Below are 243,793 nucleotides of genomic sequence, written 5' to 3' on the forward strand. Positions count from 1 at the left end.
AATCACCACTTTTAAAGCGTGCAAACCACTTCTGGCACGTTCGCTCAGCTAGAGCATGCTCACCATAAACTTCCACCAAGATACGATGACTTTCGGCTGCTTTTTTCTTCATATTAAAGAATTCCCCGCAAAAACACATTATTTGGCACGAAATTCGACATTTTCAAGTGTGGTAAAAATATTGTTGTTTACGCTTCAAATAAAAAACTTATACTGACGTTTGTGCCTTACGACAGTAGCTCTCCAATGAATGTTTGGAAATGTAGATCGATGGAATAATAATCAAGTTACGACATCTGTTGTAAAACCGTACGAACTTATTCATAGTCCTATTAATAATAAAATATTGACAAATAAGCCCATGACAGAGTTTTTTTGGAGATATGTTTTTCGAGAGGTGCTCTGCGGTGCAATCGGCATTTGTCGTAGAATCATCTGAAACTAAAAAAGTCGAATTTTTCAGTTAAAGTATGACGTAATGCTCCCTCCCCCCAAATTAATAAAATTTTTTTTTTCATTTTTGTAGTTTTGGTGGCAAAAAAACGTAAAACGAGCATTTTTGGCGAAAAATTTCGCCATATTTGTAAGTGAAAAACAACCTTAAAAAAAAAATAAAAAAAAAACAGTGGGGGGGGGGGGGGGGAGGTATTTTTGATTTAGAAAACGTGTGCCAAATTTGAAAAGAATCGGTTGAATAGTTTCGGAGTTGTGATTGGCACCGACTTTTAAGAAGTCGTTTCGGGAAAAACGCGTTTGGAAAAATGACTCTGAAAAATTATCGATGCTCCGCATTCGAGGTAGAGTGCCTACAAAGGCTATAACTTTGAGAGTTCTGCTCCGATCCACTTAAAATTTTGACACAACATTCTTGAAATGATTTACTATAAGATGAGTGAAGAAAAAAAATTTCGATTTTGTGACCCTACCCCCCCCTCAACAGCACACGGTGGTGGAGCAAAAGGGAGCGCTTTTGCCAATAACTGGCTTTAGTTCCCCCACTTATCATATCCTTGGGCAAAAAGTGATCCGAACACATAAAGTCTTTAGGCCCAAGCTGCGTCCGGCATGATTTGGACCACAGAAGCCGTTCAGGCTCGCCAATTGGAACTTTGAAAAAAGGCCCTTTTAGTTGTTCATATTTTTTTAAGACACAACGCGCACTTTACCATTTTTTTTTCAAGGCGTATTGCCTTAATTTAAATTTTTACAAAATTCACAAAAACGCACAAAATCTCAAAATAAACACTTACTCTGTACAATAAGGAATTGAATGCAAGCAAAACTTATCATCATTCACCTTTACTGACATCCCAAAATTTCAAGGGAAATGGAAGTGGCAGAATTAAGCCGAATTAATAGAAGGTGACTAAGTGGAGCAACAACCGCATTTACTTGCATTGCAGTTTGATGGTTTCAATGCCAAAATTTCAATGAGAATGTAAACAAACAAACGATGCAACAACAAAGAAGCAGTGCACAGTTTGAAAGAAGGTTTCTTGGTTTTAAATTAGCTCCTATATCGAAGCCACCTTACATGGATTCGCCTTGGTAGAGAGTCAGGGTGAATTGAATATCAAAGGTGGCTCCTTTTTAAAACCGTTAAGGTGCCATTGGGCCAGCACCTTTACTTTATTTTTCGCGATTTTGACAAGTGTGACGTCAGGCACCACAAGAATATAAAACAAACAAAAAGAAAAGAAATTACATGTCTGTAAAAATTCGGTGAATGGCTTGGTAATATTGTAATTTTTGATATTTAAACTAAGCAAACTAATGAAAACAAAGTGGCGCGTGTTGAATTGTGAAAGCTCGAACTATAGAAATACCTCTAAATGCATTTTTTGCTTAGTTTTTATGCGGATGACTCTTCCTCTCCACAAACAAGTAATTCCCCTTACCTTTGTTTGTATATTATCGGAGCCTGACGTCACGGCTAATTCGGAAGGCGCAATCTTGTATTCGCTTGTATTCTAGGTTAGGTTAGGTTAGTATGGTTGCCCAGGGAGTGGGGACACTTGGACGAAGAGAGATTCGTCCTTTGTGATACCATTGTCAAGGAAGTGAGGAGAGGGGAAGGACCGATGAGGTGCAGGGAGAGGGCGAGGAGAGGTGGTGATGGGAAGGTTAGGAGCGTGCGGATTATGACCGATGACTATGTTTGCGTCAACCGCTTAATGCTGCTGATGAAACTCATCAGATTTTTAATGTCAGCGCCAGCTATCTCAGCAGGCGTGGCAAAGAAGTAAGAGCCAAGATGCCTGAATCTTAGCCCCGCCAGGGCAGGGCAGCTAAGGAGAAGGTGCTGAGATGATTCCACCTCATCCTCCATACATCCAGCACAGAAAGGACTCGGGATGATTCCAAGTCTCACAGCATGCATTCCTCGCGCATTGTGTCCTGTGAGAGAACCCACTAGATTGGAGAGCTGATATTTTGTCAGCCTCAGAAGCTCACCCGAGCGCCTTCGGTCCACACGTGGCCAGAAGGATTTCGCGACTGTGCACGTTTGTGCATTTTCCCAGCGCTCGCTGAGTTTGCGCGATGCCCATCTTTCCAGGAGCAGACCGCAGGTAGTCAGGGGGATTCCAATTTTCTCCCTCCGCGGGGAAATCACCTCACATGTCCCTTGTCTAGCCAGCCCATCCGCCTCACAGTTTCCCGCAATGTCGCTGTGACCGGGAACCCAGATGAGGCTGATGTCAAAGAATTCGGACGCAGTCGAAAGTGAGGTCAAGCATTCCTTGACCAATTCCGAATGCACCGTCATAGACCCGAGGGCCCTTATTGCCGCTTGGCTATCGGAGTAAATATTTACCTTCTTGACTGTTAGTAAACATTTGAGCAGCCAATCAGCTGCCTCCTTGATTGCGGCTACCTCTGCCTGGAACACACTGCAGTGGTCCGGTAACCTGAATTTTAGTCTGATGGGGAGCCCTTCGCAAAAGACTCCTCCGCCAACCTTTCCTTCCAACTTCGATCCATCCGTGAACAAGTTCACCAGGACCTGCCCCCAAGTGTAGCCCCCCGTCCACTCTTCCCTTGACGGGATGTGAGTGGTGAATGTTCCGGTTGGACTAAATGAGGGTATACACTGGTCTGTTGACAGAGGGATGAACTCAAAGTTTCTAAGGATGCTTGAGTGCCCATAAGGGAGATTGAGCTTATAGCTCCAGCCCCTCAGTCTGATTGCGGTACGTGTAGCGGCAGTTCTGCCTGCGATATCTACGGGTATCACATTTAACATTGCGTTGAGCGCCAGAGTAGGAGTCGTTCGACATTCTTGCTATTTATTGAGCTCAAAAACAACATTCTTAAAAATGGTCATTATAAATTTTTGAGCCTGGTCGTAAAAATTAGAAAACGAGTAGTTTGGCTGGAATCAGATTAGTAATTTCCATTGTGCCCTTATCTTCTAAAAATTGTCAAAGCATTTATTATAGTTGTTAACTATGTGTTAAGCGGCTGCCGTAGCTGCATTCAGTACATGACTACCATTCGGAAGAGTGTTGGTTCGAATCCCCGCGTATGAAACACCAAAATGAGAAAAAGTTGTTTCTAGTAGCGGGTGACCGACCGCTCGACAGACAATGGCAAACCTCCGTTCGGAGTTAATCAAAACAATGGCAAAACTACATGAATTGAACATCGAATCGCTCCCACATCCACCGTATTCGCTGGATTTGGCTGGCAGCGATTTTCGCAGACTTAAAAAAATTCTCGCCGTTAAGAAATTTCGCTCGAATGAAGAGGTTAGGGGGCGTCCATAAATTACGTGAGATGTTTAAGGGGGGGGAGGGGGTCGAGTCAAATCTCATCTAATCTTACGTTGGAGAGAGGGGGATCTCGGCAAATATCACGCAAATTTGTTTCTGATTGAAACAAAAACAATTATACTATTTTGGTCCATTATCCAGATTGTACATGCTTAAGATTTAATCTTAAGCGTAATCGTAGTATGATTAAGATCATTCACTAATTCGTTCGAAAGAAAATAATTTCATTCATACTTCGACGTCATATGTACATTACTACTGTCAAACCACCATATTTGTTTTATACCAAATAGCTCAATTTAATCTGAATTTACTGTACAGTGTAGCCCGTCGTTTGTTTTCGCGCCACTATCAGCCGAACGCGCGACTCGATGAACAAGAGCGTACGAGCTGAGTGGCAGCGACACACGGATCTGCGTATGATTCTTCACGACCGTTTTCTGCCACCTCCATACCCTATCACTCAGGTTGATGGACGTTTGACAATTCCGGACTTTAAAGAGCATGACGCAAAGTCATTTGCTCCATTTTTAATACGCCTACCGATTCAACCGCTGAATGCCTTCATCAGCACGCCTTATGATCTCTATTGCCCAAGTATACGTGATAATTTAGAGAAAAGATGCTGCAGTACATGCGGTATTTACTTCGCATCTATCACAAGAGCTGCAGAGCACAGGCGAGCAGCTCACATTGCATCAGCTAAGCAAGCGCGTATATTCCGCAGAGTGCGACCCTCACGGATTGTCACAAGACGAGCTAATGAGTTACTGTGCGCAAGCACAACGGCTTAGAGTGGCTAGATCAGAACGAAGTTGAAGGAGCAGATGATTTTACTGAAAATCTTATGGACATGTTGGTCCCAATAGTCTCTCTTGAAACCGCACATGATTCTCCATGGACTGAAGTAGAGTAGATATTCTTTTTTTAATCGCAGTAGTTACGACTTAAGTCTTCTATTGTTAAATTTTTATTACACTTATAACTCTCAGCAATATTGATTACTAGTCTTCACTAGTCGTAAATAAAAGCACGAAGCAATTTTTTTTTCTTTTTACAATAACAATCCAACGCGTTTACATAAGAAACCCACATTTTGAAAAATCTCACGTGAGATTGGGGGATGGGGGAGGGGGTTGAATAAAATCTCACGACACCTCACCAGGGGGGAGGGAGGGTCAGTAAATTAAAAAAAACACCTCACGTAATTTATGGACGCCCCCTTATCGCTGAAACTGAGTCTTATTTTGAGGCAAAGGATAAATCGTTCTACAAAAGTGGCATTGAAATGTTAGAGCGGCGCTGGAATGATTGCGTTGTTCTTGATGGAAATTACGTTGATGAATAAAGCTAATTTTGAAAAAAGAAAACAAAACGTGACTTCTTTGTTAGATCCCTGACTTTTCAGCCCATGTGTTATATTCCACTTGGCAAATAAAAGTGAATGCATTTTAATAAAAATTGATTGTTTTGCATATTTGTTTTATATTTGCATGATATTCAATTGTATATACATAAATATTTTTATACATAATTTCTAACTTTAAAATGTACAAAAGATACACCGAAAAAATATATGTATAGTTATGTGATGAAAAATTATTTCCTTTACATATATATATATAAGTATATAGAACTGTACATATATTAGTTTATGTAGCAATAAAATTGCCAATTGTAATACAAACATAAATTTTCTCTAGTATTTCAAATACAAAAGATGAAGGACAAACGAACAACAATACAACCAATTCAGAAATTCAAGTGCATTAATAAGTGGAAAATAAAATATAGCATTAATTACGATATTCAAATAATAATTTTTTTAACAATTTTTCGCTGTTCAAAATTAGTTTTAATTGTGAATAAACGCTTGGCTGCGCATATCACAAATCAGTAGTAGTGGTTCCACATAATTCATAATTTTATTGCTTTTATAATTTTTTTTTTATATATCTTAGAAACCATAACAAAATCTGACAAATTTAACATCTACTGCAACTACAACTCTACGCAGTTGTCATCAGTCAACAAATGATATTCAACGTATTGCCGCAGCAAGTCATAGGTGTCCATGGTAGGGATCGCGATTGCTACGCAAGTATACCGGACTGGTGAACGATTTGCCAGCCACCAGCGGTGCCAAGTTTTCACCGCCATAACTGACGAAAGGTGAAATCTCGCATTCGTCGCCGTGGACAATGCCACCCGCAGCTTCAATGTACCGCCTATGCAAACGTGCCAAATCTGCGCGCGCCGTCGATGGGCAATCCTTGCCGGAGCTGTCGGCGTTCTTGAGCGCACTAAATTCAGCGTAACGTGGCACTTCCATAGCCACAAATTTCTGTGCAAACTCAAAAACGTCAAAAACGAATTTTTCAATTTTTATACCATTTGGCTTTTCGGGAGTTATGCGCTTGCCTGAATTATCCACAAATGGTATTTTCTTCTTGGCAACATGCAATTTCAGTTCCTTCTCGTATGTCTCACCGATTTTGTGTAAAAAGGCAGCCGTGAAAAAGTGGTTGCAAATATTGCCAGCACTGAAGGTTAACCGGCCGTCAGGATTGCGCATCTCTGCGGTCTTCGCAGAAATTTCGCTATACTCCACCACCTGGTACTTGTCATCCACAATAGCCACCACACCAACTGCCTCGTTCGGGTGTGATTTCTCAACCACCTTGGCCGCACAATCGGCATTCTCCTGCACACAATAGCCGATAAAAACCGGATCGGCCACCTTTATCAATATATTATCGACGCTGTGCGCATGCAAATATAATATGCCGCGTTTTTGAATGTCATCCAAAATGCCCTGTTGCTTCAGCGCTCGATACAGTCCACCGTTGCCGTCTGGTGCGCGTGCTACACGATGCTTTTCATCCAATATAATGCGACCATCAAAATCGAAGCAGGGCAGTGAACCCTGTTCGAAAAGTATGATGTTCTCTTTTTTCAAACCAAAAAAGTTGTTGGCCATGAAGTACTCGTATGTTGGTTGCACTGTATGCTCGGAAGTCATGATGTACCATGTAATGATACCGCGACGTCCAGTGGCGGTAAAAGCCAACTCCTCTAGTTTTTGTATGCGCTCGGCTTGCAGGCGAAAGAGAGACTTTTTCGATGGCAGACCCACGTCGTACATGCCCTTAGGATGCGCGAAACCCAAACGGGTGCCTGTAGAGGGAAAGAGGAGAATTGAAGTAATTAATACAAATTATGAACGAATTTGGAGCAGATTTAAGAGTTAACTAAAAATGTGTTGGCGGTAAAGAATGCATGTGAAGAGTTTAGATGCATATCTGTGGATTTTTGATAAAACAGCATGAAGTCTGCTAACGTCTTTTGATTAATACGACTTGTGTTCTTTTACAGAAAAATTTGTTATTTATAATCAAAACCTATTACTGCTACTCAAGTAAGACTTTGAATTAAACTGAATTGCAAAATTATTTAATGATCTACTTAGTCCCACCATAAGTTCCGTTACAGATTTGAAATTATAATACTTTTTTAATGAAGTTAGTTTTATTTATGGTAATCATGTAAATATTAAACAAAAAAATTTAATTTTCATTTGAAATGATCACCATTTACTTTTACACAAGCCCTCAAACGCTTAGGCCATTCAGCTATTGCAGTACGCACGGTTTCCATGGGTATTGACATCGCTACTCGAACCAAAGATTTTTTGAGACTGTCCAAATTTCTATGAGGTCTTCAACAGGCCATGTTCTCCAATTCTGACTACAAACTGTAGTCCAATGGATTCAGACCTCGACTTTCAGACGGCCAATCTTCTGCGGCTTTGAACACAGGAATATAGTTTTTTAGTCACTACAGGGTGATTTCTGCTTTATTGGCTGGAGCGAAATCTTGCTGGGAGATCCAATCCTCTTCATTGAATAGAGTACTGCTCAACTGCTTCACTACGCCTTCCAAGACATCCTTTTGGCACATTTTTGCCTCGGTATTAACCGCTTTTTCGCAGAAATGAAGAGATGTGACGCCTTTACAAGACACTCCGCACCAACCTATTACGCAGACCCACGCTGGACCCTTGCAGCAGCATTTTTTTCGTCTTTAGAAGTTGTATCACAGATTTCGTCGTTTTGCTTATTAAAAACTATTTTAACAGTGAAAATTTTCTCATCTCTGAAAAAAATATTTTCATGGCCGTTGGCGGGTCTAATTTTCTTCAGACGCGTTGTCAAAAGATGATCAGTTGAGCGGCGAAAGGCTTTCATGTGGAGATCAACTCTAATTAGTCTTCCCTTCATTTCCCTGTTACCCATTACAAATAATTATTTTTCTTGAAAAGTGGTTGACCAACGAGGAATTATGTAATCGGTATCTGAATATTCCGCTTTTCCTCATAAAACTAATTTTCAAGCAAGTAGTACCGCAAAAAATGGAAAAATGTTGTAGCCGTAGTCGTGTAGGCTGCGCATGACCTCTATTCAGTGGGTTTGATTCGAAACATACTGTGAAGCTAGTTCTCTCTTATAATGCAGAAGAGTTGGTACCAATTCATCACTTCCAATGTAGCAGTCGAAGTCGCAGTCTCACTCGGTCTTAACATATCCAAATTTGATCTCAAGTTGGATAATGGAATGGGTACATACCCACCATATCCCAGGTACTAATTTAGCTTATAATTGTTTCGTAGTAGAAAAAATTTGATCAGAATAATAATTATGAAGGGCAAACAAAATATGGTGCTGTTTCGGAAAATAAGAAAGCATATGAGTGCCATTTTTTTATCGATGAGGAGTTTCATGAGGTAGGTATAGTGGTTATCAGTTGATAAACTTAGGCCTGGTGTAGGCCCATTGTGATACCACCAGGGCTGTCTCCTCTCCTGGCTCTACATTGCCCTCATTGAACCAACCTGTGGCTATAATATATCTAACAAGGCTTGATATTTTTATATTGATTGCTTCTGCCAAGTTATTCAGGAAACTTTTTCCTAAAATATGGAATATTATTTTATCCAGAGCCATGCACCCGCATAGAAAGTGTTCTATAGTCTCTTCATCTTCAATGTCGTTACAGCTTCTGCAATAGTCGTTATAGGGTGCTCCCAATCTACTGGCATGCCTGCCAATCAGCCAATGCCTTGTTAGGACCCCAAGAAGATTTCTCATGTTCTTCCTGTTCAGTTTCAACAGTCGGTTTATGCGGCCCATGTTCCATTCTGGCCACGTCATTCTACTTTCTGCACAGGTCAGGGACTACGTCCATAGCCTGTTGGCAGCTAATCTCCCGAGTTCATCTGCTTTGCAGTTGCCTACTATGTCTCTGTGGCCTGACACCCAGAGCAGGTTTATTACAAAGTACTGTGATAGTTCTGTCAAAACGTCGATACATTCTTTTACTGTCTTCGAGTTAATATTAGGCGATTGTAAAGTTTTCAGGGCCGATTAGCTATCTGAGTATATATTTATCTCTCTTGTGGGTGAACAGGCCTCCCTTTACAGCCAGAATTTCAGCTTGAAATACACTACAGTGATCCGGTAGCCGGAATGAGATGGTGGCATTCATTTCCTCAGAGTGAAGGCCTCCGCATACTTGTTCATTTAGCTTGGAACCGTTCGATACAAACGCTCCGGCTCTGAAAGTATTCGGTGGCAGTAAAGGAAGAGCAAGGACTTGCCTTCGCTTGGTGTTTCCAACTGAAGACGAAGAAAGAGAATCGCGTCTCGGTTCCTCAGAAACTAATTGCCATGCGGAGATCACAAAAAATTGTATTGTAGATCGCTCCATTTGTAGAACAGCATTAAGACGCACACCACAAATTGGAGGTGTAGCTCGACTAAACCATAGTAAAGGATGTATTTGTGTATATGGGTGAAACATTGGCATTGAAACTCTCCGTTTATCGTTTTTATTATTATTCTGTATAACATTTTGCCGCCATAACTGGATGGATTGGTGTGTAACTACCATTCGCAATTCGGAATTCAGAGGGAACGTAGGTTCGAATCTCGGTGAAACATCAAAATGAAGAAAAAGTGTTTTCTAATAGCGTTCGCCCCTCGGCAGGCAATGGCAAACCTCCGAGTGTATTTCTGTCATGAAAAAGCTCCTCATAAAAAATATCTGTCGTTCGGTGTCGGCTTAGAACTGTAGGTCCCTACATTTGTGGAGCAACATCAAGACGCACGATACAAATAGGAGGAGGAGCTCGGCCAAAACAGGCTGCACGCGCCAAATATATATATACTATATACAGGGTGGGCCATATAGCGTTTGCTTTTTGAACCACCTATTTTTTTGAGAATGGTAACACAAATGACATGTCAAATGTGTTCATAATTTACTTAAAGTTTTGACATTTACGAAATGGAACGCTATACGCTTGACGCTATGCTTTTTTGAATTCCGATATCAATTATCCGCCTCTGAGCTGTGATTTAAGCCCGTTGGACTATTTTTTGTGGGTAGCCGTTAAGGACAAATGCTATGCGAACCATCCAGAGACGATTGATGCTTTAAAACACGAAATCGAAGTTGCCATTCATGAAATTGGAGCCCAAACAATCGAAAATGTGCTTAAAAATTGGGTTGATCGAATGGCCTACTGTAAAGCCAGTCGTGGCAGTCATTTGAACGATATTATTTTTCATTCATAAATGACAATGTTCAATCTTCAAAATAAAAAAAAAAGATTGAAAAAATATTGATTAGTTTTTTTTATAGTCGATTCAAAAAGCAAATTTTAAATGGCCCACCCTATATATAACATTTTGTAAATTTTCCATAGCTAAAGGATATATGTGTCTATATTCTTTGCTGCAGTCTGAGGGGATCGAAGCCATTAAGAGTTAAACCACTCAGGTTTTTACAAACCGTAATTCATGTACGTACATATTTATGTGAATTAATTGCATGCGTTTTTTCAAAGGATATAATTTTTTCCGAGTTCCATTTAAAATTCCGTACCATAACCATAAAATATTTTCACACACTTTATTTTAACCTTAAATACAGCATCTTTTTTGTATTATCAATCAGTCTTTACTATTTTAATTGGAAAAGCCTTCATCGCTGCTGGGCGGCCTTTAAAACGTGTTTCTGTTTGGTTTGAGCCAAGTCTTGTTGTGCGTTGACGTAAACGCCAGATGACAATCTGTGCAAAAGATGTGTGCGGATGTGTATGTATAAACTCGGACATAAGCACATACTTAGATTTTATGATTATGGCTAGACATGTTTTACAAGTATGTGCTTCCATATTCATGAATTTTAAAACTTTAAGATATGAGTTGACAGGTCTAACAACTTCGTTAGCATTAACGGGGCTGGTAACACCTAAAATTTAAGCGAAATAGATGCATTGGAGAACGATCGAATTTCGGCTTCGGTTATGTTCAGCCGTGAAATTTCAGTCTTGTTTCGATTCGGTTTCAGCTAAAAACAAGGCGAATATATTAAAGGTGGTATTGGCAAATCAGCTGATTTGTTTTTTTTTCTCTCGCCGTGTCTATGTGGCTGTTAGCCCAGAATGAAAGAAGGTGGATTCATTTTTTCTTTTCTACTTTGCCAATGTGACAGAATGTGGCTAGTAAATAATTATTCAGTGTTACAATTACAATATACAATTCTTCAACTACGGTAACTAAAATGGTTTTCCAGAAACATCTAGAAAAAGGAATAACGCCGCAATATCAAGTTTAAACTTCACATGGAGTAACTTTTTTGAAAAGAAGGAAATAAAATTAGCCTCTCCCTGAATACCGCGAAGGGGGAAGCTGGCGTTTATTGCATGATAAGGAACCACCTCATCGATCCAGTCTTGTGACTGAGTTTTTGACTAGAAATCGCATTTTAATCATCTTTCACTCACCGTGTTCGCCTGATATGGCTCCATGTGACTTCTACCTATTCGGAAAATTGCATTTGGCCATGAACGGAAAACGTTTTGCGTCCGTAGAGGCCATCCAAAAGGTTTGTACCGATATCCTGAAGGACATTCCGGTCAATGACCTGAAACACTCTTTCGAAAAGCCTTTAGATCGCGCAAAGTTATCAGATTAAAGTTCCTGTCGTCTCTATTTTAGCTCAGTCTTGTTTCTTTTGGACTTCACCTTGTATATCCAAAAAACAATATTTGCATATGAAGCCTTGAGGCTTCGCACGCCTCTTAACAAAACTAGTTTAAAAAAGAAATGTTTTCTAGGCTAATGTTTTAAATCATATAGGATTGGTTTACAATTTGAAATGGGGTTGAAAAAAGTGGACAGAAAAAAGCGAAATATTTCTAAATTGTATCAACATTACTAACAAGCAAAAAATGTGGAATGGAGCACTAAACAGTGCGGGTAGAATATATAAAGAACTGGACTATGGTCAAAGTTACTTTAGGGATGACGCAGAAAAATTTAAAATTTCATTGATTTTTAAAGCCAGAAGTAATTGCATTACGCTGAATGGCCAATATTAATGATTTTCAATTGAAAAATTTATCAATTTATTATATTATTTTGTTTTATATTAATATATAATTATTATTTATTCATTAATTTTTCTAGCAGACGACTTTTAAGGTCATTGCCGTATGTTCAATTAAATGAAGTAAAAAATATGAATAACAGTTTTTTTTAAGATTTTTAGTGAAAAATAAATGAATTTATCTACGAGTATCTATCTTATTCAACTATGAGTATTAGCATATATTTAGCTCTTTTATTAATAAAAATACTGAATTTTTAAAAAGTCGTTGTTCGTTTATTACTGTAGCCTTCAAGAAGTCTGATTTGTGTTAAACTGAAATAGGCCGAATTTCGATTCGATTGGGCTCGGTCTTAAAAGTCGATGTTCGGTAGATCCATAATCGCATTCACATACATTTATGAATATCATATGTGTATGTACATATATGCATGGATATGGATAATGCAAAAGCATTAAGAATTTACGAAGCCGGCAAGATGAGTTTTTTAAGTTATCTGTAAATCAACCATAGCGTATATAATACACACATATACATAAATACGTATGTAAGTGTGATATTATACTCGTATTATATTCACTCTAAAATAAATGGTGGTGCATAACCATAAGCTTGCCGATAATCCAGGTTTAGTTGAACTGAAACGCTCTACAGTCTTGGGATGGGTGAGTCGAACCTCTCTTTCAATGTGTAGATAGAAGTGGATATTATAATCTCAAAATATACTGTAATTATTTTATTAAAAGCTTTTTCATATTGACTTGAAATCATTTAATTAAAATTTTGTGACATAGCGACCTAAATGTTGAAAAATTAAAAACACTATGGCTTGGCCCTTAGGCACGTTTGATATTCATATCTTATTTTTTTGCAATCTCGTTATCTTGTTTAGTATACAAATACTGCGATAAAAAGATGCAATGAAAAGTAGATAAATATTTTTTTATTTTTTTTTCTTTTCGAAGCGCTAACATTAGAATCAATTAAGAGAAAATATAAAAAACGACAATTTTTTTAATAGAACTACAATTCGTTACGGGCATCACCGAAGCGATGCGCATCTGTCCTGCAGCTGCGATGGAGGTGATGCGCGAGCTGACAACTCTTCAATCACATAGTCATTTATGGTAGCAATGAAACAAGCGCAACCTGTTGAACATGACTAGGGAAGATTTTGGTAAATGAAAAGTGATCTCATCAAAGAGCGTGGAATTGTTAAGCCGGCAAATTCCCACTTGGGCAGCTAACCAGGCATGATATCACTAAGTCTATTAAATTTGTAAAGAAGTTGAGAATCGACCCGGACGATAAAGTATGCTGGAGTTCACCTGCTCTCGAAAGGAGACTATAGTATTGTACCCTACATGGTCCAAGTTGGTTTCAAGTTACCGGAACGAGTAGGATTTATATCCGGCCAAGGACTGTCACTCCAGCAGCGTTCTCCGTATATTTATGGAGAATGTTTATGCTACTACAACAAAAATAACAACAATGTACCCTACACTGGTATAAAGATGGCTCGAAGACCTTTGTAGCCACAGGCGCTGATTATATGGCCCCAAAACAAAGCGGTCGGTGCCGATGGGTAGTTTTGACAGCATCTTACAGGCGGAAGTGTATGCCATCTGCTTATGTGAAGAGATACACTTAGATAGAAACCTTTGGAATGAGCAAATTGCTAATCTGAGCGACAGTCAGGCGGAACTCAAGGCGGTTAAGTCCTCAATAGTCATCAATAGTGCATCAATAAACTGAATTTACTAGGAATGCACAATCGCATTCGACTAATATGGGTTCTAGGACACAGGGTTATACCTGGGAACCAACTAGCGGATGCATTGGCTAGAGAAACTATGGCCTCGTTATTAATAAGAGTCGATCTCGTCCTTGTCATGGGACAACACGTCACCAAAGAGGAGCTTTGTAGCGAAGAGCTAAGGCTACGAGACGTAAGTTAGCACCAAACGTTTGGGCTACGTCAGGAAAAGTTCATACTGGAGGGATACAATCATAAAAGGTTCAGGTAACTCATAACCATCCCTCAGGGGCATTCTCACAGGAATTTGCACCGGCTGGGTATATGATTCACTGGCTACTGTCGATTCTGTGGACAATCCCCGGAAACACTAACACACCTTCTTCTCGAATTTGATTCTATAGCGAGGTATTTTCCGAGTTCCCACGGCAGTCGGTGCTACGTTACCGGAACGAGCCGAATTTATATCCTCTCATTCTAGCAGCATTCGCCGTATATGTATGGGTAGTGTTTGCTGCTACAACAAAAAACAACTTTAGATATCTCGACCGGGTGCGGTCGGAAGAAAGGCACATACGCTCAACTCAACCCAGCTCCACCGTAGGTTTATTGAAGGGGTTGGGATTGGATGAGTTACTGTGATGAGTAGATGGCACAAAAGACCGTGGGTCGAAGTTCATAGTTTATTTTCATTCATTCATTCGCCATCTAAATGTGACATTGAACTTTCAAAAGGCATGATCTTAAAACCAAACTCATTTTCTACTGATGATGCACACATATTTTACGTTTTAGACCGGAAAATAGAACATAATGTATACAGGGTTGGCCATATTAAACTGACCCATGTGATTATTAAAAAAATATGGAAAAAGAAACATTTTTTTGTGTTTCATTGTGAAAAACATTTAATTCAGTTCAAGGAGATTCGTTTACATCACTTTTTGAATATGATATCGCGCAAGTGGTCGCCCTTAGCTCGTATAGCGTAATGTGCCCGTTTTTCGGCGTTTTCCATAGTTTTGGCCAGCGTCTCGGCCGATATGGCGGCTATTTCCCGTCGGATATTGGCCTTAAGTGCGCCTAGTGTCTTTGGCTTGTTGACGTAAACCTTAGATTTCAAATTACAGTAAAAAGTTATAGGGTTACTCAATGGGTCAGTTTAATATGGCCAACCCTGTATTTTGAATGTAAAATGTTACTCACATATGTATGTATTAGTTTGGGGAAAAATAAATGCATTATTTTTTTTTTTATTTCGCGCAAAAGGTTTAAACTGTTTTATCGTCGATCTTTAGCTCCTGGGCGATGCTACGACTACTAACATGCCGGTCCACTTCGAATATTTCTGTGATTTTATCGACATTCTGACGACGGGCCTGCTGGTGCGAGATGTATCTTTAACATCAAAAATGCCTGAACGGAATCGACGAAACCAAAATTGCACATAATTAGCTGTTACAGTATCGGCACCATAATCACTATTCAATATTTCTGCGGCCTGGCTTGCATTTTCGCTTTTAGCTTGACAACGAACATAAATTTTAAATTGCTTGTTCGATACTTTACCAGATATGGATCACTAAAGCCATCTACCGAGAAAATAATGGGTTTCTTTTGCCTTATTTCCACTATTTCTAATTGCAATCTTTTTTCCTTTGGAATAATTACTTAATTAACTTTAGTTAACGTTTTTTAAATAATATAGCTGAGTGCTTTTTAATATGGAAGAAAACAAATTACTAACAAAATAAATTGGCAAAAATAGAGAGGAATTTTTAGCCGATTCAAACTTCAAAATCGAATTTGTCACATAACTACATCTTGCTTAAAATTTTGACCAAAAAATTTTAAATTTTTTGATGATTTTTCTACCTTTTGTACGAGATTTGAGTTATATGATTTTTTTTGTAGTATGAACTATATGTATATTCATAAAAAAATAAAAGTCAAGGGGGGTGGGGGTAAGGGTTTGCACTTTCAAAAAATCGATTTTTTTCTTATCTTATTGTTTAACATTTCAAGAACATATTCCCAAAATCTTAACCCGATCTGAGCAAAACTTTTGGAGTTATTGTCCAATTAGTTTCGCGTCTTAGCTCTGACGAGCGTTCGGGCACTCAAACTTTTAAACGCGTTTTTCTCAAAACTACTTTTTGAAAGTCGGTGATCACTGCCATTTAAAAACTACTTGACCGATTCATTCCAAACTTGCCACACATTTTCTTCATATAAAATACCTCCCCCCAACGTTAGGTTTATATTTTTTTTTTTTTTGAAAATAGAAGTTTTCACTTTAGACCGCCGCTAAAAATTTTTAAACGAAGAAAAAATAAGCGGAAAACGTTAGGGGAAGATTTAATGATACTTTGACTAAATTTGAATTGGTTTTGGTTTCAGATAATTTTCGACCGAAATACAGTGATCACTACAATTTTTTTTTTTTTTTCAAGACGTTCCCGGACATGGCCTGTCACCGGCTTATTTTTAAGTATTTCCGCATGAAAAAATTACAGAATATAGTTAAAAGTATGCTTAATAATGTACAAAAGGTTTTAATAAATTTGCTCAATCCATATTTAAGAAAAAAATTCCCAAAAATAGTGTTTTTTCCAGCTGAAACCCTCCCCCCCCTTAAATGAAAAAGCCAGCCAGGCCAACCTAACCTAATCTAAATGAAAAATAAATAAATAATCAAACCTTTAAACTTCAAATATGATGCGCTCCTATTATTTTGGCCGCCACGGTATTTTGTATGAATGAATACAAGTACAGAATCTGATATACATATGTATGTGCATACATAAAATTGGAATTTTTTTATTTTAATCAAACATTCTTTTTTATTGTATCAGCTTTGTTTGGCACTTGTTCAAAAAGCAGTTTCGTCTTGAATACCTACTTTTTAAAGGCTTTCAATTTGAGTTAATATCTTTTCTACATTTTGTAGAACCACATCAAGAGGCACGCCACAAATGGGAGGAGAAGCTTGGCCAAACACCCGCAAAGGGAGTAAGCGCCAATTATATACTCGTATATATATTTTTAATATGTCTTTAGTACTTCAAATAAATGCAAATAAAAGCCAGTTATAAACTGAGAAATTATATGATAATACTCGTAAATGGAGACCAGCCAATCACCAACAAGTCAACTTTAAATTCTTGTCTGGCTGAGCACTCCTTCTTTGTTACAAGCCATGCACCCACTTAAACACGATAAATCAAATACATTAGTTGAGAAAAAGAAAAAAAAAAAAGTATTTTGAAAAATCTTTTGTTCCAATAGTCGAGGTGCACAATGGTTTGCGGTCGATATAAGTATTGTGGTAACTCTTAAGAGTATTTTTACGAGTATTTCTTGTTTGCAACTACATACGTGACAGGCAAGTTAATTTTTATTTTATTTATCGTTTTTTAAGATACGCCAAGCACTCTTTTAACGCGAGGCGCTAACGGTGTAGCGGTAAAAGGCAGCCACGACAGCACAGTTACAGACAAATGTTAAACTGAAATATTTGGTTTTGTTTTTGTTCTCTTGGAACAATTGACGCGTTTCAAATGCAATTTTTTCCAGATTTTATTTTAAATATTAGGAAATGTGTAACATGGCAGCCGGGTACATGAAATTTAACGCTTTACAGAGCTTTATTGGGCATTATTTGAAATTATTCATTTTATTCAGTTTTGAAGTTCGTTAACCAACTCAAACAGCTGCTTGCTGAAAGTAACTTGCATACATACATACGTATGCATATACAAATATGCATACCACATGTATGTGGATATATATGCCAACATGTAATTATTAATTATTTCGCTTCAAATGCATGTCAAATGACGCAATAATTTTTCACTGTTTTTTAATATAAATGCAATTATTTGGTGAACGGTGAACGTTCAATTCTTCAACTTACCTTGTCCACCAGCCATCAGCAAGACAGCTACATGTCCAGCGCTGATCTGCCGCATTCCCTCTTCTTCGTAAGCCTTGAGACGCTCTTCCGCTGTTCGCTCAATGCTGACCAACTTCGACTCTGGTATTGGTTGCATGCGATCGTCCAGTTTAATGCCATTCTCTTGCAATGACTCAGTGGCGCGGTCAAAATATAGCTTCAATTCGTTGAGGTTGAGTTCTTCAATATCGCGCACCAAAACCTCCTGCTGATCGATTGTCAACTCTTCCCAGAACTTAATCAAATGCTCCTGGCCCACCTTTGTTAGGCGTTCACACAAGGCGTCATAAACTGGCATGGTTGCTGTTGCAAAGATTTTAGCGAGGAAGTAATGTGAAAAACTGTATTTATTTTTGTTTTTTTTGTTGCTCAGTTTACAAATACAACCAGATAAAACAAACGCTAATGTCGAAACAAATAACAAAAATTAAAAAAAGTAACAAAAAAACAAACAAACGAACAAACGAAACTGGAGCGAAAACGAAACTTTTAACACAATGCCACTCGTGCACAGTTATTAACGCGCCGACTCAACGCAACTGTTCACCAACGTATTCCGACCACTACTGAGCTCTAGCGACCACTAGTAGGTGAGATAAGTGCGTCAACAAGCCAATTGCTTACTTGGACCCTCGACGGCTTGCCTGGTCGGTTATTTACTTTTGTTTTAGTTGTTATGTTATCCCACACCCCACCCCACCACATACATTTTAAAGCGGCTCATAGATGTGCAAATTAGCTTTGTTGTTGTCGTGTGTTTTTTTCTTAGTGTATTTTTATAAAAAAGTTTAATACAAGAAGTGGTGTCAGCAGCGAGCGCGCACTCAAACTTGATACTTCCCTTGGATTGTGGAGCTGAATTAATGGTTTATAGAATGCTGCAGTGGTGTAGCCGAACTGGTCTGGCCTGCGCAAGCTATCTGGGCGTCCCTGAGTATGATTACCAACAAATAACAGTGAAAGTGAATTGAGTTTCAGATTCTTGTGCGCCAAGTCTTATGAAGTCAGGCATGACATTGAGAATAAGATACGTGGCATGCCCTTTTACCCAGTTATGACATAACAATATAGGTTCATACACATATAGATATACATATAGGCATGCCCTTATGTATGTGTGTATGCATGTACAAAAATGCTTCACGATCAAAACATAAAGTGAGTGGGTTATGGCAATAGTGAGCAATCGGCGCAGAAGTGTTAGTAGAGTACGCTTACTGATAAGATACTTAACAGCGAATAGATTGTAAAAAAAAATACTTCCGTTTGCTTTTATTTACAGAACCTGCTAAGATGTCAAGTGATAAAAAATAAGTCGACTAATTACTAATTATGCGATAGGTACTCAATTAAAATTACAATAATTGTAGGGAAAATTGTCTCTTAAGTTTATTTACTATTGGTTACTTAAGTAAAAATGAATACAAGCATTTTTTTAATAATATACTAGGTTGTTAAATAAGTTTTACGGTTCGATGACAAAAATACAATTTTATGGTGTGAAATAAACTTTATTATTCAGTATAGTCTCCCTGAACATGAAGTCAATTGTTCCAACGAGATTTCAATTTATGTATTTCATCCCTGAAGGGGGAAGTACCTTTAGACGTTTCAAAAAATCGATTTTTTTTTTATTGTCTTAACTGATAGGTATATGCTCTAAGAATATTATTGCAAAATTTCAAAAGCCGATCTTGAAAATTATGGAAGATATGCCACTTGAAAGTGGCGCGCGCCGAGCCGACCGAGCTTGACCGTGAACTTTAAACGGCGTTTTCTCGAAACCATGTTTTTCAAATTGGCGTAAGTGATTACGGAAAAAGTATTGAACCAATTTTCTTCATCAAGGTTTCATTTTAAAGGGCATAAAAAGCTACTCTTGGTAGACTACGGACGAAAAGAAAAAATAATTTTTAGATACTTTTTAACACAAAAATGTTTGAAAATTTTTGCAAAAAAAACCAAACCTCATTTTAATGGTTAATCTTCGAATTTGCTAGAGATTGTAGTCTATCTAGGATAAAAAACCTTCCTGGGTAAAATAATGTTTGATTTTATGATTTCAGATGAAAGTTGCGGTCAGGATCGCTTTCGCCGAATTCGATGTCAGCGGCGACACGATTTACGTGAACCGCCATAACTCAATTAATTGCTTATTTATAATAATGTTAAATACGCTTTTTTCTTCTTGGAGCATTGCCCTAAATATATATCATATTAATTTCCTGTGCACTGTTTTCATTTTCCCAAAAATAAATCACGAAAAACTGGTTTTTTTCGGCCCTCTAAAGGTACTTCCCCCCTGAAGTGAGAACCTGGAAGGGCTGAAAAATACGCTTCCACAGCTGACCTCAATCTTTGATGAAAAACTCTTTCCGCGCATGCCTTTTTTTAGGTCTAGAAACAGATGAAAGTTGCTAGGGGCCAAATCTGGTGGACGCTCTAACAATTCGAACTTTAATTCATGGATTTTTGTCATTATCAAAATGCTCTTGTGCATCAATGCACCATGTTCTTATGAACAAGATTTTTTTCTTTTGCAAATTGGATCTTTTTTAACGAATCTAAACTTTAGCTGGCCTAAGAAGTTACAATGGTATTCAGAATTTATTACTTTACAAGTTTGTAAGTAATCCACAAAAAAAATGCCTTTGCAGATTGAAATGAAACTTGACATACGTTCATATGAAGAGTGTACCAACATAACAAAAAAAAACATTTGGCTAGTAGCAACGCCCTCTCTTATCGAATAGCAAAACTTATTGAACTACCTAGTATTATGCATTTTTTACTTATTACGAAATAGGGGCTAACGGGAATTTTTGCATGCCTAAAAAATTATGACACTCTTTCAGAAAATATTAAGTAAGACAGGCCATTCTGAGGCTGTAGAATACGAAAAGGTAAGCAACTTTAGCGGTTTTTACTTAAAAAATTGCTATGATTCCTATGAATGATAATTGCATAATCTAAATTTAACCTTCGGAAGACACACTGAGATACGAGTCACCTCACAAAATATTTGATGGGTTGTAGTTTGTTTATTTCTAACACCTCGAAATATACCGTTAGCTGTATTTTAGCAACGCCTATTTTACTTTTCGAATTCATTAAAAAATAAAAATTCACCTTTAACAAAACTAATCTAAATATACGCACGTACATACTGTCGGCGTCAAAGGACAGTGTGAACCACATATGGATAAGTGCTGACTATTTATTTTTTTTTTTAATTTTAATTAATTTTTCAATAAAAATATAGTGCATACTACTACAAAACCATATAATGCAACTAACTAACTAGCTAACTAATAATTCTCTAACTAATTTTTACGAATTTGTTATATTTTCGTACTCTCACTACTTTATTTTTAGTTTATATAGTTCTCTGAAGTCCAAGATAATTTTCCGATATCTTTTTTTTCTTTAGAACGCAAAGCCTATTTCTGCTAAAAATGTTCTTTATGTGAATTAAATACAAGCATGTTAGTATATTATCTGATATCTTCGAATAAATTTATTGACGCAACTCATTTTAAATTTATTTTATCTAAATGATTACAAAAAACAAAAAAGGTGTAAATAAAAACTTTATCTCTGTGGAAAAAAGTTTATGAATTGGGGTAAAATTTATCCGTGTGTCGTTTACGTAAAAAAAATACAAGTGTGTCTTCTGAAGGTTAAATATAAAAAAAGTGTTTTTAAATCTCATTCTCCAAATTTCGTTTTTGCCCCTACTTCCTATCATACACGCATGATATTTGTGTCGAGATTCGTATTTCAAAGCCATTTAAATTATCTTATTATATCTTATCTTTTTATATTATATTATCTTATTCAGCTCAGATTTCACCAATCCATACACATTGAAATTAGTCTTTACCTCACTTGAGCGCTACAAGTTGGAATACGCAGTTTTTCTTTGGAGACCTTACTCTCTATGTAACATCAATAGACTTGAAAAAATCTAAAGCGTTTCAAGGACTCTATGCCCTCTTATAGTGCCATATGCATGCTCATTAACCTCAAATCGTTACAATAAGACTCAAATCGTTAATAGACGGACTTTATTTACTCTCGGTTAATTTATGATTTGCAGTGCAATAATTCTTCATTTTTACCAGAACGAATTTATTTTAATATTCCGCAGATAAACCTAAAGACTTTTTTACTTATAGTAGTCAGAACGAATTATGCTGCTAATGCTCCTATTTATAGAATATTAAAATAATTTGATCCGCTCTCAAACTCTTCTATAATTGATTTCTCGTATACTAGATACAACTTCAATTTAGTTTTAAATGAATTATGAAATAGTTTCGAAAATGTTTTTTGACCTGTAAGAAATGTAATATGTTTTAGTTGTATGTAAATAAATAAAGGCTCTCGGAGTATCGTTATATATATATAATTGGCGCGTACACCCTTTTTGGGTGTTTGGCCGAGCTCCTCCTCGTATTTGTGGTGTGCGCCTTGATGTTGTTCCACAAATGGAGGGACCTACAGTTTCAAGCCGACTCCGAACGGCAGATATTTTTGTGAGGAGCTTTTTAATGGCAGAAATACACTCGGAGCTTTGCCATTGCCTGCCGAGGGGCGTCCGCTATTAGAAAAATGTTTTTCTTAATTTTGGTGTTTTCGCCGAGATTAGAACCGACGTCCTCTCTGTGAATTCCGAATGGTAGTCGCGCACCAACTCATTCGGCTACGGCGGCCGCCAAGAGTATCGGAGTATCGTTAGTTCAGTTTAATACATCCACTAGGATTAGGAATTGTAGTTTTCCCACTAAGTTACGCTCACGACTGGCTGCACGATAGTGCCATTATTTTTAAATTAAATTTCTATGTCAAAATTTTCAAAAAATTGGATTTTTCTTAAAGTATTAAGATATTATATATTTTTGTGTGAAAATTTGAAGTGAATCTGACAAATACTTTTCGAGTTATTCAACAATTAACAAAGGGCGCTCGGGCGCTGCGGAGCGTTCGAGAGCAAGTAGCGAAACTTTAAAAGCGTTTTTCTCAAAACTATGTTTTTTTGAATTGGTGATCACTGTAACTTAAAAACCGATTGGTAGATTTGAATACAAAATATACTGCTTTTGAAAAACATTAAAAACTCGTGACTGATCGAAGGATTTTTTTTTCAAAATTTCGATTTTTTTTAATAATTGTCTGTTTTTTCTAGAAAATCTGAAAAATATTTCTTGAGGGCGCCATTTAGTTAATTTTGGAAAAAAGGTTCGATCAGGCACAAGATTATCTTTCCGATTGATTTTAGATGAATCTCCAAGGGCTTGTTATGATCACCGCAAGGGACTTCTGGAGAAATGGGATCTTTGTGTGGAGCGATAACTTTTACAATTATTTATTTTTTTTTTTTTTTTTGAAATTTTGCTAAAGTTAAGTCGAAACATTATGTATTAATGCTACATATGTTTTTATTTTTGTAAAATAAAGCAACTGACTAGCAAAAAACAAAAATGATTGAAAACCATCATTTTTTCGGGCCTCTGACTACCCCTAAACCCTTAATAGCGGATACACCCTTGGAAAGTGTTTCGGCCGAGCTGCTCCTCAAAGTTGTGCTTGTGCGTGACCGTCGTCCAAGCGGATGGTTTTTGTAAGAAGCTTTTCCACAGTAGAAATGCATTCGAAAAAGCTACCATTTTTTCTATTATTTTTATGCACAATGGTGAAGGAGCCCATACCGAACATCTTACGGTAACCCACCCAAGGACTGCCACTGGCCCAGCAGACTAAAAAATATGGAGTGGTTGCTATTGTAAGCACATGAACCTAAGCTTAGAAACTCAACTGCATATTGTAAGTATGTATAATTAAGAGAATGTTTTTGCGGAGGCGGCGTTACATATTTATTTTTAGACAGATAAGATAAATTCCGCTTATTTGGCTTAATATTCCATAGCTAATGCAGGTAACTCAAGGGAACTGACGTCTCTTTTCACACATTTTACTAAGTATTGCATAAATGTATGCGTTATTTTCAAAGCTTAATCATATCGATGACTTAACTGAAGTCGAAATGGTGTTCAAATTCTCTTTTAATGTGTTCGCAAAAAAAAAAAAACCATTAAAATCTCTTGTTAGGCCAAGGCAGCTTTTGGGTGATGTAAAAAATTAGCAACACCGTTACTATTAAGCAATATTTTTATGGTAATGCAACACAATAGAATAGCGACGCGAATCACCACCAATACAAAGCCGTGCCAGCATCCAACCAGCCGTACCACTTCTTGACAAACCCATTCATCGAACGTACTGGTTTGTCTTGTTTTCCGTGTTTGCCGAACCCACTTCTGCATCTACTTATACCGACGGCTATGTGTATGAAAATCAATCGATCGGTACCTATAAACTAATAAGCACACGTAAGCATTTGGCATTGTTGGCAAGACCACGAAGATGTTCTTTTCATGTCTATTTTGATCAACAAATAAAGCTTTTGCATATTATAATTAGGTGATTATTTATTTACATTATCCAGTATTGTGACGTGGATTTGGCCAATGAACTACTTACCGTATTTTACGGCAGCGGACACTTCTTTACCCATAATTTTCTTGTGTCACTTGTCATGGACTTTACACTTGCAAATCATTCCTTCAAAATAGTGTTTGCTGCGCACTTTTATTAGAAAAAACAACTAGATAATTTCTGTGTGCAATTTTTCCCGAAAGGATACATGGACACCGAATTGAAAATTCTTCATTGTTTATATTTCTCCAGGCGGTGGTGGTAACATATGCACATATTTCAGCACAAAGCACAATACAAAACAATCGATATAAACTGAGTTGCCACACTACTCATAACCAATTTCAGTTTTGGCAATTTAAGTATTGAGGAATTTGTAATAAGTCCGATAATTTAATATAGTCGATATTTGATTGATACACTGATAACTGCTTTTAACTTTTTTAAGCAGTAAAATACATACGCATAAATTTACATTTATGCAACTAAGCTTTTTCTGTTGAAATATATTCGTTTGTAGATACAAAATATAGATACATTATTGTCGATAACAGCGTCATTAATCGGAATACTTAAACGACTATAGAGAACGTTAAACTATTGAGCAAGTCTCAATGGCAGGAGCGCATGAAATTTGGGGTGGTATTCGTTCTGCGTACGTGGTTCACCACAGACATATTTTTCACCATAAATTAACAGCAAGGAACTGAATTGCTAAAATTTAGCAGCAATTGAGTAGTATTTGTATGCAATGAGATGTAATGTAATGTTAACGATGTAAGTTGGCTAGAGGTACTTTTTTAATGTAACCATTAATAATAAATTTAATTTTTTCTCTATTTATTTTTCATACTATTTGTTTGGAACTATCTCATATTTCATTGAAAATCTAAAAATGTAAATAAACTATGTATATCAATATACTCAACGTTCCTTTTTAAGTGTGTGCCTGTGGCCTTTTCACTTTATGTCCAGTTAAAAGCTGTCCTCACGTTATTTCAAATTATGAAAGTTAAATGCGGAGAAGAAAGGAATCGTAAACCGAGAACTCTTAATAAATGCTGTCAGCTGCTAAATGAGTTTTTCTGAGTTCTAAAGCCCAATGTTTCAATGCAGTTTAACTATGGTGAATTTTAACCCTGTTGGAGAGCAGAGTTAAACCTGCCGTTAATAATGTAACTTTTTACTTCTAATTTTACTTTTATATTTGTTATTGTTTCTTTAAAAAGTAATCGAGGAATATACAGTAAATATAAACTTTGTGATTTGTTTATCATATCATGGCATTTTCAATACTGGTGTTCTCGATGTTCTAAAATCTTTTACTAGATTATCCCTTTTTATATTTGTATTGTATTGTAGGTATATTGTACTGAAAACACTTATTTGTAACAATTGCGTCTTCTCATTAAGGCAGCTGTCTCTATAGGTTTTATGAAACAAATTAATTATTATTAAAATTTACTTTTCATTAAATTAAAATTTTAATATGATCCAAAGAATTTAAGTCTCAATCCAAGATTCATAAATTAAGTGAATTCAATTTATTTCAATAAGAACTACCCCCAGCGAACGAGTCTGCAATGATTTAGATTTATATGTATGCGGCTTGCTGTTGTTATTTTTGTAGCAGCATAAACATTCCCCATACATGTGTGGGGAATACTGCTGAAGTGACAGTCCCTGGCCGAATATAAATCCGGGTCGTTCCGGTTACATAAAACCGACTGTCGCGGGAACGTATCGTCCCCTTAGTATTAAAATAGCCTATAAATTTTTTGATGTTTTGAGAAAATGAATTTCAAACTTTTTGTCGAAAATAGCTCTCACTCAAATCTCGTTATGTCTGTAAATATTTATTGTTTTTTGACTAACGTTTTGACCCACTTTGTGGAACTAGAATTTGACAAAATTTTGACCACATATAAAATCGACGATGGAGAATCTAAAAATTCAATAAAAAAATAATAGCCTATGAGCACATAGGCTATTGTTACACTAAGGGGACGGTATATGGCTTACTATTATATTTATAGTTGGTGTTTTATTTTCTGTTCCAAAGTTGTATTGCAAGACCAAAATTAAAATTCTCTATATAATTTTCGGTGTCTTAAAAATTGCAAAAATCAAATATACATATAATATAATATTTTTGCCATTCTATATTAGTAATTTCACTTTGTATCTTTCGTTTCTTGTGAAATGAGAGTAAGTAGAAAAGTTCTATGGTGAAAAGAATTTAGAAGTATGGTCAACATTAGACAGTTAACCAGCTCTCAGTGAATTTGAAAGAATCAGCTGTTTGGTTGATGTCGCTCATGGTGCTTCGTTGCCGTCTGAACAACGACTGATTGGACGAGTGTGTGCTTTAGAATGGAATAAAATTTGAGGTTTGCACTTGGACCTCATGGTCTTTTGCGCCCTCTACTCATCACAGTACATCATCCAAACCCAGTTAAGATAGAGCTGGGTTGGGCTGATGCCTTTATGCTGACTGCATCCGGTCGGGATGACTCAACCTTTTTCGCGCTATAACTTTCAAAAAGAGAAGGTGCAGTCGACCATATACCACTTCTGTGCAAAGGGCTGTGCAATTTGCAATGGCCTCTGGGACTCCGTGTGAGCATTCTCAGATTACACTTAGGGAGGATTATGAGTCTCCTAAGCCTCTTTTCATTATATCGCCCCAGTAAAGACTTCGCATGGCGTAGTCTCATAATTTGGTGCCAGCCAATATCTCATAACCTTAGTTCTTCACTTCTAGGCTTCTCCTTGATGGCGTGTTGCCCCGTAGCAAGGAAGAACTCGGGTCTTATTAGTAACGAGACCGTAATTCTACCCCTGTGTCCTGGGACCTATATGAGCCAAATGCGATTGTGCGTTCTCATTCGGTGAGAACTTAACCTCACAGGATGACAATGCCTGTTCATTCTGTCGCTCAGAATGCCAACTCGTTCCGAGGTTTCTGTCTAAGTTGATCTCTGCACATAGACAGATGGCATTCACCTCGGCTTGTAAGATGCTTGAAAAACTACCCAACGGTGCGAAAGCTTTGTTTTGGGGCCATATATTCCAACGTCTATGATGATTTACTTTTTCACCAAATGAAATTTTGGAAATAGATCTATGGATGCCCAATCAGGTGAATGCGGTGAATGGTGTAGCGAAATAAGTTGCGCGACAGTTTGAAGTTCTCTTCAGCGATAACGCTGGAAATAAATGAGGAATATAGCCTGAATATGTCAAGCTGACTTGAGCGAAGACCTCGAACTGAAAATAAATGGTAGGAATATGCATGCCAGCTGAAAAAAGCTACAATCGAAAAAAAAAATATCAAGGCGCATTTGTCTCTCGCAGATGCCCATAGAAGCCAATACGTAAAAATCTGGAAAGATATGTATACTTTTTACGGCCGAAACTAAAGTGAATATAAATCGAAATTTCGAAAAGACGACTTTTGTTTATCGCGAAAAAAAACAAGAATTCAACCCCCGGTCCACAAAAAAGGTCGTAAGCTCGGTGGTGGTAACTTGTAAGCTTTAGGAATAATTTTCTTGGAATGGAGTTGGACCAATAGTGAGAGAAAATTTCAATATGGAAAGTTTGTTTATCTTGATATTTTCAAAAAATATACTAAACAGGTTATCCATGCATGATAACGACCCCAAACATACACTGAAAGTTTTTCCACTTCATAGGTGGTGAAAACTCGGCTTTCCAAATTTCCAAAAATTGCAATTCAGTATTGGTCAACACTGATCGGCCAAGCAACGACCTTAACCGTAAATCTGTGGAACGAAGTTAAGATTAAGGTTGCGCAAAAAAAAAAAAAATACCAGTCTAACGGTTAGACGCGATAGAAGTGAAACCTTCCGTAAAACAAACTGAGAGAGAATAAGACGAAAGCAGCATTAGGAGCGGGATAATTATAGGTTCATTATAATATTGCTATAAAGTTCATATTTTATTTTCTTCATTTTATTATTATTCATCCTCAATGTTTTCAATTTCAACAAATGATACGAGTGTCTTATGATAGCTAAAATATGATACAAATGCTTTGGTTTCGATGTTGTCAACATATCTTTGAAATATCGCGTCAATGGTTGTTTTTGATCGTGTTGTCGATTCAGTGCGATTGTTACACATTTTTAAATTGAATGTTGTATTGAGAACGTCAATTAAAGGAACCGCTGTGTCCAATATCAAATATCAAATATCATAAAATAAAATAAAATAAAATAAAATAAAATAAAATAACTGTATAAAAAAAATTTGTTTCTTGTGATTCGAACCAAGGATTTTGGATCGGAAGCTCACATTGCTAGCCGCTCGGCTATCGCGTCATGCTGTCGGCGCTGGCCTAAAAGTTATTTAGTTCGTCGCTACGTTTATATCAACATATAATATAACGCTTCGTAGCCAAGAGTGTCGCTTTTTCGTTTCATCGAGTCTCAAATCACTCCCAACGATTCTAAAGAAGTTTTCACTTCAAAAAAATTCAAAATGCCAATGAACTATAGCAAAGAGTACATGAACGCGGAACTCTATTCCTTTGGAGAGTGCCAAAAGTTAATAGAAAGTTTACCTTCCAGGTGTGAAGCAGTTTTAAAAAATTATGGATACTCAACAAAATACTAACTATATAAATAAATAACTGAAGAACGCAAAGCAAAGCTCAAAGATAGTTCAAGAATTCGAGAAGAACCTTAATTCTGTTGCAAGACGGAAAAAGCTTGCACTTGTATGGGTTCCAGTACGCCGCGGTGTTCCAGGAAATAAAATTGCCGATGAATTGGCCAACTCCGGGTCAGCGGTTATCCCACAGGCACCAGAGGCAATAATCGGAATTAGTTCTGCAGGAATCCTGAATTGGGCTAGCGATTATGTATGCAATTTACATAAAGAGCGACGATCCAGTCTAGAATGTTGCAGAACTGCAAAATGTTTTGTGACAAGCGCGAATAGAAAATTGTTGAACTTTCTTCTAAAACGTGGAAGAAAAGATGTTTGGTTGTTGGTCGGTAATATGACAAAACACAACCCATGGGGTGCTGGCCACCAATGACCACCATTGGAATCATTGAAGACCCGAATTGCCTATCTTGCTTAGAGGAGCCGGATAGCACCGACCACTTTCTCTAGAGTGTCTTGGCTTTGCTAGAACAAGGCTACGAATTTTGGGTTCCGATGTCATGAAAATAAGTAATATTCGTTCTCTCAAACTGGAGGATATTTGCCGATTTGCCAAAGAATCTGGAAAATTCTCACAGGTCTAGCTTATCTATAAGTACGTTCACATATTCAGTAATTAGCAATAAATCGTCAAAATTAATCTACCGTTCACATATGACAGATTACCTGCAAAATTGACAATCAGCTGCCAATACTGTTTTGAAAGGTTTTTTTTCATAGAAATTGCTTTGGTGGAATATTTTGGAGTATTTCGTTTGTTTAATTATTATTATATGAAGGAAAGGCAAGAGAAGGAATAACTATATTAATTTAATTTCGCACTTGGCTGTTAGTAATAAACAGTTGGAGGAAACCCGTAAACGACGTATGCTGAGGTTTCAAAATTAATGGCAGCAATACGCTTTCGAATAACTCGCATTTTATAATAAGTAATAAGAGGACAAAGCGTTTATGGACACACGATTTTTTCTGTAATATGAATGCATTATTTATAATATTTAACAACAATTTTATTAGAATTATGTCCACAAACCTGTTTTCTTTGTCGGCGTCCATTTAATTTAGTTTTTACTTTGACGTTTCAGGGTTCCATTTAAAAAAGTATGGTAATAATCTAGGATTATTTTATAACCTCAGATTTCGGGAGGGAAATTTTGTACGGGTAATCTCGCGCCGCCGTAGCCGAATGGTTTGGTCCGTGACTACCATTCGGAGTTCAAAGAGAACATAGGTTCGAATCTCGGTGAAACACCAAAAAAAAAAAAGAAAAACAATTTTCTAATAGCGGTCACCCCTCGGCAGGCAATGGCAAACCTACGGGTGTATTTCTACCATGAAAAGCTCCTCATCAAAATATCTGCCGTTCGTAGTCGGCTTGAAACTTTAGGTCTCTCCATTTGTGGAACAACATCAAGACGCACACCACAAATAGGAGGAGGAGCTCGGCCAAACACACAGAAGTGTACGCGCCAATTATTTATTTTTTTTAATCTCGCTTTTTAATTACCAATTGAGAGTTAAGCACGAAAAAGTAGATAATCTACTTACATGCGAACGTATTATTTATGTCTCTGTTTCTATTCTATCCTATCTATTTCTCTCCGTCACTTTCCGCCTTTCCTCCTCGATTATCAACCCTTTTACTTTCCAGAGCTTTGACTGCAAAGGGCTTTTTAGCCAGAGTGTTTTAGGAGTTACCATTCTCTCGGTGCTTCTCAGTTAGTTTTTTTTTTAATTTCAAATTTAGGTCATGGATTTCGCTATTTCTCTGTCCATAGCTGATTATGGAATACATATTAGGTGCGCAACTAAGTTCCCGCTGTTTGTCAATAGATGCCGCCAGCAGTGTGGGCTAGTCGATTCTAACATAACCTAAACGTCATAAACCAAGCTTAGACATATGGTAAACAAACTGCTTCGACACATTAGTGATTTTGTTTTCGTATCATATACTTTTGGTTTTGTGAAAATGTCTGATTTAGTGCCGAATAATCGTCATTTGCGGGAAGTGTTGATTTTTCACTTTCAATCGAAAAAAAACGGCAGTTGAAGCGCATCGAGAGCTACAAAAAGTTTATGGAGATGCTGCTTTAAGTGAAACAACGTGCCGAGATTGGTTCCATCGCTTCAAACATGGTGATTTTAATGTTGAAGACCGTCCGCGTGAAGGACGGCCGAAAACCTTCGAAGACACTGAATTGGAGGCATTTCTCAACGAGGATCCGTGTCAAACGCAAGAAGAGCTTGCTTCAGTATTAGGAGCTACCCGCCAATCTATTTCCAGCGATTGCATGCTTTAGGAATGATTCAGAAACAGGGGACTTGGGTTCCTTATGAGTTAAAACCAAGAGATGTTGAACTTCGTTTTTTCGTCTGTGAACAACTGCTCCAGCGGCAAAAAAGAAAGGGTTTTCTTCATCGCGTCGTGACGGCTGATGAAAAATGGATTCATTACAGCAATCCAAAGAAAAGAAAGTCATGGGGCCTGCCCGGTCATGCTTCTACGTCGTCGCCTCGCCCGAATATTCACGCTGCGGAGGTTATGCTATGTATTTGGTGGAACTAAGTTGGTGTTATTTATTATGAACTTATTAAAACCAAGCGAAGCCTTCACTGGGGAATCGACTTCAATTGATGCGATTGAGCCGAGCACTGCGCGAGAAGCGGCCGCAATACGCGGAGAGTCATGAAAAAGTGATTCTACAGCATGACAATGCTCGGCCTTACGTTGCCAAATCCGTTAAAACCTACCTGGAAACAGTGAAATGGGAAATCCTACCCCACCCGCCATATTCTCCAGATATTGCGCCGTCCGATTATCACCTGCTCCGATCGATGGCACATGGTCCAGCTGACCAGCAGTTCCATTCTTATGAAGACATCAAAAAATGGCTTGATCCGTGGATAGCCTCAAAAGATGAACAGTTTTACCGCGACGGTATACGAGACCTACCAGAAAGATGGGAAAAAGTAGTAGCCAGCGATAGCTCGTACTTTCAATGATTCACTTGTAACCATTTTTTCAGAATAAAGTTGTATTTTCATCAAAAAAAACTGTGCTAACTTAGTTGCGCACCTAATACATATGTACCTATGTATGTATATGTATTAGGCCGGGTCGATTTGTGGGGAGGCAAAAAAATCGCCCATTGCTCTGTGAAAATCATATTCTAAGGATCAAAATAAGAAGCCTTGCCGAAGGAACCATACCTCTAAAAGGAATTCTGATGTCCCCCAATTTGGGTCGAACTTTTTTTTCTCATGTAAAGGCCAAAAATGGTGATATTTTGAAATGATTGTATAGGGAACCCCCCAGGGGAATTCCAGGGGGTGTGCAACTGGCATGGGTGGATCGGCCGTCCAAAGTTAGTGGGGGTCGGTCATACATTTGGACTCGATTGGAGCACTCTAAATGGGTCAAAGTGGGATTTTTCGATCGACCCAAATTGGCGGACATCAGGATTCGTTTTAGAGGTATGGTTAGTTCGGCAAAGTTTCTTATTTTGATCCCTAGAATACGATTTTCACAGAGCAATGAGCGATTTTTAAATCGACCCGCCCTAATATGTATACATATGGGAATATGTACATGCAATCTTTGCTTATGTAACCCAAGAAAATAGGTATGTACATATATAAAACTAGATTTTCTTTATTGCTTCTCAAATATTCAAATTCTACAAACAAGAATTAATGACAAACGGATATGGAACGTTTTTTAATTAATATTTACATGTATATGACTTTTCATATATGTACATAGCCACCTTCAGTGCTCTTACGTACACTCTTATGTATGTATGTAGGTAATCGGGTGAAAAATATACAATGTGTGCACATAGTTTCTATTAAAATACCTACAAATGAAAGCACTAACGCTCAGCTGCTTTGTCTGTCACGGATTTTTACTAATCTAGGTTTCACATACATACTTACATTATTAAACGCACCGTTACAAAGGACTCGATGGTTTTGAAGATTTGCGTCAAGGTGCGCATGTCGCATAGACTTCACAATCACAAACTCATAAACACCCAAATAATCTTGTCCACATACATACATGGCTATGTACAGGCACATGTACGCACACATATGTACATATACATACACACATGCTCCTTTTTAGCAATGGAAAATCCCGTACTTCATCATTCCTTTTTGTTATCTTAAGAACACATAAGTACATACATATATGCATATGTATTCGTATATGTCTTCTGTATTCGCCCAGCTGGCCAAGGCGAATGCGCGCGAAAATGATTCAATAACCCTGTTGGCAATGCAATGGCATTTTACCTTTTTGCGGCCAATGTACTTAATGAAAAATACTTACGACAATGGAAGTGAAAGAAAGGACAATGTACACAAAGTCCACATTCATATAAATACACACTCAGGTTTGCTTGGTTGTGCGCGCGTATATATGTATGTATGTGTGTATGTATAACTCCCATACCCCTAGTACACATAAAAAATTCGAAAACAATTGTTGCGACTTCTGGCTTTCTGCTAAGACACACGCTATGCCTGCACAGTGTAGCAAAGTAGTGAGAGAAGTGGCTAAATAAATGTATGACCCTAACGCTTAAATAATTTGTGCGCATAAAATTAAGTTCATATTTTGGGGCAAACGTTTGATTCACATAACATTAACTCTGTTCCACAACCTTTTTGGACAATACGTTGAAGACATTTTTTGTAAGTACGGCGACCGTCGTAACCGAATAGATTTTTGCGTAATCACCATTTGGTAGAGATTTGGTTCGAAATTTACTGTGAACATGAAATAACAAGTGATAAAAAAAGATTGCTCAGCGGCGGGGAATGGCAAACCGTTGTGTCTATTTCTGCCCTGGAAAACTTCTCATAAAAAAAGAGGTTGTCTGTAAAGTCGGTTTACTGACGACAGTTTAACGTGAATAAGAAAATACTGATTGACTGCTTGCATTTTTCAAAAGAAAAAGAAAAACATAACATAACATAACATAACATAACAAAACATAACATAACATAACATAACAAAACATAACATAACATAACATAACATAACATAACATAACATAACATAACATAACATAACATAACATAACATAACATAACATAACATAACATAACATAACATAACATAACATAACATAACATAACATAACATAACATAACATAACATAACATAACATAACATAACATAACATAACATAACATAACATAACATAACATAACATAAAATAACATATCATATCATAACATAACATATCATAACATAACATAACATAACATAACGACGCATTTTTTGGTGCGTGCAGCCGGCTACATAGAATTATAAGACGTTATCACGTCAAAAAATAATAATAACATTAAAACAACAGGTATTATTAACAAACTTGGTTTTATTTTAAATTCTTCAAGTAAATCAAATTAATAATAATCAATAAGAAGGCATATGCAAATACAAATACGTGAATTTATATATGTACATATGCGCATATACATACATACACATAGACGCTCACTTAAGTAGGAGAGAGCAAGATGTCGAACGTTGCCGTTCGGTTGCTTTGTTTGCTTTGTCGTTCGCTCCGCGCTTTCGCTTGCAGTTCATTCAAGGTAACGGCAATGAGCAAGGTAACACTAATGAGCAAGGTAACGACACATTTTTTCGTGCGTGCAGCCTGTTAAATCGAATTATAAGACGTTATCACGTCAAAAACCATCTCATATTTCGAGGTGGAATAAAACTGTAGATCCTACAATTTTCTAGAAAAATATCAAACAAACTAGGTACTAGTGAGCTTTAAGGCTCATTTGACGTATTTTTTGCAAACTGATGTTTGTGTTTTTTACATATTTAAAAGGGTTAACGCTTCCGTAATTTCGTGTAAAAATTGCAAGTAAATCAGGGGAAAACTGAACCGATTTTTTCAACAACCAACTTTTGTGTTTTTTACATATTGAAGCAGGCGCTCGGCTAAATACCCAAAAATGGGGTACGCACCAATAAAATATACAAATATTAATCATCCAAGTTTTTTTTTGAAGAAATTTTTTACTAAATAAAAAAAAAACATGATCTTGATTGGTGGAAATCTTTATTTTGACCTTTACGCGCTTCTTTGCTTGTCAAGTGTCAAATAGTCAAATATGCTTGACGTTCGATGCCACTTTGCATATATATGTACATAAATATTTATATCTCGGCCTGGAAGTCAGAGTTACAGTCGATTGAAGTAGGCTTGAAGCCCTGACGCCAGTTGTTCTTGTTCGATCCATTTGCGAAGAGATTGATGCTTCCGGAATTTTCAAATACTTTTTTTAGTTCTTTCTTCGATTTCAAATCAAATCATTTAAAAGGTAGATCGATTGCGGAATGGGCTGTGTGGCATGCTGCTAAAACCAAAGATCATCCAAGTTCATTTTTTTCATTTTCCGGCCACAAAAAGTTGTATACCATTCATATGAGCCCTTGATTGAAACGACGCTTCCAGCAGCACTTTGAAAAAAATATGGACTGCACAAAATTGGACTCCAAAATCTCTCTGAGGATGCATGGGCTTCTCGACGATCACGTGCGGGTAGTCCGATTTCGAGTTGCGAAAGTTTTGCTTGTTAATATATCGAGATCAAAATGTGCTTCATAAAAAAAAACAAATAATAATTTTGACTTCTTTTCAATAAACGCACAAATTTGTCTGCACAAGTCTGCAGACGTTGTTCAAGCGTAAAGCAACTCATTTCAGTCCGCATAGATATGATACTGACTTTCTTTTAATATTCCCAGCAGGAAATAGCTGTCACTGTCAAAAGAACATATGACAGCCTGTATTGAACTCTGATCTGCACACAATTCCAGTTCTTATGACTCTTTGGTTTTTAGTCTTTAGTAACTCATAAATTAATATTTGAAACTGCAGGTCCCCCCATTTTGTGGAACACATTCAAGACGCACGCCACAAATAGGAGGAGGACTCGGCCAAACACCAAAAAGAGTGTACGCGCCATTTATATATGTATATAGGTATATATATATATAACTAAAATCACATTTTCGTCCCACTGTGCGCTGTGAGCTAAGCCCGTTTTCTGGACATGTGCAACCCCTATCAGCAAACGGTGCTATACATACATAGATAGTCTAGTGAGTGCTGTCAAAGTGCAACTGCGCAAAAGTGTAGATATGGTAGTGCACATGCCTATATTTGCATAAAAATTTCTATAGAGGGGCGCGCAAAGCTAAACTCTAAACGTAACCCGTATAAAGCTAGAAGGAACTGTAGTTTTCTTATGGTGTTTCCTTTTGTACGAAAAAATTACAAAAATATTGCTACAAGCCCTGCGAAAATGTTTTATATTTTAAATGAGAAAAGAACAAAAAAAAAATTCGAAATGTCTACAAATTATATAATGTTATTATATGTGTATTATATTTATTTTATTACTATACAAATAACTGCCCCTCAAGGGCTTTAGGAATGGTCCCTGGACTCATTCCACTCCAACTTGTAGCCAAACAGTCGCCAGTTAGTGCAGTCCTGAGGCTTCCTAATCTATTTCATCTTAAAGAAGGCAATCTTACAGGTCACGTAAGAAGTCTGGGCTCAATCCTCTCCGTACCTGACTGTCTGTGACAAGATGGAAAGAAAACTAGAATTTCCCAAGAATTTCAAGATGGTGATCAGTGATCGCTCAGCGTGGAGAAATAATGAAATATCTTTAAAACAGGGCTCACAGATGTGGTTCACTGATGGAAGACGGCAGTGCCAGGGCTGGAAATGTCAGACCACACTTCAAGAAGACAAATGCAATGGGAAAAAATACTGCCATTTTTTAGGCGGAGGTCCAGAGCTATGTGCCAGAAATTTATATTTTTTATTATAATGGTTCTTTATTTTGGATAGCCAACCTTGTGATGGAATTTTAAGACTAAAACTTATTTTATGTTATACCTTAAAGTTCGATTCAAATTTGGTTGGCCTTGAAACGCAAATATGCAGCTAAGCAGATTTTGCCTTCAACCGAACCTAAAACCGTCTGACATGCGGTAATTCTACTGCATGTGAGTTCTTAATTTCTTATTTTATTTTTATAGGTGTAATTTTATATGATGTGGGTGCCAATATCAACATTCTCTCTGACAGTCAAGCAGGTCTCAAATCGCTAGATAGCTTCTCATTCCAATCAAGGTTGATCTTGGAATGTTTTAAAATTCTTTATTGCACTGATGTGGGTGTCGGGACATGAGGAGCACCAAGGGTATGAAATTGCTGACACTTTAGCGAAAAAGGGTGCAAACACTCCCTTCATTGGTCCTGAACCTTTCTGCGGGCTTCAGAGACAAAACGGGCACGCGGCAATCGAAAAGACTCATTGATCCAGAACATATGAAGGTAGAGGCAATCTTTAACCTCAGCAGAACACAACATATATCTTTATACTGAACTACTAACAGGACATTGTAAACTCATTTACCACATGAAACAAATTGGTACCATATGAAAAATTATTCTTGTAGACTTTGTAAAGTGGCACAAGAAAGAACAGAACATTTTCTATGCGACTGCCACCAGCATTGGCACGACGCAGACTAAATTACCTGGGAAGCAGGGATATATCAGGTTGGGGAATACATTTGTAGCGTTTTTAATCAATTATATACTTACATATATATTCATCGCAGCTGTTTACAACCTCTTCGCATCTCTCGACCAATGCCGTTCCGCCAAAAATCTTCTGGTCTGGTGTCAAAGAAGTTGTTGAACCAGTTTTCAAGGAACTCTTTGTTATCGAAGGTAACGCCCTTTATATGGTTTGACAGGGAGCGGAAAAGATGGTAATCCGTCGGTGCAAGGTTCGGAGAATACGGCGGATGCTGAAGAACGTCTAATGTGAGGCTTTGCCGAGTTGTGTAACATGTGGGCCGGCGTTGTCGTGAAGGAGTACGGTTTGATTATGTCGATCAGGAATTTTCAGTCGAATCGCCGCATTCACGTGGTGTAGCTGGGCAATGTAGAGCTCCATGCCCTCCCAGTCGCACCAAACACATATCCTGATCTTCTTTGGATGAAGATCCGGCTTGACGACCGCGTGTTGCTCGATGATGGGCGAGATGCTGAGAAGCGGTTTGAAGGCGACTTTCTTTGTTTTTTTTTTTTTTTGTTGAGCTCGTGAGACACCCAGACTCCCAATTTTTCGGTAACTACCATTGAATGAAGGTGATTGAGAATCGATTTACGATTGCGGTTCATTTATTCCGCCAATTCACGACTGGTTTGGCGACCGATATCCTTCAAAAATGATTTGAGACGTTCTTCATCGAATTTAGAAGGTCTTCCGCTACTGGACGTGTCATCGACGTCAAAGTCTTCATTTATGAACTTTGCCAACCATTTCCGTGCTGTAGACTTGCCTACGACACCTTCTCCATACACGTCGCAAATGCCCCGAGCTGCTTCGGCAGCTTTTTGGCCTTGATGAAAAGCAGAGAAGAGCAGGTGTCGAAAATTTTTAGTTTTGCTTCCTGGGTATTTCATTTCTAAGCCTCAAAACTAATAAAAAATTAAATAACTCATATTTACAATTAACATAGTTTTGTAGAGCAGAAAGAATTCTAACGAATGAATGCATACCCTTTGCCAAACAGCAAAAAAATCGTTGTAAAATAAAAGAAAATATAAAAACGCTATGAACTTATTCCCCAACCCAATAGATCCATGGAGGATGGTTCCATGTGTAGAAGTCCACGCAAGTGGGGAAAGTTACTGATCGCCATTCACTTGGGAATGGCCAGGACGATTTTTCTGCATATGGTTCAAGCAGCTCACAACGGCCGGGATTAGCCCACGTATCCTCTGGGTAGCTTCCGAACACCCGTTCGGGAGTGAGCTAAAGTGAGAAGGCGAAACATTCCAGGATAGCTGGTTGTGCGTTGGGTTTGGGACCCGCCACTTAAAAATCCCCCCCAATGAAAACTTTAAAAAAGCCTCGGATGAGACCTCCCTATACTGATGACGACCCCTGCAAACGAACTAAGGACTATGATTTGAGGGCATGCACCTGGAATGTCCGGTCCCTTAATGGGGAAGGTGCCTCTGCCCGGCTGGTTGATGTCCTCGTGAGAGTAAAGGCTGACATCACTGCCATCCAAGAGATGCGATGGACGGAGCAAGGAAAGAAAACCATAGGACCTTGCGACGTCTACTACAGCTGCCATGTAAAGGAGCGCAAATTCGGTGTCGGATTTGTTGTGGGAGAGAGACTTCGTCGCCAAGTACTGTCGTTCACTCCGGTGGACGAGCGTCTAGCAAAAATCCGCATCAAAGCCCGTTTTTTTAACATATCGCTAATTTTCGCCCACGTCCCGACGGAAGAGAAGGACGATGCGACCAAAGATTCCTTCTATGAGCGCTTGGAACGTTCCTATGAGCGCTGCCCCCGCCACGACATAAAAATCGTGCTTGGCGACTTCAACGCCAGGGTGGGCAAGGAGGGAATTTTTGGTCCCACAGTCGGAAAATTCAGCCTGCACAACGAAACATCCGGTAACGGACAGAGGCTGATCGACTTCGCCGGGGCCCGAAACATGGTAGTCTGCAGCACCAGATTCCAGCATAAGAAGATTCATCAAGCCTGGCAGTCTCCTGATCGAAAAACACGAAACCAAATCGATCATGTTGTGATAGATGGAAGACACGCTTCTAGTGTATTAGATGTACGTACGATCCGAGGACCCAACATTGACTCGGATCACTACCTTGTTGCAGCCAAACTACGCACACGCCTCTGTGATGTCTGAATTTGGTATCCCCGCAAAACTAATACGGCTATGTAAGATGACGTTGCTCAACACCAGCAGCGCCGTCAGAATTGGGAAGGACCTCTCCGAGCCGTTTGATACCAAACGAGGTTTCAGACAGGGTGACTCGCTGTCGTGTGACTTCTTTAACCTGATGTTGGAGAGCATCGTACGAGCCACAGAACTTAATCGCTCAGGCACAACTTTTTATAAGAGCGTACAATTGTTGGCGTCTGCCGATGATATTGACATCATCGGCCTTAACAACCGCCTTTTCCAAACTGGATAAAGAGGCAAAGCGAATGGGTCTGGTGGTGAACGAGGACAAAACGAAGTACCTCCTGTCTTCAAACAAACAGTCGGCGCACTCGCGTATCGGCACCCACGTCACTGTAGACAGTTATAATTTCGAGGTTGTAAAAGACTTCGTTTATTTAGGAACCAGCATTAACACCGATAACAATGTCAGCCTTGAAATCCAACGTAGAATCTCTCTTGCCAACAAGTGCTACTTTGGACTAAGTAGGCAATTGAGCAGTAAAGTACTCTCTCCACGAACAAAACTAACACTCTACAAGACTCTCATCATGCCCGTCCTAACGTATGGCGCAGAAGCTTGGACGATGACAACATCCGATGAAGCGACGCTTGGAGTGTTCGAGAGAAAGATTCTGCGTAAGATTTTTGGACCTTTGCACGTTGGCAACGGCGAATATCGCAGGCGATGGAACGATGAACTGTATGAGCTTTACGGCGACATAGACATAGCGCAGCGAATAAAGATCCAGCGGCTATGTTGGCTGGGTCATGTCGTCCGAATGGATACAAACACTCCGGCTTTGAAAGTATTCGATGCGGTACCAGCTGGTGGTAGCAGAGGAAGAGGGCGGCCTCCACTGCGTTGGAAAGATCAGGTGGAGAAGGACTTGGCTTCACTTGGTGTGTCCAACTGGCGCCGGTTAGCACGAGAAAGAAACGACTGGCGCGCTTTGTTAAACTCGGCCAAAATCGCGTAAGCGGTTATAGCGCCAATTAAGAAGAAGAATAGATCCAAACAACCAGGTCGAAATTAGGCCTACAGCAGTTTAAGGGGACATATTCCTGTAAAATTTCGAAAAAAAATGTTTTTTTTTTCATAAAATGTTAATATAATCCTGTGAGAATATGTCAAAAAAAATTTTAGAACGTAAATTTAAGTATTTCTTATATTATAGATCGTCAACCGTGACGACTCTATTCTTTGCGTTTGAGCGCTGGTTATGTATTCAAACTTTTCTCAAAACTATATTTTTCGAATTAGCGTATACGATAACTCAAAAATTTATTGACCGATCACCCTGAAATTTTGCACACATCTTTTTTATGATATTACTTTCTATGTGAATATACAAGTTTTTGAAAATTTTTCGAAAAAATAATTTTTTCGAAGAAAAATAGTAGGAAAATTAGTCTCAAAATTAATTTTTTTGTTTTTTAAGCATTTTATTCCGCGATTTTTTTACCATTTTTTTTAATACATATAGAAATTATGACACTAATAAACAAAACAATTTTTGTTTTTTTTTTATTTAGGTCTCTGACCCCGATGCTACAATGCCCGCCGATTGAGAAGCCCCGCTTCCTGGAAGAATTGAATGTACATCCGCGATTTTAAATGACTAAAAAAAAATTGTTTTATTATTTTAATGTATAAGTAAACTGTGTGCCAATTTTGAAAAAAATTATTGACTTCTTCATAAATTCGTCTTAAATAATTTGAATGAAAATCAGGGAAAATATGGCTGTTTACAGGTATCTGTCCCTTTCTATAAGACTGCACAATATACATATGTATATATCTTTTTAGGCCGCCGTGCACAAATAGCCATCTTATAATAATAATATAAATAATATAGATCAAAATATTAGTAAGAAAATAGTACGCAGAAATACTGAATCTATGATAAAGGTCCTGTCACCTCCAAACCAACTCAGTTATGATTTATCTGTACGACTCCACTAAGTCTGAGGTCATTAGCTTTGAGTCTGCTTTTGTGCAATTGCTTCTTGACTAGTAAGAAACAAAATATAGCCATCCATCGTGCACTTTATTTTATTTTAAAAATTGTACATACAATTGGCGCATTTCGCAGGCAATGACACACAAATCTTTGTATTTATGTATATGTATGTATGTATTTATGTTACCTATTATTTGTTTGTTATATTATTCTCGGTTCTACGTGGAGCATGCAAAAGCAAGACGCATTTAATTTGATTATGTTTCTTATTTTGAATATCCTTCCGGTAACTCCTCTGAACCTAAAAAAAAAGTTGCGCGCGTTTTTTTACATACATACATACTCGTACATACATGCGAATACTCTAAACTACTTCCTAACAAAGAAGCCGAGAACTATTGTATTTATTAGTAAGGTACATACATACGTATGTGTGTGTAAGTTTGTGCTCATACTGCATCGTGTACTCAAGAACGTAGTACATACATACATATATGGCATGTACAGGGCGGTCTGAACGCAAGCATCTTTTTAAAAATGAAATAAAATGGGTAAACCCGAATTCATCTTTTTTTTATATCACAAACGGCTTAGGCAATATGCACCCAAAGGGTCTGGATCGGTTTTAGATTATTTATTCAATGTTATGAATTTCGACAACACCACCCAAACAAAATGGCTATGAGGTCAAATCTCAAATCCCAGGCGGTTAGTAATATTTATAATAATTGAACTTATTGCGCAAGAGCTTTTATTATTTGATTGGCTGTGCGAATGTAGCGCCAAACCTCGTCCAAATTCATAATTTCAATTTCAACCCAAAACAGGTCGGAATAATCATAACGTTGCTACTGAAATTTCGTTTCCGACAGGATTTTCGCAAAAAAAAAAAATTCTTCTCAAACTGCTGCACAATGGTTGAATTGCTTCTGCTTCTGCTTAAATATAAAGAATGCGGGCCTTTCGAGTATTAGAGTCATCAATTGAGTCTTTCGAGCCAATTTTCCACCTCTTTTCCACACATATCGGAACATACGTATGTATCGGGTATTTTTTTTAAGAGCTTTAGAGCCGATTTACACACGTAGACATCTCGAAGGGAGACACTGGAAATTCTCTTTTAATGTTGTATTTGCGGTCGCACGGGCAAAATTCTTTTCGGCAGCACTTTGGCGTTTACTACTTTAGCATCTTTTGGTTCGGATATATTCTACAACCCACTAACTTGTAAAGCGGAGAACTTATTTCATAATTTAATAATAAATGATTTGTCGTTTTTTTATTTACATATATTATATACAAATTTTTGTACTTTAATTAAAAAGAAAATTAAATTAAAAATACTTCATACATATGGTAAATAAATAACTTGAGTATCTAGAAATGGGAGAAATATAAGAATTCAACATAAACATGCCTCGTAAGTTTTTTTAAAGTATACCTACTTTACTAACAAAAATAATCCTACAGCGGCGTTCTGATGTTTGTCATCGTTGATTTCTTCCGTTTGATTGAAAACCAACACAGAACTCAGAACTTTCTCCCACAAAAAAAGAACCCGAATGAAGCAACTGTCAACATTGGAAATGCGAATAAAAAGCGCAAAGCGTGTCTCTTTAGTACGGGAGACAAATTCTCTTCTCCCTTCCGCGGCCGTCCTTTTCCCCTGAACAAAATGTTTCCCTGTGTAAATGGGCACTTAATAGCAGCATAGCTCGATAGTGCTCGCCATTCACCATTACGGCAGCTCTTTCCTCATTTCGGAAAAAATAAGGGCCAATAAAGCCGCCAGTGCTCTATGAACTTCGCGAACTGATTTATTTATTTTTTTTTTTTCCAAAGTAAATTTCCACAATTTGGAAGCGTTGTTATGACGTTAAACGATTCATAATGACTTGCTAGGAAATGCCAGAAATGCAGAAATGCCACCACAGTTTGCCATTATCAGCTGTGAAACCTTTGTTGTCGATATCAATATTTCTCATGCAGCTAAAAAAACACCCGATACCTTAGAAACTTCGCATTTGATATTGTTCATGAGCTCTTTTTTTCGTCTAAACCTAAGATGATTGCGAAAAATTTGCCTCAATGAAGTCTTAGAGATTCCCAATTCATGTAAGCGGCCTGTGAATGCAGTAAAATTTCTTAAAATTTCGATTACCGACACAGAATTTTATTGCTCGTTTGTGTGTTTCGACATGATTAATATGTGAATCTTGAATGACGTTCCGCATAGTCAGATCCTTAATACGAATTCGATAAGCCATGAAATCCAACGGGGAATCTCTCTAGCAGAACAAGTGCTGCTTTGAACCAAGTAGGCAATTGAGTAGTAAAGTCCTCTCTCGACGAACAAAATTAACATTCTAAATATAAGGGTCTCATCATCATTTTGGACGATGACACTATCCGATGTGGCGTCCTTGGAGTGTTTGGGAGAAGGATTCTGCGAAAAATTTTGACCTTTGCACGTTAGCGATGGCGAGTATTGCAGGCGATGGAACAATGAGCTGTATGAGCTTTACGACGACATAGACATAGTGCAGCGAATGAAGATCCATCGGCTTCGTTGGCTGCATTATGTCGTCCGAATGGATAAAAACGCTCTGGCTTTGAAAGTATTCGATGCGTTACCAGCTAGTGGTAGCAGAGGAAGAGGGCGGCCTCCACTGCGTTGGAAAGATCAGGTGGAGAAGGACTTGGCTTCACTTGGTGTGTCCAACAAAACGGTTAGAACGAAAAAGAAAGGACTTAGTTTAACGTAAGCGGTTATCGCGCCAATCAAGAAGAAGAAGAAGAAGAGATACAAATTTTCTATTGAAAACTACTTACGCAGTTCAGATAAAAATTATTTTCAATAAAAGCACAGTTTCGGAATCATCATAGAGAGTGGCAACCATAACCTAACCTAAAAGTTTCCAAAACAGGCCTTAGTAAGCTGAATCTACTAAATGTAGTGTCGGTAAACCGGCTGATTTGTTTTATTTTTTTCTTTCGACGTGACCATCCGGGTGAAAGCACAAAATGAAATGCCGAAAAGTCGTTCCATTCGCTGTATCGTCGTATGCTTCTAGCTCGAACTTCATGTCGGCTGTGCAACATAGTTTGTCCTTTTCTGTTTCTTTTCTACTTTCTTTTATTTTTACAGATAATTTTCTTAGGATTTCCGCAAATAGTTTTTACAATTTCCTATCATTTGAGTCTATTGTTGATACTTTTTGAGGAACTTTTTTCTGATCCGGGTTCAGAGAGTCTTAATATCAATGTCTACTACATTAAATATATATTTAATATACCAAGAACTTCTATGGATTCTTCCACGAAATCTGAGAAGGTGCTACTCAGATCAAGTTGGTATGATTCCCACGCAAATCGTTTTCAATATCCTTTCATTTGATTCTTCTTCTCTTCTTTTTCGAAGAACGTTTTCTGCATCGACATTTTCGTGCTCTTAGGCATCAAAGCCTGGTGGTTGGTTGGTTAGAATGATGATTCATCCAGATTATAACTAGCGCTTCCGCACCATTTTGTTGCCACATCTTCGTTACCAACTTGTTTTACAGTTATTTACAGCAAGACTATAATATCCAGTCTGTGTGGTTTAGGAGCCTTATTGACGTCTAAGTCAGACAGTTGTTCGAGAGTCTCGAACAGCGGTTTGCCAAGGGTTGACATTCTGTCCTTCCATAGGGCAGGGCATTCACAGAGGAAATGGAAGATTGTTTCCCTTTTCTCCGGTTGTTTACAACTATGACAGTGAGGGATGCCCATTTTGGCAGCTTGTTTTCCGATAGACCAAAAACCAGTTATGACTGCCGTTAGTCTATAGGCGTCTCGTCGTTTCATGTTTATCAATGTCGACGATTGCTTGAGGTTATAGGTGGGCCATAACGTCCTGCTATCAAAGCCTGCTGTTTGGAATTTTTAACACACTTTTATTAGGACGGGTTGTATGTATGTATGTATGTATGTAACGGAATCTTTGAGCTTAATTTTCACTGGCTTCTAAGCATCTGACCGACTTGAAATTTTGAACACCTATCAAGGACCGATGACAATGCAATAATTTGATAAAAATTTTCCATTATCCTTATCGGGATTGCCAGGATTGTTATTTTCTTTTTTTACCTCTGGGCAAAAAGTAAGGTGAATTTGGTTGTAAAATGAAAAATCGTCATTTATTCTTGTAAATCAATTTCATCCCCTTCAAAATAATGCCCTCTCGATGAAATACACTTATGCCAACGAGTTTTCCAATCCCCGAAACATGCCAAATAGTCCATTTCCGGTAGTGGTCTCTTGAGTTTTGGGAATAGCCAGAAGTCACACGGAGCCAAATCAGGCGAATACGGTGGTTGCGCATTTTGCTTCACTTTCACAACCCTCTGTACATAGGTAGTTGCCAATAGAATGATTGTAATATTTACTATATCAAGCATCCCACGCTTTTAACTCTAATTTGAATTACTCTATTTGTATCTTAATTTTTGTTATACTTCTGTTCTGAGGTAGTTGACTATGACTGATCCTTCGATTTGCTATTACTTCATTATAGGCCCCTTTGTCATTAAAATTTATTTTCTACTTTTTAGTTCGATTAGCAATAAAAGCGTGTTTTTTAGTTTTTTAAGCTATATTTTATTTCTCCTACATAGTTCAAGCGACGCATTTCGCTTCGTGCAGATTTTGGCCGGGAAAAACGGTTATTGTTAAAGTAAGCAGTATTTGGACCACCCAGTGCATATTGTAAGAAAATTTTTAAGTAAATAACTTTAATACCTAATATATTTGCCCATAAGCAAGGCTAATTTTCTTGTTTTTGTTCAATTCCGTAGGTTTCTCCTTCATCCGCAACGGCACCTTTCATTTAAAAACAGAACGAAGAAAACTCGTTACAAGGTAAAACCCACCACCATTGCACAGCGCAAGCACCGCAACAATGCGCACACACTGAACCACCACCACCACCAGCCAGCATAGTAAGTCAACCAAGGAAATACTTGCGAGCTGCAGAATTGAGTTGCGTTTGGTTTGGGCAGCGATCGTGAGGGATCAGTTAGGATTTTACCGTCGATCGAATAGGAACTTTTCTACGCCAAAGAAGAAGAGGGTTTCCTGCAGCAAGCACCAACAGTATCCGTGTTTTAAGTGTTCAACCAAAAACTTTGTTATACATTTACAGTTTTGTTTATAAATTTTTATGTTTTTGTTAGTACTGTTGCTTGTTTTATTATTGAACAAAGAAAAAATGCTGAAAAAGAATTCAAAAGTTAATTTTTAAACGAAATTTAACATTTTTCGTGAAACCCTCAAAAAGAAACTATGAACTAGAAAACATATAAAATAAAAATAAAAATAACGGTCAAAAATAACGCAACTAAGCAACTATCGCGCCAACCCTCACTGTATACTATTTCCAACTGTTACGCATCACTTACCAACAGAAACAACAACAACAACAATAACCACAACGAACAATGTCTTTCTCCAAAGCAAAACTAAAACGTTTCAACGATGTCGATGTGGATTGCGCCAACTCGCCCGCAACAGCTCGCCTGGCCACCGACGCAGGCACAGTTAATACGCCAGGAAAATGTATTGCTACCGCACCAGCGCTTACAACAACCACCACTACTACAACAGCCACAACTACAAGCCATCCCGAACGCAAAGAACAGATCGAGAAATTTTTCAAAGATGCCGTCCGTTTTGCCACCAGCAGTAAGGAAGCCAAGGAGTTCGCTATTCCCAAAGATGTTGCATTGAAGGATGACAAAAAGTCGAAGGGCTTGCGCCTTTTTCGTACGCCCTCGTTGCCACAGCGTTTACGTTTCCGCCACAATGCTTCCGAATCATCGTCAACAGCGGCTGCTAACAACAATAATAGTGGCGCTTGTACGGCCAGCTCTACGCCGCTGCATTCCGCTACCACCACACCAGTGAAAGATGTGACCAAGTCTGGCAGTCGACTCAAGGGTAAAGAGGCATTGCAGCAAGAGATACGCAAGAAAAATGAGCTGCTCGAAAGTTATATGAGTCAAATTGATGTGCTGAAGCGCCATGTCGAACAGCTCAAGGAGACGGAAAAGAAATTGCGCGAAGAAAATGCCAGTGCCATGGAGAAAACAGACAATCTTATACATGCATTGCAAACAGAGAATGCGGCACACAAAGAGTTGAATGATCGTTTGAGCGCCGAAAATGTAGAGCTCTTAGAAAGTTGCAACAAAATGGAGCTGGAAATGAATTCACTCCTAGCGCGTCACGGCAACGAGCTGGAGGAGTTGCAAACTATTTTGGCTGATGTGAAATTGCAGAACGCTACGCTGAAGTTGCAAGCGCAGCAACAATGCGCCGAGGCGCAACGCAAACAGCAACAAATTGAAGCATTGCAGACCGAGATTAGCGAGGCGCGTGAAAGGCTCGCCACAAGCGAAGAGCGTGCGCAAAAAGACACTGAGCTATTACAGAATCTGCGTAATACCAACGAGTCGCTCAACCTGGACTTGAGTGAGCTTAGGAAGCAAATAGAACACGACGCACTTAGCTATGCGCAAGAAACCAAAATTACACAGAACGAAATGGAATGTCTAAAGAAAGAACGTAGCACGTTGAAAAACGACTTGGCCAGCAAGTGCGAACTCATTAAGACGCTGCAGGATGAGCTGCTGGACAAGAACTGTGAAATCGATGCGCATTGCGATACAATACGGCAGCTGTGCCGTGAAAAGTCGAAGTTGCTGGAGAAAGAGCATCTAATTGAGACGGCCGAAGAGAAGATGCGTAGTGTCGAGCAGCAAGCGGAACAAAAGGTGCAGAAACTCGAGTCGGACTTGGAGAATGCGCTCGAACGAGAAAAGGCGTATTGGCGCGCCGAGCTGGATAAGCGTCAGAAACTGGCGGAGAACGAGATCATCAAAGTGGAATTGGAAAAACAAGATGTGATGGTAGTGCTGGAGACCACCAACGATATGCTGCGCGACCGCGACGAGAAGATACAAAAATACGAAGAGCAACTACGTAATGGCATCGATTATTACTTACAACTCAACGAAACATTGCAAAAACAGATCGTTGATTTGAAGCAGGACATTGCAAAAATCATAACCGAGAAGTACAATTACCAACTCACGCTAAGCAATACACGTTCCACGGTAAATATATTGATGGAACGCTTGAAGAAATCCGATGCAGATGTCGAGCAGTACAAAGCGGAACTGGAATCTGTACAGCTGGCAAAGGGCGCGCTGGAACAAAGTTACCTGGCATTGCAGTCCGAAATGGAGACACTGCGCTCCAATCACGCTGAAACCGAAACGGCGCTGAAGACGTTATGTCAATCGTCGCAAACGCTGCAACAAGAGGTATCCATTAAAGAGAATCTATTCAATGACATACTCACCTCAGAAGAGGAAACTTTGGCAAAATTCAATAAAATTGCTTCCTCATTCCAGGAGCGCATTAATACGACAGATGTGGCGCATTACCTGGAGATGTACAATGAGCTGAAGCGCAAGGACGAGACCCGTGAGCAGTACATGCAGGATATGAAGAAGGCGCTGGACGAATTCGCCAACGTGCTACAATTCGCACAACTGGAGTTGGACAGCAAAGAGAAGTCCCTACACAAGGTGCGCGATGAATGTGAACAATTGAAGTTGGAGAATATTGCGCTCAAGTCAAAGGTAGACGAGGGCAACATAAAGAAAGAGAATAGCACAGATTTCGAGAAGATTGAAGATCTACTAATCGACAATGAACTGCGCGTGGAGTGTGATAAAATCGCCAATTGGCTATTGAGTTCCTCCGCCAGCGACAAATGCATACGCACCGAAAGTACCAACGAAATCAACGAACTGCTAAAGCCGACAACACCCAACAGCACTAAGAAGAGTCGCAGCTGCATGACACCATCATCGCCCGCCAACAAAACGATAACACTGTCCACCGCACCCGGCTCTAATGTTGGCACACCGCGTACACCCCGTACCCCGAAGACCCCGCGCACGCCGCGCACCACACCCAAGAAGACGGTCCTCTTCCCCGGCAAGGAGAACATATGCAGCCCACAGAAACAAGTTCTGAAAGCGCGCAATATGTAACTACATAGTAAGTTTTTGAGGGGGGTCGCGTCTAGCTCGAGTCAGTCGAAAGGACTAAGCGAATGTTTTGGGTGTAAGATTTATTTTTACTTTTCAAATAAATAATTTTAATTGAATTGTGTTTTTTTGAATCGCCAATGTTTTATTTGCCCGAATGTTAGTGCGTAGCTCTTAAAATTTTGATTTATGACGAAAATTCATTTTCCCACGCTACCAAATGAGATTTATGCTTATAATTTTGCCGAAAGGTACGCGTATGTGCATATGTTTTTGGGCATGTGAAGGTATGTATAGGTATGCATATATGTATGTGTGCGTGCATGTAAAAAATCTCCGTTATGCACTCGCACAATTGCGCAATATTCGCTGCCTGCTGAAAGTAATAACAACACTCTTTGTAAACGCACAAAGCGGTGGGAAAACATGCCTATAAATACTTACATATGTAACTACTTACACAAACATGCACACATACATACACATTTGAAAGGTAACGACAAGAAATTGCGATGCACTTCCGCTCGTCATAGCAAAGCCATTGTTTTGCTAACTGTAGGTTGAAAGAACTCAACGATTGATGGCATAAAAGACGACAAACGCAATAAAACCCCGAAGAAAGCCAAGGAAGGAAGCATATAATTTCAGCAGATGTTCAAATTGCTATACATACATACATACATACAGACATTTAATTGAAATAATAACTGGTGTGTTGAGTTACAATTCGGCGCCACAAAAAGTAAGTTCTTCGCCCCAGGAGCCGCACGGAGAATAAAGACGGTTGCAGTCACGGTTGGGTTGCAATGCACGTGCACGTCCTCAACACGTAATTTTTTTGTTACTCTGTTAGACCTATCATCCACTCACGATCAGTGAACTTATGGGTGCGAGTTTAGTAGTTCTTGAGTAGATAAACGAGCATTTTTTTTGTAGAATTTTAAGTGTAGTGGAAGTTATCCCTCTTCAGTTGAGTAGCCTAAATAGTGTTGGGTATCAAACACTTTGACACTAAGCGCAAATTGAGTGGCTGCAAGTATTTACCAGTTACAAAGTTTGAACTATAATTTATTTCGGATCCTAGAGTGGGATCAAAGAAAATAGGCGGCATACAGTCTGTGTCAGAAAAGAGGAACCGCGATTATTCATGCAGTATAAAAGATATATGTGACCTGGTCTACGAAAAGGTACCTTACGTGCGAAAACAAGTTTTCGAGAAAACAGCGGATAAAGTTTAAACTTCTAAAAACCGTTGTAACTTTTTTAAATATTAATATTTTTCAAGCCGGTTTGGCTTATTTTCTTCAGCATAGATCACAGTATCAATATCTGATATCGGATTCGTAATCAGCATCGCCAAAAACCCCCGTGTATTGAATCTTAAGAGGATCCGTTAAATTTAAAAAAACATGTCCGACATATTGGAACCGCCATTTTGATTTTAAATAATCTCACTTCATATTCATATTCAGCGACCTCGCAAACCCCCGAATAACAGTTTTTAAATATTTTAATTAACTTTTGATGTTGAAACAATGCCACAATTCGTGACAAAAATTTTCCTTAAAAACCACCATTTATAAAGTTATGAATACATTTTTTGTAACAAATTTTTTGAAAACAAACTTCAGTATCTTATTCATTACACCTCAGACTGTCCAGGAATGGTTCAGTTTTTAATTTGCACAAATTATTGTCTTCGTTATTCTAATTTGTATCATGACAAAAAAATCAGTCTTTTTCGTATTTGTACTTTTCTTTTTTTTACTTTTAACAAACTTTTAAACAAATTATGACTTTCTGGTTTTCACCATTTTAAAGAGCCTTTCACAAACTATTCGAATCAACAAAAAAGTGAAAAATGATTTTTTTACACGTAAGGAACCTTTTCATAGACCAGGTCACATATACATATTTAAAAATTTTGTACATGAAAGTATGTACAAAACTATGAGTCGCAATTACACAATAAGCCGTGTAGTCTTCATCATTGTCGAGTATAGCCTGACATCTTCTCGGCATGCTTTGAACCAGCTTTTCTGCGTAGTTCGTCGACAAAGAGGACTAGATTTTGCGAAATTGACGCACGAGTTGCTTTAAATAATGGACTGGCTTTCCGGCAAGATCTGTTTTCATAGTTCCCCACACATTTTCAATGGGTTTGACGTCTGGGGACTGGGAAGGCCAGTCCATTACTGTGACGCCATTTTCTTGTTTCCAGGCCTTACAGAGTCGTCTTTGGTGTTTTGGGTAATTATCCTCTTGCAAAACTCAATCATTGTTTCTTCCTGGATACATTTTTTTCACCGACTTCAAAAGTCCTCGATTGTAAATTTCGACCATATTTTCGGCGCTCAAATTTTGGGTGATGAGTTCCAAAAATCCGAAACCGCGCTCGGAGAAGCAACCCCGAACATTCACTTTCACCGGGTGTTTAACAGAGCGCTGTACAATTTTAGTATAGCTCGTGGACCAAGCTTGCTTAAGTGCAACCCAAGTCCAGAAAGTTGCTTCATCCGAGATAACAACCTTACTCCAATCGCATTCCATGTTGTCGGTAGCCCAAGCCTTGCGTTTCTCAATGTGTTTTTTTGAGAGCAGTGGTTTTGATGATGTGGGTAGGACACGTTCGCCTCTTTCAGTCCTCGCTCGATGGTGTTGATACTCACTTCTATTCCCTTTTTAGCAAGAACTGATCGTGCTTGTCGTAGCAAAGAAAGGTCTGGCTTATAAAGTTAGACGATCAGCTTATCCTGCTTTTTTGTTGTCACTCGCTTTAAGCCGCGCTCAGAAAAGTAATAAACATTTTTTTACACTTTATACCGCTGACTCCACATCACAACAAACTTTTTTGATTTTTTAATCACTTTTGCAACCACGGCGTCAGAAAATTTCGTCCCTTTCGAATGCGCGCATAAAAATACTGCGTCGAAATGCTTCGCGTACCTCTTACTCATTTTGGTACGGGAAAATTTCGAACTACACTAACCTGAGTTAGTACTGGGGTCGTAGCCCTTGAGTGGGACTATTACGCAGCAAAAAGTTACAAGAAAAAAACTGTTTTTTTTTCTTCTGACGCAGTCTGTAGGTCAATCAAGATGGTTCGACTAATAAAAAGCAGTGGTTCTAAAAGTGGTGTATCACTAATACTAATTGGGTTTGGGCTGATTATTTACAAAAGTTCATTGCATAATGAACCCCCTATAAACCCAGTTTAAGACTTTGTACAAAATTCACAAACACGAATTACAAAAAATTTTCATAAAAATGTAATTTTTTTATCAGAATCTTTAGGATATGTTCGCAAGTCTTTCATCATCATCATCTTTTCGCACTACAGCTCTTTATGAGCTTTGGTCTGCTGCATGTGGGAACTCCAAACGTCGCAGCCGGCAACTTTTCCCCTATTATTTATTTCAAGAAGTCAAGAAAATATAATTTCAGATTGACTACTGAAACTGAAGAATAATGAAAATTATGTGTAGAATTCAATTACAAACTAACCTCTAACTAACTAAAAGGTAGAGTTCAATGGTACAGAAAAATCTTTCTTGGAAACTGAGAAATTTAACAAATTAGAATTAGAGATCTCATAAAAATCACGAAGAGCACGTACAATAGGAGCATTTCGAGCATAATTTGTAACGAATTTATTTAACACGTTCCGTCCCGCGTAGCCCGTACTTGGGTTACGGGCATGCTTCCGTGGGGCCCACGTAACCCATATATGGGATAAGCTTTTCTTGTTCAAATTAAATAAAATTTTCAGATGCATTCTGAAAACAAATTTAATGGAACAAGTTCTGAAGCACTAGTGTTACATTATTGGTATGCGGGAATCTCTACCTTTTGTACACGTTCGAAAAAAATTTATGGTACGGCCTACAAATGAAGGCGGTGTATTCCAACCTGGAGCGAACGTATACAGTAAACAGCAATTTCAGGCTAATGTGACTATTAAATGAAAAACGACTGTCAAAAATTACACCTAAATCTGTAGATTCTTTAACATCTTTAATATTTTTTAGATTTGCTATAAGAAGTATGAAGACTACCGGAAATATTTTCAAGTCGTCAGTATATAACAGAAAATTAGCAAATGAGGAGCAGTCTCTAATGTCGTTAGTTAAATAACACAAGGAGTAACGGACCTAAAACTCTTCCCTGAAGCAGCCCAGAGTAGGCAATGAATCTGTCAGATTTCCATAAATTGTGACCACACAACGCCTTCCGCATAACTAGGATTTCAACCATTGCAGAAAAACAGAGTGAAATCCAATTAAAGGTAATTTTATAATAAAATGTTTTGATAGACTCTATCGAAAACTTTGGAAAAATCCGTGTAAATGTAGTCGACTTCCTGCCCTGCTGCGAAGCCTCTAATGCAATATTCATTAAAAATGCGATTTTGGGCACTGCGGACGGTTCAGTGACGAATCCATGCTGATTGCACGAAATTAGGCTTTTAGTGGCAAAGAACAACATTCAATCATTGTTAGTTTTCAGTCATCAATGAAAATTCCAGAAGTTAACAAAAACCACAGAACATCCAGTTGTTGGTATCCTCGACAGAACCAGTTTCTTGGCATCTTGGCACCTTTGAATTGTCGACTCATTCGGACGATTATTTCCAACAAAAAAGTAACGAATTTCGCCATATGTTGTTCTTAAAGATCGAACATTTTCATAAAAATTTTCAGTAATTTTAACGCGTTGTTCTATCGTGTAAAATTGTTCATCTGTCTAATGTCAAAGTGACATAAAAAAGGTACTACTGACAACTACGTATCACCTTGAAATACCCTTTGCAAATGCAATGAATTTTGATTGCTGTGTATACATATGCTCATATTTACAGGGTGAACGATATGAAGTGTTACCAACTTCACACTGATCGTATTTGTAAAACAGCTCATGACATCAACGTCAAAATTGTTCTAATGACAGTTCAATATATTGTTTATAAACCATCAAAAGCATTTGCGTCTCAGTTTTGTTGATTTTTTTTTCTGTGAATTCAAACGTAATAGGGTGATTTCGTTATATTTGGCTGGAAAATCACAACCAGCCATTGTACGTGAGCTCAGTCACCTCAAAGTGAATAACATGTTTGTGTATCGCACTATAAAAAGTTACAATGATACTGGTAGCATTGCAAAACGCTATGGAGGTGGACCAAAAAAAACCGCAACAACGCCAGAAATGCATAGTTCGGAAAGTGAAGGCTCGACTTGAACGAAATCCACGTCGAAGTGGAAGAAAAATTACCAAAGAACCGAAAATATCGCAAGACAGCATTCGACGCATATTGAAAAATGAGCTCAAGGTCAAAGCTTACAAGTTCCAAAAAGCACACGATCTTTCACCCCAGCAAAAAAAAGTTCGGTGCGAAAGAGCAAAGGAGTTGTTGCGCCTGCACGAACGTGGCGAATTTCCTAACATTGTGTTTTCTGATGAAAAAAATTTCCCAATTCAGCAGTTCATAAACACTCAAAACGATCGTGTTTACTTGACCAACCGCTCATACGAGAATTTGAACCTCCGTATGGCCACTCGAAGCAATTTCCCAATCGCAAGTAATGGTTTGGGCCGCAGTGACCGCTGATGGACGCTCTCCAATCGTTTTTATCGAGCCTGGTGTCAAAGTGAATGCGACTTATTATCGGGAAAATGTTTTAGAAGCTGCTTTAGAGCCGTGGATACGCAAACATTTCGGTCGTCAATAAAAACTAATTTCACACAAAAAAGGTATAGTGTTTTGAACAGGTAACACTTCATATCGTTCACTCTGTACATATTTATGTACATATGTACACTAAATGGAACGAAAAAGTTGTATGCGTTCCCTTCGACAGTCCGTTTCACGTTACCGAAACGACCCGGATTTACTATATTCCGGCCAAGTACTGTCTCTCCAGCAGCCCTCTCCGTACATGTATGACGAATGTTTTTGCTGCTACAACAACAACAAAAAGTTGCATGTTAAAAACAATTACTTTTATAAATAGAAATTTTCTTGGCTTCAATATGCAGTAAGTGCGCAAAATATTTGAATTGAATTTGTTGTTTATTTTTCAGTAAAAATGTAAGTTCGTTATTATATATTATATTCATAATTCGTAATTAAAAGAAGGTTTATAAAAAATATTTCAACAGAAAAACACGTGTTTTGAGCACTTTGGTACATACACATATTATCTAATATCAGCAGCATAAATCAATACAATAATATAATTAACTGTATGCCACGTATGAACATCTACATTTACATACATATATATTTATTTAGTGTTTGTTTTTTTTAATTTCATAATTGTTTCGCTACATACTATGTATGTATGTATGTATATATGCACGTGTGTGTATATTAACTTTTTCAATATGATATAAACATATGATTAAAATATTAAGCCTTCATAATTCGTTATTTCATTTAAAAATGTGGTGCATTATATTTATGTATATATATATATATATTTATATATATACATATATGTATATATTTCGTACATCTATTGTTACGCAGTGATAAAATGTTCAAAAACGTTTACATAAATTACAATTACTACATTTTATCGACATAATAGCTCGTGCCTGAATGCAAATATGGTTCGCTCGTCTTTTATGTGTTGCCGAAATTCACAATAAATAACAAAACAAAAAACAAAAAAACGAAAACAAGTCCAAAACAAAATAAAAACAACAAAACAGAAGATAATAACTTTAAATTGGCATTGCGCGCCAATTCGCTTTACATAAATTTATAATTATAAATAATCATTAAAAGTAAAAATTTCAATTGGTATAAAATATGAGACAACAAAATGTTTAACAATCAATAATTTAATTCAATTTATCTCACAATAGCCTTTGCAATCATATTTATTTATAATAAGAGAGAAGTTTTCAACTTTTTGCGCAAATAAAATTACTTTCATTACCGAATACATTTGAAAATAATTCCATTCGCCTTAGGTTTAGTTGCGCTAATTTTTGCGTTTGTTACAAACGACATTTTCGTTTAACGAATAGTTTTTTGTTTTTATTTTTTTTTTTTGGTTTTTTTTTTTTGGTTATAACGAAGAACATTTCTTTGAGTCAGCAATCAATCCAATATACGTTGTACAAATTAGAGGAGGCCTAGGTGGCGTAGGTAGTTAAAAAAGAACCGTATCTCTAAGCTTATAGCATTCTCCGTGCGGTGCTCGCAGCAATTATATGTAGAACATTCGTATAGTACCGTAAATACCCTAAACTAAGTTTATTTATATATTATATATATTATATATATATATATAAGTATGTGTCTATGTATAAACAGCAAATATGTTAATTCGTTATGTATGTATATATGTATATAAATACCTACGAGCGTAAAATTAAAATACGCAGTCTGTAATTCTATCAGCTAATCCCAAAAATGTTCACTTTTAATCAAAATTGTTTCGTTATATATTTTGTTTTTTTGTTTTTTTTTTTTTTGTTTTGTTTTGCACATTTTCCTTTAATTGGTTATTCCATCGTCCTTATTATTGTGTCCATTTTCAATGGTTTTAACATTATTGGCAAGATGTGATTGTGATTGACTCTGCTGTAGCGGCTGATTTTGTTGCTTAAGTTTTTGCTTTTGCTCCAAAAGTGACTTGTACGTGTAGAGCGACTGCAGTGGCACATGTAACAGCTCAATGATTTGTGTAAAATGAACCTCTGTAAAAGAGAGCAAACAATTAGTAAGGTGTTTGGTTTTGTTTTTGCATTTTCTTAAAGTATAATATCTTAAAAATATTGTGTAAAAATTTGACGTGAATCCAACAAATACTTTTCGAGTTATTCCACAATTAACAAAGGGCGCTCGGGCGCTCCAGAGCCGATAGCAAAACTTTAAATGCGTTTCTCTACAAACTATGTTTTTTGAACTGGTGATCACTGTAACTTAAAAACCGCTTGATAGGTTTCAATAAAAGTTGTATTGTGTTTGAAAAACATAAAAATTTCGTGCCTGATCCAAACATTTTTTTTTTCAAATTTTCGATTTTTTTTTAACAATTATTGTCGGTTTTTTCTCGAAAATCTCAAAAATATTTCCTGAGGCCGCCATGTTGTTAATTTTGAAAAAAAGAAAAAGCTTCGATCAGGTACAAGATTATCTATTAATAAAACTAATTTCTCTTGTCCGGACTTGTGATGATCACTTCTGGAGAAACGGGCTCCACACAAACAACCATAACTTTTACAATTATTAATTTTTTTTTTTAATTTTGCTAAAGTCAAGTCGAAAAATGATGTATTAATGCTGTTTTTATTTTTGTAAAATAAACCAAATTGACTAGCAAATAAAATGATTGAGAATCATCATTTTTTCGGGCCTCTGACCCCTTAAATAATAAAAAATAAGTATCGGGTGTTTTTTAAGAGCTTGAGAACTTATCATTTTCATACAAAACAGAAATGATTCAATAATAAAAGGTTTGCTCAGTAAGCAGCTTTCTCGTTTCCTCTTGACAAATCGGCTCCCTTAGCAAGATAGAGGGTTGCTAACTCTAGAAATTTAGAGTAAAAGTGGAAGTAAAGTAAAATATGTAGGAAAAACATTTCGCTTTCAGAAGGACTTGCTTAGTACGTTCAGGACCAATATGGACCTCGATATGGAGTACATCCGGACATACCGCTTGAATCAGGATATTATAGATGGAGCAATGAGCGTACAAGATGGACATTTTGACAATCTGAGCCCGATGCCTTTAAATTATAGGTTGCAAAAGTACTCACTAGATTGTTTTAAAAATATATAACTTACTAACAAGAGTTAATTTTGTAGTTTGTAATTACTTACAGCCTAAGAACGGCATATGGTTTTTTATGAATAGCTTTTTCATGGCAGAAATACACTGCGACCTTTTGTAAGGGAGTGCCAGAATTCTGATGTCACAAGTGAGCAAACCTTTAATAATTGAATCATGGGATTAAACGTTTTATGATGACTTGTTAAATCGTATTGAATAGAAATGTCAACGCAGTTTGCCATTCTCAACTGATTGCAGATCAAAATACTATGCAAACTTTAGGCAATTACAATTTATAATTTAGGTTGACCGTGTAAACAACATAAACACTACCGGAAAAAGTTTCTGAGGCAGTGGAGGTACTTTTCCAATAGGGGTTTTTTGACAGATCACGCGTGACTACTGTCAAACTAAATACATAATTTATTTCAGTATTCATTGACATTTGTATTACGAAAATCGACGCTCTGTGAAAAGTGTTCATCGCGCACTCACACCAACTTGGTGCACAGCGATAAGGCCCATTTTCGGCTTAAGGGGTAACACCACTGTAGAAATTTCAAAAAATTGATTTTTTTTTTATAAGCTTAAAAAATTCTTTGAACCTTTTAAAATACAGAACAAAAAGTTTTATACGTTACCGAAGTTTATTTCATAAATATTTTAAGCTTTTAACCAAGCGTTAGTGACTGCTACCTAACGATTTCTCCAAATTTCCAAACTTTAAACGCGTTTTTCTCAAAACACGTTTTCTGAAATTGGCACGCAGCATAACTCAAACAATTTTAAATATTTTAATCAGGTTTTTCACTACGTCTGTATAATAACCTTCTTAAGAGAAGAGCGTAGGGGATTTTCGATAGATTAATTTAAACGATTGTTATAATTATTTAAGTGCCGTTTTTTTAGTCCAAAATAGAGTTTTTTTCTTCAAATGCTTGCTAATTCCACAAAAATAAATATTTTTTAAATCACGTGTTTCTCTAGCTTTTCTTATCTAGATTAAGAAAAAATAAATTTCCTTGTTCCAGATTAAAATTTGCACCCTCTGTGCTGCGTGCCGCGGAGCTCCTTCAAGAGAAACCACATTACAAAAATGTCTCCAATACCGCCATTTTGTAAAATTTTTCGATCAAACTTTGTAGTTTTGTATTTTAGTATATAAGTAATAACTTCTCAAATCAGAGTGATTGTTTTCCCTTTCTTTCTATACAAAAAAATTCTTTTAAAATCGTGTTTATTTTACGTGTGTAGAGTGGTGTTACCCCTTAATGGCTACGGCACTAAGCACAATTGCCGCATTTGGGCTGAAGAGCACTAGAAGCCATTCAAGAACAGCCATTACATTCATTGAAAAAAAACCTTTTGTTAATTAAAAATTAATTCAAGTAATTCCAGAAGAGTAGACTCGACTGTTGGGGTATTGTTGCATTGCGTGAAGAGAGATGATTTAACTGCGTTGCGGTAGTCAAGTCGACCACTGTTTTTGGGCTCTCTTCATTGGAGAACGTACGCTCGTTTCTCCAGTCGCAAAGGTGCCTTGTCAGATACTCGTATAATGTTTGAGGTTCATTCTGAAGCAGGGCCTTTTTGAGGTGGTTACCCCGATGGCCAGTAGAAACCTTTATTTAAGAAACATATTGACATGCTTTTTCCCTTCTATCATCTGGTCTTCGTTGTCGAGTTAAAGCTTCGACGACATAAGATGATAGTCTGTGGCTGCACGTAGAACCGCCTTCTAGCAGGCCTGCGTGCAACTAAATTAGATATTGAAGTAAAATATTCAGCCACTTCGTTTTCGCGACTAAATTCAAGACTTAACGCAGCTCTAATCAGATTCGAACTTGACCTAAAGTTTAACTTTTCTGAGAAGTTAAACTTTCTTTCTTTTTGTGGTGTTCTCGAAATGCAACCATTGATTCAGAGTATTTATTTTCTTCTCAAGTCGGAACTTTATAACAATTGAAGTTAAAACACCGGCGAACAAGGCTTAACAACTTTCGACGATTAAAAATGCATGCATCCCTTATCAAGTCCAAAATCGGGTGCTCACTTTAATTTGTGTTGCACACCAAATATTGCAAGAGGCGTACTTCTTTTAGAACTTTATACAGACTTTCCTTCTAAGTGCCACACAATTTCGGTATTATGTGCTCGAGGACAGTATTGAATAATATATATATTTCCCATGGTGAAAAGATTCCAAAGGTGAGCTCTTTAACAGACCGTTATTCGGCTCTGAGCGAATTTAACAGAATCAGCTGATGGGCTGACGTCACTTGAGGTGTATTCACAAAAAACTAAGATTTGTATGTGAATACAAAAAAAATCAACCAATGACACTTCGTTACCGTCTGAACAACGACTGATTCGACGAGTGTGTGAAATTATGTGTGAAGTTATCGTGCAGATTTCGGCTGGCAATAAGATACGAAAACAAACCCACACAACCTTCACTAATGTTGCTTCGTTACTATCTGAGCAACGACTGATTGGATGAGTGTTTGAATATATGTGAAGTGATCGGGCAGAATTCGGCTGCGGTGGATGCCAAAGTTTACCTAACAATTTTCTTTTTCACAAAAATATTCCCAACTTACCATTTTCTGGCGTTATGTAGCCATGCCTGATTAGAAAATCGATAACCACAGGGCAGCTTGTTGTCTTAAAATCAGGTGTAAATACACGTTCCACACACTCTTTGGCTGGCAACAACTCGAAAGCTTGCACTTCACCATCAGCATTTTGTGGCACAAAATCCAATGGAAGCTCTAAGTCAAATACATACTCTGTATTCGGAAATAGACCTTGATCACTTTCGAAAAAGAACGATACACAACCGGCTGAAACGAGATTTTTGACGAGATCACTTGGAATGGATGCCTCTTCGGCTGCCTCTTTAATTGCAGTCTCTTTGATGCCATAGCCCACCGACAAACCACCACCAACCATATTATCCCACTTGCCGGGCCATGTTTCTTTGGTGTTGGAACGTTGTTGTAGCCAAATACAAAGACCTTGCGTTGGATGTTGTACATAGCCATTAATATCGACACCATATTTACGTACGCCAAACAATGGTGTGGCCGAACGATCCATTTTTAATAGACTTCGATATTCCGATTTAACTTCATAATACTGAAAATAATTTCAAATTAAAAAGGAAAAAAAAATAATAATAATAATAAATTACAAAAGATAATAGTTACCTCATCACGCCAACCTTGGAGTGCGGAAAAAATGCCCTTAGAACGTAAATCACGTAATACTATATCGACTTGCTTTGTGCGTTCAGCATAGTCACGGAATGCAGGATTTAATTCAACTATACCCTGTTCAAAATACACAACGAATTTTGTTAAATGAAAATATTTGCTTTTAAACCAGACTCCCTTACCTGTTTGGTGAATTCACAATTGCGTATGCAGAATATTTCGGGATAGCGTTGAAGCTGCTTGATGACATCCGCCTTTATAAGACCAACTTGTTCACCTTCAACCAGAAACGGACGTATGGCGCCTTTTTGAAAACCTGTGGAGAAAATAAAGATAAATTATTTAAATATTTAAATTTAAGTAAAATTATAATTTTTGAGTGTTTTCTATCTTAGTAGGAATATTTATAAAATTAGTTCGATAAATTGAAGTTAAAAAATTCAAATTTCTGGCTTTAATTACATTCGGGTGCATCACTCCCCATACAAAAAAAAACAAAGAAACAAAAAAATACAAATCGGTACTTTTTTTTCACTGCAAAAAAAAAATCGGAAAAATATTAAGATGTGAAAGGATGTAACTCCAAAAATCTCATAATTTCGTTTCCATTGATAAAATAAATTTAAATATTTTTATGCAGACATTTAAAAATGATACTATTCTATCATCTGAGGTGATTTTTAGAAAAAAATATTTAAATTTGAAATCTGAAACTCTAGAAATATTTTTAAAACTAATTTTATTTAACCTACTAACGGGTGATTTTTTAGCTATTATCTTTTTAAACAGTTGGTTTAAACACACACGTTTCGAGTTTTGTTTCACTGTCAACCCTCTTCAGTTTGGTCTATAATTTAACCCTGAATCGTCTGACAAACGAACAACGCTTGCAAATCATTGAATTTTATTATAAAAATGCGTGTTCTGTTAAAAAAGTTTATCGCGCACTTCTTCCATTTTATGGTCAGTTTAATCGACCCACTAAAGCGGCTATTCGAGCTATTGTTACTAAATTTAGAACCAAATTTACATTATTGGAAATCAAACCACCAACACGCCTACGTAGAGTGCGAACTGAAGAAAATATCGCAGCTGTATCGGCCAGTGTTAATGATGGCCATCAATTATCGATTCGTCGCCGTTCGCAGCAATTGGGCCTCTGTGCGGTTTATGGGCTGGAGGTATCATTGGACCGTACTTCTTCAAAGATGCTGCGAATCGTAACGTAACTGGGAATGGTGAGCGCTACCGTTAATTGATATCCAACTTTTTTTTGCCCAAAATGCAAGAGCTTGACTTGCATGACATGAGGTTTCAGCAAGACGGTGCCACATGCCACACAGCACGCGTAACAACGGACTTGTTGAGAGACGAATTCGGTGAACATTTTATTTCACGTTCGGGACCTGTCAATTGGCCACCCAGATCGTGCGATATAACGCATTTAGATAATTTTTTTTGTGGGGCTATGTTAAAGCTCATGTCTATTCAGACAAGTCTGCTTCAATTAACACATTGGAAGACAACATTAAAGCATTTATATGTGAGATACCGGCCGAAAAATTGGAAAAAGTATGCCAAAATTGGACTAAGCGGATAGACCATTTGAAGCGCAGTCGCGGTCAACATTTGCGTGAAATAATCTTCAAACACTAAATTATATAGACTGTTCTATCGATTAAAAAAAAAATTCATGAACTTTTCTGAATTTTACGTGTGTTTTTTTGAAAAACTTTCCTAGAGCTCTTAAAAAATCACCCTTTATTTAGAGCTCTCAATTTTGTTCACACATTTTCGAACGGCCCGGGCGTATGAGCAACACCTGTTCGATGCTCATTGTGCTATGTTCCCACAGCTCGTACGAGTAATTCGCTCTCTCATTAGTAATTTAGTTCTCAATTATGGCGAATTCGACGCCATAGAAAATTGTGAGAACGAATACCCTCATTTGTAAGTACAGGGTTCGGCACTCGAAGTGTAACCAATTAAAAAGACTATAAATTTAGTTTGGAAATGTTTGTCTGCCCACGGCTTCAAAGCAACCTCCAGAATACTTTCCCGATATTTCGCATTTTGACGCCAGGCTCGACGAAAACGATCGGAGAGCGCCCATCTACGGTTACAGCGACCCAAACCATTACCTGTAGCCGGTGCTGCCTCCTGGTGGCCAATCGATGACTCAAATTCTCGTATGAACGGTCGGTCAAATAAACCCTATCGTTTAGGGAGTTTATGAAATGCTCAATTTGAAAAATTTTCTCGTTAAAAAACACAATGTTCGGAAATTGGCCGTTTTCGGCCTAGCAAAGCAGGTCCTTCGCTCTCTCAAGTCTGACTTGTCGCTGCTTTGGTGTGAGATCATGCACCTTTTGGATCTTGTAGGGCTTGACTTTGAGATGATTTTTCAGTAGGCGGCGGATGCTACGGTCAGATATTTTCAGTTATTCGCCATTTAGCACTTCGTCGGAAATTTCGCTAAGTCGCTTCTTCATATTTTGAACCATTTCACACGACGTTGCAGTCTTTCGATGTCCACCTCCATGACGTTTCGCGATGCTACCAGTATCAATGTTAGGAAATTCGCCACGTTCGTGCAGGCGCAACAACTCCTTTGCTCTTTCGCACCGAACTTTTTTTTGCTGGGGTGAAAGATCGTGTGCTTTTTGGAACTTGTAAGCTTTGACCTTGAGCTCATTTTTCAATATGCGTCGAATGCTGTCTTGCGATATTTTCGGTTCTTTGGTAATTTTTCTTCCACTTCGACGTGGATTTCGTTCAAGTCGAGCCTTCACTTTCCGAACTATGCATTTCTGGCGTTGTTGCGGTTTTTTTTGGTCCACCTCCATAGCGTTTCGCGATGCTACCATATCCTTGTAACGAGTAATGGTGCGATAAATAAAAACTTTATTTACTTTAAGGTGCTCGAGCTCACGAACAATCACCGGTTGTGATTTTCCAGCCAAATATAATGCAATCACACTATTACGTTTGAAATCCATTACTGATTTTCTTTTTTCGCGTTCACTCTGGGCAAATGCTTCCTTAAAGCGCGCGGACTGGACTGGACTGTCATTTAGCCAACTAACCGCCAGCTGATGCCTGTGCAACAGCTTCCAGAAACGAAAACCGGAAAATACGCAAATTTTTATTAAACTTTAGGTACAAATAATTATCGGGTACCTCCTATAGCTGGAAACGCATTAACACCATAACTGTCCGCCTAAGGAAGCTTCTATTGCATTGCACGGCGTACAAAGCGAATGCCATTAAATATTTGAATTTAAAACATTTTCAGCAAGTCGGCTATTTCATTAAAAAAAAAATGTTTTTTATAACCAGTAATGGAGCATAAGAAGAGAATTTCAATTTAACTCAAATTCAATGAGTTTCTAAGAACTTTTTTCAATCCGATCCACCGCCGAAATATGCCAACTACCAGAAATATAGCGTTTTTCAATAGGTGCGCTTCAACTTTTTTCCGATAGGGAGGGCGAACGACGCAATATTTTTAATTTTTCGCTTGTCATTTGTAAACTTCATTAGTATACATTTCATCATGGAACGCTACACACTTGAGCAACGATTGTAAATCGTGCAAATTTTTTATGAAAATAATCGTTCTGTTGCTGCTACTTTAAGAGCAGATTTTCCAAAAAATCATCTTCAGTGATGAAGCTTACTTTTGGCTCAATGGCTTTGTCAACAAGCAAAATATGCGTTACTGGGCAGAAAGCAATCCACACATGATTCATGAGGCACCGTTGCATCCCGAAAAAATCACTGTTTGGTGCGGTTTACATGCCGGCGGCGTAATTGGCCCATATTTTTTCGTTGACGAAAACGATCGCCACGTTACTGTGAATGGAAATCGATACCGCGACATAATAAACGATTATTTTTGGCCGCAATTGAATGGTATGGACTTAGACGACATGTGGTTTCAACAGGACGGGGCCACAAGCCACACAGCACACGCTACAATTGATTTGTTGAAGAGTAAGTTCGATGAGCGCATAATTTCCAGGAATGGACCGGTCGAATGGCCGCCGCGCTCGTGTGATTTGACGCCTCTAGACTATTTTCTTTGGGGTTATGTGAAGTCATTGGTCTACAGTAAAAAGCCGGCGACGATTTGTGAGCTCAGAGCCAATATTGAACGCGAAATTGCTGGAATTTCGGCCGATTTATGCAAAAGAGTGGTCGAAAATTGGGTTCAACGATTGGACTTCGTAAAACGTGCACGCGGTGGTCATGCAAAAGAAATCGAATTTCATACTTAAATGTATATGTTCAAACTCGATAATAAAAAAAAATTAGTTAAAAAAGTCAAACCGTATGTGTTTTATTAATATAAAAAAAAAGTTGAAGCCCTCTTACTGAAAAACGCTTTACATATGACTATTATTGAGCCAGACGGTATACCAAAAGACCTTAAGAGACTTTCATCAAGAGACCATAACCTTCTTCACAACTTTCGTCACATTAATGCCGTAATCGTTATTTGAAGTCATTGGTCTAATTCTTTCCTCACTACTAAGTGCCTTTTTATCTATATAAAATTGTATATATACCTAATAGGATTATGAATAAGTTCGTGCGGTTTTTTTTCGAAATTTGAAACTTTATTGACGTAAAATGGTTACAAATTTAATATTCAAAGTATTGTCCATCGCTTACTACTACTTTTTCCCATCTTTCTGGCAATTCTCGGATTCCCTTTGTGAAAAATTCGGTCGGTTTTGCCGCAATCCACGAATCGATCCATTTTTTGACTTCATCGTAATTACGGAAGTGCTGGTCAGCCAGGCCATGTTGCATCGATCGGAAGAGATAGTAATCGGATGGCGCAAGGTCTGGACTATACGGCGGGTCGGGTAGGACATCCCATTTGAGCGTTTCTAAGTATGTTTTGACCACTTGTGCAACATGTGGCCGAGCATTGTCATGTTGCAAAATAACTTTGTCGTGTCTATCGGCGTATTGCGGCCGTTTTTCTCGCAGTGCTCGGCTCAAACGCATCAATTGTCGTCGGTAGACATCCCCCGTAATCGTTTCATTCGGTTTCAGTAGCTCATAATACACAACACCCAGCTGGTCCCACCAGATACACAGCATAACCTTCAGGCCATGAATATTCTGCGCCGACGTCGATGTTGAAGCATGGCCAGGGTATCCATACGTTGCCCGACGTTTTGGATTGTCGTAATGGACCCACTTTTCATCGCCAGTCACAATTCGATGCAAAAAACCCTTTCTTTTGTGCCGTTGAAGCAGTTGTTCGCATGCCATAAAACGGCGTTCAACGTCTCTTGGCTTCAATTCATACGGCACCCAATGGCCTACCTTTCGGAAATGGTTGATTGATCAACTCCCAAAGTTTTTGCAACCTCTTCTTGCGTTTGAGCCGGATCTTGATCGAGCAATTCCTCCAATTCGGTATCCATGAACTTTGGCGGCGCACCCTCGCGTTCTTCGTCTTCCAAGCCAAAATCACCACTTTTAAAGCGTGCAAACCACTTCTGGCACGTTCGCTCAGCTAGAGCATGCTCACCATAAACTTCCACCAAGATACGATGACTTTCGGCTGCTTTTTTCTTCATATTAAAATAATGAAGAAGAATTCCCCGCAAAAACACATTATTTGGCACGAAATTCGACATTTTCAAGTGTGGTAAAAATATTGTTGTTTACGCTTCAAATAAAAAACTTATACTGACGTTTGTGCCTTACGACAGTAGCTCTCCAATGAATGTTTGGAAATGTGGATCGATGTAATAATAATCAAGTTACGCCATCTGTTGTAAAACCGCACGAACTTATTCATAGTCCTATTACATACATACGTATCTGCTTTAATGTTCATTGCTTAATTAAATTCTTGTTCCAAGTGCTGTTAAACCACACAAATTGCTTCAAAAGTTTATTATATTTTTACAGCAACAACAGTAACTGAAAAAAAATATTATATTTAAGACATTCATTCTCAATGTTTTTAATGGCAATAAGAATAGCAAAACGAAAAAGGAAATAAGAAATATATTTATTTCCACTTGTCAATATTGGACTTTGTGTGTAACAATAATAAATAATGAACACTTCGAACGAACGCGTATCAGACATTAAAAAGCAAATTTGACAAAAGCCCAATAAGCCACTGCTATCAGGAAAGGAATATACTCTTCAGCCACAAGTTAAGTTAAATACATACATAGCACAAAGCTATAAAACGCGGCAATTAAAAATAAGCAAGCATTTTATAATAATTAGACAATCTTGAGGAATTAATAAGAAATTCTCAAAATCTTTTTTTCAGCCACAGCGAGAAAGCAATTGTGAAAGCACACACACGAAATATGCACATACACCCACATATAACACCTTGTATTTTGGGCTAATTTTCTTGAAAACCGTCGGATACACGTTAGAGATGGGCGAGGAAGCAAATATTCAATCCCGATCCCGCTCAACTCGTTTAAAATTTGTAAGGACCGAAAGCCTTTTTGGCGCAATTTTTTTGAGGTCGTAACTCGCCTCTCCGACATTTTTAACACATGTTAACGTATGACTAGGAATGTCACTCTTGCGAACTCGGTCATTTTAGAATTTATAATATTAAAATGGAGACAGAAAAAAACTCTTTTATAGCAAAAAAAAAAACATTGACTAACTTTTTAGCAAATATGAATTTGGTTGAACGTGTTTGTTTGGTTTGATATAAAAAGCAATACATGCGCACGTGAGTCGCTTGAAAAGTTACAGCCCGATCCGTCTATTTCTTTGCGTTTGGTATTCATTTGAATTGAGGAAGCCGAGTGACAACGCTCCAGCTCACGCCTTAGCAGTTGTGATTTCAAAATTTATGGAAATACGGTTCGAATTCATTCCACGTCCCTCTATTCTACCGACTTGATGCCCTCGAATGCCTCGAACTACTCAATTGTTCCTCAATTTGAAGAAATGGCTGGCGAGAAAAAGATTTTATTCAAACGAGGAGGGGATTGCAGAAACGAATGGCTATTTGTCAGAATTGGGCAAATCCTATTATTCGGAAGGAATCCACCAACTAAAACAATGCTCGGAATAAAATGATACTGTGTCGAAAAGAAAAAAGTGTTTCTCCAAACAATTAAGTAGTTTTTATTTTTGCACGGACTTTTCAAACGAGCCTCGTATAAAAACGACCCTCTGCAGTAAAATGTTATATGGACCTAATTGATTTTTTATTTTAACGAACAAAAACAATTTTAATTATTGTCTTTTGTTTTGCTACTAATGGATTTAAAACCCATTCATTTATTACGAGGGTTGCTACTTCTATTTTTGTCATGTTTCCATTCGAAAGTTTGACCCTGACAAGGATGAGAGATTACCCGCTTTGCTATGTAGCTATGGTGAAAAAGAAAATCGTGTGGCGAACTTTGGCTGCCACGTCTCTTGGGATTTCGGCAGCCGAAATCTATGTAGCTATGGTGAAAAAGAAAATCGTGTGGCGAACTTTGGCTGCCACGTCTCTTGGGATTTCGGCAGCCGAAATCTGCACGATAATTTCATACACTTGTCCAATCAGTCGTTGTTCAAATGGCAACGAAGTCTCATTGGTTGATTTATTTCGTACTTACCAACACAATCTCAGTTTTTTTGTGAACACACCCCAAGTGACGCCAGCCTATCAGCTGATTCTGTCACATTTGCTCAGGGCCGAATAACGGTATGTTAAAGAGCTCGCCTTTGAAATCTTTTTGCCATGCATTCAGAATGTTTCAATGTGTGAGCCATATTAACAGTGTTTACAGTGGTTGTCAAAATACAGCTGGGCAAGAAAATTTAATTAAACCGTGAACATTTTCCTGCGGTTATTTTTTACAAATTTTGACAAAACAAGAATGCATCGATGAACTAAAACCATTATCGCTGAAATTTTGATGAAAAATTGCCGAATTTTTACAAATTTTATATATGTAGGTATATATTTTTTTATATATGTATGTATATTATCTGGCGGCCGCCGTAGCCGAATGGGTTGGTGCGTGATTACCATTCGGAATTCACAGAGAGGTCGTTGGTTCGAATCTCGGTGAAAGCAAAATTAATAAAAACATTTTTCTAATAGCGGTCGCCCCTCGGCAGGCAATGGCAAACCTCCGAGTGTATATCTGCCATGAAAAAGCTCCTCATAAAAATATCTGAATATCTGCCGTTCGGAGTCGGCTTGAAACTGTAGAGGTCCCTCCATTTGTGGAACAACATCAAGACGCACACCACAAATAGGAGGAGGAGCTCGGCCAAACACCCAACAGAAGTGTACGCGCCAATTATTTATTTATTTTATATTATCCGAAACTTTACTTTCTATGGTTTTTGTTGTAGTATGAATTATATTTTTATAAAACAATAATCGTTTGAAATTTTATGAAAATTTTCCGAATTTTCTTAAATTTTATACAAAGTTCGAAACTTTACCTTCTATGGTTTTTGTTGTAGTATGAATTATATTGTTATACAACAATAATTGTTTGAAATTTTAATCCAAAATTTGGCGAATTCTTACAAATTTTGTACAAAGTTTGAAACTTTACCTAATATGGATTTTTTGTAGTATGAATTATATTTTTATAAAAAGTAAATGTAAACTCTCCGAATTTTCTTAAATTTTATACAAAGGTCGAAACTTTGCTTTAATGGTTTTTGTTGTAATATAAACTATATTTTTCTAAAAAAATAATTGTTTGATTTTGATGAAAGTTTGCTGAATTCTTATAAATTTTGTACAAAGTTTGCAACTTTTTTTATATGGTTTTTGTTGTAGTATAAACTATAATTTTATGAAAAAAAATTGAAATTAAAAATTAATAAATAGTCAAAACTTTGTTTGTTTGTACACTTCCTTTTGACATTGACTATACATGCGTATGTATGTATGTATCAGACGAATTATCGATAGCTGTTAAAGAAAATTTAAACATACGCAGCCGATCCCGAACTTTTTCAAATATGTAAAAAGGATTTTGCGGTTCCCATCTCTAATTAATTGCCATTAGCACTCTCCCCAACTATTTATACCGCGCACAATCAAGATCTTCTCGATACATGTGTAGATATATTTGTATTCGTGTATGTTTACTGTTTTGATTCTTAATGCGCGTGGCCACTTTCGACATAGACCTCACAATGTCAAATTCATTCAAGGTGACTTAGGAAATTATAATTGTTGATGGCGCCTACTAAACTTAATAGCGTTAACTGATTTACCTTCATTCTGGCTACTTCATCCTATTCAAACCTTTTTGGCTCTCTTAAATGAATATGTATATGCGCCTAATTTCAGATGTATAAGTGTATGTTTTGTGTACATAATATTTGTTTGCCAAATGCAAATACCAACAATCAACATTACTTGGCAGAAAAATAATGCATGCATGTATTTCCAATGTCTATGTGTGTATGTATGTATAGACCTAAATCTGTGTAAAATTATGCCAAGTATGCCAGTCGGACGCCATGGAAAGTTATGACTCACAATTGTGATTAGAGTGAAGTACCCTGACAAATGCCTTGGTTTGAGATTTGATGTTTATTTACTCTATGCATAAATGTGTAGATGTTCGACAGTTTTTTTTTTTTTTTGGTTCTATTCTGTATAGTTATATTACCTAACGAAAAAAAGCAACATTTTCAAAAACAAAAAAACAGCTTAGATCGCGGCTTATTTGCAGTAATTTCGTTACCACCAAATCTTACGCCATGTTTGCTTTTTTTCGGCGCCATAACCCCGATTTCTGCGACCATATACGCTGAAGCTTTTGCATATGACGCTTGAGTTGCGTCCTTCGTTTTACCTCTGTATTATATGTACGTGCCATGCGGTTAGAATTGAACGAATATTCTTACATTGCGCGTTGCGTAGTTCACACTCTTCGAATTCTATCCCTACCCATGAAGCACGATGGTTATTGATTAGCTTAAAATCATTGCAGAACAGGAGAATACTCTCATCTTAGTCTTTCATTTTCGATTAGATCCGTGGTGCTGTAGAGTGTTCGGTGTTTCTTGCGCAGATTTTCTTTAATATTCCGGCCAGAGCTCTTCTTAGTTTGGAGTTTTTCTATGTTGGTCTCACAAAATCTCTTTATGCTCGAAATGCTGCTATTACTAGAGCCTTAATTGAGTTGAATAAAATATTTAAATTTTTTGAAATAGATTTTTCATGTTCAAAAGATCGCCTATTGAAATTTTTAAATATTTATTATAAATAGTTTCTTTGTTATTCCTTTTTTTATTGCCTATAAGAATCTACTTATATTATATTCACTGGCTTATTAAATAAAAAAATTAACTTAGAAATTTTTTTTTTTGTGTTTATTTAAAATTGTTCTCTCGTTTTGTTGAAAAGGGTTATCAGTACCAAAATAAATAGCTTTGAAATTGAATTTTGAATGCAAATAAAAATTGAATGCCTGAGATATTCTTTTGTATTAGAGTGTTACGGTAAATGTGATATTGATAATGTCCTTCCCTCACAGGCTTATAAAATATTTACTTGCTTAAAGTTATAATTTATATAAGTTTCTTAAAGAAAATTTAAATTTTTTATTTGCACTTTTTTTCGGGAGCATATTTTGAAAAATTCTCAGAAATTTAGTTGCTGGCTAATTGATTTCCCCACAAGGAGATTGTGGCCATTCCTGAATATTTAATTAATTTTTTTTTATTATGATACTATTCAAGCAAATTAGTTATTTATGTATGTAAGTGCATACATATAATATAATATATTTTATTTAGTTTAGTTCGTTTTACAAAGTACTGGTAATATTTTTCATGTAAAAGACTTGAAGTGTGCTTTATATGGAACAAAATTCTCAACATGGTATGTAATTATTTCAAAAAAACCAAAAAATTCTACAAAAAAAAAGCATTATAAAAACTTTAATTAATTATAAAGCACGGTCCTCGCATATTTCCAAATTTTTCCACTTTCCCTGTTTCTAAAAAAAAACAAAATTTCCTCCAATTCCATTCCTCAACCCCAAAAACTTATCCTTTCCATCCTTGTGACCAGGGCCGTAGAGAGCATATCCGGGCCCCGGGGGAAAATTGCAAAAGCGGGCCCTTTCCAATTGCGTGTAATTCATATAAATACGTATAATCTCGAGTCCGGGCCCCTCTGAGAACTTCGGGCCCGAGGTAAAAAGTCCCCGACCCCCACCTCTCTCGTCGGGCCTGCTTGTGACTGCTAAAACAAGCAAAAAACAAAGAAAAACACACAGTTACATATTGCATCAGTGGCGCCAGCAAGGGGAAGCGGGCGACCGCGGTAACGGACACACAAACTTTAGCCAAGTCCTCAACCATCTGTGCGATCCTTCTGCCAGAAAAATGTTAAACACAGATGGCGTCCAAGCAGTAAAAAGGTGTTGTTCCTAAGCAACGACAGGTGGGCATTCCCATTACTTAGGACTGGTAGCGGCAGACTAATCACCTACCCTGTCAGAAACCAAAAGAGATTAACGAAACCAACGCAAGACTGAGTCTTTTTCGACGCCCTCTGCTCCCGGGGAGTGTGAACAAGGCGAAAAAAAATTGAACACCCACAATATCTCTAAAGATTTTGATTAAAAAGTTGAAAATTTTGATAACAATTTTTTGAAATTATTTAAATTTCTGTGAATTTCGCACAAAATTTGTAACTTTGATTTATACGGTTTTTGTTGTACCATGGACTAATTTATATAAAAAAAAATACGAAAAAAATGTAGCTTAAAAAATATTTTTATTGAATATTGTAAAAAGATAAATTCACTTAATTAAATAGGCACAAGTCTATGTACATATGTACATACATATATATACATATATATATGTACTATATGTATATGAGGTCTACACACGTTCATTCTTGTACTCTACATACCATATATGTACTTATGTACCTGCCTACCGCTGCATAAACAGTTTTCGTTAATTTATGTGCTCATGCACAAAGTACCAAAATAAAAACAAAAATATTAGCATCTTGCTTTGCACTTCATTCGTTGATAAACACGAAAGATGTGAGCAAAATATATGCGTATAATTAAGAAAGTCGTAATCGTCTACTTATCAGTGATGCGTTTAAAAATTTATATATTTACATACATACCCATGTACAAACAATCGAAGATCATATACATACATAACTAAACAAATGTGTTAGTGACGAATGTGAAAAGGGCAGACAGGCACGCGAACGTCTCGCAGATAATTACATTCGGACTTACATTTACTTTTATTTACTTTCATATGTGTGTATGTCGCTTATTGATAAAAGCGTTACGTTTGTGATTGATTCAATTTTTTAGAAAAGACACCGCACTTTGATATGAATACATAAATCGATTTTTGATTAACTTTTGCATTTGAAGTCCAATTAAGAATTTTCTTGGACAGGAAATCAGAGTTTTTGCGTTCAAAATTTTTGTTGTAATAACGTTTTGCCTTAAACTGAATGTTTATCAAACTCATTTGACACATGCAGCCCAATGTACTTATAACTTAGGTGACGTTGGGTCAACGCCTACAATTTCCGGATGTATTCGAGCCAGCCGGAGTGTATTGTACCAGCCGGAATAGAATTAGAATAGGTCAAACCTTATATTTGCATCAAGATCGCCGTCATAGAGGGCAATACGGCAATGAGACACCTCTAAAGACATTTTTGTGTGTGCATTAAAATTAATAAAAAGGCACAACTGTTTTTCTAATGAAATTTCAACTCTTAAAAAAAGTCTATTATATTAAAAACAATTAAATCAAATAAATTAGTTATTATTTGAGAGAGGAAATCGAAGAAAACACTTCACTAGTGTTTGGGGCATTTGCACAATGAACGTTACATCCACGATAACGGAGTGACGTGGTTTTTTATGCGGAAAATTTAGTTTGCAAAAATGCTTTTGTACTTGTGTGAGAAATTCTGAATGAAAAATCTATTAGTATTTAGCTTAATGTAACGTTATATGTGTGTACGAATGGTGTTGTTCTTGTCGACCACACCCATGTTTAAAAACAAAGAACACTCATAAACTTGTAGACAGGTAGGGACCGTATTTTATAAAAAAAAATATGCGTAAGCAGTTACTTCGTAAAAAGTGTGAGGTATGGGTTTCGCAACTTCAGAGGTGTGCAACTAAACATTTCCGTTGTAATAAGCAAAAACCAATAAGCAAACATATGGCTGTTTTTATATGGGTGGTGGTTGTAAATATCTGTGCCTATACAAGTACGAATATTGTGTAGAAATTACAGTAAGGACTTAAATGTGCACAAAGGCATACTATCTAATTCAGAAAGTATTTTTCTCTGCAACACAATTAACTATATTTATTTTTATGCCAATGATGTATTGTCCTAGTACCTCACTGACTTCTTATGTGTGTGCATGTATATTTTCGGCTTTTTTCTTGACTTGTGCGCTGCTATACACACCCGAAGGACATTCTGATCAGAAATACACATACATACAAAACTTTTCCAATTTGTACACAAATCGATGAAAGGACGTTTTATATTTAGCCATTGCCAACTTTTTAGTTGATTATACCTTCATGTAGCTTATAATATATGAAAAAATAACAGCTTTCGACCTTTAAAACAGCAAATAAAAATTGTATGACATACCTGTCAGGTAAAAGTTATTAAACTTCTGCGCCAAGTGGTAAAGACGAGACAGTTTTACATTTACATCCGTCGAAGCCATCACCAAAAAACCCAGCTTCTCCACTATGTCACTCGCGGTACTTTTGCAATGCTTTTATGTAATTTTTGAGTTTCCTGAAATCTTTTTCAAATCACCCAGAAGTCAATCTCTATTTATTCAAACCTAATTTCATCATCAATTATGAAGAGAACAACCAGCACATCAAAAAACAACTGACTGTTGGGGAAGAGAATACGGGTTGCCGAGCACGGTTGTGAACTGTCAGTTCACGTTTTAGCACAATTGTAGACTTCTACTTTTCTATAAAGCTATGTATGCAGTTTTCAAGAAATGCTTAAGGTAGGTTTTGCGCAGTTTTGTGTGCGTTACATAATTTTGAGGTTTTTCCTCATTTTAAGTAAAAAGCGAACAACATTTTCACAATATTTTTATTTATAATTTCTACTATAAGAAGTTTTACTTCCTAAAACAGCGGTGGCAATTTAATCGGTTCGTAATTTAATCGGTAGTTGACACGTTGCATTCTATTATTCTTGTGTAGTTGACAAAATAACAATTTGCTGTTTGACAATTGGTATTTAATGGTTAGGCGAAACTAAAGCAAATGAGTAATTTTTGTAGTCAAAATTCTGTGGGATTGAATAGAAACTTGCATTATTAGTTGAATTTTATATTACTAATTGATATATTCAGTTAATGTGACTTGTTCCGCAGCGTTTTTTTTTTTTTTTGCTTAACATCATGCCGGAATGCACAAAATTTGGCAATTTTCTATTTTTACCGTAGGGCGAATCGTCTAAAAAAAAAAAACAAAAAAAAAATGTATAACTTATCACGGAAATTTTTATTGGTGGCGGTTTTTTATTATATAATTTTAAATATAAAAATAAGTAGAATTTAAATTTAATCCCAGTTGAACCACTAACCGCAACGGTCTGACTCTGACGAAGCTTTTAAGTGTTTAATACAATATATTAAATTTTGAAGCAACACTAATTTAATAAAAATCTAATAAATATAATTTTAAATATAAAAATAAGTAGAATTTAAATTTAATCCCAGTTGAACCACTAACCGCAACGGTCTGACTCTGACGAAGCTTTTAAGTGTTTAATACAATATATTAAATTTTGAAGCAACACTAATTTAATAAAAATCTAATAAATATAATTTTAAATATAAAAATAAGTAGAATTTAAATTTAATCCCAGTTGAACCACTAACCGCAACGGTCTGACTCTGACGAAGCTTTTAAGCGTTTAATACAATATATTAAATTTTGAAGCAACACTAATTTAATAAAAATCTAATAAATATAATTTTAAATATAAAAATAAGTAGAATTTAAATTTAATCCCAGTTGAACCACTAACCGCAACGGTCTGACTCTGACGAAGCTTTTAAGCGTTTAATACAATATATTAAATTTTGAAGCAACACTAATTTAATAAAAATCTAATAAATACAAATTTTAAATTTGTGTACAATAATTGATTCCATAATCACTTCGTTACAAGGTAATAACTAAAACAATCAATGTATATAATTTTTTATGGTTTTACAAATTCTTATTTATATGCATTGTCATTCACAATAACGCCTTTCTGTGAATATGTGTTTCGTCAGGTTTCTGCGCACATGTGCTTGACGTTTTCGTTGTCAAGTTAGTTGGGTTGAAAAGGCAATAGAAAAATTCTACAAATTAACACTTAACCGAAAAAGATTGGCAAAATTTGTACAGAAAATTAAAGTTTTTAGACATAAATAACGCAAAAGAAAAAACAATGAGTGAAGACTATTTAAGCCAACCGCTATCATTGGGATCGTCATCAGGTAGGCGCGTCTAATGCTTAAAGATTTGAGTCATGACTTACAGAGTGAACATTACGCAATTTCATGGCTAGGTGTAATAACATTGCACTATTTTGGATGTGATGGTAGATTATGAGTTAATATATATATTTTTACCATTCTAAGTAACAGATGAGGCACGCACAAATCGATCGAGTGGAGTGTCATCCGCCACAAGCACATTTAGCACTCCGATATCTCCGTATTTAAATTATGACCCGCGATTCTTGCAACAAGCACAACCAGAATTTATATTTCCGGAAGGTGCGAATAAACAGCGTGGACGCTTCGAATTGGCTTTTTCACAGATTGGAAGTTCAGTTATGATTGGCGCCGGTATTGGTGGCTTGGCAGGATTTTATAACGGTCTGCAAACATCATCTGCACTAAAACAGACGGGGAATTTAAGGCGAACACAGTAAACAAGCAAATTAATTTAATTTATTATTTACATTGTAATCTATTTTTTGTGCCACTTTCTCCGCATAGACTGCTCAATCATGTAATGAAACAAGGCTCAGGCACCGCAAACACTCTGGGGACACTTGCCGTTATGTATTCAGCTTTTGGTGTACTTCTGCAAAATGTGCGCGGAGAAGACGACGATGTCAACACTTTAATAGCAGGCACAGCCACGGGACTTTTATATAAATCGACTGGTAAGAATTCTTTAAGGTAGTTAATGCATTAAATTTTATGCAACTCTTCTTTTCATAACACAGCTGGTCTGAGAAAATGTGCAATCGGCGGCGGAATTGGCCTGGGCATATCAGCGCTGTATTGCCTCTTCCAAATTTCGAGGGCGAGCTCCGGCGGATCTGGTTTGAAATTCCTGTAAATCTAAGAGTGCTACAAAAAATTGTATTGGAATGTAGTAAACTAGTTACACAATTTTGTATAAGCAAATGGTAGTTAGTTGCTGGTAGTGACTTAGGTAACTCCAGATGGTGGGGATGAATGGGGTTGCGTTATTCCTCTACGTAACGCGCTCAAACGTACATAGCAAATCTAAGTTGTAAGTTCCCTTGTTTTGTAACTTTTATTTTTATTAGTTATTAGAATGTGATGAGTTAAGTTGAACAAACTAATACCGAAGACATTTTGCTTAATAAGCAAAAAATTAAAGAAACTAAAAATCGAACACAAATATGCATACATAAAATTCTTTGTATTATCAAGGGGATTGTGTTATTGTGGAGTATTTGCGTAAACTAAAGAATAGTTGTACAACAAATTGTAGAAATAAAATATGGAAAAAAATTACCGAAACAAAATAAAATGCACTGTGAATGTTGAACTAAGAACTAAAAGAAGTAGAGCTTATTTCATGACATAACCATAACCAGGAGCTTCCTGTGTAGTCAAAAAAAAAAAACAATTGCATTCGATTTACTAAAGATCCAACAATATTTATGTTTAGAAATTTTTGTTTAATTTTCTGCGATAGTCCATGGATGGAAAAATTAAATCAATAAAAAATTTCGTTAATGAATTAAAAGCCATGGATAGAATAAAGTGGAGAAAAATTGTTGATGAAGCTATGGTCCACCACGGACTGTGAGGCTAAGAAGAAGAAGAAGAAGAATTACAAGAAATGTGCGAATGCGCTCATAATGAATAGGCAGGACAAAACCAAAATGTATTTAAAACTTATTGAGTTTTATTTGCTGAATGTACATACATATACAATAATTATTACAGCACACATTTTTTACAAATATAAATATTTCTTATGAAAGCCCTGCATCGCTGCCCTCAACTGATAACCTTATAATAACTGATAAGCAGATGTAATTCACCAAAATGAAATTTAATAATCCAAAGCATCGGAATCGGATCCAGTAAGCGCCAACACCTTCACACCGGATCTTTCGTCCAATATATTGTTAACTGGCGCTTCGCAACTGGTATCCAAAGTGGAACATGTGTGACAATGGCAGCTGCCCGCTTCCATGTACTCATAGCGACGCGCTTCCTAAACATGAGCGTACATTAAAATACTAAATCGGTATACAATTTTAATACAAATCTTGAAAATAATTCACCTCACTGGCTTCCGGGTGACAATTCCTCAACACCGCTACAGCTGGTTGGCGCGTAGCATGCACACAAACGGGGTGAAATGAGCGTTTATATGGAAATTTCCAATCGGAAATCTCACTAGAGTCACAGCGACCCCAACACGAGCGTACGCTTACATAATCCCAACACTCGCGTCCCTGTGCGTCAGCTTGTGTGATGCGGTATGTGTAGAGACGCTGATGACAGCCAAGTGGCGCTGCAGTGGGACTGCTGTTGATGGGTTGTGCCTCAAGCACTTGGCTCAGTGAGGGTGTTGAAATCGAAATAAACGCGACAAGTGCAAATGCATTAAAATATTGATACTGCAGACAAGTATAAAGTAAAAAAAAAAAAATAGTATACGGTAGTTTCTTTTGAATTCAAATATGTAAGTAAAATCGTTCGTTACCATTTCAGTGACCGTTTCACGCTTATGTTACAACCTTACTGCCCACGGTTGGCGAGTTGTTAACTACAGCAGCGTTTAGATTGAAATGACTTGTATTTGCCCGTTGCGCGAGTCTTTTATACGTTTTTATGCATGATTTCTATATGTAACACCAAGGACAAGCGACAACAAAGCATTGGAGCTATGTACCCTATTTCGAGTAAAAGGATTAACGGAAATTTCAAACGCTTCGTAGTGTTGTTTAACTTCGATTACACACACACATACGTAAATCAATGTCTTCTAACGTAAGAAGAAGCATGCAGACAACTTGCATGAAAGTGTGTAAATTTAAGGGGAACTGTACGCTACATTGTAGCGCAGGCTTAAGATATACTCGTACATATGATATGTGAGTGCATATGTAAATTTTTGAAGTCTTAATTTTTTTTTATAATAGGTCATTCAAGAAGCAAATAATTTGTAATAATTGTTAATTTGTAACATATAAGTTTTGGCGTTCATGTAACTTGCAAAGTAGGGGAAAGTGAGAGCGCAAAATGCCATTTCTTTTCGAGGGGAAGTTGCAAGTTTTTACTGGATACAAGGATTCAAGTAAAAATTGTAAGAATTTGCAAGTGAGAAAAACAGTTGATCGCAAAGTAGAAATAAACACGAATTAAAATTTGCGAACTGAGTCAAAATTCTAAATTGAAATAAAAATGGTGATTAAAATGGAGAACGTAAGTAATTATATTCTAGATAAAATGTATAAGATTTATTTGAAGTCATATAGGTCATTGAAGTCAGATAGGAATCGGCCAATCATATTGAGGTATGGACTTCTGAACCACAGCCTCCACTCACCGCTGCTGCAGTTTCCGAAATTAAAATCGAAAGCATTGAAAGTACTTCTGGGCTATTAACTAATTTGGCAATATACAGGGTGGCTGATGAATTTTGCTACATTAAGAAACTCAAATAACTTTTTTTTTAGTGCATGGAATTCATTTATTTTTTTTTTTCAAGTTGAAGGTCATTAAATTTTATTAAATATAGCTTAACTAGTTTTAAAAATAATTGAATTTAAATGCCCCCCATGCTCGTTGACACAAGTGCGGCATCTTAGTAAAAAGTTGTTCATTGCTGCTTTGAGAGTTGCGACAGAGAGTTGTGCTTTATGTTTGTACTTCTGGGCTATTAACTAATTTGGCAATATACAGGGTGGCTGATGAATTTTGCTACATTTAGAAACTCAAATCACTTTTTTTTTTAGTGTATGGAATTCATTTATTTTTTTTTCAAGTTGAAGGTCATTAAATTTTATTAAATATAGCTTAACTAGTTTTAAAAATAATTGAATTTAAATGCCCCCCATGCTCGTTGACACAAGTGCGGCATCTTAGTAAAAAGTTGTTCCTTGCTGCTTTGAGAGTTGCGACAGGAATAGCCGCAATTGTTGCCCGAATGGATTGTTTTAGTTTATCCAAATTTGTTGGCTTTGTTTTATAAACTTCTTGTTTACATAAACCCCACAAGAAAAAGTCAGGTGCAGTAAGGTCAGGCGACCTGGGGCGCCAACGAAATTCGGAGTTTCTTGAAATCAGTTTATTGGGAAATTTTCGTCGCAACTCTGTCATAACAGTCTGGGCTATGTGAGACGTTGCCCCATCTTGTTGAAACCACACAGAGTTGAAAGGAATTCTCTTTCGGCGTAGTTCTGGATAGAAAAATTCTTTCAGCATTTTCAAATAACGGTCTCCAGTAACCGTAACGGTGTGACCATTTTCTTCAAAAAAATAAGGCCCGACAATACAGCGTGAAGAAACCGCACACCACACTGTCACGCGAAGAGGATGCAATTCCGTCTCGTGGAGTATCTGTGGGTTAGAAGTACTCCATATTCGACAATTTTGTTTGTTCACATTGCCGTTTAAATCGAAATGGGCCTCATCAGAAAAGGCCTCATGAAAAGGCAGTTTAACATGTTTTGGTCTTCTTCCACCATTTGCAGGATCTTCTGGCAAAATTCCAAGCGAATCGGCAAGTCTGCTGCATTCAGTTTGTTAACCATTTGAATTTTGTAGGGAAATAAGTCTAAATCTTTGTGCATTATTGTTTGCAAAGACTGTCGGCTGACACCAAGTTGAGCAGATAAGCTTCTTGTTGAAACCCTTGAATTGCTTTGTATAGCTGCAGCTACAGCAGTGATCGTTTCCTCCGTCCGAACTGGTGGGTTTCGATGATAAGGCCTTCTTGCGACTGTTCCTTGCTCAGCAAAATTATTCACCAGTCTCATTATGGTCCATCTGCTCGGGGGATCGCCGCCAAACATCCGCCTGTACTCTCTCTGTACCAAAACTACGGACTCCAGTGCGCGATAGCGGCGGACTATCCAAATTCTTGTTTGCGTGTCCCAGTTATCCATTTTAATAAATTTAAAAGAAAAAAAGTTATTCAATTTTTTTTGGTAGCGGCTTTCATCAGCCACCCTGTATATACATATGCGCATACATAGCCGGAAGCAAGGAAAATATGTAGAAAGCTGTGACTGCCACAATGGAATGTTCTCCATCTGACAGCGATAATGAAATGGAACAAATTATTGTGGACAAAATAAAATCATGTGATGCCTATACCGATTAACAGTAACATAGATGCTGCAACATATGCTGATGATACAGCTTTTATTGCCACAAACTGTAATCGTAATGACGCATCACTTCACCTACAACAACAACTGAATATGGTTGAAAAATGGCTAATGAATTCGAAGATGGAGGTTAACACTCAGAAGTCTGTTCAGATAACGTTTACTTTGAGAACCGGGAATTGTCCTCCCGTATTATTGAATGGCTCTACCATACCTGAAAGTGAAACTGTCAAATACCTCGGAGTACATTTGGACCGAAGAATGACCTGGAAAGCCCACATTAAAGAGAAACAGAAACAACTCAAGCTTAAAACGAAAAAAATGTACTGGCTCTTAGGCTCGCGATCACAACTTAGTCTCGAAAATAAAGTACTGCTCTACAAAGCTATCTTAAGGGGTTAGGTGGGTTTGAAAATTTCAAAAAATCGATTTTTTTTTTGTCTTATTAAATAGTATAATATGTTTAAAATATTCTCCTAAAATTTCAAATTGATCCGAGTAAAATTCTACGAGATAGACCCTTCAGAAGTTCCGCCCATCAGGCCATGTCAGTGCAGCGTTTCGCAGGTATACGCGTTTATCTCAAAACTCGATTTTTTAAGTCGGTGGACACGATTTCTCGAAAAGTTATGAAGCGATTTTGTTCAAATTTTGCACACATCTTTGGAATAACATTATCAAGTTATTGAACGAAGGATTTTTTTTTTATTTTTATTACAACTAATTTTTTCGAGCCAACACATGACGAAAATTTGACCAAAAAATGTGTTTTTTTGTTCAAAGTCTGTCAAAAATTCAAATTAAATTTTATTTTTTTTTCCTTCGTCTAGTAACGAGATTTATCCATGTACTAACGAAATATTTTTGGTTTTTTGATTTTAAATGAACCAATAATGAGTTATGCTGTCCACGGCAAGAGCATTTTTTTGTGAGACGTTAAGGGAGATGAGGTACCAACGGCTGAGTTTTCGGAATTTTTAAATAAAAATTTCACAAAATACTGTTTAAATATGTATCTTTGATATGCTGAATTGTTTAAATAAAATATATGATTGTATATATTAAAAAAAAAATAGTAAAAATACCCTTTTTTTGAACCTCTGTAACCCACCTAACCCCTTAAAGCCAGTATGGACATATGCAATACAGCTTTGGGGAACAGCGAGTAACTCAAACATTGAAATCCTGCAAAGATACCAGGCTATGACTTTACGAAGCATTGTTGGTGCTCCTTGGTATATAACTAACTTCGAAATTCACAAAGACTTAAATGTACCTTATGTTAGAAATGAAATCACCAAAGCCTCTCGAAGATACCTAAACAGACTGTCGTACCATGAAAACTTACTAGCAAGAAATCTTCTTCACAATAGCATGGATGTCAAACGCCTTAAAAAAATTCATATTTTGGATCTCCCAAACAGATTTGAGGAAACATAATTGATTTGTAGCGAATACAACTGTTTTACAACATATTGATTGGTCTCAATGGAGCGCAATCAATCCTGTCATAATTCTTATATTTAAAAAATTTGCTGATTGTCAATGATAGATTGCAAATAAAATTTGTTCATAATAAAAAAAAAAAAAAAAAAATGTGATGCTTAAGCGCATTATTTAGCACTTTATTTGCTTTATTTTTTTCTTAGTAGTAGGTAGCCCAACGCAAAATAAGTATAATTTTTGAAATTTTTTGCCCCAAAAATTGAATCAGCTATTCGTAAAACTTGCAAATTGTTACCGGTTTTGCGTTTATGATTTGATGTTTATTTCTTTGACACCGAATTCTCGGAAATTAAGTTACTGCTTAATTTTTACATGAACAAACCTAATGTTATGCGTGTACCTGGCTGAAATGATTGCAGATGCTACTGAGAAATCAGAAGGTACTTTAATAAATTGCTTTGAGGAATTGTGCTCACTCAGGCAAAGTGTACAAGGGAAAGGGGTTCCTTGGTAGAACCCTGAACTGTTGAAACTTCGTGTACGGTCCAGACAACTTCTTAATAAGGCCTTAAAAACTCAAACAGAAGATGACTGGACCAATCATCGACTTACACAGAGAGAATATAAGAAAAAAAGTACGGAAAGCCAAATTCGAATCCTATTGAAAAATCTCTAGAGTAACGTCGAAGAAATGAGGGAAACAGCGAGACTTTGTAAAGCTGGATTCCATTCGAAAACCTGTTGTTTCATACACCATTTCCAAATCGGAAACGTTTAATGCTCTACTCGAAACCCATTTTCCGTGTAGTAGAACATTCATGATGAATCATGTTGCCGCAAGAGTCGCCAAAGCAAGCGGCATGTTAAGAAAGCTCATGGCAAATCTTGGAGGTTCAACTCAAAGCAAGGGAAAACTTTTAATGGACACGACGAACTCGTTTCTTCTATGCGTATGAGAAATATGGGCAGATTTGCTAAGGGTGAAATTACGGCGAAAAATTTTACACTCTGTGCAACGCACCTGCGCTCTCAGAGTGGCTTCTTCATACATAAGCAGCGGTTTTGGTTATCAGTGGAACCATCCCTATAGGTCTTCTGGCACAAGATCGGTCAAATGCGAGAGGTGGAATACAGAGAGAATAGTTCTGCAACGAGCTGTTGGCAATTTGCTCCTGAAGAAATCATTGAGGAAATGATGATAGGCGAAGAAAAATGGATTCCGTCGATTCCGTTACAAAAATTTAACGAATTTCAATAAATTATCATCTAAAATTGCACCTTTTTTAATCAGATAGACTCTTTAGAAAACTTCTGTCTACGCAGTTTTATAGCCCATTCAATTTTAGTATAATAAAGTGAAAGTTTGAAGTCGCTCAAAAATTGCGTTGATATTTGAATTTCTTTTTTCCGTGCAATGTTGAGAATCTTCTTCCAAATAAAGCACAGGCTTGAAAGTATTTTATACGGCAGAAAATGCTCATGTTTTTTCAAGATGTCCCATTATTTCCAAAATGTCGTTTTACAATAAATATTAGATCTACTCGGCGTCTTCCTCGTTGTACTGCTCAAGCTGCCTTGACTCACTCTCACCGCTGTAGGTACAAATGTTTTATTTTTAAGGGGAGGTTCTAGACAAAATCGATCAAAAAAACTTATTTTTTTGTACTGCTTTACTTTCATCCTTAAGGTCTTCAAAATGTGTAGGCAAAAGGATATTTTCCTATCTAATTGATTTTACTGGTTATAGCATCGGCCGAAAAACAGGTAGAAGCGCGCGCTCGGAGCCGCTTCGTCAAACTTTAAACACGTTTTTCTTGAAATATATTTTTTTTTGCGCGCGGAGCGCGATTCCGCTTCAACAACTACACCGATTTCGACGTTTGGCGGCTCAAATTAAAGCTTATTCAATTTAGGGGACCTTCAGGAAGCGTTTATTGTCAAAAAAAAACTTTTAGTATTGTTTTTTTTAACGTTAAAACAAATAAAAAGTGGTAAAAAAGGTGTTTTTTCAAATCGGAAATTCATAAGGCCGCCCAAATTTCATCTACTTTAAGATTTTTATTGGTTTTTTCGTTTCAGATCACTTGGCAGGGCTGTAGAGTGCCCCGCGCACACAGTCCACCGCTGCGCACGACCGTCGTCAGTGAGGGATGGAGCTGCCATTTTGTATTATTTTTACTCAAAAAAGTTTGTCAACTTTTTATAATATATAGAGAAATAAAGGCCACAAAAGTTTTTTTAAAAAAAATACATATGTACTCTCAAAAAAAAAATCATGAAATTACGCACATTTTCGGGCCTTTGGACTAGAACCTCCCCTTAAGGCCTGCCTACATACATGCTTACAACCATAGCGTTTATAGCTGAGGTGAATACATACATATGTACATGTACATGAAGCTATTCAAATAAGTTGCGTAACTTCTTTTTTTCACGTGCGTTGAAAATCAGCAGTACTACTGAAGTACACCCGGTCGTATGAGTAACCAATAACGCTGGTCCAACGATATGGCAATGGCTGAGCTTTTCACAACCAATTGAGTTTTATTTTTAATCTGCGTTTATTTTTTTGAAATTATTTTGATATTAATAGTAAGCCTCAGACTGCATTGGAAGAAAGTTGCAAAAGTTCACCTTTGAATATAAAACTTAAGAGATGCTTTCGGCACCATAAAAAGTTTATCAACTACTTGACACTGATGAAACCAGGAAAATATCTAGGTAACTGGCCCAAATATGTGAAAGTGATTTCAGTGCTCAAATAGATATAAGAACGCAAAAATGCATAATTCTTCAAGACTGGAACACGACTTATTGGTTTTGAAAATCGTATGTGATATAACCAGGATATAATAAAAAAAACCAGGTTATAATAAAAACCAGGTTATAATAAAAAAAAACCATTTCGGTACTGAAATCATCTCAACATAAACTGTTGGATTTTTTTGTTTTGTATGATGACCGACCTGATCTAGTTGGCATCAATAGAGTAAATTGCTATCAAATAGTAATTTAGGAATAAAGAATTTAATAACTTTATGCATTAATTTAGGCGCTCCGCAATTTGAAGCGTTAGAATTAGCTGTGCTCGTCCTATAGCTGGTGAAGTTTAATGTGCAAATGTGACATTTTTCCAAATACATACTTAGCCAAATTTTATATCAACCCATGGCCTGCAAGGCTATTGTACCTTTTTCTTCAAATCTCTTAATCGCCAAAGACATAATTTCCAATACCGAATCCGACCCAGCATTGATCAACCGCATCATTACTGGAGACGACACACAAGGCAAGTGCGTGGAGAGCTCTGAATGAACTAAGCCCAAAAAACCACATCGTTTTCAGTCAAAACAGTATGCAAAGCTCACGGCTTGTATGGATTACAACGGTATTGTACTCCACGAATTTTCGCTAGAAAGTCAAGCAGTTATTATTTGGGGTTTATGAGACGTTTACGCGAAGCAAATCGCCAAAAAAGAAAGGATTTGTGGTAATTATGCCATCATCATCCGTGAATTTTTGACCAAGAACGAAACAAATATCCCCCAACCGCCAACGAATTCACTTGATCGAGTCAAAAATGTAGAAGTAATGGAAAAATTCGGAATACGGCTGAGATGGTTATACCAAAAATAGAGTTCCAGAAATGCTGCGAGAGCTAGATTAAACGCTGGCATAATGAATTACTGTTGATAGGGAGTACTTTGGCGACGATAATATCACTTTTGAGGAATAAACTTGTATTTAGAATTTTCTGCATACATTCCGGGAACATTTGATCAAGGTGGTATGTATTGAGGTAAAGGGTGTTTTTTTTAGAGGTTAGGTTTTCAAGATGAAATAAAACGTATATAATTTAATGTTATGACCAAGAATTTAGCTTTATTATAAAGATAAGGGTTTGCAATTATGTTTTAAAAATGATTTCGGGCAAGTGGCCGCCGCGGCTGGCTCGAATAAATTCCAGCCGAGAGGCCCAATTTTCGACCACTTTTTGCAGCAATTGGGGCCGTATGTCAGCAATAACGCGCCGAATATTCTCTTCCAAGACGTCAATCATCTCGGGCTTATCTGCGTAGACAAGCGACTTCACATAGTCCCACAAGAAATAGTCCAGCGGTGTTATATCGCACGATCTTGGAGGCCACGCCACAGGTCCACGGCGCGAGATAATGCGCTCACCAAAAGTTTCCTTCAATAAATCGATTGTTGCGTTGGCTGTAGGGCATGTAGCGCCGTCTTGTTGGAACCAAAGGTCGTCCACATCAACATCGTCCAATTCAGGCACGAAAAAGTCATTAATCATGGCTCTATAGCGCTCTCCATTGACTGTAATATTATGGCCGGCTTCATTTTTAAAGAAATATGGACCAATGATTCCCTCTGCCCATAGAGCACACCAAACAGTGACTTTTTGAGGATGTAACGGCGTCTCAGCAATGGCTTGTGGATTATGTTCACTCCAAATGCGACAATTTTGCTTATTGACATACCCATTTAACCAAAAGTGAGCTTCATCGCTGAACAAAATTTTCTTCGATGCGTCGCGCGAACCGAACCATTATTTTCGTAATAAATTTGCACGATTTGCAAAAGTTGTTCAGGTGTAAGTCTATTCATTATGAAATGGCACACCAAATTGAGCATAAATCAAGTGACAGCTGTCAAAAAGACCATCTACGAAAAAAGTAGTGCCAACTTGAAAACCTAACCTCTAAAAAAAAAACACCCAGTATAAGGCTCCATAAAAGGTAAAGTTATTTTTGAAAAGGCAAAAATAAATATTAGGGATCTTAATTAAACTAGCTATTTGAAAATTGAAACATTAGAATTCTGAGATGCAAAAATCGATTGCATGTACCTCTGAAGTTCCTCTTCTTCTTGAATGGGGCAATAACTGCTCACGCGATTTTGGACAAGTTTAAAAAAGCGCGCCTGTGGCTTATTTCTTGTGCTAAACGGCGCCAGTTGGGCACACAAAGTGAAACCAAGTCCTTATCCTCCTGATCCTTCCAGCGTAGAGGAGGCCTGCCTTTTCCTCTACTACCACCAGCTGGTACCACATCGAATACTTTCACAGCCGGAGAGTTTGTATCCATTCGGACGATATGACCAGCCAACGTCGCCGTCATTAACGTGAAAAGTTCCAAAAATCTTCCGCAGAATCTTTCTCTCAAACACTCCAAAAGACGCCTCATTGGATATTGTCATCGTCCAAGCTTCTGCGCCATACCTTAACCTTAAGACGGGCTTACGGAGAGCCTTATAGAGTGTTAGTTTTGTTCGTCGAGAGAGGACTTTACTACGCAATTGCCTACTTAGTCCAAAATAGCACTTGGACTTCTGAAGTTCATCGAGTGTAAATCATAGTTTATACTTCATTGGCCATCTATTCCTCTCTCAGCTACGTTAGAGCTCAGCCAAGTTAACCTGACATATTTTTTTAGCTTAAGGGGGAAGTCTACTGTGAATTTTTCAAAAAATCGATTTTTTTTTATTAGCTTAAAAAATACTTTGAACCCTCTTAAATAAGGTACAATATGTGTTACAGCTGGCTAAATTTTTCTTCGTTGAAATTTCGACCTTTTCCCGAAGCGCTCCAAAGCGCGTACCTGCTAATACTGAAACTTTAAACGCATTTTTTTCGAAACTAAGTTTTTGTATACGGTGTACACGATATCTCGAGTTCTGATAAATGAATCAGCTTAAAAATTTAATTATATATTCTCTGTAATAGTGTCTCTCGTCTGACATAGGATTTTTTTGATATCGTTATTTGTTAAATTGTTATAAACAATAGTAACATCAATTTTAGGCAAAAAAAAAGAAAAAAATTTCAAGAATTTTTTTTTTCAACGCCAAAATTTTTTATCAACATAATCCTACGTCAGACGAGAGTCAATACTATGTATATGATAACAATATTTTGTTTTTTTGTTTTAGATCACCGAAACGTAAGATTTCATGTACACCGTTTAGGCACCTAAGAAAAGCGGACCTGCGCTTGCAGAAGTGCCACAGCGGCCATTTTGAATATTTTGACTTAAAATTTTTTTTTCAAAAACTTAAATATATAATAAAGATAAGAGTTTAAATAGATTTTGTGTACGAGCAATATTTTGTTAGAAATAAAATCCGGAAAATAAGCCTGTTTTTTCCCTTGTCACAGTAGACTTCCCCCTTAAAAAAGTCGTAAATGTCCCACAGTAAAGTAATTAAAATCTGCATTTTGGGCTGTAGTTTTTTAAGCTACCAAACATTTATTAATTTTGATGTTTTAAATATCACTAAATAAAATTTAGTACAATTGCGAAAAAATTTTGTAAATATTACATTCAAATGCCAAAATGGTGTAATTAAATAAAAAAAAAAACGGTAATAAAATTCATATTTTTTGCTCATCGGTAATTCCTTTACTCAGTTTAGTCACACGAATTCAATCGTTCATCATTTCACTTGATTATTCACCCACTGAACGCTCCGCTACGGAAGCAATCCATCTGCTACTACTGTTAAGCCCAAAAATTTTGTTATAAATTAGTTCCTTTCCTCATTAGTTTAATATGACATATCCATTTCCATTAGATTCACGGTAGTCATGGTTCGTCAATGAATTTCTCTTTCATTTCACTCTTTCCCTTCCGGTATATTCATTTTCAAATTGACCACTTAAGTTTTGCACTCACTCACTCATTACAACGAATTTCTCAATTATGTTTAATTTTTTTTTTGTCACTTTTGGAATGAAAATCGGTTAGTCCATTGTGTCAAGCAACTGTTAGACATCTTACCATTTGAATTAAAGTTTTTGTCATTGCTTTCAGTCATAGATATTTTTTTCGGTTTTCTTTTGCATGCATTGTCTTAGGATCGTCGTCGTATTTCATGATGTGAACCGAAACGTTGCGAGCTCAACTGCATGCGAAATCGATGATTTGGATCGGGCCGCATATCTTCTTGCTGATCCTCAATTGCAGGTCTTAGTGCTGCGGCTGCTACAGCATCCATTGTAGCTGCATCTTCCTCATCGTCAGTATCATCATCCTCGTTTGGGCTATCGTAATCGTCCATAGTGGCGTCTTGCACCTCCACTGAGGCATTCGACACGGAGATGGTTTCCGCATCGCGTGCCATGGTGCTTGCTAACAGACGCTGACGACGCTCCTCCATCAAACGATCGCGATCTTTATGTATATAGTCACGTTTATTTGGAAGACCGGCGACATTGTTTGCTGTGAGAGCCGAACGTACTACATTCATGTCAGTGGCCTCCATCCTGTGGGAGGAAGGACGGAAATTTAAATATCCTACTCAAAGCCAATGAATTTTATGCATAAAAAGTGAGCTTTAATTTACTCAGTAAAATATCGATTTTGTAAATATCAAAATTGTTCAACTCGCGCTCAAACATTTGCTGCTCTGAGTTCAAGTTCTACTACTGAGCCCACGCATAGTCTATGAGCGAGAGTTTACGAGCTAAGCATTTGCACAAAATCGTTAATTTTACGCAGAAAATTTGTTTATTTATTTTTATGTAAGACAAACTTTCTTCTCACCACTCATCGGTTTCAGCAACATAGCATTCAGTATGCGATATTGTGGATACGCCATTGAAACCACCAATGGCAAAAATCATATCGTCTATTATTTCAAGTCCGAAATTGCTGCGTGAATGATTCATTTCATGTATAAATGACCAAGACTGCGTATCAGGATCGTAGCGTTCGCCGGTGGACAGCCGAGCAGTGCCATTGAAGCCGCCAATCACATATAGTTGACCACGAAAAGCCACACAGGATACGCCTGAACGACGATGATTCATATTGGGTATACGCGTCCAGTTGTTGGTGACCGGATCGTAGTACTCGGCGCTATCCAAACATTCTTGCCCGTTAAAGCCACCTATTTTTAAATGCATGAAAAATAAGTAATTAATCTTAACAGAGCGACACTAATATTGGATATCAATGAATGAAAATGCTTTGAAACGCTTCCGAAAAAGGACTAGGAGCACTCAAGCGTTTATATATGAAACCTCCCATTTTGTAGAAAATACAGGAAATAAGTTGGTCAAAAACCGAAACTATGTGGCTTAGCTCAGCTCATAGAGACTTCAGATATTTATTTCGTCTTCGCTAAATGACATTCACCACCTGAGGTACAAAATGATACGCAAATGTCGCAGAAACGACAAGTGCCAATCGAGCCTGTACCAGAGTTATATCGATGGCTGATCTGACTATCTATCATTTCCATGAATTTATTCTTCAATTTACATATAGTAGAAGGCTTTGTTTTGTTTTTCTTTGCGCGAGGATTTCAACGTGGCGAGTTCCAAACCCAGCACACACGTCAAAGTGACAGTTATGATTTCGAGGTTGTAAGAGACTTCGTTTATCTAGGAACCACCGTTAACACCGATAACAATGCCAGCCTGGAAATCCAACGTAGAATCTTTCTTGTCAATAAGTGCTACTTTGTACTAAGTAGGCGATGAGTAGTAAAGTCTTCTCTCGATGAACAAAACTAAAATTTTATAAGGCTCTCATCATGCCCGTCCTGACGTATAACGCAGAAGCTTGGACGATGACAATATCCGATGAGGCATCTTTTGGAATGTTCGAGAGAAAGATTCTGCGGAAGATTTTTGGAACTTTGTATGTTGGTGATTGGTGAAGACAAGTATTGTATGCGATGGAACAATGAGCTATATGAGCTTTACGACGACATAGATATATATGTATATAATTGGCGCGTACACCCTTCCTGGATTTTTTGCCGAGCTCCTCCTCCTATTTGTGGCATGCGTCTTGATGTTGTTCCATCAATGGAGGGACCTACTGTTTCAAGCCGACTCCGAACGGGAGATATTTTTTATGAGGAGCTTTTTCATGGCAGAAATACACTTGGAGGCTTGCCATTGCCTGCCGAGGGGCGACCGCTATCAGATAAAACTTTTTCTTAATTTTGGTGTTTCACCGAGATTCGAATCTACATTCTCTCTAAACTCCGAATGGTAGTCACGCACCAACCCATTCGGCAACGGCGGCTGCCCGACGACGACATACATAGAATGCACAGAATAAAGATCCAGCGGCTACGTTAGCAGTGTCATTTCGTCCGAATGGATACAAAAGCTTGGGCTCTGACAGTATTCGATGTGGTACCAGCTGGTGGTAGCAGAGGAAGAGGAAGGCCTCCTCTGCGTTGGAAAGATCAGGTGGAGAAGAACTCGGCTTCACTTGGTGTGTTCAACTGGCATCGCTTAGCAGGAGAAAGCAACGACTGGCGCGCTTGGTCAAACTCGGCCAAAATCGCGTAAGCGGTTATCGCACCAATTAAAAAGAAGAAGAAGATATATAATAGCAGAAGAGTTTGTGCTCGGCTGATGCTTTAAGTATCTCTGCGAACCCTAAAAAAATGATTTTTAGTCAAAATATGGAGTTGCATATTTACAACTGAGCCAGAATTAGCTCAGCAAATATGAAACGATGCCTGGTTAAATAGCAAACATAACAATTGGAAAAATTATCTTGGCTATCTGGTCCAAAATGAAAAAAAAAAGTTTTTTCTCATAGCGGTCGCCCCTCGGCAGGCAAGGACAAGCCTCCGAGAGTATTTCTGCCATGAAAACGCTCTTCATAAAAAAGCACTATCTGCTGCTCGGAGTCGGCTTATAACTGTAGGTCCCTCAATTTGTGGAACAACATCAAGATGCACACCACAAATAGGAGGAGGAGCTCGACCAAACACTCAAAAAGGGCTTAAGCGCCAATTATATATGTCTGGTCATCCTTCACTATGCCATCAAAGCGATTTCTCATAACAAGCGCATATTACAGCCACCCTCTGCTTCAAAACTATTCGTATTCACGCCTTACTGTTAGACGCACTTGAAATAGCAACACTCAGACAAATATGATTTTTCCGGCTACGTCATAACCGAAAACGATTAAATATATTCCCGCCACTTGCCCTAGAATTTTTTTAGTGAGTTGGAAGATCTTAGTACTGTAGAAATTAGTGATCTTCTAAAAATTTTGAAAAGTTTAAGAGAGATAAGGACAAGTTCCTTACGCGACTGCACAATTCGCCAAGAGCCTGAGTGTGTCTCATAGTGGAAGACCTGTACAACCTACCTAACTTATTGTTAGTCCACAATGCAGACTTTTACAACTTCTTGATCTGGAATGATACAAATAGAGCAAGGAAAAACAACCCTAGCACCTTGCGGAAAATGCACTACAAAACGCGCCCACCTTCTTCCAATCATTTATGCGCACTTCTTCCAACTCGACGAACCCGATATACAATTCACTACGCCACGAGAGGCTTCACATTTTTTGAGCAAGGACGGTTGAGTTGGAAGATGAAGACGGGCTTGGAACGAAGTGATGAATTTCGGAATATATCACTAGACTCTTTGAATATTCCAATGAACTAAAAGTAACTAATTCGCAAATTTTGGAAATTAGGCCTGATTGGCGAATATATGTAACAGGTGGCGCAAAAGTAACTTTGCGATGTTTTTTGGCTGTAATTTAAAAAAAAATGAAAAACTTTGATTCTTCTTGTGGATTATTTTTATTTCGTATTTTAATTTTTTTTACATCAAGTCGAGAATATGATGTCATGTAAATGGCCGCCGCCACAGTTGATTGCCATTTGAGCCCTTTCTATGGCATTTTCTCACATTTTTGACGGATTTTGTCTTTAAGAGCTGCAAGAGTCTGAGGCTTTTTGACATAAACCCGCGACTTCAAAAAGCCCCACAAAAAGAAGTCTGGAGCGGTCAAATCAGGCGATCTTGCTGGCCAGTGCAAATCGCCAAAACGGGAGATTAGGCGCCCGGGAAATGCATCCTTGAGCATATCGTTTGTGGCACGTGCAGTGTGTGCCGTTGCACCGTCCTATTGGAACCACATGTTTTCCAATCCCAATTCATCAAGTTGCGGCAAAAAGAACTCGTTGATCATTGCTCTGAAGCGCTCACCATTCACAGTAACCGTTTGGCCCGCGACGTCTTCGAAGAAAAAAGGTCCGATGACTCCTCCAGCGACAACAGCACACCATACAGTGACTTTGAGAGGGTGTAATGGCTCTTCGTGGGTTACACGCGGATTTTCAGTGCCCCAGAAGCGTAAATTTTGTTTATTTACGTACCCGCTAAGATGGAAATGGGCCTCATCACTCATGATTATTTTTGATGAAAAATCATCTTCCTCTTGGTGGTGATTAAGGATGGCTTGAGCGTATGTTAGACGCGATTGGCGGTCAGCAGCTAACAGCTGATACACCGTCTGGACTTTGTATGGAAACATCTTCAAATCTTGTACCAAAATTCGCTTTAAAGACCGTCGACTGATACCCATTTGCGTGGCACGTCGTCTGGTCGATGTCGACGGCGCTTCCATGACATCCTCGGCTACAGCAGCAATATTCTCTACAGAACGGCCACTCCGGGGTCTGCCACGCCTGGCAGCATCTCGTGTTGTGCCAGTCTCTTCGAGGCGAGCGGCTAAACGTCGCCGTGTTTCACCAGTAGGCGTTGGACGGCGAGGAAATCTGCGACGAAATTCACGTTGTGCCAAAGTCTCCGACCGATTATTGGTCAAATAAATAGTCAGTAATATTCCGCGTAACATTGTTTATTAACGTGTATTTCGCATGTGTTTACTACACAAATGTCAAAACAGAACTGACATTAGGGGCCAATCGCAAAATTTATAGCATTTTCTGATAGGAGGATTACTTTAGCGACACCTGATATATATATAATATATTCTTTCCCGAGGCTCCTAGATGGAGCACAGGGCCTCAATCAACAAATTATAATTAATTTTATCTAAGGCTAAACATTAAAATTTGTTCCACGCACGGCCAGCTTTTCTTGCTTCTGCGCCGATCTGACGCCTCCACGTATTGGCTAGTCTCCCACGTCTGCGGCTGCCTTGGGGGTTCCAATCCAGGGCTGTTCTTGTTATGTCATCGTGGGGCTTTCTCAACGTGTGACCGATCCATTTCCACTTACGGCGTTGAATTTCTATGTGGACTGGTGTTTGTTTGGCCTCGATCTAGAGATCAGCGTTACTAATAAGCTGGGGCCAATATATGCGCATAATCTTGCGTAGGCAACGATTAAGAAAGGCTTGCAGCGACTGTAGTACACATGCCGATATGTTCCAAGTTTCACACCCATACAACACTACGAATTTCACGTTGGCATTGAAAATCTTGAGTTTGGTATGCCTGGAGATGTGAGACGCTCTCCACACCCTATCCAGCATGCCAAATGCAGCGAATCCCTTGGATATACCGTTACGTATGTCAGCTGCTGACCCGCCGGTTTTGGAGATAATGCTCCCCAGGTAGCAGAATTCATCTACATCTTCCAGGCGTGTGCCGGCAATCTGAAGAGCTTGCGATGCGCTGGTGTTGATGCGCATAACTTTGGTCTTCGCGATATTGATTTTTAGTCCAGTTTGTGCTGCGGCCTCGCTCACCGCATGAAGTTTTGCTGATATGTGCGAATATTTATGCGACAGCAGACATATCGCACCCTAAATACAAAAGGGTCACAACTCAAAATGTACTTCTGCTCAAATATGAACGAGACGTTATCAATAAAACGGTCCGCGGATGACATATGGCAAAAATAATTTTTTTGTTTTTTGGTAGGACTGTTATAAGCTTACATGGCAAATTTCAGCGTGATATGTCACATAGTTTGTTTTCTGTGCTACTGTAAACAAGTCAAGCTCGAGTGTGGAAAATTTTGAGTTGTGCCCCTTTTGTATTTAGGGTGCGATATGTCGTCTCCATAGTCTAAATCCTCCAGATGGCCACACATACCCCAGGATATGCCTCTGTTAGCCGCACAGGCTGGCCGCATTACTAAATCCAGAACTAGATTGAAAAGCAGCGGAGATAGTACGCAACTCTGCCTCACACCGGTTTGCACCTCGACCCCGGCTTGGCGAATAGAAGTTAGTTTTTGTTGTTTACATTTTTTTGTTTTGAATATTGCAGAATATTCGTTTTAGAACTTCATAGCATTTGAGCAGTAGCTATGTAAATAACAGTAAATAAAATTAAGAAATTTCACAGAAAAAAAATTGAAGCGACACTGAATGCTACGCGTCTGTCGTCTGTTCAGCGAAAATGATAAAAATAAATATGCAAATTTGAGTCCAAAATAATCCTATACACACAAAACTATAAAAAAAAAAAATATATATATATATATATATATATATATATACATATATACATATACATACATATGTATATATATTCGTAGAACCAAAACCATCAGAATTCCATGCTGAGGTCATCCCCCTTCGCTTACCAGTTGCATAAATTTTCCCCTTCAACGTGCATGCGCTTGCGTCAGATCTTTGCATATTCATCGGCGTTATAACGGTCCACTGATTCGCCTTCGGATTATAACGCTCGACCGTGTTTAAGCGATTATGGCCATCGTAACCGCCAATTGCGTAGATAAGACCGTTAAGCTCAGCGACGCTGACATAGCAACGGCGGCAGTGCATTGGTGCAATCTAGTAAAGCAAGACAAAAAAAAAACAAGAAAAATTTAAATAAAAGAAATTTACAAGAAAACTTTAGAGGGAGAAGGAATCGTAACATAAACACCAAAAGCATAAACACCAAATAACAATTATCCACTACATTTCACTTCAGCTAACCTCTTTCCAGTTCTTTCGAACCGCATCAAAGACACGACAAGTATTAAAATATTCGACACCGTCATAGCCACCAATCGAATATATTTTGAAACCGATAACAGCAGTGCCGTGATAGGCACGCGGCCCAGCTGGATCTTCGGCTGGTATATTCACCCAACGGTCGGCACGCGTATCATAAGTTTCGATGCAACCCTTCGACGTACCGCCGCTCCAACCACCTATGGCAAAGATGACTTCATGCGGCAGCCTTGGCATGGCTAGAGGTGGTGTGATGAGCTTTTTGGAAAATGGCATACGAAATGGCACATATAAATTTGAACTGAGAGAGGGGAAAATTCGTTAAATACCTCGCCCGATGATGGATTCATTATATCCAAATCATACATAAACTTAAATGTCTCCACAATCAATGGCTTAGCGTCCTCGCACTGCAGCACATACGGATGCTCTTTCACCTCCTCCATGAAGCACTGAAAGTGTAATTGAAATTAGTATAAATAGTATAACAATGGAATCTCAACATCGATAATAACTCAAAGAAAACACAAATTCGAGAGAAAACGGCTTCAAAGTTTTCAGCCTATAAGTATCTAGTATGTTTCCCCAGCTAATGAGATACTGTTAAGGGAACAGATACCTATAAAATTTCGAAAAAAAAATGTTTTTTTCATAAAATGTTAATATAATCCTTTAAGAATATGTCAAAAAATTTTTAGAACGTAAATTTAAGTATTTCTTATATTATAGATCGTCAACCGTGACGACTCTATTCTTTGCGTTCGAGCGCTGGGAGAGGTATAGTTACGTTGCCGACTTTAGACGCGTTTTTCTCAAAACTATATTATATTTTTCGAATTGGCGTACACGATAACTCGAAAAGTGATTGACCGATCTCCCTGAAATTTTGCACACATCTTTTTTATGATATTAATTTTTTTGTGAATTTACAATTCGAAAATTTTTCGAAGAAATAATTTTTTCGAAGCAAAAATAGCCCCAAATTTCATTTTTTGGTTTTTTGAAGCATATTATTCCGCCATTTTAATGTATAGGGTGGGCCATGTAAAATTTGCTTTTCGAATCGGCTATAAACAAAAAACTAATCAATATTTTTTCAAACTTTTTTTTATTTTGAAGATTGAACATTGTCATTTATGAATGAAAAATAATATCGTTCAAATGACTGCCACGACTGGCTTTACAGTAGGCCATTCGATCAACCCAATTTTTAAGCACATTTTCGATTATTTGGGCTCCAATTTCATGAATGGCAACTTCGATTTCGTGTTTTAAAACATCAATCGTCTCTGGATGGTTCGCATAGCATTTGTCCTTAACGGCTCCCCACAAAAAATAGTCCAACGGGCTTAAATCACAGCTCCGAGGCGGCCAATTGATATCGGAATTTCGGCTGATTATTCGGTTTTCAAAAACGGTAGCCAAAAGTTCGAGTGTAACTTTGGCAGTGTGACAAGTTGCACCGTCCTGTTGAAACCAAATGTCGTCCATGTCATCCTCTTCAATTTTTGGAAACAAAAATTCGTTGAGCATGTCACGGTAACGCTAGCCATTTACTGTAACCGCGGAAGAAGAAGAAGACTCACCACTTTGGAAATAGGTTTTCAATATTTCCCAATTTTGTTCAAGCGTATAGCGGCCCATTTCGTAAATGTAAAAACTTTAAGTAAATTATGAACACATTTGACATGTCATTTGTGTTACCATTCTCAAAAAATAGGTGGTTCAAAAAGCAAACGCTATATGGCCCACCCTGTATAAATAAACTGTATGCCAATTTTGAAAACATATATATTGACTTCTTTATTTTAAATAATTTTAATGAAAATCATGGAAAATATGGCCGTTTACAAGTATCTGTCCCCTTAATAAACAGATATCACCATGCATTTTTTACACAGCTTAGAACAAGAGCTAGTGGCTATTTCTAGTAATTTTGAAACGCGTTCTTTAATTCAAGTCCCAAGTAGAGTCTATTTGCGCTCAATTCCCCGAGTCCTACTATGCCCAGCCGCAAAGTAAACTTCTCACACTTCGCGAATCGATTACGACTAAAGGTTTTTTTTTTTCGAAGCATTAAATAAAAATTAAATGTAAGCAATTTTTGCATTTTCGAAGGATCGAGTCTTAGGAAGCTCTCTTTAACTTTTAATAATCTGACAAAGCCAGAGTTGATTCAGGTTCATACATTTTCATAGGGAAATTCACGAAGCAGCTAAGTCGCTGATCGCAACTTTAAGGGCTATTTTTTCAGTGCTAGTGTAACTAAACCGAATTACTAAACTGTGTTTAAACCTGCTCAATTGGGCGTTTTTAGTTTAATTAGGGAAACAATATTTTACTGAAAAGAAGAGTAAATTAAACTTGCACTGAGTCGCTTACGTCGGTCGTAATAATTCTCCCATCGGACAGATTGTGCGCGCTATTGCGAATAAATTCAAGTCAACACATTCAACGCAAAGGCCGCAGTTCGCGCAGTTTCTGTTCAAACTGAACCAAATCAATCGATTCCATGCCGTTCATAGGAATGCGATCCTCTCATTCCAAATTGTGATGAATTTTGTCAAATATCCTGATCTTGGCCCACACTCTTAAGTATAACTACCTTTTCCGAAAATTAGTTTGTTATGTGCACATTCTACGTGCATTGTAGTAGTGCCTGTGTAGTAAATGCCTGTGCATGAAGGTCATTTGAGCGTACATTACCTTCGGTGTCATCAATCCCAAGCGTACGCCCTGCATCAGCTGCGCCACATATTGCTTTCGATTCTCTGGGTCGTGATCGATCCACTTGATACACAACTTCCACACATGGTCCTCCTCCCGTGTATTCAGTTCATCGTCGCTAATGATGTCATAGAAATCCTTTAAACCGATTTCGAGTATGTCTTTATTTTTAGCGGCAACCTCAGTGAAATAGCGCAGCAGATAGTTTCGCGCTTTGACATACAAATCATCGAGAAAACGAAATCTGGATGTATGTGAATGTACAGCGTCATCGAAGTGAAAGAGATTACATGTAGATTTATGTGCATGTAAGCAAATGTAAACCAATTAGTTGATGATAAAAAATGCTCAATATTTTGTTTATACACGTAAGTGTGCATGTATGCAATGGCGTTACGATTGATACACTCACACACGCGCAAATATAGTATGCTCACTATTGTTCAAATATATGTCAAGTGCATTAAGTGCCAATTACTTTCACTTGCAATGCAATGCATTTCCCACACACACACACACATTCATCAACTGATAAATATTTTTATGAACATGTGTAGGTATGTGTAGGTATGTCTGTGTACCCTTGTCACCCACCTGGCGAATCCCATTATGCTGACACAGTTTTGTGGCGTTAGCATCGATGCGAGATATTGCTTGCACAGCGTCACCAGCCCAATCATACCCACATAATCGGCCGATATGAGCAGCTCATGCACATTGTCCGCATTGATGGTGCACTTGCGCAGGTAGGCATATTGAATCAACTCCTCCATAATAGCTCCACTCATACCCGGTATATGCACTGTCCGATTCTCATCACTTTTCGACGGTGACATGTTTGAATTAAAGCCAGTAAACTGGGCCCTTGAAAATATAGAAAAACATAAAAAGTTAGCCACTTATATGAATTATCTCCGGCATGCCTAATTAGCATGGATAAAAGAAGACCGTCGAAATCAATGAGAATACACTGGTTACTCTCTTAATAGGAACAGTCATGGACATGAGTCTCCCTTTTGTGACACTCGTAGATTAAATGCTGAAACATAGAGCAGTGCAAGCTGAACTTACAGGAGTTTCATTTAGCCGTGTAGTGGAGCGCCCGGGGGTTTTGACCTCGGATCTCATAGGGACTGAATGAATTGCCATGTAACCAACAGGATTTTCTTTTGTATGCTCTAAATTGTAACTTCTACCAATATTATATTGTGCAATTAATTTTTTCATTGTTTAAACAAAAAATATGAAAAATTATAATAATATATTGGAGCATAATAGTTAGTTGGAAATAATTTTTTTTTAGTTCTACGTTAAATTTTACTTAAATAGATAAAGACAAACATCTTCCCAACGTTCCATTTTATTTGAATGGTCGAAGAGACCTTGAGCAGGTAGTCAAACTTGTCTGGTATTGCAAGTGATCAGACTATTGATGAAAGGAATGAGCTTCGAAGGGGGTCCTTTTAAACGAGGTGCCACTGAAAGTGTAGTTTACAAATGGATCAGAGGAGTTATTTATAGTAAAGATATTATTTAAAGCATAGAAAATTTTTGTGACATATCTTTCAATAAAAGTCATCAACACAGTGATTCTACAGATGTTAGAATAGAAAGGGATGGTATCGATGTAAAAAGATTGGTAAACTTTTTCAAAGAACATAGTCCTTTTCCTGATACAGATGCAATTATGACAATTGCCACTGGAATTACCGGTGATAAAAGTATAAATTGTTACAATGCTTTTGACGAAGGTTTAAAAGTTATGAAGAAAATCGAAGGGAAAAATGTGCGCGAATTGAAGTTATTAAGGAAAGATAAAATAAATTCTCTATTGGCTAAAACTAATAAAATAAAAATTCATGACAATGTTATTCCCGTTGATCCATTGTTGCTGTTTCAACGTATTTGTGTGTTGAAAAAAACAAATGATGAACTAAAAACTTATATGAATTATGAACTGGCACCATATCCACTTGCTCTGTTTGAAGATGGCCAACTGCGCAAGACAAAAAAATCAACTTTCTACGAATTATTCCCGGAAATTCAGATTAATTTGAAAAGCTTAGAAAATGTTCATTATGTTATTGATGGAGGCATGTTGTTATATCGTTGCAAATGGCAATTAAATGAAACATTCAAAATGAAATGCGAACATTACGTAAGATATTTGAGGAATAATTATAATAACGCTGTTTCAACGTGGTATTTGATGGATATAAGAAGGACGGTATTAAATCTGCTGAAAGGAATCGTCGCGCACTAAAAAATATAAGTACAGATATTGAATTTGATGAAAATATGCCATTAAAAATCGCTCAAGATAAATTTCTAGCGAATAAAAAAAATAAATCTCGCCTAATCGAAATGTTAAGAATAAAATTAGCTGATAACAATATTTTTACATGCCAAGCGGAAAGCGATGCAGATAAATTAATTGTTGATACAGCAATTAGCTTAGAATCTCAAAATATTGTTGTAATTTCTGAAGACATTGACGTCTTGGTTGTGTTAATGGCATTGGCGCCTACTGATCGTGAAATATATTTTTTAAAACCATCCCGAGGCAAAGTTAACCAACAAATATTTTCATCGAAAAGTTTAGAAAAATCTCTACCAGCATGTAAAGAACATGTTCTATTTTTACATGCTTTCACGGGCTGTGATACTACTTCTGCGTTTTACAATAAAGGAAAAATTAAGTTTATCAAAAATTTTGAGAACGGGTTTACCTACAAATCCAGATGTGGTTAGGGAATGATTTAATCATCGAAAATTGGGGATGGAACTATTCCAATAATACCTATCATCCAATATTTACGAATCAAGTACCTGCTCCGGAAAATTTATTAAAAATGTTATTTTTCAATTGCAAAAAAGGATGTGGAGCTGCATGCGGATGCCGAAAAAGTGGATTATACTGCAGTGTAGCATGCCTACAGTGCAACGACGACAGCTGTCTAAATATAGCGCCTATGATTAACATCAGTGAAATTGAAGATGATATTTGAAAAAATGTTAATTTTTCAATAGACAAATTTTTTTGTTAATTATTTTGTTAATAATTAATTCGATTTTACTTTTATGCTATAATAACAGAAAACAATTTTTTTATTTTTTTTTTTGTATGCTAATTATTTAAATAAACAAATATTTTACGTAATATTTTTTTTAACATTTAATGATTCTTAATCTATTTATTTTTTCTGTTGCTTCCACTTCTGTTACAAAAAAAATAAATTCTACAATGTCATTTGCATTACAGCACATAAGTTATTGCAATCATAAATTTTTGCTATTTAAAAATCAAATGCACAACTTTTAAATAGGTAGAGATTATTATTTATGTTATTCACAACACATTTTCGCAAAGATAATTTAATTTCATCTAGTCCCTAAGACATCCTAGGTTTTAATGTTTTTAACGCTCCAGACGCTCCACTAGTGTAAATGTCGGGATATCAGGAGGGGTATAACCATCTCTGCTCTGTAACGCGACTTTAAATCAAAGGATTAGGTTAGGTTAGGTTGACGCGCTTGTCCACTGTGCGACACACTCAGGCTCATACCCCGTTGTGGTGCCGCGCGGGGAACTTGTCCTTATCTCTTTTAAATCTAGTGAGTACTTTTAAAAATTTTTAGAATTTCGCTGATTTCCTCCTTTCAATTCATTCAAAAAGTGTCGACCTAAAATAGTGAGCCTACATCTGGATAGAGCAGAACAATGGCGCAGATCAGCATGAAATGATTAAAAAAAATAATAATAATTGGCGCGTACACTGCCGATATTTGTTTGGCCGAGCTCCTGCTCCTTTTTATAAAGAGCTTTTTCATGGCAGAAATACACTCGGAGGTTTGTCATTGCCTGCCGAGGGACGATCGCTATTAGAAAAAACTTCTTCTATCATTTTGCTGCTTCATGCACGGACATTCGAATCTACGAACTCCCGAATAATAGTCACGCATCAAACCATTCAGCTACCGAGGCTGGCTGCCTCTGTTAGTTGTAAGCGAAAAATTCCTACAAGTAATTGCAACTAAGAAGTTCAAAATGGAAAGCTGTATGGAAGTAAAGCTCTAGGTAAATCAAATTTCATATTAGGCAACAGAGAGTTCAAGAGCATCTAACTAAAAATAACGTTGTGAGTGAATGCACCAGATTTTTCGGCATAATCTTTTTGGAAATTGGATTACTAGCTACTACTCATACAGGGGCGAAAAAATTTTGCAAAATGCGATACAGGGGAATCGACGTAACCGGGAAGAATTTAAATGAGCCCACTTGCTATTAAAAAAAAATAAACTTAAAACTTTTATTACCCAAAAAATCTTCGTAGTTTAATGCCATGTGGTATGTTACAAGGTGTGGCTACTAAACAACGATACTGAAGCTGTTATAAAAGAAGTGGCCACCACTTGCTTTGCGTGGAACAGATTGTAGATAGATTTAGATTTGAGGGGGGTTGGGCAAGTCTAAGCACTCAGTCAGTAAGACCATTGTACTATATCCGGATTGATTACAGTGGGAGGAAAAGAGAGACAGGTCAGATACAGTATGGATGGTAAGACTGAAATATTTGGTTTAAGGTCACTCTTTCGTGAATCTTTTGAATTTATTGATGAATCTTAAGAGATCCGGAAGAGGAATAGTATAAACTTCATCCATACTCAGAACATGGCACCCCAACAACCTTAGATTGATTCTAGGACAGCCATAGAGAAAATGCTAGGTAGTGACCACGTTTTCCCGGAAGGATATGCATATTGGGTCGCCAATGATTCCCATGGTAGCCATAGGCGGACTACAGGCGCTGTGCCCTATAATTACATCCACCAGTAGTCTTAGGAGAAAGGTCACTAATTTCCTATTTGGTTCTTTCACAAAGCACTTGGCTGCTCTGCAGGAGCCCAACTGAGATCAATGTCTTCTATGGCGGCACCTCATGAAGTCGTCAATCCATAGTTTACTCGATGCAGAATTGGCACTTAGAAAGGATTCAGGGCCTAGTGGCATACTTGGAGAGCCTTCACTGGCCAGTTAATCAGCCAACTCGTTCCCTAGATTACCACAATGTCCAGGCACCCAAATAAGACAAACTTTGTTGTGTTTTACACACTGTTCAGTTTTGTCTTACATTCACCGACTAACTTCGAAGAGCAGTGTGGGTTAGCAAGAGCTTTTAGTGCAGCTTGACTATCACTACAAATTCCAATACATTCAAGATTGTATAGACTTCCGTTAAGGATTCCGTAGCCATTTGTCCTGTAGCGTAGGAGTATTTAGTGTCTCCGTCTAAGTACCATCTAGATCCGCTACCATTGCTGCTGTTCGATCCGTAGGTGTAGAAAGTGTGCTGAAATCCCATTAATAGGTTGTCTGGATTTAAGCATTCTTAACCCATCTCTATCTGGGATCAAAACATCATACTTCCTACCGAAGCTAACTAAAGGTACTTGTACCCGCTGGCATCAAGAACAGTGTGCACCGCTCCGTCACCTGGTGGAATTCTCTTAACGAGGTAACTTCTCTTTCAAATGAACTACCTCGCGCTTCTGTGAACAAATCAGTGTACCCATTAGCATTACTTTGTATTAGTGATGTTCACGTTTGGCTGAACTCCTTGACCGGAAAAGAAAACCAAGGTCTAAATTATGCAAGGACAAGGCGGGCAAGAGTTTTCCGGCAAGACAAAATGCCACATTGTTTTTCTAGAGATTTTGAACCGAGTATAACAGTCCAGTGTCAGACAAACTGACTCACCGCGTCAGTCTGGTATCTACACATCACATCATCAGACAAGTGTTGCCTTGAATTGTCATGTAGGTATGTGCCTTCACGCAATAATCAGTCAGTGTTTGTCTCACTAGCTTAATATTTTCCGGCGGCTTTGCAAACTTCGTGGAACTAATTACCTCCCTCTTCGGAATAGTTTTCTTAATGGTCCTAAAATTGTTAGTCCACCTCAGAATCGTATTGCGGCTGGGAGCAATGCCGTGACGTCCAAGATTGAAATGTGTCCGACATGAGTATACAACTTCAGACTTAAGATAGTTCTGAGACTTTTTGGTATCAATACAACGGATTAAAGAATTCCACTAAATCGAATAGTTTTGCTTGAAAATTAGTTTGGCACCAAAACGACTCGGAGAGGTAGACAGCGCGGATGTCAATAGTTCATAGACATTTTATGTTAGAGCTTATTATACACATCACATACAAATCTTAATAGTTTTTAAGCTTGTCTACCACCTCGGGTTTGACGTTTGCTAGGTTTGCTATCTGGTGGCCACATAGACGAAGCCGGGCTATAAATCTAATTTTTGTGGCCAATAGCCGGCACTTCGACCTAACAGACCTTTTGTGTTCTACTACATGTTTTAGTTTCAGTTAAAAGTAGTTAAGGCAGTAGTCTGCTTTACAGGCTTCAAAAAATCGATTTTTTTGTTTTGTTTTAAATCTCTTCCAAAACTATCCAAGAATATGTCTTTAAAATTCCAGAGGCCAATTCGACATATTTTCGAAGCTAGAGCAGTTTTGGTGGCCGAGCGTCGAGCAGGTGCGAATGCTCAGGCAGAACTTTAAAGCGCGTTTTCTCGAGTTTTCATTTTCACAAGTGTTAGAAAACGGTGCCGGCGATAGCAAAAAGAATATATGTCCGATCGAAAAAGACCAAAGTGATCTAGCTTCAGTATTAAATTATCTTCTATTTGAACTAAAAAAGTTGGACAAAAGTATTATTTAAACTACTTGTTTTGCAACTTAAAGTCAATTTTTTTTCTTAAAAAAGTTAATTTTTTTTCAAACTTCGAAAAAATTTGGAATTTTATAACTTCTTCGGTATTTTTTTAGTTCATAAAGAAAAGAAACTTATAAAAATTAAAAAAAAAATTGGTTCGACTGTTTCAGATGCATCGCACGACCTCCATCACCGGCACCGATTTACAAGTGCAGACTCCAGGCGCTCCAGAAAAATACTTACAACTTTAAAAAATTTCAATATTTTTTAAAAATAAATATTGTTTTTTAAACCTTAAATATAGTACACTATCGTCTTAAAATTCCGTTTACCGCAATCATTTCCTTCCCTTTCAAAAAAAAAATTGCTAAAAAAACGCTTTTTTTCGGCTTCTAAAGCAGACTACTGCCTTAATACCAGTCCTATTGACCAGCACTACTACCATTAAATGTAATACAGTTTCTATTTAACCTAGATGTTCCCTGCCTCAGGCTGCGAAATGGTTGAAAGCCAAATTCTTTCAGTAAATTTTCCGCGCACAGATTTTCGAGTATCTGCAACAGGAGCATTCTTGATTTCATTCAGATCCATTTGATCTCGATGAAAGATGTGCAGTCTCCTGTTCGCCAAGGCAATACAACTGCACAAGATATGCTCTGCGGTTTCATCATCCTCCCGACAGAGCCGACATTTCTAGTGTCGTCATTTCTAATGCGAATTTTTTAGAAATTGTAATATTGACCTGTCGGAAAACCAGCTATTTTCCTGATGTCTACTTCTCGCATGCAATTCTCTATTTTAAGTAAAAGATCTGATAAGCCTTTTGACTTGACGGAGTTCTTGTGTGACTTCCCGACGGGTATTTCTTTGAGTATTACCCGAACTATGTACTCTGCATTTAGCAGCCGAATGGGTTGGTGCGTGAAAGTGCACAGGTTCGAATCTCCGGGCATGAAATACGAAATGATAGGAAAAGTATTTTCTAATAGCGGTGACCACTCGGCAGATAATAGCAAACCTCTAAGCTCTCCATAAAAAACCAACTGCCGTTCGGAGGCATCGTAAGGCAATGTAGGTCCTTCCATTTATAGAAAAAGCATCAAGATGCACATGACACATTTTGGTAGGAACTCAGCCAAAAACCAAATAAAGAGTATAGTTGAGTAGTGATTTTTCACTTCAAACACGCACGAGTCAACCACTGGTACAATGTTTGATCTCAGAGAATTTTATCATTGAAATTCTCCACTTTTTGCAAACTAAATTTAGGTCAAAATTAGATATATTTTCTATTAGCTAACAGTTCAATCTCTTTGCACTCAATTCTGTAGCGTTTCCTTTGGGGGCGTCCATAAATTACGTGAGATGTTTAAGGGGGGAGGGGGTCGAGTCAAATATCTTCTAATCTTACGTTGGAGAGAGGGGGGTCTCGGCAAATATCACGCAAATTTTTTTCTGATTGAAACAAAAACAATTATACTATTTTGGTCCATTATCCAGATTGTACATGCTTAAGATTTAATCTTAACCGTAATCGTAGTATGATTAAGATCATTCACTAATTCGTTCGAAAGAAAATGATTTCATTCATACTTCGACGTTATATGTACATTACTACTGTCAAACCACCCTATTTGTTTTATACCAAATCAGGGAATCCACTGAGAGAAAAGTTCGGTCTACTTTAGCATTCCTTCAAAAGGTAGGTTAAATATATATTTTTTTAAGAAAATATATTACTTTTTTTTATATAAAGTTTATTGTTACAATTAATAGCATAAAAAAAAACTGAAACAGTGAAATTCTTGATAAAATATGCTAAAATCATAACTACAAAATATTAGCGCGGTCATTTCCTTCACTGTTTTCACATAATTCAAAATCAGCTTCTTGTGATCAGCGATGATGTGGATGAAGCTATGTCGGACACTACACCATCTAACGTACGTCCCACTCCAGCACAAGATACTATGAAGAAACAGATTGCCAAGCTGCATATGGAGCTTGACCTAAGTGCTGCAACGCACGCCGGAGTGATCTGCATATGATTCTTCACGACCGTTTTCTGCCACCTCCATACCCTATCACTCAGGTTAATGGACGTTTGACAATTTCGGACTTTAAAGAACATGACGGACCTCACGGATTGTCACAAGACGAGCTAATGAGTTACTGTGCGCAAGCACAACGGCTTAGAGTGGCTAGATCAGAACGAAGTTGAAGGAGCAGATGATTTTACTGAAAATCATATGGATATGTTGGTCCCAATAGTCTCTCTTGAAACCGCGCATATTCTTTTTTTAGTCGCAGTACTTACGATTTAAGTCTTCTATTGTTAAATTTTTATTACACTTATAACTCTCAGCAATATTGATTACTAGTCTTAACTAATTGTAAATAAAAGCACGAAGCAAATTTTTTTTTCTTTTTTTACAATAACAATCCAACGCGTTTACATAAGAAACCCACATTTTGAAAAATCTCACGTGAGATTAGGGGATGGGGGAGGGGGTTGAATAAAATAACACGACATCTCACCAGGGGGGGGAGGGAGGTATAGAAAATTAAAAAAAAACACCTCACGTAATTTATGGACGCCCCCTTTCTTCTTTCTAGGAATCTACCTTCTCAATTCAACTATTCAAAATGCTTCTAAGCAGTGCTCAATATATGTACGCTCCTCGCTGCTCATCCTACCAATAATTTATAGCAGCATCGACACTATATTAGAGAATGCCGATAGAATGCGAATTGAGCTGAGGTCAAGATTGATAGGTCTTACTAGTGAAATTATCAACACTGCACTTGAGCTTCCCTACGTAACAGAGTCACCTTATCTTTTCCCAAAAATGACTCTACTTGCATGCAAGTGTTTGTTTTGTCTACGAGGATGGACCTAATACTCAATGCATAACCCCAAGAAAATAGACACTGGCGGCTTCTTTCAATTTTAGTATTTCATTATTGGGTGTATGGAGCTGGAAGTCTAAATTAGATATGGTGCCTGAAATTCTACTCGATGCTAGTTTCAAAGAAATATTATACATATGTAAACGCTATTTATTGTGTAGGGTATAAAGGTTAGTAGTCCAAAGTTCATGTTTTCCTTCACCACTTCGAAATAAAGAGTTTTGGTTTACGAGCAAATTTCACAAAATAATTATGTGCTTCCACACAAAGTATAAAATGCACCTCATCCGAAACTCCTAGACGAGCAATCAGAGAGTAGATAGCTGTTCCCAGAAAATTCCCTTGAAAACTCACCTAAAATACGAACTGGAGGCGCTCATAATGGCACGATGTACATTGAAGGAGTCATCCGACACCGAAATCACTGCATCACAGAGTAATTTGTTGCGCCGCAGCTCGTTCAGTGTGTTGAGCGCATTATCACTCATGGTGGGATTGAGCGAACGTTTAGGGCTGCTCAGCGTTAACGGATCGTCCATATCCTCATCGCCTACATCATTATCGATCTCGGGCATCACAACACCCTCGTCGTGCATATGCTGATTGTTGTTATTGACCAGAAAATTGTCACGTGCGCGAATCGACAGATTTGCCATATTTATTTGATGAATTCAACGGACTATGTTTCAACTGAGAGTTTTTACCAGTTTGTACCGCCACAAGTTATCTGAGAGGAACTTCAATACAATGGGACTTTATTATCTGCTTTACGTTCAAACGGCAGTAATCGCTATTAGTGAATTAGCTGTTTCTCATTTGTATTTGCTGTGTATTGGAATTGGAGTTGAAAGCGCTGCAATGGTGTAGAGTTTGCAGTTTTTGTTTGCCTAGACGCCTGCGTCGGGTGGGTGTCTTTGGAAGTCAAATTGCGCGGTAGCCGCGATACGTCGGGGTTTTGCGGTGCATACGATGTAGTATGGCGCAAGGATTTACGATTTTGAAATTTTGAAAATATTCGCAATGACTTTTAAATGATCTTTCGATTTTTTTTTGTAAACTCGTTAGAATGTTTTATTTTCACTTTGGTTTTGTTGCTTCTATTCGTTTCTACTCTGGTTGAATTGGGTCGGCGATATCTTTATTTAAATGGATTGATGGAGTTCTCAAGTCGATTGCAGTTGAAATTTTAAAAAAGTTTAACTTCCGGATTCGTAAGGGACTAAATTAAGCAATGTATTGAAAAAAATAAATAATTCTCCGAAAGGAAGGAAAATATTGACGACAAAGTATATGTACAATATACTAAATTGAAACAAAAAACTGAAAAGACTCGTTGACAGAACAAGTTTTGTTCCTATACCTTAAAAATTAAACAAAGTAAAATTTGATTTTCAAAATTGTAGTACTAATTCACATACATATGCATGTGTATCTGTATATATGACCCCAGTAGAAAAAAGAAGGAGTGAAAAGCGATTATAGAAGCTCTTCTTTGGAATCGGGAGGGCCTTACCATCTCCATGATTTCCTTAATTATTTTTTATATGAAATGAGCCAAAACGCAAGGCATTGCATTTTCGCTTGCGACGGAACATCTTATAGAAGGTGTTATTGCAAGTCATTATGCCACCGCTTGTACGAGAATGCTATTGAGAAGTAGCTGTCTTCAAGCGCTTCCCAAACGCCTGGCAGTATGCCCTTCTTGCTCGCTTACTTTGTAAGGGCTGCAGGAAGCCGTCTTTGTCATGTGATGTTATCTTACTTCCAAACAGCAACGATAATTTCAAAAAATTATTTTTAATTTAATAATTATAAGTATTTTAATAGATGATTTATACACAAATGTGTATGTATACATATAAATATGAATTTTAAACAAAAAAGATAAATAAATGTAATTAAATTATTTTTTTCTTAGCAAGGCATGTAATCTTGTGTACTCGATTCTTTGCGATTTTGAAACCTTTTTTAAGTTCAACAATATAGTTGTCCCATTTTATTACGCTTTCTGCAACAGATTCTACAATTGAAAGGAAATACTTATGTTAGATATTGGATTAAAGATTATTGTTATTGCAACTTACTTTACAAAATATCATTTACGTTTTTATAACATTTAAATGATTCTTTTCCTTGTATTCCGTCGTAATTGAAATTAAGGAATATGTCTTTTCCAAATAAATTGTGGATATTTTTGGAAATGCCACCCCTTTCACATATTTTTATGGTATTAATCTGTAAGTAAAAGACAATTTATAAGTTCATCTATTACATGGAGAACTGAATGAAGTATTTATTTACAGTCATGGAGTAACGATCAAGAAAATTTTTTAAAATATTTTTAGTGTGGTTTTCTTACTCGTTATCTGTTTCATATAAATATATGTATGTCGTAAAAAAGTAATTAGGTTTTTTATTTACCAATTCATACTCTGCAAAGTTTGGTATTTCTTCCTCAAGTCGCTTCAATTCATCGATGTTTTTTATTGGAAACATTTGAATTATGTGGGAGTTTTGTTGATTTCAGTTACCAAGTCGTGAAGATAAGTATCTACATTATGTGGTTTTTTTTACCCATATAGATTCCAATTAAGAATACTTCAATTTTTCGGATATTAACAATTCTTCCAATTATTGGCCACAAACTTTCTAAACTGCTTTTATAAAGTGGTAGTCCATCCACTCCAATATCAAGTATGATTTCGTCATAATCAGACAAAGCACATTCGGGTATTTTTCATAGCTGCTTTTCGAACCTAATGTGCAAATATTTTCCAGGGGACACAGTTCTTAAAACAGCTTTTGACTTACCATGTTTAAGCAGTCCAGCTAGGGAAATTGGCACATTTAGTCCTTCTGAATTTAAAATATTTAACACCGCTTGTATACAAGCCCTTGTTGGATGGTAGTTGCTGTACCATTCTTTTAATTTATCAATTAAATTCTTTTGCATTTGGTTATCTATTTGCATTTTGTTATCTATTGCACCAAAACTAGAAACATTTATTTCATCACTTTCTTGTAAAACTATACTTCTAATTTTTTCTGCATTACACTTTTTTTTGGGGCTTCTACTTTTTCATTCTTTCTTTCACATAGCTTAAGTTTGCGTATTAAATTATTTCGTTCCTTTAAAATTTTTCTTTTTATAGAACTCGCGCTCATTCCTCTTCTACCCATCTTTTTATTTATTTTTTTATCTTTTATTTTTATCTTTTTATTATAAATTTTACTTAAGTTATTTCTATCTTTTCGAAGCACGTCTTTTCATCACAAAAATACACTTTTGATAAGCCTACTGTAAATTTCGACAATTGTGTATAGGTACAAACGTTAGCTCGACAGTTTATTTTGTAACACCTTGCCTACTCACTTCTCGAGAAGGAGCACTGGAAGCGCTCTGTGAGCTGTGCTGTTGACATAAGCATTTCACTTGCTTAGAAGCTGTTCTGTAATATGAAGGCAAGATATTGCACCATTTCCTTCTGGGACAGTCGCCATAGACGAAAATGTTTGTGTGTGATACTAGACAAACACTATTTATAAGTATATCGACAATAGGGCCTGGTAGCTCCTCCTGTATTGGTGCTACTCAGCTATAGTAAATCCAATATTACTAAACGGTGCTCTGGTGTGGTGGACTGCGCTAAGAAAACCGATACATTAAAAACCTTTGGAAAGTAGTCAACGGCTTCGTGCACTCTACACCACAGGTGCATCGAGAAGTACTCCAACGTTAGCGCTTGAAATAATACTCAACTTGTCACCGATTGATACTGCGGCGGAATGTCTAGCAGCTAAATCTGCAGTAAGACTCAGTGCGACTGGCAAATTCACCTGTAAAACATTTGGACATAGCTCAATAGGCATGAATTATAGGGTCCAGACGGACTATATGACTCCGAAATGCAATTGGTGCGAAGAAATTCCGAACAACAATAGAAGAAGAGGGATGGAAAAGAGGAATGAAATCTAACCCAAATCCTCTTAATATATTTCTGATGGCTCGAAAATGTTAGACGGAGTAGGGGCAGGTATCTATTGCGCAGAGCTAGGCATCAGGCAGCCATTTAAGCTCCCCGACCACTGCAGTATCTTGCAAGCAGAAGTCTTTGCTGTAGGTAAGGCTGCGGAAATAACATTCGCAAAGACATCAAGCAACGGCAAAATAAATATATACCTACGTTGACAGTCAAGGGGCGATAAAAGCAATAAACTCATATGAAATTTCATCTAAAAATGTTCTAAAAAGTAGGGAAGCCATAGAGAGACTAGCCGCAGACAGACGGTTGCACATCTATTGGGTACCCGGACATAAGGGCACTGTAGAAAACGAGAATCTGAGAATTGAGTGCAATACTATTCAAATGGAGATTAAAAAGCTGGCGAAAAATGACAAAATCAACGTAATAAGTAGCATTGCGGTCGAGGCGGAAACAGCGGCGTGTCGAAACGACCTAAGAGGCGTTTTAGCTCAATCAGATAAATTGTCAATGTCAAACCCAAGGTATCCCACCTCTGAAGAATGCCCAATGCACGTCAGTTGAGCAACAACTCCAGTCAAAACCGCAAGGCGCAGTCATTAGCAGAAGTTGAAGCTGCAATACAAAAACCTCAAAATCAATAAAGCTGGTGACACCTAAAATACACGCGCTAAAATTTTAAAATGTAGCTCAGAACAACTAGCCCCAATCTTGCAGCGCTTGTTAAACGAAGTTTGGTCGATGGTACAAAGAGGGGTGGGAAGAGGACGTCATAGTTACGATACCTAAGTAAGGTGCCCTCAGCTTCTGTAACAACCGGAGAGGCATTACGCCTTGGCTTAAGAAAAATTGACCGCTTAGCTCCGGATGAAACTCAGTGGACTCCGTTTCAAAAGCTGAGTAATCTGGACCCCCCGGATGGTATATGTTTTCTTTCACATTCACTGTGTATGGAACAAAGAAAAAATTGGAAAGGCTCGTTGAAAAGGCAAGACTGGTTGGACTGAAAGTAAACATATCCAAGACAAAACTCATGCGCATGGAGACAACGGGCCAGCACCTCTAACCTTCCACTATAGTGACTGACGACGTAGAACGGTTTACTTATCTGGGCAGTGTGGTAGCGCAGGATAACGGTGCAGATGCTGGCGTAGGCACACGCATTAGCAAAGCTCGCGCAATCTTTTTCAAACTGAAAAAAATCTGACACCTCAATGTTATATCCCGAAATACCAAACTAAGGATCTTCAACACAAGCATCAAATCCATTCTTCTGTACAGCTCAAAGGTATGGAAAGTCACGGACGCAATCTGCCAGAAATTTCTCGTTTTTTTATTAACAAATTCCTACGCATAATCAGTCAAGTTTTCTGGCCAAACACCATTTCAAATAAATAGGAGGAGGAACTCGGCCAAACACCGAAAAAAGGTGTAAGCGCCAATTATATATAAGTATATGTATGAGTGTGTATACATACATATGTAAGATACACAGAAGAGCAGAAAATCATGAAGAGAACCCTAACTTGCTTCTTCGTCGACTGTCAAGGTTATTCTCTCCTGTATGGTGGGACTAACTCGGTGAGATATATAGTATGGTGTCATGAATTATTAAAACCGAGCGCAATTATCAGAGGAGACGGGTATTGAGCGCAATTATTGCATGCGAGACAAGCACTGAAAGAAAAAGGGCCATTACAGAAAATTATAATAATTCCGTCATTAAATTATAGAGTAAGTGGAAAGAGAAAACGTATTTAATCATACAAAGTGGCGCAAAATTAATCATCTAAATTTGTTTCTGAATACATTTTTTAATAAATAAAAAAATACATTTTTTAATAAATAAAAAAATACATTTTTTAATAAATAAAAAAATGTAGAAAATTATAATAATTCCGTCATTAAATTATAGAGTAAGTGGAAAGAGAAAACGTATTTAATCATACAAAGTGGCGCAAAATTAATCATCTAAATTTGTTTCTGAATACATTTTTTAATAAATAAAAAAATGATTTTATGCGATGGACATCTTTATTTTGACCCTTACGCACTCCATTGCTTCTCTGTTTGTATGCTGCAGCTGTCTACTTCACAAGTGTCAAATCTGAGCGAAGTACGACGCCATTTTTAAAAATTATAAATCTTCCAAAAGGGTGATTAATTTTGCGCCACCATGTATATATGTGTATGCACACATGTACATATATGTAAAGGGTGATCAATTTAGAGGTTTTGGTTTTTAAATTGAAATAAAACAATTGAAAATTCAAATTGATTGGGCAATATTTATTATTATTGTGTAAATCCACTTATGATATTTATTTTTTTTTTTAAGATAATCGCTTTCAAATGTTGGCCGCAACTGCGACGAAATTCAGTCATCCGCAAACACCAATTTTTAATGACTCGCTGGAGGACTTCGGTCGGTGTCTCGTGAATCACTTTAGTAATATTGGCTTCGAATGCCACAAGCGAAGCTTGTTTATCCACAAAGCATTTAGACTTTACATACCCCCACAAATAAAAGTCTAAATATATGATATTGCACGATCTTGGTGGCTAATCCACTGGAGCGAGACGAGAGATAAAACGCTCACCGAAACGATGACGCAGTGAATCCATTGTTTCACGGGCTGTATGGCAAGTACTGCCGTCTTGTTGAAACCAAGATGGACTATTTTGTGGAGATCACGCGCTTCAATTTCCGGCATCAAAAAGTCGTTTATCATGGCGCGATAGAGGTTCGCCATTCACTGTTACATTGGCGCTAATCTCGTTTTTGCAGAAATATGGGCCGATGATTCCTTTAGTCCATCAAACGGTTAGACCACATCAAACAGTTGTTTTCAATGAATGTATTGGCTGTTCTTGAATGGCTTCGGGTGTTGCTCTTCAGCCCAAATACGGCAATTGTGCTTAGTAAAGTAACTATTAAGACAAAAATGGGCCTCGTTGCTGAACAGAAGTCGGGTCCCAAAATGCGGACCTTCGACTAGTTTCTCAAGAGCCCAACCAACGACGGAAATTATGACGCTTTGTAAGATCGGCCGGCTTCAAATCTTGGACTAGCTTTATTTTATACGCTTTCAAGCCAAGATCTTTGCGAAAAATAACCCAAGTTGTGCCATAAGATAGATAGAACCGATTGTTACGGGTCTTCGGCAAAACTCTCATTTACAGTCGCAATATTCTTTTCACTTCCGTCTGTACGCGGTCTAATCGGGCGACCAGCATCCAATAATGTAAAATTATTCTCAATTTTGCTGATGGTTTACAAGAATTGCGCGTTCGGTAAGTCTTTCTGTGATGAAATGTCAATGAATACTGAAAAAAATATGCATTTAGTATGACAGTAGTCATGCGTGATCTGTCAAAAAAATCCTATTGGAAAAAGTACCTCCAATCTGATCACCCTTTATGAGGGGAAATTAAAATAAATTAATGTGTATGCATTTATATGAAAATTTACATACCTGTACGTAAGTACTAACTTAAATCTGTTGCAGTTTTTGCGCAGACTCCAATCCAAATCCATTGCCACACAATCCTCCCAACATTGCATATTGCATATTTGTTAAATAAAAGCGCCTGACAAAGATGGACGCATACGCAGTCCACATTAAGCAGCCGTTGTGATTAGATACGTTTGGAAATCTTCTGTGCGAAAATACACGGAAAGCCTAAACATTATATTTGCTTCTTTGTTTTTCTTTTTTGAAAATGTTGCTGTTGCGTTTAGGATTTCTGCTGTTACTCTCTATAATTGCTGTTTCCACGAAGGAAGCATGGCTGAGGCCCGGTTGCCATAAAGTGGGGAATACGCGCAAAATATCCATACCGGATTGCGTAGAGTTTCACATTACAACTAACGCTTGCCGTGGTTTCTGTGAATCGTACGCGGTGCCGTCCATACCCTGGGGCCTAGCAATACCGGGCGTATTTAAACCGACAAAACCGGTCGTTTCCGTGGGTCAGTGCTGTAATATAATGGAGTCGGAGAAAGTGAGTGTGCCATAAGATGACAGAGAATAGTTCAAAAATATTTTAAGCGGAAAAATCCGTGTTTTTCTGTTCTGTTTAATTAATTTCAGGTACAAAAGCGCGTGCTTTGTATGGGCGGCATGCGTAATATAACATTTAAATCTGCAGTATCTTGCGCCTGTTACCATTGCAAGAAGGACTAACTCGAACCCAGCGAATGTTAAACTAATACAAACGAGTACACAATATATGTTTATGAAGCAAAAGCTGCGCTGAAAAAGGATTTTACATATTATGTGATTTTTATAGGTGTTAAAAATGTAAATACGCTCTGAGCCATGCCTTGTTGAATAATGCTGTACATTAAATAAAAGCAGTGCATTTAATTTTGACTGATATGTAATTTTTGAAACAAAACAAAGTATTCGTTTTTGCTTTGGAAAAGTTTGAAAATGCTTTGCTACATCATTTATACCCATTAATAACTATATGAAAAACTAAAAACTATAGACGCTTGAAAAAAATTTGGTGATGGTTTGTTTTTTGTTGTCATGAACTTTAATTTATTTATTTATTTTATTTTTTTTTGTGCAATGAGAAAATATTTGTTTTGCGGAAAAAGAAATCCATTATTTTTGCGTAAAATTTTTGCGTAACTGGCTTAAAACTATTTTATGGTCGATCTTTAGCTCCTGTGCGATGCTACGACTACTAACATGCCGGTCAACTTCGATTATTTCTGCGATTTTTATCGACATTATCGACATTTTTTTTAACATCAAAAATGACTGAACGGAATCGACCAAACCGAAACTGCACGTAATTTGCCGTTACAATATCGGGAGCATAAAAACCGTTCATAATTTCAGCGGCCTGGCTTGCATTTTCGCCTTTATCAAAGAAAAACTGTAAAATGTATGGAAATTTCTCTTTGTTAACTTCCATTGTAAACACCCTGTGACTCACAACTGAATGGAACAAACAAAAAACAGCAAACGATTTTTTTTAGTGTGAAATGTCACCTTACCAACGAGCATAAACTTTAAATTGTTTGATCAATACTTTACGAGATATCGATCGCTATAGCCATCTACCCAGAAAATAATGGATAAGGTTGCAAACACAGTGCTCGATGTGACGAAGACGAAGATGAAGACGAAACGCAAGCAATCAGCTTCAAACGCTGCTGTACTGAATATGAAGACGAATCGCTTGCTAGTTACCGTGGTTTTTGTTTGTTTGTTCTGTCTATGCTTTGGCACGTTAATTAAGTTAAGACAGTCGATAAACAAGTAATTAAATGAGAAGTAATAATCAATAAAAGGCATAAAACTAAATATATTTTAAATTATTTTTTACCTTAACGTCACAATTAGCCTTTCAGCACATATAATTGGCGTTTTATTAAAATTAGTCCAATTTTTAAGGGGGGGTAAGGGATAAACGCTAAAAAAAAAACACTTTTTTCATGAATTTATTGTAGCGAAACGGTTCAAGTCAGTTTATTAAAAGTTGTTGCATATTATAAAGTAACATTTTAAGAATATTTGATAAAATTTTCATGTAAAAATATTGCAAAATGAGCGAATGAGAGCACATTTACGTAGACGTCTTTTCAAAAATACATTTTGCAGTAGTCAGCATATCTCAGCGTAGAATCATCTGAAATCAAAAAAAATCGAATAATTTAGTTAAAGTATGAGTTAAACTTCCCCCCAACGTTTATTTTGACGATTTATTTTCATTTTCAGCCATTTGGTAGTCGTTTGAAGTAAAAAGTGATTTTTGACGAAAAAATGCCGCCATTTTGTAGGTGTAAAACCACCTTAATATAAAAAAAAAATGGCGAAAAAAAAACGTTGGGGGGAGGTCTTTTATATGTAAAATATGTGTGCAAAATTTCAAAAGGATCGGTTGAGTGGTTTTCAAATGCCAATGACTACGCACTTTAAAAAAAAAAGGTTCGAGAAAACCGCGTTTAAAGTGTGTAACGGACTACGCGCGCAACTGCTGCGTCTCGGCAGATGTTTGAGGCGGCTCGGCTTTATGCTCTATAACTTAAAAAGTTTTGCTCGGATTGACTTAAAATTTTAGCACGGTATTTTTGAAATGTTTTACTACAATAACATGCAAAAAAAAATCGATTTTTATCCCTTACCCCCCCCCTTAATAATAAGTGGCTCAATTTTAATTAGAATATAATCAAATGTGCTAATTGTCATTCTGGTATTTTCCACAAATTTCTTTTCATCGTGGCGCAGCTCATCATACAAATGATGAAATTCACCAAATGCTTCTCTTCCCAAATTTAGAGGGTGTACTTTTTTATTTACTTTTATACGATTTAATTTAAAATATAAGCTTTGCTCAATCAGCAAGTCATCATCTGATGAGGAATCCATTGTGACTAACACAACAAAAGCGCAACCAATTTGTCTTGCACTGTGCAATCTATTCGCTTACTCGTAACGCAAGCAATTTCTCTTCAGCTTCGTCTTCATCTTCGTCTTCGTCTCAGCGTGCACTGTGTTTGCAGCCTAATGCTGGGAAGCAAGTTGAAGTTAAGGGAATTAAATTTTAAAATAAAAGTCCCGGCTTACGTTTTTTGAAACACTAAGCGTTGAAGCTCATTATCGTATATTACTGTGCTTGTATATACCCACCTTAGATTAGTTTATTTACAATCTTAAAGATAGATTTTTAAAACATATTTGTTTTTTTTTTTTATTTGCGGATAAGGAGGTTTAAAAGCCCTAATGCATCATCAAAGCTACCGTCGCATCAATGGTATGTCCTGGACCTGCTTTCGTATTACTTCAATGGCATTCCATCTTCCTCATTACATGGCCTGTGCTTATGTGTCTGCGTCCAGGTTCCGCCTTTTCAGCCGGAGAATTTTTTCTGAGAAACCACTGATGATTTTCTACTTTTCTTTATTGTTAGCATCTTGTCGATTACATTTTCAGTGGTTTTGTTCCCAACGCATGCATTCGAAAAAGGTGTGTTCAGCGTTATCTTCGGCTGCGTCAACGTATATGCATGTGGGGTGTTGGTATCTCCCTATTTCGAACAGGTATTTCTGGAATTAGCCGTGCCACGAAAGCATTTGGGTTGTATAAAAATTGAGTTCAGCGAAGTTCCTGCTGTAACATGTAGTGACGACGTCTTTTATTAGGCTTGCCGTCCATCTGCCGCGGTTTTCGTTTCTCCCGTTGTCTTGCCATAGCATTCTCGTTTCGTCCTTTATTCCGCACGTTGCGTTTGCTTACTTCTTCTTCCATTATCTCATTCTTTAATGCCCACAACTTTTTCCTCTCAAAGGCTAGTATATGTATTGGTATTGAACCGCTTATCACTTGTTCAGCTGGCCTTGATACTGTGCGGTAGGGCGACACAATTCTCACAGGGGCTGTTCGTTGTACCGATGCTAGAAGCTTACACCGGTGATATACAGCTTGACTTTCAAATACTTTTTCCCAATAATACCTCAGCTCTTGATGATAATGCTATATTAAATTTTAAAAATTTCATATTTTTTATAATGATTTCGAACTGGGGTCAGGATTTTAATGTGTTCACATGTTTCTTTATAGTAAATCTTGAGAACATAGAGTTTAATTATTTATCTGAGTCAAGAGTTTAAAAAATTCATATTTTCACATATTTTGCCGTTATTGCATATTTATTAGGATTTTATTAATTTTATCAAAAATCTCAATATTGAAAACAGAAAAAGTAACTGCTTTAAATTCTTTTAAAGCACGATAAGCCTATATTAATGCAAACTACAGCTTCCTGTAGGACATAATAATAATAACAAAAATCATTGACTAAACAAATGCATCTTGTGGTGAAGGCTGAAGTAGTATAACAAGTAGAGAAATTCATTGACGAGCATTGAACTGATTGAAATAGATATGACAAACGTTAATATAAGAGCAGAGTATAAAATTATAATTTGAAATAAATATTATATTAATAAAAAGTGCAAAAATAAAATGAAGAAAAAAATTTGTTGGTGGATGTCAACAACACGCGGTGTTCCCAAGCGGTCCCCCATCCAAGTACTAACCGCGCCCGACGCTGCTTAATTTCGGTGATCGGACGAGAACCGATGTTTTCAGCGTGGTATGGTCGTTGACAATTTTATTATCATATTCATACACACTTCAAGCAAACCAAATACCAAATATAGCCTATTATATTGAATCCATACCTTATGCAGTGCATTGAAACAATTAACGTTGGCTAACAGAAATCTTATACATACATATATTCATATACAATTTTCCGATTGTTAATTTGTGCTTAAATATTCGGTTAGATATAACTAGCATCTTTTTGGGATAATAGTAATGGGATAATAGTAGTTATTTTAGCTCTGCAACTACTATTCCTCTAGTGAAATTGTCTGCTGTCATTTATAGTTTCTTCTTAAAAAAAAAAAGAACACAATCTATGTGCCTGTTGCTGTATGTAGTTTTTGGTTGGCTGTTGCACGCTTATTTTATTCGGCTTGAATTTTATGTATAAAACAATTTATTAAATATCAAATTAATTAGTTAACTGAACAAAGTAAATTAGAAAACAATAAAAGAGTGATTACATAAATAAATGAACTAAGTAGTTTTACTAACGAAATAAAGTAAAGACGGGTAGAAAAATTCATTAACGAGCATTGAACTGATATACACATAGCAAATGTTGTATAAGCAAAGTATAGAATTAAAATTTGAAATAAATATTATATTAATAAAAAGTGCAAAATAAAATGAAGAAAAAAAATTGTTGCTGGGATGTCAACAACACGCGGTGTTCCCAAGCGGTCCCCCATCCAAGAGCTAACCGCGCCCGACGCTGCTTAATTTCGGTGATCGGACGAGAACCGATGTTTTCAGCGTGGTATGGTCGTTGACAATTTTATTATCATATTCATACACACTTCAAGCAAACCAAATACCAAATATAGCCTATTATATTGAATCCATACCTTATGCAGTGCATTGAAACAATTAACGTTGGCTAACAGAAATCTTATACATACATATATTCATATACAATTTTCCGATTGTTAATTTGTGCTTAAATATTCGGTTAGATATAACTAGCATCTTTTTGGGATAATAGTAATGGGATAATAGTAGTTATTTTAGCTCTGCAACTACTATTCCTCTAGTGAAATTGTCTGCTGTCATTTATAGTTTCTTCTTAAAAAAAAAAAGAACACAATCTATGTGCCTGTTGCTGTATGTAGTTTTTGGTTGGCTGTTGCACGCTTATTTTATTCGGCTTGAATTTTATGTATAAAACAATTTATTAAATATCAAATTAATTAGTTAACTGAACAAAGTAAATTAGAAAACAATAAAAGAGTGATTACATAAATAAATGAACTAAGTAGTTTTACTAACGAAATAAAGTAAAGACGGGTAGAAAAATTCATTAACGAGCATTGAACTGATATACACATAGCAAATGTTGTATAAGCAAAGTATAGAATTAAAATTTGAAATAAATATTATATTAATAAAAAGTGCAAAATAAAATGAAGAAAAAAAATTGTTGCTGGGATGTCAACAACACGCGGTGTTCCCAAGCGGTCCCCCATCCAAGTACTAACCGCGCCCGACGCTGCTTAATTTCGGTGATCGGACGAGAACCGATGTTTTCAGCGTGGTATGGTCGTTGACAATTTTATTATCATATTCATACACACTTCAAGCAAACCAAATACCAAATATAGCCTATTATATTGAATCCATACCTTATGCAGAGCATTGAAACAATTAACGTTGGCTAACAGAAATCTTATACATACATATATTCATATACAATTTTCCGATTGTTAATTTGTGCTTAAATATTGGGTTAGATATAACTAGCATCTTTTTGGGATAATAGTAATGGGATAATAGTAGTTATTTTAGCTCTGCAACTACTATTCCTCTAGTGAAATTGTCTGCTGTCATTTATAGTTTCTTCTTAAAAAAAAAAAAAGAACACAATCTATGTGCCTGTTGCTGTATGTAGTTTTTGGTTGGCTGTTGCACGCTTATTTTATTCGGCTTGAATTTTATGTATAAAACAATTTATTAAATATCAAATTAATTAGTTAACTGAACAAAGTAAATTAGAAAACAATAAAAGAGTGATTACATAAATAAATGAACTAAGTAGTTTTACTAACGAAATAAAGTAAAGACGGGTAGAAAAATTCATTAACGAGCATTGAACTGATATACACATAGCAAATGTTGTATAAGCAAAGTATAGAATTAAAATTTGAAATAAATATTATATTAATAAAAAGTGCAAAATAAAATGAAGAAAAAAAATTGTTGCTGGGATGTCAACAACACGCGGTGTTCCCAAGCGGTCCCCCATCCAAGTACTAACCGCGCCCGACGCTGCTTAATTTCGGTGATCGGACGAGAACCGATGTTTTCAGCGTGGTATGGTCGTTGACAATTTTATTATCATATTCATACACATTTCAAGCAAACCAAATACCAAATATAGCCTATTATATTGAATCCATACCTTATGCAGAGCATTGAAACAATTAACGTTGGCTAACAGAAATCTTATACATACATATATTCATATACAATTTTCCGATTGTTAATTTGTGCTTAAATATTGGGTTAGATATAACTAGCATCTTTTTGGGATAATAGTAATGGGATAATAGTAGTTATTTTAGCTCTGCAACTACTATTCCTCTAGTGAAATTGTCTGCTGTCATTTATAGTTTCTTCTTAAAAAAAAAAAAAGAACACAATCTATGTGCCTGTTGCTGTATGTAGTTTTTGGTTGGCTGTTGCACGCTTATTTTATTCGGCTTGAATTTTATTTATAAAACAATTTATTAAATATCAAATTAATTAGTTAACTAAATAAAGTAAATTAGAAAACAATAAAAGAGTGATTACATAAATAAATGAACTAAGTAGTTTTACTAACGAAATAAAGTAAAGACGGGTAGAAAAATTCATTAACGAGCATTGAACTGATATACACATAGCAAATGTTGTATAAGCAAAGTATAGAATTAAAATTTGAAATAAATATTATATTAATAAAAAGTGCAAAATAAAATGAAGAAAAAAATTGTTGCTGGGATGCCAACAACACGCGGTGTTCCCAAGCGGTCCCCCATCCAAGTACTAACCGCGCCCGACGCTGCTTAATTTCGGTGATCGGACGAGAACCGATGTTTTCAGCGTGGTATGGTCGTTGACAATTTTATTATCATATTCATACATACTTCAAACTTTCCTAATACGAAATATACCCATACGAACTATCTATAAGATAACATATACATATATACACATATATGAGTTATTTGTCTAATATCTCTTTACCTAATATATCTACTATTTTTCGATTGCTAATTTATACTTAAATGTTGGTTTAGATATAATTAAAAGCAAAACATTTTTTTTTTACGTATCTAAAAAAAAAAGAAACAGAGAAATAAAAAGAAAATATTAGGCCTTAATCATGTGAAACGGAGAGTGTTTAAGAAATTCGATGTCACATGCGCGGTTGCATGTGGTGTTGCGTTTTATATGTATCTATAGAGATTCATGTGTTGTTGTGTTATTATTTTTTTTTAAATTGAGAGGACTACAAAATGCCTGCCGAAGAGAAATTCTTGTTGCGCGTCCGGCTGTGTCCATATCATTCGGATTAGAAGTGCTCCCATAATTCTTGGAAATTTGGCATGTATTAAATTTAAAATATTTTATTAAGTTTGGATAACTATCGTTAAGTAAATTAAAAAAAAAAAAACAATCCGCAAATAGTTTAGTAAAAGTTGCGCCTTCCGAATTCGCAGTGGGAGACTACTTGTTTGTTAAGAGAAAGAGTTACATAAGTAGGAACTACCAAACACAAGAAATTGTAAAGGGTGTTTTTTTTAGAGGTTAGGTTTTCAAGTTGGCACTACTTTTTTCGTAGATGGTCTTTTTGACAGCTGTCACTTGATTTATGTTCAGTTTGGTTTGCCATTTCATAATGAATAGACTTACACCTGAACAACGTTTGCAAATCGTGCAAATTTATTACGAAAATAATGGTTCGGTTCGCGCAACGCATCGAAGAAAATTTTGTTCAGCGATGAAGCTCACTTTTGGTTGAATGGGTATGTCAATAAGCAAAATTGTCGCATTTGGAGTGAACATAATCCACAAGCCATTGCTGAGACGCCGTTACATCCTCAAAAAGTCACTGTTTGGTGTGCTCTATGGAGCACTGTGCAGAGAGAATCATTGGTCCATATTTCTTTAAAAATGAAGCCGGCCATAATGTTACAGTCAATGGAGAGCGCTATAGAGCCATGATTAATGACTTTTTCGTGCCTGAATTGGACGATGTTGATGTGGACGACCTTTGGTTCCAACAAGACGGCGCTACATGCCATACAGCCAACGCAACAATCGATTTATTGAAGGAAACTTTTGGTGAGCGCATTATCTCGCGCCGTGGACCTGTGGCGTGGCCTCCAAGATCGTGCGATATAACACCGCTGGACTATTTCTTGTGGGGCTATGTGAAGTCGCTTGTCTACGCAGATAAGCCCGAGACGATTGACGTCTTGGAAGATAATATTCGGCGCGTTATTGCTGACATACGGCCCCAATTGCTGCAAAAAGTGGTCGAAAATTGGGCCTCTCGGCAGGAATTTATTCGAGCCAGCCGCGGCGGCCACTTGCCCGAAATCATTTTTAAAACATAATGGCAAACCCTTATCTTTATAATAAAGCTAAATTCTTGGCCATAACATTAAATTATATACGTTTTATTTCATCTTGAAAACCTAACCTCTAAAAAAAACACCCTTTACATACATACACACCCTTTCTTGCTATGTCGTCATCCGCATAAAAACACAAAAAAAACTGTATTTGTAAGTTTTATATTAATTTGTGCTTTCACAAATTAACACGGCCATTCACTAAATTCTCACAAGCATGCAAGCTCTCTTCCTTTTGTTTGCTTTGTTCGTTTGTTTTGTATTGGTAAGGAACCTGACGTCAGACTTATCAAAATCGCGAAAAATAAAGTAACTGTTTTGGGAAGACCCCACCTTAAGTGTTCAATTCGCCTTGGCATCATGCACATAAAAACGCAGTAAAAGTGCAATTCGTGCTTTCACAATTTAAGCACGCGGCACTTCATATTTATTAGTTTGTTGAGTTTAAATGTCACAAATCTCAATATATCTTTTAATTTTACTAACATGGAATTTCTCTTCCGTTTGTCTATTTGTTTTGCAAGGTGCCGCTTTCGGCACTCAATTCGCCTTGGCCAATCAGCTGATTTGCATAAGTTGATTCCTTCAAATTCGCTGAGTGCCGGTTAACGGTCAGATGTTGGTCACACCTCTAAATTATTTTCATTATTACACCAGGGCACTGAGCTGGAGGTGTTGTGTGTTAAAGCTTAGCTGGTCTAGACCTAACTTAACATAATTTATTTTAACTTAAGAAATTCGCAACGATTATTCAACACGTGAATGTTTGTTTTTATACCTTCTAGAGCAAATGTTTGAAAACTCGGCTCTTATAATGCCACGTGAAATTAATTCTTTGCAAAAATAATTTCTACGTACAATTATTTTTAACAGTCAATTTAAGTAAGTCGTAAAATATGTGGCTTCTTACGTCTCTTAAGTTAAATTAAGCTTAGGTCGCCACTAAAACATCACGTTAAGGGAAATTACGTAAATTAAGTATATACTAATTGAGCTTGTAATATTCGTATGTTAGTAGAAAATGTTAAGAAAGGAGTAGGCAACCCTGTCACAATTTCGTACTGTCAAAAATATTAGTCCAATATTCGTCTCTGACTTCCACGTGTTATTATTTACCACGCGCGGTAATTTTCGCATTTCATTTTAAGATTTTTAAAATTAATGGTTATAAATAAATATCTTGACGATATTACATACACATAATGGGACGTAAAGCAGATTTTAGTGAGAAGCCAAAAAAAGGACCAGGGCGTAAAGCACGGAAACAAAAGGCACCGACATTCCCTAAGAAGTCATTCGGTAAGGAAGTGTGCAACGCACCAATAACACGAGATTTAGTAAAAAATTACTTTTACAGCTCCTATTGATGACAAGGAGGATAAGAAACTATCACATCGTCAAAAGCAACGTCTTAATAAGCGAGTACAGAAAAAAGAATTACGAAAAGCGAAACCCCAGAAGGCTGAACTAAAAGCAAATAAAAGTAATGGCAGTGATAGTAAACAACAAAGGCCTAAATATAGTAAGGAAAGCAAGGATGAGGAAGTCACTGATGAAAAACAAACCAATGGTTCATGGGTAGTTGAAAACACTAATGGAGTCAAAGGAGTAAAAAAGGCAGTAAAAAATGAGAAGGGCGAAAAGAAAACAAAATCCAAAGGGTTTACAGACGAGAATCAGAAATGGCTGAAACCAAAACAATCTAAAAAGGGAGCGAAGTTCGTTAAAGAGGATATTCCCGATGAAGACGAAGGAGAAGAAGAGGATGAAGTTGACTCTGAGCAGGAAGACGATGAGGAAAGTAATGAGGAGGCATCTGAAATTGGTGAAGAAGGTGAAGATAGTGGAAATCTGAAAGTCGGCAAATTAGCCGATATGTCTGACAGTGATGACGAGGATGCAAATTCAGATGATGATTTCGATGTATCTGATGCGGAAAGTAAGAGTACGGACGCATTAGGCAGCGACGATGATGCTGATGAGGTTGACGATGATCTGTTACCAATTGAAAAGGCAAATAAAAAACTGAAAAAACGTAAAACAAAAGAAGCTAAATTGGCAGCGAAAGAAATGCAGATGTCCGTTGACTCACAAGAGGTTTTTAAATTCCCGGAAGAAAATGACGAGGAACAGAAAGAACTAACACTTCAAGAAGTTCAACAACGTATTAAAGATATTACGTTGGTATTATCCGATTTCAATAAATATCGTCAACCAAACCGATCGCGTACGGAATACTTGGATCTACTACGACACGATCTTTGCATCTACTATAGTTACAATGATTTTCTAATGGGAAAACTAATTGATATGTTTCCACTTACTGAGCTCATGGAATATCTGGAAGCATCAGAGGTGACGTAATATAAGATTTTGTATCTTGTTAATATACATTAATTTCTCAACTTTTAAATTGTAGGTTCCTCGTCCACTCACAATTCGCACGAATTCACTGAAAACTCGTCGACGGGATTTAGCTGCGGCTTTAATTAATCGCGGCGTCAATCTAGATCCTTTGGGTAAATGGACTAAAGTAGGTTTAGTCGTCTATAATTCGCAAGTGCCACTTGGTGCCACGCCCGAGTATTTGGCTGGTCATTATATGATACAAGGTGCTTCGTCAATGTTGCCAGTTATGGCATTGGCACCACAAGAAAACGAACGTATTCTAGATATGTGTACAGCGCCTGGTGGCAAAGGTTCGCATATTGCTGCTATTATGAAAAATACAGGTGTTCTCTTTGCGAACGATGCCAATCGAGAACGCATAAAAGCGGTAGTAGCCAATTTCCATCGTCTGGGAATAATAAACGCCATCGTCAGCTGTGAAGACGGATGTAAGTTCCGCAACGTAATGACCGGTTTTGATCGCGTTCTCTTAGATGCGCCTTGCACAGGTACCGGGGTTGTCGCCAAAGATCCAAGTGTGAAATCAACAAAAAATGAGATAGACGTACAGCGTTGTTATAATCTACAACGTAAGTTGTTGTTAACGGCTATTGACTGTGTAGATGCTAAATCGAAAACAGGTGGATATATTGTGTACTCAACGTGTTCGGTGCTACCCGAAGAAAATGAATGGGTAATTAATTATGCGCTCCAGAAGCGTAATGTTAAACTTGTACCAACAGGTTTAGATTTTGGCGTTGAAGGTTTCACAAAGTATCGACAGTACAGATTTCATCCTAGTCTCAATTTGACACGTCGTTATTATCCTCATACGCATAACATGGATGGTTTCTATGTGGCAAAACTTAAAAAGTTTTCAAACACCATACCGTTGCCTAAGGAGCAGCAGGAAGAGGACGAAAAGGAATTGGATGAACCACTAGGCACTGCGGCGGTGAATGTGAATGAAGAACCTTCAATTGTTAAGGAACAGGAAGATGAAGAAAATCCAAAGCGAAATCTTCTCGGCAAGCGTGCTGGCAAACCAAGCCTTTCGGAAGTTGAAATGGATTTGAAGAAGAAAAAACTGGAACAAAGCAAGACTAAATATGTTGCGAATGTATTTGAAAAGCCAGTAAAAGTAACTAACAAAAAAGTGAATAAAAAATAATGTGTAATAAACCACGTTTTTATAACTGGACTAAACATTTTATAAGTTTTGATTTTAAAATTTTAACGGTAGTCATTAGGTTTATGATGTATTCAGTAACTTAATTTTCCAGAATTCTCTCTCAAAGAGAAAAATATCAAAAAAAGTACTGGAACGCAAAACCAGTCACAATTTGCAAGTTTTACGTACACGTGATTGAATTGATGCCTGGAAAAATCATAAAAATTAAATATTTTCCCCCTAGAACTATCTCGTATTAAAGAAAAAAATAAGGCAAATAAAATGCAAAATAACGAGCTCATCTTTATTTTATTTTGTCCACAATAATTTGTTCCATTTCACAATCGCTATCAGATGGACAACATTCCATTAGCAATTGCATTGTGGCAATCACAGTTTTTCTTCTCCGTCAATGCAAGCGCATACATATGCATTATATATTGCCAAATTAGTTAATAACCAAGAAGTACAAGCGTAAAATACAAAATATACCTTCAATGCTTTCGATTTGTATTTCGAAACTGCAGCAACGGTTACTGGAAGCTGTGGCTCAGACGTACATAACTTTGTATGATTGGCCGATTGCTATTTAATACGACTTCAAATAAACATTATCTAAAATATATTTACTTACATTCTCCATTATTATTACTATTATTTAGTAAATATAATTAAAATTATATCTAATATAAAAGCTCTAGCTACCAGGGCTATCGGCTTTCGCCATTATAATCAAACCATTTAGAACTTTGACTCGATTTGCATATTTTTATTCGTTGTTGTTTTAGCGGCATAAATATTCCCCTTAGATATATGGGGAATGCTGCTGAAGTGACAGTCCTTGGTCGGATATAAATGCGGGTGGTTCTGGTTACGTAGAACCGACTGTCGTGGGAACGAATTTTATTCGTGTTTATGTTTTTCATGCCGCTCCGTGACTGGGGTCTCGAGATAGAGACCAAAACGTGGACCCTAGAATGTGTTTGTACAATATGGATATCAAATTGAAGCTTTTGGTGAATGCTTTAGTACAGAGTATTTTTCATGCCGCTCCGTGACTAGGGTCTCGAGATATAGGTCAAAACATGGACCCAGGTAACCTTTGGTTGTGTATGTACAATATGGGTATCAAATGAAAGCTGTTGATAAGTGCTTTAATACGGGGTAATTTTCATACCTATTGATGACTAGGGTCTGGAAATATATGCCAAAACGTGGACCCGCCGTGTCTTTGCACCGAATTAAACCAAACTTACACACATTGTTGAGGAGGTATTGAAGATGGTTTCCGTATAGTTTGGATACCTATTGGTAGATAGGGTCTCGAGATATAGGTCAAAACGTGGACCCGGGTAACCTTCGGATGTGTATGTACAATATGGGTATCAAATGGAAGCTGTTGGTGAATGCTTTAGTCCAGAGTATTTTTCATGCCGCTCCGTGACTAGGGTCTCGAGATAGAGACCAAAACGTGGACCCTAGAATGTGTTTGTACAATATGGATATCAAATGAAAGCTGTTGATAAGTGCTTTAATACGGGTTAATTTTCATACCTATTGATGACTAGGGTCTCGAAATATATGCCAAAACGTGGACCCGCCGTGTCTTTGCACCGAATTAAACCAAACTTACGCACATTGTTAAGTAAGTATTGAAAATGGGGTTTCCAGCCATAATGTCGCTTACTTTTTTAACGCTTGGGGCGGAACTGAACTGTCAAATTGACAGTGTGAGTTACAATGTGTCAATATTTCTTTCTGATTTGGATGCCATAAGGAAAAAACGTAAGTGCAACATGTAAAAATTGTTTGTGAATTTTTTTGGAGTGGATTTTGGAACAGTGAATAATTTCTTACGAAATTTGAGAATTTAATGTGAAATCCGAATGAAATTATGTGTTCGTGGAAAAAAAATTTTTTTTCGTTTTTTTTTTTGAAAAATATAAATGGATAATGGTTGAAAAAGTTTGAAAAATTGAAACGAAAAATTCATGGATGATCAGGAAAAAAGACAATTGTTTCTTAGTTATTCATATGCGTTGATTTGAAATTTAAAAACAATCTTCTTTTTTCCTGATTTTCAATTTATATTTTTATTTACTCAAAAACAAATAGAAAAACAAAAAATATTGTTTATGCCAAAGCGCTTGAATAAAGAATAAAGAAATAAATAATATGAAAATCATATATTTTCTGTTCTAAACCATATCTATTCTATTTTAGTGTGCGCAGCGAAGGGGGCCGGGTTTGCTAGTGACTTATATAACTTGATCTATATTTTTTAGGTGTGTTGTTAAAATTTTTTTTATTTTTATTTTTTCAGAAAAGTTTGAAATAATCTTACCAAATTGCTATACGCATAAATATTCCCCATACATATATAGGGGGAGCGCTGCTGAAGTGACATTCCCGGGCCGAATATAAATCCGGGTCGTTCCGGTTTCGCAGAACCGACTGCCTTGGGAACGTTCAGAAGTTGTCATAAGTGTCGTATTGTCATATGCTGTCGAGTTTTTAGCAAGCCGAATCTGTTAAAGGTGGTGTTGGAAAATCAGCTGATTTGTTTTTTTTTTCTTCCGGTGTGTCCGTGTGGCTGTCAGCACAGAATAAAACAAGGCGAAATAATTCTTTGTTTTCTACTTTTCCAATACTTTGCCGTGACAATCAAACGTACAAAACATTGTTGTTGGTCTAGTGCCACCACCTCTAATAAATGCGTCTTGGTTTTTAGCAGTTCAATAAATGTCAGTAACTGTGAAAATTCCTTATATGACTTGTGCGCCACCTTGCGAACCTCGTTACTTTATGACATACAACTATACGCCACTTACGACACCTTTGAGAATACCACAAATATGTACCTATAAAAAAATTGTCGAATTGTAATTCATTGCCATATTAAAACTGTTTCCTCACAATTTAAGTGTGAAGATTATAAGCACATCAGTCCAGTTGTGTTTGCACAATCAATTTTTATTACCTGTAATTCTGTTAAAATAAAAAAAAAAATATGTGTACAAAAATTTGAAGGCACTTAAATTTTGTATAACAAAATAACTTAGAATTTTACAAATCTTTTAATTAGGATTTTGTGTCTTTATAGTTTACAATTTGGCGGCTGGTTTTTGTCCAGCGCTACTCAAAAGTGTTTGCATTTCAAGCAATGATTCGCTCAATGTACACGCAAACTTATCTACATCCGTGGTGTCATTATTTCGCCAGCAGGTGCATGCTAAAATCATATCATTTTCGCGCGGGTTATAACAACATGCATAACCATCGTCCACAGCTGGACCATACACCATGAATCCTAGATTAGGTGTGGCCACTTGCGATGTGGACACACGGAAGATTAAGCTTTTCAAATAGCCAGGCGAGTTAAAGAATGCCGGTATTGGTTTTTTATTCTCAACAGCCATGACTTTTAGGCCCAACAAATGGCGATCAACACCTTTGCCTTGCAGTGCCATTGTCGTGTAAGCTCGATGACTGTCGATGGCCTTACGCAGTAATTCGACACGTTTCGGCGGATCTACGTTATCGTCCAACATTGCCTTGGCGAAAGCGATCGATTCATTGGAACACGAGCGTATGGTTTCCGTTCGTCCGTTTATATAAATACGCAAATGAGCGGACTCATACTGAGCGGCTGGCGCTTTGTGCAATCTAAATGAGGAGAAGAGTTAGCATTAGAGAATTTAACTGTGATAAGGCATTAGTTGTGTGAATTACTTGTAGTAGGCGTATTGTAGTGCCATTTGTATATAGCTGTCCGGACTAAGTTTCTGCTTCTTTAAAAAACCTTTGCCATAGTCCTGGAAATGCAAAACATTTACGTGCAAATTTTCGGCCAACGCATTTAGATTCTTCTTAGATTTTTCAATGTAACGATTTAGAGTATTGTTGGTTTTTAATTGAAGCTTTGCGGCGCAAGGATAGTTATCGCGGGCGCTCTGTTCATAGTGTTTATCGTTGTATCTGTAAATAAGTACTTATACATTTTAGATATTTAATAGATGTAGTGTTTTTAAATAAAATAAAAATTGTAAATATACGAGTTCAAGTTACGGCGACTAATGAAAAAAATAAAAATAAAAAACAATAAAAATAAAAATAAAAAAACTGGGTATACGCAGTTTTCTTGTTGTTGTTGTAGAAGCATAAACATTCCCCATACCTATATCGACGGGGAATGCTGCTGGAGTGACAGTCCTTGGGCGAATATAAATCCGGGTCGTTTCGGTAACGTATATTCGTAATTCGCTTCACTTACTCACTTCAGCCAACTCTGAACACCAAACGCTAGTGCGAATTTCTTCGTCTATTTCGTAAAAAGTTTATCGTGGAGATAAGTTTTCTTTAGGTAAACCATGCAATTAACACAAGAGATTTGTCACTCGATAGGCAATTGCAAAATCTTCGAGTGTATTTCTGTCATGAAAAAGGCTCCTCATAAAAAATCCTCTGTGGCATAAAACTGTAAGTTCCTTCATTTTGTGGAAAAGGATCAAGACGCGCACCACAAATAGGAGGAGAAGGTTGCTCAAACCCCTAATAAAGGGGGGCCAAACACACAATTATATTGTCTGAAATGATGGCCTTTCTGAGTGGTGGTGGTTGTTATTGCATCAAATGCATTTGGGGATTGCACTATAGCCTTTCTATTAACCCTGCAGTGCGGTGTAGTCCCCGCCGTAGACCACAGGGCCTGTTGTTGTTGTTGTAGTAGCAGAACACTAAGCCCCGCCTGTGCAATGTACATTACCGGTCGTCTTCATCTAGCTCATCTAATGGTAGGCCCAGGAAACTTGCTGTTTCCACAGGTTTGGTCCAGAGGGAGAAGGGTGTTAGATGGGTGGGTTTGATGATGCATATGTTTAGTATGTCGGGGTCAATTCAGGATAGGTAGGAGTTCCACCTGCTATAGTGTCCAGAACGTAATTGTGCTAAAGTTACGCAGGTCTCTCGGGGTAGCTGGAGCTCTACATCTGCTATGGGTGGTGGTTGGACTCCGGCGGACAGCATTCGGGGGTCGGAAGCTTAAGGGGGTCTTCTGGTCTCCAGCGAAAAAAAAATCGATTTTTTTTTTGCATAATTTTGTTGTATGTGTATGCGAGAATACGCCACAGAAAGGATTTTTTGAAAATCGCATTTTTTCACATTTTTCTGGGCACCGAAGTGTACCCTCCTCCGGCCGTTTTATCATAAACTTTATCTTTAAACGCGTTTCCCCGAAAATCGTGTTTTTTAAGCATTTTGGTCACACTTTTCATAGTAGTTATACTCCGATTTCAATGGTTTTGGTCTTAAAAGGTTCGGAAAACTTACCGCTAAGTTTCCCCGTGTACGATTTTTGAAATTTTTTTTCATTCCATTTTTATAACCTTTTAAAGTTCAAAAAATGAGCAAAAAAAAATTTTTTTTGCAAATTGTTGCATAACTTTTGAAAAAAATTAAAAAAAAAAATCTGTCATGGGAAAACTTAACCAGGGCAACTCTGAAGACAACGCATATCTAATTTTTGCTTTCTGATTACCCAGGTGGAAAAACCGTGACCAAAATGGAGACCTGTTTCGTTTGGAGGTGGACGTCTTCAGCGCCATTTCAAGGTCGCGGGTGTTAATTTTTTTCAAAGTCAAAACCATTTTTTAAAAGCCAAGACATGGACCTTTAAAATAAAAAAAAATTTTTTTTTTAAATATTCACAGGATTTGTCACAATCAGTCCCCAAAAAAACCCTTCATTTCAGGGCCTCGAGACCAGAAGACCCCCTTAAGGGGTTATACGGAGTTATGACTTTCAAAAAAATCGATTTTTTTATTGCATTTTTGTAATGTACATATATTCAAAAGTATACGCACGAAATTTGAAGTAGATCTAAGCAATACTTTCGGAGTTATACCTAGATATGTAGAGATGCCTCGGCACGTTTTAAGGTAGGTATTGAAACTTTAAACGTGTTTTTTTTCAAAACGGCATTTTTCAAGTCGGTGTACACGATATCTTGAAAACGGCTTGTTTGATCGGTCAACCGTTTTAACTCAATCTTTAAAGATACATTTTCTAGTAATTAATCGTTCCTTTTGTAAATCTGATACTTATTTTCCATTTTATAATCAATTTACGGACAAATTTTAACGTAAAAATCGAAATCATTTCTTTTAAAAGCTGCCATTTTGTGAAAATTCACTATTTTGATTAGCCGAACGATTAATTACTAGATAATCTAATATTATTAACAAAATTTGTTTGGTTTTTTGATTTCAGATAATCCAATCCTGAGTTACGATGTACAAATCGTCTTTTTTTAAAGGAGGTTCCAGAAATCGCCTGCAGCGCGCTCTATAATCAACATTTTCATAAATAAAAAATTTTGTTACGTTCTTGAAGGATGATTTTATAACCGCCAAAAATTTTCAAATTAAAATATTCTAAAGTTTCTTCAGGATAAATCCTTGACAACCCGTCTTTTATTTGCTTCATAACTGCGTATAACCCCTTAATAAAATCGTAAATGTCTCCTGATGAATGTCGTACAGTACAGCCATGTCAATGTCGGTGCTTCATCAAGTGTTGACATTGAGGTTTTCCAACACCAAGCAAGCGGATTGTTTGGACGAACTCGAGACATCGGAAGTTAGTTAGCCGACAAATTTTGACTTTTAATAAATTAAATGATTTAATAAACTAATTAATAACTCTGAGTTATAATCTCTAAAATATATACTTTCATATTTGTACAGAAACTGGCTACCTTTAGAGAAAATTACAAATTCGCAATCAGAAAATTTTTAAATTCGAAAATTTAAAATGTTTATGGCTTAAATAGAAGCTTGTGGAAGTTGGAAGCTTTTTTAACACATTGACTGCCAAGGCACTTTCAGCAAATAAGATGCTCTGGGCCACAGCATTTTTTTTTTAAATCTCATCAGAGACGTCAAAATTGGAATTTAGGGTAGTGCTGGTAATATTTTCTACTTAGAAACAGGCAGTTTTTAATTAATCAGTATGTCACACACATATGTTCGACGTGGCGCCTACCGACTTTTTTTAACTCAGGGCCATGGCGGACATACATATATGCACGACAAAAACATTGGCTAAACATCAAAATACATCGTCGTCATACAAGCTCTACTTCGTTTTGCAAAAACAAAACAAACACCAAACAACGTTATATGACGACAATGTATTTTGACGTTTGAATCCGTTATTTTTGCAAACAGAAACAAGTCAAAGTTTATTACATGCTCAGTAAACAAGAAGACTTGATCGCGTTATATTGGTTGATAATATTTGTGTTATGGAATGTCGAAAAAGAAATTTTTTTTTTTAGATGCGCCGAAGCCACTATAACAGAAATTTCATGGGAAGCCATATATTTTATTATTGCAATAAATCATATTTATCGTCAATCGTTGCTGTGTGACATGGCGAGAGAGAATAATAGTCGTGTCGGACATATATGGTCGACGTGGCAGTCAATGTGTTAATCAATTACATAACTGCCATTTTAATGAACTTTTTTCTTTTAAATTAAATTAAATTTTAAATTTTTTTCGCCACTTCCCACTTCTCGTTCGATCACTTGCAAATAATGATTATTGAAATTATAATTGAATACGTACAAATTTTTGGACACATAGTCGGTGATGTTGGCAATTGGTTGTCCCTCAGCCGGAGAGTGTTCATAGCAAAAACCACTCATTCCATTACGATTTAGAATCAACTAAATACGTGGATAGAAAATAACAAAAATAAGAATAAATCTTCTCGCATTATACACATACACTCACTTGAATTGTTTTGTCCATCCAACGATTGGCACTATTTAAATGCGCTCCACCGCCATGAATTAGTTGGCCACTAAGCTGATTGAAAAACTGATCATCTTTAACATCGAAGCACTCATCCAAAGATACTGTAAACAAGGCACTTTGTATAGTTTTCACAAGCTCTTTATTACCATCGATATTCAGCAGCTCTTCGTAAGCGTGCGCCCAATTGTCACGCGTATCGGTTGTTAATATGCCAAATTCGACACCCTTCTTAGTTTCTGTTTTCATTATCTTTTTAAATTGGTTAACCAATATATCCGGATGCAATGCCACACCGTTATTATTGTAGATTTGTAATTTGTAAAACTGCAACGTATTGAAAATAATTAAAATGAAAATAATTGCAAGCATTAACAGTTACAAACATACATGATTTTTGTACAGCACTACAACATGCAGTGACTTCGGATTGTACTCTAAAGCATCTTCGCCTTGCTTTGGTATGCGACATGTGCCATACACTTTGCTAAATTGCGAGTTATCCAGCTCATACTGACCCATTTTCACGATGGGGATTTCACCAGCATCGATAATTTGTTTATAGCGCGCCAGAGAGTATACCACTTTGGCGGCATAATCTAAATAGGCATCGTCATTATCGAAGCGTTGAGGTGGAAATGTCATGCCTGGGCTAACAAACACGGTAACGGGTGCGCGGTATTGCAGATAAGCCGTGCGCAACCAGCGTTTAGCCAACCAATTTGCTTCGCATTTCGCCGCCTTTTCTAAGAGTTTTTGTAATTCTGCACCCTCACCTGCTTCGAACTTTTTGATGGCTTGTTTAGTTTCAACCAAGTCACATCCACTGACCAACGGTTCAATGGTTTTTAAAAACTTTTCCAAAGTTTCTTTTAGTGGAAATGCTGGATAACGTAGAAGATTTTGCTTTTGTGGACCTTCAGATATGGAATAAAAACGGCTATCGGCATTAAGCTTTTGCGCTGCAGCTGCAGCGCCGGGTAGCGATGTCTTCAAAGATGACTGCAAAGCGGTTTTGTTCTGCATTGAGAAATATTTAAGATACTTTGGTGTTGTTTTAACAAATAATATTAGCGTCTACTTACAAGATTCATAACCAACCGTCGCGTGATAAACTGCATTTTGTGACTTTGATCGGTAGTATCTTTTTGGGCCAAGTTCGTATTGCTTATGAAGCTGCAAATACAATATAAATCTTAAGTATCGAAATATAAAAACAAACAAATAGTTTTTTGGTTCAATGATATGTGCAGATTTGTACAATAAATTGAAAGCGACAATCAGTTTCGATTTAATTTTGCACCAGTAATTCAATAATAACCTTTGCTTTTTGTGCATAATCACAGGTGTACTGGGATAGATTAGCGTTGCGATTATCCACGAAAATATTTGTAAATTGCCTGAACTATATGCACTTCAAATAGTCAAATGTACTTTGATAAGTAAACTCATGAAAGTACCGATCCACGTAGTCAAATGTTATAAACTAGTTTGTTGGCGACAACGCCAGCTGAGCTACTGGCAAACGCTTCCCGTCACAATGCAAACACGACTTTAAGCAGAAACGAAACTTGTTCGGGCAACTGCATATCATCTCTTTCAGTTACCTAAAACGCTTTTTTCACATTTTTTGTATATGTTTGTCAGTTTGTTATCAGCAAAGGAGTAATATTAGTAATAACGAGCCTCTAATGAGAGCTATTGGACTTTTACCTAACCAATTTACTTTGTTTATTTGCTACAGATAGGCAAATTACAAAAGCAAAAAACAGCCACTGATCAGCTGTTTCAGTTAATTATATTTCCTATATTCTATGCAATTGCAAACGCCAAAATTGCCTTGTAACCGGCGGCTGTGTATGCTTTAATAACTTTGCGGTGCTTCGATACCTTTTTTAAAAATTTCTCCTTTATTTTTTATTTTTTTTGTTTCTGTTTTTTCCGAATTGTACTATTTTTAATTTGGAATTTATTTTTCTGAAAATTATTTTATTTTTTATTTTTTGAAGTTTGCACTTGTTGCTTTTTAGGCGACATCTGGCGGTAAATGAATTCAGGTTGCCAAGCTGGAGTAAGTCTTGGCTAATAATGTTGCTAGAAAATGTGAACGAATGTTGCGCGAATATAAAAAACATATTTGCCAAAACATATTTGCCGCTGGTACCAGTTCATATATTAATAACTAGCAAACCCCCTTCGCCCCCTTCGCCCCCTTCGCTGGGCACACTAAAATAGAATAGATATGGTTTACAACAGAAAATACATATATGAATTTCATATTGTTTATTTCTTTATTCTTTATTCAAGCGGTTTGGCATAAACAATATTGTTTGTTTTTCTATTGGTTTTTGAGTAAATATAAAATATAAATTGAAAATCAGGACAAAAGATTGTTTTTAAATTTCAAATCAACGCATATGAATAACTAAGAAACAATCGTCTTTTTTCCTGATCATCCATGAATTTTTCGTTTCAATTTATATGTTTTATTAAGCATTGGAGCTTTTTTAACCATTATCCATTCATATTTATCAAAAAAAAAAAAACGAAAAACATTTTTTTTTCCACGAACACATAATTTCATTCGGATTTCACATTAAATTCTCAAATTTCGTAAGAAATTATTCACTGTTCCAAAATCCACTCCAAAAAAATTCACAAACAATTTTTACATGTTGCACTTACGTTTTTTCCTTATGGCATCCAAATCAGAAAGAAATATTGACACATTGTAACTCACACTGTCAATTTGACAGTTCAGTTCCGCCCCAAGCGTTAAAAAAGTAAGCGACATTATGGCTGGTTCAAAAGAACGCTGTACCCGTTGCCAGTGCTTCGAATTACAACCAAACTTTACGAAACCCATTTTCAATACTTACTTAACAATGTGCGTAAGTTTGGTTTAATTCGGTGCAAAGACACGGCGGGTCCACGTTTTGGCATATATTTCGAGACCCTAGTCATCAATAGGTATGAAAATTACCCCGTATTAAAGCACTTATCAACAGCTTTCATTTGATACCCATATTGTACATACACAACCAAAGGTTACCCGGGTCCACGTTTTGACCTATATCTCGAGACCCTATCTACCAATAGGTATTCAAACTATACGGAAATCATCTTCAATACCTACTTAACAATGTGTGTAAGTTTGGTTTAATTCGGTTCAAAGACACGGCGGGTCCACGTTTTGGCATATATTTCCAGACCCTGGTCATCAATAGGTATGAAAATTACCCCGTATTAAAGCACTTATCAACAGCTTTCATTTGATACCCATATTGTACATACACAACCAAAGGTTACCCGGGTCCACGTTTTGACCTATATCTCGAGACCCCCAGTCACGGATACTCTGTAATAAGGCATTCACCAACAGCTTTCATTTGCTACCCATATTGTACATACACGTCCGAAGGTTACCCGGGTCCACGTTTTGACCTATATCTCGAGACCCTATCTACCAATAGGTATTCAAACTATACGGAAATCATCTTCAATACCTACTTAACAATGTGTGTAAGTTTGGTTTAATTCGGTTCAAAGACACGGCGGGTCCACGTTTTGGCATATATTTCGAGACCCTAGTCATCAATAGGTATGAAAATTACTCCGTATTAAAGCACTTATCAACAGCTTTCATTTGATACCGATATTGTACAAACACATTCTAGGGTCCACGTTTTGGTCTCTATCTCGAGACCCTAGTCACGGAGCGGATGGAAATACTCTTAACTAAAGCATTCACCAAGAGCTTCCATTTGATACCCATATTGTACATACACATCCGAAGGTTACTCGGGTCCACGTTTTGACCTATATCTCGAGCCCTATTTCCAAAATAAAATATAATCCATGTTACTCGTGGATGATGTAACTTTCGAATGGTGGAAGAATTTTTAAAATCGGTCCAGTAGTTTTTGAGCCTATTCATTACAACCAAACAAACAAACAAACAAACAAACAAACAAACAAACAAAGTTTTCCTCTTTATAATATTAGTATAGATTAATAAAAGTGATGAACAACTAATTTTTAATCCAAGAATTGTTTATTTATGATTAAACTTTTAAGACATGAAATACTGTATCATTTAGGCAGCGGCCGTGAATCTCTGTATGTTTTTGTTTTTGTTTGCATTGCAATGATATGAGTGGACTCTTTTTTTATGTTGAGAAATGAGACAAAAGATAATAAATAAGCTGTCTGCATAGGCTGTTTCTCCATTTTCGCAAAATATTGTTAAATAGAGAACACTACAAAAAGTCATATATGTATCAAATTAGGTATAAGTGACTGTATATTGGTAGAAATAAGGTTTAAAGTTAGAAATGGTCGGGAAACAAATTAATGGATCCCGAACTGATGTTTCGTCGCATGTAAATGATTATTGTATGTGAACTATTTTATGAATAATTTACGGCAAAATTTTAACCAATAATCCGGGAGATTTTTTGGACCAGTGTAATACTTTTCTGATTTCTTCAAATTTAACTTTGAAAGTGGGTAAAATTCTCGAAATTACTCCAGTTTATCTGACTGCATAATTTTGGTATTCTTTCAATCATACGATTGGATGCCAGTAATGTTATGTCCGGGTTAAAATTTAATTGGTGCGTACACCCTTTTTGGGTGTTTAGCCGATCTCCTCCTCCTATTTGTGGCGTGCGTCTTGATGTTGTTCCACAAATGGGGGACGTATTAAACAATTTTAAGCTGTCTCCGAACGGCAGATATTTTTTATGAGGAGGTTTTTCATGGCAGAAATACACTCGGAGGCTTGTCACTGCCTGCTGAGGGGCGGCCGCTATCAAACAATTTTTTTTCTTCATTTTTGGTCTTTCACCGAGATTCGAACCTACGTTCTCTCTGTGAATTCCGAAGGGTAGTCACGCACCAACCCATTCAGCTACGGCGGCCGCTAGGTTAAAACCTTAACTAAAATAAGACAGTCATTCATGGTCACGTTCCTTATGCTATGGAACATTGCAGCTTATCTTTGTGTGCTCCTCTGTGTCTTATCTTCACTTTGTCATTACAGTTCTCAAATCTATAATAGCAATGGGAAGGATGTTGCTAACTATAGACCTGTTACTAAGCTGACTGCCTGCTCTAAGTTTTTCCAAGAAGTTGGTAAAGATAAACTTTATTTTGTTGGCAAGAGCATTGTTGAGTCACTCCAACATGGTTTTGTTGTTGGGCGTTCCACTGTTACTGTATCTCGAAAGCTTTTGAAAAGATCTCTCATTTAATCTTATTGTATATAAGTATTTTAACTTTTTTTAACCCGTCATCCATAGTTCTCATCCATTTCGATGCCGGTGGTGAGTGGAAATACAAAGGGTCCGCCACATAACTTTACGAAATTAAAAATGCTATAAAAAAGAAACTACTCAATATTTTTCCAAACTGTTTTTTTTTATTTTGAAGTACAATCCTTCCGGTTAATGATGGAACACAACTTCATTCATATGGCTGCTTTGGCTAGCCTTGTACCATCCCATACGATCGGTCCAATTTTTCAACACATTTTCGATTGTATGCGGCTGTATTTCAGCTATGACATCGCGTATGTTGGTCTTCAGTACATCAATTGTTGCTGGTTTGTTGGCATAACACTGGTCTTTGACGGCACCCCGAAGATAATAATCCAATGGCGTCAAATCGCAGCTCCGAGGCGACCAAACGATATCAGAATTTCGGCTGATAATGCGATCTTCGAAGACAGTGCGCAAAAGATTGATCGTAGCATTCGCTGTGTGGCAAGTAGCGCCATCTTGTTGGAACCAAATGCCACCAATATCCTCCTCTTCAATTTCTCGGAACAAAAATTCGTTCAACATGGCCCGGAAACGCTCTCCATTGACGGTTACGGTCACTCCTCGCTCATTTTCGAAGAAAAATGGACCAATGATGCCTCTCGATCAAAATCCGCACCAAACAGTGACTCGTTGTGAATGCATCGGCTTTTCTTCGAGTGCGTGCGCGTTTTCTGAGCCCCAAATGCGGCAATTTTGCTTGTTCACATACCCGCCGAGATGGAAATGAGCTTCATCCGAAAAGATGATTTTGCGGTAAAAGTCTTAATCTTCTTCAAGTCGATCCCAAGCCCATGAAGCGTATACACAACCATTTTCGTTCAGCGGAAGAATAAAACTAATTTTCCGTCAAATCAGATGACAGCTAAGTGTTACCATTCTTCAAATAATACCTAGTTCAAATCCGTAACGATAGATGGCGGGCCCTGTATATCTTTAGATGCCTGCCTCGAAGAAGTCTCACGCCAACTACTTCGCCTTCTTCACCTCCTCTGTATTTTCAAGTGAGCAAATGGTAATCTGAAGGCGTCTGGTCAGGCAAAAGCCGGGAGTAGTTCAAACACCCCATCCAAGAAGTCTACGAGTTGCTTCATGTCGTTGGCCGTATGAGAATTGGCAGTGTCGTGCAGCAGGCATACTCTTTTTGCTAGTATGTTGGTCTTCTATCACCATAAACTGTTGTAAACTCAATAAAAATGTCAACTTCAGTTTTTCTCTGCCCCACGAGGTAGGTTGGGTCAAGAGTTTTAAGAATCATCGTCATCATCATGCCTGGCACTACAGCTCGGTGTGAGCCTTAGCTTCCTCCACAATTTTTCTCCATGCATTTCGGTCCACAAGGCTATCTAAGACAGTCCTGCAGCAGCGATACAGCGACATGGACAAGCAGGTTAAGAAAAGTGCAAGAACGGACAAAAGGATCTGGAACGACAACATAGCCAGCAACGCGCAGTCCGCGGCGGAGACGCATCGCACCCGTGATCTTTTCCTCGCCATACGCAATTTAACCAACAAGTCACAGAAGTCCAGTAAGCCGCTTAAGGATGAGCATGGCGAAATGACGACGTCCAAAACTAAACAAGTACGCATTTGGGAAAAATACTACGAGAAGCTCCTTGCGCCAACACCATCCGTAGCAATACAGCCATGTGAATGTCCACGTCACTTGGTAAGATGCGATATCTCCACCACCTTGCCTGATGAGATCGAAGTTATGAACTCAATTAAAGCCCTAAAGGCCAATAAAGCGCCAGGACCAGACAACATCAATCCTGAACTACTTAAGGCTGACCCCCAGGTGAGCGCTCGGAGGCTACTCCCTCTACTGCAAAACATTTGGATGTCCGGGAAGATCCCGAATGACATTAAGGAGGGTGTCATCACGCTCATACCGAAAAAGGGCGATTTATCCGATTGCAAGAATTGGAGAGGCATAACACTATTAAGCATGGTCAATAAAGTAATAGCGCATATAATTAATAAAAGGCTCTCCGACGCACTGCAAAGTGGCCTACGGAATGAACAAGCGGGATTCCGACCACGCTGTTCTTGCGTCGATCAAATCAACACCCTGAGAGTGATTGTCGAGCAATCGGTCGAGTGGCGTTCGCCACTTTATCTCTGCTTCATCGACTTTGAAAAAGCTTTTGATACTCTTAACCACGAGGCAATCTGGGGAGCACTTTACTGCAAAGGAGTACCTGAAAAAATCATTTCACTTGTCAAAGAACTGTACAGTGAAGCAAGCTGCCGTGTGAGACATGAGGGCATCCTGCATCGTGCTATCTCCGCTCTTATTTAATCTGGTACTGGACTTAGTGATGCGACAAGCCTCAGCGGCGAGCAGAGGCATTTCCTGGGGCCTGAGCGGCAACCTTGAGGACTTAGACTACGCTGACGATATTTGCCTGCTATCACACAAACACTCACATATGCAAGCAAAAATAGAGGCGGTGAGCGAACTCGCAGCGAGGGCTGGACTGAAAATAAACATTGCGAAGACAAAGATAATGCGCATCAACACCACCGATTCACATATCTTTCAGATACGCGGCACTAACATCGAAGCTGTAGATGAATTCTGCTACCTAGGCAGTGTAATAAATAAAAACGGCGGTTCAGCGGCTGACATACGTAACCGGATATCGAAAGCTCGCGTAGTGTTTGGCATGCTTGATAAAGTTTGGAGAGCAACGCATATAACGAGGCGCACGAAACTGAGAATCTTCGAGTCCAATGTGAAATCTGTCCTCTTGAACGCGCCAACACGTGACATACAAGCAATGCAAGTATTCATCAACCGCAGCCTTCGCAAGATCACGCGCATTTTTTGGCCTAACGTCATATCAAACTCCGATCTGTGGACTATATCGAAACAGATACCAGTCTATCTCGAAATTCGACGCCGCAAATGGAAATGGATCGGTCACACACTTCGAAAGCCATATGGTGATATCACTAGAGCAGCCCTGGATTGGAACCCCCAAGGCAGCCGCAGACCTGGCAGACCATCTAACACGTGGAGGCGACTAGTAGAAACAGAAGTGCAACAAGCAGGCCGCTCCTGGCGGCAAATAAAATTCCTAGCTTCTAATAGATTTAACTTTAACTTGTTCATTGAGGCCCTTTGTTCCACCTAGGAACCACGGGAAAATATATATATATTTCGGTCCACAGCCCTACTACGGTAATTGATCGCCCCTATGTTTTTTAGATCGTCCATAAACATTGTCGTCTAACCATCTTTTTCGCAGACGCCCTCTTCGCTTTACACCATACATGCGTGCGTCGAAAACTTTGCAAGATATTTTTTCATCTAGTCTTCTGCAAACTTGTCCTAGCCATCGGATGCGCGGCGATTAACAAGCCGCACGACGTTTTCACCTTGTAGGAATTCCTCCAGTATCCTTCTCAGCATTCCTCTATTCAATATACTTAATTGTGTAATTTTATCTGCTTTCAGTGTCTACGTTTCACATCCATATATTGCCACTGGTAGAGTCAGTGTTTTATATATTTTCATTTTCGTTATTCTACTCAAGAGCTTGCTTTTTAACAGTTTAACGTGGGCAGAATATGCTCTGTTTGCAGCCGCACACAGGCTTGGATAGCAATCGTTGTAAAGCTAAATACACACCAGGCAACCGTTGAAGCAACGTGTGGCCTTTGTTTAAGAAACACGTTGCGACCGTTGCTTCAATCTCAGTATTGTGTATAACTGTGGTGCAGGAAAGGTAAAAGCGGAAGATACGTAAAATTAAATTTTTTAAATGATCGACGAAATGCGTAAAATTCCTTCTCTTATTATAATTGACGAACTTTTGTACGAAAATGAGGAAGAAGAGATGCAACAAAAGAAGAGAAAAAAAATCTGGTCCAAAAATTGGCTATTAAAAAAATCGAATTTTCGAACGAGAGGTTGCTGAAAGAACTGAAGGAAAATGAGCCAGCGGACTATAAAAATTACATGAGGATGGACGAAGCCCTGTTTAGAAAATTGTTGGACTTCGTAAAGGCCAAAATAACGAAACAAGATACCATAATGAGAGAGGCAATATCAGCAGAAATTAGACTGGCAATAACTTTGCGGTATCTTGCAACAGGAAACGCTTTTGCGGACTTGAAATTTTTATCAATTTTATTGTATTCATTTTTTAATTGTTCGTATGCTTTTTTTCTAAAATTTTTATTTTTATATTTTTCACTACTTATATCCCACAGCTCTCTCAAATTTTTATATTCGTTGATAAAATTAACATAATTTTCATTATTTTCAATTGCCATTTTTTCCTTTTTCACTTTATTTTACTCCGCACGAACCTTCTTCTTTGCTTGTGTTCAACGAACTGAACGAGTAAAAGCAGTAAACAATGATACACACGATGCAACGGTTGCAGTCACCTATCCCAAAAATCAAATTTAGTTGATATTTCAGGCAACGGTTGCAGCAACACGAAAATCATTTGGCAACACAGGCCGAGTTGCTGCAACGGTTGCCTGGTGTGTATTTAGCTTAACATCTGTTCTACTCAGACGCAGTTTGAAGTATGCTAACCTCAAATTGGCCTCATTTTGAAGGATAGGAAGCAGGATATATAACAGCGCCAAAGAAATGCTCCCTACGGCCGTGAAAACCATTGCAATCCTAATTTCTGATAGAGAACCACAGCCACCATTTCCGGTTATTGTAAACGATTTCTAGGCTTTTACAATCCTATGATGGCGCATTAAGCGCTTTTCTTCCACCCACTTCGACTTTCCTTTTCTACGAACATGTGAAGTCGAAAATAACTCTCAGCTAATACGTCCCTTTCGACAGTTTAATTTTATTTTCAAAAATAAATCTGTACTCACACCGCCTTATCCATTAGCTACTAACAAACTTTGATTGGCATTATTTTTTGGAATGAAAGTGAAAAGTAAATAAAACCATTTGCATTTAATTTCAAAAATTTATTTAATATTACATTTTACCAACCATATTTGTATAGTATATACATATGTATGTACATATAATAATCTCTATAGATTATAATTACATTGTATACGTGTGTGAAAGGGCTGCGTAATGTCTAAAATGCATTTCATAAAAAAATTGCGGTAATGCATTTGCGTACAAGAAAAAAAAAAAACAGTTGCTTAACATGTTTTCGATAGATTGAGTTAATTATTATTTTATAATGATGTTTATACACAAAAAATCAAACTTTATATACACCCAATAAAACCTTGGCCTTAAAATGGAAAACCCCTTAACATAATGCTTGATTAATTCTTGGCAAAAATGATTTAAAGAAAATAAATTCACACGTGTAAAATGAAATAGAAAAGGAAGAAAATCAGAAAGTATCATTATTCGATATTCTACTACAAATCACAGCGCGAATCGTTGACAAAAAATTTGCCTTCTTATTTTATATCGATAAATATGTATGTATGTATGTATATAAATGTTTCATTTGAATTGTTTTCTAAAATTACTTTCTTTTTAATTGAACTTCAGGTTAATTTAATTTTGTGAATTTTGTGCGTGTGTGCGCATGTGTAGCTACTTATGTATGTAAGTATGTACTAGTGCCACTACATAATTCAACGCACACACTGCTTTTTGTACATACAACATAAATTCATAGAAGACGTGTATTATGTACACGTACATACATGTATAATAGACATACATATATGCATGTACATATATATAAATATTTGCATGTATGTGTATATGGGTAGTATATGTAATGCATATTTATATAGATTTGGTTTCTTTGCACCTCATGGAGGCGGTATTACTTAAAATTAAATTAAATATTTTTGTAGAGCTTGCGTACAAATGCATACATGTAAGTTTATGCAAGGAATGTATGTATGTGTGTACATTTTTATACTTAAACATAAATATGTACATATGTATGCATGTATTTACTATCTATACAAATACATACATACATGCGCCTGCATTCCTAATTATCACAGCTGCATAGTTTTACTATAACTGATTGCATTTGCATTATATTAGTATTAATACGATATGCATTAATCCAAAAACAAAACGCCTGCTTTTTTGTTTGTTTTATACTTAAATAATACAAACATCCTAACTACAACTATGAGGCGTAATGGCAAAAGCAATACTTTAAGATTAAAGAAATAGCCTTTATGCGCCTAACTATTACTTTTACTACTACAATTACCACTATTACTACTATATATCTATGTATGTACATATGCAGTTACATAGTTATGAATATCAAAGGTACATTAGAATAATGAACATAACCGCTAAACCCAATGCGCTGTGAGCTGATAATGCATGTGTGCATGCATGTATGTGCATGCATTAATTTCTATTCAAACTGTATAGTTGCTATTCGAGTTTGCACTTCGACTACTGCTTGCTGCGCTGCTGGCGGTGTAATGCAGCGCTGCGCCGTCATCGATACTGTTCGGTGTTCTGTTGTTAGTTGTCGTCTGTTTAGATGCTGTCTTGGCATCTATGCTAAGGGCAGTGTTCGTGTGTTGATTTTGATTACTTTCAATCATATCGACATTAATTGAAGTCTGCAAAGAAAGAAGTAAAAATGTTTATTTGATTCATGATGCATTATATTAATGTAATGAAAGACGGATGAATAGTTTTAATGACTGCGGGTATAGCTGCAAGAAATTGGCTTCTCTCAACAAATGCATGTGTATAACAAAAAAAAAAAAAAAAAAAACTCGTGAAAATTACTCTCTGAATGATCAGTTATGAGCAACATTTGCTTCAAGAAAAATTTGAGAATGCCAATCGTAAGAGTGCGCCTAAATTTCGTGCATGTTAAAAAGGACTACAAAATCAACAGTGAAGACATCAGTATACATCACTTTCTTCATATTACCGTTCAAATCTGATGTTAAAAATGATGACAAGCTGCAGCAGCATTGTCAGAGGCTTAGCCATGTGCCATTTACATAATTTCTTGTTTCGCACTTCATTAAAATTCCTGAGTGGTGGATATTAGCCGTTTGCGGTTTGAAAAAACGGGCATTTAAGAAATGCCGGCAAAAGAATAATTTATTAAAATAAATAAATATGTAAATGATAGGAAAAATTTCCATCTTTTTTCTCCTTATGCCTGCCTACCTAGGCTATGAACCTTAAATGTTCATATGCTGGTGTGTATGCTAGCAATTTGTGTTAAATTCTAAAGCTACGTTCTTTAGTGTAAATGGAAAATTTTTTAAGAGTAAACAACTTCATTCAACGTCTTTCACCAGTTGCTAATAAGGCGGATTTGCGACGCACATATTATGGAATTTTACAGCAGAATGTTTGCAAAAGTTGCTACACCAGTACAAGATGGTGCAAAATTAATCAACGAATTTTGTTTTTGAATAAATTTTTTACTAAATAAAAAAAAAAGAAATAATTTTGAGTGCTGTAAATCTGTTTTTTATGCTGCAGGTGTCTAGTTCACAGGTGCCAAATATGATTGACATACAAAGTCATTTACAAAAATTATAAATCTTCCGATAGGCTAATTAATTTTGTGCTATCTTGTATAATCGGCGCTTACACTCTTTGTCTGTTGGATGCTTGGCTGGGCTCCTCCTCCCATTTATTGTGCGCGTCTTAAGTAATATATGTATGTAAGTTTAATAAATTTGTAAAATTGTGAATACTTAATAGCTTTCACGATAGATGCCAACTCAAAATATTCCTTACTAACTTGTTTTTAACAATACTGTCAATGTAGAATTGTTTTTGTTCTTCATTGGATTTATGTAAATTTTAACCTAACCGAAAATCTTCCGTGTTAATAAATTACACATATTGTTTAACGTAAAAGAAAAACCTTGAAGAAAAAATATTAGGTAGACTTAGACGTTGAAAGAATTATTGAGGCAGGTAATGTCTAATCTACATCTTCTGCCACACAAAAAAAAGAAAACAAAAACACAAAAACAAAAAAATTAAAATTAAAAAAAGTTTGAAATAAATAAAAAGAGGAAAAAAACAGTTATGACGACGCTACACGTAATATAAATAAAGTGCAACATTTTTGCTTTGACACATACGCACGTTCATATGCGTACATATTTTAAGAAAGATGGAAATTAGTAAATTTTTGCACAGAAATCATTATTTTTCCATCTGCGTGCGAATCGCCTTTAAGTTAAGATAACATGAAATGAAACAAATTCGGAAGCAGCGAAGTAATGACATTTTAATTAAATACAGAAACTTTATCACACTCGTAGATAAAATGGCACGACAGCTAAAAAAATGCACACAAAATCCATACGCACTCTCTGACAGCTAACATACATAAAGTATGCAACAATTCAGTCACCATTTTGTGTATTGAAGTCTTTGTTGGGGAAATGCTTTACTTCGTTATAGCATTCAATAAAAGCAATTTTGAGTTAGCACAACCCTTTTAGAGGGTAGCATAAAATATGTTTAACACCATAATCAATATCTACTACATTTTGTCATTAAAAGTATTCCCGCTTTTATGTAAATATACAACTACATGCATTTATATGTATGTATGTGGCATAAGCTGCATGCACTACCGGCGCTCATGATGTACGGCTCTCCTGTGCTCACCTGAGTGTCGCAAGTAAAGTAAAGGCAAAGAACGTATGTAAGTCACAATGCTAGTGCACGCTGTTGATAACATAGTTTCATATAACTTGATTTCTGAAAACTGTATTCGCTTAATTAGCTTTAATTTCAACATAGTTAGGTATATTTATTATATTTGAAGAAAAAACGCTTGAAATATATGTTTTTTAGTGATTATTTAATATTAAAGCTCTACGTACATATATTAGAATAGCTCAAAGAATAGCTCTAAAGTTTTAGAAGAGACTTGAAATTTCCGAATTTTTAATTTTAATTAATAATTGTCAATTACATTAGCAAGATCTTTTTCTTAAAATACTTAAAAATGTTTACCTTAATTTTTTATTATTACTTTCTTATATTGTAATTATGCCAAATAAAGATAGGAGTAATTCGGAAAATTTATTATTCTGTGGAAAAATAATTTTGTTTTATGGACGTAAAAGACGTAAATGTTGACCGCTATCTGAGGTTTCTATACATACATACACTTGCATGTATAAAAGTTTGTAGATTTTGAGTGTTTGATTTTTGGGTATTTGCAATTAAAGTTACCCAAAAAAGTAAAAATAAAAACAACAAACAAAACTAGTTTTATAGAGTTCTACTACGTCACTTGCTGACGTAATGAGAAAGTATTTAATGGGAAAAGTGCCCATGCATTTATTCATAAAATTTCAAATTGCTAATGCAAATAGCATTGACGGATAGTTTTCCAAACAACTAATAACTGTAATCCAACATGAAATAATTATTTGCATATACAAGTATAAAATTTCTTTACGCTATGCGGAATTGCTGTGTGTTACGTAACCGCATAGGTCAATGGGTACCTGCACGTGCACTTGTGCATTATATTTTTATTATTACTAAAGTCGAAAAAGTAAATTAAAATAAAGTAAAATTGAGCAATTAAAGTTTAACGGTAGTAAGTGCTATCACATACAAAACGCGCATGCGAGGAATGCCAATATTGGGGAAATTGGTCAGTCCCGAAATTTCGGGATATTATTAATAATTAATTCAGAGTTTTAATTTAGTGATAGTTCTGAAATTCTATGCTACATTCAGTACAATCCCGAAATTTTTATTAAATTCGGCTAAAGAAAAAAAAAAAACGTTTACGTAAACCATTTTAAAGAGTGCGTATTTTTCAATTAAAAAAATTAAACAAATAAACAAAATTCTACGCAACATTACTTCACATCAGACAGCTAATATTACTGTGATCATACTTCACCAACTTCACTAACCAATTTAAAGCATGAAAAGTGTGGTGAATTTTATTAGTTGTCATTAGGTGATTTTCTTGTAATATGACTTTTAATCACTCTTATAGCCTAGACAGACGGTGGCGTTAATTGGGATTATCCCAGGAATTCAGTGCGACTAATGCGAATTTACAACTAGACTTAATTCTGATAATTTAAGCGGATTAGGGGAATTTTCGATGGCAACATTGTCGAAAAATGACAGTTAATATCTATTGTGAATGAAAAATAATGGAACTTTTATAGAGAAGAACAAGAAGGACTGGATGCAATGCTAGTTTGGACGTGCCGAAATGACATTAATTGTTTTGATATCTCCGAACAGTTTGAGCAATTGCAATTTAAGATTGCTTTTAATAAAAAAATTGTTTTTAGTATTAGGGCAGCTAATACCCATATTTCTTGCCTCCGGTACATCTCTTACTGACAAAATTATCCAATAAACAAATCAGCTCTTCACTAATCCGCGTAATCACGGTCTGTCACACCCAATCACAATTTTAATCAGAATTAACTGCGCCGGTAGTCCCGATTAACGCTGTCGTCTATCTAGGCAGTCAGACTTTTGCTTATTTGCAAATGCTTAGTGCAAATGCAAAGTTTCGATAACAAAAAAAAACCTCGTGACTCCCGGGATTGACATCTCTAAGGCATACACATATTGTGTTCCAAAGAGTTGTATGTTTGTACAGGCTTTTATTCTAGCCCAGACCGCTTGCCGCCAACATGTTTCCGACTGATTTCCGTACGTAGTTTGCCTTGATTAACTTAAATTGATCGATTTGCCATTGGCATTGAGTTTAATTGTATACTAACAGTGTAGTTATATCTCGTCAATAAGTTATAGGATCTTAAACTTAATCATACTCGTCAATGTGTCAATAACACTAAAGTTGTGGTTTAGGGGGAGTTCCAAATGCTGCATGAGTCTTTGGGATTAATATACTAGGGTATGCAAAAAGTATTAAATTCGTATTCTGCTACGTTCTCAAGGCTATTTATCAGGTGCTTGCTGTGAGTTTCAGATTTTGAGAAAAGACAGCAGTGAGGTGCCCAAAAAATCAAATTACACGCTATTGATAAGCTTTTTGATAACGAGTAATCAGGTTGGTCAAGAGAGGTTATCTAATGAGTCAAAATTATTGAAAAAGGAATATCACGGCAATAGGGTGAAATAAAATACTTGGGCACATACTTGGCAGTAAAGATTATTTCAAGTTGGTCGAGGTTAAAATAATAGATATTTCGTGCGAAATCGAGGCTGAAGCCATTTTTTATTGGGATTCCCGTGGCATAGTTTGCGTCATTGAACTCGAAAAGAGGGGTGGGACCACCGATACACAAGAGCGCAAATTTGAATGCAATACGCTAGGAAATTGTATACAAAAATTCGGTAAAAATTGAATTATTGAATTGCATGGGGAAAAGGAGAGCGGTCATCTATAACATGAAGGCCTTCTTTTGAAGGCAATAAAAATTGGCGAACAGTTCAAGGAAGTGTGTTGATATAAAACAAAAATGTTCATGCATTCTCCGATGAGTGTTCGTATGTATGCAAATATGTAATAGCTGATTTGAGAGCAAGCACTGATGCACATCCACACTTACCTCACTTGGTGTCACTGCATAGCCTTCACCACTACTGTTTTTGCTGATGCTGCTTTGTGCAACGTCAGCCTCACCACCTTGTCTTTGTTCCAACAAACAGGGACATGTGGACGAGTTGTGACTGCATAGTGATGAGGATGTCAACGAATTGCTATCATCGTCATCATCATCATCACCACTCTCCGAATAGGATATCGCTGGCTCCAATTCCAATGCAAACGAACTGTGACGTGGCTGTGACGAAGCCATTTCTTTATATAACAAATCTACACCAGCCTCCATATCATCGTCATCATGACGTCTGATGACATCACTCTCGTGTGGCAAATGTTGAGCTTTTTCATGTTGATGCAACAACTTCATTTCGCATGGCTTATAAACATCATTGCAATGCGTATTGGCGACACCACGAAGCATATTCACTTTGCTATATTTACCATCGGAGATTTTATTCAACTGCGACAAATTCGACATGCGTAGTGTGGCACGTGTAACGGCGTACAACAAGAGTGCAATACCAAGCACCAGACTACCCCAGTAGCCGAGGATATCGAGATATGGAAGAATGTTGAGGTAAAAATTGAAACGTGTATCAAGTGATTCAGGCAATTCGGGCATCATCTGTAAATTAAAAGACGAAAAATCTTATTTTAGTTACTGCGCGCAAAACAAGAATTGTTGTTGTGAAAAAACTTACGATATCGAACCACAACATGGGTATTGTTAGATGACTGAAACGGCTGACTTGTCTGAAGGCGCTCATATCATCGAAGTGCATATTGATTTGTACTTTGGCGGATATGGAGAGGGGCAAACCGGAATCCTGGTGAAAATAAGAAATGAAAAAAAAAAAAAAAATTATTATAAATAAGTAAAAAATGCTTGAGAAATGCAAATTTTTATTGAAAGTGAGGTAAAACTAGTTTTCAATTTGATTGCAACTAAAAAGCAGGCAGTAAAAAATTTATTATATTATTTTTGCATGCGAGTGAGCTCACTTTGTCTATCGGATGTAATGAACTTTTTTCTATAATATTTAAACATTTTCAATACCGGTAGGCGACAAGGTTTTCTCAAATTTAAATACAATAACAACTAGTTTCACTAGCTACGCAACGAAATTGCTTAATATTGGGTGCCTCATTAGTGAGCAGCTTCTAATATTTTCACTTTAGCGCTGTTTTTTTTTTATGTCAATCCGAAAGTGAAGTGAGTTAGCAGTTAGTATATTCGTATACTGACTTTGAGGTTATGTCAAGGAGGATTACATGGACACTAATATTTTAACTCCACTAACGAATAATGACAGTTTTGCGGAGATGGTTCGAAAGTGTAGTCGAGCGATTGTGTATCTCGTTTTCGGAATTTTTTTTTTACCAAAATGATGAAAATTGCGCTAAAAAAGCACCAATCAAAAGCAGATATAACCTCGAATATTGTGTTCCGCAACATCCGGCCGCCGTACACTGGGGATTTTGCGGAAAAAAGTCAAATTTGCAACATACCACCTACGCAATGTTTAATGGTATTTCTAAATTCCAGAATAGATCCAACAATAAAATCAAAAAGAATTACTAAACTCCGACTTACAGTTTTTTTTTATAGATATGTCAAAAGTATAATTTTTTTATAGTCTTGAACTGACCAAGAAAAAACTTCAAAGCCCAAGGTGGTTTCTTTTCTTTTTGCTTGAGCCGACTTCCAATTTTTTATTTTTCATTTAGGGTACGATATTTTTATATATTTTAGCCGGAAGAACAAAGGCTGTAAAGCATTTGATTATCTATTTATAATTAATTTTACGAAAAAAAAAATCATATTCCTTCATATTCTTGGATCTGCAAGTTGAGCTACATTTACCTACGGTCAGAAACTAGTATCAACGTGTTGCTTAATATCGTCTCTTTCAGTTTTAATCAATTGCAGGTGCCACCAGGCGGCACTGATTATTTTTTGGCAATGATAATAACTAAACGCTTTCTAGTGTGTGCATAATGATAACGAAACACTTTTAATTTTGTTTTGACCTTTTGAGGGTAATTCAGAATTATGAACTTACATGTATCCTGTGCGTAAATATTTGCTGGCTTATATTAATAAAAAAAAAAATTATGAATTTAAAAAAAAAATATCTTTTTTAATTTTTTTAAAAAATAGTTTTTAGACATGTTCTTTTCATACACAAATATATACAACTTCGTTAGTAGTAAAAATATAAATATTTTTTGGGATGTATACTTTTTTCCGCATCTCTGTACAAAAATCCCCAGTGTGCGCCGTCGACGAGTGGGTTGGTGCGTGAACGTGAACGGGAGTGTGTAGTTTCGAATCTTCGTGCTTGAACATCAAAAAATAAAAAAAAGTTCTAATTGCGGTTGCTGCTCGGTAGACAATGGCAAACCTCTGAATGTATTTCTGCCATGAAAAAGCTTCTCATAAAAAACCATTTGCCGTTTGGAGTCGGCTTAAAACTGTAGGCTCCTCTATTTGTGGAAAAAAATCAACACGCACACCACAAATAGGAGGAAGAGTTCGGCTAAACAACTAACAGAAGTGTATGCGCCAATTATTTATTTATTTTATACAAGACCTCCATGCCTATCGTCTTTCATACAGTAAAGAAGTTCTCAGAATTTTTAAAATTTCAGCCCATACTATCTTACTGGAACACCCTATAGCTAGGTATATACAAGTATATGATTACATATGATTGAAATGCAGCGCTTACACATCCTTATTGATACTTGTTTTGAGAATTTTTAGAAGACGACCTTAGCAAGTGCCTTTCCGTAGCACGCCAAAAATTTAGCGCTACTAACACAATTTCAATGGTGGTGGAGCTCATATTTTTGTGACATTGACACAATTAACAAAAATGCAATGAATAAATCGCTTACATTTTCTAGCCAACTAAGTAACTGTGTGTATGTATGTATGTGCGTGTATGGCGCAATAACAATTTTTTAATTCTACCCCAACTATTACAAATGCGAACAAATGCACAGGTATTAGAAAATTGCATCAATATCGAATGATTGATTGGGCGGTGATCGTTTAGCAATTAAAAACTTACATCATACCTATTATTTAATAGCATTTATCTGTACTTAGAATTACTTGCAGCAAGCAAGGTTATAAACTACATAAAGGTATGCATAATTGCGATGAGGGGAATATATGAAAATTCCAGTGTTTCCAACTGGTTTACCAGCGTCTAAATTAGCAAAGAGTAGCTGAAGTTGGAAACAATTTTAATAAACATAAAGTATTTTAATGCAAGCACAAAAGGATGTAGAGTTTTTATAAAAATTGCATAATTTTTATATGCACTTAATAACAATTTAAGCTTTTGTTGTCAATTAAATTTAATTAAATAATTTTTAGAACTGATATTAATTTTTTCGTAATATTATAATTTATTTCTGAAATTGTTTAAAATACTCTTATTGGTATAAACGCGCGAGTGTGTGAATTGTAAAGCTACCACAGCCACCCACACTCACCCACATTGTGCACACACCATCAGCCTGCTATGGCTATCGATTTTCGATACTTTCGCCACGCGTCTTATCCTAAGCACCTGTTTTAATATGAAAATATTCAGCATCTATCTCAACCTTCCACACAAATTCGACTCCACTTTCACTGACAATCTCATTTGATTTTTATAAAATGCTCCAGGTGTGTATAGATAGACTCGCATAAGAAAATAAGAACATTTAAAATGAAACAAAAATCAGCAGTGGGATTGTTTAGTAGAATAGCTGTTTGTGCTTAACTGTAGCAGTAACAATTTTGGCGAAAGTTTACCGAAAATAAAAGGCACCTGAACTTGTTAATATTTTAAATGCACTGGAAATGCATAAACAGCGAGTTTATCGGATTCCTACTGGGTGTTTTTCTTCCACAGGTATACACATACATATTTGAATGCATTTAGTTAGTGAAATTACAAATGCCATCCGCTAACTACATACGAGTACACTACAATTTTTAGTTGAGCAAAAAAGTACATCTCCTTAGAAAATTGTAAATCAAGTGAGTTTATCGGTTATTTGGCTAGTTATGAAGGCGTGAACCTGTCACAAAATTTATATGATTTGCAAATCAAGTTTACATTAATTTATTTCGCATGCAATTTCAAAGTAGTAAAACATTGCGCTTAGTGCTACTAAGTACTGCATATAATTGCATACAAATGCATATACCTACATATGTATGTATATTCGGAGCGACAGCAATTTCTATACATGTAAATAAGCAATTAATTACGCATTAATTGCCAAGGATAACACACCGCAGAAAATCCTAGTAGGAGTGATTAAGTTAACGACTTTCTAAAACAAATATATGAGAATCAAAAAGTGGGGGAAAAAGTAAACAAAAAAAAAAACAGTTCCGACAGCCGACACGTTCAATTTCCCGTTAGAGCTTTTAACTTAATTAGTGTGCTTGTGTATATGTATGTACAAGTATAGAGCTAGTTTTTAGTGGCTAATAAAGTGGTTGCGTTTTACGAAAGAAAATAAATGTAATTTAATGCAATTTTTGGAGCTGGTCTTAGTTGCATACGACAGGTACTGCCATTTCAACAAAATTTGTTTGTTAAAAAATTACTTTTTGGTTCTAAGCAAAATATTGAAAAATTTACTTCATGTTTTGTTTATTTGTATTATTTGTTTATTTGTATGAAAAGCCTTAATATTTTGAGAATTGGGTCAAATGATAAAAAAAAATTAATTATAAGAAAATAAATAAATTTTATTTGTATGAAAGGCTTTAATAATTTGAGTACTGGGTCAAATAATAAAAAAAAATAGTTATAAAAAATAAATTAATTATTTGAAAACTGTGCCAAATAACAATAAAAAAAAGTAATTATAAAAAAATAAATACATTTTATTTGTATAAAAGGCCTTAATATTTGTGCAAAAAATAAAAAATAAATTATAAAAAGATAAATAAATTTTATGTGTATGAAAGTCTTAATATTTTGAAAACTGTGCAAAATAATAACAATAAAAAAAAAAATAAATTATAAAAAAATAAAAAAAAAATTGTATTTGTATGAAAGGCCTAAATATTTTGCCAATTGTGCCAAATAATAAAAAAAAAACAATAATAAAATAAATTATAAAAAAATAAATTATTATTATTTGTATTAAAATCTTTAATATCTTGACAACTGTACCAAAAAGAAAAAAAAGTAAATTACGCTTTTTGAATTCGTTAATTGCTATAAGAATTATATGCAGAAGTGGTCCCAATACTAACGGAGCGACATTTTGTAAAGCTTTAACAATTTTTTAAAGATTTGTGTATAAAAACATAGCTGGTATTACAATAAAAACCATATAAGTCAAAGTTTCACACATTGAACAAAATTAAAATAAAAAAAACAATTTTGATTATTTATTTATTTTTTTAATTTTTTTTTCATAAAAATATAGCTGATATTATAATAAAACCCATATAGCTTCACACTTTGTTCAAAAAAAAAAAAAAAAAACTATTGACTATTTATTTTTTTAATTTGGTTTTAAAAAAATATAGCTGATAATCATATAAGTCAAAGTTTCACACTTTGAACAAAATTAAAACAAAAAAAAAAAATTTTGGCTATTTGTTAATTTTTTTAATTTTTAAAAACCGTGCAACTCAAAACTTCGTAGAAAAATAATATTTTTTTTTATTTTTTATTTTTTTTTTGTTTTTAATAAAAATATAGCATATGTTACAACAAAAATTATGTGACTCAAAGTTTTACACTTTGTACATTTTAACCAAAATTACATTTAACCAAAAAAAATTTTTTTGACTATTAATTTAAATTTTTCTTTTTTTACATTTTTTTTACGATCGATTAAAACATATATAAAAATGTAGCTGGTATTACAACTAAAACCATATTCAAAGTTTTACACTGTGCATAAAATTTTAAAAATCTCAAAAAATTTATTATACATCAAAATTTAAAATTTTTTACATCAAAATTTAAAATTTTTTACATCAAAATTTTAAATTTTTTACATCAAAATTTTAAATTTTTTACATCAAAATTTTAAATTTTTTACATCAAATAAATATTTTCAATTTACTTCAAAATCTCAAATTTTTTAGTCAGAATTTTTAGAGACCATTAAATTTTGGTATAATTTTGTGCAAGTTTAAAGTCGAGTAAAATAAGAATAATTTTTTTTGTTGACGGTTACACATTTAAATTTCTGTTACACATTTCTTTCATATAAAAAAATCTTTTCGCAAGGCTGCTTTATAATTTTTTTCATAAATTCAAGGATCTAAAGTAAGTAGCTTAAATATTTTTTTAAATAATATAAATATTTTATAAATAAAAAAAAAAAAATAAAAAATTGGCATAGTTTTTCTTCTATCACATCAAATGCTACGAAAATTCGATTTCAACTTTTATCAAAATTAATTAAAAAAAATATTTTAATAAATTTTATTATTTTATTCATCATAAAACCCTCGTTTTTTCAAAACTTAGCGAAATATAGTATCTAAAAATTCACTTTTCTGTTTCTCAATTAGTCTCAAATATTTCGCAAAATTTCGCCATAAAAATTGTGTAAATAAAAAATTAAATGTACTCTGCAACCAGTCTTACCAGATAGCAAAACTAATTTGGCCTAAAATTTTTATAAAAAAGTTTAAAAATAAGGAAAAAATTTGATAAAACGCAAAACTGTGCTCCTATTTTTCAATTTGTCTCACAAAAACTATGAAAAACCGCCTCAATCATTGTATGAAAAAATTATATTATTTTTTTTGTAAATTTGATATCTTGAAAATTGAGAACAATATCACCTATATCTACGATGATTTGGCAGTAAAATTTTATGAACTAAAAAAAAAAAAAACAAAAAAAGAAAAAATTGTCAAGCTTAGCTTCTAAGATTATTTAATAGCAGAAATATCAAGTACGGTCTCGCATTACCGGCAAGCAATTAATTTCGAGAACAATGAAAACAATTAAAATTATTTAAATACTGTGTAAACAAAACACTAGCGCCAATACGTACATACATGCGCACACATGTTGCACAGAAGTATCTTTGTTGTGACAGGTATTTAACCACAACTTGATTTATAGGTTCTATTTGGATAGGATAGCAAGTATGTATGTGCATACGTAGTAAGTGTATGCGCGAGTGCAAAAACCTTTTCTATATTGATAAACAATTAATAGAGTGACGTCACACCGCTCTATAATTCCAACTATGATAATAACAATAGAACAAATAGAATATGAACGAAAGTGGTTTTGTTTTTGTGACTCCAACAATTTCACTTTAATATGCAGCACGACATAGTAGTGACTTTTTTCTTTTTAAGTCATATGAAGTAATTACTGTTACTTATGCCGGGGATTGGCTTTTGTTTTTATATTGATTTATATGAAGTGATGTTGAGTAAAATATTTAATGTTTTGAACGGTTTCATACGTATTATCTTATTAAAGTCATGACAATAAATTTCCATTGCATGAATGAATAATTCCCAATATAATACAACGCAAAACGAGTAAATGATTAATTAATATTTGCTGCTTTTTATAATGTGGCGTTGTAAATCAACCGGTTGCCTATCGGCTGAAAGAATTTTCAATTGCACTTTTGCTATGAAAAATCGTCGATAGAGAAACCATCTGGCCTTCGAAGGTAATATAAAAAATATAAAATATATACTACTCTTTTCTTCAAATAAATAGAGTTTACGATTACTATCTCTGGAAAGTAGTCCATGTTCTTACGATTACGAATTACAAAAAAAAAAGTGCTTCAATACGAAGTTGCGTAAATCTAAGATTTTTCTTCTACTTGATGGAAATTATACGACAGACGTGATAATAATGAAGTACCATAGAATATAGTATACAGGTGAGGCGCAAGTTGTCATAAATGTCGTACTGTCACATGCTCTAAAGTTTCTAATGAATGCTTTCACAACTCCAAACCATAACCAACTATTTGTAATATGAATATGAAACATTAGATTTGTTTACATTAAATTTGATTATTTCCTTTGAAAATGTGTTATTTTTTAACTTTATTAGCTTTTAATATGCTTTCTGCGTTTGACTTTCTGGTGAATTTGCCCATCTTCACTTGATCGGAAATTTTAAATTTCATTAATTTCTGTGTCATCCTGTAACTAAATAGTAACCACGATTCAAACTCTGCCAAATTCTTACATCCTCACTCTCTCTGCTAAAATTCTCACGCCTAGAGAAATGCAACAACTCTTTGCACTATTTACACATTAAACAATTCCTGGTTGTAGTTTATTGACATTTAGCGCTGCAGTTTTAGTGATAATGCAGTTCAAAATCCCAGTCTCACAGAAAGTGTTAAAAGGAAATTTGGTTTTGCAGTAAAGCGTTACTAGTCTCGGTTATAATATAAACTAATACTAAAAAACAAGTGCCTGCATCTCATTTACAATATGCTTCGCTCACTTACCGGTTGTACAACGAATGCGGAGGCAAATTTCTTCTCATCAGGTTCAACGCCGGTTATGTTGTTAAGCAGACCGGGATCACCGTGCATGAAGTGTGGATAACTTAGGGAAATGGGGAAGCCATAATAACAATCGGTGACGTCGATTAGACCTTGTGGCTGACATTTACCTGTTGCAAGTAGAAAAATAGCAGCAATGAGAAAAATATGCAAATGCGAGATATGCTGAACATTGTATGGAAAAATAAATAAATAAATACGAAAACTAAGAATGCTTTTGAAATGTGGTTTACGCTGCAGCCGGCAACGCCTATTTACAATGTATATATGTTTATATATATGTACGTATATTTAATTGTATAGTATTTTACAATGCATAAGGAAATGCTATGGTTTAGAGAGATTTATCTTTTCTGTTGAATTTTATAATGAGTGAGCTTTGTGAAGAACGATTCTGAGTGTATGCAAAACAGGCAAGATATAATTTAACTGATTTTTATTAAATTATAGTAAGTATAATTAAACACCCGAAAGGGTGCAAAAATGCACATACATAAGAAAAATAAAATTCAGCATATTAAATATTTTGATTATCATTGGTTTTTGATTATCACTGCCATCATACATATCACCTAACTTCTCTCTACAATATTTTTGGCTTGGCAATTTAATACAAAAATGCAATATTTGAGTTATTACATATACAATACTCAAATATATTATATGTATGTATATATTTATATAAAAAAAAACATATATATGTATGTATATAAGGTACACTAATACACTAATTTAAAAAGTCGTCAAAAAGTCAAATACTTTGATTGTCACTGCCAATCTAACCTCATTGCACAATTTTACTCTCTACAACTCTTTAACACAGCTTAATAAACAGTTTGTTTTCATAGCTAACATAAATAAGTTTGAACGCAGAAAAAAACATTTAAGACATATTTAATGCACATTTAATACACATCAACATGCCTCCTTCGCCGACCTTCCACCACTCCATCGCACACCCATCTCCGACCTGCCTTACCGACTCACTTAATTGCATCGCATTTAATACGCTCTTTATACGCTATTTAAACAACAAACATAGCACCGTTAGCTGAGTGCGCATCGCGTGTGGCGAAAAAGCAATGAGCTTCTCTGTTATTGTTGTTATGGCGTAGCTTGTGCACTGAGTAGTTGTATTCAAAAAAAAAAGGAGGGAAAAAAGTATTACAAAAAAAAAATGCTTGTATGTAAACATAAACACAGCGGCATGTCTGGGCGCGCTTCAGGCAAACGGAAAATTTCACGTGCTGACTATTGTAGTCACGACTATGTCACCTGCGCATACGCTCCTCATCACATGGGATGATGGGATGTATGTATGTATGTAAGTGAACGCGTTAAACATGCTACGAATACGAGCTTTCTCACATTGTAATTACATATTTATACAGTTATGTACATACATACATATGTACGTACATATTATTATTATTTTCATTGCGTTTTTTAATATCACTATTATTCACATTATTTGTGTTTGTCGACTTGTGTGCACGCACGCTCGTATTTTTCATAAATTGCCTGCAATTGTGCAACGTCATCGCGTCCATATTCGTCAATACGTTTATTTTCCGCGTGAACTTTACTATTGCACTTTTTCCATCGGTATTTTTCCCTAGGGTGTTTTTTTTTATTATTACATACATACATTTATATGAAGTTTGACACTTGGCTGTTTAGTTGATGGAGGCGCAACTGTTGCTGTGCGTTCCTTTGCTATCTACGTTCAATGTTAATTGCTAGCTTCTAGTTTGTTTTTGTTTTTCGCCGAATACGAGTACAATAAAGTGCTAATTTGTGTGGTTTAAATTGCAGGTGTAGTTATCAAACTGTTATACTGTTATTAGCCATTAGCTATGCGTTGTGGCAGTTACAAATGATATGCTGTAGCAATATTTTTCTAACTCATGCGCCTTTTATGGCCAGCACAGTGCATACAGTAGTAGATTTTCCTTACTCTTCCGCATGCAATTCGATTTGCCTCCTCATTTTAATCATACGTTGAGCCACATATGTACGTACACAGCGGTCGACTCGTTGATTCATGCGCATTGCCGCGCTGTTTTGATTCTTAGAATTCTAAGCGCTGGCATGTCATCATTTCAATTGAATGAAATTAATAAGCAACAACAAAGCAATTAATGGAATGTGTAAAAGTGCAAAATGAGAAATTATCAATTGATGTTTTTGCTTTTTTTTTGTTGTTAGAGGCCATATCAAATACAGACTCTTAATAATTATCATACTTGAATATTCCTTTGATTGCTTTGTTTATAACTACAACTGCTGCGATTTCTTGTTTCCTTGTAACTAACCTTTTTGCTTAGCATTTTTTCTCATTTAAGTAAATGCAAGTCAACCGATGGTCTTAGTTTCCATGCAAACATCTCAAACATCTAATAACTCTATCATTAGCAGACAAATATTAATGCATTAAAAGCGCTAATAAACAATATAATTTGAATTACTACAAGCACTAGACACATTTAGTTATTGTGCAAAGAAACTAGCGCATGCTAATTTACTTATTTATTTACATGTGATTGGGATGTACAGCACATAGCAAGTTCGTTGCTTAAGTCTTTCGCACATGCGAGCAGTACGAGTAGGGCTGCTCATTACTTATATTTATAGGTGCATGATTAATGACAGTAATAACCACTTAAACCTATTCACATACATATAAAATGTGTGATTGATATGCATGCATGCACGCGCGCGCACACGTGTGAACACCCGCATAATCACATCACACACAACAAACAAAAAAAAAAAACGCACACAAACACAAACACTTACCCTTTCTGCAAAAGCACTTGTTCGCCTCATTGTTGATGCCATTATCGAAAGCATTTTCCTCGAAAACATATTTGTAGCCGGTGAGACTGCCATAGGTTTGTGGTTCGCCAGTACGGTACTGAGGTAGTGAGGAAAAGCGAAATGACAGTTATTAGGCAAATAAATTACACACAAAAAAGTCTTATTTGTTTGTGTGCAAACTTACCAAATTGATGGGCCGGCACATGCTCTTCCTGAAGAACTTAATAGTATCATTGGGTTGTATGAAACTCTTGAATTTCGTGCCATCTGAGGCCAGCTCAATATTGCTGCAGTGTTCACCATCCCATTGTGGCAAGTTGGTGCTGCCACGATAGGTGGCATATAGACCAGAAATGCCAGGATTTGTGGCGCCGGTGTAGAAAGTTTCATAGTCTGTGCTGAAATCGTACATCTGTAGGCAAAAGGGGGGGAGAGGATGTAAAATGTAAAATTATTAGTTATGCCAACAGCAAATCAGTAAAGCTAGTCATTGTTAGTAGTTATTTAAACAATTATGTATTTTTTGTGCAAATCTTTTATTTATTATAAATTATTTGCTTTTCATAGCTTAACTTCGCAACTTTATTTACTTTTTTTTTAATGCTAATCTGTGAAATATTAGGTAACAATGCGTTGTGAACTAATTTATGCCAAATCACTAAATAAATTAGTTTTACCCTTCAGGGGATGTACCAGCAAAGAAAATATTTGTTATGAAATTAATAAGAAAAACAAAAATAAACAATCGATTTCCGAATGCAGTGAAAGCAGCACGAAGATGTTGTTTTTTAAGTAACTAATTTAAATAAATAAATAAAAAAAAAAATAAATAAAATAAATTCACTGCATATTAATTAATGAAAAAAATTCCATTCAATTATACAAATATATTAGGGCAGCTCACCATTAGGTGCAGATTACCTGGCACCCTGGCATTAATAAATTAATAAGGTAAATATTGTGGTACAACATTTTTTAAAATTGCATCAAAACTTTCAACTTTTAACCTTCTTTAAATTTTTAAAGTTTTTCTGCGCGTACAGTTTAATAGCCCCTTGAATTTTAGTATGCAAAGTGCAAATTTCAAGTGACTACAAAATACCGAGAGAGAAGTCTCACTTACCCGATCGATTAGCCCAACTTTCTCGAACGATATCCAATTGGAAAAGAACGTATTGCCCAATGTTGTAAGTGATGAGGAATAACCAAACATAAATTCCTTGGCAGTCATGCGCACAATGGGCTGCGATTTTGATGTAGCAAACAGTGTGCGTAAGCCCATGCGAAGAAATAGCGGCTTATCAGCGGTCAAGTGGGAAATGGCCTGAAAGAAGGAGAAATGAAGGAGGAATTAGTTAATGGCAGCAGAAGTTTTATGATTTTTTTTGTTTTAATAAAGTATAGCGCACCACAATCTGTGGGTTTTGTGGTTAAAGCTACTTAATTCGACTTTGCACTTGCTAACTGTTAAAAAATAAGAAAAGTATTTTACAAGCGTAAGTTGACTTTCCGGTATTCTTCTGTTTGATGGGCGTTTTTATGATTTCTTCATGAGTTTTTAGAATTTTTATTAAAAAAAAACACATTTCTCACAATGTCTCGAAAACGATATGTTGAATGAAAAAATGATGAATGTTTTCGAGCACAGCGGCAAATTTTACTTAGAAATTTGATAGCTTAGTGACAGTATTGTAAAGTTCATACTCTTCCTCTTTCGGATCTCTTAAAATTCATCAATGAATCCAAGAGATTTGTGGAAGAGTGGCCTCAAACTAATTTATCCGTCTTACCATCCACATTTTTTTCCTATCTCTATTCATTCTACTGATATCTATCCGATATGGACTTGTCCAACCCCCAACAAATCTAATCTAATCTAATCTAATCTAATCTAATCTGACAGTATTGTGCTTTTTTCACTGTTAACTAGTAATATTTCCTCTTTGCTCATCAATAAACTATAATAAATATAGGCCACTTCTATTCGCCATTTCTCCGCACGCCATCTCTAAGCTCGATAAACTTGACGAAAAATTTGCATGAGAAAGCAACAACAATTCGCCGCTAGCGAGTATGGCTATAGACTGGTATAACGCACTGCCTTACCAACACATGTAATTCAAGGCAGCTTTCTTCCCGCGTTGCCAACATTTGTTAATTTGTACAGTTGCTTCATCTATTCGCCACTTGCTAACTCTTGGCGAAAAGAAGAGACCCTATATTATATATGTCAAAAACTAACGGCTACTATCAGTGCTCTAATATTGTAAACATAATTATAATTCCCAATCAATTTGAAAACTAGAAACTTTTTATTTCCCCATTTACCCTATTCACTAAAGTGATTCTATTTGCACATTTTCCCGGCCCTTCTAATTGTTACCTTAACTAAATATTTATTACGTGTTTTATTTAAATAGCTTTGAAATATTACATAACTGCCAATTAAAAAGTAAAATAAAGTAGGATTTAATTTCTTCTCTATAATTAAAGGCCTTGCGCACATATTGGAAATTGTGTGTACGTGTGCCTGTGCTTGGACTTGGGCTCTAGAAAATAATCCAATTCAAAGATATTTAATTGAACTCCTATTAGCTGCAAAATGTACACATCAATAATGCATAAGTTGACGGCTGCATGAGTTGTGATATTTGCATTTTTTTTCATTAAAGTGCCGTGAAAAGGGCACTCACCACCATGTCACACCACACACATTGTATTGTGTTGTGATTCGATTAACGGATTACTATCGCAAGCGTCCGACTAGTAATTGCTAATTCACGAGATTGGTTTTTGGGGTGGTGCTAACAGCAAATAGTTCTAGAAACTTCGTGTAATAAAATTATTCATTTTTATTGATTTTATAGATTTTTTTATTAGCTCGCTATTGGAGTACAACATTGATGTGGAAACCGACTTGTGATAAATAAGTTTTGTAATTATATGGATATTTTTTTTTAAATTCGCTATAGTGCCTGCCTATAGCATACGAGTATGAGCTATATTTCATTTTTGGATTTGTACGCACGTACAGTGCTGGGACTGTGCGCACCTTTTTTATGTGGATATTTGACATTTATTGTGACTATACATTTATTGTTCATTTGCTACTTTATGATGTCATTACTGTCATGATTATTATGCTAGTTCAGCTGAAACTTAAATTTATTGCAGATATTAAATTGCTGATAAATTATATAGGTAAACATAATTTTTTAGTAGTATTTAGCAAATGTACAGCTGTGGTTAATTTTGGGCATTCTAATGGGGACAGGGTGACATAAAAGTAAAGGAATTTTTGTTTTTTTCTTGAAATCATTAATAAATATTTTATTTTCGACAGCATATTGGTTGCACACAGTGCCTCCAAAAGAATTCGGATATTTAATCAATTTTGATTTTTTTTAAGCGTATTGGGTGCACACAGTGCCTTAAAAAAGAATTCGGATACTTAATAAAAAAGAATTCGGATATTTAATTTAATTTTGATTGTTTTTTTTTCAAGCATATTGTTTGCACACAGTGCCTTAAAAAAATTCGGATATTACAATTTTTTTTCTAAATTTACTAACGTACAGTGTCTCACAAAGCTATACGCAAGTTTGTTTTTACACTAATGCAGTAGTTTATTCTTTTTGTCACGGAAAATATATCACACGAAATTTATGCGAATTTGTTTTTTGGATTTAACTGGAGTAATTCCTTTTTGGTATCATGCATGCGTACACTGCTTCACAAAAGTATTCGTAACTTTTGTTTCTTTTATCTGACGTGTTTGTGATATGAAATCGCAAAATTTATTAGCTTTACGTATTTTTTGCCTTTTCCGGAATACTTTTCTGACTACATACAGTGCCTCAAAAAAGTATGCATCCAATATATTTTCTAAGTGTTTTTTTGTACTCATACCAGTATTTCGAGATTATATTTTATTTATTTTATATAGTGTACCGCAATACTTTTTTAAAAAATACAGATCCTCAAAAAAGTATTCCTACATTGCATTTTATGCGTTTTGTTTTTGTACGCGTATTTTATTGCAGCAGTTGGGCTTTCACGTCTATTTGCTAGGATACAGTGCTTCACAAAAGTATTCGCAAATTTTATTTTTACACAATTTAGAAGCAAACTTACTAAGTCGAAAACCTTGTATTGCCAAGAAAGAGTAGTTATTGAGTTAAAGCGATATGCTACCTGAATAAAATAATGAAAATAAATTGTATTCATCTAATATTTTCACGCGTTCGCTTTAAGGATATGAATTCGCGCAATTTGATTTTATTGAAATCTTATGCTCACATGTGTTGCTTGTTAAAAAAACACCTAAATTTTAATAAATTAAATGTAGTAAAAAGTTTTTTTTATTTTAATTTAAAAAAATTATTTAATTTTTAGAAAAATTTATTAAAAAAAGAAATGTTTAGAAATGTATTTTTAGAAAAATATTTTTTTTATTTTAAATTTCTAAATTTTTTTTTTAGAAAAATATGTTTTTTAATAAATTTTTCTAAATTAAAAATTTTTTAAATTAAAATAAAAAAATTGTAAACAGAATTACAAGGAGCTGCTGGCATTCTCTCTGAAAAAAACCCCAAAATTTTGTTACATACTGTTTGAGTTTACCAGTTATCTACTACAACAGAATGCATACATACAGATATACATACTTTTATGCAAAACATTTATTGTTATAGTTTTTTTAATATTCGCATTTTAAATAGTCTTCACTTTATTTTACGGCTTTTCGCCAGATTTTATCCAACCCTTGCTGTCAATAATGATTTTATTAACTTATTTTGATGCGGCATCGAACTCGTTGGCTAAGCGTTAGTCTGATTGACTGTTGTGTGATTAACTGGAGAGACGAAAATATTCTAACGGAAGCAAAGCACCAGCGAAAAAGCAGCAAAACAGCATTGCCAGTAAAGCAAAAAAAATTAATGCTGTGACGCGAAAACATTCCTTAATGCTGGTAACTTTCCAAACAAATAAGTTGTTGTTATTATATTGTTACTTTTATTTATTATAATATCTCAAATGTCTGATTTTTAATGAAGCTATAAATAATCAAGATATTATTTTGAATCGAACATCAACAAGTATATTCAAGTAAATTTAAATTTAATATCCATTTGGAGGCATCAAAATTCCACCCCTTTCTTGTATTTGTGTTTAGCTATTAGCTGTTCTAACCATTTTGCATATGCATAAATATGTTTTTTTCAATATATGAAATATAAATGAAAATTACCATAGTAATAAAATAAAAAAAACGTCCGTTAGCTTATTTGTTCGGATCGGAACATAAAATTTGCTTACTTGGCGCGAAATAATGCCGCATGGAATAAATACAAATAAACGCACTTATCTATGTCCAAACGAGTTCGGGTTCTTTGCTTAAGTCTTTTGTTAGCCAGAAGCACCTTATTAAAAATCACGCCATATAACTTGTACGTACTTGTACGCCAGCAATTCCAACACAGTTGAGCGGTGTATGCAAAGCGAAACAGTTATTTAGAGTATTAAAATTTTCCAAGCGGGCGATTGGAGGGTTGTGTGTTGGTTGTATGACGTCACTGACAAATTGCTATGTTTTGACAATAAATCCACGTCTACATTTTTGGTATGAAAACTTGATAGGAAATTTTAATAATTTTGCTATTGAACAAAATTAATACCAAATTAGTATTTACATATGTATTTGCTCGTAAGTTTTCAACGAGTTTGTAAATTTTTACAAAATAATTCAGTTATGTGTAATTAAAATGTTTTTATTCATTTTTGTATTCAACAAAATTGGTTATGAATTCATATTTAGATTTATAATTACTGGAAGTTTTTCAACGAGTTGGTAAATTTTTCCACAATTACGTAATTATATAAAGTGGCGCTAAATTACTCATCCTAACGGAAAATTTATAATTTTTGCAAGTGACGACACACGTCAATCATAGGTATTTGATGCTTGTGAACGAGACAGCTGCAGTAGGCAAACATTTCTATGGCAGCGGATTCTACGTTAACGGAATGACTCGGGTTTTTCCCGACCAAGGGCTGCCGCCCCAGTAAACTAGCCCTGTCTAGTGTACCGTACCCCAGAAGCAATGGAGCGCGTAAAGATCAGAATAAAGACGTTCAACACGCAAAATAATTTTTTTATTTAGTAAAAATTTATGCAAAAACCAAATTGGATGAATAATTTTGCGCCATCTACATAGCCAACTAAACCGTTTTAAGAGATTAATGCCGTTTCCACGACAGTCGGTTCTACGTTACCGAAACGACCCGGATTTATATTCGCCCAAGGACTGTCACTCAAGCAGCATTGCCCGTATGTAAGTATGGGGAATGTTTATGCTGCCACAACAACAACAACAACAAGAGATTAATGCCCGATTACGGATTGCTTTTTTTTGTCGTTTTCTTAATTCTAACTTTACTTCAATTGATTTCATAGAATTTTCAAACGCTGCGAACTCAATCCAGCCAAGACATCGAGTGGATTCTTCAACACGAACATCAGCTCTTGTTTTGATCAGAAGCGGCTTAGCAGTTGGAATAAACATAATTTTAATCTGTTAATCTCAATTAAAATCTGTTCAAAGTTGTCGCAAAGTCAGAAGAAGAGGTCGGAAGAGGAGGAGGTGTATTCTCTCATGAACTTCTAATCACTGTGGTGTATCTCAGACGGAGAAAATCACTATCGGTTAGAAAATCTGAATATTCCACGTGCTTCTAAAGACCACGAACTGCTGAGCCAACACACTTTCGAAGCTACTTTTTCCAGTAAATAATTTCTCTTGCTATTTGAGTGGTTGCTGGATAGTTGGACTTCCGCTCAGCTCTGTAAGCGAACAACAGTTAGTATGTGACGAGAGACTTATAACTTAGTATTTTAATTCAAATTGCCTTCAATCAATTAAATTTTTAATTCAGTTAATTTATAATTCATTTGATTTCTAATTCATTTAATTTTATTATATTAGTCACATATTTATGTGTTTTAATATTTCATCTGTTTTAATAAACTTCAAAGCAATAAGTCGCTTATTTCATGCTAATCTTTACGCAAACATTTCATAGGAAATACTACAGCGGCGAAGTTGACAAATGTACTTGTATGTATGTACGTACGTACGTATAAATGCATGTATATATGTATGTATGCATTCATATGTGTACATAGAAACAGTAGCAAGGCGATATATTAGTGAGTGACAGCCAAGCTGTCATAGACAAATAAGGCATTAATCATATCCACATAAGCCTAAGTAAATATTGCTTTAGCACTTTTTGCTTTTTCCATTTTGTTGTTTTTTATCTCATTGACAGCTTGCACGCTATTTTCGCTAAGTCATAGTTACATGCGAGTACATATGTGAGTATGTGTGTGTACTTATACATATGCAACAACTTGTTAAGTATCGTAAGTGTCTTAGTACTCAGTTTACTGCACCGTCCAAGTTCAATTCACTTTATTTAGAGTTAAATTTCAGCCGGCTTAGTTGACAATTAGGCCAAGTGACACATCGCATGGAATTTTTCGAGTCTGATTTTGTTTTTTGTTTTTTTCATTTCATTTAGGAATATTTTTAATGTTTTTCTGCTTGTTTATTAATAGCGGTAATGTTTGTGGAGAGAAATGTTTTTTGTATGCACCTTTTTTGTGTTTTGTAAAACTGGGGAAGTTTTGCTGATTGTTTACATTTTTTAAACACATTGCATATGCACATATTTCCATATATACTCGTGCATCACACACATGTGAGTATGTATGTATGCAAGAGTTGAATGGAAATACGAGTTTGTAACGTTTATTGACCCAAGTAAGTACTTTTTTTGGGGGTTTGTTATGTCTCAAAAGGCAATGAATAACAATAATGTAATTTAATGGTTTGTTTACATTTTGTTGAGCCATTTAGAGGTTATTCTGATACAGTTGTGGTATTCACTATGTTGCGGTGGCCGTACAGAGTGACGCAAAATTAATCACCCGCCTAACGTATTGACACTTGTGAAATAGGAAGCTGCACTATAGAAACAGATGGGTAATGGAGCGCGTAAAAGACAAAATAAATATTTCCAACACTCAAAATCTGTTTTTTTTATTTAGTGATAAATTATGAAAAAACAAATAAAGACATCAATCACTCAAAATATTCTTTTGTTTAGTTAAAAAGTTATTAAAAAAAATCGATTATTAATTTTGCGCCGCATTCGTGGTTAAACTTTGTGTTGTATATAGGTTAGGTTAGGTTAGCCTGGTTGGCATCAAGCCACGCATAGACCTTTTGGTCCCTAGCGATACCAGATGGAGACCGACCTCTGTGAATATCTAAAGTAGACATCATGCAGTATGTCAGCGCTTTTGGCGAATCTAAGTAGGGCTGGGAGCTCCGCTTTTGAGACGTCCTCCAGACCCTCAAACAATGGGGCTCCCAGACATTTTAAACGCGTTTTTATAATGCCGAAGAAACACACAGAAGCTGTTCTAAAGTTTCGTGTTGTATGTTGTATATGAATATAAAAAAATATAAATATTCAAAGCAAAAACAATTTTCATAATTTTTTTTTTTAATTTATTTAGATGTGGAAGAGCATTAAATGCAAAAGACGTGCAAAAAGTTTTGTTCGCATTTTTTAGCGCTATTTTTTATATTCACTTAATTAAATTATTTTTCTTTTTCGCTTTTACTTTGTTATTTTACTTTATTTTTTATTTTGCTGTACTTTATTTTCTTTGATTTTCTTTTATATTAATTTATTTAATTGTTTTTATTTTTTTGTATTATTTTATGTGTTTTAGTTTATTTTAACTTAAGCTTTTGGTTTTAATATGTTCAATTTATTTTATTTTAACTTTATTAATTCGTACTTCTTTTATTTATTTTTTTCATTTACTTGAATTATATTAATTTATTTTTTTCCCAATTTTTTTATTTTTTTTTAATTTTTTTTAAACTACTTCATTTTACTTTATTCTCTTTTAAGTTAATGTATATTTTGGTTTGTTTTCGTTTATTTTAATTTATTTTAAAGTTCCTTATTTTATTTTAATTAATTTTTTACATTATTATTTTTTATTTATTTTAATTTACTTCTATTTTAAATTAATGCATTTTTTGTTTATTTCAATTTATTTTATTTTAAGGTAATTTATTTTATTCTATTTTATATTTTGTTTTTTAACTTCTTTTCATCTACTTAATTTTATTTTAGTCAATTTCAATTTATTTTATTATTATTATTATTTTTTGTTGTTTTTCACGCTATTTTATTCTTGTTTTATTTTAATTTAATTAATTTTCTGTTTTATTTTTTTACATTATTTTTGAATTCACTAGTTTATTTTATTTTTTTAATTTAGTTTCTTTAGTTTCTTTTGTTTAATTTATTTAACTTTTTATTTTTATTTATTTATTTATTATTTTTCATTTGCTTAATTTTTTCCAGCTTAATTTTATTTTAACAAAAAAATTTAGTTTATTTTATTTTAATTTATTTTTTACATTATTATTATTTTTTTATTTATTTTAATCTACTTTATTTCTTTAAGTTAATGAAATTTTTTATTTTCGTTTATTTTAATTTATTTCAAAATTCTTTGATTTATTTTATTTTATTTTAATTAGTTTTTTACATTATTATTATTTTATTTGTATTTTTTTTTTAATTTACTTCTATTTTAGGTTTTATTTTATCGTAATTTATTTTATTTTAATATTATTATTTTTGTTTTTGCTTCTTTTCATTTACTTTATTTTGCTTTATTTTATTTTAGTCAATTTCAATATCTTTTATTAATTGTTTTTTTTCTTATTTTAGGTTTTTAGGTCTTTAGTTCTTTATTTTATTTTTTTAATTAATTTACTTTATTTTAGTTTCTCTCGATTTTATTTTATTTTTTCTATCTTAGCCTGCCGCGAAATTGCCATTTCCCTTTGTCTTATATAAAATTAAATTATTACGAATAAAAATGTCTACCAATTAAATAGTTTAATTCAATTTCAATAACAAATTTTCGAAAATAATTTAACCCTTTAGCCTATAGCCACGAGTCTGACTCGTGGTAAAGAATTTGTGCCATAAGCGAAAACAACGAGTCTGACTCGTGGTAAAGACTTTGTGATCAATTGATTATGATTACTTCCTAGACATCTTAAAATTACTATTTGTACCTAAACATTGTTTATTATTTCACAATTCCTTTCGTTGCATTGAAATATATATGTTACGAAAAGTATACACTTTGCGCCAGTTCGGGTACACGGCTGAACAGTTGAATGGCACGGCGCGCGAACGAATTTCTTGCGTATTATAGCTCGCGCAATTGGTAGATATCGTGTAGGCTAAGGGGTTAATACCACAAAGTTGTTTTCTATAAATTAGTTCTGAGTACTAATTTTCCAATAAAATAAATTACCAGTAATTGCAGCTCAATAAATAAATTAAAGTTAATATCCACAAAGTAATTAAATTATAAAATTATTACGCCTGAATGCGAACGCTTATTATTCATAGGCAACAGCGAGTTAAATATTTTTAATGCGACTCGGGAAAACCATATAAAAATAGAGTCCGTTAAAAAAAAATTAAAAAAAAGACGCCAAGTGTGAACTAAGACATAATTTCTGCGTTGTAATCTTCTCATAAAAATATGACTTTCAATAAATGTGGCTAAGGTTTAGTTTACACACAGATGCAAGGGATGATAAACTTGCAAATTGAAGCTGCTTTAAAGCGGCAAAGTTTGTTAGGGGGCTAATAATCAAATGGAGTGGCCAATTGGCTAACAAATGATGCGGTTGAAAATGAAAAATAAGCAAAGTGAAACCAGATTGAGTTGCGCTCATTACTAGAGATCATTTGAGCATCTCTATAAAAGGCAATGGCCTAAGAGCAAAATTATGCTTAAGGGTAATCAATGTAAATTCGCCTTAACGAAAAACGCAAAAATAATTATTCGTTTACCGCTTCTATCTGATTGCATCTGCTTAGGTGAATACCCCTACGGATACCAGTATTTTGTTTACATTTTGACTGCCGTTTGGAAAAATAAATCGGTGTCATAAATTTTGTATGCTCGCACTTAATACTAACAGTATAATCAGCTTACATATTTAAATGCCAACCAGTTTGATGTATTTTGTTTTTATCGCCAAAATTATTAATAAACTGGAAAACTATATAAAAAAAGAGGATATTTTTACGCTTTTATTTTTATTTTTAATTTTATTATTTTTATTTTTTTATTATTTTTATTTTTTTATTAATTTTATATTATTTTTATATTATATATATTTTTTATATTTATATTATTTTTATTTTTTTTATAATTTTAATTTTTTTATTATTATTTTTACTTGTTTATTTTTTATTTTTATTTTTTTATTGTAATTTTGTATTTTTTACTTCTTTCTAAGACTTTTTACGTTACCTAACTCATCTACTACATACTCGTACATATCTATTCACTTACCAGCATTGCAATATTCAGCATCACCACCTCATCGTCTTCTTTATGCCCCTCGGACATGTGTTCCTGCCACACCAACGGATGACTGGGAGTTGTGGACATTGTGTTGTTGGCATTGAATGTAATATTTTCGTGGGTCATAATTTCTCTGCAAAAGAAAGCGAAAGAGGTGTGGAAATGTTAATAAATTGTACAGATTTTCAAGGGGGAGTAATATATAAATTTAGCTGTTTTTGTTTTTCAAATAATCGCACTTTTTTTTTTTTTTTTTTTTTTTTTTGTCGGGACAACTAACAAGTGCAACACTCAGACATTAATTGAGTCCATTGTACTACACTTGGATTCCCTTTTAATTTTCTTTAAATCTACCCGATCTCCGAAGGAATCTGAGTAGATCTTGTGGTGCCAAGGAGCCAAGGTGGTCGCTTCTTAACACATCAGTGCCAAAGACCTCAAACCTGATTCGGGCGAAGGCGGGGCAGACACACAGGAAGTGATCCGCCGTCTCATCCTCCTCTTCACAAGCTGGGCAGAGTACACTGTCTGAGATGCCCAACCTTTCCATGTGCTTTGCCCACAGAAAGTGGCCCGTCATTAGTCCAACCAGCCGTCTGCACTCCCCTCTGCCTAATGACAGAAGGGTTTGCGACAGTCGATCGGACATGACAGGTAACATCAGTTTTGTCCATCTGCAGCCTCTCTCAGCCTGCCAAGCTCGCTTGTGGGTAGTAGTTACCCATTTGCTAACCGTGGCCGTGATGGCCGCAGAGGGGAGTGGCAAAGCGGGCTCTGGGCCAAAGAAGTTGGCTTCAGAGCCCATCTTAGCTAAGGAGTCAGAGGTCTCGTTACCCGCGATACCCACGTGTCCCGGGACCCATGTTAGCATCAGGCTGTTATGTCTGCCGACATAGTTCAGCCTGGATTTACAGGACTTCACTACCCCTGATGTGGTTTGAGGGCTGTCTAAGGCCATAAGCGCAGCTTGGCTGTCGCTGCAGACACATATAGATCTGCCTCTCCATCGTTTTTCCACAACAAAGTTCATCGCTTCTTGAACTGCATACACCTCCGCTTGAAACACAGATGCATGCATTCCAAGAGCAAAGTGCAGTTTTGTCCCGCTGGATTCCACGTAGACCCCAGAGCCGGAGCCATGCTCGGTCCTGGAGCCATCCGTAAAAATGCGAAAACAGTGTTTGCCGGGCTCATTTTCTGAGTCTCCCCACAACTGAGCCTCTGGTAGCACTACACTGTATCTCTTTTCAAGTACGACTCTTGATGGCATTGAGTCAAGGGGCATGGAGAGAATCGTTGGATCGATGTCCATACCTTCTCTGTGTTCCAATGCTGGACAAGGGCCGTACCAGTTCCCACTGTGTTTCAGTCTGCAGATGGCCTTCAGGGCCTCTCCTCGGATGAAAGCATCAAGTGGTGGTAAACCAATCAGAGCATCTAGTGCCGGGCCTGAAGTAGTCGGAAAAGCTCCGGTGCAACAGATGGCCACAGTGCGTTGTAGTCTCTATAAGGTCCTCCTGACTCCCACTAGGGATAGTCTACTCATCCAGACCACTGATGCATAGGTGATAATGGGTCTTATCATAGCTGTGTAGATCCATAGGACCTTGCTAGGAGAGAGACCCCACGTTTTCCCAAAGACACCTTTGCACTGCCAGAAAGCTGTCAGCGCTTTGGATGCCTTTGTCTCAACGTGTGATTTCCATAGGAGCTTACTATCGAGGATTACTCCTAGATATTTAATTTCCTTGGATAGCTGGATTGTGACTCCTTTAGCTTCATAATCGCACTTAATCACAGTTAAATTAGAATTTTCTTTAAAGTTAGTTTTTCAGTGCTAATGTTCCAGGTTTCGCAATTTGACAAATACTACATTTTAATAAAATATTTTTTTTCCTTTCACCAGGTTTTGTTATTTGCTAAAACGGTTCAATTTCAAATAGCTGCTATTTTCTAACCCCACTTTATTCTATCTAAGCTTAAGTGCAACTTTCTATAATCACTTCTTCAACAACGCCACACTTACTTGTAAACATATGGGCCAACTTGCTTGACATTCATTTTTTCACGTCCCGCCAAGAAGGCCTCTGCATTTGTTATATTAAATAAATAGATCTTTATATACAGATCTACTGGAGGTTTTGCCCATAGGTTGAAAATTTCACCGTCATCTGCCATCGTTAGTTTCTGTTGGAGAAAAAACAAACAACATTTCAATTATGCATAACGCAGCAAATTTAAATATGAAAGCAATCAATTATTATTTTTTTTTTTTCTTATTTATACACTGCACTTTGCACTAAACGTTTATTGACACATTTAGCTCAAGTAGAGTAATTGAATTTAAATAATGCTTACCCATTTGAAGATCAAATCGTACGGCTGAAAGATTTTCACCAACACAGCGGTGGTGATTGCTAAAACGCCAAGGGAGAGTAATAAAAAGGCGCCTGTAAAAAGGGGAGAAAATTAAATGTTCGATTAGCTGATTGTTGAAGGCAAAACAAAAAATGGAGATAAATGCTTAAAATTGCATGTATAAAGTGCTAGAAAATTACGGTAATAACTGTCATTTTAATAAAACAAGCAGATGATTTGCCGGCAATTTGGAGGGTGGCGTAACTGAAAATGGTTGGTATTTTTCTCTGAAAGGTGCTTTGTACGACTCAAGCGGCTGAGTAGGCTCAAAATCTAAGCTCTCACTTTCAATCAATATTTATAGATTTGTATATATACATATGTATATATGAACATTAGGATGACACCAAAAAAAATTTAAATGATTTTTTTCTTTATATTGGCCACCAAATTTTGCTCTATGGCCATACATTTGCATTTTTAAGAAGAACAAAAGAACCACTATAAAAACAAACATCTCTCCACTCATATGATCGTTCCTAGTGGGAGCACAGGGTGATATAGATGGAATTTATTTAAACCGCCCTTTTAATTTCTCTCTTCACAAATGTCCGAAAAATTATAACCTTTGCTTCATTAAAAAAAATTAAACTACTTTTAATAGGAAAAACTCCTCAAAATTAGAAAAAGGTAAGAAAGTATAAAAAAATCTAAAATACAAAATGGCGTAAAATGAAGCATCTACTTTTGGTTCTCAATAACTTTTTTACTAAATAAAAAAAATAGTTTGAGTAATGGAAATCTTTATTTTGATCGAGGATTGTATCAAAAATAAGAATAAACTAGTGGTGGCGCAATTAATGATCCAATTTTGGTTCTCAATAACTTTTTTACGTTTTTTTCTGAAAATCAAGCACTTCAATTTACATAAAGTTATAAATATTTTTTTTTTTGTATCTTAGATTTTTTATTGCTCACAAGATTTCTACTATTTTAATGCAGTCAGTTACTTGTGAACCCGTAAAAATAAATTAGTAAAAACACACGTTCATAAATTCTTCAAGCAGCATAAAGAGCCACCAAGAGGCAGTTACTTTAATATCGAAAAAACAAAAATGGGGCAGAACCATGACTTTCAACTTATTTTACATATATTAGCGACCCCATATACTTTATTTTTGTAAACAGAGCGCTGCATTTAAAATTCTAAATGTCTTCTTACCAATTTATTTATTCTTTTCTTTCGTACTGCCCATTAAAGTTGGTCTATGCCGGGCCAATTTAAGAGGACAAGCGCAAATAAAATCTCAGCTGGAATCTACACTAAAATTTCCTGCCGCAATTACGTTTTTTCCCACTAAAACTCGTTTTGTACAGAGAACAAACGGTGCAAAAGGCAAACAGATCCAAATATGGCAAATGAGTAGTGATAGTAACATACATACATACATATGTATGTTAGTAAGCGTAGACTAGCAAGGACATATAAAAAGTGAAGTAACTGTGGCATTTGGTCGCCGCTAATTGGAGCACATCGTGGACAAGTAGCTGTTTATAATGCAATTTTATAAAAACGAAAGCACAAAAAATGCGTGCAATGGCTTTCATATAATTCGTAAATATGTATGTTTCAGATGTAATCGTCAATAAGATTCATGTCAACATTCCTCCGTTCAACGATATTGACACATCGACGCGTTGTTAAAACAAAAAGTTGAATTAAACCCTGCGGGATAGATGCGTTGCAACGCTGGTGTCTCTCATTCCCCTAAATTCAAGCAACAATAACTTTTACTTTTACGAGCCCGTACAAATGTACATACATGCATATGTGTAGATCTACAGTGCGGATGCGCTCATTAAAGTGCAATCAAGAGAATCCACAGGCAAAAAAGCCTTTAAACAAAGCACAAAAGAATGTTGGTGTTCACTATATTGGTGTATGTATATATATGTGTGTGTGTGAGTGAAAAACAAGTTTCGAATCCCTGCCAAGAATATTCTGGAGGGCTTACGCAGCAGTTGAGGTTGGTCAAGGGAGACAACCAACCAACCAACCAAACATAACAAATTTGAACCGGTTAAATGCCTGAGGCAGGCGAAACCACACAATGAAAATTGGATGTATGCATGTATGTGCGTATGCTTATAAAAATATTTGTTGCTCTTGGTCATGGTTTGCGGCAAGTGTAAATGGGCATGTGAAAGCGAAAATTTGCAAAAAAATATGAACAAAAAAAGTATACATATAAATTTTTGTTGCTGCGGGTGTAAAGGAACGCATGTAAAAGTGATTGTATTTTGTGTTTTAGATGTATTTATAGATGCATGACAAATATAATTGCATGAAAGCAAAAATGTTATCTACATACCTATGCATGTATATGTATGTATGTATGCACAAATATACACAACTTAAATAGAGGGGGCGCTAATCGAAGTCTAAGTATATACGCATATACTTGCTTATGTCTACAAGTACACAAATATTTGCGCCCATTGACTCCCCCGACTATGCTTAATCGACTTTAAACGCAAATAAAAGACCAGACAAATACAAATATATATAACTGTAGTTGTACTCGTACGTAGATGAGTATTGTGATTTGCTACTCGTAGCGATTAGTTTTTCCCCAAATATTTGTTTCCCCTCCCCAAATGTCTCAACGTAGCAAAGTTTATTTCCAATCACCAATCACGTCAGTTTGCTAATGCTTCTTTGTAGTTGTCAACGCATGTATGCATTTGATTTGCAATTTGTAATTGAAAATGTGAATGGGAATCACTTAGTAATGAACGCTTGAAAGAATGTGGTTGGTTATTAGCCCCAGGTTTCAAGGCTCAATGCAATTGAGATGCGCGCGCCTTGCGATGATGTACAGCGTGAATTACTGTATGAAGAACCACAGTAGCAGTAAAGTAATAGATATGAATGCAGCGCTGCATACATATGTGTAGACTAAGGCATCCAGTTTCGAAAACAAATTTAAATACCGAGATTTCGGGATCACGTTTTTCGGGATTTAATTTTTTTGGGAGCATGTCTTTTTTGGCATATGGTGTTTTGGAATAACGTTTTTTTGGGATTCCGTTTTTTTGGGATTCCGTTTTTTCGGGATTTCGCTTTCAAAACATTTTGAATTATTTTCAACAGACTGATTTTCAGTTGTGTTTTCAAATAAAAATTATACTTTAAAAAGTTAGTTATTCGCAGCAACTCCATCCTCATAATTGAAATTCATTAATAATAACATTACAAAGCAAATAAAACTTATAATGTTGCCTTACAATTTAAAAAACTTTCAACTATTTTATCACAAGACTCATTCCATAAATCCATTTTCAAAGAAAAATTTACTTTAGTTTAAAAAAATTGTGCCATATACTCGTAACACCGGTCGTCATGATTTTTCGGTCTGGGTTCTGAATATTAAATTTACTAATTAATAAAGTAAAAAAAAAATAATGTATTAATAAAATAAAAAAATAATAAAATTTACTAATAAATTAAGTAAAAAAAATATAAGAATAATAAGTTTGCTCAGACTTTCCTTTTTAGAAACCATTTTGCTTTTTTTAAGAAAAATTACTGATTTTTTCATAATTTTATTATAAATTACAATCAGAAATATGTTTGCCTGTTTCCTTTTTAATTTAAGAAAAATTATTAATAATAGCATTGAAATATTAAAGTATTCAAAATTAAGCACAAAAGTTAATATTCTTAGTAATTTTCTTTTGTTTGTAGAGATTTTCTCGTAGTAATGACCCTCGAGCAAACTTAAAAAGCTATGAATGGATAATTGGGCACTTCACAATGTCTAACGACAGAATTTAGGCATTAAAACAAAAAACAAGCAAAAAAGACTTTTTTGACAACCTGTGCAATCAATGAATCCCAGGAGTTCATTAATTGACCGATTCGCGGTATTAAATGCCTCATAATGCATACCCCCGAGTGTACATATATGAGTGAGCTCCACATCACATCACCTTGGCATACGCACACACTCTTATGCGTGCGCTCATCTCACTATTCCACGAACACTTGGCCGCACGAAAATGGTAAGTATTTTTGTTTTTGCGTTTTGTTTTTCTTTTTGATGCACTTTCAGGAAGATCAATATGCCTTTATGTAAGCTTGTGAGGGAGCGTACAGATGACAGCACAAATACAATGCGGAGCCGGTGTCTGATTCAACCACAAAAAATCTCTGTATGCAAAATTCTCTAATTTGATACTTTATATGCGGTCGAAGGTGTTGGTTGCCAACTCATGCCTTTGCACGGTTTACTAGAACAGCAACACACGAATGGATGCGACGCCACCTGCCTGATACATACGAGTGAGTAGTTTGATTTGTTTGTTTTTCATTTTATCTATTTTATATGGTGGTACATCAAGTGCGTGAGTGTGCATGCGAAAATTGCAAAAATAACCCATTTTTTTAGGTGAAAACGTTTACACTTTATCGGCAAAGTTAATCTTCTAACAACGAATCCAGTGATGACACATCTTCGTACATATCTAAAAATATACGCAAGTGCGCAACAAAAACTTTCGAGTATTCACAAACTTCCTCATTTAAATCGGCTCATTTGCTATTTCGTTCATGTTTACATGAGACTTCTTTTCGGTTTCATGCATTGTAAAATAATTGGCCGGGGGATTTTTATGATACTTCTTAACCAAACATTTTTGAGCGAGTTACCTAAGCGAATGTTAGTATTAGTGTTACTCTGTAGTGAGCATGCCGTTTGTTGGTGTGCTGTTGTTGCTCTGCTTGTTGTTATTTATGCGGAATGAATTGTTTATTTGTTGCTGGATGACTTTCAGAATCATTAGAAATTTATGATGTTGAAATCATTATGCAGAATGTTTCCATAGACCTTTAAAAAAAACCTCGCGCTGCGCATTTAAATATTTGTGTCCACTATACGCCGGCAATTTATCGCAGCAGCGAAATAAGAAGCCGGCAGAATTCCATACAATTCAAAAACTATACGTATATAATCATAAATTGGTAAAAAAGAAAAAAAAAAAAAACTATTTAGCATTGTCGTAAAGTAGGTAATTCGCAAATTCAGTGTTCTTTCAGTTGTTCTGGTCATAAATAAAAAATGAAGTCACTCTGCATAGCAAAAGTGGGTAGGCGTGTTGTATGAAACTTCATGCAGCAGCTCTTGATTTTATTTGTTAGCAATTTTTTTTTTTCTGAAATAAATTTTGCCTGCCAATTTGTAGGAAATAGAAATTCACGCCAAGACGGCAATTAACCAATCAATTATGCGGTTAAGTGATGGATGCGAATATAGGTATTTACGTAAATTTGTAAACATCTGAATAGCTGCTAGCCAGGCGTGATTGACAATTACTGTTCACACTATCGATATTTGGCTATATAATTTTTAAACTGTGATTTGCATACCTAACGTGTTACAGTTCAATACCTCGCAGAGAAATTTTTTATATCATTTTTCTTATTAATATGTATTGATAGTTGGCAGTTATTCAAAAAAAAAAAAAATTAAAAAAAAAGAAAAAGAAAAAAAACAATAATTTATGCAGGCCACAAGCCACGGTGTTGTATTTGAAGTATACAAGCAGATATAAATAAACAGCCAACCGCATCCCATAATTGTCTGTAGTTGTATGTTTTTCTGAGTCGTCACTGTACACACAGCGTGCGCGCATTCACATTTAACAGAGTCAGCTGGAGTCGTGAAATGTTTTTTAAATGAGTGTTGAATAGAAAAAAGTGATACAAAATTGGCAAAACATTGTATTGTGTAAACAAATTTGTGTGGGAGTTAAATTCTCACGCCAAAACGGTGTTGATTTTCTTTTTTCGTTTTGTTTTCTATGGTTTTTGTTTTTAATATTTTTAATTTGTTTTTTTGTTTTCTGTTTTTCGTCAATGTGTGTGGTCCGATGGCTGTATAATTTAGCATGCAAGCCACTGTGCTGATTTTCTATTTTTTTTATACATGTACATTTGTCAAAATTTTAATTGTTTGCAAATTCATGTTTATTATTTATTATTGTTTGCCTGCATTTTTTTAATATATGCGCTAAATAATAAAAATTTTTTTTGGAAACCCATTTTTATATGATTAAAGAATGTGGAAATTGTCTTATTACGAGTAGTATTCGCAAGCTATTCGCAACCTATTCACCACACGCTTTGACTATAAATATTTTTTATAATCAATCCAAAAGTCATGCGCGTATAGCCGCATGTGCGAATTTATTTAATATTTATAAACATAAACAATTGTTATGCCATATCTACATGGAGAGTTATAAACGAGATTTGGGCCTCTAACCGGATTGGGCGATAAATCAAAAGTTTTGTTAAATCAATTTATTCCGCGATTTCCACACTGAATCGCATTTCTCACTAAATCTTTGAAAGCTTTGATTTTACCAAGCATTGCTGGAAAGATGACTACGATTGTGAATATGACAAAACCGCCTACGTACTCATATTTACCAACACACATACATACATTTGCCATTTGTCTTCACACATACATACATTAGCGTTTGAAAGAAGATTTGGCTCTCGAACGAGATTTATCGCTAAATCACTGAGGCCACAAAAATTTAATCACTCCATAGCAAATTTCGCTACTAATTTCAAATAAAAGCCATTTTATTATATGCATTCACTTTATTTATTAGCATTTGCAAAAGAAAAGTGAACTGACAACTCCATTGTTTATTTAGAAGAATTGAACGCTTAAAAAATAACGTAAACTGCAGTCAATTTTGCTACTGAGCTGAGCTCGTGAACAGCGCTAGGCACATTTATATGCATTTGACTCTGTTGCGCTCGCTCCAATTACTCTTAAGGGCGAGTTAACATAGAGCATCAACAGATCTCTGTTAACCTGTAGACATTTACAGACAGCAATACGGAAATGCCTGCATAAGGCAGGAAATGGAAAAAACAGGGGAATAAAGCGAAATACGGTAAATTTAAAGTGATTTCTGTAAAAAATTGCGAGTAAAAAAATTTTTTTAGTATTAAAATTTAATTTTTATAATTTAATTTTTGTGTTTTTTGGTTTAGTTTTTGGTAAATTCACAGTGGCTTCTGTAAAAAATAGCAGGAAAAATACTTTTTTATTCCAATTAAAATTTTGGTATTATTAATTTTTTTATTTTGTAAAAAACCTGAGAAAAAGGAAATGTAAAAAATTGCAATTTTTTTATTATTATTATACATTTTTTTGTTTTGTTTTTTGAGTCACGTTTTGGTAAATTCATAGTGGTTTCTGTAATAATTAGCAAGCAAACAAATATTTTTTTTTTTCATTTCGGATTCACTTTTGCGTAAATTCAAGGTAGCTTCTGTAATAAATAGCCAGCAAACGAAATATCAGCTTCCTCCATTGCATTTACATCGTTGCCATGCGCCAAAAAATTAGCATCTTTGTGAATTTATAATAATCCCAATGCTTAGCTAACTTTCCTAGCATGGAAAGAGGACGTCTAAAGAAAGCAATGACAAAGCATAAATTTGTAAACGCATTAAAGGCATTTAAACGACTTGAACGCATGTTTGTTAGACATATTTATGTGTGTAAGTATAGGATCGAATGAGCACAAGCGTGTTGAATAATCCCAAAAGGAAATAAACGGAATCAAACTCTACGCCAATAGCAATAAATAAGCACAATTGTTTTGTTGTTCTCTATCAAACCAACCTGCTTGTGCTTGTCTGCCTTTCACACACGCGGGCTGCAAATTAAAAACTTGACATAACAAAGCCAAACAAATTTGCATGAGCATCAAAAATATGATAATAAACTGCTGCTGCCGTTGGTGCTTGGCTTGGCTTGCCACGAAATAGCCAAACGAACACATAACCAGCACGGGGCGAGCTTTGCACCTTATCAAATGCCCATCAAAATCGCTCAAACTAGTCTCGTGCATACGTGGCGTAGCATGTGAGATAAAACTACTTTGGTTTAACTGCCGGCCGAAAATGGCAAAACCCCTAAATAGTGCGTGGTCGGACGAAACACGTTAGTCATGTTAAATGCTAAACTGGTGATACTTCTAAAATTTAATTGAATATGTTTTTTGCGTTTTTCTCAGCGAATTGTTTTCAAAATTTTTGCTTTATTTATAAGTTTTTATTAGCTGATGCTTTTAAGTTGGTTGGACAAATAGCGGTTTAGATGATTTCTTGATTGAAACTATTTAGTCAGCGAACGTTCGAGACTCCTACGAAGGAAAGCAAGTTTTCGCGCATAAAAAATGCGCGTTGAATCAATTGATTTTTGTCGCTTAGAACCGGCAGTCGCATGTGATGGTGTTTTTAGGAATTTGAAAGAGCAAATTGAAAATTAGTAACACAAAAAAAAAAAAGAAAAAAACCACGCAAAAAATAACAAACATTTGAAAAACGACAAGCATTGTGCGTGCTTCATAAGTTGATTATTGAAATGCAAATAAATTAATTTGTGGAAACTGCCAAAGTTTTTGTGGGAGTTACTTATGAATGCATATAAAAATTAAAAATATTAAAGATTTATAAAATAAAAAAAAAATAAATTTAAGGCTTCAACATTTTTGCATGCATACAAATAACAGAGAAACCGCAAAATTTTTACAAATTTTTTCTGACTCATGGCGATGCCACATTTGTTGTCATTTACGTTTTTTGTTTTTTTTTTTCAAATCAGCCGATTGTCCATTTGTAAATTATCGTCTTGGCATGACTTGTGATTTTCTGCCAGTCTGGCCGACTTCAAAAAATAAAAAAAATACGCAAAAAACAACGAAACAAAAACAAAAAACCAATGAGAAAAAAGAATGTAAATGTACGCATATTTTTTTGTATAAAGTTGTTAGCACCTGTTTTCGCAGCTATGGAAATATTTATCAAGCAGTTACTTTGAAATTCAAATGAAGCCGTTTGTGGCGCCAAAAAAAACTGTTTAATTTAGTTATTAATAGTAATTTAGTAGTAATTTACTGTTCATTTAAATAAAGATTTAATATTTTGTTTACTTTCATGTAAGCACTCATAAAAATATAAGCAGTTTTAAAATAGTTTAAACCCAACTGACGTCGATGACCGCACAATTAATTCTCAATTTCTTAGTAGTTATTTAGATATTCAATTTAGAAAAAATTTATTCAAATTACTTTAAATATGTTTTGCACATTATATTATTGCGTGTTTACATAATTTTTGTAACTGTTGATTTAAAAATATTACGCATGCGTGCTTAACCTATCACAAAATATAAGTACTAGTTTACATATCGCTTGCTGGCTGGAAGAACACCATAATTAAGGAAAAAAACAAGAAAATTGGCTATAAGGTTTTGGAAAAATTATAGCTTTGAAAGGAATCGATTTGAAATGATTTTTGTGTAATACCGCGAGCCATCTCGAGATTGTAGCTGTAAATTCAGCCTAACTTAAATATACAAGTTAAAAAACCTACCTAAAAACAAAAAAAAAAACAACAACAACAAAAATATATATTTATAAAAATATGTATCTGTAAACTCAGTTTAAGCTATATATTCATAATTAAGCTAAATATATTAATAAAAAATCTATCTAATTTCAAAATAAGAAAAATTAAAAACAATATTTAAGCTCCATATAAAAAAGGCCCCACAATGTTGTTGAACTTTTCATTTCATTCGCATTATTATTTTTATTAAACATCTTCTATTTATAAACGGAATTCCTTTATATTCCTTTGCATAGTAAACACAAACAATTCTCTCACCACCAAACAACACGTGCCATAATAAGCTCTTATAAATTATTAAAATATTTAACTAATAAACAAACAGCTGATAGCCAAGTAATCTGCCTCATACCCACACATGCACATAGCTGAAATGCGGCAAATAAAGTAAAATAGCAATAAAGTAAATGACTTTTTTCCACAAGCCAAAGTGTGCCTACGATCATCGTAATGCCTTAAACACGCCTTCTAATAATCGTACGTGCTATTAAGTTGACTTATATGTATGCTTGAAAACAGTTTATGTGTGCATATTTGTGCATAAATAAATATGATATTGTCATTCCTTACGGACACCGGCCAAATATGAGCAGCCACCAGAATTAACGAGCCAACACAAACACGTTTTCGCTGAGGACATGCATGTACATATGTTTGTACACCTATGCACTATATATGTACATATGTATGTATATGCGTATGTGTGTATACAGGTGAAACTCGATTAATGGGGTGCTCGGGATCGAGCTAAACCACAGTTAATCGGCTTAATAGCTGCTCCCAGTTAATGGAGTCACGCATAATCGCGGTTCATTTGTAATTACTAAAAATTAATGCATATAAAGGGTTTTTCAAAAGACGCGTGAAATATGCTTGAAACTTGTATGTGTCGCACAGCAAAGTAGTACTCAATTCAATACTCGCATGGAAACACCGCGCAACATGTCAGCAGCATGATGCCAGCAACATTTTTTCGCACCTATATAAAATTGAGCGAAAACTGAGAGTTCGTTTGCGAGTGTAGTGGCTGAGTTCAACTACTCTGAAGGCATGTCTTTTTTAAATTTATTTATTGTATTTATTTTATTTTTATATATTCTAACAAAATTCAGAACAGGCATTTGATAAATTAATTGGAAACTGTAATATAAATATTTTAGAATATTTGCGATTAAAAAGTGTTGTGCAATTAAATTATTAACGTAAGAATGTAAGTAAATCTTTATATTTTTTAAGTTAATACATATGTATGAGTAATTTTTTGTTGAACAACACTTTTCTTTACATAATTTGCCAATTGCTTTTGGGGCGATGCGCATAAATTTGAAGTTCCTTCTCATTTGGAAATCAATGTTGCTAGCAACATTTCATGCAAGCCGAGCGCATGTTGCTGGCGAAATTGCGCGGATGTGTAGTTCGTAATTGTTGCGAACGTCCAGATAACGATGTTGAAGGTTGTTCAGCAACACTTTGCGCTACAGAAGCAATGGTCTCAACAGAATGTCTAGTTTTTGGTCTGCTAGCGCTTTTTTCCTTCTCAACAGAAGCGGTTTCTTGAAATTTTTTCACCAATCTTTGAATTATTTGGTTGCTTATTTTCATAAAAAAATCACGTATTTACGATACATTGTTCTTAAACATCGACCATTGAAGTTAAGAATTTCACAGAAAAAGCTTTGAATAATTTTAATGCGTGGCTCTATCGTGTAAAATTACACATCTGTCTACTTGACACATATCAAAGATGCCATAAAAACAAAGGTACGTCTAGGAATTGTTCACTAATAGCATCTAGGTATCACTTTTGAAAGACCCTCTTTCAGCGTGATCATCATCTAATCATACCATATATTCTCTAACAGCTGACAGTCATCGACTTTCGACACTATTAGCTCCCAGCACTTAGGCGTCGTCACCTTTTGTAATCATTTGTTTTATAGTTTTGGAGTTGTGCGCATTAGAAGTTTAAAGTGTGTATGTTTATTATTATAATTTAACCCCGCTTGTGTTCTTACTAACAGTTTTGCCGTGCACAAACAGTGTTCATATACATACATACATACGACTATAAGTATTATATCCCTCAGTTGATTATTTTATTATATTTTTACGTGATTTTCATATTCGCAGTTTTCGACAATAATATTCTTATGCACCAAACAAAAAGCAAACAAAAAATTAAATTTTGTTACATCAGTCTATATGCGGCTTTTGTATTGCGGCTAATGTTGCAATACCAACAACAATAGCTTCGTAATCATTGCACGCGTTTTCGTGATTTTCGATACGAGTTCGTACTTAGATACACATGAATGTATGTATGTATGTGCATGCATATGTATGGGAGAGTAAATTTGCGCATTGCTTGCCACCACTCAGTGGTTTTTTCATGCATTTTTTATTTATTAAAAAAATTTTTTTTTTTTATTTTTTTTTAACTAAAGGACTGTATTGATCAGTAATAAATGTTGTAGTTTACCATTCATAATTTCTTGCAGCATTTTCAAGCATTGCCTTTCGTCATGTCAGCTCAAAAGCCGATTTGACCAACTCGCTTGCAATTACATACAAACGTGTGTGTGTGTACGTATGTGCCACGATGACAATATGTAGTGGCTATTAGGCAATTCCGCGCGGCAATTGAAAACTCATTTGCGGTGCAATGGAAATCAATGTACCTACACATTCGCAGGTGCATATGCATGTAGGTATGTATGTAGGTGCGAGCAGGCAGTAAAGTGCGAGTAATTTGAAATTGCATGCATCTGTACATGGTATATACATACATTCATACATTGCATAACCTAAAAAAGTATGAAAATGCAATTAAATTACTTTTAGTGTGGGTAATTTTTTAATGCTTCTTATTCTTTGGAAATGGTTAATTACAAATTTAAAGGCAATTGCAAAATGAATTCAAGATGAATTCTCCAATAACTGAGGCACCAACAACCCTTCCTCGAATTTGTGACTTCACGGTAGCTGTTGGGCTGGCATGCATCTGCGAAAGACTGGGTTTTACCAACGGAGTGCTTAGGTACTCCAGAAGGGTCACCCATGTTGGAGAAGCTAGCGAGGAGATGTTAGACAAATACAGGTACAAGTCCACTTGTGTTTTGAAACCAAAAGCTTGGCCTCAACAAGAAATTTTTTGATTTCCCAAAGCCTTGCGAAATATTTAATTGGTTTTTAGATGAAATTATGTATGTACCTATGTACGTCTTGAAATTACTTTAATGCTCTACCAAATCATTATTTGCAATTTTACGGTAGTTAATTTTTTTTTATTATTAAAAAGAGCTTTAGAAATAATTTTTGTTTCTAATTTTTTTTTAAATTTTTTTTATGCACCAGAAATGAATTTCTATGCAAAATCGATAATCATTTAAAACCGGCAAAACAGCGGCACAAAACCGATATTCCACAGTCAGTAGACGAAAGAAATAATAATAATAATTGAGCTAAAGAATTGAATTTTTTGACGTGAATGCAGGATTCAAGCTGAAATCCTGTTTTCAGATGAGCCAGCAATAAAACCATTATTGCACATAGCACCAGCTACCAAGCAAATTAGCTTCAATTTCACAACCAAACAAGCAGCCATTAAAAATCAGCAGACAAAAATGAATTAATAAAAATTTATTAGAATGAGCCACAAAAAACAAGTTATTTTTGATAATTTTCAATGCACGTACGCGGAAAAAATATAAAATAAAACAGAAATGGGTGGCCTCAAATGCCAAGAAGCCACCATTAGAAAAAGTGCAAAAGTAATTTGAAAATGTGGTAGGTTTAGGTGGTAAGCAGGAAGAAATTGCAAAGTTATGCGATGTAATGCGATGTAGTGCTATGCGCTGTTATGCATCATAATTGACATCATACTAAAGTTTTGTTGCTTTAGTTCTGGAATTCGAATGAATCTGAAAAATAATTTCTTAAAACTTAAATGCTGCTAACCGGACACAAAATTAAGGTATTAACCAAATGAATTGTGATTAAATGAATTTTTGCAAAAAAAAAATTAAATTTTTGCAAAAAAAAAGAAAAAATTAAAAAAAAAGCATCATCAGTTAAGTGAGCATCTGTTGAATAAACATGACAAACAAACGCTTCACGTTGCGCTAAGCTGATTTTTGGAAACGTTAAAGCAAATATGCAAATTATAAGTAGCTTCTGAGCAGCTACCACACATACATACGTACGTATGTATGTGCTTGCACACACAAGAAAAAAATGTTAAGGTTAGGAAGCCCCCTGTGCTTATAAGTTATATGATGCTTGAAAATTGCATGGGGTGTGCGAACAAAAGAAAAAAAAACAAAAACAAAAAAACTTCTCGAATTTTCGCACTCACGGCTAATGAATTCGCTGCAGCATTAAAAATGATAAAATAACGCAAAAAAAATACTTTTTTGCAAAACCGATAAATTATAAAGCGTGTCGAAAGTGAATAATAAAATCAGAAGAAATTAGAATAAGAAATAAACATTTAAAGAAATAAAAAAGTGACAGAAATAAAAGAAAAAAATGTATAATATACATGATAAATTACCAAAAACAGTTTTATTGAAGAAGCCAGCAAAAAACGCACGCACCCATATTTGCTCTATAATAACCTAAGCTAAGTAAATACGGAAAGTAAATTTCAAGTGCGTACAAGCCTTGAAATGTGCGAGAAATCATAACTTTTTGTCATTCGCCGACAATTAGCGCTATTCGAAGAGATGTGGTATAATGGTTTGGCATGAATTGGCTTTTGTTTATAAGAAGAAACCACACGTGCTACAAGCAGAAACAAACGCCAGTGCACAGCATTGACATTGACCCAATTACCAGCGGCTCACGTACGCGTAGAGTCAGTGCAGAAAACAAGGTATAAATTTCAAGTGAAGATGAAAATTTTAAGCAGCAAAAACATTTATATATAAAACATTAAGTAATCAAAATCAACAAACTACTATTTTCGTGTGAGTTCATCAAACTGGCCGTAAACCGACAATAAATAAACGGCCCGGCACAGCAGCAGTAGGTGCACACTGCAGAGTAGTAGGCCTACAGAGATAATAAAAATAACTTTAAAAACTATGTATGTGTGTGTGTGTGGTATGCACATACGTGTAAGTGTGCTCTAGCGACCTGTTTGCTCAGTAAACTATTTACTAACATTTCTACACATCGGTGGCCAAAAGCAAAACTCAGTCACACTACTGGGATTATTCACCTGCCCACAACTGTATATATTTATGACTGTATATCTTTATGTCTGTATACATAGATATAAGTATATTTATGTATGCGTTGGCCTGTGAATTTCTTCATTGCGTGTTGAATATTGTTAACAAAGTCAACTACCCGAGTGGCTGACACCAGCTGTGTGTATCCCTGAACTTGACCACTAATAAGCTGGAGGACAGGCAAAGCAACAGCAACAGCAACAAATAAAAAATATTGCCCGCGAATTAATGCACCAAAAATCGAGTTGGCAAGCGATTGCGAAGAAAAGAAACTAAAAAGCACAAGACTGTGCGACGTTGTGATAGTCGAGGAAAATGTCAAACTTGTAGAGGTGTTGAAAAGTATGGGGGAAAATGCAAAAAAAAGCAAAATAGACAGATAACGAATAACTAAGCTAATTTAAAAAATAAAACTTTAACCGAAAAAATAACAATAAAAAAATGATAGCCATTTTTTTGGTTAGGTTAGGTTTGGTCGGTATGGTTGCCCAAGGAATGAGCACAATTGGACGAAGAAAAATGGATTCGTCCTTGTGATACCATTATGAAGGAGGTGAGGTGAAAGAGAAAGACCTATGGGATACAAGGAGAGGACGGGGAGAGGTAGTGCTGGGATGGTTAAGAGCGTGTGGATTTACGAACGATGACTATGCTGCGTTTGCGTCAACCGCTTTGTGCTGCTGATGAAATTCATCAGATGTTTAATGTCAGCGCCAACTATGGTATATCAGCAGGCATAGCAAAGAAGTAAGAGCCAAGATGCCTGGATCTTAGTCCCGCCAGAGCAGGGCAGCTAAGGAGTAGGTGCTGAGATGATTCCACCTCATCCTCCATACATCCTGCGCAAAAAGGATTCGAGGTGATTGCAAGACTCACAGCATGCATTCCTCGCGCATAGTGACCTGTGAGAAAACACACGACATTCGAGAGCTGATATTTTGTCAATCTCAGAAGCACAAACTAACTTTGCTAAACATTTTAAAGAATTTTTGTTGTTTTTGAGTGAAAATCAGCAGTTCAAATAAAAGTTTTAGCGTATTTATAGTTTTTTCTAGCAACGAAACAAAAAAAAAAAACAATAAATAAAATATAATACTAATATTAACAAAACCTTGATGGAAAATATTACCGAATTTTTGAAATTTTATTAAAAAAAAACTAAAAATATTTAAATTAAAAGTAAAAATAAATATAATAATAAAAAAATTTTAAATATTTAAGAATTTTTGAAATTTTATTAAAAAAACAGAAAATATTTAAATCTTTTGATAAAAAAATAATGTAATATGAATATTAAAAATATTAAAAGACGCGTGCTAATTTAGTCTTTTCACTTCAGTGGTTTATTTCGAAGTAACAGAAAACTGTGTGTACATATATCAGTAAGAATAAAGGAAATGAAGAACGTAAGAAGATTCACGTTGCCAGATTTCAACAAAAAACAGCTTTATGAAAATTTTAACGAATTTTTCAAATCTTATTAAAAAAGCGAAAATTAAAAAATATACAAAACTAATATAAAAAAGTAAAATTAAAATATCACAAAATATCACATAACTAATAGGACTATGAATAAGTTCGTGCGGTTTTACAACAGATGGCGTAACTTGATTATTATTCCATCGATCCACATTTCCAAACATTCATTGGAGAGCTACTGTCGTAAGGCACAAACGTCAGTATAAGTTTTTTATTTGAAGCGTAAACAACAATATTTTTACCACACTTGAAAATGTCGAATTTCGTGCCAAATAATGTGTTTTTGCGGGGAATTCTTCTTCATTATTTTAATATGAAGAAAAAAGCAGCCGAAAGTCATCGTATCTTGGTGGAAGTTTATGGTGAGCATGCTCTAGCTGAGCGAACGTGCCAGAAGTGGTTTGCACGCTTTAAAAGTGGTGATTTTGGCTTGGAAGACGAAGAACGCGAGGGTGCGCCGCCAAAGTTCATGGATACCGAATTGGAGGAATTGCTCGATCAAGATCCGGCTCAAACGCAAGAAGAGGTTGCAAAAACTTTGGGAGTTGATCAATCAACCATTTCCAAACGTTTAAAAGCCATGGGAATGATCCAAAAGCAAGGACATTGGGTGCCGTATGAATTGAAGCCAAGAGACGTTGAACGCCGTTTTATGGCATGCGAACAACTGCTTCAACGGCACAAAAGAAAGGGTTTTTTGCATCGAATTGTGACTGGCGATGAAAAGTGGGTCCATTACGACAATCCAAAACGTCGGGCAACGTATGGATACCCTGGCCATGCTTCAACATCGACGTCGGCGCAGAATATTCATGGCCTGAAGGTTATGCTGTGTATCTGGTGGGACCAGCTGGGTGTTGTGTATTATGAGCTACTGAAACCGAATGAAACGATTACGGGGGATGCCTACCGACGACAATTGATGCGTTTGAGCCGAGCACTGCGAGAAAAACGGCCGCAATACGCCGATAGACACGACAAAGTTATTTTGCAACATGACAATGCTCGGCCACATGTTGCACAAGTGGTCAAAACATACTTAGAAACGCTCAAATGGGATGTCCTACCCCACCCGCCGTATAGTCCAGACCTTGCGCCATCCGATTACTATCTCTTCCGATCGATGCAACATGGCCTGGCTGACCAGCACTTCCGTAATTACGATGAAGTCAAAAAATGGATCGATTCGTGGATTGCGGCAAAACCGACCGAATTTTTCACAAATGGAATCCGTGAATTGCCAGAAAGATGGGAAAAAGTAGTAGCAAGCGATGGACAATACTTTGAATATTAAATTTGTAACCATTTTACGTCAATAAAGTTTCAAATTTCGAAAAAAACCGCACGAACTTATTCATAGTCCTATTATAAAAAAACACAGTTTTACGGAAAATTTTAACGAATTTTCGAAGTAAAAAAATATTTTAACATCTAAGTAAAAAAAAATAATAATAACAAAAATTTACTTTACAACTTTTGCAGTTCATTTAAGCTAAACGAAAAGAAATTAAAATGAGTAAAAAAAAAAACCTTAAAAAACCAAACCAAAATAATCAACAAATCAAAAATTAACTTTATTCAAAATTGTGATGAATTTTTGTAGTGTCTTTTTGCAGGAAAGAAAAATTAAAAAAATACAAAAATTCGATAAAATTGTACAATATTTTTTTTTTAATTTATGCATAAATAAATTTTTGATAATAATACGACCTTTTTTTTAAATTATTATTTTTTAATTATGTATGAAAAATTCGTTTAAATGGTTTTCGTTTTTAAAAGAAACTAAAAAAGTAAAAAAAGCCTTGAAAATCAAAACCAAAATAATAAGAAACAAACTTTATTGAAAATTATGGAAAATTTTTTAGAGTTCTTTTGTAGGAAAGGAAAATGAAAAAGGTGTAGAAATTCGGTAAATTTTTTTTTTAATTATGCATAAAAAAATCATTAATAACAATAAATTACAAAAGTTTGTTAAAATTGCTGTTGTTTTAATTATGAACAAAAAAATTCGTTAAAATTATTTTTTAAAAAGCAACTAAAATGAGTAAAAAGTAACGACCTTGAATATCAAAACCAAAATAATAAAAAAACAAACTTTATTGAACATTTTTTTGATGAAAAGAAAGTAAAAAAGCACACAAATTCGGTTATATGGTCTTATTTTAATTATGAATAAAAAAATTTTTGAAACTATTATTTTTTTTTTGTTTTTTAATTATAAATATAAATTTTTAATTGTGGACAAATAAATAATTAGTAAAAGTGCTAAAATGTATCAAAATTGTGTTAATAACAGTTATTTAAAAAATATAAGAAAAGTTATTAAAAAAAACAATTTTAAGGCATTTTTTCGATAAGAATTATTGATAAAAAAAAATTTTAACGAAAGTTTTATTTTCATTAATGATTTATTTAGTCATAATATAAGAAAATAAATCAATAAATAATAATAAATTTTGACGATTTTTTATTAATTTTTTTTTGTTATTTTTAATTAAATACTAATAAATAAAATTTGTCAAGTTATCCTTAAAATTCTTTTTATTTTTTTTAATTGTTATTAATTTAATTTCTCATAAAATGCAACAGTACCTATTTTAAAAAAATCAAAAAAATGTATTAAAATTTTTGTTATTCTTTTTCAACTATTTTTAATTTAATTACTCATAAATAAAAAAAAAATTTCTCGAATTTTTCTTAAAATAGTTATTATTTTTTTAAATTATGCTAAAATTAAAGTATTCCAAAAAACAACAGTGATTTCAACGAGATTTTATATTTTGTTTTTTAAATTTTGCATTAAACCTGCGAAACTATTTGAAGTGCTCCTATCGCATACATACAAACATATACCAGCTCATAAATATGTATTTGCGAAAAATATGGTAGTCGCGAAATATGAAATTCGCAAATATTTGCATAGCGAAACAAGCGTGTCTTTGCAGATTGGCGTTTAATATTCGCAAAGAAAAAATCCGAAATAAACCCCAATTTATGGGCATATCTACACATGCACTTATAATTGCTGCTGCCCAACTTGACTTTTTCAACTCGACCAACAACAAACATCGCATTTTTGGCCAATTTTAAGTCACTTAAATGCCCCGCCACGGCGGATGGCAGCCAGCCAGCCAGCCAGCCAGCCAGCCAGCCAACCAGTTGGGCAATGGCTTTTAGAGTGACTTGTTTTATTCAGGCAACACTGTTTGCCAAATTTCTAAAACGTCAATTTTCAAGTACGTGCGTGTATTTAAATGTAAATACAAACTTCTCAAGCCAACATTAAAAAATAATACTAAAGTAAATATAATTGTTGGGGTGTACGAATGCAGTCGCGCAATTGGTTTTACTTTTCTGCATAGACAGCATTTTTCGTTGGCCGTCATGCCGACCAAGGTGGCGGACAGTTGGCCACAGCCATCGCAGCGGTGGCGATAGAGTTGCTACCAGATATTTAAAAAATAATTTTTTTTGATTTTAATTGAAAGCATTTCAGTTTAATACAGTCGCTGAGAGTCGATTGGCCGCTGCTGTTTTTTTTTGGCAAAATATGAATACAAATGATCGCACAATATTGGCGGCTTTGCCAATTTTGAAGGCAACTGATTTGCGCGAAGTTATCTTTTAAAAAATTGATGCTTATAGTACACACATACATGCATGCATATTCACACAGCGATTTTCGTTGCATATTAAAATATGGAAACTTTTATAAGACGTCCAATCGAGTTTCTCTTTCTTTGTTTTCTTGCATAATTTGTTATGACTTTAAAGTGTAGTGGCGCCGCGTTGTACTTATAGATATGCGCATATGGTTTTGACGCTAAAACATGCCTACAAATTTGCGGTTGACATTGTGTTTTTTTTTTTTTTTATTTTTGTTTTTTTTGTTTTGTAAAGCCAAATGAAAGTGAAAATATATTTCAGTTTGTTTTTAAATTTCAAATCAACAAAGCCACAATATTTTATTTTGAAGCTCGTGCCCCACTCATAAATAATTTTTTTTTTAATTCATGCATTTCTAAACATGGATAAAAAATGTATTAATGAAAATATTTATGAAAAAAAATATTGCATAAATAAATTCTACTAAATTTCTTTGCCACAATTGTTTGGGGAAGCGTTTAGTTCTATTTTTATAATGTTTAGTTTTTTTTTATAAAATTGAGTACACCAATTATTTCTTTGAACAATTTGAAAGCATACCATTTAAAATAAATTTCATATTTTTCTAAAAAAAATGTCAATATTTGTGAAGAGTAAACTATTAACTTGTATTTCAAAGATAAGAGAAATATTTGCGCTTTGTGCATTCAAAAAAATTTAAGTTTTCAAACGTTTTTTCATTTCAAAACACACCAAATTAAATAACAGTCGCAAAATGTTTGATGTAAAAACTGCACACAACATAATTTGGCTCATTTTTTGGTAATTTTTTAAAAAAAATTTGTTTTTATTTAATTAAAATACAAACGAGGTTAGCTGAAAGAGGCGAATATGCACATAAAAATCTAAAATTTTTGTATGAAGTTCACTTTTGAAAATAATTGTAAAATTTGTTATCTTTTTATTTGCAAAATTTTTTATCTTTTTATTTGCAAAACTTTTCTAAAGTTTGCTTTTATGTTCAAATTGAAAATGAAGATTTCTAAATTTATTAGCATTACATTATTCACCACTCTAAAACCGCTTAAAAGCAAGATTTTAATAAAAACTATTTTTTATTCTTTTAAGCATAATTTTTCAAGCTTCTGAAAACACCTGAAAGCAAGATTTTAATAAAAACCAAATTAATAAATTGAATTTTTTATTTCCTTTAAATTTTATGCTTTTTTATTTTCTTAGAAACTTTAACTGTTAAAATTTTGTCTTCATTTTTTTTTAAATTTACTTTAACTATTATCTTTAAGTGTGTATTTCTGCCATGAAAAAGCTCCTCATAAAAATATCTGCCGTTCGCAATCGGCTTGAAACTGTAGGTCCCTCCATTTGTGGAACAACAACAAGACGCATACCACAAATAGGAGGAGGAGCTCGGCCAAACTCCCAAAAAGGGTGTACGCGCCTATTATATATATATATATGTTATCTTTAAATTTATGTTCGAATAAAAAAAAAATATTATTTTAAACTGAAGTTCAAATTATAATATATATTTTTTTTATTTGCACATTTTTTTTAAGTTTTCCTTTTCAAACTGCAAATAAAGGTTTGTCTTACATAATTTTGCCAGACTCTAAAACCACCAAAAAAACAAAATATTTTAATACAATTTTTAATTTAATTAATTTTTCACATCTTTTAAACTTTACGCTTTTTGATTTACTTAGAAACTTTTATTTTTAAAAATGTGTAATTTTTTTTCAAATTTACTTTAATTAATATTTTTAACTTTTTTGAATAAAAAACCATAAACACATTTTTGAATATAAGTACAGGTAAATTAATAATTTAATATTTTTATTTTGCTTAAATCTTTTTTTCTCTTTCTCTTTCTCTTTTTATTTTCTTTTTTCTTTTTTTACAAATGCCTTCAAAAAACACAATTTTGCTTTTTGTCATCAATGCAGATTTCACTCGAATGAAATTAGTATTGCTGTTGTTTTTGGAAAAGACACCGATTTCAATCAAAATATTTAAGCATTTTATAAACCTATTAAGAATTACAGCTCTAAATCAAATAAACTCGTGCAAATTAATAAATCAACGGTTCTTTTGTCATTCACTTGAAAAATATCACTTTCACTTTCCCCACTTTTCATATTCTCTCATCAATTATATATACACACACCTGTACTTGATATGTATGGATGTACAATACATGTATGGCGCCAAAGAATTTTCATAACATTCAACTTACATTTTGGTGAACGAGCTCGCTTATTGCTTTTACGTTCGTTAAAGAACGAACTTAGAATGCCGGCAGGATTCATTGAACGATTGGCTTTCAAGCTTTTGTTACGTTGCTTTTCAGCGGCGGACGAGCTGCTCGCTATGTAAGGTCCTGTCGTCGTCGCCATTACTGATTGTATATTCGCAGTCAATTGCTGTTGTTGTTGTTGTTGTTCAGCGTCTTGAGTATTGGCTGCGCTATACGGGCGTGAAAATAATTTGCCAAGATCTTTCATTTTCGCGCTTAATTCCTACTTTGACTTATTGCTCAGCAGAATGATAAACAAAGCACTTTGCTATAATTGTGAGATTTTTTTCTCAATATTTGCAATCCACTGATGCATAAATGTATGTCGTATAACACAAATTCGAGTTAAACGATCAGCTTGATTTAAAGTTTAATAAATTTGTTTGAATACTAAACGCTTCAGCTATCAAGTTCAAGCGCACTCATCAATTGTTAATGTTCTTATTCGCACACTTTATTTTTAGAAAAATCTCAAACTATTTTGTCCAACTTCTGCTTTGTATTCGTATTTTTGTTATCCTTTTTTCGGTTCTAACAAATTATTAACGATTCTGTTTGTTTGTCAACTTGCGTTACGTTTTGATTTCAATACTCAACGTTTACGAAATGTTCTTTAAACGTTACAGAGAGCTTTTAAATAAGTTCGTCTACTCGCTTGCGCTGCTCACTTTTGAATGAAGTCTGAGCTGTGCACGACACGTAAATATCGGTTTGGCTAGCCACAGACGCCGCCGGGCTGACTGGCTGATTGGAAGCTGAAGCCGCTGCCACTTTGCGACGTTTTTTTTGCTGCTTTCCTATATGCAGCCGTTGTTGCGGTCGTTAAAGCCGAGTCATCATCAGCAGCGTCGCTTCGACCGGTAATCAGGTAATTCAGAGTCCGAGTTCGAGTTTGTGCTGCGCAGTCACTGCCTAAATCAGCTTGACCATAGGAATCTTAAGCACTTTGATGTTGTTAAAACAGCAGTCAGTCGCAGCGTAGATAAAATATACTAGATAGCAACACCAAGTCTAAACAAATTAGATGCTAGAGCAATCCTTAACTAGCAGCGGCTCACAGTGACCAGCAGAAGCGGCGGTTAAAAATACCAACGCTTACATACACAACAAAAGGAACAGCATTTGCAGCGTACTGTTATCGCTGTTAATGATCATTAACTTTATTGAGCTAGGCAAGCTGTTAAAAAAGTTCTGTGCCTCAACAGACAACTGTTAAGTTTACAGCACTCATCAACTGTTGACTTAGTAAACAATGTTATTTAACATTTAACATTCTCTGGTTTTGTAACCTTTAACAGCGCACTTTTAAACGTTTAACAGCTGCTATTGGCATGTTTTTGCCATGTCACTGACCAACGCACGAAGTAAACAAACAAATTGTTAAAAAAAGAAGTGTTTATGGCTCTACGTGATATTATTAGACAGAAATAGAAGTTTCGGTAACTATTAGAAAAATTCCATAATTACTAATGAAAACATTTCCATCGAGTTTTTGCGAGTCCTTATGCAGAACATGAGGAAATTATAGTACGGAAGTGATTTTGCAAAAATGTGTTCTTTTTTTGTATGTTACAAACACCGGGTAAAACGAAAATAAGTAATTATGTGCTTGGAATATGTTCTACAACAATGACAATAGCAAAATTTTGGCAACAGCGCAACAAAATGACATGCAGATTTTGCAACTGAGTAGTGATTTGTTGTGCAATAAATAAAAAAGTTTACAACTAACGGATGGCAAATAGTTTGTCATAAAAGAAACGCGCCTCAAAAAGTGGTACAGATTCAAGTTTGGTTAAATTCTGTCACAAATAAAACGAAAATTAATCTAAAAATCACAAAATATTCGGTATTCATTTAAATTTATGGCAACGCTCAAAGTAGATCCCATCAGGAAGAATACGAATACACTTATTTCAACGAATGACCCAATTATCAACACATTTTTCAAACGCTTTTATCAATCAATTTTAAGATTTAGCAGTCTGTTAAAATTTAAAGCTGTAGAATTTGAATACGAAACTTTGCTATTTTAAACTTTAGCAGTCTGTTAAATTTAAAAGTGGTTGGTGAACCGGACATTAAACTTACTGTTATTTCTCAAAGAATTTTTATTTTGAGTACACACAGTACAGGCATTTCGAAATTAAAAAAAAAACTCCGTTCTATTTCCATCCTGCATTCGCACTATAGAATTGTCGCATACATTTAATCACTACTATTTATTATTTTTCCATATTGTTCGCTTTTAATATGCAAACGCTTTTATTGTTCGCAGCGCTATTTGTATTGGCAGCTATAGATTTGGCTCTGATAAAAATGGTATTGATTGAAAAGAAATTAACCTCACTTGAAAAATATTACCTTGAATTTTGCAATTAAACGAAACCATGAAAATTAGTTAAATAATAATAAATATTTAATTAATAATAATGTGGTTATACTAGCACTGGTACTCATTTTTCTTGAGAGAGAATTTCTTCAAATGCTCGTTTAACAGTTTTTATATTCCACTTATTAATGCTCATATTATTAATATAAAAAAGTCCAAAGTAAATATGTTCAAATTTATTAGGAGCATTACCATGATAATTTTTAAATATGAAATTTTGCTAATTGAAGGTTTTTTCGAGCGAAAGAAGGTCTATACATTCTGAAGTATAGGCACGCGACATGAAGACCCCTTGATCAAAAAGATAAAAATGCCAACTCAAGAGAATTTCACAACTTTTTATAGCCAAGTAAAAAAATCATTCAATTTAGAAATTAGCAAAAAAGAAAAAAAAGAAAAATTATTAGAATTATTCAGTTACCGACCAGAAAGACGCCAGAGAACCGGAAATCCAGACTAGCCTTCGCAAAGACTCGAATTAAGTGTCTAAAACTGGAAGTCGGTGTTGTTATCTGACTAATCCAAGTACAACCGGTTTGAATGCAATTAGGAATAAAAATATTGAGTCCCAATTGTTGCCAAACAACTGTAAATTAAATGGGCTAGTATTTTTGCTATGATTAAGGTTATTGGGTCAGTGCGTAAGGCTGACGGATTTATAAACTACTTATTCTTCATGGAAACTGAACGTGAAAATGAAAAAGGTAAACAAAATTTGTTATACTCCGATCAAGAGATGATATGAATGTTCCTATATGACAACGACCCAAAAATATACTTTTAAAGTGTGTAAAACGTAGCCTTAGAGCTATTTTCTGATGCTCGGAGATGTGCTTCACTCTTCGAGCTCGATTCTGTTAGAAATTAGCGACTGCTGTTAACATGAAAACAAGTAAGAAAAACCAAAACCCAAGGTAGCTTTGTTTTCCGCCGTAAAAGTACTAGAATTAAGTGTTTTTTTGTTGTTTGTTTTTGGGTTTTTTATATGAGACTGGTTTGTAATGTATTTTTGTGCGTTGAACACGACGCTGGTATCCTGATCTAAAGTGCTCATCTCGTTCTGGTTTTCAAAAAATTGGGGATAAAAACCCATAAAATCATATTTTTGGTCAATCTTTTCTTCTGAACCTGAAACCTTCATTTCTTAAAAACCTGACGTGCTTGAGACGACAATCTGCCCAAAATTTAAAGTTCGAATCTTGCGCTATAATAATCATATATGAAAGTTTCTGAAGAAAATAAGCAACTTGAATAAAATGGAAGATTAACCCCAGTGGAAGGAAGATCCGGTGACAAGGATTGAATTGCAAATTTTTATGGGCTCAGCTCATAACAATTCCTATTCGGTGTTTTTGAGGTCATTCTTTACAACTCCGATGTCAACCTTTCAAAGCTGAATATGGCGGGCTCCATACGGCGTACTCGAAATCAAAAAGTTGAGACCTAAGGCTATTCAAATGAACACTCAAATATTTTTGCGGTTGCTGATATAAATGTTTCTAAAAGTTTTAAAACTTAGGCATCTCAGACAGTGCACTCTGCCCAGAATGTGGAGAGGAGGATGAGACGGCGGACCTCTTTCTGTGCGTCTGCCCAGCCTTCGCTCGATTTAGGCGTGAGGTCTTTGGCACTGATGTGTTAAGAAGCGACCACCTTGGCTCCTTAGCACCACAAGATCTACTCAGATTTCGGAGGTCGAGTAGATTTAAATAAAAAAATTAAAAAAAGGATTCGAGTGCGTACAATGGACTTAATTGTATCTGAGTGCTGTACTTGTTAGTCTGTTCCAAAAAAAAAAAATCTCAAAAATGGCACCCCTTAGACTTTATGACTCGCCAATCGCGAATTTTAAGCCAATTTTAAATTTTTAAAGTTTACAGCAGTTAAATCAATTGTATTTGACCACTATATAATAAAGAAAATCTCAAAATCTCTAACATCCCTTTGCTAAAAATAAAAATATACCAAAAATAAATTTTTGCTACTAGCAACACAATGGAGATCTAAGTGAGATCTTTTCACAGATCAGACAGGACTACTTAACCTACTCGTTTGGTGGATTAATGATTTTAGTACAATATTTTGAATGAACTTCGATTTTTCTCGCAAAATAACACTTATTTCTGCATTCCTTTAAGTTCTCTGAGGAGGAATATGAAAGCACAATTTGATTTTCTATAGCTTGGAATAAATGTTTTTTTCGCAAAAATTAACCTTCCGACCACTGTGTGTCCTCCAAATAGAATAATTTGCTGACACCATCAAAATATACCTACATTTATTTCCAGGATGTTTTCTTTATTGGACTCACATCTTCTTTCATCATCTGCACTAGTTTTCAGACACTTATTAGCCCACTCTGGTAAGCCAAGTTGTCATCACTCGAAGCTTGTAAAAATATAACAAATACTTTTCTATTGACTCATGATTGGCATCTTTTTTCGGCTGCCTTTATTGTTGCTATGCATAGCAGAATAAAAAAAAAAACACAAAATATACAACATTTTTTATAAACAAATTTGAGTTAAAGGTAATTAAAAATTACTAGAAAAAAGCGACTATTTGCCTTCCGCTACGTAGCATAAAAAAATTCAATCGAGGTCATTTACTTGTTTGATAAGACGCGCTACTCCTAACTTGTTCCACAAAAATGTTGCTACCCAAGCACTTCACACCCCTTCAACTTGAAGTTGTTCGTTTTACTCTGCATTAAATTTGCATGAATCATTGCGGTAAACCCCGCAACCACAAATAGAACTTTGGACCAAAATCATCATTTACATATTTATTTATTTGTTGGTGTAAAAAGTACGATAACATTCCCCAAGTCATCTGTGTAAATAAGATGTGATGTGTGAAAATGTGACGACTGGGCGGTTACCCAACCAAAAATGTGCGAGAATCCAGTGTCGATGTGTAAATTAGACAAAGTCCACACAACCACAATTAAATCACACATTTTGTCGTCATCAAGTGCAAACGCAACTTTGCCGACCGTACCGACTTCATACACAACATTTATCTACGAGTATCAATACAAACAGATCAATAAAAATTTGCGCATAACAAATTGTTAGTTTCGGTTTCTTTTTATAGATTTTCGATTACTTTATGGCTCTTTCATATGTATGTTAGCCATTGCTTGTTTGCCTTTGTACAGTTGTATGTGTCCAAGCCGACATCTCCAGCAACGATTCGAGAAGTTTCAGTTGAAGTTGTTTCTTGACTAGAATCCCTTGATAGGTGAATGCAATTCAATGCCTCTACTTAAATATTAATTTTTGGAAATGTTGACACACATATGAACATACTTGTATGCACTAAGTATGTGTGTGTGTGTGGTGGTCTGAAGTGACCGCGTTGATATATAAACGCAGCCGCACAATCGTCTGTAATTCGTCATTGATGTTTGCTGCTAACCATTTATTTGTTTGATTAGTTAAATGGCTATGGTGGGGTAGTATAGTGCAGAAAATAGATTTTGAATTGAATTAGTTGTGAGTGTTTTTTTACGCGTTGCCGACGGCGTTTGTGTGGACAATAGTGATTAAGAAAATACTAGAAACGTTTGAAGGTTTGACAACTTTACGGTGTATTTAAGTGTACGTGCATGTGCATAAATAGATGGAGAAAAAATTTAACTTTCGATGACTTCAAAAACGGCGGAGATTCCCTTACACCTCGCCTGAGAAAATTCTTTCCTTACTCTACGTGCAACTGGTGTCTTTAATTTTCAGCCGAGGCTTATTTTTGGGCTGCCAAAAGATGTGTAAAGTGAAAAAATCTACGCTGTTTAACTTTCAATGTGATTTAAATTATGTTTCCAAATTGCATTTTACTCTTTCAACAAAGCGTCTTCCGAAGAAAAAAGAAACCTAAAATAAACAATCACCGGGCAAAAGTTATTTTCTAAAAAATATAAAATAGTGCCAACCAAAATATGCAAGTTACGCAGTTTTCCTTCATGTTTTTGCACCCACGATAACATTGTGTAAACACGCTGTAATGCTTTCGCTTTTAAGAAATAAATCGTTGGCTGGGTCGTGTAGTCCGAGTGGATACAAACGCTTCGGCTCTGAAAGTATTCGATGCGATACCAGCTGGTGGTAGGAGAGGAAGAGGAAGGCCTCTAGCAGAGGAAGAGGCAGTTCTCCTTTGCGTTGGAAATATCAGGTGGAGAAAGACTTGGCCTCACTTGGTGTGTCCAACTGGCGCCGGTTAGCACGAGAATGAAACGACTGGCACGCTTTGTTAAGCACGGCCAAAATCGCTTAAGCGGTTATAGCGCCAATCAAGAAGAAGAAGAATAGTAGAGGCAAAAAGGAAGTTCAGGAATAAGGCAGTTAAATCTTGGTATAAATAAAATAATTTGTAACGTGAAGTCAGAGGAAGGCCAAAAAAAATGTTAAAGCTATTTAACAGTGCCGCAAATGTAAGCTGCCGAATACTCTACTAAATACAAGGTGACGCCGAATAGCTTTTCTAAAATTACAAAAATATGTTGAGTGATGGAAATTTTCATTTTGACCTTGACGCACTCCATTCACTGCTTGTCTGTTTGCATACTCCAGCAGTCTGGTTCGCAAGTGCCAAAAATTATAGGGTGTAAAAGAACAAAAAAAAAAAAATGTTCCAGAAAAGCTTAAGGGGGTGGTAGGGTTTAGCGCTAAAAAAAACACTTTTTTTTGAATTTTTTACAGAAATATGGTTTAAGATACTTTAATAAAATCAGTTGCATGTTATTGTACATCTTTTCAATAAGTTTTTAAAAAATATTAATAATAAAATATTGACAAATAAGCCCATGACAGAGTTTTTTTGGAGATATGTTTTTCGAGAGGTGCTCTGCGGTGCCAATCGGCATTCGTCGTAGAATCATCTGAAACTAAAAAAGTCGAATTTTTCAGTTAAAGTATGACGTAATGCTCCCCCCCCCCCCCCCCCCCCCCCCCCATTAATAAATTTTTTTTTTTTTTTTCATTTTTGTAGTTTTGGTGGCAAAAAAACGTAAAACGAGCATTTTTGGCGAAAAATTTCGCCATATTTGTAAATGAAAAAAAACAGTGGGGGGGAGGAGGTATTTTTGATTTAGAAAACGTGTGCCAAATTTGAAAAGAATCGGTTGAATAGTTTCGGAGTTGTGATTGGCACCGACTTTTAAGAAGTAGTTTCGGGAAAAACGCGTTTGAAAAAATGACTCTGAAAAATTATCGATGCTCCGCATTCGAGGTAGAGTGCCTACAAAGGCTATATCTTTGAGAGTTCTGCTCCGATCCACTTAAAATTTTGACACAACATTCTTGAAATGATTTACGATAAGATGAGTGAAGAAAAAAAATTTCGATTTTGTGACCGCTGCTCATCTTTTGAGGCCCAGGACATTTCTAACCAAGTTTTGATACTTTCAACTGAAGGGAAGCCTATTTCGGACAAGCCATTCTGCATTGATCGAAATAAGTGGTAGTCCGAAAAGAAATGGGATAAGACTTCTTATCCGCTACTTTGGAAGTATGCCTTAGTTTGGTAGATGGAAAACCCATTACTTGTGTCGGGTCGCCCATTTTGACCGCTTGAAGAAATTCAGCCGCGGTGATTCAAAGCACGTCTATGACATCGTAACAGCTGTCGAATCTTGGATTTATGCGTATGAAGCGCAAACAAAACTGCAATCAACAGTATGGGGGTTCGAAGACAAGCTTAATCCAAAAAAAAGTTGTTCGCGGAAGAAACACCTCAAAACAAATGGACACGGCTGTTTTTTTGGAAAATCTGGTCATGTTGCAAGTGTACTACTAGAGAAACATATAAGAGACAATCCCGAGTTGTACACAACCCTTTGTTTGCCCAAAGTTTTGGAAGATGAGTTATTCTTCGCCAAGACAATGGGAGCTCTCAAGAGCTCGGCTCACAACAATAACGTTTTTGAGCACTTACAAAATCGAATTATTGTGCTCTACAGCGTTGGATTGGCCCCTAATTATTTCTAATTTCTTTTTATTTCCGAACATTAAAAATAAAATGCGAGGTCAATGTTTTTCAACGCCTAAAAAAAAAGCTGTTGAAGCTTTTAGACAGCTCGTCTTGAGGGTATCCACTTCTGAGCGATTTAAAAATTGGTTCAAGCAGAAGGGTTTTGACTTACAAGGAGAATATTTTGAGAAACAATAAAGCCATTTCCATTATTGATTTACTGTGCTTTCATTATTGGGTGCAAACAAAAAAGGAACAAAAAAGGAAATCCTCGAAGCGATGAAAATTGCTATCAAAATAATCTGATAAAAGCTTTTGAAACAGGCCTGATCACCAGACAGTCGGTTCTACGTAACCGAAACGACCCGGATTTATATCCGGCCAAGAAGTGTCACTTCAGCAGCATTCCCCGTATATGTAAGGGGAATATTTATGCCGCTATAACAACAACAAACAGAGCACACCTTTAAAACGCAAAATTCAGGTGTCATTTTACAGTGGCAATTTTTAATAAGTTGGGCGAAAAGAAATCCATTATTTTTGCGCGAATGCTTAAAACTGTTTGATGGTCGATTTTTAGCCGCTGGGTCTTGCTATAACTACTAGCATGCCGGTCAATTTCGATTATTTATGTGATTTTATCGACATTTTCTTCTTTAACATTTTTCATCTTTAACATCAAAAATGCCTGAACGGAATCGAGGAAACAAAAGTGCACGTAATTCGCTGTTACAATAACGGCTCCACAAACACCATTCACAATTTCAGCGGTTTGGGTTGCATTTTCGCCTATTCGCCTTTATCAAAGAAAAACTGTAAAATGTACCGAAGTTTCTCTTTGTTGACTTCCATTGTAAACACCCTGTAACTCACAACTGAATGGAACAAAAAAAAAACAGCAAAAGAATGTTTTTCGTATGAAATATCACCTTGCCAACGAGCAAAAACTTGAAATTGTTTGATCGATACTTTACGAGATATCGAACACTACAGCCATCTATCGAGAAAAAAAAAATTTTTTTTATTACATTATTCCTACATTAATCATACATCTGCCATACTGACATCTAGTACATTTTTTGACAATTAGTTAGGAAAATTATTAAAAAAATTATTAAGAAAAAAATGAATTTATTTTTCCCTAAACTAATATTATTCGACCTTGAAGAGCTGCGGGTATGCGTATTTGCAAAAAGTTCTCAGCTTCAAAAATTTAAAATATTGCGCTTCGTAAATTAGCAAAGTCATTGTAAACATCCTAACTGGATATTAAAACGATTTAAAGTAAAACAAGTAAAATAAAGGAATGCGCTAATGAAAACAAAAAATATACATATATATAATTATATGAAAACATTTATTATTTTTCAGATGTTGTTTGCATTTTATTTTAAACGAGTATATCAGTTCGCATAATATTCGTATGGGTTGTGACATTTCATCATAAGCTGAAATTGCTTGTCATCATCATGTGTAAGAATATGTGCGTGTATGTCTTGTCGTAAATACAGGTAACATTGGCCGCTTAATTTTATTCTTAAATTTACATATCGTTTTATTTAAAAACTACAAAATTTTATCAACTATCATCAGGTGAAAAACACAACTCGTAATGTGCGTGTCAGCGCGTGTAGCGCCTGCTGAGACAGGTAAGATAATTAAACATAGCACAGCATTTGCTAAATTTTTTTTACATAATAAAGTGTTACGAAATAGTTTTGCGCGAGATTGAAATTCAATATATAAACATTAATAAGCAAAACATTGCAGATATTCCCGACTCTTGCCTTGCAGTTGAGTTCTTATTGATGTGCTTAAATTGAACATTGAACTGCTGTTTCTGGCAACAATTTGTTACTTCTTTTATTTTTCTCAAACCGGTTGCCCCCCTCGAAGCATTGCTTTAACCTTCATTCGTGCTTAGAATTCTTCTAACATATTCTTGCATACATTTGCGTAAACATACATACATAGAAGTACATGCCAGATGTGTAACACACACCTTCGAGAGCACTGCAAGTCTGTGAATGACCTTATTTACTGTTCAGTAAACAACTTTTTTCTTAAATTCTGCAATAAGAAGTATGAAACGGTGATTTGAGTTTAGGTGCTGATGAACTCAGTTGAATACAACAACAACTCAGTCGATATCTTCAATTGATAACTTGAATTGGTGAAACAGTGCAACAACCGAAACCAGCCCGTACTTTGTTCATATTTTCTGAAAGTAAGCCTCATTGCCCAAATTAGGCTAAGGACTTGGAATACGGCAACTATAAACTTTTTTATCACTCTCTAGAAAAAACTACAAAATATTGGTTGGTTGGTTCTGACGGCACACTGTCCCACCCCACATCACGCAGCCAAAATGGGACTAGGCCAGAGCGATGCCGCTAACACATGCAACGAAGCGAATGCTTGGGTTATTTTGGAACACCTACTCCTACCTGTCCTGCTCTTTGTAGGACTTGAAAAATGCGCCTAGGATCTACATATTTTTCATTCTTGAAGGATGATGTTGAGAACAGGCTGAATGGCTTGTTTAAAACTCGAGAAGACGCCATTTAGAATTACAATAAAATAATAATTTGACTCCAAATAGAACATAGCAGTGGTAACACAATGGACCCTAGAGGGTTCCTAATTGAGATCTTTTTACAGATCAACCAGCACTACCTAACCCAACGATGCCTATACAGTAATAAAGCACTCCATGGATTTGCAAAAGTTAACTCGATTTTTTACGGCTACATTTTGCGACCTAAGTTTGTTTCGAAAAAAATTCGAAAAATTATTAAAATATATAAAAATTGTACAGGAAAAATTTTCGTACAATGTTTTAACCCATTAGCCCCTACCTTAAGCGCACAGATACCTGTAAAATATCGAAAAATTTTTTTCATAAAATGTTAATATAATTCTTTAAGAATATGTCAAAAAAATTTTTAGAACGTAAATTTAAGTATTTCTTATATTATAGATCGTCAACCGTGACGACTCTATTCTTTGCGTTCGAGTGTTGGGAGAGGTATAGTTACGTTGCCGATTTTAGAAGCGTTTTTCTCAAAACTATATTTTTCGAATTGGCGTACACGATAACTCGAAAAGTTATTGACCGATCTCCCTTTTGCACACATCTTTTTTATGATATTAATTTCTATGTGAATTTACAATTCGAAAATTTTTCGAAAAAATAATTTTTTCGAAGCAAAAATAATAGGAGAATTCGCCCCAAAATTCATTTTTTTTGAAGCATTTTATTCCGCGATTTTTTTTTCATTCGTTTTTAATTCATATAGAAATGATGATATTAATAAACAAAAAAATTTTTGGTTTTTTGTATTCAGGTCATTGACGCCGATGCTACAATGGCCGCCGATTGAGAAGCCCCGCTGCGACCTTCCTGGAAGAATTGAATGTACATCCGCCATTTTAAATGATTAAAAAAACAAATAAAAAAAATGTATATTATTTTAATGTATAAATAAACTGTATGCCAATTTTGAAAAAAATATATTGACTTTTTCATTTTAAATAATTTTAATGAAAATTACGGAAAATATGGCCGTTTACAGGTATCTGTCCCCTTAAAGGGCCGTTTTAACTCTTACTGCAAATAAATCCTTCAAAATACTAATTTGGAGAGTCGTGAGAGGATTAAAATGTTCTAGAAAATTATGCTACGAATAATTTTACTAGAGGCTTTTCAGGTAAAATCTTCTTCATTACTTGCAAATTCTTAATACAGGACATCAGCGTTCACTGCAATAAAATCATTTTATTTCATCATTCATTTCTATATAAATAGATATGGTGAAAAATTAATTTCCCCCTTTTAACAAAACTATAAAATATTTAATGTTTTAATAATTATTTTAATAATTCACAGTACAAATTACCTTACAGACTAGAAAAAAAATGTAAAGAAAAACAATCAATACAAATTCAATACTAAGTAACTAAATTTAAAATTTGATAGTTGATAGTTGAGTAAGTAGGTTTGAATATTTTGGACTCCTTTTGTACTTAATTGACAATATTTCGAAATCTTTACTGAAAGTCCACGCCAACGGATTCAAAACCAGTCATGGAACCGGATCTGGATGGTACTTAGACGAAGACACTAAGTACTTCTAAGCCACAGGACAGATGGCCACGGTATTCCTTACAGAAGTCTATGCCATATTGAATGGAGCGTACTGGCTAATTGAGAAAAAGTGGCGGGGCAACAGTATTGGAATTTGTAGTGACAGTCAAGCTGCACTAAAAGCTCTTGCTAACCCACACTGCTCTTCGAAGTTAGTCGGTGAATGTAAGACAAAACTGAACAGTTTTGCAAAACACAACAAAGTTAGTTTTATTTGGGTGCCTGGACATTGTGGTATTACAGGGAACGAGTTAGCTGATAAATTGGCAAATGAAGGCTCTGCAAGTATGCCACTAGGGCCCTGAACCCTTTCTAGGTGTCAATTTCGCATTGATTCAACTATGGATTGACGACTTCTTGAGGTCTACCCATAGAGGTCGTTGGTCTGAGTTGAATTCGTGCAGAGTAGCCAAGTGCTTTGTGAAAGAACCAAACAGGAAAACAGCGACATATCTCCTAAAACTCAACAGAAAGTATCTGAGAGTACTGATGGGTGTAATAACAAGGCACAACGTCTGTGGTCAGCATATGGCCACCATGGGGTCGTAAACAACCCGATATGCCTATCCTGTCTTGAGAATGACGATACTGCAGAGCATTTTGCCTGTAGCTGTCCTGCATTTTCCAGAATCAGACTTAGGATATTGGGTTGCGATATACTGAGTATGGATAAAGTTCATACTCTTCCTCTTCCGGATCTCTTAAAATTCATCAATGAATCAAAGAGATTTGTGGAAGAGTGATCTCAAACTAATTTCTCTGTCTTACCACCCACTTTTTATCTTTCCTATCTCTATTCCTTCTACTGAAATCTATCCGAGTGTAGTACATTGGTCTACTGACTGAGTGCTTGGACTTGTCCAACCCCCCACAAATCCTAATCTAATCTACCAAGGGTATATTCCTATCTTGGTTGGTTGGTTGAAGTGGTGTTTCACCAAGAATCCAATTAGTGCTTGCCATATCCTCGCTATCAACAAGTTATACGGTTAATCCTTCACGACTATATCCAGTCTGAGCGATAGACTGGATACCGGCCAGCTCTTCGAGATTTTCAAAACAAAGGTATAACATTCCCGCACAGACGAAGTGGAAGTAGCTTCCCTTTCCTGCTGTTAATTACAACTATACACAACGTGAATTTCAAAATAAACAAGACTAGCGTCATAAAAATGTATTTGATGGCGCCATCTTTTTAATGAGTTAGTGCGTTGGGAGTTACATCCCTAGTTGACTTCCAGTGAAAGCTTGGTGACATTCAGTTCAGTGGAAGCGAAGTTATTGCGTCCAAAGTGTCAGTATATTTGTGTCATCGGTACAAAAATGAACTTCGAATAAAGAGCTAATAAAAAAATTTTGTCTTAAAATCGTTAAAACGTTTACCGAAACATGTGAATTGATGAAAGAAGTTTATGGCGATGATTGCCTATTTCGTGCCACAGTTCATGAGTGGCTTACACGTTTCAGAGATGGTTGTGAGGACATAAATGACAATGAACTACGGGCCGCTCCAAATCAGAAATCACCGAAATCTACTTTGAAATTGTACCGAAAATTGAAACCGAAATCAGCGTTGAAGTTCATACAATCGGAGTTGAATATCTTCAAACATCGATTTATCGCATTTTAAATGATTCTTTGGACTTACGAAAGGTCTGTGCACGTCTCATTCTGCACAAATTAACTGAGGGACCCAAAACTGCTCAGAATTCAACATTTGAAAGACCTCATTAAAGAGGCGGGAAAAGTCGAGAACTTCCTTTAGAACATTGTAACTGGTGATGAAACGTGGTGTTTCCAGTATGAACCTGAAACTAAGCCTCAAAGTGCCGAATGTAAGGCTCCAGATGAGCAGACTACCAAATAAAGAAAAATCTACCCAAAATCGGTTTAACCGTCAAACACCAACAGATCTTGCAAAATCCATGTAATCAATTGTCAACTAATCGTATATGTCATTGTTAACCACTTGTTTCTAAACGTATATATATATTTATTCCTTTTACTCCATAGTGAAGCATAGGGCTACAACAAAACTCTTAAATCTGTCCCTGTCCAATGACATTCTTTTAATTTCATTCCAGTGCATTTCACTTAATGTTATCTCCTTCTCTAGCTGTCTTCTCCAAGTATGCGCTGGGCGTCCCCTTCTGCGTGATCCCTGTGGGTGTATGGTGTATATATGGTATTTGTATATATTTCTTCTAATTGAGCTTGGGGGCATTGGCCCTTCAATATCACTCTCATTCCATCGTTTTGTAAATCAAATTACTTATTGTCTAACGACAGGTGTAATATTTTATGGAAGAAATAAAAAAAAAAAAAAGATGAGCCACTACCCCAAAAATCGCATTTGGAGAAGTCAAAAATCCAGTCGATGCTCATTTGTTTTTCCGATTCCAAGGGAATTGTCCACAAGGAGTTCGTGCCGACGGGCCAAACTGTCAATGCAATCTTCTATCGTGGCGTTTGAAGCGTTTGTTGCTTCACTGGCGCTTATTGCATGATAAATCACCATCTCATCGATCCACCCTTGTGACTCATTTTTTGACTAGAAATCGCATTTTAACCATCAATCACTCACCGTATTCGCCTGATATGGCTCCCTGAGACTTCTATCTATTCGGAAAATTGCATTTGGCCATGAAAGAAAAACTTTTGCGTCCGTGGAGACTATCCAAAAGGCTTGTACCGACATCCTGAGGGACATTCCGGTCAATGACCTGAAACACTCTTTCGAAAAGCTTTTAGATCACACAAAACAGTGTATCGAGATCAGGGGGGACTATTTTGAATAAATAAACGCGGAGTTATCAGAACAAAGCTCCTGAGTTGTTTATTTTGAACCTCACCTTGAATTGTAAGGGTTACCCATTTTGGCTGCCTGCCGTGAGTCCGCAGGCATTTCTTCGTTTGGTGGTTACGGTGTAAGAGAGTTACTGTCTGAGTTTAAACATTTTTGAAATTTTTCTTGGACTCCGATACTTTAAAATGCACACAAAATTTCCTTTCTATAGCGGTATTCCTTGTATTTTGATATGTCAAATATATATGAAAGTACGCCATGCACTTCAATCAATTTGAAATTTCCAAAGTCCTTTTAGATCGAGCAAAGTAGTATTTTTTGTATACGCAACCTAAGAAATTACTTAATAACTGGCCTAAGAATAATTTATAAATACATACATGCTTGTACATATCAACAACAAAGTCAACTCATATATGTACTTATACATATGCATTATCTCATTGTGTTTCGCATACATACAAACGTATGCATTATTCATATGTATTACGCAAAGTTTTGTGTGCAAATGTTGTTATCTCATATCCGTACATACATAATGTGTAACATGTCTGCAATTATAGATAATGCAGTCAATGATTGTGAAAGTAATTGCAATCGAATTCTACATACTCGTACGAGTACGAGCAAACGGCTGCCGACATCTTAAAGAACTGCGCTGGACGCATGCACTCGCAGCTCGCAAATGTTCTGGTATTTCTGTAACTCGCAGTGAAATGTTGTTGCATTCATCTTGTAAGTGATAGGTGCAAATTTAATTATAGTGAGTGGTTAATAATTGGCTATAGAAAACTTAATAGGTAGTTTAATATTAATAACAGTGTTTAAATAGTACCTAATGCGCGAATGTAATGAAGCGCAAATAGCGATGTGCGAACGTAAGCCAAAAGTCCTACTGAGTTGGTAAGCATTTCAGCGCTAAATAGAATTACAACTCTGTAAGTATGTGTTACTGGCTATAGGAATTTATAGAGATTAGTGTTTATCAAAAATGGTTTTGATTAATTACATATATCTACATATATCATCGCTTGAGGGGCAGCTTTGAAGTGTGAGGAAAATAATTGACTTCAGCGGAAAACTGAACGAAATTGGTGTCGAAAGTCCAACAACAATTAATATGATAATGGGCGGATGCGAGTGCGCATTGCCCACATTAATATACTAAAAATTGTTGTACTAAATGTGGACTACTTTGTAGATCCCAATGGACAACTATTGGGTAGTCGAAAAAGTCTTTTCGTATTTCTAATCAAACTTCAACTCATTTTTTTTTTATATTTATAATGAACTTTATTGAACCAAATATGTACCATTTTGGTCGACCACCTTTTGCCATTTTTCTCCTAGAGACATTATTCCATCAGTGTAAAACTTTTGTGGTTTCTCGGCGAAAAACTGCGACAAGTAATTTCCACAGGCTTCTCTTGAAGCCAACTTTACTCCATTAAGGGAGTTCTGCATTGACCGAAACAAATGGTAGTCCGATGGTGCAAGGTCAAGGCTATATGGTGGATGCACCAAACCTTCCCAGCCAAGCTCTTCCAGTTTTTGCCGAGTCATCAAAGATGTGTGTGGCCTGGCGTTGTCCTGATGGAAGACGACACCCTTTCTGCTGATCAGTTCTGGCCGTTTTTTTTCGATTGCTTGCTTCAATCTCATCAGTTGTTGACAGTAAAGTGTAAAATCAATCATTCGAGCAGGCTGGAGCAGCTTATAGTGGATGATTCCTTTCCAATCCCAACAAACACACAGCATAACCTTTCGAGGCGTCAATCCTGGCTCTGCGACCATTTGTTGAGCTTCACCACCCTTGCACCATGATCTTTTTTACACATTATTGTCGTATTTGATCCATTTTTCGTCTACCATTCGCTTCAGAAATGGTTCGATTTCATTTCGTTTCAGCAAAGAATCGCAGATGTTAATTCGGTCCATTAAATTTTTCACAGACAATTCATGTCGTACCCAAACATCGAGCTTCTTTTTGATGTTTGATGTTTGAGGATGAATGTTTAGTGCCTTGGCGATGTCATGGCAGCTTACGTGACGGCCCTGGTCAATTTTTTCCATAATTTCATCGACTTTTTCAACGATAGGTCGACCGGAGCGAGGTGCATTTTTCACATCGAAATTTCCAGAACGGAAGCGAGCGAACCATTGTTGTGCTACACGAACTGATACAGCATCGTCTCCGTAAACTTCACAAATTTCATTGGTGACTTGCGTGGCATTCTTCCCTTTTTTATACAAAAATTTCAAAATATAGCGAATTTCTTCATTATTTTCACTCATTTTTGAACAGCTATAACTTTTTTTCAACTTCTCCGAATTTAATTTTTTTTGGCTAAATGAAGCTTAAAATGTCACCTTTCTAGCACCATATGACAAAATATGTTTACGCCCAAACGCCCGAAAACACCCGCCCGAATCCACACGCCCGAATGTATATTTCCCCGAATTGACAGTTTCCCGAATTTTTTTGCCCGAACGTCTTCGCCCGAACCCATTTGCCCGAATCCTTTTACCCGAAAAGAAAAAAAAATTTAAAATAATTAAGAATTAGTATACACTTGAAGTACATGCAAGAAAAGAACAAAAGAGTGCTATTCCTTTATTTATTCATAACAAATGTTGTCAAAATTCTTGTGTCAAATTCATCAGTCAGTCATTCGTTCTTAATTATTCATAAAAATGGAAGAAATTGAGGAAGTGGGACAACTTGTCGGAAAAAAATTAATAATCGGAGGATACATTTATGTCAGATCCAAACCGTCGAAAAATAATCAATTCTATTGGGACTGTCAATTGGTTCGAAGAAAAGAATGCAAAGCGCGGGCAATTACATTGCAGACAGTTTCTGAGTTAATAGTTTTAAAAGGCCCTAAAAAATCTCCTCATGAACATCCGCCCAAGTTAGAGCGACACCACGTCAAACCTGGATATCACTCCAAAAACGATTACGCACAATAACGGAAGAATACCAAAGATATAAAGAAGAAAACAAAATTTTGGAATACTTAACTAATTTAGCATACAACATTCAAATATCCTAAATTCACACAATTCAATTTCTTTCACACCATGCCATATAATTAAAACTTGTTTACAAAATTTTGAATTTTAATTATTTATTAACATTTTTATATAAAATTTATTTTTATTTTTTCGGGCATTTTTCGGGCATTTTTCGGGAAAATTAATAAGATTCGGGTATTCGTATTCGGGCAAATTTATTCGGGTAAATTATTTTCGGGTGATTGGGTTTCGGGTGAATGTCCATTCGGGCATGTGTTTTCGGGATTTTGACCTGGAATCGACAAAATACGAAAAGACATTTTCGACTACCCAATATTTTTTTAAGAATACAATTTTGCCTCCTGGATAGAACTAGGCAAAGCATTTTTGGAACTCTAACAAAGATTACGAAGGCGGTCAGTGCGAAGTATGCAGCGTGCAGCGTGAATGGTGTTCAGCTTCAACAGAACTAACTACGCATTGCCAGGACAATAGCGAGAAAATTGCGCTCCATTTGCTATGCGAATTTCCGGGTATTGCGTCTATAAGGCTTGTGAGAAACTATATAAGTATGTTTGTGTGTATGTATATGCACTTAAACCTATTAACCAATGCTTTGCCCTACCATATGAGCAAAAAGTACCGGGAAACATTACAGCTGTCTAGTTTACCAGTGCCAATTATGATTGACGTACGACGTCTATGGAAAAATTATAAACCTTCGGGTAGGATGATTAATTTTGCGCCACCTTGTATTATCGGTTTATTCGAAAGAACAAACATTTGTATTATTTATGGAATACAATTTCAGCCTGGTTTCGCGGTACCGCATCCTGTTATGCCAGTTTCCCCAAGACCTGGATGCTGGTTTCTGGTACTAATTGACGAATGGCTTGTGCGATATTCATCCGAAGGGCCTGAATCGTTAGTATATTGTGCGCAAAACATCGATCCTTCAAGGATCCCCACAAGAAAAAATCTAACGGCGCAAAATCGTAGCTCTTATTCTGCCAATTGACTTCGCCGAGACGGCTGATGTCAAGATTGCCGAACTTAGAGCGCAAAAGATCAATTGGGGCATGAGTTGTGTGGCGTGGATTGCGATCTTGTTGAAGCCAAAGATCATTTAAGTCCATGTCTTCGAAGTTCACTTATTATGTCTCTGTGAAGATTTCTAGCTAGGAAGAGCTGTCGCGTTGAAAATAACATGATTAAAAAACAAACTACTTTATGGATCACCCGTAAGTATTTATATCCGGATTTTCGCCAAAAAATAATCTTTTCGGTCGAAGCCCTTTATTAGCTTCGTGAATCCATTATTAGAGCTAACAAAATCGACAAGTGCTCGACGAAGCATCAAGGCGTCTAAATATATAGATTGAGTGCCTAGTGAAGCTCATGATCCCACGAGCGGTATGAGATTTACGGAGATATTGACATAGTCAAACGAGTCACCCTGCAGCGACTAAGGCGACTGAGTCATGTCGTCCGTATGGAAGGAAGTGCTCCGGCGAAGGTGTTTGAGACGGTTCGACGGCAAGAGGACGCCCTCGTGTCCGGTGGAACGACCAAATTCAAGACGACCTGACTTCTCTTGGCATAAGAAACTGAAAAAGGTGTGCGGCAAACATAGACCCTTGACGAGACCTTATTCGGCAGGCTGTAGCTCGGTAACCGGTCGCTACGGTCAATTAAGTAAGTAAGCTTAGTGAAGTTTATGGTATGACGGCATCACCGGACCTTAGTGCTTTATAAGGATAAGATATTAGACACTATTGATTATTCTCGGTAGAGAGCAATACTAACCGACGTTCGCTGGACAGTGCTCGTCAATATCGATATATTAAAGCAGTAGTTTCAACAAAATGGCATTACTGAAATTTGATCACTGGGTAATTTCACGACGAGCGTTTATCATCTGGTCGCTCCGATCATGTGACTTAACATTCCTCATTCACTTTCTCTGTGTTGCATTAAGTTCTTAGTCTACGTTAATAAGCCAAGCACTTTGAACGAGCTCGAGGCCAGCATTCGAGACGTTTTCACCGGAATAACATCCCACGTATTGGACCGAGTCATCAAAAATTATACCGATCGCTTAAACTATTGACAGCGTAGCCGGGATGACCATTTGAGTGATGTGCGAGTATAATGGCGTGAATCATCATCGTCATAGCATTACAGTTTGGGGTGAACTATTGCTTCTATTTGGATTCGCATCCACGACACTCGATCATCAGCTTTTCGTTTGTAATATCGCTATGGAAATATCTGATCCATAACTCCACAGTCGCCTTCAATGTCAAATCTTCATTGTTTTCTCGGCCGGCATCTTCTTCTGTCGGATTGGTTTCTGTCGGCATTTTCTTGTTGTGGATTTGTTTCGAAGAACACCGTGAATGCAACTTTAAAATAAAACCGGAATTCATTTGATATCTCACACCGTTTTTGTTTGATTTAAATAGCTTCTCTCAAAATTTTTATCTGGTCACCCTATACTACACATGCCAACAAAGGAAGTACCTGCCCATATGAACAGCATTTATTTTTGTTAAATTATTTACTTTAAAATTAGAAAGGGATCAAAGCATAATTCTTTATTTTGCGCATTTTTTTAATCTATTTCCAATTCTATTTTTATTGAATTTGAATACAAAAGAAAAACCAGTGTACTACTATCAGGCATCTTCATGAATAAAAAATGTCTCTAATTACGAGTAGTTCTAAATCAATTTGATTCTGCATTTTGATTTGTTTACTTTTGATTTTTCTTACCAGTGTGTGTGTGCATGAGTAGGTTATAGAAAATAAGTTCAAAGGGGTCAATAGATTTTTGGCGCAACGCGAATCATTTTTGTTTTTGTTGTCGCTGGTAGTTATAATACTTTAAGTAGCACATTGATATGTTAAAATTTATTATATGCCGGACATGTGCTATTTAAAAGTAAATACAAAAAACATGAACTAATTTCAATGTGTTCCCGTTAGAAACAACAAAACAAAAAGTACATTTTGGAACTGAAATTTAAGACGAAAATTGTGTGTGGAAGCTATTTGAAATGACTTCCTTGAACGGCATTAAATTATTTTAGTCGATCGAGGCGACTTTAAACGAAGCACAAAACACTTAAAGGAAGTGATATGTAGATCTCTTCCGTTCAAATTTTAAAGTACATTCGGATTTGATTCATGAGTGTCACTTGAACATTTATTCCTCAGTCAATATTGGTGTGTTTACCTTAATGCTTTCTGATGTTGAAGATGGAATTTGGCAACTCAAGACATTAACAAAATCTGATGGACTACCTACGTATCTTTTTATAAACTGCTCTGTAATTGCCTATCCACTTTTATTAATTTTCAATAAATCACTTGAACGGGAAGAGTTCATAGATTCCTGGAAAGCAACGACCATTAATCCAGTATTCAAAAGTGGCAATAAAAATAATATTGCCAATCATAGACCAATCGCCAAATTATCCACGGTTTCAAAATTATTTGAACTAATAGTGAAAGATAAAATTTATGGTTAATTTTTAATTTTCAACCTGCGGGCTTTAGGATTTCACTCCACTCTTTTAAAATGGATTAAATCCTATCGCTCCTCTGGGAAATGTGTTGTTAGAGTTGCTGGTGCGTCATCTATTTATTTTATTGCGTCCTCTGGTGTTTCCCAGCGAAGTATGCTGGGTCCGATTGGTTGGTTGGTTGGTTTGAGTGGTGATTCTTCCAGAATCCAACTAGCGCTTCCGCACAATTTTGTTGCCACATCTTCGTTACCAACTTGTTTACCAGTTATTTACGGCATGACTATATCCAGCCTGTGCGGCTCAAGAACCTTATTAGGTTCTTGACATCTAAGCCAGACAGTTGTTCGAGACTCTCGAACAGCGGCCTGCCCAGGGTTAACATTCTGTCCCTCCATAGGGCAGGACATTCACAGAGGAAATGGAAGATTGTTTTCTTGTTCGGCTGGGTCCGCTACTTTTTTATCATTTTTGTTAATCGCATTTCTATTTAATTGTTTTAATAACGCAAATTTTCTTTTGTACGCTGATGATTTAAAGATATACTCAGTGATTGTAAGTACAGCGGACTTTATGATTCTACAATCTGATTTAGATAACCTCGTTTCTTGGTGCAAAAGAAATAATTGAGATTTAAATATAAGCAAGTGTTTTTATGCCCAAAATTTGCTTCTCTTAAACTCACTTTCTACCGCATGGGGGGTTCTGGATTATTCTAGATTCTCTAGCTGTAAAATTTCTTTCCAAAAACATTTAAATTACAGAATTGCTTCTTATTCGACGTTTTAGGTCGGATTTTGTTGGTCCATATACTCTAAAGCTGTTAATATATGTACCTCTCTACTGCGTTCGAAGCTGGAGTACACCGTCTTTAATTGGATACCATATTATGCTTGTCATATTAGTAGGTTTGAACATGTCCAGAAAGCTTTTGTGCATTATGCTTTGCATGCTTTGGATTTCACTGATCCAATTTTATTCTGTGTATATGTAAAAGTCGGTGCTTGCTCATTAATCTAAAAACACTAGATATTGGAAGGGATACTCTCTCGCTCACTTTCGTTTTCGATTTGATAAGTTTGGCGATAGACACTTCACCACTACTCGGGAAAATTAATTTCAATATTCCTCAGCGATGCTTACAAAATTATGATATTTTGTGATTAGGGATGGCTAGAACTAATTATCCTTCCAATGCTCCGATTTCTACAACTTTGAGATAATTTAATTCGCATTCCAATCATATTGGCCTAGATTTTTCTGCAACAAAGAACCACTTCAAATTGTTACTAAATTAATTGTTCAACTAAACTCTAAGTATTATCTAATATTCTTTCTCTGTAAATTATAAGAAATGCTACATTTTCTTACATCCATTACAATGAAACAAGTAAATTATAAATGTAATTTATTTTTAATTGAATTATTTAGCATTAATCTGGTTTTCATAGTCTATAAGAAATACTGCATTTTTAGATTATTAAATAAAAAATAAAAAATAAATAAATAAATGCTATTTAAAAAAATAAAAAATGGGGCACGTTGCTCCGCTCAAAACTGCGCAAAAACTTTAATGGGTATGCAAAGTTTGTTGAGGGATTCAACTCATAATATTCTGTGATGTGTAAAAAATTGGTTTGCTTTGGAAAATGAAAGTACCAAGAATTTGATTGATGAGATGTGGAATGTTGGCTTAAATATTTTAATCAATTTGCCCACTATTTTTTGCCCCATATGTAATGATTTTTTATATCTTTTTAAATTAAAGATTTGGCTACTGAAGCTTTCGTCCCTTCTTGGAACGATAGCTGGTTCTTATCTGACGTTCATGATAATTTTTCCAATTTAGTTAATTTAGTTAAATGTATCCTTATAAATGTATCCTTATAAATAGAAATAGGCAGCCATCATTCACCAAGTATGTTCCTAAAGGGGACAAATACACGAAATAAATGCAATACTTTCTGGAAACAAAACAGTAGTGAAAGAAATTGGACGGTTTTCAGAATTATGCGGAAAGAGGTTTTACCTCCCGGGCAAACTCAATGCCAACCATCCACTTAAAGTACTGCGGAATACTCGTAATTTAAAAAATCTTTGGGTACAACCAGACTGGAGGACTGAGTGCATGGTTGATGCTGACACTATGAATGTGTTGGTAGTTGAAATGGGTGAGGTACCACTCTGGCACTCCCCAAGAAGCACTAAAGCGCCGCTTTAATACCATTTTTAGATCTCCTACAGGCAGATAATACAGCCAGCCAGAGCTGTTGATGTAATGAAAAATACTGAAGGGATTTAGGTTGACGCACTGCCCCAGGCTATCGAAGAATGGATCACCCAGTGACCTTAAACGTCTATCTGCCAGAGCCGGATATTTACAGAGAAAGTGCACAACACTCGCCTTCTTTGAACGGTCCCCACAGCTTCTGAAATGGGGGTTAAAAGCTAATCCTAGCTTTTCCGCGTGTGTGCCGATCAGTGACCGGTAAACACAGCTACGAGTTTGGAAATTGAATGGCGTGGAGTCTCCAGGAATTTATGAGTGCTCCATTTATTGTAGTGGGGCCAAAGGGTTTTCAAAATAGCACATGAAGAAATGGAGCTCCATCTTTTCTGCGCTTTCCGAGAAATAATTTGTGCAATTCCCCTTTAACAACTGTCAAAGGGATGCCGATATCCGGGTAGGAGGTCTCTAAGGCCAATTCAGTACCCTTCCTGGCAAGCTCGACAGCAATTTCATTTTCCTCTGCAATTTCATGTCCTGGAATGCAGATCAAAGAAATGTTAGCTGCGCATCGAAGAGATTTGACCTCCTCTTTACAGGAGTTTACTAGTTTGATTTTGCACCATGGCGTCACCAGAGCCTTGATCGCACCTTGACTATCCGGGAAAATTTTAACATCTCCCTCTCTTCCTTGTTCCCTAAGCATTTTGCACGCCTGCAGGATCACATAGACTTCTGCCTGAAATACACTAGCAGTATATGGCAATTTTAAGGCTGATTTAGAGAAAAGCCCTGCTCCCACTCCCGATTCCATCTTGGAGCCGTCAGTGAAGACAGAGGTGCAAGCTTCGGTGCAGATTTCCCCTCAATCCAATCCTGCCTATTTGGAAAGATTGGCCGGGCACTACACTCAAACTCCAGTTTGCGGATAGAGAGTCCTGTCTGTGAACTGTTACATGATCTTGGCAGTAGCCATGTCACTGAATCACGCGGTGGCCATCATCGTCAAAAGTTTATGAGATGTTGTAGTACCTACCAGAGAATAGCCTCAAAACCACACAAGCATTTGATTCTATTTGCCATAAAATTCTCCTCCAAAATTTGGCAAAGGGTGAGTATTTATTCGATAGAACTCTTTCTGCTCTACAAAACTATGTTAATTGTGATTTTGAGTTATTTAATTTTTTATTATAATAGTTTTAAGGCTTAGAAATGAAATACCCAGGAGGCAAAAATAAACATTTTCTTCTTTGCTTTTCATTGAGGTCAAAAAGCTGTCAGCGGGACATTTGCGACGTGTGTGGAGAAAGTGTCATGTCGGGAGTCTACAGCACGGAAATGGTTTGCAAAGTTCAAAAATGGCGATTTTCACGTCGATGACACGTTCCGCAGCGAAAGGCCTTCTGAATGAAGAAAGTCTCAAATCACTTTTGAAGGAAAACTATCGCCAAACCAGTCGTGAATTTGAGGAAAAAATGAACTGCGATCATAAAACGATTCTCAATCATTCAATGGGATTTAGTGGAAAATTGGGAGCCTGAGTGCCTCACGAGCTGAAAGAAAAATACGGGGTTGCCCATATTCGACGGACTCATGTGTTTTTTGGGCTCATTCCAATCGACGAGGCTTGTCCGCAGGCAACAATCTTTTCGTCAATTGAATCTTATACGGGAATAAATGCAAATCAATGCGGATAATTCGTTGTAAAGTGGTCCGAGCAATGCCCAACTGCTGAGAACGGCGATTTGGGATGTCCTTGGCGACGTCTCAACACTGGCCCGTGCAAGAGCAATATGTATTCTCACCCGATCGCCTTGGTCGCATCACCACTCGAAAACCTTTCGTACAAACATTTAATGGTGTTCTTAGAAGGCGCACTTTTCACATTATTTAATTTTTTATAAGCACGTTGAGTTTTTACAATTGATTTCTTTTGTTAAATGTAAATTTCAACAATTTGGGAGCGCTCGCGTGGCGTGTACTGTTCCATGGTAAAAATCTGCTTGGACTGATGCTTCCAACGCGGTATGTCATTAAGCGATCTGACGTCTCTGTCAAAAGATACAGGGTTGCCAGATGGGTCTGTCGAATATTAACAACCCTGTACAAAGAAAGTCGCCTTCAAAGTGCGCCTCAAACAAACGATCGAGCAACACGCGGTCATGAACAGCGCTTTTTGTACCGAATCGTCACAGGGGACGAGAAATGGTGCCTGTATGAGCACATCAATATGAGGCAAAGAAAGGAGTGTGTGGCTCCAAGAGATACGCGGAAGCCGAGAGTCAAGCTGAATCTTCATCCAAAGAAGATCATGATATTTGTTTGGTGGGACTGGGAGGGCACTGGGGAATGCTCGAAAAGAATGGTCGAGAGGTGGTAAACAGCAACGGCGATTATATAATTGATTAATTTATTGATAGAACTAGCAAACCCGGCCCCCTTCGCTGGGCACACTAAAATAGAATAGATATGGTTTAGAACAGAAAATATATGAATTTCATATTATTTATTTCTTTATTCTTTATTCAAGCGCTTTGGCATAAACAATATTTTTTGTTTTTCTATTTGTTTTTGAGTAAATATAAAATATATAGATTGCTTTTAAATTTCAAATCAACGCATATGAATAACTAAGAAACAATCGTCTTTTTTCCTGATCATCCATGAATTTTTCGTTTCAATTTATATGTTTTATTAAGCATTGGAGCTTTTTTAACCATTATCTATTTATATTTTTCAAAAAAAAAACGAAAAAAAATTTCATTCACACATAATTTCATTCGGATTTCACATTAAACTCTCAAATTACGTAAGAAATTATTCACTGTTCCAAAATCCACTCCAAAAAAATTCACAAACAATTTTTACATGTTGCACTTACGTTTTTTTCCTTATGGCATCCAAATCAGAAAGAAATATTGACACATTGCAACTCACACTGTCAATTTGACAGTTCAGTTCCGCCCCAAGCGTTAAAAAAGTAAGCGACATTAAGGCTGGTTCAAAAGAACGCTGTACCCGTTGCCAGTGCTCCGAATTACAACCAAACTTTACGAAACCCATTTTTAATACTTACTTAACAATGTGCGTAAGTTTGGTTTAATTCGGTGCAGAGACACGGCGGGTCCACGTTTTGGCATATATTTCGAGACCCTAGTCATCAATAGGTATGAAAATTACCCCGTATTAAAGCACTTATCAACAGCTTTCATTTGATACCCATATTGTACAAACACATTCTAGGGTCCACGTTTTGGTCTCTATCTCGAGACCCTAGTCACGGAGCGGATGGAAATACTCTGAACTAAAGCATTCACCAACAGCTTTCATTTGATACCCATATTGTACATACACATCCGAAGGTTACCCGGGTCCACGTTTTGACCTATATCTCGAGCCCTATTTCAAAAATAAAATATAATCCATGTTACTCGTGGATGATGTAGCTTTCGAATGGTGAAAGAATTTTTAGAATCGGTTCAGTCGTTTTTGAGCCTATTCATTACAAACAAACAAAGTTTTCCTCTTTATAATATTAGTATAGATTATTTTTTTTTGCTTAAATAAATATTTTCGCTAAGAACGCTACGAACTTATTTCCCAACTTAATATCTTACAAATACACGGCAAAAAATTATTTTGCTGCTTTTTGTTTGTTTCATTCAGTTGTAAGTCACAGGGTGTTAACAATGGAAGTCACCAAAGAAAAAATTCGGAAAATTTCGCAGTTTTTTTTTTTTTTGATAAAGGCGAAAATGCAAGCTAGGCCGCTAAAATTGTGAATGGTGTTAACGGTGCCGATACTGTGACAGCTAATTAGCTAATTACGTGCAATTTTGGTTTCGTCGATTCCGTTCAAGCATTTTTGATGTTAAAGAAAATGTCGATAATGCGGAAAATTTAGATAAAGTCACAAAAATAATCGAAGCTGACCGGCATGTTAGTAGTCGTAGCATCACCCAGTAGCTAAAGATCGATCATAAAAAAGTTGTAAATCATTTGCGCAAAAAAATTGTATGCAAAAATAATGGATTTCAAATTCCCCAAAGTATTATAGGTATATACCCCTTATAAAAACAAGCTTTCACACACATAGCAATTAAAACCACTCTACGTTTTTTTCCATGTCATTACCTTTAACTATAAAAATTAATAACATACAAACAACCGGGCATGAGGCGGCGGAGGACTGTTTTCCTATAACGCGCCTCTGCATTCAGCGCGCTGCTGCTGAGCTCTTTCTTCACGACGCAACGTGCACAAGTCGTATACGTACAAATGTCCTTGTAACACTTTTTGTAGAACTGATTTCGTTATGCTTCTGATGCTCAATGCAAAGTGTTTACTTAATTATTATTACTTTTATTTTTTATGATTTTAATTTATTTTCATGGTGCCAGCAAAAACAATGTAATATTTCCTAGCCAAGTTCAAGTGGCAAAAGAAAACTGTCACTATCTGTCTAAGCACACACACATACAGATGTAAATAGGTATATATATTTAGATTCGTAGGAGTAATGGCGCGCAACAATAATTTAATTATAATTGTGTGAAAATATCATTGCAAAGTCTAAGTTGATAGGGAAGCTGCAGCGGCCACGTGAGTACTAATTAAAAGTTGTTTTAGGGAAGTAAATAAATAAATATTTACATATGTACGTATGTAGGTATGCAAATGATTTTGTACTAGGTGGCACAAAATTAAAAAAAAATATTTGACACTTGTGAACTAGACAAAACTAGAACTGCAGTATACAAACAGGCAAGTAATGGAGGTTGTAAAGGTAAAAATAAAGATTTTCATAATTAATATTTACATGAAATTTATTCATTTTACATATCGCAAAATTCGTGATTTTTTTGGTGGAAATAATTATTCGAAAGAGTCGACAATTTAAAGGTTGTGGAAAAAATTTCGAGAAACTGGTTCTGTTGAGTATAAAAAAGGACTGGCAGACCAAAAACTAGACGTTCTTTTGAGAATATTGCTGATGTAGCGCAAAGTGTTGCTGAACAACCTTCAACATGGATATCTGAAAGCTATGATAAATGTTAACAGGCATTTTAACTAATTTATTTGGTTCCAGAATCTTTAATTCATTTATTTTGTTACAGAAATGCAATGAAAAAAACACTTCAATTGAATTAAAAATAGAAATATCGCAGAAAAATTCTTGTAACAAACGGACACATAAAATATGAATCCGAAATTCAACAAGCATTATTTTTATTTATGTTTGTAAATTGAGTACCTTAAATTGTGTTTTTTGAAAAAAATTTTTTAAGAAATTGTTTTAAATTTTTTCAGGATTTTCTTATAATGCAAATGTGCACCAATTTGTGAATGTGAAAAACATGAAACATAACTTTTTTCAAAAGTGCGCCATTTCGTTATTTTTCAAACAAATTTTCCCATTGTCACACCTACCAGAATAACACGCCTGGACAGACGTTTCCACGACAGTCGGTTCTATATACGTTACCGAAACGACCCGGATTTATATCCGGCCAAGGATTATCACTCCAGCAGCATTCCCCGTATGTAAGTGTATGGGGAATGTTTATGCTGCTACAACAACAACAACAACAACAACAAGCCTACAGAATAATAATCAGTTTAACTTTCTCGTTTCGGATGTCCTGAAGAGCCAACATCTTTTTTTAAGACGCTTACTGTGGTGCCACACTACCACAAAAAAAACGTAAAAAAAATTGTTTTTGTACACTATTTGATGCCAATAATAACATACTATAAAATCAAAACGATGGCATTTTATTTTCTTAAAAAAAAATTCCTAAAAAATATCTACAGGGTGGTTAAATTTCAAGGGCGAATGTAACCCCACCTAAACGTCAAGTTTTTTTCTGCACTTCATTTGCCTTTTTTCAATTTCAGACTAATTCAATTTGAACCATGGAAACATACATAATCGAGCAACGCGTTAAAGTTATTCAGGAAGTTCAAATCAAAATGCATATCGCGCACTTCGTAATTCTTTCGGTCAATTTAATCGTCCAAATGTGCGTATAATCGGAAAAATTGTGCAAAAGTATGAGCAAACCGGGTCTGTAGGAGATGTGAAAACACCAGCGCATGCTCGTACAGCTCGTACTGCAGAAAATATTGCTGCTGTTCACGATAGTTGGTTAGTGGTTGAAGAGCCGTCCACTTCAACTCGTCATCGTGCCCAACAATTGCACCTGTCACGCTCGTCGTTGATGAATATTATGCATAAAGACTTGCATTTACACGCTTACAAGGTGCAATTGACTCAAGAACTAAAGCAACAGTGAATGACCAATTTTCGAAGAAAATCATCTTCAGTGATGAGGCACATTTTCACCTCAGTGGATTCGTCAATATGTAAGCAGAACTGCCGCATTTGGGCGAATGATAATCCAAGAGTGATTGCCGAAAAACCAATGCACCCACAAAGAGGGACTGTTTGGTGCGGTTTATGGGCCGGCGCCATCATTGGGCCGTATTTTTTCCAAAATGAGGCCGGTCAGGCAGTTACTATGAATAGTCTTCGCTATCGTGAGATGATAACGAACTTTTTATGGCCCGAATTGGAAGATATGGATGTGGACGATATGTGGTTTCAACAGGACACAGTGCCACTTGTCACACAGCTAACGAAACAATGGCTCTTTTGCGCGAAAAATTTGATGACCGAATAAAAAATTTGGCCGATATTTTGTTCCATACGTAATTGAGCCATACCAATATTATCATAATAAAGAGAAATGAAATTAATTTTCTAAAAACATTGTATTTTATTCAAAATCAACACCGGCCCTTGAAACGTAACCATCCTTTATAAAAAATGTGTATTTGACCAGACTACTACCATAAACTGGCATCTGCTGATCCTTGACCAGCCAATCGATATTGACGTACGACATCGCTGTGTTGAAAATATCACTTGCATACACGGAAAGCAAATGGACATGAACTGATTGAGCTGAAAAGTGAACTGGTAGTATTCTAGTTGATAACTAGCCTTTTCCCTGCAGGGTAGGTATACGTACATATGTATGTATGTTTGTATACGTAAAAATTCTTGTGTTTCATCTGTCTCATTTTACCCTTCCCAGTCGGAAAAGGGCTAGTACATTCATGCCACCAAGAATGTATTTTAATGAAACATTTCGTTTACTGTTCCCACATTTTACTCTCATTTCAGCAACTTTGATATCGTGGAACCGCTTTTTGCCGTTAATGAAACCATACTCGTACTATCGCTATTCCTTTCAGCGCTATTTCTCTTATTAAATAATTGACGATGGTATATCATACATCTAGCTTTCAATACAGCTGTTTTGTTTTATCTGCAGCTGTCCAGTTTAGAATTCCACGCTTGACAAACTCTTGCCTACAAAAAAAAAAAAAAACAAAATTCATACGACATGGGGAATGCGGTCATTGTACTGTTTGGGTTTATTATTAATATTAATGTCACTACCCATTTTGTTTCCGTTAAACCTACAGTGGTTCAAACGTCTAATCGTACATGCAGAGGGCTCATCTTAAATATTAGTTTTAAAAGAGAAAATTTGTTTAATTTAAAATAATATACACTGATTTTATTTCATCATATACAAAAGTTTTAAGTTTTCACAACATTTTCTTACAAAAAAAACAAAAACAAACTAAGCAAAAGAAATTCATGTCCAAACGAATAATCGTACATAAGTAGACGTCGACTGGATACCGTTATCCTATAAGCATTTTTTTCAAATTGCGTTTTGCACTGGACTATAAATAAATTCTTATTTAGTTATTCAGATTGCTTTAAGTGATAAACTTAATCGGTACGTAATGGCACCTTCAGGAAAACAGACAACGGTAGAAGAACGAAAATTAATAATTAAATTGCACGAATCCGGGAAAACTTTTAGAAAAATCGCAGTTTTAGTAAATAGAGCTCATTCTCCCGTGCAATATATCATTAAAAGATATAAAAATTACTTCTCTACTGTAAATAAAAGTCGTGTTGGCCAAGGCAAGAAGCTAACTGACCGCGATGAACGTTTGATTTTAAGGGAAGTGAAAAAAAAATGCTTTGTAACAGCAGTAGAAATTAACAGAACATTAAAAGAAAAGACTGATAAGATAGTTTGTGATGAAACAATCCGAAATGTTTTGAAAAGAAACAATTATCATGGCAGAATAGCACGAAAAAAGCCATACATAAGTCCTAAAAACAAAAAAGCTCGCATGAAATTTGCTACAGACTATATTACAAAAGATATTAACTTCTGGAAAACGGTGAAAATAAAATAAAATTTAAATTATTGGCACTAAATTTCTTTTTTGACAGGTATTATTCACAGACGAAAGTAAATTTAATTTAAAAGGGTCCGATGGAAAGTGCTACGTATGGTGAAAAGCCAATGCAGAATTTGATTGTAAAAATACAAAGCCTACTGTGAAACACGGTGGTGGATCAGTGTTGGTGTGGGGGTGTGTTTCGAGTTCAGGTGTTGGAAATATTGAATTTATTGAAGGCAATATGGATAAATACAAGTATTTAGATATTTAAAAAAATAATGTGAAGCAAAGTGCCGAGCGTTAGGGTATAATAGACAATTCTGCTTTCTACCAGGACAACGATCCGAAACATACATCAATGGTTGGGAGGATGTGGCTTATTTATAATTGTCCAAAACTACTCTAAACCCCCGCACAATCACCTGATCTTAACGTAATTGAGCATGTATGGGAGGAATTGTCTAGAAGATTAAAGGACAAAGTCTTTCGAAATGTTAATGAGTTGAAAGAGACTCTACGAACTGAGTGGTATAATATTTCACCAGAAGTATGTAAAAACTTAGTAGAATCGATGCCAAAACGCTTGAGTGCTGTGCTTAAAGCTAAAGGACTCTCTACTAAGTATTAATTTTAAAAATTTTTAGTTTGAGAGCATAAATTCAGTATTGTACGATTATTCGTTTGGACATGAATTTCTTTTGTTTTGTTTGTTTTTGTTTTTTTGTAAGAAAATGTTGTGAAAACTTAAAACTTTTGTATATGATGAAATAAATTAAGTTATTATGAAATAAAATCAGTGTATATTATTTTAAATTAAACAAATTTTCTCTTTTAAAACTAATATTTAAGATGAGCCCTCTGCATGTACGATTAGACGTTTGAACCACTGTATACAAAACCATCTAATGCGATCATAGTTGTAATACTCTCGTTCAAAAGAGCGTTCGGGTATAAATTTGATTCTCTTATGTAACCATAAATTTTATTAGTGCATTTTCGCTAGATCAACACATACATTTATAACATGACAAAAACAAATTGATGAAATTGAACTCAAATGAACTGCCCGTTATGTATGAAGCTCAAAAATACTTAGAAAAGTTGATAAGCAAGAGAGATTGACATGAGTGCACCTCACTTCACTGCAGTTTCATAACGCTTTCACGAAAATATACAAGTAAATATGCACTAAGATCATATTTTTAATAAAAGATTGTCACTCATCTTCATACAACTATAGAGCAGCGTAAACGTACGGACGGAACTTTTAATTTATGCACGTTTATGAAAACGTGAACAATAATAGTGTGCATTTGAGCACATTTTAAGGAAAGCAGAGAGAGAGAGAGCATGAGACAACCTTGTTAGTGTTATAGAGTAGAAGGATTGAACGTTGTTATAGCGCAACCGATTGGATTTAGTGAGATTGGGATGGCTGTAATCAATGCTAACAATGAATGCCCCTTATAGGCGAAGATGAATGATACGCGGATGAATGGAGAGTGAATTAGAGAGAATTAGAGATCTCGAGTGAGAGCGTTAGAAATACGTGGAATAGAATACCTAACTAAAAAATTTAAATCTTAGCTTTGCAATGTTTTTATTTATAAAAATGCTCTCTCATACATATCATACATTTCATTAAATAATTTTATATTATATACAATAAAAAATAATTACTTCTTTATTAAGTTTAAATATAACATAATAATCTATAATCAATGTCAAACAAATTTCCTACTTTTCTTTACAATATGTTTTTCAATATTAAATATTAAGTCTAGCTGTCAGAACCACGTGATGCGATACAAAAAATAAAGACAATATTTTTGAGTAGAAATTAAAAAAAAAAATAACAACAACAACAATTCCTCAACAACACTTGTCCATATCTCATTGGAATGGCATTGAAGCGTCTGAATGCGAGCAAGCGAGGCCTGGACTCAAGGTACTAGCGCGCTGGCAACCGTTTTTTATATTCCTTTCGCAAAATATCTTTCTTTTTATTATTTATGTTTATATGTATATGTTTGTACATATATAATAAGTTTTAAAGCATTCATATTTTTGGCATGTTTTTCAATAAAACACGTTGCAAATGCTCAATTAAGAAAAAAACAAAAACAAATTAGCAACACCCCAAATCTGTCTCGCAAATAATCTGGGTAGCCCCAATAGCTTCAGATTGACTAACTAGACGTACTTTATTAATTAATTGTTAAGACGTATCTGCATATGCATATACATACGTACATACCTATGTGCATATATATATATACATACATATGTATGTGTGCAAGAGTATGCAGGTTGCTAATCTCTGAATCTTGCTTGTCGTTTTAAATAACGCGATATGATTTTAAGACAACTTTCATTCGAATAACATAATCTTGGGGGAAAATACAATTAAAAATTATTAAAATATTTTATTTTTTCTTGAAGGAAATCTGAATGTGAATGTGATATTGCATACAATTTTTGCTAATAGGAAAATTTGTAATTTGTCTAGTTTCGTTAAAAAAAGAGGCTTTTTTGTTATGAATAGGAAAAAGAAAAATTATTCCCGATAGCGAACCTTTTTTTTTTGAAGAAATCTATAAATGTGCGTGCCTTTATGTGTAAAAATTTTGCTAGTTGCAAAAACTGTTGAGAATTAAAAATAAAAACGAATGCCGATATTTCGAGGTCATAGTCAACCCCAAAATTCCGAGAAATTTAGAAAAAAATTGTATCATTACAATTTTTTTGAAGAAACCTATTAGTGTGTGCGTGAATTTACTGTAAAAATTTTTGTTAATTGGAAAAATTTGTAATTTGTTTATTTTCGTTAAACAACTGACTTTTTTGTTAGGAACTAAAAATAAAAAAATAAAATTTGTCTCGGTCCCGATTTCGCCATTTCGAGATCATAGTAAATATATAAAACCCCAAAATTCTGAGAAATTTAGAATAAAAGCGTTTCTCTTAAAACACAATAAAAAATGAATAAACATTTTTTCGCAGGAATCTATTAGTGTGTGCGTGAATTTACTGTAAAAAATTTTGCTAACTGCAGAAACATGTAATTTGTTTATTTCCGCTCAACAATTGACTTTTTTGTTGGGAGTTAAAAAAAAAATTATTTCCGGCACAGATCCCGACCCCGAAATTTCGGGATCATAATAAGTATACCTGAAGATCCCGAGAGTTGTAGAATAAAATCGTTTTTCAAGATATTCCATTAAAACACAATTAAAAATTAATAAAATAGGGTCAAGTGGGATGGTGTGCAGCGTTGTTGGTTTCTGGTCTGCACATCGGCTGTGGCTTGTTTCTGTTGGAGGCACCTTGCCTTACATATAGTAAAGGGTGATCAGATTGGAGGGCCACCATCTAAGGGGGAATCCAACATTGCTAAATTTATTCGCGAAATACCAATCGAAGTCCTCCAGTGAGTCATTCAAAATTGATTCATTATTCATTACGGATGGACGAATTACGACGCAGTAGCGGCCAACATTTAAAAGGGATTATCTTGAAAAATAAATGTCATGATTGGTTCTACACAAAAATAATAAATATTGCCCAATCAATTTGAATTTTCGTTGTTTAATTTCAATTTAAAATCAGATGCCTCAAAATTGGTCACCCTTTACTATATACCTCACTTGTGCCAACTGTAATTCAGAACAGATGAGTAATAACATTTTTGTGGGATGTGATATTTTTGTTTTTGAACTGTGGTTATTAAAAAAAATGTAAGGAAATTAATAAAACATTACTTTTTTGTGAAATTTCTGTACTTCAGAGCTCAGTTATTAAAAAAAAATTGAATGAAATATTACTTTTTTGTCAAATTCCAATTTTTCAGAACTCAGTTACATAATGCATAGTTTTTTGTTCATCAAAACTTTTAAAAACCTTAAACATTTTCATAAGCTGGATATTTCATTTTTATAGCCATTTTGTAGAAATTAGTTCATGTTTTACCTGACTTTCAACGGTGTTGAACATCACCTCATAAATGCTAAAAACTAAATTTTAAATACAGAAAAGTCCAACTTTTGAAAAAACCAATGATGCAGCAATTTTTTTATTTTTCCTCCTCCATACGAAAAGCCTTTTTATAAACAAAAATTAAATGTTTGGAAATGTTCAGGGAAGATGAAAGAAAAGCAGGAAGATCACAAAATTGTGGAAGCAGAAATGTTTCATTTATAAAATTTCATTAAACAAATAAAAATAAAAATCTGGAAATCAGTTCCCCACATAATCGCAACATTTTGGTAGCATAATGAATGTATCCCGAAATCCCGAGATTGGCAAAGACTGTCGCATTATTTGTATACTATCGCTAAATGAGACTATATGAATTTTCGGTTATCTGTTCAAGAGATTTGTTTCTTTTTTTAGATTTTACTGTAGTTTGTAGATATACATATTTATATTCACATATGTACATATGCATGTATGTATGTATGTATGTATGTATGTAATGGCATGTAAGATCATTGTCATACTAAGTACATATGGATGTGTATCATAAGCTACTTTAATCACGTACTCCACAAACGTTTTTTTTTCTATAGAATTTGCTTAGAAGGCTGAAGTAGCAACCCTGATCGTTTGCATTCCGTATGAAGTCGCGCATTAAACTTTAAATTATTATACCTTTTTTTGTATTAAGCGATATTTCGTAAAATAGTTGTTGCGCTTTCCTACTTTCCTTAAAATTTAAATTATATAATTATAATCTGACTACTAACTGCCGGGTCTCTGAACAAAACTGACCCTTAAAAGGACAAAATAGCCGCTTGGATTCAACAGATAAACTACCGACGTCCTCACAGATCACTGCAACTCACAAGCCCACAATAACTTCTACAAGAATTGTGAAGATGAAGAAAAAATTGACAAGCAACCTCAATAACCTACTTGCCTGAATGCATGTCAATGCTAATGTTTCAATTGCAACAAGAAATAGAAAAATTATATGATTATAATGAAAAAAAAAAAAACAAAAAAAAACATATTATAAATATAAAAAAAAACTTTTGACATAAGAAATTTTAATAATTTAATATGTATATATAATATAATTTTTTTGTAATAAAAACATCCATTGCTTCACACTGCTATGCTTTAGCCGAAATACATACATCCACTACAAAGAGAAAAGCTGTCGTACAATATCCAGAGGACGAATTAACTATTACGATACTCTCGGGCAAGCATCTCACGTATTACTACAACCATTACAGGTCATTGGAAGGTAGGGGATCATGCGGCCACACTTAACCTTCTTTTCAATCCCATCTGTAGGAGCTGTTTGGCGGAGGGGGTGAAAAAAGTGTTTTTCGCTACTTATGCGAATGTGCAGATCTAGCTAGAGCAAGACGTCGCTCTTACGGTAAGCCTTTTTTACGGTAAATTAATGAAATCTCAGACATAGATATACAAAATTTACAGCTACATTTGGATTTCACGAAATGGATCTGACTAAAAAAATATCAAATGAAAAAAATATATATAATATATTAAAAAAAAAATTAATATAGAAAAAATAAAATATAAAAATAATTAAAAAAATATATTTATTTATTTATTTAATATATGGAAAATAACAATAAATTATTATTTTACAATAAAAAAGGAGCACTAGCTGCCAAAAAATAAAAATAAAAAATTAAAATTAAAAAAAAAAAATTTTTTTTAATTAAAAAAAATTAAAAAAAGCTCCCACAGATATCCCACAAAAACAGTAGTAGTGAAACGGCGATAGTCGCTAATGTGGATTATTTCAATAGAAATACTTAACCCCTTCAGCAACAACAACGTTGAAAATCTTCTCCAATAGATTTAAAATTTTGTCTTCAAATTTTGTTTTTGCTTTATTTTAAAACTTTAATTAAATTGCGAATTGCGACAACAACAATACAACAAATTTTATGGTTACCAAGAAAAAAATTGCTAATAGTTTTCTTTTTACTTAGTTTTATATGAACCTGTGATAACGTTTGGATGTAAATTTTTTTTTTTTTTGCATCAATTATGATATCAACAACAATAACAACACCGTCGAAAATCTCTTCCAATTCACATTTCTATAAATTCTAAATTTTGTCTTAAATTTTGTTTTTGGCTTATTTTAAAATTTTAATATCGGTCAGTCCATAAGTTCGTGCGTATTTTACCCATAATTTCACTTTTGTACGATTTTTGCATACAAAAAATTATTCGCGGAATATAACGGAACTATTTATATTTTCTTTGGTTCAACAAGTGATTTTAATCGCGGATAGAAGCCCGCGTTGTTAAAAAATAAAATGGAATCTACGAACGCGTATAAGAGGCATATTTTGTATTTTTTTATAAAAGTGGTAAAAATGCAACAACTGCTGCTACAGAAATAAACACTGCCCACGGAGAGGATACCCTGAGTACATGGACTGCGCAAAAGTGGTTTTCAAAATTCCGAAGTGGTAACTGCGACGTGAAGGATGCCCCGCGCGCTGGTCGTCCTGAAGTCTTTAACTCCTACGCCTTGCTGGAACTCGTGAAAGCTGAGCCAAATTTGACAGTCGATATGATAGCTAAGAGGTTAAATTCGTCGCATCGAACAGTTCACAGGCACCTGGTTCAGTTGGGAAAGGTTTCAAAGCTGGGAAAATGGGTTCCGCATAGACTTTCCGTCGCCAACCTTCAGCAGAGAGTGAATGTGTGTTCTCAGCTGCTGCAACGGCTTGAAAATGAAATGAAAGTTTTTTTAACCCTATCGTTACTGGTGATGAAAAATGGGTCCTTTACAATAATCCTATTCGCAAACGCCAGTGGTTAGATAAAGATGAAACACCAGAACCGACCCCTAGAGATAGCCTTCCCCCCAAGAAGATTCTCCTGTCTATTTGGTGGGATATGGCCGGTATTGTTTATTATGAACTTCTGGAACCAAACCAGACGATAACTGCTGATTGTTATTCCCATCAGCTATCAAACCTGAATGAGGCACTTAACAAAAATCGACCGTCTTTAGTGAATAGACGCAAAGTTTTGTTTCACCACGACAACGCAAGATCTCATACCGCAAGGCAAGCATTAGGCAAGCTGAACGAGCTCGGATGGGAGCTAATGCCGCATCCACCATACTCTCCGGATATTGCACCTTGTGATTATCACCTTTTCCGTGGACTTCAATTCCACATGAGTAACAAGAACTACTCCTCAAAAGAAGCTATAAAAAGGGATATCGAAGCGTATTTTGGCTCCAAGGACAAACAATTTTTTGAGCAGGGAATTAAAAATTTGCCTTAACGTTGGGAAGACTGTAAATAATGAGGGGAAATATATTATTGATTAATAAATACTTTAAATATCTTTTTTATTAATTTTAAAACCACCTTTAAAAAACGCACGAACTTATGGACTGACCTGATGGAATTACACTATACAAAAAATTGTATGGTTGCACAGAAAAAAAAAATTTAGTAATTTTAATTTGCTAAATTCTATGCACCAATTTCGATATCTCGAAAATTAAGCGATACACCGTTTTCGATTTGTAAAATAGAATTCCTTTTTTGTGTTATAAACTACTATAATGACAAAAAAAAATTCTTTTCTAATAGCGGACGCTTCTCGGCAGGCAAAGGCAAGCATGCGAGTGTATTTCTCTCACGAAAAAGTTCCTCATGAAAAACCATTTGCCCTTCGGAGGCGGGGTAAAACTGAAGGTACCTTCATTTGTGGAACAACATCAGACGTACACCACAAATAGGAGCAGGAGCTCGACCAAACACCTAACAGAAGTCTACGCGCCAATTATTTATTTGTATAAAAATTAATATTCTGCAACATAGTTGTTAATGTAAAAAAAAAATAGAAAAAACCAAAAAAAAAAAAACAAAAAAAGCAAAAAATAACAATATTTTGCTGAACATCGCCATCTCGAAAACTAAGCAAACCATTGCACATTCTTCATATTGCCATATTGAGTTTTATTATAATTCATTAACCAATTGAAACGTCAGCGAAGCGGCAATATCCTTACACGGTGTGTATGCACTTATGTATGCCTATGCGCTTATGCGTTCTTATGTTTCACTGTACTTTCTTAACTAACTTATTTGTAATATTTCAATAGTTACTTACGTGAGAGAGTTATGAACATTGTGCAGCTAAAATTTTCACTTTTCGACTATGCAATGCAGTTATCTCTCAGGTGGCATAAATTATTGAAGTAAAACTGGCTTGATTTCGAATATTTATACGAAAGGATCCTTCAAAGGAATTTTGTTATTGTATAATAGTAGAATATAGTACGTAGGTATGCCTCACTTTTCTATGCGCAACGTGCTTGGAAGATGTCCAGGGTGATTTGGTTTTTTATGTGAAATTTTTTTTTCACAAAATTTTTCCTTTTAAGTTTTCATCTACACTTCACATATTTTTCCACTTTACTTTTAAACATTTAAGCACTTGCGAGTTATTTCTGAAAAAGGCACGACAGTTTTTTGTTAAATTAATTTTTTTTTTTACTAAAACTTCTACTTTCGCTACTTGCTTTTTGGTAAGCGTTTTGTACTCGAGAGTAGAAACAGCTCTACGGATCGCGCACCATTGAATGTTTCCTGTATGTCCAACACACACAATTTTATACTGCCAAGAGACCCCGAAAGAAATGCACGAAGCACAAAAATGCTCTGCCTTATTTCGATTTTATTTTCTTTTTTTATTGACTTTGTTATTTTTGTTATTTTTGGTTACAAAATCGGCACGATTTCAAGCGCGTGCATGCATCGAACCGACCGAATTTCATATCGATCCTCGATCAGTAAATTTTTATACGTAGTATTGAGAGATACAGAGACATATAGTACATGAAGGAATGAGGTAAACAAACGCCGCCAAAAAACAAAAAAAAAAAAACAAAAAACAAAAATACACAGAAAGAAAATAGAACACAAACTGCAAAGAACCGAGTTTCGAC

At 35.7% G+C, this 243,793-nt stretch overlaps 10 protein-coding genes, 4 non-coding genes and 1 pseudogene across 18 annotated transcripts; 4 read left to right on the forward strand and 11 right to left on the reverse strand.

Moving 5' to 3' along the window:
• Positions 1-5,705: 5,705 nt before the first annotated feature.
• LOC129248204 (UDP-N-acetylhexosamine pyrophosphorylase) lies at positions 5,706-24,724 on the reverse strand. Its single transcript, XM_054887665.1, has 3 exons — positions 24,483-24,724; positions 17,901-18,242; positions 5,706-6,950 (listed from the first exon to the last, which is right to left on the reverse strand). Exons 1-3 carry the CDS (start codon positions 24,514-24,516, stop codon positions 5,836-5,838), a joined length of 1,491 nt encoding a protein of 496 aa, XP_054743640.1. The 5' UTR covers positions 24,517-24,724; the 3' UTR covers positions 5,706-5,835.
• A 22,671-nt stretch (positions 24,725-47,395) lies between these two features.
• Positions 47,396-50,084, forward strand: LOC129247880 (golgin subfamily A member 6-like protein 26). Its single transcript, XM_054887240.1, has 2 exons — positions 47,396-49,282; positions 49,373-50,084. The coding sequence occupies exons 1-2, from the start codon at positions 47,396-47,398 to the stop codon at positions 50,018-50,020; spliced, it is 2,535 nt and encodes an 844-aa protein (XP_054743215.1). The 3' UTR covers positions 50,021-50,084.
• Positions 50,085-56,065: 5,981 nt separating this feature from the next.
• Positions 56,066-75,931, reverse strand: LOC129248294 (uncharacterized). Its single transcript, XM_054887785.1, has 5 exons — positions 75,672-75,931; positions 62,198-62,331; positions 62,010-62,132; positions 61,401-61,938; positions 56,066-57,724 (listed from the first exon to the last, which is right to left on the reverse strand). Exons 1-5 carry the CDS (start codon positions 75,748-75,750, stop codon positions 57,522-57,524), a joined length of 1,077 nt encoding a protein of 358 aa, XP_054743760.1. The 5' UTR covers positions 75,751-75,931; the 3' UTR covers positions 56,066-57,521.
• Positions 75,932-77,354: 1,423 nt separating this feature from the next.
• LOC129249017 (mitochondrial import inner membrane translocase subunit Tim23) lies at positions 77,355-78,875 on the forward strand. 2 transcript variants are annotated; one of them, XM_054888629.1, is made up of 4 exons: positions 77,355-77,544; positions 77,689-77,980; positions 78,052-78,221; positions 78,285-78,875. In XM_054888629.1, exons 1-4 carry the CDS (start codon positions 77,496-77,498, stop codon positions 78,398-78,400), a joined length of 627 nt encoding a protein of 208 aa, XP_054744604.1. In that variant the 5' UTR covers positions 77,355-77,495; the 3' UTR covers positions 78,401-78,875. The 2 variants fall into 2 exon arrangements, with proteins under 2 accessions (XP_054744604.1, XP_054744605.1); XM_054888630.1 differs by having other exon boundaries at positions 77,357-77,544; positions 77,695-77,980.
• A 325-nt stretch (positions 78,876-79,200) lies between these two features.
• On the reverse strand, positions 79,201-80,118 carry LOC129248080 (thyrostimulin beta-5 subunit). The gene is made up of 3 exons (XM_054887514.1): positions 80,033-80,118; positions 79,608-79,946; positions 79,201-79,537 (listed from the first exon to the last, which is right to left on the reverse strand). The coding sequence occupies exons 1-3, from the start codon at positions 80,033-80,035 to the stop codon at positions 79,373-79,375; spliced, it is 507 nt and encodes a 168-aa protein (XP_054743489.1). The 5' UTR covers positions 80,036-80,118; the 3' UTR covers positions 79,201-79,372.
• Positions 80,119-90,345: 10,227 nt separating this feature from the next.
• LOC129247836 (kelch-like protein 10) lies at positions 90,346-111,525 on the reverse strand. Its single transcript, XM_054887170.1, has 9 exons — positions 110,560-111,525; positions 101,156-101,425; positions 100,541-100,805; positions 98,164-98,286; positions 97,817-98,092; positions 97,459-97,669; positions 91,667-92,012; positions 90,902-91,386; positions 90,346-90,845 (listed from the first exon to the last, which is right to left on the reverse strand). Exons 1-8 carry the CDS (start codon positions 110,859-110,861, stop codon positions 90,975-90,977), a joined length of 2,205 nt encoding a protein of 734 aa, XP_054743145.1. The 5' UTR covers positions 110,862-111,525; the 3' UTR covers positions 90,346-90,845; positions 90,902-90,974.
• A 6,146-nt stretch (positions 111,526-117,671) lies between these two features.
• On the forward strand, positions 117,672-118,530 carry LOC129247837 (thyrostimulin alpha-2 subunit). The gene is made up of 2 exons (XM_054887171.1): positions 117,672-118,193; positions 118,283-118,530. Exons 1-2 carry the CDS (start codon positions 117,912-117,914, stop codon positions 118,373-118,375), a joined length of 375 nt encoding a protein of 124 aa, XP_054743146.1. The 5' UTR covers positions 117,672-117,911; the 3' UTR covers positions 118,376-118,530.
• A 3,665-nt stretch (positions 118,531-122,195) lies between these two features.
• LOC129249508 (5S ribosomal RNA) lies at positions 122,196-122,314 on the reverse strand. Its single transcript, XR_008582662.1, has one exon. It is a non-coding gene; the product is annotated as a 5S ribosomal RNA (ribosomal RNA).
• Positions 122,315-122,969: 655 nt separating this feature from the next.
• On the reverse strand, positions 122,970-123,088 carry LOC129249669 (5S ribosomal RNA; annotated as a pseudogene).
• Positions 123,089-123,743: 655 nt separating this feature from the next.
• Positions 123,744-123,862, reverse strand: LOC129249619 (5S ribosomal RNA). The gene has a single exon (XR_008582672.1). It is a non-coding gene; the product is annotated as a 5S ribosomal RNA (ribosomal RNA).
• A 657-nt stretch (positions 123,863-124,519) lies between these two features.
• On the reverse strand, positions 124,520-124,638 carry LOC129249646 (5S ribosomal RNA). The gene has a single exon (XR_008582691.1). It is a non-coding gene; the product is annotated as a 5S ribosomal RNA (ribosomal RNA).
• Positions 124,639-125,294: 656 nt separating this feature from the next.
• Positions 125,295-125,413, reverse strand: LOC129249657 (5S ribosomal RNA). The gene has a single exon (XR_008582698.1). It is a non-coding gene; the product is annotated as a 5S ribosomal RNA (ribosomal RNA).
• A 2,610-nt stretch (positions 125,414-128,023) lies between these two features.
• Positions 128,024-130,529, forward strand: LOC129247987 (uncharacterized). Its single transcript, XM_054887377.1, has 3 exons — positions 128,024-128,232; positions 128,291-129,288; positions 129,353-130,529. The coding sequence occupies exons 1-3, from the start codon at positions 128,136-128,138 to the stop codon at positions 130,490-130,492; spliced, it is 2,235 nt and encodes a 744-aa protein (XP_054743352.1). The 5' UTR covers positions 128,024-128,135; the 3' UTR covers positions 130,493-130,529.
• Positions 130,530-133,444: 2,915 nt separating this feature from the next.
• LOC129248040 (carnitine O-acetyltransferase) lies at positions 133,445-140,311 on the reverse strand. Of its 3 annotated transcripts, none has more exons than XM_054887451.1 (7): positions 140,200-140,311; positions 139,395-139,485; positions 138,700-139,329; positions 138,289-138,636; positions 138,121-138,221; positions 134,225-134,470; positions 133,445-134,158 (listed from the first exon to the last, which is right to left on the reverse strand). In XM_054887451.1, the coding sequence occupies exons 2-7, from the start codon at positions 139,428-139,430 to the stop codon at positions 133,597-133,599; spliced, it is 1,923 nt and encodes a 640-aa protein (XP_054743426.1). In that variant the 5' UTR covers positions 139,431-139,485; positions 140,200-140,311; the 3' UTR covers positions 133,445-133,596. The 3 variants fall into 3 exon arrangements, with proteins under 3 accessions (XP_054743426.1, XP_054743427.1, XP_054743425.1); XM_054887452.1 differs by lacking the exon at positions 140,200-140,311 and adding an exon at positions 139,917-140,053; XM_054887450.1 differs by lacking the exon at positions 140,200-140,311 and adding an exon at positions 139,631-139,894.
• An 8,492-nt stretch (positions 140,312-148,803) lies between these two features.
• On the reverse strand, positions 148,804-243,428 carry LOC129247306 (scavenger receptor class B member 1). 2 transcript variants are annotated; one of them, XM_054886385.1, is made up of 11 exons: positions 242,956-243,428; positions 180,330-180,421; positions 179,998-180,158; positions 177,960-178,104; positions 167,604-167,804; positions 166,665-166,892; positions 166,460-166,577; positions 163,604-163,770; positions 155,818-155,943; positions 155,121-155,741; positions 148,804-150,188 (listed from the first exon to the last, which is right to left on the reverse strand). In XM_054886385.1, the coding sequence occupies exons 1-11, from the start codon at positions 242,972-242,974 to the stop codon at positions 149,979-149,981; spliced, it is 2,088 nt and encodes a 695-aa protein (XP_054742360.1). In that variant the 5' UTR covers positions 242,975-243,428; the 3' UTR covers positions 148,804-149,978. The 2 variants fall into 2 exon arrangements, with proteins under 2 accessions (XP_054742360.1, XP_054742359.1); XM_054886384.1 differs by lacking the exon at positions 242,956-243,428 and adding an exon at positions 202,405-203,127.
• Positions 243,429-243,793: the final 365 nt, after the last annotated feature.

This window comes from Anastrepha obliqua, chromosome 5, assembly GCF_027943255.1.
Source record: "Anastrepha obliqua isolate idAnaObli1 chromosome 5, idAnaObli1_1.0, whole genome shotgun sequence".
Classification (NCBI taxonomy): domain Eukaryota; kingdom Metazoa; phylum Arthropoda; class Insecta; order Diptera; family Tephritidae; genus Anastrepha; species Anastrepha obliqua.

What these genes read in the sequence shown, in the direction of transcription:
- LOC129248204 (XM_054887665.1), bottom strand. Translation starts at nt 24,516, where the DNA reads ATGGGTAAAGAAGTGTCCGCTGCCGTAAAATACG. An exon ending in GTCCGCTGCCGTAAAATACG is followed by an intron (nt 18,243 to 24,482) that starts GTAAGTAGTTCA and finishes TCTTTGCAACAG; the next exon opens with CAACCATGCCAGTTTATGAC. An exon ending in GCTGATGGCTGGTGGACAAG is followed by an intron (nt 6,951 to 17,900) that starts GTAAGTTGAAGA and finishes TTCCCTCTACAG; the next exon opens with GCACCCGTTTGGGTTTCGCG.
- LOC129247880 (XM_054887240.1), top strand. Translation starts at nt 47,396, where the DNA reads ATGTCTTTCTCCAAAGCAAAACTAAAACGTTTCAACGATGTCGATGTG. An exon ending in CGCAAACGCTGCAACAAGAG is followed by an intron (nt 49,283 to 49,372) that starts GTATCCATTAAA and finishes TCCTCATTCCAG; the next exon opens with GAGCGCATTAATACGACAGA.
- LOC129248294 (XM_054887785.1), bottom strand. Translation starts at nt 75,750, where the DNA reads ATGGCTTCGACGGATGTAAATGTAAAACTGTCTCGTCTTTACCACTTG. An exon ending in TCCAAGGTTGGCGTGATGAG is followed by an intron (nt 61,939 to 62,009) that starts GTAACTATTATC and finishes AATTATTTTCAG; the next exon opens with TATTATGAAGTTAAATCGGA. An exon ending in CTACATAACGCCAGAAAATG is followed by an intron (nt 57,725 to 61,400) that starts GTAAGTTGGGAA and finishes TCTCTTTTACAG; the next exon opens with AGGTTCATTTTACACAAATC.
- LOC129249017 (XM_054888629.1), top strand. Translation starts at nt 77,496, where the DNA reads ATGAGTGAAGACTATTTAAGCCAACCGCTATCATTGGGATCGTCATCA. An exon ending in GGGAATTTAAGGCGAACACA is followed by an intron (nt 77,981 to 78,051) that starts GTAAACAAGCAA and finishes TTCTCCGCATAG; the next exon opens with ACTGCTCAATCATGTAATGA. An exon ending in ACTTTTATATAAATCGACTG is followed by an intron (nt 78,222 to 78,284) that starts GTAAGAATTCTT and finishes TTCATAACACAG; the next exon opens with CTGGTCTGAGAAAATGTGCA.
- LOC129248080 (XM_054887514.1), bottom strand. An exon ending in GTCACCCGGAAGCCAGTGAG is followed by an intron (nt 79,538 to 79,607) that starts GTGAATTATTTT and finishes GCTCATGTTTAG; the next exon opens with GAAGCGCGTCGCTATGAGTA.
- LOC129247836 (XM_054887170.1), bottom strand. Translation starts at nt 110,861, where the DNA reads ATGGCAAATCTGTCGATTCGCGCACGTGACAATTTTCTGGTCAATAAC. An exon ending in TGAATCCATCATCGGGCGAG is followed by an intron (nt 98,093 to 98,163) that starts GTATTTAACGAA and finishes TTTTCCAAAAAG; the next exon opens with CTCATCACACCACCTCTAGC. An exon ending in TTCGAAAGAACTGGAAAGAG is followed by an intron (nt 97,670 to 97,816) that starts GTTAGCTGAAGT and finishes TTGCTTTACTAG; the next exon opens with ATTGCACCAATGCACTGCCG.
- LOC129247837 (XM_054887171.1), top strand. Translation starts at nt 117,912, where the DNA reads ATGTTGCTGTTGCGTTTAGGATTTCTGCTGTTACTCTCTATAATTGCT. An exon ending in ATATAATGGAGTCGGAGAAA is followed by an intron (nt 118,194 to 118,282) that starts GTGAGTGTGCCA and finishes AATTAATTTCAG; the next exon opens with GTACAAAAGCGCGTGCTTTG.
- LOC129247987 (XM_054887377.1), top strand. Translation starts at nt 128,136, where the DNA reads ATGGGACGTAAAGCAGATTTTAGTGAGAAGCCAAAAAAAGGACCAGGG. An exon ending in ATTCCCTAAGAAGTCATTCG is followed by an intron (nt 128,233 to 128,290) that starts GTAAGGAAGTGT and finishes TTACTTTTACAG; the next exon opens with CTCCTATTGATGACAAGGAG. An exon ending in AATATCTGGAAGCATCAGAG is followed by an intron (nt 129,289 to 129,352) that starts GTGACGTAATAT and finishes TTTAAATTGTAG; the next exon opens with GTTCCTCGTCCACTCACAAT.
- LOC129248040 (XM_054887450.1), bottom strand. An exon ending in TAGTGCTGTACAAAAATCAT is followed by an intron (nt 138,637 to 138,699) that starts GTATGTTTGTAA and finishes AATACGTTGCAG; the next exon opens with TTTTACAAATTACAAATCTA. An exon ending in CTACAATACGCCTACTACAA is followed by an intron (nt 134,159 to 134,224) that starts GTAATTCACACA and finishes CTCCTCATTTAG; the next exon opens with ATTGCACAAAGCGCCAGCCG.
- LOC129247306 (XM_054886384.1), bottom strand. Translation starts at nt 202,672, where the DNA reads ATGAAAGATCTTGGCAAATTATTTTCACGCCCGTATAGCGCAGCCAAT. An exon ending in AAGTTGGGCTAATCGATCGG is followed by an intron (nt 166,893 to 167,603) that starts GTAAGTGAGACT and finishes TTTTGCCTACAG; the next exon opens with ATGTACGATTTCAGCACAGA. An exon ending in CCGCATTCGTTGTACAACCG is followed by an intron (nt 155,944 to 163,603) that starts GTAAGTGAGCGA and finishes TATTTTCACCAG; the next exon opens with GATTCCGGTTTGCCCCTCTC.